The 288,358-nt window shown below is 49.1% G+C and overlaps 2 protein-coding genes and 1 pseudogene across 6 annotated transcripts; 1 reads left to right on the top strand and 2 right to left on the bottom strand.

The window, feature by feature from the left end:
* The first annotated feature begins 45,322 nt into the window (after positions 1 to 45,322).
* Positions 45,323 to 66,228, top strand: LOC135891575 (syntaxin-binding protein 2-like). Of its 5 annotated transcripts, XM_065419152.1 has the most exons (20): positions 45,323 to 45,359; positions 47,671 to 47,720; positions 48,756 to 48,837; positions 49,437 to 49,532; positions 50,054 to 50,067; positions 50,178 to 50,256; positions 50,983 to 51,086; positions 51,649 to 51,797; positions 52,452 to 52,536; positions 56,429 to 56,559; positions 56,702 to 56,809; positions 57,805 to 57,862; positions 58,396 to 58,461; positions 59,161 to 59,241; positions 59,575 to 59,713; positions 60,817 to 60,947; positions 61,411 to 61,500; positions 64,698 to 64,783; positions 65,351 to 65,508; positions 66,060 to 66,228. In XM_065419152.1, the coding sequence occupies exons 1-20, from the start codon at positions 45,323 to 45,325 to the stop codon at positions 66,137 to 66,139; spliced, it is 1,824 nt and encodes a 607-aa protein (XP_065275224.1). In that variant the 3' UTR covers positions 66,140 to 66,228. The 5 variants fall into 5 exon arrangements, with proteins under 5 accessions (XP_065275224.1, XP_065275227.1, XP_065275228.1 ...); XM_065419155.1 differs by lacking the exon at positions 50,054 to 50,067 and having other exon boundaries at positions 49,437 to 49,513; positions 50,187 to 50,256; XM_065419156.1 differs by lacking the exon at positions 50,054 to 50,067 and having other exon boundaries at positions 49,437 to 49,513; positions 60,817 to 60,923.
* A 15,871-nt stretch (positions 66,229 to 82,099) lies between these two features.
* On the bottom strand, positions 82,100 to 90,360 carry LOC135891980 (epoxide hydrolase 3-like). Its single transcript, XM_065419662.1, has 5 exons — positions 90,105 to 90,360; positions 88,772 to 88,900; positions 88,279 to 88,382; positions 85,036 to 85,184; positions 82,100 to 82,319 (listed from the first exon to the last, which is right to left on the bottom strand). The coding sequence occupies exons 1-5, from the start codon at positions 90,358 to 90,360 to the stop codon at positions 82,100 to 82,102; spliced, it is 858 nt and encodes a 285-aa protein (XP_065275734.1).
* A 34,677-nt stretch (positions 90,361 to 125,037) lies between these two features.
* Positions 125,038 to 271,558, bottom strand: LOC135892053 (bromodomain-containing protein 4-like; annotated as a pseudogene).
* Between the last annotated feature and the right edge of the window lie 16,800 nt (positions 271,559 to 288,358).

The raw sequence follows: 288,358 nt of genomic DNA, 5'->3' as shown, positions 1-288,358 counted from the left end.
TTGTGAATGATACAGGATTGAACAAGCACTGTATTCAGCTTGGAGCAGCTTTCTGGGTGTGTCTGGTTTCAGTAGCCTCTCTGCTCTCAGTATTTAAATCTAATCTCATAATCAAGTACAACTCATGCAGGTAGATCTGAGGTTCCAATGTAGAGGTGAATCCCTCCACCAAACTCTCATTGTAAAAGAGATGGGGCTGGACAAAACCTTCGGCAGGAAACCCAGGCTCATCAGTCACTTCTAAACAATGCTGGGATTTCTATGTTGTACATTCAAAGATTGGAGTCCCTTCTTCTGTTTCTGAATCACCAACACTGTTTTTAGGACTGATTAATAATTGGAAATAGGGTGACCAGATGTCCCGATTTTATAGGGACAGTCCCGATTTTGGGGTCTTTTTCTTAAATAGACTCCAATTACCCCCCACCCCCTGTTCCAATGTTTCACATTTGCTGTCTGGTCACCCTAATTGGAAATGGCCTTAAACGATAACCAAGCTCTATCCCTTTACATCTAACCATTAGGTGAAAAGAATATCCTACTCTTTCACAAAGGGGAAAATGGCCTACACTTACTCCAATAGCTTTGAACGCTCATGACAGAGGGCTGCTAGAAGAACTTTTTGTTTAAAGAATTATTCCAGGAAACCCCTCCAATACAGTCAGTGGCAGGGTAAAGAGAATGAAAATGTTTAGTACCAAGGGCTTGTCTACATGGAGATAGTCAAGAAAGCTAATCCAAATTAATTTTCAAAATGCATTAGTTAAACTTCATTAAACTCCTATGGGGACACACTTATTTAGAATTAAAGGGGCCTTATTTCAGGTTAGTTTAATTCATGTAATTCACTAAAATTAATAAGGGCCATTTTAATTCAGAATCAGAGCATCCACACATGTGTTTAATGCCACTTTAAATTTACACCTTTAGTTCATTTGGATCAACTTTCCTTAGTTGTCCCTGTGTAGAGAAGCCTTAAGGAATTTAGCAGTTATCTACCTGTATGCAGACCATTTATTATTTGTACAGTTCCCAAAAGTGTGCTAGGCTCTTTACACATCATAATCTTCTCTTCTAATGAGGTATTTACAAGATGCCACCATTCTGTTATCTAAATACCAACAGACAGGACAGAAAGAACTAGACAGGCAGAAAAATGGACATTACAACAGTGAAAGAAGGTGAAGAGTTACTTATACCTGTTAATGGTCTCCTCACCTTGTATACAGAGAAGGCAGCTGATACAGTCAACCACCCACTGACGGGACGTGGCCAGTGAATCACAGCTGTATGGTGCTATTAGTCCAATCAGAGATCCAAACTGATTAAAAGTTTCCTGAGTCTAATTAAAAAAGAATGAAGAATGAACGTTCTCCAGCTGTACGAGACTTCACTTGCCATCCTTATTGTTGATACCATAACTGCGCCCTGTGTTTTTGGGGAACCAGGGCGCAGTATCTAGCCAGTGTGACTCATGAAGGACACCCCCCACCCCCGTCTGTTTGAACCAAAACCTATCAGAGAAAAGGCTTGCAGAGAACAATGAAGGGTTTGGGGAGACACACCTAGACCCCTCCTGACAAGGGTGACAAGATTAAGACATCTCCATTTGCATACAGAATGAAGAACAGAGACAACTCCCCTAGCCTCATCTGCATGAAAGATGGAATAGGGATTAGCATAAAGAATGAAGAATAGAGAACCACACTGAACTCTGGGACCAGAAAAGCAGGGACGCACTGCATCATGGGAATCCCTGCTCCAGATGCTAATGAACCTACACCTGCACACACCCAGCTCAGCAATTATCAGACCAATTCTAGTAATAAATCTTTGACTGATATCCCAAAATACTGAAGCAGCTTAGTTGCCTTGTGAGCTCCCTGGAAGAAAACAACACCCATAGCCAAGAGTGATCAGCTCCTATTGACTAGTCTAAAGAAACCCTTGAGCCATCAGTTTACCCATAAACAAATCTAGTGTTCTCCCTTGAACCATTGTATTTTCTCTACAAAACCCCCGAACTATGCCCAAGTAAGGGTTCTGATGTATAGACCCAAACTCTGCATCAGTTCCACTGGGATTCCATCTCCTGACTGATCGTGCTGGGGGCTCTGCCTGTCTCCAGCACTCAGGACCCTGAGCTACCACCATCACCTGGGAACCCCGACCAGTTCAAGCCTCATGGAGTGAGAGAGAGAGAGAGAGAGAGATCTCTCTCTCTCTCTCTCTTTTTCTACCTCAGGTATTAACCTTTAAAATAACAAGGAGTCTGGTGGCACCTTAAAGACTAACAGATTTATTTGGGCATAAGCTTTCATGGGTAAAAACCTCACTTCTTCGGATGCATACTTTCACTCTATGCACTTAGTCTTTAAGGTGCCACCAGACTCCTTGTTGTTTTTGTAGATACAGACTAACACGGTTACCCCCTGAACCTTTAAAATGTAACTGTTATGTTTGTTTAGCCCTCCTTGTGTAGTTATCACGATTATTCAATAAATAACTTTTATTGTTCAGCTGATTGCTTCTCTCTCTCTCTGAATTTTACTCTTTTGTGTTTTTAGCTTCCCCCATTTACTCTGCAGCAACGCTTCAAGTACCTAAGCTAAAGATCCCTGTAGTGCCCAAAAATACGGTGGGGTTTGCTCATCAAGTGTGTTACTCCCAGTACAATTGTAATGTGAAAGTGTGATAGGGATGTGTTAAACTTGGGGCACATAAGGGGGGGCAGCTGAAAGTGCTGCTTAACCCAATCCATTGAGTACAGGGACATATGAGGGGATCAGCTGGGGAGTGCTGATTGACTTGCTCTGCTAGTGTGTGTGTGCGCGTGCGCATGCTCATCTAGTTCTAGTTATTAGCCCTGGGGAACCTAGGTCCTGCAGGGTAGCTCCATTGGGAGCTCCATTGGGAGGGGACTTGTAGAAGGAAGGAGTAGAGCTCCATATGAACACACAAGTGACATAAGCCCCACATTAATAAAATTACAGGAACCCCCCCCCACCCCCCGAAGTGTAACCCTAATCAATGAGCCTACCCAAAGTAACGGGCACATCCGGTAACATTGTGCCTCTGATTCCTGTACTGAACTGGGTAATGCACATTGGAAAACATAATCCCAATTGTACATACAAACGGATGGGGTCTAAATTAGCTGTTATCACTCAAGAAAGAGACCTCAGAGTCATTGTGTACAGTTCTCTGAAAGCATCTGCTCAACATGCAGTCAAAAACGCTAACAGCATGTTAGGAACCATTAGGAAAGGGATCGATAAGACAGTAAATATCATTATGCCACTGTATAAATCTACAGTACCCCCACACCTTGAATACTGTGTGCAGTTTTGGTCATCTCATCTCAAAAAAGATATGTTAGAATTGGAAGAAATACAGAGAAGAGCAACAAAAATTATTAGGCGTATGGGACAACTTCTCGTACAAGGAGAGATTAAAAAGACAGGGACTTTTCAGCTTGGAAAAGAGACGACTAAGAGGGAATATGATAGAGAACTATAAAATCATGACTGGTGTAGAGAAAGTCATTAAGGAAGTGTTATTTAGCCCTTCACATAACACAGAATCAAGGGGTCACCCAATGAAATTAATAGGCTGCAGGTTTAAAACAAACAAAAGGAAGCATTTCTTCACACAATGCAGTCAACCTGTGAAACTCATTGCCAGGGAGATGTTGTGAAGGCCAAAAGTATAACTGGGTTCAAAAAAGAATTAGATGAGTTCACGGAGGATAGGTCCATCAATGGCTATTAGCTAACATGGTCAGGGATGCAACCCCATGATCAGGGTGTCCCTAAGCCTCTGACTGCCAGAAGCTGGGGCTGGGACTGTCCAACAGGGGATGGTTCACTTGACAATTGCCTTGTTCTGTTCATTCCCTCTGAAGCATCTGGCACCCACCACTGTCAGAAGACAGGATACTGGGCTAGATGAACCATTCTTCTGGGGGATCCAGGATAACCACTCTTATGTTTTATGTTCTTAGCTGATTAAATAGAAATTCAGCTTTAGCATCCTGGGAGCATAAGAACCAAGAATGCATTTGTGACACTGGCAGACCAGTCAAGCTGTGTATGACCCATAATAACTTAACAAGAGGCACTTCTACTGTATCAAGACAGGTTTCAGAGTAGCAGCCGTGTTAGTCTGTATCCGCAAAAAGGACAGGAGTACTTGTGGCACCTTAGAGACTAACGAATTTATTTGAGCATAAGCTTTCGTAGACTACAGCCTACTTCATCGGATGCATAGAATGGAACACACAGAAAGAAGATATTTATACATACAGAGAACATGAAGAGGTGGGAGTAGCCATACCAACTGTAAGAGGCCAATCAATTGAGATGAGCTATCATCAGCAGGAGAGAGAAAAAAACCTTTGAAGTGATAATCGAGATGACCCATAGAAGGTGTGAGGATATTTTAACATATTTCAACATGAGGAAATAGACAGTTCACTTGCATGTGAATTTCAAAGAGATGTATTAGACTAGCAATCAGCAACTCATTCAAAAATGAACACTAGTTGCTAAGTGTATTTGTCTGTGTTTATCTATACCCGGTTAGAAGTTTCACAATGTAACCAAATTAGCTTGTAGATGCTAATTCCCTTTCATATCTTAATTGCCTTAATTATGTATGCAAGGTCTTCAGTTAACCTGAAAATCAAAGATGTAAGACACTTCAGGAAACCAATAATTTCTACATTATCTTCAGCTTAACTATCTGTGTTATAATGGAAGAACGGCTAATTACCTTATGTGAATGAATGTAACTAGTTTACTGTGTATGCACAGGAAATAGAAGATTATCTTCAAAGCAAAGTACAACAGGCAATCTGCATTGGGGGAAGGTCCTTCTGTGACAATTTCTGTGAGGTAGGCTTGTCAGCCTGCTAGAATAGCTATAAAAGAGAAGGCTTGGGCCTGATCCTATCATCTCTAGTCTGCTTAAACTTTGAACAGGGAAAGTGTAAGTCATAGGACAGAGATTTTCCAAATAATCATTTGGAATAACCTGAAAAATGCATGGAAAAAACTAACAGACTTTACATCTAAGCTGCCTTTGGATTCTGATCTGTTGGGATGATTCCAGAGAGACTTTTACAAGCCAGCAGTTTATTCCATCACTGTTGTGATCCTGAACTATGAACATTGAAAGTCACTTGTATGGATATTGATCTTTTAACCATTTGTAACTCTCTTCTTTCTTTTAACAATAAATCTTAGATTTAGTTATTAAGGACTGGCTGACAACATGATATTTGGGAAAGACCTGAGATTCACATTGACCTGGGGATAAGCATCTGGTCCTTTATGATCAATGAACCTCACATATGTGAATCAGGTTTTCAGTAACCCCTCACTAGATTAGATATAGAATATCAGGGTTGGAAGGGACCTGAGGAGGTCATCTAGTCCAACCCCCTGCTCAAAGCAGGACCAATCCCCAGACAGATTTTTACCCCACTTCCCTAAATGGCCTCCTCAAGGATTGAACAAGAGATGTTAAGAGTGACAAGAAGGGTTTCTTCAGGTATGTTAGCAACAAGAAGAAAGTCAAGGAAAGTGTGGGCCCCTTACTGAATGAGGGAGGCAACCTAGTGACCGAGGATGTGGAAAAAACTAATGTACTCAATGATTTTTTTGCCTCTGTCTTCACGAACAAGGTCAGCTCCCAGACTGCTGCACTGGGCAGCACAGTATGGGGAGAAGGTGACCAGCCCTCTGTGGAGAAAGAAGTGGTTCGGGACTATTTAGAAAAACTGGACGAGCACAAGTCCATGGGGCCGGATGCACTGCATCCGAGGGTGCTAAAGGAGTTGGCGGATGAGATTGCAGAGCCATTAGCCATTATTTTTGAAAACTCATGGTGATCGGGGGAGGTCCCGGATGACTGGAAAAAGGCTAATGTAGTGCCCATCTTTAAAAAAGGGAAGGAGGATCCGGGGAACTACAGGCCAGTCAGCCTCACCTCAGTCCCTGGAAAAATCATGGAGCAGGTCCTCAAGGAATCAATTATGAAACACTTAGAGGAGAGGAAAGTGATCAGGAACCGTCAGCATGGATTCACCAAGGGCAAGTCATGCCTGACTAACCTAATTGCCTTCTATGATGAGATAACTGGCTCTGTGGATGAGGGGAAAGCAGTGGATGTGTTATTCCTTGACTTTAGCAAAGCTTTTGATACGGTCTCCCACAGTATTCTTGCTGCCAAGTTAAAGAAGTATGGGCTGGATGAATGGACTGTAAAGTGGATAGAAAGCTAGCTAGATCATCGGGCTCAACAGGTAGTGATCAATGGCTCCATGTCTAGTTGGCAGCCAGTTTCAAGCAGAGTGCCCCAAGGGTCGGTCCTGGGGACGGTTTTGTTTAATATCTTTATTAATGATCTGGAGGATGGTGTGGACTGCACTCTCAGCAAGTTTGCAGATGACACTAAACTGGGAGGCATGGTAGATACACTGGAGGGTAGGGATCGGATACAGAGGGACCTAGACAAATTAGAGGATTGGGCCAAAAAAAAAAAAAAAAAAAACCTGATGAGGTTCAACAAGGACAAGTGCAGAGTCCTGCACTTAGGACGGAAGAATCCCATGCACTGCTACAGACTAGGGACCGAATGGCTGGGTAGCAGTTCTGCAGAAAAGGACCTAGGGGTCACAGTGGACGAGAAACTGGATATGAGTCAACAGTGTGCTTTTGTTGCTAAGAAGGCTAATGGCATTTTGGGCTGTATAAGTAGGGGCATTGCCAGCAGATCGAGGAACGTGATCGTTCCCCTTTATTCGACATTGGTGAGGCCTCATCTGGAATACTGTGTCCAGTTTTGGGCCCCACACTACAAGAAGGATGTGGAAAAATTGGAAAGAGTCCAGCGGAGGGCAACAAAAATGATTAGGGGTCTGGAGCACATGACTTATGAGGAGAGGCTAAGGGAACTGGGATTGTTTAGTCTCCAGAAGAGAAGAATGAGGGGGGATTTGATAGCTGCTTTCAACTACCTGAGGGGGGGTTCCAGGGAGGATGGAGCTCGGCTGTTCTCAGTGGTGGCAGATGACAGAACAAGGAGCAATGGTCTCAAGTTGCAGTGGGGGAGGTCTAGGTTGGATATTAGGAAAAACTTTTTCACTAGGAGGGTGGTGAAGCACTGGAATGCGTTACCTAGGGAGGTGGTGGAGTCTCCTTCTTTGGAGGTTTTTAAGGGCCGGCTTGACAAAGCCCTGGCTGGGATGATTTAGTTGGGAATTGGTCCTGCTTTGAGCAGGGGGTTGGACTAGATGACCTCCTGAGGTCCCTTCCAACCCTGATATTCTATGATTCTATGAACTCACAACCCTGGGTTTAGCAGGCCAATGCTCAAACCACTGAGCTATCCCTCCCCCCGCTTCCAAGACGTGGATGTTTAGATGGGAGCCAAGGTCTGGAATGCCAAAAGGGGGCTGCATTTGGCATCTTGTTAACTAGGGTGGAAGCTCTTTTGTTGTTGACTTGGTGAATCTAATTATAGAATAAGCCATCAGTTTGGGGGATTGGCTGCCCTCTACTTTTTGCAGTCTGCCCAGAGTGTGGTCACGGCATTGTTGTGTAAACCTCTCTCTTATGGAAACAGAGGGATCTTAGTCGCCTTGAGATCCCAGCTGCTGCCCTGGAAGAGTTTTTCATGCATTTGCGTTGAGTGTCAGATCGGATATAAGCAGGGAAGTCGCTCAAGGAAGAGTAAGAGGCTATACTCACTGTGCTATTAACTGTCTCTTGATAGGCAGTCAGCAGTTGGGTGCTGGCCTGCAAGGCCCTTTCTCTCTCCCACTCCTTCCCTGAACTGACCCATGGCCTTAGTAGCTGTTGGTAGAGCAGGGGAATGGACAGAGTTAGTACCAGAAAATCCCTCCCAAAAGTTCCTCTTAAACAGGTTTAATTGTCACTAAAATCCCTCTCCAAAGCATCTGACCTCAGTGTAGCAAAGGAATTACATGTCTAAGGGAAGAGCCCCTTAGATATACAAGTCCCAGGGACCAGATTCACCTCTGGTGATTGAAGCCAAAGGAGTTACATGAGAGATGAATCTGGGCCCGTGTATGTGATGCCTGCTGTAGACTGTCTGATGGGAGCTGTCTAGCACTTTGCCTGCTGTTTGATGTCTGCTGCTGTGGTCTGATTCCTGGGCAACTTCTCCCACGTCGAGTGGCAAAATGACAGAGAGGAGCATTTCTTTTTATTAATTTGAATAAGAGCAGAGAAGTCCCCCCCAGCCCAGCTCCTTTTATAACTTCATTTTTATACTGAAGGTGCAACAAACTCCCCACCCTTCAGCTCTTCAAGATATTCTGTTCATGTCTGAGGACCGGGAAGTCTCCTCTGAATGAGTTTCCATACACAGGGCGTAACTCAATAGTAATGAATTCCTCTTCGAAGAAATGATCAGTTTCAACTGGTTCTCTTGGATTTGGCTACTGCAGTGGTGATTTTCTTGCCGGTCCAAGTAGTGTCAACTCCATTGTAAGAACTCGATCCCAATCCAGCCCTGGCATAAAATGGCATAGCTTCCGTGGATTTCAATGGGGCACATGCCCACTTATCACAAGGAAGAATGTAGTGCTTTCTCCCTAAAATTCACTCCGTTGTGGAAAATTCCTCCACAACTGAAGCTTGACCCCCTAAATCTCTGACTCTTCCCGGCTGTAACACAAGAAACAATCTCCACCGCGGTTCAATGGTCTACTCACTTCAAACATTTCCTGGAACCAGTCTGCGGTTGGTTCTTCCTCCAGCAAAGTCTTCATTAGCTTGCCAAGGGCTTCCAAGGACCTCACGTACAGTGACTGAAACCAGAAGAGAAGGAGTGAGGCTCAGCACAGATCATTTATGTGTGTGGGCCGGGGAAAGCTAACCATAACCTTGCCAGGGAGGCCATGTGTGACTGCCATCACCCAGTGCCTGCTGGGCAGAAATACAGTGGATGGTGCCAGAGGAGAATTGTTGTCACGTACCTGTCTATGCAGAGCATCCTTTGCTGTCTCACCTTCCTCTTTCATCTTCTCCAAGGGAGGAAGGGGAAATAAACTTTTGAAACACTCATCAAGGAGTTCACGGTTTTCCTCCAAGGTCAAAGATGGTTTGAGTTTGCTGGCAGAAGAAAGATAGGGAGAAAAGTCATGCATTAGACTCAGTACCACCTCCAAGTACAAGAAATGGGTCCAATGACTAGAGATTGCCCCAGTCTAGAACCCCAAATGCAAACAACCCTTCACTTTGCAGCTAAGCACCTCTTTGCACCTCTATTAAGTATTGGCTCATCTAGAAGTAAAGCTAAAGCTTCAAGTCCCATTTTTAGAGAAACCCACAAGCTTCCTTCCCCCTGCCAGCTAGCCAGACACCTCCCTCCCCATCTGAACTCTCCTCCATTGTACTGCATGCCCCTCAACCTCCAATCTTGTGTCTTTCAAGCACAAACCTCCAAATGGACACATTCAAACCCTCAAGAACAAAAGTTCTGCTGGTGAGCAGCATGTGAGCCAAACCCTGCAGGCATCAGACTGCTCCCAACCTGACACTCATGAATTAACAAATAAGAAGTCATCACAGTGCCAGGAAATATGGCAGAAAATAGCCTACCTCAGATGTTCAATGGCAAGAATTGCCTTGTAGCGAACTGGAGATGCCAGGGAATCCAGTGGTTCCTTTTTAATGAAGTCCTGAAATACATTAATAGGGACATAAAAAATGGGAAATGGATTTGAAAGGCAGAGAGGTCTTCCTCTCACACCCTGAAATAGGGCCATATGCCAGACCTGTAATAAACAGACACCGGGCTCAGCAGGCTCTCTGCCTCTGAAATGGACCGTAGGGCCATCTGCAGGCTATACGGAGGACAGAAAGATAACTCACCAGACACAAGCCATTCCTTCCAGTTACAGCCCATAATATGTCAGCATCCCTGCCGAGCTCAGAGTGGACCCAGCATTCGGGGTGCCATGCAGGTAGCTCATGAGACTGCAGTAGTACAGTCACAGCCAATGGATAAAATAACATCTCCCTGGAAAACCAGTCTTATTGCATTACAACAAACTCCTTTGTACTTCAGTCCTCAAAGCTCCTAATCACTCACCAGCATGTAGCCAAGGAGCTCCTGTTTGTAAGAGAATTCGAACTCCCGGGAGTCTCTGGTCTCCAAGATGGCACAGCTAATCTCCGTGACATTCTGGATGAGGGTTAATTTTAGGTACCTGTCCTACATAATCCAGAAGGAGAAACAAGAGGATGTGGATGAGAAACTAAGAGAAGAACCAGAGTCCAGAAGATAAAGATCAGGAATTAAATCTAGCCTCAGGAGAGAATAGAGGTGTCCGCAGACCCCAGAAGGCAGAGGACCCCGGCTCTGCACCCACCTCAGAAGAAAAGAAAACCCAGGTTCATCAAATAAATCCAGGTCCACTTACACCAGAGCAGCCAGGACTCCTGCTTGATGTAGCAAGGAAATCAAGCTCTGTGCAATTTAAACAAGCAACTTTTGTATAGAAAATGCAAGAGCTGAGGGCAGATTATTTAGAATTTACCTTGTTCCCAACAGTGATGCCCAGCACCTGAAAAACAAAATGCAAAACAGCTATTAGCAATGTATGTCCAACATAACACACATCCTCAAAATGTCCTGGCTGGTGAATATGGAGCAGAGAGAAATCACTATTGTTAAATCTTCCAAAAGGCAGGAAATGTATCCAGAGGGGGTGTTTTGTAGAGGTCAATATCAGGGGCCATCCTATGTAATATTTGCATTTGTGAACTACTGGAAGATATCAGTTTGGTTCAACTGTTTTTGACAATGCCTAAATGAGAGTCTCAGTCAGACAGGGCAGAATTGAATGGCAAAGTGACGTGGAGAGGTTGCTCTGAGATGAGAGTCAGTGCCAGCAGTCAGACACCTAGGGAACAGAAATAAGGAGCACACAGACAAACAAGAAGACAGATAAGAGGTAAGGGAAGTAGTGCGTCCAAGAAACAGAGTGACAGCAAATCAACTAAATACAAGCTAGCACTAGTCTCTCTTGGGTAGCGAAAGATAGCGCTAGATACACATACATATTAGGGGAGTTAGAGTGTTATTCTGAATAGCCTGAGTCTGACTGCATCTGAATTACTGTGTAGCTGTGGTCTACAGAATTTCAGAAGAATATAGAGAAACTAGAGAAAATACAAAGAAGAGCAACAAAAATGATACAACATGTGACAGCTCACGCTCCATCCATTACAGTTTTAAATTTGAGTTATGTGACAAATTATTGCTCAAAGGAGAGTTTTAGAAAATACAAGCCCTCTCTCTATAAACTCAGAGGCAATGCTATAACTTCAGGGTAATGCCCCTAACACTTATCATGCAAAAGCTCTTACCCGACAACTGGCTCTGTAATGGTGAAGGATGTTCCCTGTGATGTCTGCCTCTACTCGGGAGAGAAGCTGCTCTTTTGGAACATGGACAGCCACGTTGCTGTATGTCAGCATCAGGGTGCTGCGAGTCTTGCCTCTTTTCCCATGGTGGTAGTCCTAGACAATCGGAAACGTCACTAGAGACAAGTTCTTCTGATTCGTTTTGCCTTGGAATTCTGATCTGCTGCTGACCGAGGAATTGCTCACAGCAGCAATGGCAGTTTGCACTTGCAAAGCTCTTTTCAGCCGAAGATCTCAAACCACGTGCAAACAGTATTTAAGCAATATAACAACTGTGTGAGGTAGGGAGTTATTAGTATCTCCATCATTCCCACGGGTCACTCTGACACAGAGAGCCTAAAATGCTGAACCTACAGCAGTGAAGTACACCGGAGCTTAGTCGTTGACACTGATGGGTACAAGATCAGGCGCTGAATGTCTTGCCTAAGGCTGCACAGTGAGTAAATGCAGAGCCAGCAATGGAAGCCCAGAGGCCTAGTCTCCTGCTCTATCCTCTAGATCAGTGGTTTTCAACCAGGGGTACTTGTGTACCCCTGAGGGTCTGCAGAGGTCTTCCAGGGGGTATATCAACTCATCTAGATATTTGCCAAGTTTTACAGCAGACTACAAAGAAAGTACTTGCAAAGTTACTAACTAAAATTTCATACAATGGCTTCTTTATACTACTCTATATACTACACACTGAAATGCAAGTACAATATTTATATTCCAGTTCATTTATTTTATAATTATATAGTAAAAATGAGAAAATAAGCAATTTTTCAGTAATAATGTGCTGTGACACTTTTTAATAATTTTATGCCTGATTTTGTAAGCAAGCAGTTTTTAAGTGAGGTGAAATTTGGGGTACACAAGACAAATCAGACTCCTGAAAGGGGTACACTAATCTGGAAAGGTTGAGAACCACTGCTCTAAATCAGAGGTTCCATAATTGTCATCCGTAGACCTCTGGTGGTCTACCTACAGCAGGTTGGTTAGCCATATGTTGCTTACAACACCTCCTCATTTCCAGCTACTAACCGGGATTAAAAAACATCTAAAAATACCTTAAATGCTTTTCCATGCAAGCAACTGATGTAGTTCCCACACATTGTGCATGGGAGGGGAGCTCAAGCCATGAGACATCAGACGATAAAAATCATTTGAGAGAACCCCAGCTCCAGATTGTGCTCCTCTCTGCTTAACTGCAGGCATCACGCAGAACGCATACATTGGGGGACAATGCTAGCTGACCAGAGCAGACACTACTGCAGGGTTGCTGCCCCTGCTTTAGAGGGAGAGGAAGTTTGAGAGAAGCCCCTGGCTCCTTTACCTTCAGACGGTCCATGAGCCCAGAAATCTTAACCTTGCTCATTGCAGCCCCAAACTCCTGAAGTGCGTTCAAGGTGAGGTCCAAGTGGCTCTCAGCAGAGAATGCGAGGATGGAAATGACTCCCTGTCACCCAAGAAAAATACTGGTTAGGATCTAACCAGGTGCCTGATAGACCCCACGAGTCCATTCCTTTCACCTGAAGTGGTGTAAAGTGCCAGTGAGGCCTGAGACACATGGGCAGCGGGGGCTGAATGAAATAGCAATGAAGAGGATATGAAGCAAAATGGCATCTGTCCCAGGCCAACTCAGAGCTGAGCCCCACAGGGAGCATTCAGGGATTACTTGGTAAAGTGGGGAGAGGGACAGAGTCCTCACCTCTCTCTCAGGGTCTTCCATATAATTTGTTGTCGTCAGAAATTTATTAATCTGTGATTTCACATGGACCAGGTCCTGACAAACTGCTAAGGACATTCCTAGCGCCTTATACAGGAAACTCTGAAAGAAAGAGACCAGCACTGAGATATCAGTAACACAACGTGCCTGTCAGTACAGACCCAGCTCAGCAACACTCAGGAAGGAACGAGATAGCCAAGTCCAAGCATCCATACTGCAGAAACATCCCATCATCTAGCCCAGCCAGAGAACCAACAATGCAGTACAGACAAGCAGCCTGTCCAAGCAAATATTGGAAGGGCGGGTGGGGGGCAAGAGAGCAGGGAACAAGTAAAAACCAATTTTATATGCAGAATAAAATATAAAGTAATGAAGCCTTGAGAGAAGCCTTATGCAGCCCCCCAATCAGAATTTCAAGGGAAATTAACTAGAAACTAAGCCTTAACAGATAACAAACCTTCTCTTTGGAGGGGCTGGCATAGCCGGCCATCTGCTGACTCAACTCAAGGCTTATCTGGCTGCTCCAGGCACTGTTGTCTATCCTCTCCAGAGATGTTCTTAGGAACTGAGTGTAAAACAAGAGGTAAAGCAGATGGTTAATTGCAAGAATTTGGGGGTTGTGGTGGGGTTGGTTTGTTTGTTTGGTGGTTTTTTTCTTCCTTGTTCTCTATTGTAAACTTTCCAATATTCAGGTGTCATGGGAAGATTATTTCCCTATTGAGAACTAGAAACATCAACAACCCAGACTTCCTCTGCCTGTTGTTCTTTAACCTTTGCCTGATGATTCCTCTCAGTCTCCAAACCCAGATGGACAGTGAATTGGAGAATGAGATGGAGCCAAGAAATCAGACCATTGAGGAGTGATTTTATAGTGGATGGAGAATGGGTCTAATAAATTTTGAACAAAGGGCCCTGGACTATGAAGGACCAGGAACCTTCTCTGAAGTGCTGTGGACCCTTTATGACACCTCCCGAGGGTCCCCAGGGTTGTGAGGTACCTCACTACCACCTGCCCTTAGCATGAGGAAGCCTCCTCTGTGCCTGCCAGGTGTCAGCTCCTGACTCTGCCCGCCACAGGAAACACAAGCACACCCTTCTCACCCCATCCAGCTCCACTGTCCTTCTACAGAAGAGCAATCGGTACACTCCAACCGCCGAGCCCTCTGTGCAGCCCCAGAATGTCCAGCCCCTGTTCCACTGGACACTCACAGAATTCATAGGTTTGCTACACACCACGTCACCGGTGTCACCTCAGCATCACCGCTCCATTTAATACACTTAGATACGTTTAGAGTGAAAACAACTATGCTTCACTTAGATACGTTTATAGTGAAAACAAGTAGAGTTTAATTCATAAAGAACAGAGATTTGAGAAGCAGCAAGTAAAATTAATGTAAACAAATGGTTACATAAAAATAAAATCATAACACACTTCTAGAGCTTAAACTTAGATAACCAAACATTCCCCTGTCTCACAAAGGACAGCTCCCCCAAATCTCTCTCCCAGCATGAAACACCCAGACCAAACGTGATCCTCCATTCATGAGACAAACCAGCTGGCAGTTCGTCCAATAGGTGAAGGATACCTGGTACAGGATACCTCTGGACCTCCAGATATAGTTCCAAGCATCCATTGTCTTCACTTGTAAACAGGGTACCCCCTATTGTTTGTTTGTTTTTCTTGTATCGAATCTCCTCTGGAGACTTTGCAATCACTTGATTAGAATGTTGCTCTACTGATTAGCATCCACTGTGAATAATTACTCATCTACATACAGCCATTCAGGCAGATAAGCATCTCCTGCCTGAAAGAAACTTGTTTATCACTTTCTGGTGACCAGCCCCAACTCACAGACCTTAAAAGCATAAATTTCAGTATACAACCATAACGCCTTATATATTATCCATCCAGTCACTGTGCAATGATTATGATGATCCGTGTGGCACAGGTATCCAGTAAAGTCTTTACATGACACCCTTTGATTATATAGAGATCAGATCCAGGGAATCCTGGTAATCCTATGCACTCCTGTGGCCTCTGCCACTGGGCACCCAAAGGACCCGGGGTCACATTCTCAACTCCCATTGAAGTCAGCGAGAGGTTAGTAACTCTCAGCACTTTGCTGTTTCAGGCCCGAATTTTGAACAGCAGCCAGGAAATATCAGAAACCTCACAAGAAAACCTAATCTTATTTGATTTTTTAGCCCAAAGAATTTCAAATGAGGCTGGATCTGGAATGGGAAATTCTAGAGTGTAATCCAACCCCAAATGGAACTCCAAACCTTCTGGGGCTTATTTGTCACTAGGTCCTTTCCTTTCATTTTCAGCGCTCGCCATAAAAATGTTCCTTGTCTATCCATGAGGCTGCAAAGAGCTCTTTCTGACCAGAAAGGCTTCTCCATGAGATACAGTCACCAAACCTTGTCTTGTCTCTTTTCCTTTTTGGGTTTCTCCGAGCAAATTTTCTTTTGAGTGGCAAATAGAAAAAAAGAATCCTTTAGATGTCCCCCAGTGATGCATTAGCATGCTGGTTTTCTGGTTAAGTTTTGTGTTGTTCCCAGTGGTAATACAGAGTTATTTATAAGTAGAGCTGGTTGAACAATAGTAAGTCCATTTCACAAAACAAGTGGGATTTTTCACCACACAAATGAAAAGTGAAAGAAACAAAAATATTTTGCTTTTCAAAATCAAAAATGACCATTATTCAATTCTTTGTTTTCCCCCTTTCCTTCCCTTTATCCCTCGTCCCCGTGCCTTTTTCCCCTCTTCCACTTTGTGACTGAAAAAGCCAGAGAGGGGAGGAGACAAACAGGAAAGCAACTAGGAAAAAAACCCCAAAAATCAACTTCAGTTTAAAAAAACCTAAACATTTTCTATTTGGGTTGGGGTTGTTTTGTTTTTTGTAAAAACTGAAAAATTTGAAAATGTCCCATGAAAATAAAAAAGGCCATTTTTCACTGAACAAAAGTTGCAAATGAAATGGTTTGACCAGCTCTGCTTATAATGAATAATTTATCATTAATTTTTTCCCCAGCTGGTACATTTGGAGGGGGGAGGGAGGGCTGTGACAATACATCTGAAAGCCATCTTGTACCTGAAGCAGCATGTGCTCCCACCGTTCATGGTCCAGGGAATTCTCTGTGTTTCCTATAAAGCAGGAGGCAAAACAATAACGTCACCTAGGTTAGCAAGAGTCGTCGTCCCAGGTATCTCCTTTGCATAGGGTGACCAGACAGCAAATGTGAAACATCGGGACAAGGGGTGGGGGGCTAATAGGAGTCTATATAAGAAAAAGACCCCAAAATCAGGACTATCCCTATAAAATCGGGACATCTGGTCACCCTACCTTTGCAATCTGTCCTTCTAAAACCCCTGGTCTGCCAAGCTGTAACATACCTGGGCTTTCAAGGCTAAATGGGACCTACGCCAACGTTCTTTGTTGGACCAACAGAAAGTATCATGTTATGTACCCTGCTGGCATTTTTATTCAGGGTCAGTCAACCCACCAGGAGTGAGATGCTGAGCACTCCCAATTCCTGTTGACTTTCATGGGAGCTGAGGGTGCTGAGCACCTCACAAAACGGTTTAGCACATCAGAGGACTGGGTTTAATGTGAATACAAACTTTTCCTGCATAATAAGAGATTCTGGACTTGATCCTAACTTGATGTAAATCGGTGTAGCTTCACTGAAGTCAATGGAATTATACTGATTTACATCAGCTGAGAATCTGGCCCTGTTTCTGAATGTCCAGCTCTAACTACCCTTCTTTAATGTCGGCACAATGTAATACTGGGGACTCTGTACAGCAACAACAACTAGGGAAGATACAGCTCATTTCGTAAATCTTTTTTTGAATATCAAACCCACTTGAACATTGTGGGGTCCGACGTTCATCAAACACATATCGGGTTTGTGCTCCACGTAGGGTCTGTCATACTCCACAGAGACTACACTGGCACAGCTACGTCATTGGAGCTCTGCTGGCATAACCCCATACTATAGACGCAGCCTACACTGACTGAGGAGGTCAATAGATTCATACCACTGTAAAATTGGTGAAAGACATTATTAGGCCCACAATACCTAGATTCTACAGAGGGCAGCCACTTGGCCAACCTAGCTTTTATGGCTCAGGTTTCCTTACAGAAAGAAAACTCTGGGTTTTTTAATTGAATCGCCATTGAAAGTAAACATGGGGTTTAATTTTCAGAAAAATTTAGTTTGCAAAATCAGACTATATATGTAACCCCAAAATATTTCACTAACCTCCAGCTTCGTGGGTATTCACCTTCCCAACTAATAACCTAGCAAAGGTGTGGGGGGAACTGCTGTATAATTTCCATTCAGCTGAAACCTTCCTGGCCTGATTCTGCCCTGATTGAATTGGCCTGAGTGGTTCAACTCTGGATTTACCCCAGTGGTTCACAGTTATCCAGGTGAAGGAAAAGTGAGGGCCCAGAACCCCAACTTCAATTCCCCACTGTTCTCATGTACTGCAACAGGAATGGCACAACACGTGTCAATACGAAGCTGCATTTTGTGGCTTCCCCTCTATTCTCTATGGACCGCACTCCTCCTAACTAGCACTTTACCTTCAATGTACTGCAGCAGAGGTGGGATCTTTAGTACCCACATCTCACCCACTGCTGCATGGATAGTTTCATGCAGGGCCTTAAGTAATTGCAAGGCAGCATATCCATGTCCTTCTCTTTCATAAGGGGATGAGGCTACTACCTGTCAATGAGAGAGAAAGAACAGGCTAAGTTTTGTCAGCACAACACCAGTTTGTTCCTGAAGGAGGGAATAGTTCAGACTCTCTCATTGTGGAGACCATACAATAGAGTTTTTGCTTCTACGGCAGTGTCTTCCTGAAGAAGCAAGCATTCTAGCTAGTACGAGGATGCAGAACATTGTGTCTCAGGAGAGGGTGGAGAGAGAGAGACCCAATCATACACATTCCTCAGCCTGTCTATAAGCATCTAGCTATAAAACCGATTTTTATAGTTAACTGTCCCACTTCACATTTTGCAGAAACCCTATTCTCATGGTCTACTCACCAGGAGTCGCGCCAGCAGCCCCTGGGGTGTAGGGAGTTTCACTAGGGAAAGAAACAGAATAGCATTAATTATGCCAGGCTTTGCAGAGAGTCCTGCTGATGTTATTCACCTATCCATTTCCAACCTGCCCACCAATGTTGAATACAGCTGATAATAATTTGCATTTCCATAGTGCTTTCAGTCTGAGCATCTCAAAATGCTTTACAAACAGGAATGAATTCCGCCTTACAGCACCTCTATGAGGTTGGCATTAATTACTCCTTCATTTCACAAGTGGGGAAGCTGAGAGAGAAAGATCAAGTGATTTCCCCCAAGATCACATCAGAATTTTGGTGGCAAGCTGGGAACAGAACCCACGTTTCCTAGCTCCCTCCCATGGCCATGTTGTAATCACAAGACCATCCCTCATTCATTTTAGCCTCCTGATTGCAGATGAGAGAACTGGAGCAGACTGAACCTGTTCATTTCATAGTGTGCCTGGAGAGAATAAATGAAAGTTTCTGTTATAAACCTGGTCCACCGTAGTTGAGGCAAGCAGCTTCTTCTCCTTCCCGCTGCTTTTTCTCAGCCAGTTCCCTAAGGCATCTGCAGAGAGGCTTCAAAGTACCAGTGTACTGAGCTGGCACCACATACTCCAGCAGCCTTGGCCATAACACCTGCAGAGAAGAGCGAGACTGTTCAGTACACAGCTATTTCCATTCCCCCACCTCCAGTATCCTGCTGTCTGAATCCCTCCCTGTCATGTAGCTTCTCCTTTTATTCCTCACTGACCCTTCCCTAACCTATCACCTCATCTCTCTCTCCCCATCATCTCACTCTACCTGTCCGGTGCCCCCGCACTCTGTCTTTTAAATACACTGCCTTGTTTGGTGAATCCTCTTTCCCTGCATTAGAGCATTATGGAGCTATTTAGATAGCACCATAAACTCACCCAGAACTTTACAGACCTATATAAGGCACAGTTCCATCCCCAGTATCTGTTCAAATCCAGGATCACCAAATCTAAATTTCAGAAGGGGGGGTTCAGACAGTGGAAAGAATTAAGGGAAGATCTTTGCAACATGATTCCTTCCAGTTAAGTTGCTTTATATCTTTTCTCTAATGTGAACCACATACTCCATGATGAAGGGGTCACACCATCCCGGACATGAATTTGACATGCTGTTCCTCCATTATGCTGACAGTTCAAAAAGCTTCCTTGCGGAGAGGTACAAGGAACGTAAGGAAGAATGTCCCTATTTCAAGAAGCAGTAGCAACAGGTCACTTACTTGGGTCATTCCACTGACTGAGGTGTCCAGACATTGCAGGATGTCAATGCACAGGGTTTGGATAGTGCTTTCTTCCTCAATATCCTGGGTGAGAAGTGTTGTACCCTGCTGTGAGATAGCTATATAGAACTTATGAGCTAGTAGCAAGACACTGGCTATAGAATCAGTGTCCTTCTCTTACAAAGCCATCTTAAACATTGACCTATGCCTGCTTTTATATTGCACCGGAAGTGCACAAACGTCTGAAGGGAAGAGCATAATAGAAACTCCTAACTGGTGGGTCAGATCCCAGGCTTAGGAAAACCCTAAAGTGAAGGGAATGATTCACTGAACACAAAAGAGTTTCCCCAACAGTGTTAAAAAATTTTAAATTTGAAAAACTGTTTCATCTTTTTATCTCTGAGGAAAAATATTCAGACTCCGCCCAGTGGAAATAAATATGCAGAACCAGGGGGATCCACTCTGTTTGTTCTGATGCCCCAACCAGCTTGGTCATTCTGTGTGTAGTGAGTGTGATTCTACCAATGGGCCTAATTCTGCTCTTACTTACACTGGATTAAATATTGATTTGCTCTCCTTTAAACTGAAATCAGTAGAGTCAAACTGGCCCGATGAGAAAAAGCAGCCTTCTTTAAGATGGGGGTGTGTGGGGGTGTAAAAAAAAAGGCCCTTGGGAGTATTGCCACATGCTCCAACTTAGTAGAAAAGGGGCCAGGCAGAGCTAAGATCTTCAACAACTTACTGTAAAGTTGAACTGTTTATGTTAATACATATCATGGATCCAGTCATGGAGCACAAAGTGTCTGGAGCCCCTGGCTGTGTCCATGGATAGAAATACGGATTGAAGATATTTTTAAACTAGTACATGTAGAGTAGAGTATGTAGTGAGGGAAATATGCAGCAAGCTTTTCCAGGCTCCTGACAGTCTGGGATGCAGCCTGCATAACCTCGGTGTTGTGCTGATAGTTTATGTATGCTTCAACAGCCACAGAATTGGGCATCATTATGTTCTCTGGAGAGTCTATTGAAAACAAAAAGATGTGCTTCCTTGTACAAGAACATTTCACTGAAAAATGGTGTTTTCAGAATTTTCAATGTCTCATCAGAGGTTTGAGTAACCTAGATAACTCTGTTAGATGTAAATACCCAGTGTGAAATTCTGATCTCTGTTACACTAGTATAAATCCAGAGTAATGCCACTAAAGTCAGTGGAGTTACCTTGACTTTACACCAATATAACTGATCAGATTCTGGCTCTAATCATTCAGTCCAGCTGTCCTTGAGTCAAAACTCCCACGGAAGGCAAGGGGAGCAATCAGCATGCAAGAATGGTAGGACCGAGTCCTAAGTGTTAAGAACTCTCCTTACCAGTTTGCTGGTGGACACACTGAACTCGTGGAAAACATATGCTACCATATCCCATGCTGCACAATTCTCCACACTTCCTGAACTGAGCAGCCTCCTGATGAAATGAAGAACTGCCTTCCTCACCTGCAAGGGTAGAGATTACACACAAGAGTTATTGTTATCCCTTCTGCCTGAAATAGGAGATAGGATATGAGAGTCCTTATGCTTTTGAGTTTATCTCCTTGGATTATAAACATGGCTACATTTAACACAGGCAGGAGAATGACATGCCTTTTCTAGTCTGCAGTCTCTCCCCTGGATCTGAATGAAAGCTCCACCCAGATCCGTATCCATCCATTCATCCCGTATCATTGAAAAAAACTGAAATATTTCACTGCTCCACATACAATCTTACCTTAGCATTCTGATCACTGAGAGTGGATTTCACTGCCTTCACAATCAGAAACTTTTTAACTCTTGTCTCGGGCACTGAAAGATAAGGAGAGGTGTACAGTACTTCTTTGTTCCACTCACTCACTTTCCACATTGGAATTAATCCTGGATTTCAAAGGGCCCTATTTAAGAATAGTACCAAGCTTCTCTCATCTACAGAATCAGTGGGAAAAACATAGGACCAGACTCTGGTCTCAGTTACACCAGTGTAAATCTAAAGTAATTCCATTTCTATAACGAGTGCCATCATACTACCATGATGGAAATCTTATAAAAGAGTTAGATAGACTGAGGTCACTGAAGTTAATCTGTGTTTACACCTGTAGAACAGAACTCAGAATCTAGTCTATAGTGTATAATACTGACGAATATCGAGTCAGGAGTCCTATTTTATTTGTATCTGATTATTGTCAACATGCATTAGCCCCAAGTTAACTTCTGTATTTGAAGTTGAAAAATATATTGGGCTACATTCAGCACTTAGTTGAACCTGTTGATTTCTGGGTGGCCATAGGTGGGTAACTTAGGACAGCATTTGGTCCCTTAGTGGATATCCAAACCACTGGTGACTGTGTGTTAGAGACACTCTGTGCCCCATTTGCAGAGGCGATGAGTCTGTTACAGCCCTGCCGTGCCTACAAAGCCTTGGTTCTTTAGCTCAATCTATAGTAGCTCATGCTTTTAGCTCTGGATCAGGGCCGGCTTTAGGCCGATTCCCCCGATTCTCCCGAATTGGGCCCCGTGCCTAAGAGGGCCCCGCACCCCACGCCTAACAGGGCCCCGTGCCCAGTGGCCTTTTTAATTTTTACTCACCCAGCGGCGCTCAGGGTCTTTGGCGGCACTTCAGCGGCGGGTCCTTCACTCCCTCCGGCTCTTCGGCGGCACATGAAGGAGCCGCCGCCGAAGTGCCGCCGAAGACTCGGAGCGAGTGAAGGACCCGCCGCCAAAGACTCGGAGCGCTGCCCGGTGAGTACAAGCCCCATGAATCAGACCCCACACTTCCTAAAGCCGGCCCTGCACTGGATGTCCCCAACTCAACCCTCAGCATGTCGGCCAAGAGGGCAGCTGGCACAGTTGCTCCTGTGTTACTTACAGTCGGCACCAACAATAGCACTGAGCAGATTCAAAGAGGCCACACGAACAGCCTCATTCTCAATCTCCAGCTGCGAGTGCAGAAATGCTATCAGATCATCAGGAGACGAACGGGCTGCAAGGGAACAAATCACGTCCTCACTGACAACAGAACTCTTATTCTTACCATACCTGCCAAAGGAAGTTACAAGGAAACCACTGTGCAACTCAGAGTCTCTTCCCCTTACCTAGCAGAACTATACAATCGAACAGCTCTGTGTGATTTTCCGTGCTAAGCGGCTTAGCTTGAGAACAGATCTGTGGGAAGAAGGGAAATGGTCAAAGAAAAACTAATCAGAAGCAATTGAAAAGAAAATGTTCAATTAATTTCTAAGCTTCCACTTCCTACTTGTCCAACTAGAGGTCTGAACCCCAGGTAGATGGTACTGAATGCACAGCAAGAATCAAACACAATGACCAATACATTAGATAAGAGAAGCTAAAGGGTTTTAAGCAGCAGAGCTGATCTAATCAAGACACATCCACAGTTTTTACTATACAACTGCTGATAATCGGCTTATGGTGAAATTGCTTTACAAACTGAGCTGGATATTAGCTAAGAAAATGAGACCGCTACCTGCTTACTCTTGAGCCTGCAGAAATCAGTAAGGCATGAGGAGGTCCCCAGGCTCTGCACTATCATTTGATAGATTTTTATTGTTAATATGCTTCAGATCTGCTGTGCCTAAGCTCAAGGGATCCAAGCAAAACCACCTCTCACCTGGTTGTGCAGAGCACTGCAGATGGCTTGAAACTTCCCTTTAGTAGGTAGAGGGATCTTATATTCAAAAGAGACCTTCAAGAGCTGGCTCAGACTCTGCAACAGAGGGTGAAAGTCAGATGGTGGGCACACAAAGGAGCAATATGTAGTGATTGAAGCAGCTTCAGGGGATTCCTAGATTCCAAGGCTGGAACGGATTATTGCCATCATCTAGTCTGACCTCCGGTATAACACTAGCCATAGACCTTGCCCAGAATAATTCCCAGAGCAGAGCTTTTAGAAGTTTACCAAGTGATCTAGATCACTCTGAATCAGTGAGCTGTCCTCTCCATTATTTACCACTCCCCAATTTTTATCTCATCTGCCAACTTTACCAGTGATGATTTTATGTCCTCTGCCAGCTGATTGATAAAAAAGGTGAAAATCTAATTCCTTCCTGCATCTAAACACTTTTCTCCTTTGCTGCTTGAAGCTTCCAGAATGTCTCTGAGGCCATCTACATATTTTACTATGTTTAAGCAGTTGTGTAGTGCCCTGATGCTATCAAACAAGTCCATGATGCATTGGTTCCCTCCAAATCATGGGTATTTCAACCCCAAAAGTGACCACATACTCTGTACCAGAAAGCTTCAACCAACAGCGATGGTGAGTAAATATCACTACCAAGAAGTTATAGCTGTCTCATGACTTCATTTACAACTGTGTAGCCCCACTGAAGACAGAATATGGCCCCTTACTTCTTGCTCATGTGGTACTGAGGGTAGATGAAATAGAGAGACGAGGGGAGTGAGACAATATCTTTAATTAGATTATCTCACCCACCTTGTCGCTCTAATATCTTGGGACCAACATGGCTACAACAGCACTGCATAGAACGGTAGATGAAATAGACATGCAATGCTTTTATATCGATCTAGTTACATAATCCAAAGAAATCACCCTCAAGCCTCCTTAGTATTAATTTTCAACCATTGACAGTTGGCTTGGTACTGACCAGAGACAACATATGGCAGCCCCTGCTCTGAGCAGCTTATGATCTAAAAGAGAGACACAGAGTTGACAGGATGTACTGGGAAATCACAAGGGGGGAGTATCTTGTTGGGGAGGGGGGCAGATGTTTTGTTTTTTATCTCCTTATCCTCCTCCCCAGGAAACAGAGGATGCTTTTCATAAGAGGCATTTACCTACAAATCTTGTTGCCTGGGTCACCATGTGTATAAACCCAGAACTCGTGGGGATATTTATTATCTAACAAGTCACTGTCTAGACCAGGAAACCCCACTGGCAGCAAATTCCTCGTGCAGTTCATACATGCACACACATAGACCTTAATGAGTGGTACCTCACCTTGATGACGTGAAAAACATCAATGTCCTCCTTATATTGCTCAAGGAGCCATGAGATCAGTTCAAATATCCGATCTTGCTGCTCCTCTTTGTGTAGCAAGAGGCTCATCATGGGACCAAGGGCTTTGATGATGGCCTGCTTGAGCTGCATAGATGAGACACAGAATTTATGTTCCTAAGAATTCATTCAATATCATCCAATGGGCACACCTTTTCTACTTCTAATGAGTGCAACTTCCCTTGTTCCACTGTAGGAACGGCCCTATCTCAATATTTCCTGTTCAAGAACCGGGACTCGTAGGGCTGGTTTCAGGATTATATTCTAATGCACCTCACAACTATACCAGGTAAGATATTCCCCAGATTAGTAGGCATTCTGGGCCAACTCAAAACTGCTGTAACTCCACTGGGGCTGAATGGACTTATACCAGGAATTAATTTAGCCCACTATCCCGTGTTCATCTGCACATTAGTTTTATACACCTAGAATCCATGTACACAGTGTACAGACAGATTATAAATATATGGGTTTTAGATGTTTTACATGACACTCTGTTCCATCCAAAAGGACCTACCATTAAATGCCATCATCACAAAGAGTGACAGACACATAGAATTTAACATTACAATTTCTGCTAAAGGTTTAGAAAGCCAGCAATTCTCACCTCCAGCTCTTCACATTTCAGCCAGCTGCTGGTCACATGGCATTGTAAAGGAAGAATTAGATCGCAGAATCCCGATGCACCCATTCTGGGGAATCTGCACTTTTCCCAGTTAGTCAAATACAGATGGACTGCCATTGACCATTTTTCCAGAACTGCATGGAAGGAGAGAAGACAGGCAATGTGAAAAGGACATATTAGTAACGAGGAGAAGTTGCTTTATCAGTGAACACACCCAGGCCTAAAGTTTACTACACAGCCTTTGTGTCTGTTTATTTTAAATTATATCCGTGAGTCATAAAGGGCCTGAACTTACAAATGCTCAGCACCTCCTGCAAAGTACGGAGCACTCTCAACTTCACTGAGAGCCACGGCAGCCAAGGAACGCAGCACCTGGTGCAATCCAGGGCAGGGAGCACAGTTCAAAGCCTGTTTGCAAACTTGGCCAGTCACTTCAATCTGTACCAAGACCCCCTCAATATCCATTTTGGGCACCTACAGTAAGTGCTGCACTTACCACCACAAAATGCTTGTCTCAGCCTGCTGTCCTTGACTAACTCGAACATGTAGAGCATGCTCTTCAGGGTAGTTTCCACATAAGGGATACACTCAAGTGCTGCAGAGAAAGGCCAGAAGAGAAGGAAGGAAGATAATCAGCTGCTCTCTGCCTTCTTACAACACACTTAGAAACACCGTGGGGCAGGATGCTATGGGCTCCTAGGCCATTTTGTGCTGCGTAAGCAGAGCAGAATGGCTTTAAAGCAGCCATTGAAAGCCAGTGGGGGATTCACCCTGAAGAGGGGAATCCTCTACCAGGGTACAGCTGTGCCCGAAGCCCAACTCACTCCCAGAGTAAGGGGAGAGAGCACTGGGGCAGGATGGGAAGTGGGGTGGAGAAGAGCTCCACTAGACCTGATCTTCCACTCATTCCCATCCTCAAGGAACTTCAGTCAGGGGCATAAGTTAGAGCTTGCACCTCCGTCTGGATAGCTCATGATCTGGAAGCCAAGAACTAGCAACAGCAGTTAATCTTGTGTCTCTCCCCACACACCCCCGCATGCACACACGCAAACAGAGCTCTGTTTAGCTGTAACATTTTTAGGTAGAGAGAGTAATCCCCTGTCCTTAAATGAAAGACAATAACTTTGAAACAAAAGATGGAAGTTACCATACCATAGGCTGATGACAGGTTGCCCAACGTAATGAAAATAAACTCTTCAGGCAGCTCCTGTGATTTCAGATGACACTGCAGCTCGCGCATCACAGCATTGAAATAGCAGCGTGCCAGGGTCACTAAGGTGTTGCTAGCTGCCACTTTTAGTTCACTTGTTGCTTCCTAAAAAAAAAAAAAAAAAGAGAGAGAGAGACAGACTGAGGTGACTGAAGCCGGTTGCACTAGCCAGAGTCCTTATTTCTGTGCATAAGTTGTGAATGAACCCTCCCAACTTTCTGTGGCTAGAGTCATTAGTCATAAATATTCATAGAGTCATTTGGCTAAACAATTTTCAGCCTTTGAGTTGCTTGCAAGCTGCTTAGTTAGACTATTTACTATTAGCTACTTGTGGTGGATGATTGGTCACCATAGTCACATGATATTTTTCCCTGCCCTTCCCTGAGGAGGTAGTGAGACACAGACTGGGCAGCTTCAAGATATTCAGAGAGCTTTCCTGGAATAAACTTTCCCCCAAAAGGAGGCTGACTTCCTTTGGAACAAGAGAGGGATTTTTCCATGGGTTTTCCTGCTGGCAAACTATATTCTAAATCCAATGCTGCTTCTTTTGGCAATAGCTCAGATTCTGTCTGTCTTGGGGCTTTATACTGCCACTTATCGCTATAGTATCAGAGCGCCTTCCACATAACATCAGTATCAGTAATGAAATCCCTAGTAGACTTCGGGAAAGACTTGCTCGTTAAGAAACCATAGGCCTGTCTCTGTGTCTGATATCATGTGTCTCGGGTCCTGATCCTGCAAAGCACTTAAGCACATGTATAACTTTCGCATGTGAGTTCTCCCATCCTATGCATGTGCACAAGTGCTGTCTAGGACCTGGGCTTTGGTCTGGAGGAAGGTGTGGGCCTCTAACAGGAGAATATATTTTTGTTTCAGTATACAGTTTACCCCCTCAAAAAGAGAGTTTTAATTAGTTAAAGCTTTGGATCCTTTGATTAGTATCTCGGGAGAACTAACTTACCTGAGTCTCTCTCATATGGTTTGAGGCCAGGGTTATTATTTTCTTCAGTAGCCTACTCTCTAGGCCCCCGGTGTCCTGCTGCAATACTTTCTCCAGGACACAGTAGATGTCTGCTCTGTTTTGCTGGGGACAAAACATAAAAGAGAACAAACAATTGGGAAAAGGTTTTCTTGATGACCACACAGTAATTTGGCTAATAAGCCCCTGCCCTAAAGAGTTTACAATCCACACATGAAATGAGGAGCCCAAGTCTTATCATAACAGAGCAGGTCCGTGGCCAGGAAGAGAATCCAGGTCTCCTGAGTCATTATCCAGAGTTCTATCCACTAGGCCACACTGACTCCTCAGCCTGCATGCTCACACAACTAATCCATTGGCTTAATTGGTGTAAAACAGGCCATGCCCTCCAATCACCACATTTAGCAGCACCTCAGAAGCAGCTGAGCAATTTACATATTTTAATCTTCCTGGAGAGAAAAGCGCCAGAATAAGCCTCCTTCACTGCCCCCTTATCGAGTTTCATTTATTTAAAACAAACAATAAAAATGAGCACCTTGCCCTTGCTCTATCCACGCCAGACAGAATTTGTAAATGTGTCATTACAAAATACCCAACTCCCGCAGTACGTCCTCAACAGCTCCTAGGGGAAATTAGCTCAGCAGTTAGATCGACATCTATGTGACCTGCATGCCAAGGTCATAAAGCACTTTGGAATGTTCAAAGCCAATCAGATCTCTTGACTGGCTAAACAGTCCAGTGGTTCTGCTTGAAAAGGACTGCTTCTGCACACTGCAATCATACCAGACAACTCCCCTGGGGAGACGCTCCTTCCATTCATTTTTAAATGTAAGGAGGATTTGTTTAATTGAAAATTGTCACTGATAACTTACGAATACATAAGCAGTACGTAATTCAAGTAATTAATCAAATTAATTAGCATAATTAATTGAGTAATTCAAATAATTAAAGTACTAGGAGGCCAAGTTCAGTTCTGAACTGAACTGCTTGTCTTGGCCTCCTGGTACTTTAATTGAAACTAAAATGCCTTCTGTGTTGGCCCTTAATAGAGAAATGGACTTGTTGGATGCAAGTATTCATAAATGGAAAAAGGGGTCTGAATATTACTCCTGGGGGAATTCTGCACTACTGCGCACGTGCATAATTAATGAGCCTAGGATTTAGAGCAGGGAGTCAGTTCACTTGGGTTTTATTCACATTCTTTTACTAACTTGCTAAGTGGTGTTGAGCAAGTAACTTAATTCCCTGTGACACAAATCATCCGTAAATGGGGATAATGCTTACCATTCTCACAAGGGTGCTGTGAGTCTTAATTCATTAGTATTAGGTAAGTGCTTTGAGATTTTTGGATGAAGATGCTAAAGAAGGGCAAAGTATTATTGGAAGAGCTTACTGCAAGTCCTGTAGTGTACTTTTACTATATCCAGCCCATGTACTCCACTGTGTGTAAAAGGACAACGCTTTCTTTATAGAGCATTATATCATCCTGATCTGTAATAACAGCATTTTGCATTCTGAGTTTATGCCTGAGGACAGAAGGGTGAATACTGATTATACTGATGGTGCGCCAGGCCAAGTTTTATACTGAATTACCCCCCATGCATTCCCCTATACCCCCCTGAAGTCAGGCAGAATTTGGTGTGGACACATGGAATGCAGATGTAATTTCATGAAACTGCCCTACCTCATCCTGTTGCAGTTTCTCTAGCAGAACTGTCACAACGCTAGCCAGCTTGGTCTCAGCTATACAGGCAATCCTGAGGGCAATTTTGCCCTTATCTTGGTCATCCATATTTTCCAGGAGGGAAACAACCTCATTATAAACACCTGCAATTAAATAAAAGGATTCGGCTGGTTACCACTGATAGTAGAAATTGATGCTGGCCTCTTTAATTCATTATCCAGTAAAGATTCTGCAGGAGCCCAAACACTGTGAGAAGTAGACCTGGGAATCATGTAAATCCTCTTCTTTGCTCCTGATGACCAGGTTTGTTTGCTGAACTACCCAATGTGTTTGGGGGGAAATCATAATGAAGAAAATTTGCTCCTTTCAAGTAGATTCTCACGTAAATTAATCTTCCTTTCCCTCTTTACTATCAATTCAAGAGTTTTGATCACATACAGAATAATAATTTATGGTCAAAATTTTCAAAACTGGGTGCCTAAACTTAAGCTCCTAAATCCATATTAAAGCACCTATGCCCTGAGTCAGCATCCTAATCACATGCTTAACTCTAAGCCAACAAAGAGACCTAAAGTTAAGCACATGCTTAAGAGTTTTGCTTAGTCAGGGCCTCATTTTCAAAAATCCTGAGCACCCAGATGTACCTATTGGCTATGCTGGGAACTTTTTGGGGCTCAGTATCTCTTGAAAATCAGGCCACTTTTTTAGACCTCAGTATGAATTTAGAAGCCTAACTTTAGGCCCCCTGTTTTGAAGAAAGCCTTTAATCTTATTGTATGGTCGTTTAAATACTTGCAGAGAAGACTCATGGAACAGAGTTCATCCGGTTGCCTGTAGAGGTCATAAAGGACTTTTCCCCCCATGCACAATTGACTAGGTGTACGCTGTGAGTGGGGTCAAGTGGTTCCCTCCAACCTTCATCTGAAACATCAGGGACTGACCATAGCAGGAGAAGGGACACCTGGTAAGGTGGACCAGTGCTCCAAGATGGTTCAGAGAATCTGTTTCCTTAGATGTCCTGCTCACATGCTCAGGGTCCAATTGATCTCCAGAGTTGTGGGTGGGAAGGAATTTTCCCCTGCTCAAATTGGCAGGGACCTTTGGGTGGGAGGATGGGACACTGATCACCTGCTAGGATCATCTGGGTATATCTGACCTAATCAATTCTCTACCGTTGCAAGGGCCTCAGGCATTGGTGGAACCGCAGTCTCTCCTGTCCTCTGCCTATGGCACACAAGAGTTTAGTCTTCTAAAGACTGAAATGTTTTAGTCCAAGACAAGTTTTTGGGTTCAGTGTAGGGTTGCTAGGTGACATTTTAATGGCCTGTGAAATACAGGAAGTCAGACTAGATGATCTAATGGTCCCTTCTGGCCTTAAACTCTATGAAACTATGAAATAGCTGATATATTAAAAAAATCCGGATTTTATCTCCCATGTATCTCTTAGCTGTGGGCAGAAATTCTCCAGGTGACTTAATATTTAACAAGAACTCTGAAATGCCATATTTATCTGTCTCCATTGTAACAGCATTCCAAAGCATGAAGGAGGAACGAACAAGATTTCCCCTTCCCAGGAAAGACTGCTTGAGGTTAGGTGATTACCCATCCTTTATGCAAATTGCATCCTTCAGTTCTAACACCCAGATGCAAACTGAATCATAATTGTAACCTACACTGCCCATCTAGCTGCAGTAGTGATAGTGTGGGATTAGGAGCACTAGTGTTGCTAAGAAATGTGACCCCATGCTTTCTTATCCTGCATTTAAGATATTAGCAGAACTTCATTTAGACAGCTAGAGGAGAAGTCCTTCTGCATTTTTTTGTTCTAATTTCCCCCATCTCTGGTGGATTCCACAGCTAGATGTTGGCTCCATGGATGCAGAAGACACAAAATGAGGACCCATAATAAACATAAAACAACTGGGAGAAAGATGGAAGATCTCCCCCATAGCATTCAATAGAAACTCAGATTCTCAGGAAAGTTTGCAGGTCCAGAGGCTGTAGGCCAACTCCTCAACTGGTGTAAATCAACACAGCTACAAGGAAGTCAACAGAGCGACACTGGTTTACAGCAGCTGAGGTTCTGGTCATATAAATGGAGAACATTACAGCTAATCTATCTGTATGCCTATGCTTTCTAAATGTGTTTGTGATTATAGAAAGGATATAGAGAATACAATGCTGACCCTTACCTCTGTCGGTTACCTCCTGCTTACTCACAAATTTATTCATTTTTAATACTTCCTCCAGTCCGACCTCCAAACAGCTCCCGTACTGATAGGCAGCTGGCCTCTCAATCAGTCGTGTCCAGGATAGCCAGTTAAGATTATGCAAGCACTATTATGACATCCATGTGACTGTGGCACACCACATAAACTGCTGCTGACCAGGTATGTGCTGTAATTACATGGTCAAAGTTATTTAGGCTCCTAACTCGCACTGAAATCAATACCGTAGATGTTAGGAACCTTAATACATTTCAATATCTGGGCCCATACATGTAAGCAGTCCAATAGGTGGCTAAATTTGCTCCAGTGTCGAATTTCTCATTCTCTCTACATCATTTTGAATTTTGGTTCGGTCCCTCTCTCAGTTTGCCACACTTTCCAATATCGGTTTAATCTGAAAATCTGCTCCTGGTTGAAATTATATAAAATAAAAGCACCAAACAAAGAAAGAGAAGAAACGGCCTTGGAGAATGCACAGTGACACTTGAGTGTGGTTGGTTGGCTGGTTTCCTTTGCTTTTTAATTTGGTTGATCAAAAAGCCAGATGAAACTTTATTGAACTGTATTACAAATATTGATTTTATATTGTTTTACAATGAATTGAAATTTATACTTCATTTCCATGTCCTGCCAAACAAATCAACGACATTAATTTTTATTGTGTTTAATACAGTGTGGTATCATATGTATGGCCATATGTAGAGCCAACACTTGATTTTGGAAGTTATGTTGCCTTTAAAGCATTCAGAGTGATGACACTCTTTGCAGTAAACCATATGGAAAAAGAATTCCAATTACATTTGTCCCTTGCTATGCATAACTTATTTTGTGCCTTACCCTTTCTGATTTTGTCCTTACACATATATGCTATTCTTTTGTACTCCGCCTTAGTAATTCGTCCATGTTTCCACATTTTGTAGGGTTTCTTTTTGATTTTCGTGTCACTAAAAAACTTCGGATGGAGCCATATTGGCCTCTTACTATTCTTCCTGTCTTTCCTTTGCATTGGCAGTTGTGCCTTTAATATTGTCTCCTTGAGAAACTGCCAGCTTTCCTGAACTCCTTTATGCCTTAGATTTTTTTCTCATGGGTGGCTACCGACCAATTCTCTGAGTATGTTAAAGTCTGCTTTTTCTAGTCCTTCTTCTATCATTCTCACTCCTTCCTTTCCTTAGAATCATGAAATCTATCATTCAAGATCACTTTCACCCAAATCACCTTCCACCTTCACAACCAGCTCCTCCCTGTTGGTCAGAATCAAATCTAAAATGGCTGTCCCCCTGGTTACTTCCTCCATTTTCTGAAACAAAGCATTGTCCCCAGTATATTCCAGGAACTTATTGGATAATTTTGTGTTTTGCCATATTCCTTTTTCAATAGATGTCTGGGGAGGTAAAGTCCCCCATTATTATCAGGATTTGTGTTTTGGATATTTCTGTTATTTGTTCTAGAAATGCCTCATCTCCCTCCTCTTCCTGATTTGGTGGTGTCATAAGTATAAAGGGAAAGGTAACAGCCCTCCTGTGTACAATACTGTAGAATCCCTCCTGGCCAGAGACTCCAAAGTCCTTTTGCCTGTAAAGGGTTAAGAAGCTCAGGTAACCTGGCTGACACCTGACCCAAAGGACCAATAAGGGGACAAGATCCTTTCAAATCTTGGTGGGGGAAGGTTTTTGTTTGTCCTCTTTGTTTTGGTGGTTGTTCGCTCTTGGGACTAAGAGGGACCAGACGTCAATCCATGCTCTCCACATCTTTCTGAACAAGTCTCTCATATTTCAAACTTGTAAGTACAGCCAGGCAAGGCGTGTTAGTTTTATCTTTGTTTTCTCAACTTGTAAACGTTTCTTTTGCTAGAGTGTTTACCTCTGTTTGCTGTAACTTTGAACCTAAGGCTAGAGGGGGTTCCTCTGGGCTCTTTAAGTTTGATTACCCTGTAAAGTTATTTTCCATCCTGATTTTACAGAGATGATTTTACCTTTCTTTCTTTAATTAAAAGCCTTCTGTTTAAGAACCTGATTGATTTTTCCTTGTTCTAAGATCCAAGGGGATTGATCTGGACTCACCAGGAATTGGTGGGGGGAAAGGGAAGGGGGGGGAATGATTAATTTCTCCTTGTTTTAAGATCCAAGGGGTTTTGGATCAGTGTTCACCAGGGAATTGGTGGAAGAGTCTCTCAAGGCTACCCAGGGAAGGGACTTAGCACATTGGGAGTGGTGGCAGCAAAAGCAGATCTAAGCTGGTAGAGAAGCTTAGAGGTTTTCATGCAGGTCCCTACATCTGTACCCTAAAGTTCAGAGTGGGGAAGGAACCTTGACAGGTGGTATGTAATAGACCCCTACCAGGACATCACCCCTGTTTTTTCCCTCTTTTATCTTTACTCAGAGACTTTCAACTGGTCTGCTTCTCACCTCCTTCCAGACCTCAGAACAAGTGTACAATGCAATACTTCCTCTTTTTTTTCCTGCCTGTCCTTCCTGAACAAGCTATAGGCCTCTATACCAATATTCCAGTCATGAGATTTAACCCATCAAGTATCTGTGGTGCCAGTTAAGCTGAGTTATGACTTATGTACTAAAACTCCCAGTTCTTACTGTTTATTCCCCATTATTATCACTCCTTGCATTTGTGTATAGACATCTAACATGTTAAGCAGATGCCCCCATAGATTTCCCTCTCGTTTCTCCTATAATTCGACTGCAATTTTCCACATCTACTTCTCCTCAAATATCTAGTCCTCTATTAAGGTCACCTTTTTTTACCTGGTGGCTTTTTTCACTTGCCCCCTCTGAACTTAGTTTTAAGCTCTTCTCATAAGGTTGGTGAGTCAATGCATGAAGATGTTCTTCTCCTTCTTGGTCAGACGGATCCCATCTCTTCCCAGCAAACCTCCTTCCTGCAATAGACCCATGGTAGAGGAAGTCAAACCCTCCCATAGACCCATCTTCATAACCCTATTATGTGGGGCTAACGTGGCAGCTCTGGGCACTGACAGGCAGGCTGCTGCCCATGGTGCCACACAGCAGCTGGGGGGGAAATGGCTCTGCCCGACGGGACAGGTCAGCAGCTCTCATCAGGCAGTAAAGCGGAGTGCCCCAGAGTGCCCTGCCCCCCAGAGAATCCCTACTGCCCCTCACCAGCCCCACAGAGCACCCTGCCCCCCCATCAGCCCCACTGAATGCCCTGCCCCCCGCCCACTAACAGCCCCAACCCCGTTACCTTGTTCAGCTCTCTCTGGTACTCGGGCATCTTCCTCAGGATCTGCGACAGGTCTTTGGCTTCAGCACCATGCAGTGGGGCTTTGGCTTTCTGTCCTGGACCCCCCAAGTCTAATGCTGGCCATGCTTTGTGGACCCCTGAAACCTCCTTGCGGCCCCCCTCAGGGGGCCCCAGACCCCTGCTTGAGAACCACTGTTGTAGATGTCTTATGTGTACAAACTGTAGATGTACTGTTCTTTTTCCTTCATTGGGGGAAATCAGACTCTTGAAAAGGGTACAGTAGTCTGGAAAGGTTGAGTCCCACTGCTCTACAGTGCTTCTTGCACCTTCTTCTGAAATATCTGGTACTGGCCACTGCCTCTCTATTCTGTGGTGAACTTTTAGGAAAACAAGCAGCGAATGTTGCATGCTTCCAGTGACTGACACAATCTTTTTCTGAGTTCAGTAGCTTCCAAAAAGAATTTAAATTCCCAAGTTCAACCAAGGGAAAATAGTGCACACAAGCTCATCTGCTTTTTATTTCAAAGAGGGGGGGATTCCTAAACCCATGTTCTTGGTCAATCAAGAGCAACAATACACTATGCTCTGAGCTGTAGTGCCGCTCTTCTCTCTCCCACCTGCTTCTCTGATCTCCAGTGGCATTGCAGCCATTCGTTAGTGGTAAGTTTGGAACCACTGTCTGAATTCTATGGCTAAAGCTTGCTGCTCAAGCGTCACTCCTCCACTGCAAAAGAAATCGAACTTTCTTTCTTCTGTTGCATATTAGCTCCTTGGGAATGTTCCACCTTTCTTTGTTATGACCATTGTTATGACCACGTTTATAGTCACTGGTTTGTATACCGTTTGTTTGCAAATTACCAAGCATACTTCTAGGTGGTATATAAATGTAATTAACGGTATGATATCGTAGTGTAACTGTCTCTACACTGCAGGTCAACAAGTGGCCCTGGAAGCTCAAGTAGTGCCTCTGGCAGTAACCGTCACCTTGAGCAGACACAACACCACGTAGATGAGGTATGGCTCTTGTATAGAGCAGCTTTACCATTCCTTTGACCTTGGGAAACCTGACAGAGGGAAGACACATGGAAGTGCTGTGTGGGCAAAGAGTAAATTTGTCTGCTTCAGTGTATGAACCAAAAGCTAGAATGTCTTCGTCGTTTGTCCCTCTTGTGATCTGAACTATCATCTTGAGATTCGTTGCAGGAAACCTGTGATACTTCCCAGGTGTTGACCTGATCTTGCAAAGATGACTATCTTGTGAGCCAATGTGTTAACTGCATGACTCCAGTTGGTTTCTGACAGAGAATGAGCTATGCTATGTGGAAATCCACAATTCCCAGGGGTTTCTAGTTCTATATCAAAACTATGGCAAACTTCCTGCATGAGCCAAAAACCATCCTTGACTGAGAGCCTCATTTCTTTCTGACTGGATAGGGTAGCACATCACTTCCTTTTCAGAAGTCATAGGTGCTTTGTGTGTCAAAAGAAACATCGTACAGTAACTCCTCGCTTAATGTTGTAGTTATGTTCCTGAAAAATGCTACTTTATGCGAAACGATGTTAAGTGAATCCAGTTTTCCCATAAGAATTAATGTAAAAGGACGGGGGAGTTAGGTCCCAGAAAAAAAATTTTCGTCCGACAAGAGACTATATTTTAATTTTTATATATGTGTGTGTGTGTGTGTGTGTGTGTGTGTGTGTGTGTATATATATATATAAATATACAATATACATACATACATACATACACACAGTATAAGTTTTAAACAATTTAATACTGTACGCAGCAATGATGATTGTGAAGCGTGGTTGAGGTGGTGGAGTCAGAGGGTGGGATATTTCCCAGGGAATGCCTTACTGTTAAATGATGAACTAGCACTCGCCTGAGCCCTCAAGGATTAACACATTGTTGTTAATGTAGCCTCACACTCTACAAAGCAGCACAGATGCTGGGAGGAGACACAGCATGGCAGAGAGAGACTGTGTCTCTGTGAGAGAGGGAGAGACAGATACACACACCCTGTGTGTGTGTGTGTGTGAGAGAGAGAGAGATGTGCCTTGTCCCTTTAAGTACACTCACCCCCACTCTAAGTACACTACCTTTTTAAGAAGATCGGCAAGTTGAGACAGCAGCTGCTTCCAGCAAGCTCCCTCTGTCCTGAGCCCTGTCATGTCCCCCCTTGCTCTGTGGAGATAGGGTACAGGAGCAGGGGGGAGGGGGACACCCTGACATTAGCATTCCTCTTCCCCGCCACCCCCATCCCCCGCACAGCAAGCAGGAGGCTCCCGGGAGCAGCTCCAAGGCAGAGGGCAGGAGTAGCATATGGCAGTGGGGGAAGGGACAGCTGAACTGCCCGGCAATTGATAGCCTGCTGGGCGGCTGTCGCACAGGGAACTTAGGGAGGCTGCTGGTTTACCCTGGTTCCAAGCCCCATCAGCTAGCTCCAATAGGCTGCTCTTTCTGCAAGCAGTGGACAAAGCAGGTGGCTGCCAAACAACATTATAAGGGAGCATTGCGCAACTTTAAACGAGCGTGTTCTCTAATTGATTAGTAATGTAATAACATTAACCGGGATGATGTTAAATGAGCAGTTACTGTATTGTTCAAATGCCAGCTGTGGCTTCCATAACTGAGTTTTTCTTATACAGTGATGACCCTTCTCTAACATGCTAGATTGTTAGTGGAATACTTTACTTTCAGTAGGAGTAAGTTTATAAACAAAGCTTCTGATATTGAAACCCCAAGGCAGGTATTGGGAATCTCCAATTCAATTACTTAGTTCCACAAATCTTTTAGCTCATATAAGAACCTAAATTCAGTATTGTCTACTCTTAATCAAAAAGGCAATATCTTCTGCTTTATTTAAAAACAAACGCTTGAATGATGTTAATGTTATAAAAGGTGTCTGTCAGGATATGCTGCATGCTTAAAGTGTTTGAGGAGATGAACATCTAACACATGAATAACTTACTGTGACTATTAAATCACTGTAGGTGATTGACATCATGACGGTGAACGTGGACAAGGTTTTGGAACGAGATCAGAAGCTGTCAGAGTTGGATGATGCACTGCGGCGGAATTTGAGACCAGTGCTGCCAAGCTGAAAAGAAAGTATTGGTGGAAGAACTATAAGGTAACCATGACTCGAGTATTTCCAATGCAAATTAATGTCACTAAGAACTATAAGTTGTTGAATACTACATAAAGGGAAAGAAATCCAGATAACTTTAACCATGAAAACATATGGCCAATTTCTGCAGCCTTTACTCATGGTGAATAGTATTTAAGATTACAACATACGGTCCTTAATGAGCATTTGGCTTAGTGAAGTAGATGAACTTTCCAAAAGTTGGGTGGCCTGGCCAAGTTCCTTTACACAAAACGTTCTCCAGGCCAGAAATGTGGCTAAGGATAAATGAATGTACTAGTTTAAGGTGTTGGAGATCTAGGAGGAAGAAATTCAGTGCTATGGACTGAATGACGACAACACACACAGCAGCACAAAGAACTTTTAGTCTCTAAGGGTACGTCTATACCCAGCCACTAGTTCGGCGGCTGGCAATCGAAGTTCTGGGTTCGACTTATCGCGTCTTGTCTGGACGCGATAAGTCGAACCCGGAAGTGCTCGCCGTCGACTGCAGTACTCCAGCTAGACGAGAGGAGTACCGCGGAGTCGACGGGGGAGCCTGCCTGTCGCGTGTGGACCGAGGTAAGATCGAACTAAGGTACTTCGAACTTCAGCTACGTTATTCACGTAGCTGAAGTTGCGTACCTTAGTTCAATTTGGGGGGTTAGTGTAGACCAAGCCTTACAGTCATGTGTGCTAATTACACATGCCCTCTTTTAAAAATATCTAAGTGAGTTGTTTGTACTAAATTATGTGCTTTTTTTAACAGATATGGGCAGTATTGATAGCATTTGTTCTCATTATCATCATCATCATTGGTAAGTGTTTAGCTAAAGCACTGTTTTGTCAGTAGGACTAGCGTACATGGGGCATAAGACTGTAAATCGAATGCAAAAAGTTGTTAATGTAACACACTCTGGTTGTGACTGCTAGTACATAGGTCATCATATTCAAAAGTTAAGGTTCACACAGTAACGCTAACTTAGCCATATTGCATGCCTGACATATGCAGTAGTTCAAAGTAGTACTTATGCTGCTAAATTGATGTTTGAATGTAATCTGTGTGATGTGGTGAAGTTATGTCTTCTGTGGGAACCTTAACTGTTGAATCTCAGGCTCTTGTGCATTGAGCAGAAATGGGATCCCACAGGAGACTGGGACCCCTGAGTCCCAGTCCCAGCTCTGCGAGTGACTCTGAGCGTGACCAGGTCACTTGACCACTTCTTTGCCTCAGTTTTTCAATCTTTAAAATGGGGATAATGATGCATACCTCACAGGGGCTTCCAAAGAGTAACATGAAATGCTTTGAGAACTTAGATGACAGGAGCTGTGGACATACACCTTTCTCAAATTCATCTTTCGTGATATTTCTAAATTTATTAATCCTTTAGACTCCAGGTTCAACATCCTTATGTCACTTTTCTTTCTTGCAAAGCAGTCTGGCCCTCTTCTAGTGGGTCACACCCTTTTCTTAACCCCCAAATGGGTACTCCAGCCAATCAGACTGCCCTTGCTGTCTTCCAGCCCAGAAGTCAGGCAAAACAAACCACAAAAAAAGTAGGGAAGCTTCATATGAAACTCCTCCTCCAATCCTCAATAGTGCTTAGATAGCAAGGTAGTTAGGACAGGTCTACACTGTAAACTTACCCCCAGGGCCGGCTCCAGGCACCAGGCAACCTAGCTGGTGCTTGGAGCGGCATCTGGAGGGGGGCAGCGCGGCGCTCCGGCCGCCGGGGAGAGCGGGGCCACAGCCGGGCTCGCCGCCCTCCCCCCGGCGCTCTGGCCGCCCTCCCCTCCCCCGCGCCCTCCCCCCGGCCGCCGGGGGGAGAGCGGCGAGCCCCAGCCGAGTCTCGCCGCCCTCTCGCCGCCCTGCCCCCGGCGCTCTGGCCGCCGGGGGGAGAGCCGAGCCCCAGCCGGGGCTCGCCGCCCTGCCCCCGGCGCTCTAGCCGCGGGGGCGGGGGGGAGAGCCGAGCCCCCGCCGGGGCTCGCCGCCCTCCCCCCCGGCGCCCTCCCCCCGACCGCCGGGGGGAGAGCGGAGCCCCCGCCGGGGCTCGCCACCCTCGCCCCGGGGCAGCCGGCCCTGCTTACCCCTGCATGCCATTGATATAACTGTGTTAAAAATCCACACCTGTGAGCGACGCAGTTACACCTACCTAACCCCTATTGTAGACAGCGCTATGTGGACAGGAGAGCTTTTCCCCTCAACATAGCTACCGTCTCTCATGGAGGTGGATTAAATATGCCAATGGGAGAAGCTCTCCCATCAGTGTAATATTGTCTTCACTGAAGCGCTATAGCAGTCCAGCTGCACTGGTGCCACTGCAGGTAGACACTTAAAACCCTGCCCTTAAACTCAGTCCAGGCAAGAGCCTTGATCTGACTAGCCTCACTTGCGTGCAGGAAATGCCACTGACTTCATGCACTAGCTTTCCTGCTGGAGGAGAATCCTGGGGGAGGAGGAGGAGGACAGACAGTTCTCAAGGATTCATCACCGGTGAACAAGCTGTTTAAACAGAAATATATTGCAGTAGAAGCTTTGAGAGGAAAGAAATTCATGCTCCCTTGTTTGATATCCAGATTTCACTTGTCCCAACTTCTGAATGTTGCCAGATGTACCCGTATGTATCCAACAGCCACGAGCCCATCATTATAACTGGTAACAAACCTGTAAATACAAACGCAAGTGGAGATGTTTCTGGTGGGTGCAAGGAAGACTGTGGATTCATATTCTGGCCATAGTAGAGCCAGGGAGCTTCTGCCTAGTTACACTGCTTGGTGTTCAGCTGTTTGAATTTGTGATGTAGCTGTTAACAAGCTTTCCAGCAGGCTTCATTTACTCTCGAGCTCTGACAGCGTATTCATTTCTCACCTTTGGGCCTGTTTGTAACACAGTCTACAGCAACTAATTGTGATGCTACAAACAGAATTGTGACCATAGGTGAGAAATACTTAGTACATGAATTCTAAAAGCTAATCCTGTGCAAGAATGAAACTATGGTAAAACAAACACAGGAAATTATTTACAATTTCCTTTTGTTGAATATTTTGAGTGTTCCGTAGCTCAAGTCTTTAAGTTGCAGGGTTGTTTTATGCCTCTTTGATGTGGGGGGAAGAGGACTGTCGTTTTTCCAATCCTTATTTTTCTGTTATAGTCTGGAGTGTGTCCTCATGAGTTACAAGAAGAAATGCAAACCAGCAGAAGCCATCTCTCTCCTTCAAACCTGCTGTATTCTCAAGCTCTCACCTACTGATGTATAAAGCAAAATTATTTTGATTAGTCATGTGATAACTTTCTCTCATTTATAGGAAATGTGCCTTTATTTAAAAGTTACACTCCTAATTTTAAAAGACTAATAAGCACAGCCCACAACTTGCACAGTGCCTTGGTAATCTTGAGTATGAGCTGGTGAAGAGGATTTCATGTTTGCATTTCAGAATCTAGAAGCAATGTATTGTTGCCAGTGAGTACTGCGTTCTACATAAATGTGAAGAGTATGTTTGGGTATCTGTCCTCTTCGCTGTCTCCTTCATGCCCCAATTTAAAGGTGTCTCTTCTGACACACTACTAATGGGATGGGAACCAAATCTTAAATTTGTGCCTTCTTGGAAGAAACTCTTAACACGTCTGCCATTTGAACAGACTTTCCCTGCCTTGCCTTACTCCATTAATGCCTTCTGACTAGTTGTGGAAGAGCCTGCCACCCTTGTAAACACTACTTGTCATTCACTACTGTTTTAAGAATATGCAGTTAAATTCTATTATTGAAGTTCTAAATATTTGAGCACTGAACCGTTAGTGCTGCTTTGTGGTATTTGTGATTAAACACTTCTCTATAAGTTGTTTACATTCTCTTCAAAAGACAGTCTGTCACTTTTTGGTGTCAGTTTAATCTGAAAGAGTACCTTTAAAAACGTTTAGTGTTTGTAATGTAGACACTTACCAAAGTTGGTTTTGTTTGAGGTTTTTGTCTTTTGCCAAAAAGTAGATCACTGAAAACTTTTCTCTCCAAGCCAGCAAGATGTTTCCAGAGTAGAATCAGTGCCAAATGTAGTTTAAAATTTTATATATATTTATATGTAATCTGTTTGCATTACTTCACAAATTATCTTCCCTCTAATCTAGTCCCCTGAGTGAGTGTTCCCTTAGGACTTCAGGAAAGGCTGGTAACAAACGCCGTTGCCTCTTCCCTCTTACCGACAAACTTTTTAGGTATGGGTGACTGCTCTCTATGAGGAGGGAAAGAAATAACTTGGTGCTTCACACAGAGTCACCACTGTGTGTACCCTCTAATCTGTCGGTTTCTAATTTCCTTCCAGTCCTTGTTTCTACTTCCTCTGTATAGTTTTTCCTTTCTCTTGTCTCTTTTTTCCTCCCTTACTTTTTGGGGTAGATTTGCAAGTAGCTACACTGTGAAATTGATTCACAAACCTAATCGACATAGCCTACTTCTTTGAGTGTTGGATGTTGCTTTGGCTGTTATCACAAAAAATGAGCTAGACTCTGGAGCGACAACTACCAGAAAGATGTGACAGAGCGCTCAGAGGGTGGCTAAGCCCAATGGTGGATCTGCCCTCTAAACACCTAGCAAGAAATATTGGCCTCTTTACCCCAAAGTACAAGATGCTTTTTGGTAGTGAGTGTTGTGGAAAGTTGCTCTGTTGGCTTATAATTAACTATCTAAGGCCTTGCCTGTTTCGTTGAGGATGAAGAGAGAGAGAAAGGCAAGGATTTCTGTGCCTACTGAAGTATTTTAATTTCTGCTCTATCTTTATCACTGCAGTGACTTCTTTAAATGTACAAAGTCTCTAGAAAAATAACTCTACTGTATGAATGCACCATGGACCAGTAACAAAGCTAACTGTACAAAAATGTAATCTTATTTACTCACAATTAAGAAACTTTTTACTATTATGTTTATGCTGCAGCTTTTAAAGAAATATCAACTCTCTGTACTAGTTCCTACATTGTCAGAGGTTTCTAAATGTATGTCACCAGGGAGGCGTGTGTCCCTGCACTGTGTTGGCCTTTGTAACGTTTAATAAAGTGGCTGTTGAAACTACCATGTGTTCCTCGGCGTGTGTGTGGGTGGGCGGGCGGGGGTGTTAGGAAGAAAGGTCTCTGCTGCCTTGCGCTGCTGGGGGGGCGGCTGCACCTCCTGGGGGGCGGCCGTTGAGGGCAGAGTGGCCCATGGACGGTTGCTGCGCTGGGCCAGGCTGTAGCCCCGGATCCCCGCCCTGGGTGATGGGGTGGGGGGAGCTAGGTGCTGAAGCGGCAGCTCGAGCCCCAGCCAGTAGCTGGTTCCGGCTCTAGTTCTAGCCCCTGAGGGGGTTGGGGGCAGGACTCCCTGACAGCTGCTCTGCCCCACCCCCACTCGTCTTGCCCTATGGGAATGTGGGGGGAGGCCAGCCTGGGGTCCAATGGGAGGCAGCTGCACGGTGAGTCGGAGGCCGAACCCGCTTGCTGTGGGGCCACGTGAGGCTCTCAGGAAGGGGGAGAGAGACCCCGCTAGCGGCTCGAGCCCGGGGAGTGATGGGGGGGCAAGCTCTGGGGGCTCTACCTATAGAACCGCCAGGCTAAGGGCAAGGGCTGTAACTCTCCAGCCTTGGGGGGGCTTTATAACCCCTCCTAGGAGCTGGGGTGCAGGTGAGGGGTTGGGGGGCTCTTTAACCCCCCCCCCGGGCAAAATGAGACATGGACTTTCTTTCACCCTGTACTGAATTGCAGCCACTTCTGGGGTGGAGCGCAGTAGCTGCATAACAACACACAGCAACACTGCACAGGGATTGCCTGCCCAGCACTGAAATGCAGATACCTCTGGGGTGGAGCGCAGCAGTAGTGTAGTAACACAGCAACACTATACAGGGATCACTCACCTGGCACTGAAATGATGCCATCTCTGGGTGGGGAGGTAGAGTGAACAGCCACAGAGCGACACAACTCACTGTTTAGAGCAGGATGTGAAGAAGACTCTCACTTCCATTCGAAAGCTCTGGGGGAGTTTACAGAAACAGAACATGCTGTTAACCTGAGCTGAACAGCAGCCAGGACACAATAGATTGGGTCTGCACTGTGGGTAACCAGACAACAGCTCTGCCATGAGGGATTTGTTCTGATTGATGGAGGAGGGATGGGGCAGGGATCCAGTCAAGCCTGGGGAACAAATTCCTTCTCCAGGACGCTTTGCTCCAGGATCTTGGAGCCCAGGCTCTATGGCCATTAATTACTGCACCACCCAGCCAGAAGGGAAGGGCTGGGGCAGGTCTCTGCGCTCCACATGTCACAAGCAGACAAGGCAGAACGAACCATGTCACAGAATGAATCAATTGCATAGCCTGGACTAGAACCCAGGAATCCTAACTTTCAGCTCTCTGCTCCAACCATTAGACCCCACTCCGCTTGCAGTCAGGATTGAACCCAGGAGTCCTGATTTCTAGGACCCCCTCCCCCCGTTTCTCTAATCCAGTGGTTCTCAACCAGGGTTACGTGTGCCCCTGGGGGTACGCAGAGGTCTTCCAGGGGGTACATCAACAGGCTACATAAAAAGCATTAGTGAAGTCAGTACAAACTAAAATTACATACAGACAATGACTTGTTTATACTGCTCTATATACTGCTGGGTGTGTTTTGTTATAGGATTATAGTCTGTTAAAATATGTGTATATTAAATTCAATGTGTAGTTTGTACAGATATAGCAGCAATCCAAGATGGCGTCTGAACTGCCATCTTGTGACCGCCATCTTGCTGTTTACTGTTATCATGGCCCAGTCATAACTGGATCCAACTGGTTTTTCCTGCCATTGGCCACTCCAAGGACAATTTTACCTCAGACTGTTTTCCACCCTTGCTGGGACTGTACCATATTTTCCCGCCACTAAATGCGGAAAGGGACTGAGCTCCCTGCCGAGTGGTGCAGTCCGTCCCAGTGACTGTGTGTGCACAGCTCAGGCCGTCCCAGCACGTTCTGGTCGAAGTGAAGAGCGAGGGAAGGAGACGTTCCTGCTCCTGGGTACAACACGGGGCCTGGTTGGGGGGCCTGGCTGGGGGGGCTGAGTGGAGGGGGGCTGAGGAGCCTGGCTGGGGCGGGGGGGGGCTGGGTGGAGGTGGGCAAGAGACTTGACTCGGGGGGGCAAGGGGCACTGCTAGGGGGGGGGCACTGGTTGGGGGGGACTTGCAGCTCGGTGGGGGGCCCTAACCGGAGTGGGTTGAGGCCCCACTACCCCAACCCAGTCCTCGCTTTAACCCTGCAAGGGGGCCCCGCCTTCCTCTGTGCCCCACGTGACCGGGTGGGGGATCAGCGGGGACCTGCGTGGCCCTGTCACCAGGCGCAGGCCCATGGGTGCCCAGGCACAGCCCCCGCAGCGCCAGAAGTGGGGGGCTGCGGCGCTCGGCCGTCATCAGCCTTGCAGACATCGACCCACCAGCACCCCAGTTGCTTTATACTCAAATCAGTCACTGGGGGGGCTGGGCCCATCCATCAGTGACACTAGAGGGAACTGGGCCCCTCCCTCAGTGTCACTAGGGGCCGTCGCCCAGTGTCACAGACACTCCCCAGAGCACGGCAGGGAGAAGCCAGGGCGCGCACAAGGGCAGGAGCAGAGCAGGGGCAGAACCCAGGAGTCCTGACTCCAGCCCTGCCCCGCACACAGCTGAGTCCCACTTCCATCCACAGGACTCGAAGGTGCGTGAGAGAAGGCGGAGATGACACCATCCGGGCTGAAGGCGGTGGTGCGCGAGAGTGAGTGCAGAGCTGGGGGGTCTGAGCCCGGTCGGGGGCAGAATCCAGTCGGGTGTGGGTCTGGGGGAACAGGACCCAGTTGGGGGGCCCGGGGAGGGCAGGGCGGGGCGCTTATGGGGGTGTCGCACCCTCGGGGAGGATTAGGAGTCAGTCAGAGCAGAAAGAACAGGAGTACTTGTGGCACCTTAGAGACTAACAAGTTTATTAGAGCATAAGCTTTCGTGGGGTACAGACTAACATGGCTGCTACTCTGAAACCAGTCAGAGCAGAGAGCTCCTCCTCCCCCTGCCTGCCTGTCACACACCAGGAGGGTGTCTGCCCCACCCCCAAGGGCTGCCCCCTCCCATAGGAGCTGCACTTTGGGGGGAATCATCGTCATCTCTTTCCATCGGGGTGACTCCCGCCAGGGCCGGTGCAAGGATATTTTGCGCCCTAGGCGAAACTTCCACCTTGCACCCCCTCTCCTCCCCCAACCACCTCCGAAAACTAGTAAACTTAGCGTTATAAACAGCCTGTCAGAACGGGTAACAGCTGCACACGAGGAGAAAAATGACGTCATAGCCACTTTGTACCGTAGTGAAGCAGTACGCTTCTGCCCGGCCACAACGCAGAGCTGGCATAGGCTATAGCTGTAATGTAGGAGAGAACAAGTTAAAGCCTTACACCTGATCAGCATGGCCTCCACTGCCTTGTGCATGCTGGACTCTGAGGTGTTAGTTGCTATGTGTTAGTCATTATCTTCTGGCAACACCCTGACCCGCTGTGTGGGCTGTGTTACTTCAGAAGCCCAAGCCACTCTGAATCTCCAGCCCCAGCTGCAGTGGACGGGGCCTGTGGCTATATCCAGACCACAGGCCTGGGGTTTAAAAGACCCTTGGAAAGTGGATTCAGTTCAGATGTTCCATGGTTGCCCCCAGAACTGGGACAGAGCAAAAGTGGCCCACAGGTCAGGACCGCCGGTGGTGCTAATAACCCTTAGCTCTTCTCTTAGTTTTTCCTCAGTAAATCACACAATTAGGAGGGCCTGACACGTGACTTTTGAATACTTGGGCTGGGCCATACTGCCCCGGTTCAAGAGGGGTCTCTGAACAGGAATAGCAGGGGGCTGCAGGTCAGGAGTGAGGGGCATCTGCAGAGCCGTGAGGGGGGGGGGGGAACCCAGGACTGGAATAGCTGCAGGTCAGGAGTGAGGAGCTCTGGCAGAGCTGGTGGGGACAGACCAGGGCTGGCATAGCAGGGGGCTGCAGTAGAGGGCACTGGCGGAGCTGGGAGTGGGTGGGATCCAAGGGCTGGGATTGCGGGGGCTGAGGACAGGAATGAGGGGCATCTGCAGAGCTGTGAGATGGGGAACCCAGGACTGGAATAGCTGCGGTTGAAGAGTGAGGAGCACTGGCAGAGCTGGTGGGGGACAGACCAGGGCTGGGATAGCAGGGGGCTGCAGACAGGAGTGAGGGGCACTGGCAGAGCTGGGAATGGGAGGGAGCCCAGGGCTGGGGTAGCAGGGGGCTCCAGTCAGTAGTGAGGGGCACTGGCACAGCTGGTGGGGGCAGCCCAGGGCTGGTGTGGGGGGCCGTAGCTGCAGTTCAGGGTTGAAATGCCTGTATTACGGTAGGACCCAGGAGCCCAAGTCATGGACCAAGGCCCCATTGTGCTGGGTGCTGTACATTATTCATTAGGTGTATTACGGTAGTTCCCAGGAGCACCAGTCGTGGGCCAGGACCCCATTGTGCTGGGTGCTGTACATTATTTATTAGGTGTATTACGGTAGCACCCAGGAGTGCCAGTCATGGGTCAGGGTACCATTCTGCTGGGCATAACAAAAAGATGGTGCTTGGCCCGAAGAGCTGACTATCTAATTGCTTAGCTTGGCCGTGGAAGGTGCCCAGGAGACAGGCCGGCAGTTCCCTGAGCGGGGCATGCCTTGGAGGGGTTCTTTGTGCAGGACTCAGGATTCGAAGTCTTTGTCGTGTTGTCGTCCCCCACACACAGTAGAGGGTCCCTGGATCCCCTCCAGTCAAGAGGTGCTGGACAGGATCTGTTCTCTTGCTGCACGGGGCCAGATCCTTAGTTCAGCTGCGCTCGTATCCAGCCTGGCAGAAAGGAAGGGGGATCAGAGCCATGGCCCATCTAGCCTGCCACCCCACCACGATCGCTGACTGGGGGCTCTGCTAGGAGCACATCACTAGCTGGCCTGAGAGCAGCCTCTGAGCCACTTCCCCAAGGGGTCCTTCCACCAGCCAGTGGGTCCTGGCTCAGGGCACAGCCGTCCCATCCAATCCCCACCACTAATGCCCATCTCTTTCCCTCGCAGAGATCCTCAGCGTTGTCTTTCGCAGCGTGAAGAAGGAAGGAGAATGGAAGGTAAGCAGGCCGGGCCTGCTGCCCTGGTGTCCCCCTGGGGATATGCTGTATCCATATATTGTGCTCCTTCCCCTCCAGCTTCTTGGGATTCATTAGGACCCTGATGTTTTCCAGGCTGGATCAGATCCCTGCTCTGTCTAGCCGATCATCCGCCCCCAGCTAGGCTTGGGTATGTCTGCATTCCCGCTGTGCTGGATAAGACCCAGCTGGTCCAGCTAGCCCCATATCTCCCCCCACACACACCGGATCAGACCACTGGGCCCAGTGAGCCAGCCTGGGTGGGAGGAGGAGCAGGAAAGCACCAAGCATGGGGGCAGCATGCACCATTGGGCAGGCAGGTTATTGAGCCCCCGGCATGGACTGGGCTGGGGTGTGTGGAGCAGTGGGCTTGGCCGGTGCGGCAGAGGGAGCACAGGGGACTAGGTTTCCCAGTGGCTGAATCTGGTGCAGCAGGATGCTGGGCTGCACGGAGGAATGGGTTCATTCGGCACGGCAGGAAGGCAGTAGAGATGTTGGGCCAATGGCCTACAGGGCTTTCCTAGGGGAACACGGAGACTCCCCTCGTTCCATTCCTCTGTGCCCTGATCCTGGTTCTGTCCGAGGGCTGGGGAGCGGGTATCTGGTGGATCAGAGGAGGGCACTGGGAGCTAGGACTCCTGGGTTCTGTCCCTGCCTCTTGCACTCACCCTGTCACCTGGGCCAAGAGGCTGATCTCCTCCGGTCTAGGAGGATGGAACCATTCGGAACGGCCAGGTGTCCCAGGTTTGTCTCCGACATCTCGTACCAGCCACTCTGCTCGGAGCCGCTCTCCTTGTCGCTCCTCACGCAGTCCTTAGCACGGTCAGCTCAGCCAAGTGCAGGCTTGGTAACGGCCCTGCCGCTCTGCTGTGGAAGGGCTGGGCCAGGAGCCGTCGGCTCTGCCGTTAGCAGTCGCTCTGCTCCCTTGGCTGTGCCGTGGATGATGATGGTGGGCGGCTGGGCTCAGGGCAGTGACTAGCTCGTCCGAAGCGGCACGCTCCCCTCTCGCTACCCCAGGTGCTGATCATGGACCACCCCAGCACGCGCATCCTTTCGTCATGCTGCAAGATGTCCGACATCGTGGACGAAGGCATCACACGTGAGTGGCCCCTCCCTCCCGTCTGCTCCCCCCACCAGGGCTCCCCTCCCCCTTGGATACACCTCACAGTCGGGGAGTTGACTTGTCTACATTCACATTTGCATCTAGTTTTCCCCCTTTGCAGCCCCCTAGATGCCCTCCTTGCTATTGGTACCTTCCCAGCCAGATCTAGTTCCCTTAGCCCGGCGCTTTCAGCCCCTGGAGCCTCTTCACCGCTTTTCTCAGACTCCCGTTAACTCCTCGCTGCTCCTCCCCCATGCTGTGGGCAGGGTCCTGGCAGAGGAGGGGGAATGCTGGCTCCCTGCTCCAGGGTGGAGGAGCCCTGGGGTTGAGGGGCACAGAGCTGAGCCAGCGCTCTAGGGGGCTGTCCCCAGCACAGTACAGAGGGACGTTTCCTCCCTGCTCTGTACTGGGGCAGCATCGCAGCCCATGGCCCCACATCAAAGCTGCTGCTGCATTGTAGCCTGTGGAACCCCTCAGCCTGCTGCCAGCGAACATCCCTGTTCCCCTTGGCTTCCCCTCCCCCCATCCCTGTGGAGAGCGGCTGGGGCGGGTGGCTAGGACACACTGACCTGCGCCCAATGTCTGCTCTCTCCTAGTTGTGGAAGATATTAACAAGCGCCGGGAGCCAATCCCCAGCCTGGAGGCCATCTACCTGCTCAGCCCTGTGGAGAAGGTAGGAGCTCGGGCCTGGGGCAGCTGGATGGGGAGCAGGGGAGACCCTGGGGCAGCACCTAGTGCAGCCTGGAGGTGACGCTGTCCGGGGGGATGCGCAGCACAAGGTCAGGATGGGAATGGGGCCAGTAGGGGCTCCCCAAGAGGCTGTTTCCCCGGAGCTGGGCTTCGTGTTCTTTGCCACGTGAGGCACAGACTGTCCCCCAGACCTCTCCGCAGTGCAGTCCCGTGGGGGTTGGATGGGAAGGTGCAGCAGGCGGAGAGAGGCAACCTCAGCTAGGCTGACCAGATAGCAAGTGTGAAAAACCGGGACAGGTGTTGGGGGGTAACAGGAGCCTATAGAAGGGAAAAAAACTAAATATTGCGACTGTCCCTATAAAATCGGGACATCTGGTCACCCTAAGTCCTCAGCTGAGACTCAAAGTGAAGGAGAATCGCTGAGGCAGAGGCTCAGGTAGCAGGGGCTGTGGGGGAGGAGGCTCCTGCGTCTGCAGCAGGGAGGCCAGTGGAGGGAGACCAGGGGCAGGGGGGTGAAAACCAGCCCACCTCCCGATGGCATCATGCTGGGCCCTGAGTCCCCAGGGGCTGAGCATGGGCTGGGCCCTTCGGGCAGCAGGGAGGGGCCTCGGCTGGTGCTGACAACCCCTCCTCTCCCCCCTTTGCAGTCGGTGCAGGCTCTGATCGATGACTTCCAGGGCACCCCCACCTTCACCTACAAGGCAGCTCACGTCTTCTTCCTCAGCCGTGAGTATCGGGGGGCGGGGAATCCCCCTGCCGGGAGCCTGGCCAGCGGCACACTGGAGCCTGGGGGTGGGGGGGTCTCTCTCTGCCAGCAGGCCAATGCGCAGCACCCTGATTACGCTCTGCCCTCCTGCAGGGGGATGCAGACCCAGCAGGCCAGACCGAACGACCCCACCGATCCCTTCCCCCCCCTTCTCCCCCATGGGCCTGCCTCCAGCCAGCACGGCTCACAGACACCTGCAGGGTGCGCCCAGAAAGGCGGCCTCTGGCTACCATTCCCAGCATGCATTGCTCCATCAGTCCCAACTGGGGTGTGGGAATGGTATACCCAGAATACCCAGTGTGTCAAGGTCACATCTGCTTCTCCCCATTACAGCCCAAGTCCCTGTTCCTCCTTGTGCATCATCCTGAGTTGTACACTCCAGTCACTTCCCCCTGTGGTGGGCTGAGGGCAGGGTGTGAGAAAGGGACTGCGTAGGAGAGATTGTGCCCCCGCCCTCCTCGCTGCTGATGCTGCAGAAGCCGAGAACCTGGCGTGACTCTGGTTCAGGGGGGTTGGACTCATAGTTGACTCCTGTGTGGCCCTGCTGATCTGCCCAGGTTCCCCACAGGTGTGCAGCACTACTGCCCCTGCTGTGCCCGTCCTGGCCCCGTCCGTGGGGGCTGGCGCTGTGCTGGTGGTCCTGAGCCCTGTGCCTGTCACCCCCACCCACTGCCTTTGCCTTGCAGCCTGTCCTGACCCTCTGTTCAACAAGCTGCGGAAGTCACGGATCACCAAGGCCATCAAAATCCTCAAGGAGATCAACATGGCCTTCCTGCCCTATGAGAGCCAGGTAAGGGGTGACCGGGCTTTGGAGGAGCAGGGCCGCAGGGCAGATGGGTGACGTATGACACCCCAACCTTAGTGTTCCACATGGCTCAGGGCGGGGACACCTTTCCCTTCTAGGGCCCTGGGTTTGACGCCAGCCCAGGGCAGCACGTTTTCCCCAATGGCTCGTTCTGTTCGTCCAGTGAAATAAGCAACAGCGGCAGACGCGCGTTGATGCCGGGTTTGCCTGTGGCTACGCTGGGGCTTTCGCCAGACTAGAAGCATGTCCAAGCCCCCTCCCCCAACATTGACTTCTCCAGGGCAGAGATACACCGCTGCAGCTCAGTAAGGACCTGAATCCGGGGCATCTTCATCCCAGGCTGGTGCATGAATCTCTGGGCCGCTGTCCCTCTACCACAACAGGAGTGGCTTTGGCAAAGGGATCTCTCCCTCACTAGGGGCTCGTTCCGGCTCCGCCAGGCTGGCCTGGTCCAACAGCGCATCTTAGGGGCGCGGTATGGGGCACAGCTGGCCTGACTGCCAGCAGTTGGCACCAGGGTCTGACCTCTGCTCCCCCCGCCCCCCAGGTGTACTCCCTGGACAGGCCACAGAGTTTCCACAACTGGTTCAGCCCCTGCTGCGCCTGGGAAAGGAACAAGGAGCTGGAGATGCTGGCAGAGCAGATTGCTTCATTGTGTGAAACCCTGGAGGAGTATCCAGCCATCCGCTACAGGAAGTGAGTGTGCCCGGGGGGAGGGGTACCCAGCCATCCGCTACAGGAAGTGAGTGTGCCCGGGGGGAGGGGTACCCGGCCATCCGCTACAGGAAGTGAGTGTGCCCGGGGGGAGTGGTACCCGGCCATCCGCTACAGGAAGTGAGTTTGCCCGGGGGGAGGGGTACCCGGCCATCCGCTACAGGAAGTGAGTGTGCCCGGGGGGAGGGGTACCCGGCCATCCGCTACAGGAAGTGAGTGTGCCCGGGGGAGGGGTACCTGGCCATCCGCTACAGGAAGTGAGTTTGCCCGGGGGGAGGGGTACCCGGCCATCCGCTACAGGAAGTGAGTGTGCCCGGGGGGAGGGGTACCCGGCCATCCGCTACAGGAAGTGAGTGTGCCCGGGGGGAGGGGTACCCGGCCATCCGCTACAGGAAGTGAGTGTGCCCGGGGGGAGGGGTACTCGGCCATCCGCTACAGGAAGTGAGTGTGCCCGGGAGGAGGGGTACCCAGTTATCCCTTATAGGAAGTGAGTGTGCCATGGGGAGGTACCCAGCCATCCGCTACAGGAAGTGAGTGTGCCCAGAGGGAGACGGTTACCTGGTCATCTCCTACAGGAAGTGCGTGTGCCCCTGGGGGAGGAGCTGTTTCTACCCACAGGGTTTGTCTTTGCTGCAGGGCCCATGAAGATAACTTCCACCTGGCGCATGCTGTACTGGCCAAACTCAAGGTGTTCAAGACATACGAGCCCAGCATGGGAGAGGTGAGCGAGCTGTGCCGGCCACGCCCTCACCATGGGACAGAGCTGCGAGGGGAGGGGGAGTACATGAGAAGTAGAAGGAAGGAGGAGTGATTTAGAACCTGCTCGGAGATCCTGGCGGGGGGAGGGGTGGGGTCTAGACCCCCTTGGAGATCCTGAGGGCTCGGGAGAAAAATAGCATTCCCTGTGTGGTTGGACTAACGGCCCCAGCCCTTCTCTAACAATGGCCGTGGGCGGATCGCAAAGTGCTCTACAAAGGCCAGTGTCCTTATCCCCTCTCTATGGATGGGGAAACCGAGGCACCGACTGGGGAAGTGTGTGCCCAGCACAATCTCTGTTTATAAACAGGGCAGTTCGGTCACAGAAGTAAGCTTTGCACACAGAGCCTCTTCCACACCTGGACACTCCTGTCTGTGTGTGCTCCTACACCCATCACCGTGGTATCGGAACCTCACTAATGAATTCAGCCTCCCAGGGGAGGCAGGGGGGCCTGTGTTACAGATGGGAAACTGAGGCATGCAGGGAGTCTGTCAGAGCAGGAGTAGAACCCAGCTCTCCTGAGCCTTAGCCACAAGTCAGCCCTGACCCAGCTCCTGCCGTCCCCGTCCCACCCCCAGCAGAGGGGAGCTGCAAACCCACCCTGCCCTGGATTCTCGCATGGGAAACCCAGTGGCTCCTGTCTCCCTAGGAGAAGCAAAGTGATGTAAAATCCAAGGCCTGCCCAGATCTCTCCCTCCTGTTGCTTCTGCTCTTGCTTCCAGCCTTTGCCGAGCTGCTGGGAGACTGTGCACCTGTGACCAACTGGGAATGTTTGTAATATCTTTTATGAAGCCGATGCGTGCCTCAGTTTCCCCTATATGTTTCATGGCTTCTCTGGTGGGGCGTGGGGGGAAGGACTCTCAGGGAAGGTAAGAATCATGGTGTGGGGGGGTGTCACATCCCTGTCTTGGTGAAATGAAGAGAATCCAACCCAGATCAGCCTGGGGGCCAGAAAGACCATGACATCTCCAATGGCTCCTGGCTGGACACTCCCAGCAGGGAATCGGAGCAGGGGCCCCAGCTCGAGAACACAGGGTTGGGAAGGTTTGAGCTGGGGGATAAGTGGGGGAAGCTGGGAGCTCTCGCCTGAGAACTGACCAAGGTCAGACTGAAGAGGCCTGGTCTACAGGAGGCAATTGCCTCGCTCGGGGGTATGAGAAAGGCGGCGTCACTGAAGCGGCGCAGCTGCAGGGGTTTACATATAGACAGGCCCTGAGCGAGAGACCCGGAGCCTGAAAACAGGTTTCGCTGCAGCTCGGCCGGGCTCTGGGCTAACCAGAATGGCCTCTTGCTTTAACCTTCAGTGGGCTGGGCTGCCCGGGCTGGGGTCCAGGTGCCTAAGAAACCCGACTGTTCTGACAACGCTGGGGGAGTGGCCCTGTCACCCGGGCTGAGTGGCGTCGAGCCCTGCGGAGTGGACGGGTCTGTCCCAGGGTCTGTCTCAGCTGGACTCGCTGGGCAGGGCTCACGGGGTGAAGCCCAGCGGTTCGGTCTCAGGAGGTGGGAGGCCGTATGGCTTGTCCTGGAGGAAGAGAGAGACCTGTTGGGGTCTGGCAGAGCAAAGGGCTTCCTCCCAGAGACTTCCCCAGCTGGGGCCCTGGCACCGACCCTGTGGATCCATGAGCGCACCTTTCCTCTCTACTTTCCCATCCACCGAGGCAATGTTGTCTAGTGGCTAGAGCCTTGGACTGGGACGGGAGACCGAGGTTCTATTCCCAGCTGGGTGACCTTGGGCAAGTCACCTCCCCTATTTGTGCCTCAGTTTCCCCATCTGTAAAATGGGGATAATGATACCAGTCTCGGGCAGGGGGGCCCCCTCTGGGATAGCTGGCTGCCATGGCACAGACGCTCTGTAACTCACAGCTGGCAGCACAGGCCTGCCTCCAAAGGGGAGCCTGGCTCACACCTGGCTGCCCAAACCATCTACCCAGGGAAGGGATTGACAGCATGCTTGTTAACCACTGGAGCTACTTGCTGCAGCAGAGCTGGCTCCAGCCTGCAGCCCCCGTCTGATCTGTGCTATTCTCAGGAGCTGAGAGCGGCGCTGGGGAGGGCAAAGTCCTGCTCCGTGCACACCCTGCTCCTCTGAGCCCCCCCAGGGATATTCCTGAGACTCTTGCCAAGCCTCCCTGTCACAGGTGTCAGCACTATCCCTATGTTACACGGGGGAAACTGAGGCATGGAGCAGCGTGCCAGGAGTAGGTGGCAAAGGCAGGAATAGGAGCCAGGAGTCCAGACAGCACGCCCACCGCAGGGCCGGGAGGGCTGACTCAAGCTCCTGCTCTCAATGCAGTGCTGGCTCCATGCTGCACAATCCCGGCTGGCCAGTCCAGTGCCCCCGCCTTGCCAGCTGGCGCAGAACCCCAGGGACTCTTGTAGCATGGCCTCTAGCAGTCAGGTCTCCAAAGCCACCCAGCCCACGGTCACGGCGCCCTGGGGCCTTGTCTGCAGTAGTCCCTCTTGCCCTGATGTTTCCCAGCTGCCAGCCCTGAGGGGTAGCTGGCCCAGGCAGTGCTGTGGCACTCACCAGTGCACTAAGCGCCCCTCTGTTCTGGGGGGTGACCTGGTGGTTACGCCAGCCCCCATCTGCACTCGGGGATCCCTCCAGCCGAGCTGAACTGGCAAAGGTGTGAGCAGAGTCCGGGAGGGGCGCTGGGCATAGCAACCCCCCCAGGCTGGGTAGTGCTGGAGAGGAATGATGGTGCCAGTTCTGGGTTCATGTCCCTGCTTTGCCACAGACTTCCTGTGTGACCTTGGGTGAGTCACCCAGCCCCTCTGGGCCTCCATCCCCCTCTGCAATGGGGTGACAGCCCTGCCCAGCCCCACGTGCATGGGGGGGCAGGATGCAGCAATGATAGTGCTACAGTGGTGGGGTCCAGATACTCCTCCGAGAGAGGCGCTCCCCCGTCAGCCTCAACCCATTTACCCAGAGGCTGTGGAGACCAAGTGTGGCTGAAAATCGGGCTACGTACTGAGGTGGGACAGTTGGGGAAGGGTCAGGGGCTGTACGTCCCCGGCCCCCCTGACTGTTTGTGCTACCCAGCAAAGAGCAGACGCAGCCCCTTGCTGAGGTGCTCCTGGGTGGGCTTGGGTTCCACTGGAGCTGCTGGAGCCGGTTTCAGAGCAGTCTGCCATGGGAGCGCAGGGCTGGTCTCCTATCGCCACCTGCTGTGCTAAGAGGGCAGTGCATGCTGATCAGGCAGGGAGCGGGGGCTGGGCCAGCCCCTAATGATGTGGGTCTGAGATGCTGACCATTTGAGTGGTCTCTGTCCAGCTGGATGCTGGGGGGGGCCACCCAGGCTGGGAGTGGGGAGCTAAAGCCTCATATGGGGTCCCAGCTCAGATGCAAGGTGGGGCATCGGGATAACGTCCCATTGTCCCCCTCTGGGACCTTATATCAAAGAGTCTCTGGGCCTGGTGTTGGTTAACGATAGACTAGCCAGGGCCTTCTGGTGTAGTTCCCCCCCTTCCCACGCAGCATATGGGGCAGGGCGCAGTCGGGGGGCTGCCTTGTAAGGGGCATGCTCCCGTTGGTGGAGAGGCACGAGCAGAGAGCGTGCTTGGGGGAGTGGCCATTGCTATTTGCACGAGGGGCAGGTGGCCCGTCCCTGCAGGGGGCGTTGCAGCGCAGCTGGGTGGGGAGCTCTCCCTGCTGGTCAGGGCGGGACCCCAGGGCACGTCTCAGCTAGCTTGGTGGGTGTCTCCTGGCTTCCCCTGGGGTTGGGGGCTGGGCCACAGAGAGGGTGGGTGGTGAAGTTTCAGGCCCACCAGGGCCCATTGGATTGTGCCGTGTAAGCCAGGCCAGGAACCATCCGCCGGAGCAGGGGGTGACGGGTCTCTCGCTCCTTTGCCCCAGGGCCCCGACAAAGCCCGCTCTCAGCTGTTGATCGTGGACCGGAGCTTCGACCTGGTGTCCCCACTGCTGCATGAGCTCACCTTCCAGGCCATGGCCTACGACCTGCTCAGCATCGAGAACAACACCTACAGGTAGGGCCTGGCTGCCAGCAGGGGGCGCCCCGCACTCCTCCTCAGGCGGGCTGAGGGGATGTGACCCAGGCACCGGCACTGCTCTGTAGCTCCCACGCTCGGAGGAGGGGTGTCGCAGCCTGACCCCATCCCCCCTCCGCAGGTACGAGACAACGGGCACCAGCGACTCGCGGGAGAAGGAGGCGCTGCTGGATGAAGATGACGAACTCTGGGTGCAGCTACGCCACATGCACATCGCTGACGTCTCCCAGTGAGCGCGCTCAGCCCTGCCCCTGACACACCCCTCTGTGCCCCGTCCATCACCCCGGATATGCCCCTCCGTGCCCCACCCAGGGCCGGGACCCATCCGCCCCCGCCCTCCCCGGACACACCACTTTGTGCCCCACCCAATGCCTAGTCCCGGACTCGCTACCCCCCCCCTTCGGTACACCTCTCCCCTCCCCGCCCAGTGCCAGGACCCCCTACCCCCACTTTGGCACAGCCCTCTCCTCCCCGCCCACTGCCAGGACCTCCCCCTCGGACACACCTCTCCCACCCAGTGCCAGGACAGCCCACCCCGTTGACACCCCCCCTCTTTTCCAGTGCCGGGACTTCCCCCATCCTCCCCTTCAGACACAGCCCTCCCCACCCTGGGGCCCCCTCGGACACACCCCTCCCCTTCCCTTCCCACCCAGTGCTGGAACCCCACTCCCCCTTGGATACACTCCTCTCCCACCCAGTGCAAGGACACCCCCCAGCAACACACCCCTCTCCTGCTCACTGCCAGGACTCCCCCTTCCCCTCCCACCCAGTGCTGGGGCCTGTCCCTCAGACATGCTCCTCTCTGAGTGCTGAGACCCCCTGGACCCAGCCCCTCTCCCCAAAGGACCCCTGAGCGCTCCCTTCCAGAGCAACTGTCTGCATCTCCTCTTGGGGATCCCCCTGGACACTGTCTTCCCCCGATCCCAGGATCTCCCCAGGCACCTCACAGCCCCTTGAGTGAGTCCCTCACTGACCTCCTGCTGGGCCTGCCTCTGCCCCCAGGCCCCACCCCCATCAGGGCACCAGGAGCCCCCAGAGGTGCACTGAACTCTGCCTTGGGGTAACTTGGGAAGAGCCCCCCCCCCCCCGCCCCATCTGAGACTCTCGAGGCAGAGAACCGTGGTGCCCGTGGGGTGGGGGCTCCATCCCCTGTAGCATAGGAGAGGGCACCCCCTACCTCTAAGGCAGTGCCTGGCTCCAGCCTGACCCCTCTCCCTGCTGCAGGAAGGTGACTGAGCTGCTGCACACCTTCTGTGAGAGCAAGAGGCTGACCACGGACGAGGTGCGGTGGGGGCTGGGAGGGGGAACGATTGGGGAGTCTGGGACGGGGGGACCCATCCCACTGCCACTGATGGGGAGGGGAGGCTGCCCTGCTGCCCTAGGAGGGGTTGGGGGGGGGCAGTCCAATTGCTCCCAGGGTTTGCCTGTAAAGGGCTAAGAGGTGTATGTGGAGCCCCCTGCCCCGCAGCCAGAGCTCTGGAGCTCCCCACGGTGAGGGAGGGCAAAGGCCCATGGGGCGGGGTCAGAAAGCAGGGTCAGGGCCTTGCAGGGAGAGCTGCAGGGAGCCAATGCTGGCATCTCCCTGGCCCGCTGCCGCTTTACACCTCAAGGGGCACTCGGGTTGCGGGGCTCCCGTCTCATTCCAGCTGGCCTGGGAAGAGCAGGTCTAACCCAAGCCACAGCCACACGTGGCCTGAGTGACCCACCCTGGCACGCGTGGTTGGGCTGCTGCGGCTGTCCCCAGGCGAGGCCTCTGCCTTGCAGGGGGCTCTGTGTGCTGGGAGGGGCCGGGATCTCACCACCGCCTCCCTCCAGGCCGACATCGAGGACCTGTCCCAGATCCTGAAGAAGCTGCCTGAGTACCAGAGAGAGCTGAACAAGGTAACGGGGCTGGGGCTGTTAGTGGGGGGGGGCAGGGCATTCAGTGGGGCTGATGGGGGGGCAGGGTGCTCTGTGGGGCTGGTGAGGGACAGTAGGGACTCTCTGGGGGGCGGGGCACTCTGGGGCACTCCGCTTTACTGCCTGATGAGAGCTTCTGACCTGTCCCATCGAGCAGAGCCATTTCCCCCCCAGGTGCTGTGTGGCACCATGGGCAGCAGCCTGCCCGTCAGTGCCCAGAGCTGCCATGTTAGCCGCAGCAATGGCAGCCCTTGGGTAACGCCCACGCCTTGCTGCTGCAGCTCTCGGGAGAGGGCCTTGGTGGGCTTCCAAACCAGCCCGTTGGAGCCACTCCTGGTGCCACTGGGCCACGTGCCAACAGAAAGCTCCTGGCCACTGGCACAGGTACCCCGACACCTGCTGGTCTCCAAGCCCCCAACCTCATGCTGACTAACAGAGAAGCCGTGGGCTGATTTGGAAGCTGCTCCCTCCTCCTGATCCTCCCCTCCAGCTGCCCCACTCCATCCCAGAGGTGGCTGCACTTCAGTGCTGGGCAAAACAATCCCTATATACTCGGCTTACACAGCCGATTGGGGCTGCTCCTCTGGCCAAGGGGCCCTCCTTGGGGGCTGGGGGTGCTCTGGACCAGCCGGTGATGCAGTGCCGCAGTAAACTCCCCCCTGTCCCGGTCTCTCCCCGCAGTACTCCACGCACCTGAACCTGGCCGAGCACTGCATGCGGCACTTCAAAGGGACGGTGGAGAAGCTGTGCAGCATGGAGCAGGTGGGTCTGTGGGCAGAGCCTGGCTGGGGGCCAGAGTCTGGCTCATGGACTCAGCCCGGAGAAAGGGGTCTCAGAGCCGCAGGCTCGCTGGAGCCAGGGCCAGCCCCCCCATGTAGCACCGCGGGTGCAGAAGGGGGACATGGGGCTTGGGTTACTCCCTGGGGGCCCGTTGCTCACCCCAGGGGGAGCTGACCCCAGGGAGGAGGGGGCCCTGGCACAGGGGGTAGGCGACCTGTGGGTCGTGGGGCCATTGCGTCTCCCATCCTGCTGTGGGGCAGGAGGAAGCGGAGCAGCCTGACCTGGGCCTTGTGTGTGCGCCCCCCTCCCCCCCAGGACCTGGCCATGGGGACGGACGTGGATGGGAAGGTGATCAGGGACCCGATGGAGATCATCCGGCCCGTCCTGCTGGACCCCAGCGTGCAGGCCTGCGACAAGACGCGCATCATCCTGCTCTACATCTTCCTGAAGAACGGTAACGCCACAGGCCTGCAGGGCGCAGCTCTGGGAGGCCTGCTGCTGCAGGGGGTGCTCCTGGAGGCGGGGCCCAGGCCTGTGGGGCTGGGGGGGAATAGCACTGCTCAGACTGGCACGCCCCCCAGCCACGCAGGGCGTCTCCCAGCCAGCCGCTTCCCGGGGCCTGTGTCCAGCCTGGCTCTACGGCCCTGTCTCCCCTCTGCCCACCTCTCGGTGCCTGCGAGCCAGACAGTGTGCCGCGCCCACGCTCCGCACTGCCCCCTGGGGTCAGACCTGGCGGCCTTTGCTCCCTGCTGCTGCCTTCCCAGCAGTGTCCGCCCTCCACGATTCCCCCGGCCCATTCTCTGCAGGGAGGGGAAATGGAGACACACCCCCGGAACGGCCCCCCCCCGGCCCGTTCTCTGCAGGGACGGGGGATGGAGACGTACACCCCGAGCAGCCCCCTGGCCCATTCTCTAGCTCCCCCTGGCAGTGCAGAGGGAGTCCCCCTCCCCCTGATCTGGGCTCCCCCATCTGCAGCCAGTCTTAAGGACCCAGGCCTCGGCTCTGACACTGTACCTGACTGGCTGCAGATGGGGGAGCCCAGATCAGGGGGAGGGGGACTCCCTCTGCACTGCCAGGGGGAGCTAGAGAGACCCCTGCCCCCTGCTCCCGAGAGAACCTCTGGAGGGAGGGAAGAGCATCAAGAACCTAAATTCAGTCATTAACTGCGTGCGGTCTAGTGGGTTAGAGGGGGGCTGGGAGCCAGGACTCGTGGGTTCTACCTAGGGTGACCAGATGTCCCGATTTTATAGGGACAGTCCTGATATTTGGGGCTTTTTCTTATATAGGCACCTATTACCCCCCACCCTCTGTCCCGATTTTTCACACTTACTATCTGGTCACCCTCAGCCAGTTCTACCCCCAGCTCTGGGAGGGGTAGGAAGAGCAGGATCTCAGGGAGGGGTAGGAAGAGTTCTACCCCCAGCTCTGGGAGGGGTAGGAAGAGCAGGATCTCAGGGTTTGATCAGGGAACTAGGACTCCTGGGCCATGGACTGAATGTGCCAAGGCTGTGGGTGCGTCCCAGGGGTGCTAGCGCTGACCTGTCTCTCCCCATGCAGGTGTGAGCAAGGAGAACCTCGCCAAGCTGATCCAGTGTGCCAAGATCCAGCAGCTGAGCGGCAGCATCAACAACATGGACTTCCTGGGCATCTCTTTCACGCCTGGGGTAAGGGAATGGGGCCAGGGGCCAGCAGCTGTACCCATGGCAGGGGAGCCCAGGCCATCCTGGAGGTGCCCTCCATGGCAGTGACCTACTCCCAGCACAAAGGTGGCCTCTGCCCCATCCAATGGGGTGACGCCCTCCCCATATGAGGGTGACCCCCGAGTTACTCCCCATCTGGGGTGACCTCTTCTGCCCTGCAGAGGACCCTGGGGGTCAGGACCTCAGATCGCCAGGGAGCTGGAGCTGGTGACCACTGCATGGGGTGGCCATGTGACGAATGGGGGGAAGCGTCTCTGTTCTCGCATCAGTCTCTCTCCCCTCCTCTCTCTCTCTCTCTCTCGCTCAGTGATCCATTCTGTTCTTTTCTCTGCCCCTCCCCTGCCAGCCCGGCTGGAGCGACTCAGGTAGGCTGCGCTCTCCCTGTCTGCCCCCGTTCCCATCCCGCACCCCCTCCCTGCTGCCTCTCACCCCCTCTCCCTTCCTCCCCCAGAGCGGGCAGCTGCGACCCGAGAGGAAGGTGCGGCCGGAGTCCACCTACCTGCTTTCCCGCTGGACCCCCAGGCTCAAGGACGTCATGGAGGTACCAGGCCGTCTGCTTCCTGGCCTTGGGGGTGGGGGTCACACCTGGCAGGCTGGGCCCAAGGGGGAGGGGCTGGTTTGGGGTCAGCCATGTGTGGAGCCCTGCATATCCGTGCACCATTTCTGCGGATAGTGGATCGGTTGCAGATACAACCGGGTCGGGCTCTACTCCCCAGCAGCGCCTGGCCCACGGCATCCAGCTCAGGCAGCCTGGGGGGCACAGCGCGCTCGGGGCCGCCGGCCAGCAGCCAGTGGCTGGGCGACAGGTCGGAGTCGGGGCTGGCTGGCACCCACTCGCCTTGCCACGCTGAGCAGCACCAGCGTCCCCACCAGCTCCCGGGCAGCACCCCACTGTGATGCAACATGCTTTGCTGCTGCCGTGTACCGTCGCTTGTGACCTCCCAGGAGCATCACTTGATGAGAAACCCCTCCCCCCAGCCCCTACCCCCTCCACGCTGCCCCTTCTTGAGACCCCGCCCCCGCGCTACCCATTCTCCTCTAGACCCTGCCCCCTCCACGCTGCCCCTTCCCCCAAACCCCCACCCCTCCAAGCTGCCCCTTACCCCCAAGCCCCACCCTCGCGCTGCCTCTTCCAAGCAAGACCCCTTCCCCCCCTCGCTAGCCCTTGTGAGGGCTTGCTGCTACCCATGAGGATGCGGATACAGACGGCTAGTGGATCGCGGGCTGATGCACATCCACATTTTTGTATCCGTGCAGGGCTCTAGCCATGTGAGGGGCTCATCAGAAAGTGCTCTCCTGCTGCCATCCTTAGGGGTCTTAGGCTAGGTCTACACTACCCGCCTGAATCGGCGGGTAGAAATCGACCTCTCGGGGATCGAATTATCGCGTCTCGTCGGGACGCGACAATCGATCCCCGAATCGACGCTCTTACTCCACCAGCGGAGGTGGGAGTAAGCGCCGTCGACGGGAAGCCGCGGAGGTCGATTTTGCCACCGTCCTTACAGCGGGGTAAGTCGGCTGCGATACGTCGAATTCAGCTACGCTATTCGCGTAGCTGAATTTGCATATCTTAAATCGACCCCCCCCTGTAGTGAAGACCTGCCCTTAGATCATAGACACGAGTGCAGGGCAGTTGTCTTACCCGGTACTGAGATGCTGCCACCTCTGGGGTGGGGCAGAGGCGGTTTATACAGGGGTCCCTCACTGGGGCTGAATTCCTCCTGAGGACTGGCAGGCAGCTGTTAACAGCCGCACAGCAGCACTGCCCGAGAGTCTAGGGCAGGAGGTGATCAGCGTGTGGGGCTGGAAGTGCAGGGGATCCAGGCAGCACACTGTCATGACTGGCACTGGAAACTGAATGGCCGGCAGGGTCCTTGGCCTAACCTCCAGTGAGCAGCAGCTGTTTGACGTTCATCTAAAGGACGAACTCCTGCAGCACAGTACTGGTCACTGACTGACCGGGGAGAGCGCCCCCTGCTCAGCCCCCCGCCCGCTCCCTGCAATACAGCGCCCCCTAGCGCCGCACTGTGGCCAGCACTGACTGCCAGGGGAGAGCGCCCCCTACTGAGCCCCCCGCCCGCTCCCTGCAATACAGCGCCGCCTAGCACCGCATTGGGGCCAGCACTGACTGACCGGGGAGAGCCCCCCCTGCTGAGCCCCCCACCCGCTCCCTGCAGGACAGCGCCCCCTAGCGCCGCACTGGGGCCAGCACTGACTGCCAGGGGAGAGCGCCCCCTGCAGAGCCCCCCGCCCGCTCCCTGCAATACAGCGCCCCCTAGCGCCGCACTGGGGCCAGCACTGACTGCCAGGGGAGAGCGCCCCCTGCTGAGCCCCCCGCCCGCTCCCTGCAAGACAGCGCCCCCTAGCGCCGCACTGGGGCCAGCACTGACTGCCAGGGGAGAGCGCCCCCTACTGAGCCCCCCGCCCGCTCCCTGCAATACAGCGCCGCCTAGCACCGCATTGGGGCCAGCACTGACTGACCAGGGAGAGCCCCCCCTGCTGAGCCCCCCGCCCGCTCCCTGCAGGACAGCGCCCCCTAGCGCCGCACTGGGGCCAGCACTGACTGCCAGGGGAGAGCGCCCCCTACTGGGCCCTCCGCCTGCTCCTGGCAGTACAGCGCCCCCTAGCGCCGCACTGGGGCCAGCACTGACTGACCGGGGAGAGCCCCCCCTGCTGAGCCCCCCGCCCGCTCCCTGCAATACAGCGCCCCCTAGCGCCGCACTGGGGCCAGCACTGACTGCCAGGGGAGAGCGCCCCCTGCAGAGCCCCCCGCCCGCTCCTGGCAGTACAGCGCCCCCTAGCGCCGCACTGGGGACATAAAGCACCCTCTGCTGACTCACTAGCACCCCCCAGCACCCACTGGCTTTTCCTTAGAGGTCTCCTATCCAAGCACTGCCTGGGCCCAAACCTGCTTAGCTTGTGAGAGGTGACATGGTCGCTCCTTCCCCCAATGCCTGCTGGGGGCTGAGCCCCTCATCCCCCTGCCCTGTGGGGCACTCTTCAAGGGGGTGAGGGGCACACTTAGTTGCCTTCAGCCTACTGCCTTGGGGCTCCTCCAGGCCAAGAATTAACCCCCCACACCTGAGGGAGGCTCCCAGGCCCCTGCTCCAACACTGTGATGGTTCCTCCTGTGGGATTTTGGGGCAGGCAGTTGTGGTAGCCTCAATCCTGTGCCTAATCCAACCCCCCCACCCCCACCCCCACGCTAGCCGCAGCTCGGCAGGCCTTAAGCCTCACTGTACAAGTCAAGGCAGCGGATTAATGTAAAAGCCCCTATTATGTGGTATTAGGATGTATCATAGCCTGGGCCCCCTGCGTGGCTGGGACACACCTCATGGGGCAAGAGGCAGGGCCTGGATCTGCCCGCAGCAGGGAAGGGGCACTGAGGGCAGCCCCCTGCCTCCCTCCTCCCCCAAGTGAGGGGCCCTGGATCCGGCTGCAGGAGGTCTCTGCCCTCCCCATAACGGTGGATGGGTGGGGAGTTCACAGCAGGGCACTGAGCAGCTGAGGGGAAGGTGGGGAGATGGAGGGGGCATCACGGTCAACGTGCTTTTTGCTGGCTTCCCATGTCCCACCCCAGAAAGGGGGCCCCAGGCTGCTCCCACAGGGACTGTCAATCATTCAGGGAGGAGCCGTCCCAGCCCCTCCCCCCAATGGGGCCTGGCTTGGCCACCAGGTCCAAGGTTCCTGCTGCTTAGCCCCTGCTGACCTGTCCTCTTCCCCCCTCCCCCTGTCCAGGACATCATTGAGGAGAAATTGGACACCAAGTTGTGGCCCTTCATGTCAGACGTGGTCCCTACCACCAGCTCTCAGGCTGCTGTCAGGTAAGGCTGAGCCCGGCTGGGCTGTGGGGGGCAGAGCCCTGACACCCCCCCGGGTGTAGGAGCCTCTGTGCCTGGGAGTGTGTGGCCAGGACCCTGCCCTCTACGGGGGAGGGGGTGTCCAAGAGCCTGGAGCCCTGGACCCATCTCACCATGTCCCCACACCCCAGCAGGCCCTCAACACACCAGGGCTCAGGATGGAGGAAAGGGACTGGCTGAGCTTTAGACAGCACCCCCAGCCCAGGGCAGGTGCCACCCTCCCCTACTCCCTCTTGCCTCCTTTGGGACTCCTGTCCCACTGCCTTGGGCAGGGCCTGCCCCCCATCCCCCTCCAGGCCCTGCCCTTCCATCTGGCCTTACCTCAGCGAGCCCCTGGTAACCACACTGCCCCTCTCCCCCCAGCCCCCGCTTCGGGCAGTGCCCATCCCTCCGCCTGGCATTCCGTCAGCGAGCCCCTGGTATCTACACTGCCCGTCTACCCCCCAGCCCCCGCTTCGGGCAGTGCCCACCTCTCCGCCTGGCATTCCCTCAGCGAGCCCCTGGTATCCACACTGCTCCTTTCTCCCCCAGCACCCGCTTCGGGCATTGGCACAAGAGCAAGCCAGCGGCCGAGTACCGGACGGGCCCGCGCCTCATCATCTACGTGCTGGGTGGGGTGACCATGTCTGAGATGCGCTGCGCCTACGAAGTGACCCGGGCCACCAAGGGCGAGTGGGAGGTGGTGATCGGTGAGTGGGGCGAGTCCTGGGGGGAGAGGTGGCTGGAATGCCCAGGTCAGGGACAGTCGGGACCCCCTGGGAGGGGGAGACGCTAGAACTGCCTGCCTAGCACCCACAGGGCGCCCCTGCCACCCTCTGTCCTCCCGCACCCGGGGGCCTGGGAATAGATGCACTTGCCCCACCTGCCTCAGCCACGCATGGCCTGTATCTAGACACCTGATCTCCTAGTCCCTGGCTCCCCAGGCCTCTCCTTGCCCAGGGACCATGTGTGAGGGTCCAGTCAGACACCCCCAGTAACACCCATAGGGATATGGCTCACCCCCTGCACACACCCCTCTAAGACTCAAGGGTGAGGAACGCTGTCAGCGCATGGATTCTTGCCTGGCCATGCAGGGTACAGCGGCACAAGGGGTGCGGTGCCAGGCCGCGGCGGGCAGGAGACAGCCCCTCCCCCCCTGCACTAGAGCAGGGTCCAGCTGCAAGGATGGGGGAGATGGTGATGCCAGCCTCATGCCCGCCTCACTGTGCCCACCGCTGCCAACCACCTCTCTCCCCCCCAGGTTCCAGTCACATCCTAAACCCCAAGAGCTTCCTGGATGACGTCCAAACCCTCGACCAGGAGGCCCCTGAGGAGGTCTAGAAGCAGCCCCCTCCCCGCAGAGACTCTGCCCCCCACAGCTCGCTGCCCCCAGAGCCACCTGCTCTTCGCAATAAAGCACCTTCCCCGCTACTCTTGGCAGCGCTGTCAGTTCTTGGGGAGGGACGGGAGAGGGGACGGGACCCCCAGGCTGCTTGGCTGTTAGGGCAGGGGGCAGGCCAGGCTCCCATCTAGGGTTGTGGCCCTCTGTGCCCCATGGCCACCGCCCCACTGATGGGATAGGGGAAGAGTCAGACTCCGTTATGTACAGCCTCAGCCATTCCTAACTCCCCTCCCTGGGACCCAAGGCATAGCCCCTCCCCCTCCTGTCACCCCTCTGCCAGCGATGGGGGGCGCACAGAGGCTGCTACCAGCGACCGGCTTTGGGGGGGATGTGATCCAGCCACTGAGCCCCAGGCTGTGTCTGTCCAGTCTGCAAAGGGTTAAAGAAAACCCCCCTTCTGCCCCCATCTCATCCCCCTTCACTGCCTTGGGGTGCTGGCCCAGCCCTGGCTCCCTGCACCCCTCCCAGCACAGCCTGGCACCCTGCCTCTCGGTGGGAACCTCGGCTCCCCCTCTCCAGCCCAGAGCCCCCCTGCTTCCCAGCTGGGCATCTGATATCACCTCCCCCAAGCCCCGCCTCTGTCCATTGTCTTCTCTTCAGGGAAACAGGGTTGTAAACCGGGGCCTCCTCTCCCCTCTTCTGTCCTCTGGCTGGAATCGGCTGGTTAGGTCACTGGGTGCTCACTCTGCAGCCCATTGTCCGCCCACTGGCCAGAACCGGCTGCAGCTCCTAAGCTGGGCCTCCGGGTCGCCAGGTCACCGGTCGCTGGGGTATCCATCCTCCAGGCCATCGGCTGGGGCCCCAAGTTCTCTCTCTGGTCCTCTGCAACAACAAACTCCCTCTCCCCTCACCTTGTTAAACCAGTAACACCCAGGGAAACTGAGTCCCACCCCCTCCGCATGCAAACCATTGAAACCCCACTGAAAACAAGAAACGCCCCCACTTCGTCACAGCATAGCACAGCTCACAGGCCTGAAGCCTCCCTCCCACCTTGTGGGGTGCACGACTATGTGCCCCCGGGGCACCAAGGGAGCAGGGGATGGGCTGGGAGAGGGCAGGAGGGGCCATGGCCTGTGCGCAGGGGGAGCAGGCAGAGCCGACCGGGGTGCAGAGAGACTGGGGTGTGCTGGGCTGAGGGAGGCCAGGCCTGAGGCCCTGAGAGCTTCCCGTGCTGTGTTCAACTCTCAATAAACCCTCCTGTTTTATGCTGGCTGAGAGTCACTCCGGTCTAGAGAACAGGGTTGCATCAACCCCTTTGGGGGTGGAGGCCCAGGGGTCCAGAGCGAGTGGACTCCCTGAGGGGGCCCACAGCGAGAAACAGGTGTGCTAAGGCTCCGAGAGGTGCGGCTCCAGGAGGTGGAGGGGCCTGACCCCGAGAGAGAGTGTACCCCCGCGAAGGGCTGTATCACTAACAGGGGCACCCCCACGGACTGCATGGGGCCAGGAGTGGGCACGATCTGTGAGTCCGTGACAACGTGGTGTCAGAAGTGGGATTGTTCGTGGATGCACCCTGTAGACATGGGCTGCGAGCGCCGGCGCTTTGCGGTGAGTGGCTGCCAGTGATAGAACGAGGGTATTGAACGGAACCAGCCTGGAAATGGCCTAGAACCAGCTCCGTAAGAGCGACCTGGCACGTCTGTGCAGGGAGAGGGGGCTGAGCGTGGGGAGGCTCACTAAGGAGCGGCTGATTGCTCAGCTTGTAGAGAATGACCCGTCTGAGGTGCAGGCTCCAGACCCCAGGGGGGCTCCCGGGGTGCCCGGAGAGCTGGGGAGTAGCCGTGGAGGCAGTCTGTATAGTGACCGGGAGTGGGTCAGACCTGACTCCCCAGTCAGTACAGGGAGACCCCAGTCAGGTTCCTCCCTAGAGGAGACTGGAACTGCAGCTGAAAGCAAAGGAGCGGAGGCTGGTGGACCGTGTAGAACAGCGGAAGCACGACTTGGAGATGGACGAGAGGCGGGCCAAGAGGGCCTGCCGGGGGGTAAGTGGGGAAGGGCCCCAAGCCGCCAGTGGTGTGGGGAATCTAGACACCAAACTGCTGCCCCAGTTCGAAGGGGGCGGGATATTGATGCCTACCTCACAGCCTGTGTGAAGGCTTGTGAACTGAACCAGATTGACCGCGCAGACAGGCTTCGCTGGCTGACCCCCCTGCTGGGTCCCAAAGCCATACAGGCATTCAGCCAAATGGATGGTGTTGAGAAGGGGGACTATGACCTGTTCAAAGAGGCTTTGCTGCTGAAGTTTGAACTGACCCCCGAGGCGTACAGGAAACGATTCCAGGGCGTACGCAAGACCCCAGGTGTTTCTTACAAGGAGGTCGCCAACCTGCTGGGGGAATATCTCCGCAAGTGGGGGAAGGGCGCAGGGGCCACTACCGCAGAGGACGTGTATAACCTGGTGGGGTTGGAGCAGCTGTAGGACATCTGCCCTCTGGACCTAAAGATGTGGTTAGTGGACCGGAAGCCCAAAGATCTGCGCAGTGCAGGGGCACTGGCAGATGAGTTTGTGGACAGCAGATCGGGGGCAGGAGGGAGACCCACATCAGGGACTCATAAGGGGAGTCACCCAGAGACCTCTCAAAGGTGGGACCCCAACTCAGGGGTGCCCGGGAATGCCGGGGCGGGGCCACCCCCGTCGTGGGACTTGAGGGACCTGAAATGTAATTACTGTGGCCAAAAGGGGCACAAGATGGCACAGTGCCTGAAGATGAAGGAAATGGCAGCCAAGCAGAACCCGCGGGGTGTTAACTGGGTGGAAGCCCACCGAGAGGGGGCACCGCCGGGCCCGGGGGCTGCAGTCGAGAGGGCTGTGCCAGGGGGAGGGGATCACCAGGCCAGCAGGGGAAGGCGGGGTCCCAGGTCCAGAGCACCCGTACCCAATCCGCCGGGTGAGCGTGGGACAGGGCCCGGGGGACAATCTCCACATCATCCCCATTGAGGTGGGGGGAAGGAGCGTCCAGGAGTTCTGGGACACGGGTGCAGAGGTGACGCTGGCGCGGTCCGAGGTGGTGGACCCAGACCAGCTAGTGCCTGATGCCTACCTGACCCTGAGGGGAGTGTTTGAGCCCCCCGTCAAGGTGCCTGTAGCGAGGATACACCTGAAATGGGGGGGCTAAGGAGGGACCCAAAGAGATCAGGGTGCACGATCACCTGCCTACCGAGGTGCTAATGGGTAATGACTTGGAGAACTGGCCGGATGGCATTCAGAGCGCCCTGGTCCTTACCCGGAGCCAGAGCCAGCGAAGGGCACGGGAACTCCTGAGCGGGGGGCTGAAGCGCCGAGGGTAGGGCTCGACAGGGTTGGGCCGGAGCCTCCGTCCCAAGGTGGGGAAACTGAGGCGCCACCAGCCAGGGCTGTATCCTCAGACCCAGCAGCTGAATTCCAAATGGAGCTGCAGGTGGATCCCTCCTTGGAGAAACTGAGGGCCCTGGCCGGCCACAGCAGTGCACGGTCCCAGGAGGAGGACCGCCGGGAGCAATGCCTGTGGGAGAAGGGATTCCTGTACCGGGAATGGGCTGGTTCAGGGCGAACTGAATCTTGGAAAGTCGGGAGGCAGCTGGTGGTTCCCCAGAGGTACTGCCGAAGGGAGGGGGTGCAGTGGGACTGGGAGGTGCAGGCCGAGGGGAGGGGGTGCAGTGAGATTGGGGGTGCAGGCTGAAGGGAAGGGGTGCAGTGGGACTGGGGGGTGCAGTCTCTGGGGAGGGGGTGCAGTGGGACTGGGGGGCAGGCTGAAGGGAGGGGGTGCAGTGAGATTGGGGTGCAGGCTGAGGGGAGGGGTGCAGTGGGACTGGGGGGTGCAGGCTGAAGGGAGAGGGTGCAGTGAGACTGGGGGGCAGGCTGAAGGGAGGGGTTGCAGTGGGACTGGGGGGCAGGCTGAAGGGAGGGGGTGCAGTGAGATTGGGGGTGCAGGCTGAGGGGAGGGGGTGCAGTGAGATTGGGGGTGCAGGCTGAGGGGAGGGGTGCAGTGGGACTGGGGGGTGCAGGCTGAAGGGAGGAGGTGCAGTGAGACTGGGGGGCAGGCTGAAGGGAGGGGGTGCAGTGGGACTGGGAGGTGCAGGCTGAAGGGAGGGGGTGCAGTGAGACTGGGGGGCAGGCTGAAGGGAGGGGGTGCAGTGGGACTGGGAGGTGCAGGCTGAGGGGAGGGGGTGCAGTGAGATTGGGGGTGCAGGCTGAAGGGAGGGGTGCAGTGAGATTGGGGGGGCAGGCTGAAGGGAGGGGGTGCTGCCGGACAGTCGGGGGGCAGCTCTGGTAACTGCTGTCTGGAGAACCGGGGAGGGGATCGCGCCAGCTGTGAGTCCCAGGGGAGCCCCCTCCTCCCCGGTGGTCTCTACCTGCAACCCCCTGAGTTGGGGGTCTGGTGCAGTTTCTGGGGTGGGGGGCACCCCGCTTCCATAGCGGTGGGAGCCCTGGCGTTCCCGGGGCCCTCGTGGCGGGTCTGCGCCGCCCCGGTTTGAAGCTGCAGCTTTGTCTCCTTATTGCCTAGAAGTAACTTTCCCGCAGCCTGCGCCAGCCAGCCTGGGCGCGCGGGGAAACCTGGAGCTGGAGCGCGGAGCCGGCTTCTCTCGGTGCCCCCGGCCGGCGCCCGGCTCCCTTGTCGCCCTTCCCCCACTCTGCGGGCGCGGCCTCCTGCCCCCGAAATCCCCACGAGCCAGGCGCAGAGCGTGGGGCGGGGGGATCCCATTGCATTGTGGTGGGGCTGTGCAATGGGGGGCTCGTGGTGACTTGTTGCGGGGGGAGCAGGGCGGGAGCTGAACTTGTGTTTGAGGTCACGTTTGTTGTGGTTCAGTGTGTGGAACAGGGCAGAGGTTCTCAATCGTTTTCTTTCCGAGCACCCCTGCTCCCCTCCCGCACCAACATGCTATAAAACCTCGACAGCCCACCTGGGCCACAATAACTGGTTTTCTGCATGTACAAGTCAGGACCGGCAGTAGAGGGTAGCAAGCAGGGCAATTGCCTGGGGCCCCATGCCAAGGGGCCCCCACAAATCTACATCGCTCAGGCTTCAGCCCCAGCCCGCGGGGCTCAGGGACCTGGGCCTTGGAAGGAAGCCAGCAGGGATGTTTTTTGCACATGGGACTGGCTGGAAAGGCAGACTTGGATTTCTGATCAAGGAAAGTGGTTGGGGAATGGTCTCTGTTCGTGCTTTGTAAATAAACAGGACTGTACTGCAGAAATACTGGACTCCACCTCAATTTCTCCTCCGAATGGAAACAACTTAGCGAGGCCTCCAATAGCAGCGAACTGCTGAGACCAACAGGCGCACCACATGTCAGGAGCACAGCTGGGAATGGAACTTGGGAGTCCTGGCTCCCAGACCCACCAATCACTCAAAACCAGTCTTTTCCCCAACCTGGGACTAGAACCCAGGAGTCCTGGCTTCTAGCCTCTCCTTCTGTAACTCACTAGACCCTGCATGCTCCCAGACCCAAGGATAGAACTGAGGTGCCCTGACTGCCAGTGCCCCCCTGCTCTAACCACTAGACTCTGCTGTCTCTGAGCCCAGTAATGCCCTTCTTTGTGAATCACTTCAATTTCCTTCCTGCATCTGACTGCAGTGTGAGATCTGGGTGTGGGGGCTGCTCAGGGGGGCAAGGCAGGCCGAATAGGGAGTGGCTCTCTGGGAATCCTGTTTCCAGGGCAGGGCTAGGAGCCCTGATATTGGGGCTGTTGGAACCGGACAGGGCCGAGCCCTGTAGACCGGGCGGCATGCGCCTGGGCGGGCAGGCAGTTAGGCTGGGCCCCCCCGTTGGCTCCCAGTAGAGTCTCTGCAAAGCCAGCTCTGCCCCCCTCACCCGGGTTGTGGGCTCCAGGCAGAAATGGCTGGCACTTGGGGGGAGTGAGGGCAGTCACTGGCTGAGTGGTGTCAGCCTGGGTGGCCCCACAGTCACCACTTCCTGCCAGCGGAGCCAGGAACAGCTGCACGGGCTCGGTGCTGCGCCCTCGCTAGGCAATGGCACCGTGCAGCCCCTTGTGCCTCTAGAGCTAGGCTGCCACATGGGCAGGTGCCAGAGCTCAGCCAGGCAGGTACCCGTCTCCTTGCTGCCTGCCTCGGAATGCCAGACAGGTGGCTGGGCCTCCTGCCACCCTGCCCAGAACAGGTGAATCCAGCTGCTGCCCTGCCTGGCCAGGAGCGGGATGGGCCTGTGCTGCCTGGCTGCTGGAAACCGTGGGCTGGGGCACCTGGCTGAAAGTTGCCATGGCCCGATGCTGAGATGGGCACGGTCCCCCTCCCCCATCCAAGACTGTGGCTCAACTTCCACCCACCCAGCCTGAGAACAACCCGGTGGCCGTCAGTGAGGGGTGAGAGCAGAAGTGTGTGTGAGGGGGGCAATAGCACAGCCAGATCTCAGCCCAGGCAGGCTTGGCTTCCCTCTCCTCCTCTCCCCTTGCCCTGGTAGAGCCCGGGTCAGCCCCTCCTGTCCGCATCTCCAAACCCAGCATGAGGGAGTGGCTGAAGCCCATCCCCAGTCCCCATTGCAGAGCTCCCAGCATGCACTGCTCTACATTGGCATGGGCAGCTGGCTCAAAATCAGGATGGAGGTGGGTAATAGGCATCTATATAAGACAAAGACCCAAATATCAGGATTATACCTATATATTTGGGACATGTGGTCACCCCAGCTGGACCCCACTTGCCAGGGGGCTGGGACCTGCCCTGTCTCAGTCCCATTGGACATACATAGAATCATAGAATATCAGGGTTAGAAGGGACCTCAGGAGATCATCTAGTCCAACCCCCTGCTCAAAGCAGGACCAATCCCCAATTAAATCATCCAACAGATTTTTGCCCCATATCCCTAAATGGCCCCCTCAAGGATTGAACTCACAACCCTGGGTTTAGGAGGCCAATCCTCAAACCACTGAGCTATCCCTCACAGGGGGCAGAGACAGAGTTCAGGGCCCCTGCATGTCCCAATTTTATAGGGACAGTCCCAATATTTGGGGCTTTTTCTTACATAGGCTCCTATTACCTCCCACCCCCTGTCCCGATTTTTCACACTTGCTGTCTGGTCACCCTACTCTCACCCCACAGCAGGTCGGAGCTGACCCCGGCTCCACTCCCCACAGGAGCCTGCTGCTGGGCTTCCGCCTGCCCCAGCTGACAGCCCACGCCTCTCCTGCCTTGCTCCCTTTCCATGCCCTGGCTTAGCCCACAGTCCCCTTCCCCTCTGCTGTTACCCCCTGCTGGGACTCTTCTTCCCCAGCCCACTGCCCTCTCCTCCGGCTCCTGGGAGGACAGGAGCAGCTAAGGGGGAAAAGGACGTAGCAGAGAAGAGCTGGGTTCCTCCAAGCAGGTGCGAAACCCCTTTGTCCTTAAGGCACCAGGGATGAGGTGCATCAGGAGAGCAGGGGCTGAGCCAAATTGTGCCATCCCAGAGCAGCGAGTCCCTGGGTGAGGCCGAGGCCTAGGAGCTCAGCTGGGTCGGGCCATGGTGCAGGTACACTATTTTCCTCCACAGTGATTCATGTTCTTCCTCCGAGAGACCCCAATGCTCTGCCATTGTCCCCCGTTAGCCAGCGCTCAGAGCATACATCCTGAAGACCTGTGCTAGGACCGACTTGTTCTAATGGGGGGCCCTTGAGAGCCTGTGCTGGTCCAGTGCAGTGGCTGCCTTTTCCTCCGTCTGTCCATCCAAGGCCCCCCCTCATCCAGTCCCATCACAGGCTGGGCGCCTCCCACTCATTCCTGCATTTATCCTCACGCACCCTGGGAGGCAGGGCAGAGCTGTTTTCCCCCTCTGTCCAGTGGGGCTCTGAGGTACAGAGCCACCAAGGGACTTAGGTGCCTAAACCCCAGTTTAAAGTACCCCTGCAATCCACAAAGCTGCCACTCGGCTGCTGCCGAGCACTGCAGGCGCCTAACATCCCCCTACATTTCTGCCTCTGGGCACACGCATGGCAGCCGCAGTTTAAGCATCTGGACGCGTCTCCCACCCAAACCCCAGTGTGAGCCACAAATTCCAACGTGAGCACTGCCCCACTGCAGATTCTGTGGGGTGTCGGGGGGAAGGCACAGCTCCATTCCATGCAGGGTAAAGGGCAGCTGAGCCTGTCTACACGAGGGTTTGGGCTGGGCCAGCTGCAGCAGGGGATGCCAGCATCTGCTGGGATTGGGGCACCCCCGGCAGACCAGGCCCTAGGGGGACGAGCTGCAGTTCCAGCAGGGAGCTCCACAGGCAGCTCTTGGAGGCAGGGTGGAGGCTTTAGCCTAAGAAAGGTGAGCAGAGCAGCCGAATGATGAGTGTGCCTCAGCGAGAGAAAACCGCGCCCTGCTGGAGGGACGAGCACAGATCTATTTCAAGGGGGCTGGGACAAGGTGGCCCCAGTGCTGGGACTCTCCAGTTTCCCTGCAGCAGCAGGCCGAGTGTCACAGCCTCTCCCTGTGCATGAATCGCGTACAGGCCTCGTCCATCCCAGGAGAATGTCTGGCCCAGCCACATGGGGGCGCCAAATGGAATCACAGATGAATCCTGAGACAGTCGAAGGCTCCACCCAGAGCAGCCCAGCCTGGGCACAAAGCTTCCCCCTCACTCCCACCCCCCGTTGCACTGCCCTTGCTGGCTCTAGTGCCCAGCGCTCTGCCCTAGAGCCCCCACTAAGCCCAGCCACAGGAACCCTGATTCTCCATGGGTGGCTCTTAACTCCTCCTGCTTGGGAACTGGGCCCGATCTCAGTGGGAGATGGACTGTGAGAGGCCTCCCTGCCCCCCCAACCTCCTGAATTCCCCCCCCCCCAGCCCTCTCCACATGTCCCCTTCCTCCAGGGGACAGGGCTCCCCCCACTGCTTCCAAGCCCACCCCAAGGCCCGGCTGGTGTAGCAGACAGATTCTAGCACAGAGTGTGGCAGGGCCAAGAGCTGCCAAGTGCCTGGTGGAGGGGTCTGGACACGGGCGGCCTGTCCATAGAGGCGAACTAGGCGGTTGCCTAGGGTGCCAAGTTAAATAGGGCACCAAATTCAAGGAAAAAAATAAAGAGATGAAAAAAACCCAAATAAAATAATGAAGATGTCATTATTTCAATTCCTGTGCGTGTACAGAGGGAATATGAATTCTAATTCATTTCTCTACATTTCTGAGAATTTATTAATATGTCAAATCTTGTATTTACTGCAAATATAAATAATATTGTAGTGATTTTTTTTTTCAGTTTGCAACGTAGGGTCAAGATGACCCACTCCGCAATTTTGATAAACAATAACTCAGCCACAATGAACACATCCGCCAGCGGCAAGAGCTGCAATGTTAGTGACACCTAACTTGAATATACATCAAGGTCGCATAGCCAGAAATTCACGTAGAGCGGAGATATCGCAAGTTGATACATGTCAAATGGTCATTTTAACACACATCGCAGGCAGATGGTTAAGAATCAAGTGAATACTGTGGAAAATTGTGTTTCTTGGTGCCAAAGAATAAAGAATAACATCTTTCAGCATTATAAATCCAAAACGGGAGTAGCTTTAAGCGTTATTAAACCTTAGCGTTATTATCGGGCTGTATAATTATGAACTTTTCTTTGTTATAACTGGTTCACATGTAATAAATAAGATCCATAAAAGAAAAGTAACAGCATTAATGCTTAATAGACTATAAAAGTGATGACACCACACTCCAAGAGGGTAACCGTGAGGAAGGGGATTACTTTCCAAACAACCGGTGTCGGGTTATAACGTTGAAAATGGTCATTTTGTTTCTGCGTAAATGCTGTAACTAACTGTTTTAATAGGTAAGTGAGTATATGTTACTAATCATTGAACCTTTAAGTAGTGAAAAGACGTGTTGGGATGGCTGCAATGTGGTTTAAATCACCAACCATGTGGTGGGTGGGTCAGCCATCCTTAACGCTATAATGCTTGCAGTCGGGAGCACAGTACATAATAATATTCAAATGCCCCATGGCAGAAAGAGGAAAAAGAAAACCCTCAAGCGCTGAGTATCGTAAATGAAAGGCTGAGAAGGAAAAAGGACCAAGCAAAACAGCAGGGATCCTTCCTGAAATATCTTCTCTTTAATCCAAATAAAGATGGAAGCAGTGCACAGCATCCAGATGAAGGAATTTTACTTGGAGAGGAGGTTAGCTCACATCTGCATGGAAGCAGTTGTTTGGAACATCAAGATGAAGGTATATTACTTCGAGATGAGGGTAGCTCACATCCACAAAAAAGCAGTTTGGAAACTCAAGATGATGGAAACTTACTTCTAGATGAAGGCAGCTCACAGCATCAGACTGATATGGAAGTGGAGAAAATTTATTCACCTTCAGAAACACATGCAGAAATTGAAGTAAATGAAGTAGAATGAAGAAAGGATGAGGAAGTTACAAACAAGTTACAGTATGGGGACCCAGCTTCATGGCCCAGATGTGCTGACAGCGTGCGGAAAATTCTCATGGAACATGGACCCGAACAAGTTCATGAATTTCCCTTCCCGAAGGATGGAAATAAAAAAATTTTCTGCTCAGCATTACAAGAGGAAACTCATTAATAGGGAAGAAATTCATCGAAACTGGTTACAATATTCAATGTTGAAGGACTCTGTGTTTTGCTTTGGCTGAAAGTTGTTTAGAAATCAAGCAACTGGTACACCACTTACTGAAAATGGTTCAAAGGACTGGAAAAACATCTTCAATTCTCTCTTCACATGAAAAGTACAGGACATTTGGAATGTTTTCAAATTTGGAAAGAACTTGAATTACAATTGCAAAAAGGAAAAACTATCGAAGAAAATTTGTGTGTGATCAAAGAAAAAAAATATTGGCAACAAATATTAGAGAGTCTGATTGCTTTAGTGAGAGTTCTCGATGGGCAAAATTTAGCATTCCGCGGCAGAAAAGAAAAAAGAAAAAATTCCGGGTAAGGGAAACTTTTTAAAATTTGTTGAATACCTAGCTTTGTTTGATCCAGTCATGAAGGAGCATCTACGTAAAATAACTGATCATGAAACAGAGGTTCATTACTTAGGAAAAAATATGCAGAATGAACTGATTCAAATCCTAGCAAATGCCATTAAAAAGAAAATTGTAGAAGCTGCCCATTCTGCAAAATACTTTTCAATAATACTGGACTGTACACCAGATGTGAGTTATGTTGAACAAATGATGATCATTCATTTTGTGGATATGGAAAAGTCTGCAGATGAAGATAATGTTGAAGTGCTCATAAAGGAATATTTTTTGGGTTTCATACCACTGAAGGAGACAACTGGAGCATTTATGACTGAAATTATTCTATAAGAGCTTGAAACTATGTCATCTGTTGAAAACTTACATGGCCAAGGCTATGATAATGGGAGTAATATGAAGGGTAAAGACAGTGATGTGCAAAGGAGAATGATGGAAATCAATCCTAGGGCCTTATTCGTTCCTTGCAGTGAGCACTCTCTGAATTTGGTTGGCAGTGATGCTGCTAGATGCTGTTTGGAGGCAAGCAGTTTCTTTGACCTGGTGCAATGTGTTTGTGTTTTTCTCAGGCTCAACATGCCGTTGGGAGATTCTGACTCGCCATGTAAATTCTCTAACTGTGAAACCACTTAGTCAGACAAGATAGGAGAGTCGCATTGATGCTATGAACTTGGAAACATTTATGATACCCTAATTGAAATTTCTGATGATACTACCTTTACTGGATCATCTGGCAATACTGCACGTTCAGATGCAGAAGCTCTTGCAAATGGCCTTTCCAAGTTCAAATTTGTGACTTCACTCATTTTGTGGTATAATATCCTTTTCGAGATTAACCTCACTACTAAGCAGATTCAGGAAAAGAACTTGAACCTACATTCTGCTATTCAAAAACTGCTGCAAACTAAAAATATTCAGAAGTGCTGAAGGGTTCAAAAGAACACTGGGAGATGCTCTTGAGCTTGCTGAAAAAATAGACTTTCTGACAGAATTTGAACCAGAGCCAGTTCACATTCAGCAAAAGAAACAGCAGTTTTTGTATGAAGGACGAGACACACCCATTCAGAACCCAAAACAAAGGTTCAAAGTGAATTTCGACTTTGGAGTCCTTGATACTGCTGTTCACTTGGTTGACGAAAGATTTCAACAAATGCGGCAGCTGGAGTCAGTATTTGGCGTTCTATAGGATATCCACAGATTGCAAAAGAAAACAGCAAAACAGATAAGAGAATTTTGTATAAAACTGGAGTCGGCATTGACTCATGAAAATTCAAAAGACATTGATGCTACAGATTTGTGTAGTGAGGTTCAGGCTTTTTCAAGACGACTTAAGAAACATTCCACTCCTGAAGAAATTCTGAAGTTTGTTTGTGAAAATAAACTCACAATTTTCCAAACATTTTTATAGCTCTACGCATTCTTTTAACTTTGCCAGTTTCCGTAGCTAGTGGGGAACGTAGCTTCTCAAAGTTAAAATGGATAAAAACATATCTGCGTTCAACAATGGTGCAAGAGAGACTTGTTGGACTTGCCACAATGTCAATAGAGCATGAAATAGCTGGAAAACTTGATCTAAAAGAACTAGAGACTGAATTTTCAAAACTTAAAGCAAGAAAAGTCATGTTTTAAGAGCACAGAGTGTTTTTTATTTGGAGTGTTTTGTAAATACAGGTTAAAGTTCATTGAAGAGTTTTCTTATTTCTTTCTATATTGGATGTGGTGGAAATGACAGTTAAAGCAGTATAGCGTAATGGATGATTTTGGATTTGTAATTATAAAAATTATAAACAACATTTTTTAATGCATTTTATTTGAAATCAGACTGAAACATCATCTAGCTGTCATGTACAAATCTATTCTGAAAATTTCGTGTCTCTATTTTATCTGATCTCAGAAACATTGGTTGGACAGATGGACAGACAAACCGAATAATTAAGCCTCTGTTTAAAGCTTAAAAAACATTAAAAGGAAAAAAAGGGGCAAAATGTTTCCCAGTTTACCAAAAACCTCAGCCTAGATCTGCCCTTGGGGTTTGGGGCGCCGATTGCATGGTTCTCCTAGGATGCCAGTTGCTGGCAGCTAGTCTAGGGCCACCCCTGGGTCTGGAGCACAGGGATGAATCCAGAGAACCCGGCTGCTTTGGACGCTGGCTACTCCAGAGCCAGCTGCTTCTCCTGTGCCCAGCCTGTGCCATCAGCAGAGACACTGGCCATCCCTACTAGCAAAGGACGGGGCCTGGGAGAAGGGGCTGCAGGCCTGCCCAAGGAGGGGTCCGTGGATAAGGTCCAGGCCTAGGAGCTATGTGCCCTGGGTTCTAGCCTAGCCTCTGCCCCATGCTCCTGCTGGGCTGTCAGACAACTCAGCCCCTTTGTGGGGGAGGCTGCTCGTTCTGGCCCTAACCTCTCTGAGCCTCCAGTGTGCAATGCAACTCCAGCCAGGGCTGGGAAAGGAGAGCGTCCAGCGGCAGAGGTGACTGGAGCTGGGGCAGAGGGGTGTGGCTGTGCTGGGGAGAAGGCAGGCCAGGCCTCCCCTGCTGAAGTCTCTTTCTAGCCCTGGGCACTTTAAGCAGGAGGCTGGTCTGTGGTTCTGGTGCTGGGCCAGGCCACCTGGGTTCATTCTGCCACAGACTCTGCACAGCCTTAGGCGAGTCCCTTCCACTCTCTGTACAATGGGGATAAGGAAGCTTCTTCCCTCTTAAACCCAGGGGTGTCTGTGATATGCCCAGATACCCCAGTGAGGGGCCCAGCCTTGGGGACAGGGGAGCTCTGTGCAGCAGCTGATGGAAAAGCAAAAGTGAGCCGTTTTACTGGGCGGGGGCAGCAACAGCCAACTCCCTCCTGCTCAGGGCCGGCTTCCGTGGGGGGAGGCTGGGGCCCTAGCAATTCGGACAGCAAGCAAGTGGGGCAGCCCAGGTGGTCTCCTGTCCCCCGCCAGCCACTTGGGAGGAAGCAGGCACAGCTTTACCTCTCTGCCCAGTCAGTGGCTGTAAGCTGGGCTGCTGCCCCCTACTTACCCAGTCAGCCCCAGAGGCATCCACACGCCCATTTACCAGATCCCTGGCCGTCAGCAATCCCAGCTGGGAACTGCAGCCTCTCTGCAAGCAGGGGCAGCCTGGGGCGGGGAGGGGGGAGGAAGCACAGCCCCACACAGGCACGTTCAGGGCAGCCCTAACTCACACAGTAAACACAGATCTCTGACTAGTCCTGGGAGGCTTCCCGAGGTGCAGATCCCTTGTCCAAGGCTGGCCACACCTGCCGGCTGGTGAACAGCCCACACCAGGGAGGTTTCTGTCCCAAATGTCATTTATTAAACACACTCAGAGCACTGGGACCATAAGGCAGCACTTTCTATCCACGGGCCACTACCCTCTGCAAATGGATTTACAGTCCAGGCGCTAAGGGGCCCATCCCTGGCAGAGAGGCACCCTGAGCTCCAGCCATATGCATGGTGAGCACAGCACAGGGAGTCACTAAGGGGAACGGTAAGTGTGGGGAATCCACAGCAGAAAAGTGCTGCTTGCCCCCAGCCATCCTTTCTAGCGAGGTCAGCGCTAAGCTCCCCCCACCGCCCCGGCACCACTGCAGTGAAACCCTGGCTCCAGGCACTGAGCAGGGGCTCCCACCTGCCAGGAACAACAGAGCTAAAGACCATTGTGACCAGAGTCCCAGGGGAGCCTGCACTGAGGTCACTCAATTAAGGTGAGCTACAAAGAATGGGGCAGACAATCCCCAAAGCTGGTGGATATTCCAATACTTACATTTACCAAGTCAGCGCAAAACAGCTTCTGTTGTACCCCACTGGTTACCCAGAAACTAACAGCACAGTTCCCTTAAAGCAACCCAGCCTCAGGCCTCCACCCAGACACCCAAGTCAAATAGGAGGAGGATCAATGAAAATCTTATTCATCATACCAGAAAGTTCTACCAATCCTAAAGAATCAGATACATTACCTCCCGGGTTAATGAATATTCCAGATCTTACCCAAATACACCCTTCCAGCCAATTCTTCTAAACTACACTAAAATTTATTAAAAGAAAAGAGAGAGGGAATTGGTTAAAAGATCAGCATAAAAGATCAGACACGAGTACAGTTCTTGAGATTAAATTCAGAGTAGAGATGGTGAGCTTTGTAGTTGCAAAGAGTTCTTTCAGAATTAGTCCACGGGGTTCTAGTCCAATGTCCATATTCAGGGCGATTCCAGATTAAAACTGTATTGCCACCCTTCCTTCTGCGCTGTCTTCAGAGCTGGGTGGCCGGAGAGAGGCAGCCGTTGGCCGGGCGCCCAGCTCTTAAGGCAGTGCCCCACCTGCAGAAGCGCAGAAGTAAGGGTGGCAATACCATACCCTGCCACCCTTATTTCTGTGCTGCTGCCTTCAGAGTCGGGCGGCTGGAGAGTGGCGGCTGCTGACTGAGGGCCCAGCTCTGCAGGGAGCAGCACAGAAGTAAGGGTGGCAATACCATCCCATCCTTCTGTGCTACTGCTGACGGCAGCTCTGCCTTCAGAGCTGGGCTCCTGGCCAGCAGCTGCTGCTCGCCAGCTGCCCAGCTCTGAAGGCAGCGCCGTCGGCAGCAACAGCCCAATAGGAAGGATAGCAGCACCGCAACCCCACACACAATAACCTTGCAACCCTCCGACAACTCCCTTTTGGGTCAGGACCCATACAGTTACAACACCCTGATGCAAATAGCTGAAATCATGAATTTTTTTTTTTTTTTTTTAAATCCTATGACTCTGAAATTGACCAAAATGGACCGTGAATTTGGTAGGGCCCTACCTATACGTCTGGGAGTTCAGGGCTCCTCTCTGCAGGAGGGCTCAGGCAGGATCTGGAGGGGTGACCTGCTGCTGGAGGGATGGTACCCCAGGCACAAGACCAATTAGTGCGGGGGGGGGAGGGGGCTTGGCCCAGTGGAGGGTCCGGGGCTGGTTTGCCAGGATCAGGTCCCTGCCTTGCCACACCCAAGCCAGTAAATGGGGCCCAGGCATGGCACCAGCCCCGCTCAGTCACTCTCCCGCAGGAAGCTCCAGATCAGCTGATTGACCTTGTCGGGCTGGTCCTCGCTGACAAAGTGGCTGGCCTCTGGGATGCGCCGCACGCGGCAGCGCTTGCGCACATACTGCTCCAGGAGGGGGATCATCCCAGCCTCCAGGTACACGTCCTTCTCCCCCCAGATCACCAGCGTGGGCACCAGCACGTCCTTGCACTGCATGGAGCTCCTGCTGCAGGGAGGGGGAGAGAGAGGTGACCACTTGCCCAGGGCAGTGGGCACAGAGCCCCCTCACAGCACAGGGATGGTGGGCAAAGACAGGAGGGTAAGCGGAATACGGGGGAGGGCGTTCAGGTTACCTTAGTGCTGATGGGGGGTGGCACAGCCTCTGGGGCAGCTGCCTGACTGCACCTTCCTTCCCAGAACTCCATAGTTAGACCTGCTACCCCAGCGAGAGCCTGGGGGTTTGTCTTGCCACTCACAGGCCTGGCAGCACCTGACTAAGGCCTGGTCTACACTACACAGTTAGGTAGACGTAAGCTGCCTTACATCGACCTAGCTATATCAGTGTCCACCCTACTACTCCTGAGGGCATTCTGCACCAAAAAATTAATTCTGCAAGTTTTATTTGTCAATAAATAAATGCAGAGGCTCCAGCATGGCAGTGGGGAGCACAGGCCGATGGCTGTACGAAGATGGGAGATCACCCTACAGCCTCCCCACCCCCACCCCCAGGAACACAGACTCAGTGGTGAGGCTGCACCCAATCCTGACACAGCACAAGGCCTGGGCCTATTCCAGAAACACACTGGGGCCCTGGCCCTCTGCACCAGGCACACCAGGTCTGGGGTAGGCAGGCTCAACCAGGGAGGATCAAAGTGTGGAGGGGCTCAGTGTTGGGGTTTTGGATTCTGTGTGGGACAATCTGGATGCAGGCAGCTCAGTGTGGGGTCTAGGTATGAGGGAATCTGATGCACAGAGGCTCATTGGGGGGGTGCAATGGGACTCTGCAGGGGCTTCCAGGTGAAAGGGGTTGGGGCCCAGCACGGGGGTCTGGGTGCAGCTAGTTGGGGGTCAGTGGCCTGGGGGTCTGGATGTGGGAGCTCAGGGTGGTGCAGGGGGTGGGGCTCATCAGGATGGGGGTTTGAGTGTAGAGAGCTCAGTGGGGGGTGATTGGAGGCAGGGGGTCTGGGTGCAGGGGTCTGCAGATGCAGGGGTTGAGGTTCAGTGGTGTTGGGGTTCGGGCATGGAGGTTCTGGGTGTACGGGGTGAAGCTTGGCAGGGGTGTCTGGGTATGGGAGGTCCATATGCACAGGGGTTGAGTGGATGGGAGAGCAGCTCCCTGTACACTGCCCCCCGTCCCCACAGCTTAGGAACGATGGGGGCCGGAAGCAGGGGAGGATGCTGAGCTTCCTGCAGCTGAGGGAGGTTTCTGGGGGTGGGTCTGACACAGCCCCAGCACTCCTTGCAGGGGAAGAGGAAGTCCCGTCCCCTCCTGCCTCCAGCCCAGCCGGGACTAGCAGCTAATCCCAGCTCAGGGTAGGAGCCACTGGCCGGGGTGTTCCCAGTCCTATGGTGATTTACGTCACCACTGGCTACTCCGGATGCCTGAAATGATGTACCTGCACAGCTAGGGAGTGGTGCATGACTGCTCTTGGAGCTTCCCTTTGCTTCCCTGCCAGAAAATCATTTTTCTGCAGGGAAGCAAAGAAATCTGCAGGGAACATGAATTCTGCGCACACGCAGTGGCGCAGAATTTCCCCAGGAGTAACACTACAGCCTTGCTCCTGCTGATGTAAGTGCACTACTACTCTGACATAACTACTCCACCTCCACAAGAGGCTTAGGGCTTATGTCAGTGTAGATAGGGTGACACAGCGTCCGTGTCATCCAACATCAGCTATTGGATGTCATTTTTGTTAATTTCACGGCTCCCTCTTAGAGCCGAGCTCACAGTTCAGGCTGTCACCCTGGGGTGGGTGTAGGGCTCCAGCTAGAGCCCGGCTGCCCTCGGACTCCCAGTTCCTGGCTCCCCATCAGGAGCCTGGCAGCCGCCCAGGCTCTGGGTGCGGAGTTCCCCGTGGGGAGCCGTGGGGGGGAGGGGCATCAGGGCTCCCAGCAGTGGGTATCTGGGAGTTGAGAGCCCAGGGAAGGGTGGGGGGCAGCCACGCACAGGGTTGAGAGCCCTGGCTCTCAGCCTCCTGCACTGCCCCACTTAAGTCGGTGGAATCGTGCTGGTAAGGAGGGTAGTGTGGATACGAATCTGCAGTGGCTGTAAGTCAACCTAACATAGGTCAACCTAAGTTTGTAGTGTCAACATGCCCATAGTTACCCCTGGCAGCAGGGCCGGCTCCAGGCACCAGCTTGGCAAGCAGGTGCTTGGGGCGGCCACTCCGGAGAGGGGCAGCAGGTCCAGCTATTCGGCGGCAATTCGGCGGACGGTCCCTCACTCCCGCTCGGAGCGAAGGACCTTCCACCGAATTGCCGCCGCAGATGGCGATCGCGGCTTTTTTTTTTGGCTGCTTGGGGCGGCCAAAACCCTGGAGCCGGCCCTGCCTGGCAGCACCAGACTCTGCCAGGGGCGACTACACCACAGATTTGGTTCTGGGAGCAGAGAGGGGCCGCAGCTCCCAGTGCAGACAGATCCCCCGGCCCTTGGCTCTGGGCAGTGTCAGGGAAGCACGGGGTGGAATGGGATCCTACAGTCCTGTGCAAGCCCCAGCACATCCCTTCCCTGCCTCGGGGCTGCCACCCACTAGCCCCTCCACTCATTCCCTGCAGGGCTGCTCGGGCAGCCAGTGGGGCCGCAGCAGCCACTTCCCCCTCCTGCTCCTCCCAGCCCAGCACGTGTGCCCTCACCCGTCCCATCTCCCCAGCATCAGAGGGGCAACTCACTGGGTTCAGTGTGCTGCACTGGGGTGAGCTCCATGGAGGGGCAGGGGCCCTACCTGAGCATGTTCCTGTAGTAATCGAGGGGTGGTGTCAGCGCTCCGGGCTTGGAGAAGCTGAACATGTAGGCCTCCAGCTCCTGTGTCGTCAGGCGCCGCTCAGGGTTCTGGATTCCTCCCTTCCTGCCTCCCAAAGTGTCCTTCAACAGCTGCCTCAGGACAGACATTGCCGGGGTCAGGGACAGCTCAGATCTGGGGCCTGGTGAGCGGCTCCCGGCAGACAAACCATCATGCTCCATCCAGAGCCAGGTAGCCTAATCCCTCCGCAGGGATGGCTCGGATCTGGAGCCTGGCAAGCCAAAGGGGTGGGGGCCTGGCTCCTGGCCAACAGACTGTCATGCCCCAAATCTTAGCTCCCTACAGAGCCCGGTGAGCCTGCTCCCCACGGCAGGGATGGGGAGCCCCCATGAAATGCAGAAAGAGAGTTCCAGCTAGTGTCAAAAGCCTGGCGTATGGGGGCTCCCGCTCCCAGAGATGACCCTGCCCGGCTACTGGGACAGGTGGGGTGCTCCCCAAAATTGCCCCCCATTCTTCCTAGCCTGCAGGCTTAGCCTGGAGTCAGCGGCCTCCACAGAGGAAACTGACCTATTCCGTCTCCTCTATCCCAGAATGGGCCCCTCGCATGCTCATGCTGCTTCTCCTAGAACAGTGCTGCTCAACCTTTTTCGTACCAGGAACAAGCTTGCTGTCTTCCAAACGTGTCAGGGAGATCTCAGGGACTGGTGCTGGTCCTAGCACTGGTCGTTGAGAAGCACTGCTCTAGAACCCCCACCTAGGGGGACCAGGTGAGGGAAAGAAAAAATTGGGACACATGGGGGGAGCAAAATAAAAAAGCGCTGCCGGCAGATATCGGGACAATTTGTAGGGACAATATCGGGATGTCTGGTCACCCTACCCCCACGTGGCTTTGATCAAGCAAGGGCTGTCTCCCCGGTGGTGGCCCAAACAGTGTGTGTAGAGAGGGCCGAGTCCTGACCCTCCCCATGACAGAGCATCCCGAATCCCAGGGGAGAATCCCAGAATAACGAGGGACCCTAAAATACATCTCCTCAGTGAGTCCTGGAGCATGTAGAGAGAGGTGGTCACACTGCTGAGCTCCTGCCTCCAGATCAGGCATGGACAGGACAGACACAGATGGGGAGGAGGGGACATGGGCATCACCAACCTGGATCAGCCACACACCCCATCTAGCCCAGGATCCCATCTCAGACAGGGCTAGTGCCAGCTGCTAGAGAGGAAGGGGTAAGAACTCACCCCCAGTCCCCACAAGGTCTCCTCCCAGGCTCTGAAGCAGGACTGTCGATCTCCTGGCCAACATGGTGTTTTGCCTTTGGTTTTGGTCATAACCTAACAACTCTGGCTCTCTTCCTTACCCAGAGAATCATCACTAAGTTTGAACCTCACTAAGTTCAGGCCTCAATGACTTCCCATAGCAGTGAGTTCCACCAGCTAATTATTTTCTTTCATGGGTTTGACTTTCCCACCTTTCTCCTGAAGTCTGGCTCTAGGCAGCCCAGAACAAAGCACCTTGCTCCAAAGGGCCAGGGTCCTTTAGTATAAAGCTCAGCTCCCTCCAAAGCAGAGGTCATTGGATTGCTATTTAGCTGCTCCTGCAGCAGTTCCAGTAATTACTGCCCCAAAGGCAGTCAGTAGCTTTTATCCCAGCCCCCCCTCCACCCCCACAACACAGTCTGTGGCCCCATCCTGGGAGGGTCATGCCCATTGTTCCCCCCTTCACTTCAGGTCTGTTGGGATATTATCAGCTGCCAAATTAATTGATACTCATTCCCGCCCCGCTCGCTGGGATCCCCCAATCCCATGCTCTCTAGCTGCATTACCGGTTCCTAGCTTCTCCCCCATTTAATGTAGGGCTGACTAGTTCTCCCTTCCCAACCCTGCTGTAGGAGCGACCTTTATCCAGCATGAATTCCATGGTGTCACTCCTGCCCCTCCTTCTAGCTACTCCCAGCCCCTTCCCATTAATCTCTATCCTCCGCACTTGCTAATTAACCAGCAGTTTATTACTGCAGCCATTAGGAACGGGATGATCCCTAATTAGCATGGGTGTTTCCCGTTTACAAAGCAGCCACTGTCCCTCTGATTTACAGGGCCATGGTTAATACACACACAAAAAATGGTAGATTAGATTTCCACCCACCACTGACATGCAGCCACTGCTGGGGTGGAACCTAGCCACTGGGACAGGAGGAGGAGAGGGAGCTCAACTGGTGCATCCAAAAGAAAGCAGCGGGGTGGGGAGATGGACAGAATTGAATTCCCTAGGTGGGTATAATCCCAGAATTCAGCCAGACCAGCACCCTTGCAAAAAGCACCCGAGATCTTTAACAAGTGCCAGTGGGGTTAGGGCCTCTGTTTTACCCCCCAAGCTGAAAGGCAAGGGAGTGCCGGACGCAGTGCCAGTCACCACTCAGTAGGCAGGTTTTCTCCCCCTGCACTGTGCTGGCCCCAAGGTGCTGGGCCCTCACCTCAGGAGTCAGTGCCGATCCCAATACCCCAGCAGGGCTGTATGGGGTGCTGAAGGAGCTGCACACCAGAGCTGTAAATGTCTGCAGTCATTAACGATCCCCTGGCAGCTTTCCCAAGTCAGGGTTAAACTCCCACTGGGGCCATTCCACCCTGCCCTTCAGCCCTAACATGCTGCATAGTGGGTGGTTACCAGGTGCCACATCCCTCCCCAGAGGTGGCTACACCCAGGGAGAGCGAAGGGGCAGTTCTATAAATGGGCACATTTGGAATCCTAATTAAGCTGAGCCACGGCTGCCAGGTCCCTTCCCACCCCCCTCCTCCCCGGATCCCCAGCTCCCCCAGCCAACTAGCCCCACTCCCTGCTCCCACCTCCCCCACCCCCAACTCCCCACTCCCACCTCACCCACCCCCCTCCTCCCCGGATCCCCAGCTCCCCCAGCCAACTAGCCCCACTCCCTGCTCCCACCTCCCCCACCCCCCACCCCCAACTCCCCACTCCCACCTCACCCACCCCCCTCCTCCCCGGATCCCCAGCTCCCCCAGCCAACTAGCCCCACTCCCTGCTCCCACCTCACCCACCCCCCACCCCCAACTCCCCACTCCCACCTCACCCACCCCCCTCCTCTCCGGATCCCCAGCTCCCCCAGCCAACTAGCCCCACTCCCTGCTCCCACCTCACCCACCCCCCTCCTCCCCGGATCCCCAGCTCCCCCAGCCAACTAGCCCCACTCCCTGCTCCCACCTCCCCGCTCCCACCTGGAAGTCACCCAAAGACAAGAGCAGCTCAGGCAGCCTCTGCAGCTGGAACATGACTATGTAGCTGGAGCGCAGCAGCTGGCAGGGGTGGCCTCCTCCGTACTCTGCAGCGGGTGGGCAGAAAGGCAGACACTGACATGCTGAGGCTGGAGGGTCTCCTACCCCGGGGCCCCCTGGAACGCTCAGGGCTCCCACCAGAGACAGGAGCGAAAGTCACGCGGCACGTGCCAGTGACGTCATTTCAGAGCTCGCTTGGGCTGGCCTGGTGCTCGGAGAGCCTGCAGCCCCTGTGTGTGTGTGTGTGGGGGGGGGGGGACGGGTTGGGAGCCTTCGTCTCCCCACCCCAAGGAGTGCTACTGTCACCTGGTCGAAACCTCCGTGCTGCTGGCAGGCACCACAGCCGCCTGTGCTGCAAGAACCAGCCTCCTCCACCCTGGACCTGCCACAGACCCTCGTGGGGGGAGCCCAGCACCCCTGCAGGTCAGAGCATCACCTTTAAGCACGGCCGGGTCGGTGGCATTCATGATAATGAGCTTCTCCACCATGTCGGGGTGATTCATGGCGAACTTCCACGCGATGGTGCCACCCCAGTCATGCCCCACCAGGATGCATTTGGTAAAGCCTGGAAGCAGAGACAGCGAGGCAGACCGACTGTCAGGGCAGAGTGACGCTGGACAGAGCTGGACTTCCACAGTCAGGGTGCCCCACCACTGCCTCTCCCACCCCACCCGCCTCCCCCTCTACCTTACCCTGCCAAGGGTATGTCCACTTCTCCCACAGAGTTGCCCTACCCCCCGCACCTCCCTCCTGCCACAGAGTTGCCCCCCTCCATTGTCTCCCTGCTCCCCAACTGGGGCAATAGCCAGAGGCTCGGACAGCCTGGACAGACCAAGCAAGCAAGCAGGTGGGATGGGACACTGAGCGTCTGTCTCTGCTGTAGACACACCTGCTCATTGATCCAATTCTCGCCCCAGAAATGGAACTCCCGACTCAGCAGAGCACAGCCACGCTGCCACACGGCAGCCAAGCTCTGCCCACTTGCTGCTTTGCCCACTTTGCTACCAGCCCCACTGGTACCAGCAGGCAAACGGTTCACGGTTCCAACAGCCTGACAAACTCACTACACCGAGCACACCACTTAATGGCGTTTACCCAGCAATGACATCATGGGAGGTTTCCAATGGAAGGCGATGTCATCCCGCTCCTCAGAATCCTTGCAGGTGGGGGGGATGGCTGATATTGAAGGAGTTGTGTATATGCATTGAACACATGGTTAAATAAGTGAAGTTTAGTCTCTAAGCATCGTGTTACGCTTTTGTCTTGTGTCACCTTCCCATTTCCATCATCCTCGCTCGCTAGCTCTTAGCTCTCGCTCTTCGTTACGACCTGTACGCCTGTTCTCACCCGAACTGGAACTCAGCCCTGTGATGTTAGACACGATGCTGAACCATCCCAGCTGGTGTGCGCTGTCCCTTGGACAGCTGACCTGCCAAGTCTCCGTGTTCAGTGGACGGGGGCTAGGCACTACAGGGGAATGCTTCACAGGGGCTCTGGGACTGCGGTGCACCTATTGTTAATCTGCAAGGCAAAGGAAGGGCTGCCTGGGGGCTAACAGACTGGAGGTGGCAGGGAGCTGACACCCACTTAAGCACAAAGACTTCCTCTGGCTGGAGGCCGGGGGTTCCAAAGTGACTCATTCCTGGGCATCCCAAGAACCATCACAGGGGTAAGAGCTGCAGCCTGGACTCTGCAGGCCACTGCCCCTCAAGACTCTGCAGGAGGATCCAGCCCCACTGTCCCCCCCATCCCCTCCCCCCCACACACACCCCACAGCACCTTAAGCTGCAGGTAGCAGTGCTCCCCATAGGAGGCATCGGTAAGGCATGGTGGTGGCATCTCTCGCATCCTCCAGCGGAAGGCCCGACACGGCCCCTGGGTCAGCACCAGCCACGGCACCCACAGGCAGTAGGCAGCCCCCACCAGGTAGGAGGCACTATGCACGGCCAGCCAGTATAGGAGCTTGGAGAGCTTCAGCAGCAGGCAGGTGGGGACCAGCAGAAGGCGGTAGAGGGAGCGCGCCATCTCCTACCGTCCCAGGACTGCAAGGGGAACAGGCCAAGGAGGGAGGGGTCACACTGGGGAGCCAGCATCCCCTGGGCCTCTCCTCACAGCACCAGGGTGTGCTCACTAGCACTGAACACCCCACCTCCTGCTGTCACAGGACCCATGAGCACCTGGAGTGGGGGGTCCTTAATGTACCATGTGCTCTGGTCCCCCAGTCCACCCTGCCCTGTTCGAATCCCCTAGCCCAGCAGCGTCCCCGAGCCATCCCACTCCCATCCCTAGAGGGTCCCCAGGCTGCCCTGCCCTACCCCGCTCTCCCCCACCCCAGCCCTAGATGGCATCCACATGTCAGCCTTGTAAACAAGGGATAATACCAGGCCCCAGGCCAAGGGAGCATGTGGAACCGGACACTCCCGCAGCCCTGCAGGGAAAGCCCTGTGGAATCTGACAGAGTCCTACAGAAATTCCTCCAGCTGCCCAGGGAATGCGCCAGAGGATGGCACCTTCTGAGCTGGGTGTTTGGGGGCAGAGGGTTCTCACCTGAAATGGAAACACTGTCCTGGACGTCACACCAGCTGCACCCTGCTCCCATGGGCAGCACCCATGGGTTCCCCCAGCCCCAGGGTGAAGGGGGACAGCACAGCAGGGGAGTTGTAGTGCAGCCGGGGAGGCCAGCCCACACAGAAAAACTGGACGAGCACAAGTCCATGGGGCTGGATGCGCTGCATCCGAGGGTGCTAAAGGAGTTGGTGGATGTAATTGCGGAGCCATTGGCCATTATCTTTGAAAACTCATAGTGATCGGGGGAGGTCCCGGATGACTGGGAAAAGGCTAATATAGTGCCCATCTTTAAAAAAGGGAAGGAGGATCCGGGGAACTACAGGCCAGTCAGCCTCACCTCAGTCCCTGGAAAAATCATGGAGCAGGTCCTCAAGGCATCAATTCTGAAGCACTTAGAGGAGAGGAAAGTGATCAGGAACAGTCAGCATGGATTCACCAAGGGCAAGTCATGCCTGACTAACCTAATTGCCTTCTATGAGGAGATAACTGACTCTGTGGATGAGGGGAAAGCAGTGGATGTGACTTTAGCAAAGCTTTTGATACGGTCTCCCACAGTATTCTTGCCAGCAAGTTAAAGAAGTATGGGCTGGATGAATGGATTATAAGGTGGACAGAAAGCTGGCTAGATCATCGGGCTCAACGGGTAGTGATCAATGGCTCCATGTCTAGTTGGCAGCCGGTTTCAAGCGGAGTGCCCCAAGGATCAGTCCTGGGGCCGGTTTTGTTCAATATCTTCATTAATGATCTGGAGGATGGCGTGGACTGCACTCTCAGCAAGTTTGCAGATGACACTAAACTGGGAGGAGTGGTAGATACACTGGAGGGTAGGGATAGGATACAGAGGGACCTAGACAAATTAGAGGATTGGGCCAAAAGAAACCTGATGAGGTTCAACAAGGACAAGTGCAGAGTCCTGCACTTAGGACGGAAGAATCCCATTCACTGTTACAGACTAGGGACCGAATGGCTAGGAAGCAGTTCTGCAGAAAAGGACCTAGGGGTTACAGTGGACGAGAAGCTGGATATGAGTCAACAGTGTGCCCTGGTTGCCAAGAAGACTAACGGCATTTTGGGCTGTATAAGTAGGAACATTGCTAGCAGATCGAGGGACGTGATCATTCCCCTCTATTCGACATTGGTGAGGCCTCATCTGGAGTACTGTGTCCAGTTTTGGGCCCCAAACTAAAAGAAGGATGTGGAAAAATTGGGAAGAGTCCAGCGGAGGGCAACGAAAATGATTAGGGGGCTGGAGCACTTGACTTATGAGGAGAGGCTGAGGGAACTGGGATTGTTTAGTCTGCAGAAGAGAAGAATGAAGGGGGATTTGATAGCTGCTTTCAAGTACCTGAAAGGGGGTTCCAAAGAGGATGGATCTAGACTGTTCTCAGTGGTACCAGACGACAGAACAAGGAGTAATGGTCTCACGTTACAGTGCGGGGAGTGTAGTGAGCCGGTGTGGCTCCCCGCCGCCCCAGAGGGGGAAGAGCCCATCCAGAGGCCAGAGTGGGCAGAGTTAGGGAGCTCAGAGCCCACCCCCCAGAGGGTCAGGCGGCGACCCGGAAGTATAAAGGCTCGCCCTCAGTAAGACCCCAGCAGCCAGAGAGACCAGACGTCTCCAGCCTAGCTTGTGGCTGGGAAAACTCCGCGGCCCAGGGCGGCCGCCGGGCCTGCCCTGCGCCCGCTATCCGGAGGAGCTGCTGGACGCGCCGATCAATCCCTGCCCTGACGAACCCATGGTCCTGGATCCCCCAGAGGCCGACACCAGGACCCAGGTAGGCCCCGAGGGGGAGTGTGGAAGTAGCCAGGGGCAGCCGACCCCAGTCTGGCTGCAACATTGCCAGAGCCTATGTCAGTGTGTCGCAGCCAGGATCCCCACTGACTAAGCAGCGGGCCGTCTGCCGCTGCTAAGGCCCCGGGCTGGGATGCAGTGGAGTGGGAGGGCCTGCGTCCCCCCTGCCACCCAACCCGTGGGTGGCAGTCTCCCCCTCTCCCAGGCCTGTTGAGGCTTGGGGCCTACTATTGTTGCTCAGCCCTGACTGAGAGCCTGAGCTCCTGACTCAGCGTTTGTTGCCCTGCCCTGCCCTAGGGCCTGGACTTAATACTTTGTACTCGTTTGTTGCTCAGTCCTGACTGAGGGCCTGAGCTCCTGACGTAACATTGTTGCCCGCCCTGAGCAGGGCCGGGCTTACCGTGTTCTTCCGGTTACAGCAAGAGCTGCCGAGGGAGACCCCACGGCCGGACGAATTTCCCAAGCTCACCGGTGTGTAGTGAGCCCCGGAAAGGGTCGAGCCCTGGCAAACCCTTGTACAGGGAGGTTTAGGTTGGATCTTAGGAAAAACTTTTTCACTAGGAGGGTGGTGAAGCACTGGAATGGGTTACCTAGGGAGGTGGTGGAATCTCCTTCCTTAGAGGTTTTTAAGGTCAGGCTTGACAAAGCCCTGGCTGGGATGATTTAGTTGGTGTTGGTCCTGCTTTGAGCAGGGGGTTGGACTAGATGACCTCCTGAGGTCCCTTCCAACCCTGATATTCTATTATTCTAACACCCACGAGGTACCTGAACTAACCTTCCCCCTCCCAACTTTGCTGGGATCTGCAGACACAGGCACCAACATCTCAGCCCCAACTGCAAGAAACCGGCCCAGCCCAAACCCAGGGAGCCAGCTCCTGCCAAGCTCCGAGGCCCCCAGTCCATTGTGCAGAGCAGCACAGAGGCAGCAGTCTGCCCTGAGGCCCCTGGGAGTGCTAGGAGGTCTCTGCCAGAGACGGAGAAGCTGGGTGAGTGGTGCTAGAGCCCTGCTGTGACATGGGATGGAGAAGAGCAGAGCTGGCACCTTCTGTGCCACTGGACAGCATGTCATACACATCTGCACACCCGGCCTGGACTGGCATAGCTGAGCCCTGCCTCACTCCCAGCCTGGAGTAGGAGAAACATCTGCGGGGACCCACAAAGGGGCAGCAACCACCAGGCCACTCCTGGCAGTGCCTGGACCAGGACCCAGATTTAGGTTCCCAGGTTTGGAAAGTTCAGTGAGAGATTTAAACAGTGACAAAGATCTCGCTACCTCAGCCAGAAGGGACCTTTCTCACCTAGCTGCAGACCCCACCCAGGGACTCCTGCATGGACCCAGAACTGCCGGCTGAGGGATGGGGCTCTCACACACATCCCACCTCTGGGTGATGGCGAAACCAGCTCTTCCCCGGGGAAGTTGTCCCAATGCCAATCCTCCTCCCTGGCAAATATCTGTGCCTCATTGCCAATCTGACGCTATCTCAGTTCAGGTCCCAGCTGCTGGAATTCGTTCTGCCTTTGACGGCTAGGTTAGCGAGCCCGGCCAGCTGCCTGCTCGCCCATGGAACCCACCAGACTAAACTGGAACTGAATGTCTAGTGCAAGACGTGAGCGAGAGAGCGTGCGTCTGTCTGTCTCCAACTCTCCCAGCGCTTCTGTATCCCCCACTGAGCAGGAGCAAAGGGCACAAGCCCAGTGCCTTTCCCTGGGCTCCAAAGCGAAGCGCTCCGGCAGTGCACTGGCTCAGGAGGCAGTGGCTTGGGGGGGTGACTCACTTGGACCCACTGCTGCACACTGGTCCATCCAGAGCCCAGGAGCCCCAGCCTCGAACCTGCACCCTGGCCTTTCAGATGGCGCAACAGGAAAATAATGATCTGCCAACAAGGGAATTGTTTTAAAAAGCCAGGGGCCCACAGCTTTGACCCCCAGACATGTGTTCACCCTGGTGGCCACACAGCAGGAACCACACTCCCCCCTCTGCCGAAGGTGGACTACCTCAGCACAGGATGGGGAGGGGGCAGAAGGAGAGGGGGAGGTGTCTCTACCAACTGCCAACATTCACCCACCCACCCAATGTCTGACCCCTGCCCGCTTCACTAGCCACCTCCTCCCCAGTTGCATTTAGTGCCTCTGGTTGCCCCCACTCTTTTACTATTGGCTCCCCCACCCCAAAGGGCTCAGCCCCTCTGTCCAGCTTCTAACCAAGTCTTGGGGCTTTTCTCTCCCACATCCTTCCCACTCGATAAACCTCTGGGTCCCTCTCAGCTACCACAGCCTCCCTTCCCCTCGGCCACCCCCCCAATCTCACCTCAGCTCTGCTCCAGTTCAATCTAACCCCAGCTGTAGAGCAGCTTCTTCTGCGTCCAGCTTGCTTTTCAGGCTCTGCACAAATACAACCCAGCTCCAGGCCCCTCACACCCTCTCTATTCCCTGCCCACACTCTTTAATCTCCTTCACCCACTCCTGACTTCATGGCACCTGCATTGAATGCCGCACCACTGCCCCACCCAGGCCACAGGGGTCCTGGCACGATGCTGCGTAGTGTACAGCACTAGCTCCTCTGGGCAGGGCTTGCCTCACTGTACAGCACCATCCATGCCTGCCTTGGCCCCCAGCTCCTCCTCCATTGGGGTGTGTGTGATCTCCCTCAAATCTGCCCCCTGTGCCCATCATATCCAGGTCCAGGAGGAAGAGAACACACATAGTGTCACATCCCAGGGCCATGTCTGTCCAGCCATGACCAGGGGTTGAACCAAGAGCTGAACCCATGAGCTCACCGACAGCCGGGGACAGGCCCGTTCAGCTGAAAGCCCACTCTGTGGCTGGTCCTACAGAGCATGATCCCCCCAGCTCAGATCAGGGCTCAGGCCTGAGGCAGAGGCTCTCCCACCAGTGGGACTCGGCTGGGGCAGCTACGATGTAGCCCCTGGAATCCAGTTGGGGGTCACAGGACCTAGAGGCAGAAGGGACCTCTTGGGGCATCGAGTCCAGGCCCTGCTACGGCAGGCAACCCCATCACCTGGTCCCTTCTCTGCAAGATGCCCTAGAGGGCAGGGCTGGGGGACAGCCTGTCCGATCCGGCCACGAGGCTCCTGGGGACACAGTGCACTCTAGGTCCAGCTTGCTGCCTCCAGAGTCTGCCTGAGCCAAGGCCTGGATTAGGCGTAGCCCAGACAAGGCTGGGGTGACGCTAGCAGGACGTGGGTGTAACTGGGGGAGATGGCACTCCAACCAGGGAGCACTTCTTCATGGGCTACACAGGCTTGTGGCTGGGGGCAGCCTCCCCGGGCACCTGGGTCCCAGCTGCAGCCTTGAACTCCAGGGGTCGGTGCTGTCTCCAGAAACTGGAAAGGAGCTGCCAGTGGCCCAGTCTCCACCATGACCAAGCCTCCCAAAGCAACTGCAGCTCCACCCTTCACACCCTTCCAAACCTGCCCCCCGTATTCCCAGTTCCTAGGGTCAGCTGTCCCAGTAATGCCCCCAGCTACAGCTCCAACCCTCAGTCTTCTCTGATCCTGCACCCCATAGCCCCAGCCCCTTCTGAATCTGCCCTCTATAACCCCAGTACTAGAACTACAGCTCCGACCCGCAGTCCTCTCTGATTCTGACCCCCATAACCCCAGCCCCAAAGCTACAGCTCTGACCCCCAGCCCCTTGTGAACCTGCCCCCCATAACCCCAGCTACAGCTCCAACCCCCAGCCCTCTCTGATCCTGCAGCCCATAGCCTGAGCCCCCAGTTACAGCTCCGACCCCCAGCCCTCTCTGATCCTGCATCCCATAGCCTGAGCCCCCAGCTACAGCTCCGACCCCCAGCCCCTTGTGAACCTGCCCCCCATAACCCCAGCTACAGCTCCGACCCCCAGCCCTCTCTAATCCTGCACCCCATAGCCTGAGCCCCCAGTTACAGCTCCGACCCCCAGCCCCTTGTGAACCTGCCCCCCATAACCCCAGCTACAGCTCCGACCCCCAGCCCTCTCTGATCCTGCACCCCATAGCCTGAGCCCCCAGCTACAGCTCCGACCCCCAGCCCCTTGTGAAGCTGCTCCGCCCTCTAACCCGGCCCTACCTACCTACCTGAGCTCTCGGCCCAGCCAGCCCGCTCCCTGCCGGCTCAAGCGCAGGCTCCGCCCTCATCCCGCTCAATGATTGGCCAGCCGACTCTCAGAGCCGCCGGGAGCGGTCGGTGGGCGCAGGAGTTCTCTGCGGCTGGGAGCCAATGAGAACGGGGGTGGGCGGGATCAGCGCACTCAGACCCGCCCCCTGGTTGGGGAGCGCGCACCGGGGGGGCGCGATGGCCATTGGCCAAACACAGGCCGCGCATGCTGGGCCTGGGCCTCCCGGCCAAATGAGTCACGTGGTTGAAGGCCAGGCCTTGGGCCTGCTGGGTGGAGGTCAGCCCCCCTCTGCCCAGCTGCTGGGGGAGCTCCCCACGCAGGGCCCATCTCTCAGTCTATGCAGCACCCAGCACCACTGGGGCTGCCTGCTGCAGCCATAAGACCCCGAGCAATGACTGCTGGGCTCTTTCCCAGCCGGGGCTGGCAGCCAGGACGCCTGGTTCTGGCCCCAGCTCTGCTGCTAGCTGGCTGCACACTTGGGCCAGCTCCCTGCCTTCTTGATGTCTCAACTGCGCTGTGGGACAGGACGAGGGGGACCAGGCAGCTGGTTTTTGAACGGACCCTGACAGCAGAGCGAAGGCAGGCTAGTCCCTACCTGTCCTGACTCCATGTGCTGCCCCCCCCGGGAGCTGCGGGGGCAGTGCCTGTGGGCGAGAGCAGTGCAGAGTTGCCTGTTGTGCCTCCGCCTAGGACCCAGACTTGCTGACCACGGCCAGGGCACAGCGCGGAGTCAGGACAGGTAGGAAGCCAGCCTTAATGCCCCCACTGTGCCGCTGTCTGAGAGCCACTGGAGGTAAGCCCACGCCCCAACCCCAAGCCCCCCCCCAACACAGAGCTCCCTCCTGTACTCCAAACCCCTCATCCCCCACCCCTGCCCCACTCTCCGACTCCTTGCCCCAGCCCAGAGCCCCAGCCCACACCCTGAACCCCTCTGCCCCAGTCTGGAGCCCCCTCCTGCACCCCAAACCCCTCATTCCGAGCCCCACCCCAGAGCCCCCACTCCCAGTTAGAGCCCTCCCCGCACGCCAGCCCAGTGAAAGTGAGTGAGGGTTGGGGAGAGGCAATGTAGCAAGCGGGGGTCAGGGGCTCGGGGAAGGGGGGCATGGCCTTGGGGAAGGGGTAGGGCTAGGGTGTTCGGTTTTGTGCAATTAGAAAGTTGGCAACCCTAGACAGGACTGACCCTCCCCTCCCTTCAGTCTATGGTTGTGAGGCAAACCGAGCCCTGGGGGAGACAAGGGCTGTGCGTTGGTCCGGCTAGGCAGGAAGCCGGGTTTGGGATCAGCTGTTGGGTACCCTCAGTGCCCCATAGTGCAGAGACAGGAAATCACCATGCCCTTAGCGTGCCAGGATGCCAGGCGCGGCCCAGTGACAGATTCTTCCGAGAGAGTTAGCCAGACCGAACTGCTGTGACAGGATGTCCTGGGGTTGTGAGATGTGCCCCGGGCTAGCCAGGCAGACTGCTAGCTTGCAAGACTCGGGGAGAGGAGGTGGGGATCCCATTTCCTGGGTAACTGAGCTGTGGTGTTTCCAGCTCAAGGGCTAGGCAGGCAGATGGGTAACACCAGCCAGCATGGGCAAGGTCCTAGGGAGCCTGAGGGTTTGTGTTTCCAGCAGCATGGATTCACCTGCATTCATCACAGCGCAGACCTAGCTGTACTGCAAGGGAGAACGGGGGTGGGGGGCTGTCAGAACACAGGGGCTGCTGGACTGGATTGGAGTTGAGGTCCATTTAGCCCAGGATCCTCACTTTAGCAGAGCCCAGCACCAGCTGCTGCAGAGGCAGGTGTCTGAGCCCTGCAGTAACAGCTGGGGGATAATCTACCCCTATGAAGATCTTGTGTCAAACTCAGCAGCAGGAGGTTTTCTTTTTTCTTTCCCAAACTGTCAGCAGAGCTGTTAACTCCGGATACTCCCGTTATCCATACAAATGTCCAGTCTGTCAGGGAATGGTGTGACATTCTCGGCCTCAACCCCATTGCACGGCCGGCAAATCACACGCTGAATGAAAACTGATCTTGTATCTGTTCCGAATGAGCTGAACATTCCCTTGTGTGTGTGTTGGGGGGAGCAGCCAGTGCTCAGTCCCTGGAACACAGTGGGAGCCCAATACACTCCATGGGGCTGGGTTAATGCTTTTCTCCCCGCTTGGGCTCCAGGAGGCCTGGTATTGATTGTGATCACTGCAGGGCCCAGGTCACAGGCAGACAGAGGGGGGAGTAAGCTAAGAGCAGTCCATGGGGGAGCAGGGCTTGTGTGTCTGGGGCTGGACAGTGGGGATCTAAGGCAGATCACATGGGCCCTGAGACAGTGAGGAGATCCCGGCTGGCCCTGAGACAGTGAGGAGATCCCGGCTCAGCTGCTCTGGGTGGAACCTTCAGCTCCCATCTCAGGACTCCCTTGCACAGCCAATGATTCTATCTAGCCCCTGCCCACCTGGCTTGGCCAGAACATCTTTTTGGGTTAGGGAAAGGACCAGTGGCGACTTCCTAGCTCCCAGCACAAGGAGGGACTCTGATACTGGGCGCTCTGTCCCCAGGAAAAGGAGCATCCCAGCACTAGGGGCCATTTCATCCCAGCCACGGTGCCCAAATGAAATAGATCTCTGCTCATCCCTCCAGCACCTCTGCCACTTTGTAACCTCCCTAGAGCCATCTCACTCCTAGGGGCAGACGCATCGGTGCTGGAACTAGGGATGCTGCCAAGCCCCTGACTTGAAGTGGTTCCCATCATATACAGGGTTTACAGTTTGGTTCAATGGCTCTCAGCAGCCCCTGTATACCAATTGTTCCAGCACCTCGGGGCAGAAGTTCTTGTACTTGGTTTAAAAAAAAAAAGTGGTTTTTTAAACTTTATTTTTATGAGATGAGAAAAACCAAAAGAGAAGATGGAAATATCTTTTATTGGACCACCTTCTGTTGGGGTTCCCAGACCTGAAGAACAGCTCTGTGTGGCTTGAAAGCTTGTCTCTCTCACCAACAGAAGTTGGTCCAATACGTGATATTACCTCACCCACCTTGTCTCTCTAATATCCTGGGATCAACACATCTACAACAAAACTGCGTACAAAAAACAAGATACGTATTTATGCACTTGTTCAGTATAAGAAATATTCAAGCATTCAAATAATTCAAAGATTCAGAACTATAGATCTTAACATGAAAGTGCTGGTCATGAAAATAACATATGTAACAAACACTGGTCATAAAGCGAAACCTGACAATTTCTTGGATAATGGTGTCTGAGTTCTTCCACAAAGACATCCAGGGTCAGTTCTGAAGTAAAAGCATTTTCATATGACAGGACAAATAGGCTTCCCTTTCTTTCATGGGTCATGCTCATCCTTTGGTGTGATAATATTATTTTCAAACAAGAAAAGGAAACGTTACAAGCTACAGTTGATGCTCCAAACAACAAGACTACTACAGACATTTTTAAAATGCCATGGGAAAGCCTCCTTTAATTCCTTGGCAACAGCTCAAACTTCTTCAAATGCTTTGCAATTTCTCGTATCTATCAGCGGTTTAAATAAAGGCATTTCAGCTTTCACCTTCTCAATATCTAATCCGAGCAAGCACACAGTGATTCCAATTTCAAGACGTCTGGAGAGCTGGTGGAATAGGTTGCTGACAAGCTTTTGTATAACATGGAGTTCTCCTCAGAAAATCACCAGTGGTTTCATCAATCAATTCCTGAGAAATCTGGGACCACTGATGCCCATTTACGCTTTGGAATCCTGGTAAGTGCTCAATGACTATGAAATCTTGACATTTTGGGAGCAGTACCGTGGCTTTTTGGGTGGCACTTCTTAATATTGATGCTTCATCACATGCATCTTTCAAAACGGTGCTTGGGTGAAATCTCAGAAAAAATCTTCAAATGTCTCTTTTGTTGAAGTTCTTCACAGGCAAGTTATCAATTCACCTACATTAGCAAGGCACATTGGGTCCTTTAGAAGGTAAACGTTCACAGGAGCAAAATCTTTTAAAATCATTCTCATAACCTCAGCTAAGAACAAGAATTTGGATGATTCTGTAATTGCCAACAGCCCTCTTGCTTCAATGGACATATCCACTCACAAATGTTGACAGAAAACTCTGAATCTCTTCCCAATTATTGAAAATTATTCCCAAGGTTTTCAAGTGACCAGTCCAGCTTGTTTCCATGAGTTTTTGCAGGTGCTGCCTATGTACAGAAGACTCACCTTGGGTCTGTGAAAATAATTTGTATAGAGTTACAATTTTAGAACATATTTGGCACTGCTGAGTTCTTTCTTCCCACACACGAGTAACCACCAGATGTAACTGGTGAGTCAAGCAGTGAGTGTCAGGTATTTGCTTGTTTAATTTCTCTTGCAAAAGCATTTGTGCCCTTCCTTTGCACCTGGACATAACTTTGGCACCATCAGAGCAAGAACAAAGTATTTTGAGGGTCAAGACTCAGTGGAGGTCTTTCAAAATTTATTGTGAGAGATCTTCAGCAGTGAGGCCATGCAATGGGGCTAGTCCAATAAGTCCTTGGCTTTGCCATCAACAGAGTAGCATACAATGGTGGGAAATTTTCTATATTCACAGCATCCCTTGTCATGTCACATGGCAGGCAGAAGAACTGGACACCACCATTTTCAACAATATCTTTCAAAACTATCCTCATAATATCAATTATTTCATTCTGAATCTCAACAGAAATGTACTTTGCATTTTTCAGAGCGGTTTTCAGCGCATCCTTGAATTTTGGTTCTTGTCCTGCAGTAAATCTATGCAGATGGAAGAAAATTCCCGATGAACTGTTTAGAGTAGGTCTACACTTAAAATGCTGCATCAGCACAGCTGCAGCGCTCAAGTGAAGCTGTTCCTACGCTGACAGCATAGTTAATCCACCTCCCCAGAGACAGTAGCTATGTTGACAGTAGCCGCTCTCCCGTTGACATCGCGCTGTCTACACGGCGGCTAGGTCAGTATAACTAAGTCACTCAGGTTAGTGTAAGTAAGTGACGTCGTTAAACCGATATAGGTCTGTAGTGTAGATCTGGCCTTAGTCTCTGAAGTTTATGAGCTCGTGATATCCTCTCAGAAGCAACTCGTTTATCACAGCAAACTGGATAATTTTTGCTAAGGTTTTAAAATACTGTTTCTTACCATTCGTGAGGATGAGACAAAAGCAGCAATTGTAGCACCTGAAAAAAAGTTGATTAAAATAAGCATCACATTCATAATTCAGTAATGTTATTGAGCAAGTGAGTAAACTGAAATCATAAAATTTGTCAATGTTTTGTATGCTGGATCTGCCACATCAAATCTTGGAGTTTCCTCAAGTTTCTAGGGGCTGAAGAGCCTGTTTGGAAAAGGTTTTTTTCTCCTTCTCTTGGCACAGTCATTCATGGTTATTCAGGGTGGGAAAAAATCCCTCCTTTCTTAGTTTTCCAAGACTGGGGCTTTCTTTTCCAATTTCAAGCTGTTGCAGAGGTGGAGCTGAATGTTGCAGCACAAATTATGAGTGTTACATATACATGTAAGCAGAGTCAGGATGAGCTCTACCCTGACATCTGGTAGTGAATTATGGCAAGTGTGGAAAAGAACTTCAGGGGCTGATCTTGTTTGCATAGGCACACACCCACCCGCCTAGCATGAGCCCACAGCAACCAAAAGTGGTTACTCTGGCTGGTGTGGGAGCCCCAGTTTCTCTGTTATTCTCTGTTATTGGGGCAGGAAGAATAAATTGTTGTTACCCTGATTATGTGAATCAACGCCAGTGGAACTGTTGTATGACAGAGAGACTCACCATTAACTAAGTAGCACTTGCTAGACAAGGAGCATGGGTTCCAACTCCCAGTGAATGGAGAGAGGCTGGGGACAGGTATTTGTACTTGATGGTATGGGCCCCTTTTGAGAGCCTGAAACACCAATTGCACCGTCTCCTCTCTCTTGCATTGCGTTATTGAATAGCAGAGCTAATTTTGATTCCATTAAGAGTCTAGTTACAGGCTGCCGAGCTGAATTCACTTTGGGCCAATGGTGCACCAGCACTGGGGCTCCCTTACTACAAGCTGAAATCACTAAGAGCTGAGTGCTGTGTTAACTAGTAGGGGAGCCTGAAGATTTATTGCTAAGCGGCTGGCAGAGCAGAGCAGTTTGTGGGACGGTTGGTGTGGCCCACGGAATGGCGAGCGGAGCAGTTTGTGGGACGGCTGGAGCGGCTCACAGGACGGCTGGAGGAGCGGAGCAGCTGGTGGTGAAGGCTGCAGCAGAACCCCATGGAGAGGCGGGGCAGTCGGCCTCGGACCATGTAAGGTGCCCCTTAATACCCCCCCATTTCTACCCAGGCTGGGGATGGGGTCAGGTAAGACTCTGCAGATAAACTTTTCAACTCTGGGGCTGCACTGACCAGGGACAGAGACTTTTGGGGTGTGGGACTTTGGGGGTGGGTCTTTTGCTCATGGTTTGTGTTATTAATCCTGTTTGTGGTGTTTTCCCAATTTAATGCTGATGTCGTTTACCTCATGTTATTAAACATTTTCTGCTACACTCAGACTCCGCGCTTGTGAGAGGGGGAGTGTTGCCTCTCAGAGGCGCCCGGGGGGTGGTATGTAATTGTCCCAGGTCACTGGGTGGGGGCTCGAGCCAGTTTTGCATTGTGTTATAGATTCATAGATTCTAGGACTGGAAGGGACCTCGAGAGGTCATTGAGTCCAGTCCCCTGCCCTCATGGCAGGACCAATACTGGTGTTATTGAAACGGAACCCCTAGATACTGAATGGGCAGTACTGAAGGGTTACATACACAAATGCAGTCTGTACACATCTCATAATGACCTTTGGGTCAGAACATTACAAGCCTTCATAAGAGACTTGACCTGACAGATTTACACACAACGCATGCAGCCAGTAGATTAAATTGCACATTCTTTGGGGTTTTAGATCCCCTGTTCTCCCCTTGGGGTGTCTGGATCCTGATAGTCACAGAAATGTAGAAATAGCAACAGATTCTCTTTTCCTTGCTGCAGTCCAAGCAGCCATTGCATTCATATCGGATTAAGCCTTTGCCCAGAGAAAGGGCATTTTTCCAATTGCAAAATCCAGCTGTGATAAAAACCACATCAGCTCCCCTTCCACCAGTATTCTGCATACATCAGCCAAGGAAAACAAAAGGCCTTATCAGCTTTAACAGAGATGGAGCTCACAACCCTGTTGCCTGTCAACGTAGAGCCAGCTCTACAATCCAAAGTTAAATTGACCCAGCTATGTTGCTCAGGGATATGAAAAATCCACACCCCTGTGTGCCGTAGTTAGGTAGACCTACCCCCCCGTGTAGACCAAGGGCGCCGGAGTCCTCCCAAAAGTGAGGGGGACAGGGGTCCCCACCCCTGCCCCTCAGACCCCACTCCCAGCCAAGCTGGAAGCTGGAGCGGGGCCGGGGAACCCCCCCCACACACACATGGGGTGGGGTGGGGGGGGCAAAAACAGCCTACTGCCCGCCCTCCAGACCCCCTGCCCAGGGCAGGTGGAGGGACCCAGGCTCGCCACAGCTGCCCACCTGGCTCTTGCCGTGGCCGGGCTGCGGTTCTGAGGGTCCCACCCCCAGCCAGAGCTGGGTTGAGGAGAGCTGTGCGGGCAGCTGTGGGAAGCTGTTGCGGAGTCATGGACCCTCCACCTACCGGGGGGAGCGGGGACACGGCCCGGGGCTGCTCTCAAGCCTCTCTGCACTGCAGGCAGGTGGAGGGTTCGCTGCGGCTCCCCGGCTGGCTTGGCGGGAGGGTGGGGTCTCGGGGGGAAGAGGGGAAGGGGGCAGGGTCTGTCCGCCCTAGTGAAAAGTGGATGGGCCAGGCCCCCCCACTTTCAAAAAGTGGGAGGGCCCTGCCCCCGCCCCCCCGGTTCCAGCACCACTGGTGTAAACAGAGGCCTGATCTACACTACAAGGTTAGGGGTGACGAAAGGACAGCTTACATCGACCTAACCTTGTGCGTAGCTGCGAAGCATCTTCACTCAAATTTGGCTCCCGCTGACGTAAGTTCCTCTCTACGTCGATTTTGTAACCCCACCTTCCCGAGCGGCAGACAGTCGTGGTCGCCCTAGCTAGGTCGATGCAGTGTTGGTGTAGAGGTTGCGTTGCTTATGTCACGGTTACTGGCTTTCAGGAGCGGTCCCACAGTGCCCCACACTGACGATACCATCAACACCAGCGCCCCTGGTGAGGACACACCCCGCCGGCCCAAGGAGCCAAGCGTGCGCCCACACAAGCGATTTAATGACTGCAGTGCCTGTGTGCCGACATAACTTAGGTCAACATAATTTTGTAGCATAGACATGGCCAGAGCTAGGTCAATGGATGAATTCTTCTGCCGACCTAGCTACCACCTCTCGGGGAGGTGGATTAATGGCGCCAAAGGGAGACCCCCCCCCCCCCCCGTCGCTGTGATGAGTGTCCACACGGACGAGCTACCATGGCGCAGCTGCGGTGCTGCCGCTGCTGTACCGTTTCGAAGGTAGACAAGCCCTAGGAGTTCCCCTGGACCCTGCAGTAGCGTTGCAGTCCCTGGACAGTCCTTCTAAGGTTGCTTCTGGGCTCTGGAGGAACCTTCCAGCTCTGGGCAGCCCATCCACACTCTCTTGTGCTCTAAAAGCAGCTTTCTCCTCTCCCTCAGTTCGAAAGGACTCTTTCCTCTCTGGACAGGTAGGCAGGGTCTGGCATGGAAACTCCAGCATCGACCCCTGCGTCCCCACTTTGTAGGGCTCCCTGCAGAGGCCCCTCGCTGCAGACACTTTCTTACCAGGGTTACCCATCTTTTATTGTAGCAGCAACACAATGCAGTTGCCAAACTTCACTTAGCTGAAACGCAGTCAATAATACGGCCCGCTGGCCCCTTAGGCCTACAAGCACTCACCTGAGGAAACTCCGATTAAGAAACAGAGATGAGGGGACTGGAACACATCTTCTTCCGGGGGTGGAGGGGTGGGGAGGGCAGGGCAAAGAAATTGAGGGCTATGGGCCTGAGACAGGCTCACCCACCATTTGCCCCATTGTAGTTTGCCCTGCACAGCATGGAGCCTTCTGCCCTCTGGGGGATCAGCCCTGGGGCAGCTGCTGGGATGGCTGCCATCAACAGCTGGGATGGGGGCAAACACGTTGCAGGCTGGGGTTGCATGGGACTCAGCACAGCCACCTCGCCATGGAGGCAGCCGCATTGGGACTTGGTCTCATGTTGATAAGGCAGCTGGGAATTCGGGTGCAGACCGGACATGGAGTTTGTGGCTCATCATGAGCCAGAGCCCAGTGCCACCCGCGGGCAATGCTGGAGCCCTGCACCAAGCCACACGCCAAGGCTGGAATTCACCAGCAGGTTCATTACCAAGTGGTGAAGCACAGTGGCCCATTCAAGCCTGGCCACAACCTAAGGGGCCATGGGTCACGGAGCAGCTCAGCTCCAAAGGCCAGAAACCCAAGGCCCAGCCAGCATGTGTGTCTGCCAGGCCCAGAGCTGTTGTTTGCCAGGGATCAGTGAGGGGGCGGGCGTGGGGTTGAACAGGATAACCTGCCCCTCCCTGCAGCCTCCCAGCACCAACCCAGGGAGGGACCTGCCTTTGCCTCTTCTCACCAGCCCGGTGTTTGCTCTTCAGCATGGCAATGGTGGTGTCTCCATACACACTTGTCCAGAGCCAACGGGCCCCTCCAGCTTGGCACAGTTCCGTAGCACTGCAATGCAACCACCACCACACCCACCCTTCCCTTCTGACCCCTTGGCAGCTCAATTTCATCCCTTAGATTGAAACTCTCCTCTACCTTCCTTGGTATTCACATGCAGGGCAGCTCTGAAACTGAGTAATGCATTCCAAGCATTCTCCCATCCTGAATGGCACCAGCTCCAGGACTGCACCCTGAGAGCTGGCCAGACTGGTTCTAAAGTACCTGGCCCAACAAGAACCCAGCCGCCCATGAGCTCCTGAAGCGTCTGTGGGTGTCAGGGAAAAGGAAGACGAGGTTACACCTTGGACAGGGGCTGTGGTTCTTCGAGATGTCTCCCTGCCCCACAGGATGCTCTCACCTCTAGGGCGCCTCCTCCTGTCCGCACTGGGGATTAGCTTTTTCCAGGTCTGACACCCCCTTCTGCTGGTCACCACACACTTGCTGCCTCCTCTCTCTCTCACCCTCTTCTGCCAGGGTGCTCTGTCGTCGTGGCTTGGCCCTCCGGGCAGGTCGTGTGTGTTTCCCTTTCTGAGGTATCAAAGTCTCTTCCTCCAAGATGGCCATCACCCCTTCACCTGCCTGGACCAGGCCTCTTCCCCAGTGGCTGGTAGGGGAACCTGGGCCTGCTGTCTACTCTGGGTTCCAGCTTAGGGACCCTCTGATCAGCAGCCAAGGTCTGCACCCCCTTAAACCTTGCCACCTTTTCCTGCACCCTGCCACCTAATTTCCTTCTTTCCCTCTCGACTGTCCAGAGGGACTACAGACTCCTCACTGCAGCCCCATTCTACTGCCAGCTTCCTGGCTTTAGCTTACCCCGCCTGCTCCTTCCCATCTGGGGTGGAGCATTATTCAGGGATTACTTAGGCCAGCTAATTCCCCTCAGCTGTGGCCTATCCAGATAATTGGTCTCATTAACCCCTTCTAGGCTGATGTGCTATGAACACCCCATCACAGGCCCCCTATAGGTGCTCCACTTCAGGTTCGTATGCGCCTCTTGAGGCCTTGTCTGGAAATTTTCCATTAGAATCTGTTCAGTCCGCTCATACGCTCTATACAACCGCGCTCCGAGGGCTGTGTAGGCCAACTGCCATCAGCAACTTCTCTATCCAAACATCCAACAAAAACAGTCCAAAGCAGAGGGGAAGGAGGGCAGGCAGTGGAGCAGCCATATGGACACACGCCTCAAAGAGCCAGTTAGTGCACAAGGTGAGTAACCTTTTCTTTGAGTAGCGTCCCCATGGGTGCTCCACTTCAGGTGACTCCCGAGCAGTATCCTCACAGGGAGAAGGGGGCTTCGGAATCAAGTTTAAGACTGAAGACAGAACAGCAAAACCAAACACCACGAGAGATCTGAGGGTGTGGACCAAGGCATAGTGTTTAGAAGATGTGTACACTAAAGCCCATGTAGCAGTTCTCCATATCTCAGGCACTAGAATGTTTTTGAGTAACACTGTGGAAACTGCCTGTGACCAGGTAGAGTGTGCTGTAATCATTTGGAGAGGAAAGGCACCAGCTCCATCATAGCGAGAAGTAAGATACCCAGAAATCCATCTCAACCATCTCTGTGAAGAGATCATGGACCCCTTTGATCCTTCTGCGATGAAGACAGAATCTAGGTGATTTCCAAAATTGCTTGGTCCTATCCAGCCAAAAGGCCAATGCCCATCACATAGCGGGAGAATTCCCTTCACATTAGCTGAGATTTATGTGGTTTAGGGAAAAATACTGGCTGAAGAATAGACTGGATGGAAATCTATCAGTGCTGTAGGTAAGAACTTTGGGTGAGGTCATAGATAGAAGGAGGAGGGGTGCCTTGGGTGTCTCCTACATTTTTATAGTGTCAGGCCCCTCTTAGACAACATTTCCACCTGTGATTCAGGAGTCAAAAAGTCTCCAGGGGAGGATGTCTCCTCCTGGTTTCCCCACCTGTTGGAACTTCCTTTGTGCTTGAGGACTCTGTTTACTGCTTAAATGCAAATGAAGCAGAGCACACATTCTTTTGTTTCAGACAGAGCTGTTTGGGCAGGGTGTGGTTTGGAACCTCTGTTCTGTCTAATAATTAACTTCCTTTATGATGGCCTGGAAGCATTCATAGAATATCAGGGTTGGAAGGGACCTCAGGAGGTCATCTAGTCCAACCCCCTGCTCAAAGCAGGACCAATCCCCAGACAGATTATTATCCCAGTTCCCTAAATGGCCCCCTCAAGGACTGAACTCACAACCCTGGGTTTAGCAGGCCAATACTCAAACCACTAAGCTATCCCTCCCCCGTGGATAGAGTGACCAGACAGCAAGTGTGAAAAATCGGAACAGGGGTGGGGGGTAATAGGAGCCTATATAAGAAAAAGACCCCAAAATTGGGACTGTCCCTATAAAATCGGGACATCTGGTCACTCTACCTGTGGAAGATGTTCAGTAAAGGTTGCAAACTTGTAATGTCGGACTTGGCTGTGACTGCCTTACATTTTCCCATCCGAAATCGGAAGGTCGTGGATGAGTAGGCCTTTTGGTCATAAAGGTCTGACTTCTGGTCCTTGTATTAAGGGGTAGACCGGGAGTAATGCTGTTTATCCCACTTGTTTACAGCATCCACCACCAGGGAAGGAGATAGTAGTGGTGGGGAAGCGGGAGGACAAATTCTGAGTCCCTGGGGGGAACATATTTCTTATCTGCCCGTTTGCAACGTGGCGGGATGGTGGCAGAATTTGCCACACAGTCTTTGCTGGATCCAGGAGCATTTCATTAATGGGTAGTGCAATCCAGGTGAGTGCTGCCCACTGCAGAATGCTGAGGAGCTTGTGTTTGAGTCTTAACCGCCTCACAACGTATCTCTGGAGGGTGTCTGCCACCCTCTCCACAAGGGCCTGGAATTGGCAGAAATCATGGTGGGGGAGGCAGGACCTTCTCTGGAGATAAAGAGAAAACAGGGGTTTGAGAGGTAGCCTCTCTTTTCCTCCCTAGCCTTCTGTTCTTCAAAGGCCTCCTCATGTTGGGGATTTGGTGGAGGAGAATGTTTGACCCTAATTTCCTGGTGCAGTGGAGCGAGAGGTCTGGCAAATTGCTGCCAATTCGCTGCCCAAGGAGCCCAGCATGGCCATATTGGGGGGGCATACAGGAGAGGGGGTGGTACCCAGGACTGATGCCACCATTCCTGATGTGGGCGAGGATCTTTGTCAGAGCATGGGTTCCTGCAATGATGCACAGGGCAGCCTGCCAAAGAGGGCGCCATGCACTGGCCCGGTGCTCCACTTGCACGCTGCGGCCAAGCAGCCACAGCGCTGGTTCCTCTCCACCCGGCCCAGCTCCCCCCTGCTCACTTGCTCCTCTTGGCCAGACAGGGGTAGAGAGAAGCCCTCAGCTGCTGTGGCTCTGCTCTGGCCCCACCCCACCTCCTCCCCCCAGAGGCTTGTACCACTTGGTGGAGCGAGTGGGAAGGAGGAGAGGGGGAGGCTAGGCGGCGGGCCCTGGGGTTTCTGGCTCCCCCGTGGTGCGGCCCCCCTGCCTCCTCCCTGGGCTCTTGGGCCCCTGCCAGCCCTGGGGCAGCGCTGGTGGGAGGGTGTTGAGCATACAGCTCCCCCCCCCGCCCGACCCAGCCCTGCCTTTATTCAAAAGCAGAGGCCAGGAAGCGTGGGGGTCCCGGACTATGCTGGGCAGGAGGTGGCACCGGCCCCCAGTGGACGGACACCCGAACCAGTGGGCGCTCCTTGCTCCAGGTAAGCCCTCTCGGCCTGGGCCCTGCAGAGCAACTGGAGTCCCTTCACCCCATCCCCCCACCAGCGCCCCTGGGGGAGACCCAGTGCCCCCTGCCCCATCCCCCCATGAGCGCCCCTGGTCTAGGGAGGGATGTGGGTCTGGTCCAGTTCGGGGGGTTCAGACTGGGGAGGGATGCAGGTCAGGTCCTGTTTGGTCTGGGGAGGGATGTGGGTCTGGTCCAATTTGGAGGGTTGGCCTGGTCTTTTGGGGGCACAGCTGGTCCTGATCCTAGTCTCTTTGCCCCTCTGCCTGGGAGGTGGGGGGGGGGGGGGGGAAGGACTTCCACTTGATGGAGACTAGTATGAATAATGACACTAAATAAAATGTATTAAAGTTTTTCATATTTTTTTAATTTTTAAAACATTTTAAACAGTTTTTAAATTCGCCCCAATTTCATACAAAAATTTAATTCAAGGCCTGATAGTTCATATGAGAAATGTGAAGGATGAGAGTATGATGGTTGGTTCCCTTTTAGTGGGAGCATGCTTTGGCTTTTGTTAGCTGTTTTTACCCACATGCTCTCACACACACAGTCCCCCCAGCACACACACCAGGGCTCCCTGCATCCAGGTCACATTCCCCACCTGAGCTGGGCTGTGAGGCATCAGGAGCTGCTGCTCTCCTGACCTCTCCTTACGCAGCCCAGGCAGGGAAAGTCACCTGGATGCAGGGAGCCCTGATGCTGCTTCTCGCTCCCCCCTCACAGCTTCCTACGGGTCTGCGGGACAGAGGAGCAGCAGTCCGGGGAGGAGCGAGCAGCAATGCCAGCTGCTTTGGGCATCCAGGTCAGTTTCCCCATGTGGGTGCAGGAGGGGGATGCAGGAGTCAGGAGTGAAGGAGGTGCAGGGATTAGGGGCGCAGTTGAGAGTTCGAGGTCTCTAACACCATAGACTTAGCAGGAGATTGGGGCCTTTTGGGAGCTGGCTTCTTGCGGTGGGAGACCAAACTCCTCCTCTTTGGACCCTCACTGAGTCCTCTGAAGTCTTCCCCCTCTTAGGGAAGACCTTAGCTGAGGTCGGAGGGGCACTGGATCAGTCTGGAGACAGATGTGCTGGTGTATGTCTACTGACCTGGCTTGGAAGACCCAATTGAAGCTTCTGAAGCTGGAACTCTCCCTGCGACCTGCTTCCAAACTCTAGATTTCAGAGCCAGGCACGAGTGACATGTCTGGGAGATATGGGACTCCCCCAAACACAGGATACACTTAGAGTGGCTGTTGCTGATCTGGATAGTCTCCCGACAAGAGGCATCATTTGAAACCTGGTGAACCAGGCCTGCCCACCCCGGCCAAACAAGTTCCCTAGAAAAAATGGAGGAGAAAGGGAGAGCAAAAAATTCAAACCTCTCACGATCATCTAATTCTGTACTGACAACTAACACTAACTAGAACCACTAAACTAACTGCATGAATACAGGAGGTTATCCAAAATGAGATTCTCTGGGCTGAAACTGGTAGGCCTTTCATCCTATCTGCTATTGCCACAAAGAGTTGCATGGATTTACGGAATGGCTTGGTCTTCTCAATGTAGAAGGCTGGGGCACATCTAATGTCCAATGAGTAAAGACACCGCTCCTCTGAATTCCTGTGCAGTTTCGGGAAGAAAACTGGCAGAAAATAGCCTGGTTATTGTGGAACTACGAGACCACCTTTAGAAGAAATGCTGGGTGGGAGCGTAGTTGAACCTTGTCCTTGAAGAACACCATGTTCGGTGGTTTTGACGTAAGGGTCCTGATTGCCGAGACTCCTCTGGCCAAGGTAATTGCCACCAGGGAGGCAACCTTCCAGGAGAGGTACAGCAGAGGACTTGATGCTAGCAGTTCAAAGGGAAGGCCTGAGAGTCTTGACAGGATCAGGTTTAGGTCCCATGGTGGAATTGGTTTGCAACTTTGAGGGTAAAGTATTTTTAACCCTTTAAGGAAGCAAATGGACATCTCATGTGAGAAGACCCACCTACCGCTCACCGGAGTGTGGAAGGCCAAGATCGTTGCTAAGTGTACCTTGATGAAAGCAAGGGCCAGGCCTTGTTGTTTCTGATGGAGCAGGTATTCCAGCACAGACTGGAGGGAAGACCGAGTCAGCCAAAGACCTTGTTGGGAAGACCATACTGAGAAATGCTTAGACTTGGCCAGGTAAATAGTTCTAGTAGACGGCTTCCTACTACCTAGCAAAACCTGGTGAACTTGCTCTGAACAGGCCTGTTCCTCCGGGTTCAACCATGGAGCTTCCACTTGATGGAGTAAGCAGCTGTGATCTGGTCAGAGCAGGTCCGGGAGGGGTGGGAGCAGCAGCCAGGGCGCCACTGACAAGTCGAGTAGTGTGTCAAGCCAGCGTTGGCGCAGCCACGCGAAGGCTATAAGAATAACCCTTGCCTTGTCCCACTTGACTTTCAGAAGGACCTGGTGCACCAGAGGAACTGGAGGAAATGCATAAAATAGGAACTCTGTCCGTGGAAGCAGGAAGACGTCTGAGAAGGTGCCCGGACTGTGTCTGCACAGCGAGCAAAATTGTTTACATTTCCTGTTTGGCCTGGTTGTGAACAGGTCTACCTGGGGAGACCCCCAACCTCTGGAAGACGTATCTGGTCACCTCTGGGTGAAGGGACAACTCGTGGTGAGAGGAGAAAGATCTACTGAGGTGATCTGCCAGGGCGTTCCAGGCTCCCGGAAGATGGGAATCCTCGAGGTGGATGGCGTGCTTCACGCAGAAGTTCCACAGATGGATAGCCTCCTGGCACACGGTGGAGGAGCGCGCTCTTCCCTGCTTGCTGATGTAGAACATGGCTGCCATGTTGTCCGTTAGCATTCGTACTACTTTGCCCATGATCTGGAGAAGGAACGCTTGGCAAGCTAAGAGGACTGCTCTGAGCTCTCTGATGTTTATGTGTAGGGAGAGCTCTTCCTCAGACCACAGGCCCTGTCTCCTGAGGGGTTTGAGGTGAGCTCCCCAACCTGGATCAGATGTGTCCAAAATTAAAGACACTGAAGACTAGGGGGGTAACGAAAGGAATGCCTGCAGTTACTGACTCTGGGTCCTTCCACCAGTTAAGGAAGGCGAGGACCAAGGCGAGAACTATAAGCACCGAGTCTAAGTGGATTTGGTGAGCACACCGAGGCCAACCAAGTCTGCAGGGGTCTGAGGTGCAGCACTGAGCGCCGTACCATGTAAGTGCACATGGCCATGTGTTCCAAAAGTTTGAGGCAGAACCAGACTGTCAAGATGGGGTGGACTTGACCTTGGATATCAAGATCCAATGTTCTCCAGAATCGAGCCTCGGGAAGGGAGGCTCTGGCCTGGGTCAAGTCTAGAACTGCCCCAATAAACTCTATTCTCTGGACTGGAGTGAATGTTGACTTTTGCTCGTTTATCAACAGGCCCAGTGCTCAGAAGGTGGCTTGGACCAGGCTGATGATGTTCTTCACTTGAGCCTTTGAGTGGCCCTTGATTAGCCAATCATTGAGGTACGGGTACCATCATCGTGCATTTCGTAGAAATCCGAGGGGCTGCAGACAGACCAAAGGGGAGGATGGTGAATGATAATGGGTCTGGTTTATGATAAACCTGAGGAAACTTCGGTGGCCTTGGAAGATGACAAGGTGGAAATATGCATGGGGGGAGGGATAGCTCAGTGGTTTGGAGCATTGGCCTGCTAAACCCAGGGTTGTGAGTTCAATCCTTGAGGGGGCCACTTAGGGATCTGGGGCAAAATCAGTACTTGGCCCTGCTAGTGAAGGCAGGGGGCTGGACTCGATGACCTTTCAAGGTCCCTTCCAGTTCTAGGAGATAGGATCTCTCCATTAATTTATTTAATTTAATTTAATTTATCTTTCAAGTCAAGAGCGGTCCCCTGGATCCAGGGAGACCATGCAGAACCTCCATTTCTTGAGATAACTGTTGAGGACGCAGGTCCAAGATGGGTCAAAGATGCCCTCTGGCCTTCAGGATTAGGAAATATCTGGAGTAAAATCCCTTTCTCTCTCAAGTTCTGGGGCACCTCCTCCACAGCTCCTACCCGTAGGAGGGCTTGTACCTCAAGCTAAAAGTTGCTCATGAGATGGGTCCCTGAAGAGGGATGGGTAGAAAAAAATTGAAGGGTAACTGTCCGCCACCATACTCAGCACCCAGCGATCCGAGGTGATGAGGGACCATGCCGGACTGAAGTAGGAGAGTTGGTCTGAAAATAAAAAAAAAGGGGGGGGGGCGCGGAGGATCCAAGGCAGGAACTGATATATTGCCCTCAGGCACACCTTCAAAAGCTCTGTTTGGGGCCTCCTGAGGATCTGTGCGACCCTGGTAGTGTGGCTGAAGTGGATTGGGGCAGTTGCCTACGCTTCTAACCCCTGCTCCTTTTCTCGAACGGGTTCTGACATAGTAGTGGAGTCAAGAAGTGGGCTGGTTGCTGGGGCATGAAATGCTTCCTCGAAGGAGCTGGGGAGTAGAGGCCCAGGAGTCCTTCAGACCACGGAGCTGTGTGTCCATTTGCTCTGTGAAGAGGGAGGTACCCTCGAATGGGAGGTCCTGGATTGACTGTTGGCGCTCCAGTGGTAGCCCCGAGGGTTGAAGCCAGGAGCATTGCCTCACAAACACTGCAGAAGCCGTGGTTCTGGCTGCTGGGTCAGCTGCATCCAGAGCTGCTTGGAGTGAGGCTCTGGCTACAGTTTTCTCCTCCTCTAACAGGATGGAAAACTCTTGCCTGGAGTCCTGAGGCAGAGTGTCCTTAAACTTGGCCATAGAGTCTCGCATATTGTAATCATACTTCCCATGCAGGGCTTGTTGGCTGGAAATACGAAGCTGTAACCCAGCCAGCGAATACATTTGTCTGCTGAACAAGTCTAGCTTCCTTGAGTTCTTCTGCTGCCTGCCTGGCCTTGCCTGTCCCTCTCATTGGCTGCTGTGACCACAAGAGACCCAGGAGGAGGGCCAGAACACAAGTATTCGTACCCCTTGGCCAACACGTAGTATTTCTTTTCTGCCTTCTTTGAAGTAGGAGGCAGAGAAGATGGAGTGTGCCACCCAGGGACCTGACCGGACCCATAACATCCTTGTTAATGAGTAGGGCAACCTTGGATGGGACTGCTGTGGACAAAATGTCAATGAGGCTATGCGCTAACTCCTTGAGTACCTCCACCACCAGCCCCATGTTAGCAGCTTCACTTTTTAGAAGCTCCTGATGGGTTCTAAAGTCATCTTGTGGCACCAAGCAGCTCGGTCCCAAGACAGCTTCATCTGTGGAGGAAGAGGAAGAGGCCTGAACCAGTGGGGTCTTCCTTCTCTTGTTTGGCCCCAATTACATTCCCCAGGCCCACATCTTGTGTGTTGGTATTGGGCTCAGTATCAGAGTCTGGGTCAGATGCAGAATGGTGAGGTGGAGGGGCCCTCCTCTTGGACACAAGCAAATAGGAATGATTGGATGGTGGTCCTGGTACTGCGGGGAAAGCCCCACAGGTTCCAGAATGGCCACTGGATCTGCATTGGCCATTGTTCTCCAGGCCAGGTGCCGGCAGGTGGACCTACACTGGGATCAGGAGGGATGTAGGATGGGTAGTAGCAGCGGCCCTTAGGCTGGGTGCAGGGCTCGATCTCCAACTCCAAAGAAGAGCTTTCCTGAGGTGACCATGGGGGAGTGGTGCCCCTTACTTCTCCTGGTCAGTCATGAGGGTCTGGGGATCGGTGCTGGATCAGGGAAGACCTTGTCAACCACAGGAGGGCGGGTTTGCCTGTGGTCAGTACTGAGGCCCCTGGTGCCAGGTAAGAGCTCGAAGCCCCATGCTCCTTCTGCTCGTCACACTCATGAGAGCCAGTGGTTGTCCCATTGACAGTACCGGGAGGGACAGTAGGTCCCTGCCACTGCAAAGGCCTCCAGGGTGGAAGGCACCGTGATCCTGCTGGCGTCACAATGACTCCCCATCGACAGGTGATCCTACTCCAGACTCAACAGCACCTGTGGGCAGGAGTCAATGGTGCCGCTAGGGCACCGGAGGTGGAGGAGTGGCCTGACGTGGGTCACACTCCGCTGCACTCACCTTGTTTGTCCTTTTTTGGGACCGGGGAGCATCCCCTCTCAGACCGTTGCTTCTTATGTTTCTTTCTTGTCACTGGAGATGGAGAACAGTGCCAAGAAACATGCGGTGCTGGAGGGGCACTTCGCACTGAAGCCGAGGTGCTCGGTGCCAAATCCAACTGGCTTGGCTCGGACACCGGCCTAAGTGCGGCTTCCATTAGGATAGCCCTTAGTCTAGCCTCCCTGTCTTCCTTTGTACGAGGCTTAAAGTCTCGACAGATTTGACAACACACTCATATGTGAGCCTCTCTCAGACACTTCAGACAGCTGGAGTGTGGGTCGCTCCCCAGCATAGACTTGCTGCAGGAGGCACAGGGTTTGAAGCTGGAGGACAGGGACATACCCAGCCCCAGTGGCAAAGGGAGCCCCTCTATGCTAAGAGAGGGAGCTCTATCTACACCAATGCTATTTACATTACTACTAAAACTAAGACTAATAAACTAAGCTGAAGAGAAACCACTGAATAACACCTTGCTGAAGCAAGTGTTGTTCTAGCGACTGTCCCGGGGGGTAAGAAGGAATTGAGAGGCTGCGGGGCTGGCAGTGCCCCTTATAACGGCACATAAGCAAAGCGCATGGCACCAAAAGGCACTAGAGCTGGCCTGACTGATATCACTATGGAAAAAAATTCTGGCGAATGTGCACACGGTGTGCACATACCTAATGTAGAACGGATATAATCACTTGAAGAACCTGCTTTTCATATTTAAATGAATCTGTGATTCACCCATAATCCCGACTCTGGGAGCTGGGTCTTTATGGCTGAAGGAATACAAGACACTATCAAGGCCTTGAGAAATGGGCAGGGATAGGGGGGTTGCTAGTAAAATGGTGCCTGAGTCAGGAGGTGAAGTTAGGCAAATTGGTTATAGTCAACTTTGTAACTGTTAGGCAAATTAGACCTTTTCTGGGGAGGTTAGGAACTCCCTGTCAGAGCCAGAGACCTAGTAGGAGCTAGCTGTAACTGCTATGCACAGAAACAGTTGAGACAATTGTGGAAGAAACAAACTCCACTCTCAGGTTGGAAGCAACAAAATCAGAGACAGCTTTATTCAAGCAATTGCAAGGGAAGAATACAGCTGGCAGAGAGCATCCCTGCCTCAGTTTCTCCAAAGCACAAGCAAAATCACACAAGCATTTATACCTCTTTGTGACATGCATTAATTAAAAACATCTGCATTTTATTTAGACTGTTTGTTATCTAGTCCAGTATTCACTCACTTTCTCTTCTCAAAACATCGTTCTCTCAAGGCTGGTCACACCGACTATTCTGCTGTTTTCCACTCGCTTCTGACGTGAGCCCGGCTTCTACAGGTCTCGCGATATTAGGCTAAGACTTAGCTCAACAGTTGCTCTGTTTCTTACACTTAAATGGCAACTTAAACGCTCTCTTTTTCCCCCTGCTTCCACACTAGTGAGTGCTATGCAAGCAGTTGCAGGCAGACACAGCCCAAGTGCAGCTGAACCCACGGGCAAGGGGTGTAGGGGGTAAGTTAGGAAAAGCAGCTCAGAAGGTCCGTCGACAGCCAAAACCACGAAACACCCGGAAGATGTGATGGGTTCTATTTCTGACTCTGCTGTAAGTATCCGATGGCTCCTTACAGTATTTAGGTGGGGACAATTCATTCATATAATCATTTAATATGCTATTGGGCTGACCAGCCTTTGGACTAACAAAGGTACTTTCAGTTAAAGTGTAGACTGGGGTGGGCAAACTTTTTGGCTCGAGGGCCACATCGGGGAATAAATTGTATGGCGGGCCATGAATGCTCACAAAATTGGGGTTGGGGTGTGGGAGGGGGTGCAGGTTCGGCTGGGGGTGTGGGCTCTGGGGTGGGGCTGGGGATGAGGAGTTTGGGGTGTAGGAGGGTGCTCTGGGCTGGGACAGAGGGGTTCGGAGGGCAGGAGGGGGATCAGGGCTGGGGCGTGGGGAGAGGCTCAGGGGTGCAGGCTCTGAGCGGCACTTACCTCAAGTGTGGTGCAGCCCTGACCCAGCACCCCGGCTGGAGCAGGGCCAAGCCGCTGGTGCGGCCCCCGACCCAGTGCCCCATCCGGAGTGTTGGAGCAGTCCCAAGCTGCATGGTGTGGCCCTGACCCAGCACTCCGGCTGGAGCGGGGCCGAGCCACATGGTGCATCCCCCGACCCAGTGCCCCAGCCGGAGCCGGGCCGAGCCGCGTGGTGCAGCTCACAGGCCGGTTTAAAATGGCCTGCAGGTCGTAGTTTACCCACCCCTGGTGTAGACTCATTGAACCTTATGGGGAAGGGATAAAGATTCCCAACCATGGCAAATACCAACTATCACCCAAGTTGGCCACATGCTATTTACACTTCAGCAGCTGAAGCGGCTCAGCTGGGCCGTGCAGCTCAGTGCTTGGAAGCAGAAGAAATTTCAGATCGAAACTAAAAACTAAAAATCCAGCTGTCAAATGTTGAGAGGTCTGAGTCATGGGTGGCCAAACCGGGGAAGTGCTGTCTGGGATTAAAGCCTATGAAGTCTGTTATGGGCTTGATGTTTGTGGCCCCCCCTCCAGCCCCTCTTCGTCTCATCCCTGGGTGGCATTGGAACCCCAGGGGGAGTGGTAGCTGGTACACACCAGGGGGCAGTTTTCAAGGGCAGGAACAGTCCCATGTCTGTTTAGATGCACTTTTCTTTCAATCAAGCTGATGCAGAAGGCCCCCCGCCCCCAGTGCTGGGGATGATTCCCACCTGTGAACTGCAATTGGGACATTTCAAAGTGGAAGGCGACTCTAGGATCTTGTGCAATGATTTCTCCTGCTGTGTTCACCACCAAACGCCCCTTGGCCCAGGGAAATGTCCACAGGCCCATTTTCCAGTGGGGGGAAACCGAGAGAGAGGCAGCGTAAGTGACTTGGAAAAGGTTACATAGAAAATGCAGGGCAGAATGGGGAAAAGAGCTCTGCTCTCGATGGCAGCAGCTCTAGGTCTGAGCCAACAGAGCCTCACACAACAGACTTCAAATCGCCGACTTCAGGCCACCATCCAATGGAGCGAACAATTCTCACCCACCTTTGTGAAAGACTTTGAGATACGTAGGCAACAGCGTGCTGTGCAAGTGCAATGGAGCGCCCTTAGCCACGTGCTCAGACATGAAGCCCAGAGAAGGTCAGTACATGGCAGGGAGGTCACATGGCCCCACTGGTGGCATCAGCTGTGAAGCCATGAGAACTGGGCTCTAGTCTTGGGGCTGACACTTATTTGGCATTTTCCTTCTCGATGTTCATAGTGAAAGGAGCTGTGTGACTCTTTGGGGGTGTTGCCACTGACATCAGCAGGGCCAGGGACTGCACCCTCGGTCAGGTGTTGAACGACCACAATGTACTTCATACAATATCGCACCATTTCCAAAACACAAGCATTTAGAGCAAGGAGCAGAGCCTTTCAGGACAGCAGAAAGCTTGCACTGCCCATGTGAGGGGGATGGTCATGATTCAATCCAGACTTAAGATCTTAGGTGCCAGTTTGTGATATCTTACAGGAGTCAAGTATGAGAGGGGTAGCTGTGTTAGTCTGGATCTGTAAAAAGCAACAAGAGAGTCCTGTGGCACCTTATAGACTAACAGATGTATTGGTTTTCACACCTCAACTGCTAGAAGAGGGCCTCATCCTCCCTGATTGAACTGACCTCGTTATCGCCAGACTGATTCTGGCCTGCATATTTATACCTGCCTCTGGAAATTTCCACCACGTGGGTATTCACCCACGAAAGCTTATGCTCCAATACATCTTACAGGAGTGACATTTTCAGAGGGGGTACCTGGCACTTACATGAAACTAGGCTCCTTCAAGGGGTCTCCTGTTGGGCCCCCTTCATCACTGTGAAGACTCTTGGCCAGTGCATTGTTGACCATGTGGCAGCAAACATTAGAATAGCCAGCACTATCCATTGCCTTGCTTTAAGCGCTGGGGGTTTTTATCAATGAGGTCGGTGGCACTGTTGCAATTTAGCCATGTTAGCTGGTTTTTGGAATATAAAACACGATGATTAAGGTGTCGATCCTGCAATAAGCCCTTTATGGAGCTGGGGCCCAAACACCATCGCAGTCTTGGGGGGAATCCAGTCTCAATGCAGAAAACCAGATAAAATTTCAGACAAAGTAGTTTTAGCTTTATATTCAGTACAAATGTTTATTTTTGCAATGAGAACCGCACAAAAAAACCTTTAGTATATAAGTGAAAACTCTATGAATTCCCTTCTACAAATGTCTAAAGTGTTTAATACAAGTCTCAAATTCACTGACAGAATTATTTGCCAAGCGTTCCGTGCAAAAAGTACAGTGGGATTGTACGTTTCTCTTATTCTTTTGTACAGGATTAAAGAGGAGGAGAAAATAACCAGGATTACATCATTTAGACTAGACTTCTATAGCAAGAAGATGCATTCTAATGTCCATAACTGTTAAATCATACACAAGGGGATGGGGTGGGGGAAAATTAAATAGTGTATCATCTGAATTACAACCCAATTATAAACACACACAGTAAAACAGGGAAAAAAACATGAGAATAGCAAAAAAACACAAACCAAAACAAAAAAAACCACAACCACCTTTGGCAGAAAAAAACCTGAAGGAATCATTTCTCCAGCTAAAGATACCACGTTATGGTCATCATTCGGCGACGTGTAAAAACAAACAAAAAAAATGCACAGAATAGAACAAGAAGAGTACAACTTAAAAAAATATTTAAAGTTACAGAGTATGTAGGTGCAACCTGTAAACGTTTCCAGATATTTGCAAACAATACAGAGGTGAGCAAGAAAGGGAAAAAAACAGACTACTGGATTAACCCACCAGTTTAAAAAATGCTACCGCTACTCTGAATTATTAACTACTGACGATAAAGGTTTGGCAAATTTCAAATGCAAAAAAGGGCTGAACATTAAAAAAAGGACTAATATCGCTATTGACTAGATACAGGGGGGTTTGTTCTTTGCATACATATAAATTATATAATATTTGTTTTCTTTATTTTACAACCTAGGGTGCTCGCTTAGAAGTTCCAGCACTTCCAATTGGTTTGTTTTCTTGTTTGCAATGTGGTGGATTTTATGTACAATTGCGATGAGTGTGTGTGTGGTCACTCTTACAGCGGATGTGCACTTAAAAATACCCGGAAACCCTGAGCTTAAATTAAAGGAGGGAGGAGATGATCACCCAAAGTGCTTTCATAAGAAGAGGAGAGAGCGTGGAAAGAGGAATACTGCCCAAGAAGGGTGAGAGATGGAAGCAGCTCACCCCATGGTTCTGCGTGAGGTTCAAGAGACATCGTTGGAAGAGGTTAGAGGAGAAGCCAAAGGTTCAGATTTCCCCCACTATGCACAACCAAAAAAAGATTGAAATCCAGAGGCAATTTACAGACTGTGACCCAGGCCTGTTCTGCAGAGGATGCAGCTGAAGCCTTGGGAAAGGACTGTAAGAAGTGACTGTTACTAGCCCTCGGGACATGGGAATGGCACGTTCCCTACCTCTCTTCCATGCCCTACAGTGCCATGAGGTTTTGCTCCTGCCAATTCTTGGCGATCAGAGTAAAATCAAGCATATCCCCTATTCCCCTGCTTGGCACAGCACAGAGAATCTGCCCAAGCCAAGAGAGCCTGCCCACACTTTGCCCAACCTGAGGCCCCATCAACCATTTGCCAGCAACATAAGGGTGGCTCCTAATTTGCATAAAATGATGCCAGTTGTGTCCATTATCATCATGGGTGGGGGGCCTTGGCTCACAAGAATACTACAAGTCCCAGCATGCAATGATCTTGGCCAGGCCACTAGCATGAGCACAGGATACTGGGACCTTTCAGATTGCAGTTGTATTTTAAAGTTAAGGGCAGCCACCACTTGTTGATCCACACTGGCACATCTCATCTAAACAAACCCACTGAGCTCGGAGGCTAAGCTGCAGCCAGTCCCTGGTCTGGCCTGGGCTCTGCCAAGCAAGGAGAACAGGGATGCTGCTCTCTTGGGTTTCTCTTTGCAACAGCAGCAGGATCAGCTGCTAATGAAGTTCCCTGGTGCAGGTTCTCCCAGACAAAGGAAATCAGGACTTTTCCAGTAGACACACCAAGGGGCTCTAATGAGACAGGCAGTTCACTGGGATGATTTCCTCAAATAGCCAACAGAAAAGTGGGGCTCTACATTCCCAAGCACAGACAGATCCTCACCTGATGCAGTTAATAAGCTCCCTATGATAATTAGATAGAATCAAGAACTATTCCTCATGCCATCACCAGACAAATCCTGCACTCTGCTTCTCTGGTCTTGCCTGTGACTATGGATAGCACAGTGGGGAGGCCAGAGATTAAGAGCTACAGAGATGAGGGACTTGAATGTCCTGACCATTCTCTTGGTCAGTACAAGTTTCGATCGGGAGGAGCCTGTCAGGTTTGACTGAGTGTTGTTTCATTAGAGTGGGGGGTAGGGGATGGACTTGGGCAGGTTTATGGGATGGATTTCTAGACTTTCTTGCAGCCTCCCCACTACCCCAGCCTCAGCTGGCTCACACATCACTAGGTCGATCATGTTAGCTAAGAGAAACTTAACAGGCTGATTTCTTTTAAACTTATTCCCCTCCCCACTGGCAGCAGAGAGCTCTAAGGGATGACAAGAAAGTAGCTTAGAAAACACTGAAGTCAGCTTATGGCAGACAGTCAAACCCTACAACCTGAGGCTGCTATTTCAACGCTTGCTTGGTCACTGAGACAATAGCAAAGTGGAGTTTATCCATACTAGTGCCGACTAATCTGTCCCCTGTCCTGACTGGATCTTCCCAGGGATAGCTGCACCCAGTTCTCACACTGAACTAGGTCTGGAATGTGAAGAGAAGGCCCTCCCACCCCATCATCCAACCCCCACATTCAAACCTCAGAAAGCAAGTATCAATGGAAGCCATCAGCTCTCAAAATGAATAGCTTGGCCAAGGCTTGGAGAATCCCAGCTCCTGCTCAGTGGGACAAACATCACCTCTGGAGTTAGGCAGGCTCTTGTGCTTGCTTTACATAGTGTCAGCTACGTCTGCATCACAATCTCAGAAACTGGGAAGGGACTGCGCTGGTTGTCTGAGACGCTGTGGGTGTCAGTGCTTGGGGTCCTGATGCGCCCTCTGGGTGAGAGAGGGGGGCCAACAGCAGGATGAAGCCTTCACACCAGTTCAGCCTCACTACACCTTGTCCAGGATTGTGTTGCTTTAGCATGGCAGCTCTCCTAGCCCTCGTTTAGGAGGGAAAATGCACACTGGCTACCTAGGACAAGCTTCCCCCCAGGATGGGGACAGGAGCGTGAGAACTCCTTCCTTTCCCCTAGAGCACAGTCAGGAGATAGGGATAACCTTTCCTCAACAATCCTCACCCCTTTAAACAACTTAATCACAAATAGGATTCAAAGAAATGTCAGTACGACACCATCTTTTAAAAAAAAAGAGATGAGTTTATTCCATGATCAGTACAGACCAAATGCATATTCACTGTATTTAAGTAAAACCAATCAATTACTCCAGCGCTCACCCCATACTGACACACCAGTATTGTACTGTATAGTGGGTATTTATGGCACATAACGTTTTAACAGTTCATAGAATAAAATTAAAAGCACACACACTGAAGGCGCATGGGAAAGCGCCCGCTGCCAGTGAGTGAGATTTGATAGGTGGTGGAAGGAGCCTTTCCAAAACTGCCGCCTCCACTTGCCCTCCTCTCAGCCACGTCTTTTAGGTATAAAAACTTTTTTTTTTTTAATCATATTTTATGACATTTAAAAAAACCCAAAATGCAGCTTTCTGGTTTTACAGTTAAAAATATAGACTAAAAGTTTGAAACTGAGCAAAATATAAGCAGTGTTTTTACACCGAGTTTGGTGGCTCACCAAAACCCTCAAACAAATATATGCCAACTATAGTCACTATACAATACAGCCACAGTCAAACACTAGTGACAGGGTGGTAGCTGCCCCTGGTGTTACTGGTTTCTCCACTCCACTCTATAACAAAGAGACAATTAATACCCAGTCAAGAGCTGAGCAGTAACAAACTGCCTGGAGGAAAAAAACAGACTGAAAGAAACTGACTTTGGTTGGTAGTCTAGCTCCAATTCCCGGACCTCCACACAATGCTAAAACAAAAACCTCACTCAAATGGCCAGTTACACTTGACACCTCCACTGTACTATTCCCTTTTTCACAAGCGAACACTTACAGAGAATGGCTCCCAGCTAAAGGCTTGTGGGAAGTTAAGTTAAAGGCAAAGCCAGTGATGAAAGGACCAGACACAGCTTGTGTATTTTCCCAGCTGGACCCCAGGTCTCCCATTCTTGCCAGGATACTCCCATAGGCAGCCTCTCAGTGAAGAGCATCTCTTGCTGTCATGACACAGCACTGTTTATTCATAGACATTCTGTAACTTAGAACCTTTATGGATAGAAAAGGTGTGAAGAACATGAAGTCCTGGATATACTGTGAATACGTTTGGCATAGAGAATGTCGAGTGATCAGGGCACCCTTCCCAGCAGCTGCATGTCCAATCAAACCTAGTACGTAGTTGGCTTGTCTTGGTCGGTCTTTCTTCAGTGTGTGAGGGGGGGCAAAAGTCAAACTGTAAGGCAGACTCTGCTGATCCTTCGGAGGCCTCGACTGAAAGATCTGCAATGGTCAGACATGCAGAAGGGCTGCAGGAATGCTCCCCCTCCCAGCCGCCATTAACACTATGGAGAGTCAAAGATTGGCCGGGAAATTAAAGAGTCAGGAGAAGAAAACCAGGCGCTATTAGAAAAGATTCTCTTCGAATATTGCCAACAAATCGCTCTGGAAATTCATGTCGATAGTAGCTGCCATCTGAAGGGGGAGAGGAGATAGGAGAATTACAAAGGCTGCAGGATTGATGCTCACAGGAGCACATTGCAGGGATGCTGCACTTGACTCAATGGGTGGCATTGGGGGCCAGGGATTTTGCTGGGCTACCTAAACTTTTTACTGGTATAATCTAGTACTTTTGCCCTATAAAAGTGGACCTAAGTCTCCTGGCACAGTTGTCTGCCAATCTGTTCAAGTTGGGAGTCTTCACTCAGTTCACCGAGGGATCAGCATCCCAGCAAAAGCACTCTGGCCTGCTTGTAACCCCTGGCCGATAAACCCAGCGTGCTCTAGGACTATCAATTAAACTGCAGTGATGCTCTGTCACTCAGCTCACTGCCTGAACATCTGCCTCAAATTGCCCCCCATCAGAGTGCCCAATATCTCCCCCTCCCCCCCCACTCACCGCCTCTCTGCGCCTTCGCTCCTGCTCCCGTTTTCTGGCCATCTCTCTCTGCTGATCCAGCATAGACTGAGAGGACTGTGGCTGAGAGCTCTGTGCTTGGGGCGCAGAGGCTGCAGCTGACACCTGCTGCTGCTGCTGCTGCTGCTCCTGGCGTCTTCGGACTTCTTCCTGAACTCTGCGAGCTTGCTCCAGGGCATCCTCATCATCACGACTCCTGCCAAGACCCAAAAGTGTCATTAGAATGGTGGGGCGCTTTGTGCAAACCCATAAGGCATAGAAGTTTCTTAAACAGCTCTATGGGGGTACTGCTGGGTCCTTCTTCCACCCATGGGCTGGTTCATCATTGCTGTGATGAAGGACTATTTGAGGAAACACCATTCTAGAGTGGGAAGGGAGGTCTCAGATTTGGCTGTTTCAAACTTGTTCCTAGTGTGACCCGTATCTTAGATTTCAGAGTAGCAGCCATGTTAGTCTGTATCAGCAAAAAGAACAGGAGTACTTGTGGCACCTTAGCGTGTCTCATGGATGCCTCCCCTCTGTGATCCTATAACCTTCCTGTGGGAACTCCAGCAATCACTGACATAGTGAAGTCTCTCAGGAAAGGACTCAATGTATTACATTTTTAATGCCAGGTAGCAACTGGAAACGAGGAAGAGCAGCCAGCACCATGTGTCCAGCCATCTCCCCCAGCAAGTGCTCCCTGGGGATCCCAGTTGGAGAATGGGCAGCTAAGGGGTTTCTCCCTGTGGAGTTTGTTGCATAGTCAAGCCACCCATTTCGCGACACCCACACTGTGGAATGGGAAGTGCTTAGCGCATCAAGAGATTCTTGCTCATGTTGCTTCTTGCTTAACAGTACAGTTAGTCAGCTTGAGAAGGAGGAAACCGCAGCTGTTATCCAGCTGGCACACCCAGATACCTCAGTGGTATGAACTGTGAACAGAGTATGATGCTGGAACTCTACAACTTGCACTGGCTCCTGCGTGGGCAAGGAGCCCACCTCCTCATGAGCCCACCATGGAAGCGGTGGCTATATTACACACACTGATTATGTTCAGAGTTCCTGCACTGCAGCATGTAAGTGCTGCCACGCGTCTAGGCTAACAGAGCCCAGGTACAACCCAAGGGAGCTAGAGAAAAGGTGGCCTGGACAACAGGGCCATGTCTGGTATACCCCTCAAAAGGGCAGTGGAGACAGCTTTACCCTCACTGTCTTCTGGTTGATCATGCTGAAAAACCTGTCTTTTCCCAAAGAATCAGCAGTGGCTCCAAGGCACCAAGCTGACAAGTGAAGCAAAAAGCAGAAGTGACTGTCCCCAATGGGGACATAACCCCATTCACAGCACCTCGGTACCCTGGGGAGACAAGCTTTAGGAGCAATGAAATACGGATGTGCAGGCCTCTCACCTCATCCTTTCCTGCTCCCGCCTCAGCCGCTCCTTCTCCTTTTCCACCTGTTCTGCCTGAGCTTTGAGTGCCTTCTCCCGCTCCTCCTTCTCCCGCGCTGCCCTCTTGAAATGCTCAAAGCTATCGCTGGAGGACTTTGCTGTGGAGGATGGAGTCGTGAGGGGTTTCTGGACCAAGCTTGCCCACGAGCCCATGTTCTTTATTTTCAGATCCTGTGAAGTCAAGAAGGCAGCATTAGTGTTGAACTGGGCCATAGCTAGCAGACAAAGCCTCCCAGCTAACGTTAACAGCACACAGAAGCATGATGAGTCTGGCATGAACCTTAGTGCTAGGCATTATGGTTAAGTTCAGAGAGTCACAGTAAGAGGCCACAGAACTCCCCCAAAATCATTTGCTGAAGGGAACCTTCAGCACTTGTGACCTGTTTCAATACAGCACAGACTGATAGTTACTGAAAGAGGAGGTTACTTACCTATAACTGGAGGTTCTTCGAGATGTGTGGTCCATATTTGTATTCCACTGAGGGGTTACGCACGCGAACCATGCGCCTGCAATCAGAGCTTTTGAAAGTAGTGTGCATTGGTCCGTGCATGTGCCCTGGTTCACCTTGCGCTTCCAGCCGAGGTGATAAAGGGTGAGTCGAACCGGACCGTGTCGCCAGTTCCTTCTCCAACACGAATCAGACAGATGCGTAGCAGAGAGGAAGGAGGGTAGGAAGTGGAATACACATAGGGACCACGCATCTCAAAGAACCTCCAATTACATGCAAGTAACCACCTCTTCTTCGAGTGATGATCCCTACTATTCCACTGGTGGTGATTAACAAGCAGTACCTAAGTTGGAAGAGGGTGCAAGGATGAGGAAGGAATGGTTGTGTGGAGAACTGCCATCCAAAGGAGGCATCTGCCACTGAGTCCTGCACTAAGACAGTGTGCTGCAAAGGTGTGTAAGAACTCCCCGTGGCCACTCTACATTGTCCCTAACTGAAGGGAGTCCATGGTCAAAGCCTGAGCTCTCGTGGAGTTAGCCTGCACCCCTGTGGGGATAGGTAGGCCTGACAGTTGGTAGCAGAGTGAAATGCAACCCGAAATCCATTTAGAGATCCTCTAGGTGGAGATGGCTCGCCCCCTGAGTCTTTCTGCTACTGCAACATATACAGCCTAGGGGAGTTCCTGATTGGTTTTGTTCTCTGCAAGCAACAGGCCAGAGCTCGTCAGACATTGAGGGAATGGAGTTGATGTTCCTCTGCAGATGCGTGTGGTTTCAGGAAGAAAATAGGTAAGTGAATAGATTGATTGATGTGAAACTGGGAGACCACCTTTGGTAAAAAGCTGGGGTGTAGATGTAGGGAAATGATCCTTCTCTAACACTATAAAAGGCGGGTCCTCTATCATAGCTTCAAGTTCACCAACCCTTCTCGCAGAAGTGATAGCAACAAGGAAAGCAACTTTCATGGAAAGGAGGGACAGAGCACGATGGTAACAGTTCAAAGTGTGGTTTCGTTAGCATGGAGAGAACTAGATTCAGGTAACCATTGGGGTGTGATCGTTTGGATGGGAGAGGTTGTGATGAGGCCTTTCCAAAACCTAGTGGTTGTGTAAAGACAGTGCAACCTTCCACTGGACAGTAGAACGCGCTAATCACTGCCAGGTGGACTCTCAAAGAGTTGAGACAAAACCTGATGACTTCAAGGACAGAACATAATCCAGGATCAGGGGGATCCCCATCAGTTCAGGCAGAAGTACTTTTTGTTAGACCCAAGATGAGAAACGTTTCCATTTGGCTCGGTAACATTGCCTAGTGGAATCCTTCCTGCTGCTGGAGAGGATGTCTTGCACAGCAGGAGAGCACGTGGAGGCTAAAGCAAATGGCCATCCAAATACCATGTTCTGAGGTGGAGCGCATGTGGATTGGGATGCCTGATCTCGCTGTTGTACTGGGTCAGGAGATCGGGGAAGTTGTGGAGGGGAATTGGTGGGCAGAATGACATGTGGAGGAGATTGGGAAACTGGAATTGCGTGGGCCAACAGGGTGCGATCAGAATGACCATTGCGCTGTCTTGTTAGATCTTGTGCAGTACCTGAGGCAGGAGGGAAGGCGTAGTTGATTTGGTCTGACCAAGGGAGCAGGAGAGCATCACCCTGAGAGTGGTGACCGAGGCCTCCTCTGGAGCAGTATGTGGTACATTTGCTGTTAGTTTGTGATGTGAATAGGTTTCTGGTCAGGGTCCTCCATCAGGTGAAGATGCTGTGTACTACTGAATTGTGTACTACTGAATTGTGAAGTTCCCTCTCGTGGGAATTGCAAAACGTCTGCTGATCGAGTGCGAGACTACATTCTGTGTCCCTGGATGACAGCCTGCAGACAAGAGAATCTGGTGATTGATGAACCAATTGCAGAGATTGTGCATAGAGCGGCCCATCATGTTCCTGTTTGTTGATATAGGAAACGGCAGTAGTGTTGTCTGACATGAGGAGACCATGATGGGAGTGAATAAACAGAAGAAAGGATTGGCATGCCTTTCTTACAGCTCAGAGTTCCAGGATATTTATGTACATCCTGGATTCTCGGGGAGACCATGTGGCCTGTGCTCATCCATGTGGGCTCTTCAGCCTATCGGGGATGCATTGGTGATGATCATCTTGTCTGGTAGGAGGGAAGGAAGGGAACCCGCACGCATATATGACGTGGCTCTGACCACCATCAGAGGGATGACAGCATAAAATCCAGGGAGTGATGATTTGGTGAGTAAACGTACTGGAGCCACGTCTCAAGGCAGCAAAGGTGGAGTTGTGCAAATGGATCACACATGTACACAAAAGCCACGTGGCCCAGGAGGGACAGGCAAGTCCTGGCTGGTACATAATGATTGCTCATGATGTGAGTTATGGCGTCACTAACTGTCTAGAACCTGTCTTTCAGTAAGTAGGCCCGTACTGTGTCCGAACTGATGATAGCTCCTGTGAAGTCCAGAGACCGTGTGGGGTCTAGGATTGGATTTCTCGACATTGATGTGGACTCCAAGGTGTAGCGGGGTGAACGCCCGCTCCAGCCCGGAAGGGGTTGGAAAAGCCCTGCAGAGGGCTGGGGCTGTGTAAAGGAGCAAAACCCCGGCTGATTGGGGAAGTGGCTGCAGCTGGGGCCACTCCCCAAACTGAGCCTTATAAGAAGGCCAGGGTAGCCAGAGCTGAAGAGTCTCCCTCTGACTGCAGAGAGAGACAGGCCTGGCTGCAGGGAGCTCACCCGGGGACCTAGAGTGAGGCAGGGCTGGGGAAAGGCCTTGGGGGCTGGGAAGCCCTAGGCCAGCAACTCCCCAGGCTGCAGGGCCTGGTCCTAGGCCCATATAGGTATTGGGGTTGCAGAGGGGCAACCTGAGGGTGGGTAAAGGCAGACAGTCCAAACCCTTTGTTGCCTGTGATGGTTGGCTGATAGACTGCGGTCTGCCCCAGGGCGCGGGGGCTAGATGGTGACTGGCAGTAGCCATGACTGAGGCGACATTGGGATAGGGGGTGGGGAGACCCAGAGAGAGAGACTGGGGTACTGCCAGGGGGGCAGCACCCAAGCCAAGGGCACTGGGGTCCGGGAGGGATACGGGGGCCAATGACAGGTGGGACACCAGGCCTGCAGAGGGCGATCCGGATGCTGGTGAGCTAATTCCCGAGACGATCAGTAGGAGGCGCCGCAGGGGGGAGTCCACGCCTGATTACACAAGGGATGAAAGGAAGTTGAGCAACATGGAGGTTGCTTCTTGCCTGGATCGTGCAATTAGAAGCCAATCTAATATCTGACATAGGCCGCAAAGATGGAAAAAACTTTGGCGAAGACTCGGAGTGGTGGCTATTCTGAAGGGGAGCACCCTGTACTGGAAATAGTGGGTGCCCACTATGAATCTCAGGAAATGTCTGTGGGACGGATAGATATCAATGTGAAAATAAGCAACTTTCATATCGAGAACCGTAAACCACATGCCCTTTTCTATGGATAGGATAATTGCTGCCAGCATGACCATATAAAACTTGAGCTTGTGAATGTACCAACAGATGTCGGAGCTTGAGGATTGGTCTCCACCTGCCTTTCTTCTTGGGTATCAAGAAGTAAGTTGTGTAAAACCCTGTTCCCTGGCATTCTGTGTGTGTGTGTTCTACTGCTCCCTGTTGTAATAAGGAGTTCACCATTTGGGTGAGAATGCTGTTGTGAGGGCGGTCCTGAAGAGGGACAGGGAGGGGGGTCTCGGAGGAGGTAATTCGATGAACTCGATCACATAGCCCTGGTGGATGATGTTCAACACCCATTTGTCTATTATCATCACACTCCAACTGTGGGGAAAGTGTGCTAAATGACCCCCAACGGGGGGGGGGGGTGTGGTTGTGAGGTTGCAGGCATAGTTGTTGGCAGCTCTGGGGCTCGCCTCAGAAATACTTCTTGGTTGGAGGTTGTAGCTGTGATGTTGAAGCATGCAAAGGAGGCCCAGGAGGCGGCGAGATAGCTGAGTCTTTTGATGCTTCCTTGGAGGCTCAGGGGGTCTTTGAAGGCAAAATTGTGGGGACCTATAGCACTGGTGGAATTTGAGCTTGGGGGCAGGAGCATAGATGCCCAGTGAGCGAAGGGTGGCTCTGGAGTCCTTGAGGGAATGCAGCGATTTATCTGTCTTTTGGTTAAAAGGATGGGATTCACCAAAAGCGAGGTCTTCAACAGTGTTCTGTACCTCCCTCGGGAAAGGACAGTTACCTGTTCCATAACTGGCGTTCGAGATGTGTTGCTCATGTCTATTCCACAGTAGGTGTGCGTGCTCGCCACGTGCACCGGTGCCGAAAGTTTTTCCCTCAGAAGTATCCGTAGGGGGAGCGCTGCTGCGACCCCTGGAGTGGCGCCTCTATAGCGCGCTATAAGGGGAGCCGCGTGCTCCCCCCACCCTCAGTTCCTTCTTGCCGGACCAACTCCAACAGAGGGGAAGGAGGGCGGGATGTGGAATAGACATGAGCAACACATCGCGAAGAATGCCAGTTACGGAACAGGTAACTGTCCTTTCTTCTTCAAGTGCTTGCTCATGTGTATTCCACAGTAGCTGATTGCAAGCTATGTCTGATGGAGGTGGGTAGGAGTTCAGATTCCCTGGCTGAAGCACAGCTCTACCGAAAACAGCGTCATCCCTGGTGTGGGAGACGATCGCATAGTGCGATGTGAACGTGTGTACTGAGGACCAGGTAGCGCCTCTACTGATGTCCTGGATAGGGACATGGGCTACAAAGGCCGCCGCCGAGGCCTGAACCCTTGTCGAGTGAGCCCTTATGATAGGTGGTGCAGGAACCCCTGCTAGGTCGTAGCATGTGTGGATGCATGATGTAATCCACCGGGAAAGCCTCTGGATGGAGATCAGTTGACCCCTCATGCGCTCGACTGAAGCAACAAAGCGTTGCGAAGAGCTAGTCTGATCCAGACTCTGTGCACATCGAGCGTATGGAGGCGACGTTCCTCGTTAGAGGCATGAGGTTTGGGGCAGAGGATAGGCAGGAAGATGTCCTGGCCCATGGGAAAAGCGGAGACTACCTTAGGGAGGAATGCTGGGTGTGGGCGGAGCTGAATCTTGTCCTTGTGAAAGACTGTGTAAAGGGGGGTCGCAGGTCAGGGCCCCAAGCTCCGAGACCCGCCAGGCTGACATGATGGCCCCGAGGAAGGCCACCTTCCATGAAAGGTGAGACCATGAGCATGTGGCCAGGGGTTCGAACGGGGGCCCCGTGAGGCGGGATAACACTAAATTTAGATCCCACTGAGGGACAGGGGTTCTAGCATAAGGAAAGGACCGATCTAGCCCTTTGAGGAAATGCCCTGTCATGGCATGGGAGAAAACGGAGCAGCCCTGGACCAGCAGATGGAACGCCGAAATAGCCGCCAGGTGCACCCTGACGGAGGAAGGGGCGAGGCCTTGAGTTCTAAGGTGAAGAAGGTACTCAAGAATAAGTTGGAGCGGGGCAGACATTGGGGAAGTACCCTGCTCGCCCGCCCACCTGGAGAACCTGGACCACTTCGTCAGGTAGGCTCGGCGCGTAGATGGCTTTCTACTTTCGAGGAGGACACGCCTGACCCCTTCCGAACACCTTCTCTCCTCCGCATCTAGCCAATGATCAGCCACGCTGTCAAATGGAGGGTGGCCAGATTGGGGTGGAGGCAGCGGCCCTGGTCGAGTAGGTCCGGGCGGAGCGGCAACGGCTGCGGAGGGGCCACGAGCAAGCCCAGGAGGGTCCTGTACCAATGTTGCTGGGACCAAGCTGGGGCGATCAGGAGGACGCGCGCCTTGTCCGTTTTCACTTTCTCCAGTACCTTGCCAATGAGGGGAAACAGGGGAAAGGCGTAAAGGAGTTGACCCGACCATGACAGGAGAAAGGCATCTGAGATCGCGTTCCTCCCCACGCCCCCTCTGGAACAGAACCTGTGGCAACGGCGGTTCTGTCAATACCGAGAGGATCTTGTCCAGTTTGTCCCAGGCCTGGGAGAACTCTGAGGCCAACCAGAGTTGGAGTGGCCTCATCCGAAGCCTGGCGTGGCGGACCACGTACGTGCACGCCGCCATGTGGCCCAGGAGCTGCAGGCATGCCCTGGCTGTGGTGACGGGGAACTCCGTGACTGAGGCTATAAGTCCCTTCAGGGTCTGGAACCTGTCCAGGGGAAGGGAGGCTGTGGCCTTGGAGGCATCCAGGAGAGTGCCTATGAATTCTATGCGCTGCACCGGGACCAATGTTGACTTGGCCTCGTTTATTAGGAGGCCTAGGTTGGCACACGTAGCCAAGAGCAGGTCCACGTGGTTCTGTACCTGGGACTGCAAGCTGCCCTTGAGCAGCCAGTCGTCGAATAGGGGAATATCTGTACCCCTCGGCGACTGAGGTAGGCCGCCACTACCGCCATACACTTTGTGAATACCCTGGGCGCGGTGGACAGGCCAAACGGGAGGACCGTAAATTGGTAGTGGTCCTGTCCCACTAGGAAATGGAGGAAGCGTCTGTGCCCCTCGAATATATGGATATGGAAGTATGCGTCCTGAAGATCCAGGGCCGCATACCAATCGCCAGGGTCCAGAGCGGGTATGATACATGCCAGAGACACGATGCGGAACTGGCATTTTGCCATGAACTGATTGAGGTCTCGCAGATCCAGGATGGGCCTGAGCCCCCCTTTCGCCTTGGGGATCAGGAAGTAACGGGAGTAAAACCCTTTCCCCCGGAACTCCCCCGGAACCTTCTCCACAGCTCCCAAGCTGAGGAGCCGACCCACTTCCTGCTGTAGCGGGGTAAATGCAACGGATCCCCCTTGCCGTCCGAGGGAGGGGGGTGGGAGGGCGTGTAACCCTGGGAAATGGTGTTGAGGACCCATCGGTCCGATGTTATTCGGGACCATTCCATAAGGAATGCACACAAGCGGTTGCTGAAGGCAAACTTTATTGGTAGGAGGGTCCTCTCGGGGGTCACCGGGGTACCCTCCTGCAACCAGTCAAAACCGCCTCTTGCCCTGCTGCTTGCCCCTGGAGGGCCGAAGCTGCGGGGCAGAGCGAGACTGCCTCTGAGGTCGCCTCTTTTGGGTCTTGGATCTCTTGTAGGCGGGCTCGTATCTCGGCTGGGGCGCAGGGATGGAGGCTTGCGTCTTAGGCTTGTCCTGGGGTGGGACGTAGAGCCCAAGGGTTTGAAGGGTAGTACGTGAGTCCTTCGTGCCATAGAGCCGCACGTCTGTTTGTTCTGCGAAGAGCCTCCGCGGAGAGCCCAGACAGCAGTAGCCACGATGCCCTGCGCATGGACACGGCCGAGGCCACGGACCGAGCAGCCGTGTCAGCTGCACCCGACGCCGCCTGCAGAGCAGCCTTCGCGGCGGCGGTGCCCTCCTCCACCAGTGCCTTAAAATCCTTCCGTTCGCGCTCTGGAAGGGAGGGCTCGGATTTCGGCCGTGACCCCCACAAGTTAAACTCACATCAACTGAGGAGGGCCTGGTGGTTGGCCACCCGGAGCTGGAAGCTGGCCGACGAATAAAGCTTCCTGCCAAACGAGTCAAGTCTTTTAGAGTCTTTATTTTTGGGTGTGGGTCCTGGTTGACCCCGTCTTTCCCTATGATTTACGGACTCCACCACTAGGGAGTTGGGGGCCGGGTGGGTATAAAGGTATTCGTGCCCTTTCGTGGGCACGAAGTATTTGCGCTCTGCCTTTTTCGATATTGGGACGAGGGAGGCCGGCGTTGGCCAGAGGGCATTGGAGATGTTAGCCACCCCTTCGTGCAGCAGGAGGGCCACTCTGCCTGGTACCGAGGATGAGAGCACGTTAAACAGTGAGTCTGAGGGTCCCTCATCTCCTCAGCTTGGAGTTGGAGACAGGATGCAACTTGCTTTAGTAGCTCCTGACGAGCCCTGAAGTCCTCCTGCGGTGCGGAGGGGGGTGGGGCTGCAATTTTGTCATCTGGTGCAGGGGAGGGGGCCGGTACGGGGCTCTGCACGTCGGCCGGTGCCACGGGATCCACCCCTTGGTCGGACTCCTCGTGCGGTGCTGAGGATCCATGATCCACCGATCTATCCCTCGGGGGTCTGGATAGTGCGGCTGAAGGGGCCTCCGATGCCCCGGCTATTGACCGAGGGCCTTGCTGGGCGTGCACAGGGGCCCAGGGGTCCACTGGCACCACTGGCCTTGCCACAGGGGCCCTTGCCATTGACTGTGGTGCGGCACCAGCGGCACCAGCTAGTCAGGTTGGCCCGGCTGAGTCGTAGGGCGCTGCCTGTAGGCCGAGGTCGGGGTTACCAACGACCTATCGGTGCCGTGGGAGCGGTACGAGCGGTGATACCGAGAGCAACGTCTGCCATGGGACCGGGACTCCGATGTCGACAAACGGTGCCGCCTCGAGCTGCTACTCCTCGAGACGCTTCGACGCCTGGATCCGCGACGACGCGGAGCTGGCGATCCCCGCCAGGAGCCGTGGGCACGGTGCCTCGATGTGAGAGAGCTGGAGCGAGACCGGCGACGACGCCCATGCTGGGAGCGGCTTCGGTAGCTCCTCCGAGAATAGGAGCGTCTACGGCGTCTGCCCGTCCTGCCGATACTCTGTACTCGGCGTGGAGCAGTGCCTGGAACTTCGCTCAGACGGCACCCAACCAGACAACCTGTTGGGCGACGAAAGTGGAGGCTGGAGACTGTGTCCTGACAGGACACTGAGCGGCGAGCGGGCCCGAGAGCGATCCCCTGACCGGGATTGGCATTGGGTCGGTGTCGACTGTCGAGAGCCCAGCGGCGGCAACTGAGTCGACACAACCGGGCTGCTCCGCTCAACCTGATTCGGAGCTCTAGAGCCCGGGGGGGGGGGGGGGAGCGGAAACTGGGGCTGCCTGACGTGGGTCTAGCCTCACCCCTTGCTCTCTCTCAACGCCTTTGAGAGGACAGGGCCTTTCTCTGCTTCTTGGACGGGGAGCGGTGCCGGCCATCGGAAGGTGCCGGGAGATGGCGGCGCACCGAAGACGAAGTGCCCGGTGCCGATTCTGCTCGGTGCACCAGGGTTGGGGCCAGTGCTGACTCCATGAGAAGGGCCCGAAGTCTAATGTCTCTCTCTTTTTGAGTTCTGGGTTTAAAGGAGCTGCAGATTTTACAGCGGTCGCTGATGTGAGATTCGCCCAAGCAGCGGAGACAGTCGGCGTGCGGGTCACTTGTAGGCATCCAACACCTGCAAGTCTCGCACGATCTAAACCCTGGGGCCCGGAGCATGCCCCGGCCCGAACACTAACTAACTAAGCTGAAACTTTATTGAACTAATACACACAGGTACTAACAACGACGAAACGAGCTCTGGGACGAGCTGCAGCAAAGCTGGAGCAAGTAGTTCCGATGCACCGTCACTGGCGGCAAGAAGGAACTGAGGGTGGGGGGAGCACACAGCTCCCCTTATAGTGCGCTATAGAGGTGCCACTCCAGGGGTCGCAGCAGCGCTCCCCCTACGGGTACTGCTGAGGGAAAAACTTCCGGCACCGGTGCACGTGGCGAGCACGCACACCTACTGTGGAATACACATGAGCAAGCACTCGAAGAAGAAACCAAAGGAATGGAGCCAAGACATTCTACGCATAACTATGGCGGTAGCCATGGCCCTGCAAGAGGTATCTGCTGCATCTACCCCCGACTGGAGGGCTATTCTGGCTATCAGCTTCCCTTCCTCAATAAGTGTCTGAAAGTGAGCCCAATCGTGTTGTGGCAGGCTATCAGTAAATTCCTGGAACTTGCTGTAATTCAGGAAGTCGCACTTGACTAGTAATGCCTGAGAGTTCACAATACAGAATTGAAGGCTGGCTAAGGAAAACACCTTGCGTCCCAAAAGGACCAAATGTTTGCCCTCCTTATCATCAGGCGTAGATTGAAGGTGCTGTTGCTTGGCTTGTGCAGTCGTTGCCTGGACAACTAGGGTGTTTGGAGGAGAATGCAAAAAATAAAAAATAAAAGGGGGGGGGGGTGTCTCAGACCCCTTAGCAAGAACGTAATGCTTTTTGGCCCCTCTGGGGTAGCCATACATGTGGGAGGGGTGTGCCACATGGTCCTGGCAGGCTCCAGAATAGCTTCAGTAATAGGAAGTGCAATTGTGGCTGGTCCCGGGGTCCTAGATTTCTTCCAGCGGAAACTGGAGTTCCCTTGAGAATCTCTGCAACAGTTCCTTGAAATTGCCTGAAGTCATCCAGAGGCGAAGGGGATGCTGCAGTCACTGCTTCATCTGGAGAGGAAGAGGGAAAACGTACCAATTCTTGCAGCACCGCGGGGACCAGACGGAGGTGTTCCTCCTCGACCAACAGATCTGAGAGTCTGCTCGAAGGAGCCTTTAAGCAGGAGGCAGGCAAAATGTTCCGTGGACCAGGCTGGTTCCAAGGGGGGGGGGAGAAGAGAGGGTATTGGGACCAGGTCCCCAGTATAGCCAATAGGCCAGATCTGAGGAAGGTTGTGGTGGCCCCCACGGTACCAATGGCTCTGAGGCCGTTGAAATGGTGGATGCTGCCATGGATGTAGCAGTCTCTGTGAAGACACGTAGGGGTGATAGGACATAGCTGGTTCCTCTCCTGGTTCCGATTCTTCAGAGGAGGAGAAGGCAGACTGGTTCAAATGGTGGTACCGTCCGAACCGGCGGAAGGGTGTAGACCATCGGAGCAGATGGTGAGAGGACCTGTACTGGGGACATATCCTGAGGTGAAGAAATCCTCTCTCTAAAGGTGGAAGGGCTGGCTGGCTGGGGTGACTTTGGGTCCGGCAAGGCGAACATGTCCTGGGGTTCAGGTACAATTCCAGATCTCCCCGGTGTCACAGGCACCCTTTCCCTGGGCTCGTATCAGTGCCGGTGGCATGGACTTTCCCAGAACAGGAGGATTCCATGTCTTGTGGAGGGTTGGTGATGATGGTACTGTTGGACAGGTGCTTGGAAGTACCAGATTCCATTGCTTGTGGGACTTCTTCTCATGCCTATGGGACTTAGTGAGAGTTCCATCCCCATGGCTCGAACTCATGGAAGGAGCGTCCACTTTCTTTGGCTTTGAGGAAGACTTAGTACCATGCGTATGGGTATGCTTCCTTACCTCCCAGTTAGACCCCGCCACAGGGTTTGTGGGGGTGGTTCTGCCGGTACTGGCTTTGGATGTGGTAATGGGAGGTGTGCGTTCCTCGCTGATTCAGGCTGATACACAGGGGGAGTTTCTCTGCCTGGATCCGAGTGAGGCCTCATGGCAAGCTCCATGTGGTGCTTTTGGAAGCGGAGGATCTGGTCTTTTTTGGTGTGGCTGGGAAAGGATTGGCAAATACTGCACCTGGATGTGATGTGAGCTTCCCCCAAGCAGTAGAGACAGTATTGGGTTCATCACTGATGGAGAAGAAGCACGTGCAGGAGGCGCAGAGTTTGAAGCCCAGAATTCTGGGCATAGTCCAGTACCTGCACATGGGTACTGGGTGGTGTGTTGGATGAAGGAAAAAAACAAGCCCCAATCTTATCTTAACTAAATGCTAAAACTGCAATAAAAACTGTAATAAACTACCATAAAACTGGGTAAAACTATGTACAACTATCTTAATTAAAGATGCACCAGAGAGGAGGACACTGAAAGTTCCGACCTGAACCATGCGGCAGTGAGAAGAACTGGAGATGCGGTTGGTCAGCCCCTCCCTTTAACACCTTGGATGAAGCACAAGATGATCCAGGGCGCATGAAAGGACCAACAGACACTACTTTCAAATTCTCCAACTCTGGGCACATGGTGCGCATGGCTTAACCCCTCAGTGGAACACAAATAGGGACCATTACTTGAAGAAGGTGATATTACCATCTGAAAGCTGTTCACAGTGGCATGTACGAAATGAGTTGGTAGTCTCATTTTACAGCTCCTGGTTCCCATATTGTCAAAACCACCACATCTGTGCCTGCCATTTGTGGTCAGAAGTGTAGGGCTGAATGGGTCACAGAGACTGAGCTCCCTTCCCACGCATAGGGAGTCCCCTCTGCATCCCAGCGACACAGGTGGGAGATGCTTGCCCTGCTGTGCCCAGGCTGTTCCTGATCTGCAGATAGAAGCCATCAGTCCTTACAGCTCTCAGCCAGGCCAAACTCTCTTGTACAATCACTTTCACATTCAAAAATTGAGCCCAAACCTACATGAAGCAGTGAGGCTAATGGTGCCCCCCCACCCCCCAGACACTTGCATACTCAGGGGAAGCTGAACTAATTACTATAGGGATTGATCCTTGAACTGGGACTCCAAGAATATTCCAGCACCCATATAAATATGAGCTAAGATACACTGATGGCAATGTCATTCTTTAGCTCCCAAGCAGCCATTGCACCCGAATAAACTGTATCTCACAGCACTGGTGCACCCAGAGCTCAACGTCTCAAAACACTTCACAAACAACCTTTCCCCCTGCAATGGGCAGGGCAGGTATCATCTCATCATTTTAGAAATGGGGACACAGAGGCTCAAAGGTGAAAGCTGTTGCCCACTGAGCCTCATGTTTGTTTCCCCAGACCCCAAGCTGTGACCAGATGTGCCTAATTAACGGTATTTTAAGTCTTGTTATAGCCAGGTTGGCCCCAGCATATGAGAGGTAATATATTTTATTGGACCAACTTCTGCTGGTGGAAGGTACAAGCTTTCAAGCTTCACAGAGCTCTTCTCCATGTCTGGGGAAGGAAGAAGTCTGATTTCCTTCTCCAGACCTGAAAAGATCTCTGTGAAGCTTAAATGCTTGTACCTTCCACCAACAGAAGCTGGTTCAATAAAAGCTATTACCTCACCTACCGTGTCTCGGTGTATTTTAGAATAGCTCTGTGCTTACTGGCTCTATGGCACACAGAGTTGCTCTACCCTTGCAAGCGGCCAGGACAGCCCCCTGCTGGTAGTAGGATGCATCCACTGCATCCATTTTCTGCACCCAAAACAAACAGCATATTTCGTTAACTCAGGCAACTGAAATGGTTACCAGTGGTGAGAGGGAAACATGAACACCCTTCCCATATGATGTGAAGAACAAGGCCCAGGAATGGACCCATGCATATTCCCCAAGTAATCAGACAGCAGGCACATCTCCCATGGCCCAGTGCAGGACTGCGCACCAGTGTCTATTTGTTCAGTACAGTTAAAGACATAAAGGAAAAGGTGGAAAGTCCTTTAAGTGACCTAGCAGTAGATCACACTGCGAGTGAGCTTTGACTTTTGCTGCTATTCAGCCGGTATTTTATTTTGCATCCAGAATATTGAGTACTAATCCCCATAGCTCAGAAACCATTGCAGGGCACAGCATCAGGGAGAGAGAGAGCACTAAAACTAGTTTACTCTGGTGAGCCTCACCCTGGCGTGAAGGGACAGGTCTGCTCAATCTGGGATAAGACATGAGGCCAAGTCCACTTCGAGGCACCCCAACCTGTGTCCTAAGCAGAAGAGGATGGGGGACCTAGCTGAGTAGATCAAACCGTTAGAGAAGGGCCAACTTTGGCCTAGAATTTTTAAGAGCTTTACACTGAGTTCAGCCTCTCCTAGTAGCTTAGAGTTCCTGTGCCCCATTCGCACAAAGAATATAGACCAAATGCTGGAGGGTAGGCAGGTCAGACCAGGCCACTAAACAACCCCTTCCCCCAAACCGACTGCATCCAGGTGTGGTGAACTGTTACCTTTTTAGGGGCGACGGGTGTTTTCAGTTCCTGTTTTTGTCTGTCTTTGTCCTGTACTCCAGGTGGCGGCACATTCTGCTCAGGGGGTCTGATTACAGGCCGCCCACCCTCCATTGGTTTCATTTCTGTTCCTGAAACACACACACACACACACACCACAGTAAGGGCAAAAGACCATTCCTGCAGGCTGCCAGGGTGTCTGAGTTTCCTAAAGCATTTAGGGAGTGATCCTGTCCCTTCCTTCCCCACTGTCGAGGGAAGGCCAATAGACTGAGGTGTAGACTCTCAGGCTTTCACAATGATGAGCAGTCCATTTCTCCATCTCAGCCTTCAAAGGGAAACAGACTAGCCCATGTTACACCCAAAATACACATTTCAACACTAACAGCGCAGGGGCTCCAACTCACTTTGCTGGATATGTGCAGGGGGTTTGATGCTCTCTGGGTGCTTGGGAGGTTCCTGTCGCAACGTGGGGCTGAATGTTTCGTTTCGGATGACTGGTGAATGCATCTTCTCTTCCTTTGCCGCCATGGGCTGGGATTGTACGACAGAGGGTGCTCTCAGCTCCTGCCATGTTAGCACATTGAGATAGGTCAGTCACTATCCAAACACCTTCCTTGATGTAAGTCCATCCCACATCCACAGAGCCAGTAACATCCTGAACAATCCACCACGAGGGTCCCACAATGGGGCTGGCCTAGCCTCTAATGCATGCTCATGGAGTGTGCACCATTGTGAGCATGTGCCCAAGCTACCCACACAGGTTGGGAACCCTGTGCTTTGAGAGCAGGCCCTTTGGGACCCCACATTCAGGCTATGCCTTCCTTTACCTGTTTTTTCGGCTGGATATTTTGCTGAGGTGGTGACTGGTGGCCCAGACCCTGGAACTGGGGCATCTGTGGGGAATGCATCATGAGAGGGGAAGGCGCTTCCCTCAAGTGACCTGGAACAATTCAGCACCAGTCAGTTAACCTGTCATCACTATCGCTTATCCAAACATTAACCAAGGTGAGAACTCGTCCTTGAGTCAGATCGAGCAGCACGCAGGTTGAGTTTAACCCAGGCACACCTTACAAATATAGGAAGACTCTACACCAGTTTGGCAGTTTCTGTAGTCTAGTCCTACCCCTCAGTACTTCCAGGTGTCACATGGGCTGCACTGCTACACAGCATGCACTAATTTAGAAGCAACTTTAGGACTCTGTCACTCAGATCAGCACACAAACAGCCATACACTTAATTGCATCTATTTATTGTTCTCCATAAGCCTGCCAGACTTGCATGGAGTGGTATTCAGATAGGGGGAACCTCCCACCAGCCTTCTTACTGTCCGGTGTCAGGCCAGTGCCATGGTTGTCACAGGCACATTCACAATGCACAAGGGCTGCAGGTGACTGGGCAGTGGCAAGTGAAAAGGATTTTGTTGGATTGCCCTTTGGATTTGGCCATGAAGCCTATGGTCTTCATTCTGAGGAATGGAAAAACTCCATCCAAAACACATTCATATTTTAAAGAATTTGTAAGCTCCCCTGTGCAATTTCTTCCACTGAATCACTGAACATTTACTATTTTAAAACTCTCCCCTTACATTTCTATGCCCCCAGTCTCTCTCAAGACCTCTGTTCAGGAATCACACATGCACTTTAGGGCACAGAGAACTGAGGGAGCACCTGGGGACATCCATTTCATTTGCTGTTCACTGAAATTTATAAGGGAAGTGAGCTTTCCTTTTTCAAGCTCTGGTTGGACTCAGCCAACACACTAAGGCACTAGAGAGGTGCTCAGCAGATTGTCTTATGGGTGGGGGGCAACTGAATTTCACTTGTCTGCCCTCTATTGTTATATCTCCCTGGCTTGTAACAGCTCACAGAAATCCTATATGATGATTTATGGCAGGAATGGAAGAATCCTGCATTCATTTGAAACTACAGGTGGAGGGGGGGAGAGAAGAGAGGGTGGGTGGGGGCACTGAAAGAGGCAGGATGTAGTAATTCCAATTAGAATTTAACCAAGGCACCATGGACAAACACCCCTAACTAGAGATCTTTAATGAACCAAAGTGAGCCTCAGTTTTACATTTAATTGGAAAGACAGGACTCCAGCAGCACCCTGCTGGGGGCACCAGCCTGGTGCTAAAGAGAACCACCTCCTGAATCGCTAAATGACCTGTAATACTTTTTGCAATGCCTGGGTTTTTCTTGGAGGCCTCTCCTCTCCCATCGAAATCCTGCTCAACCTATTGACATCTGAGAAGGTCACAGCCCAAAGTATGATGGCTGAAGGCCACTGACACATTCCTCTTATTTCTCCTACACACAGTTCAATGTTTAGCATAGGAGGAAAAAATAGCACTCCACCCAACAGCCAGGGGTCATTACATAACATATCTAAAACAACACAAAGGTAAGGAGAAGCAAAAAGAATTCATGCTAAATATTTAAGACAGAGAAAAATATATTTGTCCTTCACACAAAAAATGAATACCCTTCTTTCTGTACACTATTATCCTATAACAAAGCTTGTTAGAGATTGTAGAGAAAATATTCTTGATCAAGGGCACTATGAGGGAGACTAGGCTACACCATTATCAGCTCAAATAATCTTACAAGGGTTTAAAACATGCCCATAGCTAGGAGGGACAAGGCCCTGTCTATGTCTCAGGGACCAGTCTGAGCACTTCGCTTGAGACTTCCACTCGCCCAATCTGGGTAGAACCACTCACGCAGTCATAGGCACTTTATGTCCTTTTCAGCTGTGCCTCCACGGGAGCATACTCCTGAAGGGCTGTCATTACGGCAGGGAAAGCACTTTGGGAAGGGTGCTTGCCATCTGCTCACGTGCTGGGGGCTAGCATACATGTCTATGTTTAGTGTTGTACTGCTAGCTTGGCTATTCTGGAGATGCTGGCTCTTTCCAGAGTTTGACGGTCACCAGATTCTAACTATTTGTATTTTAACTTCTAATAAACTACTCAAGGGGACAACTTAAAGTGCTTGGCTAGTAAACAATACTTAACAGCCGTCCTCCTTAACTTCAGTTTATCTCCTTTTACCGGATACTACGCTGGCAGTCATGCACTTTCAATCCTTTCATGGGGAACGTCACAACACGCCTGCCAACAGCACGAGAACTTTAAATCCAAACAGAATCAGGAAGCCTGATCTGCTCCTGGGGAGGTGGTGATTTATGCTATTACTATGATATCACAAACCAAATGTCCTGCCAAAGGGAGCAAACAAGCCCCTTTTCTAGATGGAGCTCGCCAACTGTACCCTGATTTCAGGACAGCTAGACTTCTGGGCTGAAATGGGACGGGATGAATCTTAACAGGGCACAGCACTGCCAATTAGAATCTGTTTCCTAACTTTGAGCCCTACAACAGTTGGTTCCCCCATGGATTGGGATTTAAGCTCCCAGGAGAAAAGCTTAGAGTCCTCAATAGGCTATCAAGTTATCAAGGAATTCCTCCGAGACTAAGTACGTTAATTGATGGCCTGTCTGTGCTCTAAGCCCGATGCCAACTCACCACCAGTGTTCGCAAAGCTCAGAAGATTGTGGAACAATCATATTCCAACCAGGCATCCACCGCCCTTAATTTGTTACGAATTTTAGCTGCACTGATGTTAAGAACTCCGAGGGGAAATTTCAGCACTCACCCGTTGAGTAGGGGTCGGGCTTATGGTGCCGTGGTGATGGGTGGTGCTGGATGACTTGCTGAGGTTTAGCTGGCTGCAGGAGTGGATGCTGCTGTGGAGCTGGCTGAGGCGGAGGGATATGAGGAGGGAATTGCATGGGCTGCATGTGCATCGGCCTCTGCTGCTGCTGCTGTTGTACTGAGGGATGAGCAGGAGGCTGAAGGGGGGGTTGAGGCTGCGACTGGACCTTCACTGAAGGGAGGAGAGGAGTCTGCGGCTGCACTTTCTGCAGCTGTTGAAGGTAGAGCTGCATCTGGCTGGTGCTCAGAGGCAGGCTGTGATGAGGCGTGGGAGGCTCCTCATCCTCCAGGAGGACCTGGGGAGGCTGAGGCAAAGGCGGCTGGGGGAGCATGGGCTGCTGGCTTATGGCTGGTGACGCTGCTGGAGGACGCGAAGGCTTAGGGGGTAGTGCTGCGGCTCGATTACTGGGTCTCGATGGCTGCTGAGGCAGAGCGTTGTGCAAAGCTGGGGAAGAAGAGCAGGAATACATGGCATCACATACAACAGAAGAAAGAGAGCACAACTCCCCACAGCAAAACTGCACAAGTTGTTCTGCTTATTAGACCGCCCATGCCAAACAGAGGAAAAGATGTGCCATTATATCACACAGAATACCCATGGAATATAAATAAGATCCCATGGCATCTAACCCCGTTTCTTAATCACGTGACCATACGTCCTTCTCTAACACATCAAGTTATCCCCAGACTTGCACAGCCTGGGACCATGTGGTGCCAACTAGGGAACCCAGGGCTGTAGGAAAAACAATGACTTACTGTAACCATGTTTCTTTGAGATGTGACGCAGATGCGTATTCCACTTAGGTGTGTATGTGTGCTCAGAGCACTGGAGCTGGAGAAATTTGCCTAGCAGTACCCGTAGAGGGGCAGTGCTCATGCCTCATGGCTATATGAGGCAGCACCACCCCAACCATCCCTCATTGAATGCCCAGACATGAGAGACTGACGCAAAGTGGACAGACAGTGGGTCGTAGAATACACACCTGCATCACATCTTGAAAAACCACAAGTACAGTAAGTAACCATTTCTTCTTCTTCAAGTAGATGCAGCTGTGTATTCTATTTTCCACTTAGGTGAATTACAAGGAGTACCACCCCCTGGAGGTGGGGCTCAGAGTCTACCTAAACAAGGATTGCAGGGCAGCTCTACCAAAGCTTGCTTCTGCCCTGGAAGATGTGGTGATGGCGTAATGGTTCGTGAATGTATGTATCAATGATCACGTAGCAGCCCTGGAAATGTCCAATATGGAAAGATTACTAAGGAACACTCTGGACAATGCTTGCGTCCTTGTACAATGAGCTTACACGCACTGAGGAGTGTAGCCAAGGCTATTTCATGTGCTGTCAATGCAGGATGTTACCCATTTGGAGATCTGTGACGAGACCAGTTGACCCTTCATGCAATCTGCATATGGCACAAACAAATGAAGTGAGGCACAAAACAGTTTAGTTCTGTCCAGATAAAAAGGCTAGATATTGCCTGACATCTAAGATATGGAAATGCAGGTCCTCCAGAGATGAATGCGGTTTAGTAAAAAACTCCAGTAAATACATCACCTGGTTCCAATGAAACAGAAACCACTTTAGACAAAAACGTGGGGTGTGGTTGTAAAGTTACCTTGTCTTTGGAGGACTGTATACAAGGAGGTTCTGCCATTGGAGCTTGCAACTCTCACAGTCTCCTTGCTGATCTTATTGCTAACAGGAAAGCGGTTTTCTGACACAAGAGCAAAAAGGGACAAGATAATAGGGGCTACAATGGATGACCCATCAGAGTTGCCAGGACTGTGTTTAGGTCCGACAAGGGAACCGACTCTCATAATGGAAGATATAGACAAAGAAGCCCTCATAAGAATCTCATTACCATGGCACTGGAGAAGACTGATTTTCCCTGAACAGGGGGATGAAGTGCCGGTATTGCTGCCAGATGCGCTTTCAATGGACTAAGCCAGTGGTCTTCAACCTATTTACCATTGTGGGCCACATATGCAGGTCTATGTGTGTTCTGTGGGCTGCACCCACACAAAATAAATAAATATATATATATATATTTTGTGACAAAGGCTAGGTCCACACTACCCGCCCGATTCAGCGAGTAGAGATCGATCTTCTGGGATCGATTTATCGTGTCCCATCTGGACGTGATAAATCGATCCCAGAAGCGCTCCCCCGTCGACTGCGGAACGCCTGCTCACCGAGAGGAGGAAGCGCTGTCGAAGGGGGAGCTTGCCTGCGCCGCGTGGACCTGCAGTAAGTAAACTTAGTTCGATCTAGGAAACGTCGACTTCAGCTACGCTATTCTCGTAGCTGAAGTTGCGTTTCCTAGATCGATCCCCCGCCCCAGTGTGGACCAGCCCAAAGTTCCTCCTCTACCTTGGTGGGTCCTGCACTTATTGGCGGATTTGCTCGCTTCACAGATTCACCCTGTGGGTCAGGAAACAGACCAGAGACCTTCCCCTCTGGTAGAAGCTATAGTCCAGGTCAATTCCTCCTGTGTTTGACCAGGAGTTGGGAGGTATGGGGGGAACCCGGGCCCGCCCTCTACTCCGGGTTCCAGCCCAGGGCCCTGTGGACTGCAGCTGTTTAGAGTGCCTCCTGGTACAGTTGCACGACACCTACAACTCCCTGGGCTACTTCCCCGTGGCCTCCTCCCAACACCTTCTTTGTCCTCACCACCGGACCTTCCTCCTGATGTCTGATAACGCTTGTACTTCTCAGTCCTCCAGCAGTATGCCTACTCACTCTCAGCTTCTTGCACTCCTCTTGCTCCCAGTTCCTCACACGCACGCACACACACACTTCCTCTCCTCTGGCTCCCCGGCTCCCCCTGGCTTGACTGGAGTGAGCCCTTTTATAGCATCAGAGGGGCCTTAATTAGAGTCAGGTGCTTAACTGCCTCACCTGACTCTTAGCAGGTTAATTGGAGTCAGGTGGTCTATTAGCCTGGAGCAGCCCCTGCTCTGGTCACTCAGGGAACAGAAAACTACTTATCCAGTGGCCAGTATATCTCCCTTCTGCTACTCTGCTGTTCCCAACTGGTCTGGGTCTATCACAATATATATAACCTGTATGGCCCTGAGGATGTCACATGGGCTGCAACTGTGTGCTGATTGGGGCAGGAGTGGCCCACGGGTTGAGAACCACTGGACTAAGTGCAAGCCCCCACGTCTAAAGGTGTAGCAGGTACTCCTAGATGTCGTGGGGAGAAGTCAGTTTCGGTTGGATTCCACGAGCTAATGACCATACCAAAAAAGGTTTACATTTTGCTGAGTAGGCCATTCTGGTAGAGGACTTTCTACTGTTGAGCAGCACTTGTTCGATAGCCACTGAACACTGCTCTTCCTCCTCATTCAGGCATGCAGAAGCCATGCCGTGAGATGCAGAGAGCTGAGCACGTGATGCAAGATGCGTCCGTGATTCTGATTTAGCAGGTTGTGATGGAGAGGAAGCCTCATGGGAGGCTGAATTGACAGCATGAGAAAGTCAGAGAAGCAGCTTTGTCTTGGCCACAATGTGGCACCAAGAATGATCTTGGCCTGAGCCACCTTGAGCTAGAGAATGACCTGAGGAGGATCAGGACCACAGTGAGTTTGGACAGGGAGGCTTAACTGAGGCCCAGTTGAGAGCAGAACAGACGACATTTCCTCTTGTCCCTTGTAGTGAACAGGTCGATCATTGGGATGCCCCAAGCTGTGAAGATGACCCAGAGGACACTTGTTTTCAGGGACCATTTGTGTCTTAGGGAAAAATACTTGCTGAGATAGTCTGAAAGTTATTTTGAACCCCAGGCAAGTGAATGACTATCGGAGTAACATTCTTCTCGATGCAGAACTGCCACAGCCTGATTGCCTCTAGGCAGAGCAATCTGGAGCATGCTCCCCCTTGTTTGTTTACATAACACATCGCGGTGATATTGTCAGTAAGTATGCGAATCACCGAGTCTCTGATATGTTGCCAAAAAGAGTGACATGCATTTTAGATGGCCCAAAGCTCCAGCAAGTTGATATGGAGTGAGGCTTCCTGTGCCGATCACAGTCTCTGTACTTTCAATGACCCCAGGTGCACCCTCCAATCCATCAGGGAGGCTTTGGTAACAACCGGACTTGGTTGGCGAGGGCTGGACAAAGAGAACGCCTTGGCAAACATTCTGTGGACACATCCACCACTGCAAAGAGTCTACGACTAGTGGAGGCAGATGAACCAGTCTGTTTAGAGAATAAAGAGTAGGATGCAAGACTGTCCTGAGCCACATTTAAAGGGGATGGAGGTATAACTTTGCAAACTGGACCACCTGTGTGCAAGCAGACACGTGGCTCAAATCTCAGGCATGGTCTAACTGTCATGGAAGGCTGAGATTTCAGACTGAAGCAAAGATGGCGAATTATCTGAAAACGGTCAGTCAGCAGAAATGCTCCTGATGTCGTGGAATATAACAGGGCCCCAAGTAACTCAATATTCTGAGTGGGAGCCAAGGTTGGTTCCTTTCTGGTGTTTAGGGTGAGACCCAGACAGTCAGGCAACCGCAGTGTGGTACTGACATGAGCAAGAACTTCCTCTCTGGATCTGCCCCATAGTAACTAGTTGTTAAGATACAGGAAGATGTGAATTACATTCTTCCTGAGATATGCCAGAACAATTGTGCATTTAGTAAAAACCCTGGGGGCAGAAGAGAGGCCAAATGAAGCACCGTGTACTGAAACTGGCATTCTGCCATGATGAACTGAAGGAATTTTCTGTGACTTGGTATAATTGCACTCCTGGGGGAATTCTGTGCCAAAAATTTACAAATTCTGCACTAAAAAAGAGAAAGTTACTCATCTTGTGCAGTAATGTAGGTTCTTTGAGATGTGTCCCTCTATGGATGCACCACTCTAGGTGTTCGGGCACCCCTGCACTCATAATCAGAGATTTATGGTAGCAGTGCCTGGCAGGATCACACATGCGCAGTCCCCGTCTTGCGCTGCTTCAGGTGGTTAATTAGCGCTGTGCGATAAACTCCCCCTCAGTTCCTTCTCTACTGCAGAGCCTAGCAATAACTCTGAAGTAGTTATTGCAACGTTACTGCACAAGGGAGTAACTTTCTCTTCAAGTGATGTCCCTGGGTGATTTCAGAGCAGTACCCTTCGGAAGGCTTCGGAGTTGAAGTCGTAGCAGACGAAAGCACAGTGAGTCCAAACAGGGCATTGGAGGTTGCCTGTTGTTCTAAAGTGTAATGTTGAGTAAATGTATGGGCTGACACCTAGGTTGTGGTCTTACAGATTTCCGCAACAGGGACACTGTTAAGAAACGCTACAGAGGTCGATAAGGCTCTGGTGGAATGCGTGTGAATCCCCATAGGGCAGTGGTGGGCAACCTTTGGCCCGTCAGGGCTATCTGCTGTCAGGCCGTGCGACAGTTTGTTTACATTGCCCGTCCGCAGGCACAGCCGCCCGCAGCTCCCAGTGGCTGCGGGAAGCAGCAGTCAGCATGTCCCTGTGGCCTGTGCCACTTCCCGGAGCTCCCATTGGCCGGGAACAGTGAACCGCGGCGATTGGGAGCTGCAGGTGGCCGTGCCTGTGGATGGTCAGTGTAAACAAACCATCTCGTGGCCCGCCAGCGGATTACCCTGATGGGCCGTTTGTGGCCCACTACTGCCGTAGGGGGTTGTTGACCACATTGGGAGTAACAGTTTTATGCAATCTGAAATCCATTTGGAGAGACTCTGTGTAGATATGGCGTTCCCTTTGGATCGTTCAGTGATTGAGACAAACCGTTTCCGAGACTTACAGAATGCTTTTGTTCTAAGTAGAAAGCAATTGCCCTGTGTACACCCAGGGTACATAGTGTGGATTGTTGTCTATCCTGGTGGGGTTTAGGATAGAATGTCAGAAGGTAGATAGGCTGGTTGAGGTGAAAAGATGAGGCAATCTTGGGCAAAAACTTAGGATTTGGTCTCAAAAACTTTATCTTTGAAAAAGACTGTCTGGCAGATCTGCCAAAAGAGAACCCAATTCTCCCACCCATCTGGCAGATGTAATGGCAATGAGGATCACTACTTTCATAAAAAGATGTAACAAAGAGCATGTCGCCATGGGTTCAAATGGAGGGCCAGTTAGGACTTGGAGGATAGGTTGAGTCCCATGGTGGGGTAGGTTCTCTCACTTCAGGATAGAAATTGCTGAGGCCTCTGAGGAATCTTTTGGTGAGTGGGTGAGCAAATATGGAGAATTCATCTACTTTGCTGTGGAACGCTGTGATAGCGGAGAGCTGCACTTAACTGAGCTCATGGAGAGGCCTGACTTCTCAATATTCCAATAGTCCAATATTCAGGGTAAAGAGGCTGACACAGCCGGAATTCATTTTTGTTGGCACATGCCTCAAATTGTTTCCATTGGTGGAGGCAGTTGGTGTGGCTGGTTGTTCTGTGACTGTGTTTTGTACTTCATTGGAACACGTTATTTCAGGTTGCTTGAGCCATGGAGTAGCCACGCGTTGAGATGGAGTCTTTGGGGATCTGGATGAAGAACGTGACCTGCATCCTGAGATAGGAGACGAGGCAGAAGCGGAAGCATCCATGGTGGGGATACTGATAATTTGAGACGGTAAGGATACCAAGTTTGGCAAGGCCACGTGGGGGCTATTAGAATTACCCTGGAGTTGTCCTGCCTGATCTTGTGGATCACCAAGGCCAAAAGGGAGGTTGGGGGAAACGCATAAAGGAGAGGAGTGTTCCACTTCATGAGGAAGGCATCGCCCAGAGAGTGGCGACTGAGCCTCCCCCCAGAGCAGAACTGTGGGCATTTGGTGTTTTGTGTGGCTGCGAACAGGTCTATTGTCAGGAATCCCCAATGTTTGAAGATGTCCCAGAGCATGCGTGTTGAGTTTCCACTTGTGGTCCTGGGAGAAATTCCTGCTTAATGGATCTGCCGTGGTGTTCTGGAAGCCATGTAGGCATGTTCTGGCGGGGACTTGTGGGCTGATTTGTACTGTAGCAATCAGGTTGGTCAATGTGAGGAATCGCTGTTGTGGTAGAGAGGCCATCGCCTCGAGAGAGTTGAGGAAGACTCCAATGAACTCTATTTGTTGCACGGGTATTAGTGTGGACTTTTGGCATTTATTTAGGGCAGGGGTGGGCAAACTTTTTGGCCCGAGGGCCACATCTGGGTGGGGAAATTGCATGCAGGGCCAAGAATGTAGGGCTGGGGTTGGGTTGTGGAAGGGAGTGCGGGGTATGGGACGGGGTGCAGTGTGCAGGAAGGGACTCAGGGCAAGGGGTTGGGGCAGAGGAGGGGTGTGGGGTGTATGAGGGGGCTCAGGGAAGGGGGTTGGGGTGCAGGAGCGGGGGCACAGTGCAGGAAGGGGCTCTGGGCAGGGGGCTCAGGGCAGGGAGTTGGGGTGCAAGAGGGGTTCAGGTGCGCTTGACAGCCCTAGTGGAAAAGGTTTTTTTGGGGGGAGGGGCTGAGGGGTGGGATTGTAAGGGAGTTGGGGAACCTTCCCCATGCAGATCCTGGCTGACCCCAAGCCTCTCCCATTCAGTCAGGCACATCTGCCCCTGTCCCCGCACCTCCCATCCCCAGGGGTCTCTACAGCCTCCTTCCCCATCCCCATGTGTCCCTGCAGTCCCCCTCCCCCATCCCGTCTCAATGCTGTCACCCCACTAGCTCCTGAGCCCGCGCCCCAGTCTGCCCCCCCACTAGCCATTCTGAACCCATGTCTGTTACCCCCCAGCAGCCCCATGTGCCCCACTCTGTTCTAACCTGGCTCCATGGGCACGGTGCTGTGATGAACTTCTGCTCCTGGGGGAATTCTGCAGCACTGGGCACGCACAGAATTCCCCCAACACAGAAAATACATTCTGCCCCCAAAGTGCTGCAATTCTGCCTTCTGCCCACCAGAGGCCGCTGTGGCACCAGAACAGCCAGCTGCGTTCATGCTGCTGGTTCTTCTGGCGCCACAGTGGACTCTGGTGGGCGAAAGGCAGAACTGCAGCACTTCTGGGGCAAAAATGTAATTTCTGCTGAAAAAAATTTCTGCGGGACACATGAATTCTGCATGTCTGTAGATGCACAGAATTCCCCAGGAGTAAATAATTGCCATGTGAAAGTAGGTGTCCTGAAGCTCCAGAGCATGCAGGGAAGACAGTCTATAGAGTGACCATTCAGAACCCCATGTACCTGATGTATTTGTTGAGGCCTTACTTCTACTCCCAGTACTTCCTGGTATCCAAAGGAGAAGCTATGCCCCGTGTTCCAGTGGAACCTTCCCCACTGCTTCCAAAGGCAGCAGAGAGTAGACCTCCTCGAGGAGCAGTATCTCATGAGAGGGGTCCCTGAAGAGGGACAGGGAGGGAGGGTTGGGAGGTGGTGTAGAGAGGAACTGGATGGCATAACCCAATCTGACGGTACTTAGGACCCCGCTGTCAGTAGTGATTGAACCCCAATCACTGTGAAAGAGGGCCAGCCTGTCCCCAAAAGAGGGAGATGAGGAGGAAGGAGCAATGACTAGGACAGTGCTCTGGAGCAAGGAGTCAAATGGGCACTTGGAAAGGCACCAGGGAAAGGTGTGGGGACTGGCCAAACCCCAAGCCCAACAGCTTCCTCCTGTGGGATCTATCCCTCTTTCTGGTGTAATCCTGTGCCTCAGGGCATGTCTACACTTACCTCCGGAGAGATCGATCCAGAGGGGGTCGATTTATCGCGTCTAGTGAAGATGCGATAAATCGACCGCCGAGCGCTCTCCCGTCGACTCCGGTACTCCACCAGAGCGAGAAGCGTAGGCGGAGTCGACGGGGGAGCATCAGCAGTCGACCTACCGCAGTGAAGACAATGTAAGTAGATGTAAGTACGTTGACTTCAGCTATGTTATTCATGTAACTGAAGTTGCGTAACTTAGACCGATCCCCCCCAATGTAGACCAGGCCTCAGAGGAGGGAAAGGCTGGCCAAATGTGCACTGCAGACAATACTGCTGCCGCTGGATGCCACAGTGGCGCCTCTGCAGCCTGAAGGACTGCAGGGTAGTCCTGGAATTCTTAAAGGACCGCAGCGTCTCCTCAGTTTTGTCTGAGAACAGTGTTCAGCCGTCGAAGGCCAAAGAAAGCCAGGAACCCCATCTCATGGTGACCACATAGGCCACCCACCCTGGCCGAGGTGTTCATGATATCGAGTGTGGATTACAAAAGGCATCTTAGCCACCAAGCAGCCCTCAGTGACAAATACCAGAAAATTCCTCCTGACATAGCTGTCCAGTTAACAAAACTGTACTTGGACAGCAAGGCTTGCTGATTGGCAATTCACATCTGTAAGGAAAAGGTGGTGTAAATCTTCCTGCCCATGAAGTCCAATCGTTTAGAATCCCTAATCTTTAGGGGTGAACTTAAACCTGCCCTGCTGGGCTCTGTTGTTCACTGCAGTTACAACTACTGAATTTGGGGCCAGATGGGAGTTAAACCCCTCAAATCCCAGCATGGGAATGAAATAGTGCTTTTCTATGTGCTTAGCTATAGGTGGTGTCAAAGCCAGAGTGCTCCAGAGGGCCTTAGCCAGTTCAAGGAGCACACTGCTGATAGAGAGGGTGACTCTCCCAGGGGCACAGAGCTGTAAAATGTCCATCAATTTGTGGGGGGTTCTCTTAAAAACAACAACAAAAAACAAAAAACAAACTCTGCTTGGATACCAAGAAAAGCAGCTACATACTGCAAAAGGACTTGGTACACCTTAAAATCCAGTACCAAAGGGGAAGATGAGCCATGCAGCACAGCATCATCTGGAGATGAAGATGAGGCCCTTAACTGAGCCAAAGCCGGATCTTGTTCCAGGGATGACGGACCCAGATGGAACAACTCTGGACGCGCCACAGGGAGGACTGCCAGTGCCTTGGCCTGCAGTGGATCGAGGGTCACCACCACAGACTGGCCAGCAATCTTGCCTTTGAGCAAGATGAAGAGTAGGACCTCTGCGACCGAGGAGTGTCCCACGGATTCCACTGACATGGATAAGGCACTGGTGGCCAACAGGTGCAGGGCCAGGGACCTCCGTCCTGAGCATGAGATGTGCGCCAATCCGGTTACATGTAACAGTCCATCAGTGGCCCTCAATGCTGGTCGGGCAATGGAGAGTGGGAGGATGACAACCCTGACTCAAAGGAGCCTCAGGATTCCGGAGATAAGGGCAGTGCCAAACCAGAGGGAGCAAGTAGATGTTTGACTCGTCTACTGTCCAGAATGAGGCAGGAAACAGAGCTGCCAATGGAAGCAATACCATTGGTACCAAGCATGCCAGTGCTTGAAGCAGTGTCAGTCCCGAAGTGAACAGTGGTACCAGAGTGTCTGATGGCACCGTCAAGAGTGGTGAAAGCCACCATGGAAACATCTGCTGTGCCGACTGCAGCAGTGCCGAGGAGGTTCCTGGTACCGGGGTCCCACGTACCAATCAGAGTACCAGCCCTATTTCCACAATTTGTGGAAGGGGAACATTGGGGCGCAGTGTCAACAGACCCAAGGATTCAGTAGCTTGTTCAATAGAAGGGGCTACAGTTGACAGAGACTTGGCAAAGTCCTGGACCAAAGGAGAGGTCAGGACTGAAAGGCAGAAGGAGGTCTGTAGCTAATTGGTATGCTGCCGACGCAGAAACAGTCGGTACTGGCATCTCCCTCATCAGTACCAGACTCAATGGATGTCCAGAGGCTGGAACCAAAGTCAACGGTAAAGGGTTTCTCACCTCCCTACTAGGTACCGGGGAACGGTTAGAAGCACCAGCTCCATGCTGTTCCATGCTTTTCCTGGGGGAGGTGGAAGAGTCACCACAAAACCTGGAGCAGTCCCTATTGGCGGATGTGATTGCAGAGCCATTGGCCATTATCTTTGAAAACTCATGGCAATCGGGGGAGGTCCCGAATGACTGGAAAAAAGCTAATGTAGTGCCCATCTTTAAAAAAAGGGAAGGAGGAGGATCCGGGGAACTACAGGCCAGTCAGCCTTACCTTAGTCCCTGGAAAAATCATGGAGCAGGTCCTCAAGGAATCAATTTTGAAGCACTTCAAGGAGAGGAAAGTGATCAGGAACAGTCAGCATGGATTCACCAAGGGCAAGTCATGCCTGACAAACCTAATTGCCTTCTATGAAGAGATAACTGGCTCTGTGGATTAGGGGAAAGCAGTGAACATGTTATTCCTTGACTTTAGCAAATCTTTTGACACTGTCTCCAACAGTATTCTTGCCAGCAAGTTAAAGAAGTATGGGCTGGATGAATGGACTATTAGGTGGATAGAAAGCTGGCTAGATCGTCGGACTCAACGGGTAGTGATCAATGGCTCCATGTCTAGTTGGCAGCTGGTATCAAGCAGAGTGCCCCAAGGGTCGGTCCTGGGGCCGGTTTTGTTCAATATCTTCATTAATGATCTGGAGGATGGTGTGGATTGCACCCTCAGCAAGTTTGCAGATGACACTAAATTGGGAGGAGTGGTAGATACGCTGGAGGGTAGGGATAGGATACTGAAGGACCTAGTCAAATTAGAGGATTGGGCCAAAAGAAATCTGATGAGGTTCAACAAGGACAAGTGCAGAGTCCTGCACTTAGTAAAGAACAATCCCATGCACTGCTACAGACTAGGGACAGAGTGGCTAGGCAGCAGTTCTGCAGAAAAGGACCTAGGGGTTACGGTGGATGAGAAGCTGTATATGAGTCAACAGTGTGCCCTTGTTGCCAAGAAGGCTAACGGCATTTTGGGCTGTATAAGTAGGAGCATTGCCACCAGATCGAGGGACGTGATCATTCCCCTCTATTCGGCATTAGTGAGGCCTCATCTGGAGTACTATGTCGTTTTGGGCCCCACACAACAAGGAGGATGTGGAAAAACTGGAAAGAATCCAGCGGAGGGCAACAAAAATGATTAGGGGGCTGGAGCACATGCTTTATGAGGAGAGGCTGAGAGAGCTGGGATTATTTAGTCTGCAGAAGAGAAGAATGAGGAGGGATTTGATAGCTGCTTTCAACTACCTGAAAGGGGGTTCCAAAGAGATGGATCTAGACTGTTCTCAGTGGTACCAGATGACAGAACAAGGAGTAATGGTCTCAAGTTACAGTGGGGGAGGCTTAGGTTGGATCTTAGGAAAAACTTTTTCACTAGGAGGGTGAAGCAGCTCTGGAACGGGTTACCTAAGGAGGTGGTGGAATCTCCTTCCTTAGAGGATTTTAAGGTCAGGCTTGACAAAGCCTTGGCTGGGATGATTTAGTTGGGCATTAGGTCCTGCTTTGAGCAGGGGGTTGGACTAGATGACCTCCTGAGGTCCCTTCCAACCCTGATATTCTATGATTGGTCTTATGAGACCGTCTCCTCGGCACAGTCAACAGGGAAGAGCCCCTATTGAAGTACCTGCTCCAGAATGTGAAGTGGCAGTGCTGTTGGAGCCCAAGGGCAACCTCTGACCCTCTGAGGGCCTTGGAACCAAAGCAGGCCGCATGGCCTGTTCGAGCAGGCGCTTCTTTAGGCGAAGGTCCCGAGCCACTTGAGTCAGTTTCTTAAAAACTGATCGGCAGATTGCGCAATGCTTCTTGACATGGGCCTTGCTACCGGGGATCGCTTCCCCACATGAAAGACAATGTTTAAACCCCAGGAGGGCATCACTGCGGAAACAGACTGGTAACACAAACTACTCTAACATTAAGAGTACTACTAACTATATACAAGAGAAAAAACTAAATTAGTTGAGAGGTTGAGACCACACAAAGCTCCGACTCCAGTCATGGGCGGTAAGAAGGAACTGAGGAAGGGTCAGGACAGCACTGCCTCATGTAGCCAGGACTATAACCACAAGGTGCGAGTGCCACCCCTCTACAGGTACTGCTGGGCAAATTTCTCCTGTTCTGGTGTGCTGGGGAGACACACACCTACATGGAATACATGGCTGCATCTACTCCAAGAAGAAGAAAGGGCTACAGCTTTAGACACACAGCATTGCCCATTAAGTGCTTACCTGGAGGAGAGACTACCGCATGTTGGTTCAAGTGAGGAGGAGTGCTATGCTCAGGTTGCTGGGGGAGATGGGGTGGCATCTCTGGCTGAGGAAGATGCATGATGGGCTGGGTGAAATGTGTGATAGTGTCAAACATGTTCCCTGGGAGCGGATGCTCCATGATGGGGACCTGTGCAGGTACGAAAGGAGGGGGAGAAGACTTCATCGGAGGCGGTGCTTGTTGAGGGACAGGCTGTGGAGGCAGTGGTTGCATCTGCTGCTGCTGCACCTGCTGATGGTGGTGGTGGTGATGCTAGGGAAGACAAAAACTCATGAGATCAGCAGAACACCACCTCATTTAAGTTTCCAGCCTTGTGTCATCTGGTATGCAGGGAGGCAGCTCAGAACAATTCCAGACATCAATAATGGAGGGACTGAGCCTGTGGTTGACTATAAGCTCCTGATCTAAAAGGGAGATCTAAATAAGAGTATTGTTTTAACAGCCTGTGTGCCCGGCCCAGCCCAACCTCTCTGATGATTCGGCGGTCAATGTATACTGAGGACGCTAATTCATAGGAATTCTCTCATGGCTCCAGGAGGGAGGCTTCTCCAAAACTCACCTTTTTTTGCTCTCTCCCAGAGTGCCCTTTCTTCTTCAATTTTGGTGCCATTTCTGTGGAGAAAGGAAGAAGGGATAATAAAAGGGTTAGCATCCACGTGCTGCTCTTCCAGGAATCACTGACACAAATATGGGAGCAACTAATATTACTGATCTCAGTTACAAGTACAACACTTAAATCACAGGAAGAGTAGCGAAGTTTTGGTGCTCACTGCAAACTGCTCTCTCTGAAGCACTCACGAAGAACACATTTTCAGACACAAAAACAGGCAGCTTTTCCCTGATTTTACCTTTGCAACTTACTACAGAGTCCTGAGGAAAGAAATTCAGTTTCCTTGGCTACATCTTTGTTCCTTCACAAAACCAGGAAGGATCAGAACTTTCAAAACATCAACTACAATGATTTACAAAGAAATTTCTTCAAGACTTTGACCAACACTAATTCTTCGGCCACAGGCCTTTGGGACACCAAAGTGACAGATTATAAGAATTGGTTAGCCCTTGCCTATATTAGAGTTTCTTGGAAATCTCTCACCAGTGCAGTGCCACCGGTGGTAACCAAAGTGGGAGTTGGTGTGGATAGGACTCAGGGAGCTGCCAGAATTTGTGTCATGGTGTCTTCTATACCCATGCTGACCAGTGTTAGATAACGGTGGTAAAAATGCCAGTGGTCTACTGAAAATACTTCCATTGCTACCATTGGTGGAGCTGGAATGATAGAAAAATCTTTCAAATAGCCTATTGGAGATACAACCTGACAGGGCTGCAGAGAGCTGGCTGTGAAGCAAGTGTTTTCACAGCTCATTAGTTAGCTCAAGAGCACTTATTTGAACATTACAATGTCAGTGATGGAGAAGAGAAAATAAATAGACAGCAGCCATGATAGAACAGATGCAACACAGAAAGCCATCCTTCCTCTCACACTGGAGAATTGTTAAGAGTTTGCATCCAAGGGCCTCTTGCTGTTTAAACAAGAAGAGGGCTTAAACTCACCGCTTTCTATCAGAGGTCATACTGGGAGTCAAACAGAAGAAACTTTCTTCTCCACCCTAAAACAAAACTGTCTGGGACTTTCAGCAGCTTTCACTACCAGTCAGCCTCTCTCCATTGGTGAAAATTTGTTATATATTAGAGCTTCCCAAGACTTCCTTTGCAGCTTACATCAGAGTTTATTAAATCAACAACAATGAAAGGCACAATATTGACCATCTGGCTTAAATTTCCTCCCCTGGAGAATTCCAGCCAAACACCTGAATCAATTCCCTTGCTTGAACATGTTCTACTTCATCATTATTTGGCACGCCCAGTGGTGTGGGGTTAAGACTCAAGCACTACCCCTGAACATGGGTTTAAAACAGCCTTGGCAAAATTCTAGTGGCCCATTCATGCCCCAGGTGTTTTTGTTTTTTTTTTAAATCGGTAAGTAAAGTATTCCTATTTTCACCACCGTGAATCCTCATGGGAGGGGACAGGCAAATATGGTAGAATTTGTACTTAGGCTGGTAAATTGAAGCCAGACTAGATAATCACTTTTGTACCTTCCGGCCTTGGAATCTATGAAATTTTCATAATTTTGCAAGGCCAACACAAAGTCAAACCATTTTGTAGCAAAATGTAAGATGATCTAGTAAGTATTCAGACCCCCTTCCTATGTATATCATGCTTCCTTCATGTGTGTCTCTCATTATGAGTTTCCCTGTGGTAGAAGGTAAATCCAGCACAATTAAAGAACTCCTGGTGGTCCCTGCAGCCACCAGGGTCTATCATTACAGGGATTCCCTACGCTTTTCAGGAAGTGATCTCATTTTACCAGAGCAAGACCTCAAGTGTGTTGACAGACTCGCATTCAACTGTTCACATTTTCCATGGTTCAGGCTGTTTTCGTGACCACTAGGAACAGCCCAAGCTCAGCTGCAGGTCAGAACATGTCCAAGAGTAAATGGAAGGTGGGTAGCAGAGATCCTCATTGCAGTATTGGGAGATGAAGCATCAACACCATTGGTTGGGGCCACTAGTCATTTGAGGACTACTGTACAAATCTGACACTTTGCCAGTCTAACTTGGTACGAATAATTACTTAACTAGGCCTTGACCCAGCAGAAGACATTTCAAAGAGCCAATAAAACCTCAGTAAATTACATGCATTAAAGCTCATGTGCTAAACATCCATACAGAAGTGGATGGAACAAAAAATAAACAATCCTTTGCACTTTTCCTCCGAGGCTCTCCAACCGTTTTACAAATGGGGCCAAGTATCATCATTCCCATTTTACAGATGGGGAATCTAAAACATGGGAGGTTTAACGTCTCTCTTGAAACTGTACATGGTAGAGCTGAAAACTGGATCCCAGTCCAGTGCATTTTCCACTGGACTAAAATTGAAAAATGATTATGGTTAATCTGCTTGCAGACTTGTTTAAAAGAGTAGATTTTGACTTAAATATACAAAGCCATTGTAACCAGCCACTTTGACGTTACTTTGCACAAAGGAGAAAGAGAGAGTGGTTGATGTTTTCTGCTATTAAGTGACTTGCCCCACATAGACTTTCCCCATCTGAGTCAAAAACCCAGGTAACCGAGAGAGAGGCTGAGAGAGAATTAATCACAGGAACACCACACCAATCAACTGAAGAGTCACCACTGAGCCACTGAAAGGCAAGAAAGAAACACAGCAACATGTAGGTCTTCAGGAAAATCATGTTTTACAACTATTCACTGAGGTCTTTTCTGAGTTCCTACTCTATGACTGAGGGCAGAAAATAGAAGCCCCATACTAATCAGTAAACTAAAATCAAATTTACAGAAAAGTCATCAAAATGACAGATGTCAGTCTCTGTAACAGTTAAGTATCTAAGAGACTGGTCTGCTTTACTGTGAGCCATACACTATGTGAGGGGTTTGCAAATGTGCTTTGGAGCCTGTAACTGCCACATTCTTATCTGATGCAAGTGTAATATATATAGCAAACAGAACCTGATTCACTTTGCTATAAACATTCTACTTGCTGATCCACTTTTACCTTGTCTGCATCACAAGAAACTTCCTACCATGCATACCAAACTAGGAGGAAACTGAATAAGCTGTGTGGCTGGGGAAAAAAAGTTACTGAAGGAACCAATATTTCTGTCATGTTCCATTTATTCAGAAGAAAAAATACCAATGGGAAGAAATCAAAGGATGGGATACAAACAAATGTGGGGGGTTCCAGGAAAGGAGGAGTTTTGTAAAAGGACACCACCACTTGAGGGGAAGAGACAAGGAAAACTATGAAATATTTGATCTTTGCAAATCAATGGGATTTGAGAGAATTCCTCTCGACAAGTTGCAGATTCGCTGCATAAGTACACAAGGAAGTTGCACTAGTAAACATTATCAGCGAAAAGGCAATTAAGCCAGTGTCACTCCTATGTGAATGGGACTGGAAATGGGAGATTATACATAGACAGTCCCCAGTTTCAGGAGTCAGCCAAAAATGCCATGTTTAATATATAACATTTCTCATTTGTACTTTATGTCAGAGACCCCCTAGCTTCATGGTTTCCATGCAGCTGATCAACATGTGTGTGTTTTGCAATAGTAAAGGTGTGAAAAAGAGGGACTATCAGACATGTTATAAGGCTGTGTGCAAGTATCAACCCTGAAAAGCAGTTAAAAAGGTACCAAGTGGTGTCACTCTGACCTAGTTGCTTCTTTGTACAGGTGTTTGCTCTCACTCCTATATTCCTCAGAGGTGTGATGGCTAGCTTCTAACCAAGCTCCTCAGAAGCGGCACGTTTGCTTACTGGTGTGCATATTTCTTGTAATGATATTGTCTTTAGTTTAAACTGAATTATTGACAAACTATCACATGTTTAGCCAAGATACTGGACCATGCTCTGCACACAGATAAGAGAAAATGGTTTGGTCTGGATTGACAAGAAGCCCCATTCACTTTATATTGCTCTGAGCAAACGGTTGTGCATCTCCTGGTTTGTTTGGATCAGCAGTTCTGTTTAATATTAGACTCACGGGTGTGATTCCGTGGGACTAAAGAAGCTATGGACACAGCTCCACTCCGCTCCACTCCAGCCAGCCACAGTACACTAACCTTCTGGCCATTTAACTAACCAGGAGGTCTCCAGAAATGCAAGAACAGGCAAACAAAAGACAATGTTATAAAACGTGGCCCAGAAAATCACTTTTCAGTTTTACTCTGAATAGTCACATCAGCTATTTTAGAGATAAAATTTTGCTGCTTTTTATTCTTATTAACCCTGCAGAGCCAACACAGCCAAGACTGACTGAGCTGCTGATTCTATTCCATCTTGTGTATCTACAAAATTGCTTATTAAGTTCCAAATCAGTGTTACACCTATGGAAGTCCATGAAAGGCACCAAGGGCTCCGCATGAACTAAATCTGGTTCACAGAACCATTATGATGGTTCTCTTCATACTGCATTTCAACTAAGCTTTGGCTCTTAGAGCCCAGGTTGAGATTTCAAGGCTGGTAGTTAGAAAAAAATTTCTACTTGTGCACACAGCACATCTGACACAGAAATCCTCAAGACACAATAAATATGGGATTCCACGATGCCATTCTCACAAAGTCACTTTTCAGAGTAGAAACACTAAGATCAGAGCCCAGTTTCCAGTAAGTGAAGCCTTTGCTTACAATTAACTTATTCTATCAAATAGCTTTCCTCTCTGGAAGGTTCTAGGGTATCTTCCCCACTCTCACAAGTTTTTCCAATTATTAATTAGTTACTTCCCCACACTTTCACTGAGGAAGGTGAAATACTCAATATAATAGTATACAATTATACACTTGGTAAAAATATTCTTTCCATTTTGAAATGACTTCTTAAAACTGCAATTCCATTATACAAAAGGTACATTTTCTGTAGCAAACCAAACACTTTATTTATTTTTATTTAAAAACAAAAATATAAAAAAACTATACAGCTTGTTTTAAAAAAGATTGTGGTTACATTACTGTTAAATCAAAAAGCATGCAGATAAAAATATAAAAATAAACAGATTTGTATAAAGTAATTATTTGTAGATGATAAATGCTAATTGAAGTGCCTTAAAAGGAATCTGAATCAAAATGGCAATGACAGTCCATTCATTGTCAAATGCATTCTTACTTTCTAGGATTACAGTTTTGCTAGTAACATGCAGTTATACATTCCAGTAAAAATCAATCCCAGTTCCCAGCAGTTTATAGAAAAATAAAATACAACAGGAACAATCATGTGATTTGGAGAAAACATTTTAACAATGCTAAGAGACTGCAAGTAAAAACTTTACAAAATAGTTTTGGTTATAAAATAAACTTCCCTTGATAGCACAGAGAACCTCCATACTACCCTGGTATTAGAGATGAGCTCAAAATGTGAATACTGTGTATAAGTGACTCATGGTTTCCAGACTGTGTTGTGGTGCTTTCTTGGCATTTTGCTGGAAGACAATAAAATCTAATTGCTTCCCTTCCCCTGTTGTGCAGGGAGAGCAGATCAACTCATTGTGGCTTCTATGCCACTGACACAGTCATGTAAGGCAGAAGGGTTTCCTAAAAAATGTGGCTAAAGAAAGTTGTTAGCAGTAGCAAGAGCACTAAAGCCCAAGGTTCAAATTGGTCTTGGATAAGATGTATATCTAGCTACAGAAAAAGGGATACCTATATTCTAATGTGCTGGCATATCAGTTTATTGAATTTCTAATGGAACTATCACCTTAGTAGAAAAATGCTGATGCGATATTTGTCAAATTATTACATTAAAAAACACTAGGGTTTTGAAGAAAAAACCCAACAACCCTAATCTTAACAGGGCAAAAGAACAGTGATTAAAAATAGTACTTAGCTTTTCTATGTATCACAGTACATAAACACACTAAGGCCTGGATCCTGCAATCAGTTATGCAAGTGAATAGTTTCTTAAAATAGGATTACACTCAAGTGCAGGTGCCTAGTGGACTTTGAAGCTCTGTATGGTGCTTTACAAATATTAATTAGTTCTCCTCCCTCAATTCAGATGCAACCAGAATCAGCATGTTGTAAACTGACAAGGAGTGGTGTATCAAGATGGTAATTCTTCAGTGGGCTCAAAACCAAAGCAAAGCACTTTTCCTGACGTCTCATTAGAAAATATGGAAACTATGTTTTAAAAAATGAACATCCCCAGTGAAAAGAATAAAGAGAAGAATATTCCATACCCAAACTCCCAACAAAAGAGTTTCTATTAAAATTCACCACATTAAAATAGAATATTAAGCCAAATTTTATACAGTTATCAGAACAGTAAGGGTGCAAATTTGATCAGTCATAGAGCCTTGACAGTTGAATTTCAATAGTCAACTCCCCAACTGCACAGTTCTCCGAGTAACTACTCAAGTGGTTTGCAGGACCATAGATATAGCAGTGCTCTTCTGCAAAGCCCCTTTACTGATGCTTAGGGCCCTACCAAATTTATGGCCACGAAAAAAGTTGTCATGGACCGTGAAATCTGGTCTCCCCCTGTGAAATCTGATCTTTTGTGTGCTTTTACCCTATAGTATACAGATTTCACAGGGGAGACGAGCTTTTCTCAAATTGGGGGTCCTGACCCAAAAGGGAGCTGCGGGGGGGGAGGGGGGTGTCAAGATTATTTTAGGGGATTCATAGTACTGCCACCCTTACTTCTGCGCTGCCTTCAGAGCTGAGTGGCTGGAGAGCAGTGGCTGTTGGCCGGACGCCCAGCTTTGAAGGCAGTGCCCTGCCAGCAGCAGCACAAAGAAGGGTGGCAATACCATACCATGCCATCCTTACCTCTGTGCTGTTGCTGGCGGTGGCTCTGCCTTCAGAACTGGACTCCCGGCCAGAAGCCGCTGCTCTCCAGCTACCCAGCTCTGAAGGCAGCGCCACCGCCAGCAGCAGCGCAGAAGTAAGGGCATCAGTACCACAATCCCCCCTACAATAACCTTGCAACCCCCCACCCCTTTTTGGGTCAGGACCTCTACAATTACATCATCATAAAATTTCAGATTTAAATACCTGAAATAATGAAATTTATTATTTTAAAAATCCTATGATCGTGAAATTGACCAAAATGGACCCTGAATTTGGTAGGGTCCTACTGATGCTATTAGGAGTGTCCTTGGTGATTAATACAAAGTTAATTCTAGATTCTACTGAGAGAAAATTAATCTCTTATTTTTTCTTCCCCCATTTGGTGTTTCCCAGGGAGGAGCTACAACAGATAGGAGGTAGTGAGCACTTCGAAACATTATCTGCACAGTAAGGCCTTGGCTACACTTGCAAGTTACAGCGCTGTAAAGCCTCCCCCAGCGCTGTAACTCACTCCCCGTCCACACTGGCAGGGCACTTACAGCGCTGTATCTCCCTGGGTACACCGCTGCAGGTACTCCACATCTCCGAGAGGAATAACAGCTGCAGCTGCAGCGGAGGTGGCTACGACTCAGGGGTGTGAGTGTAAACGCTTGCAGGGCTGTACTAATCACCTTGTCAAGTGGTCAGTCCTCTCCATTGTTGTGACCGGCTGCAGGAATGCGGAAGTGCCGGTTTCAAAGCTCATACCACAGAGAAAAGCAAATAGTTTGCAGCTTGCTTTCAGTGAGTAAATGAATGAGCAGGGGGCCGGGAGTTCGGAACTTGCAAAATAGAGAGCTGACACGTTCCAAAAAGCACTCTCTCTCCCCCCACACTCCCTGTCACAATCCACCCCACCCCCCCTTTTGAAAAGCACGTTGCAGCCACATGAATGCTGGGATAGCTGCCCATAATGCACCGCTCCCAACACAGCTGCAAATGTTGCAAGTGTGGCCACACCACTGAGCTGGCAGCTGTCAGTGTGGACAGACTGCAGCGCTTTTCCCTACTCAGCTGTACGAAGACAGGTTTACCTCACAGCGCTGTACAGCTGCAAGTGTAGCCAAGGCCTAAGTTAAGACTACAGGGAATCAAGTTTCCTATTTCAGAACCCAAGGGCCAAATCACCTCTAGGAGTTTAGCAAAGTAAGTTTATTCATATAGAGCCATATGAGCTATTGAAGGTACAACTGTATGAGGGGAATGGTGGCCTCCTGAATTAGTAGGCAGGTCAGCTGCTGTGTACAAGCTCTGCCAATCTGACACCTGGCATTCTGTTCACAAATCACTATGTGTGGATAGGAATGCCTCCTCAGATGCACCATTCAAACTACATCCTGAATGCAGGACACTAGGGTAGAATATCCTAGTTCATCTACATTTCCTAGGTGCCAGATGATCAGGAACTTTGGGCATTAAGCCCACTAAATCTGAATTGGTAGAGACTCCCCACCCATGTGAGAAAAAGAGGATGAGAGGAAGTTTCTGCATAGAGGACCCCCCCACACCAAATCTAGATGCCCCCATTCTCTTAAGTTTCTCAGTCACCACAGTATATCGACGTTGTTAAGGAGTTTGATTGTTGAGAAGGGCAGGGCTGTCAAACATGACTAAAAAGCTACCTGATGCCTGATAAAGACAAAACAGAAGCCAATTAAATTCAAATGGGTGAAGTACTGTTGAGGAGGGAAGTGTTTTCCCCCCTCAGATTCATAAGGAAACAGGAAACTCTATTAAGGAACAGATTACAATTTATCAGGGTCTGAAGTTTGAAAGGTCAGCCATTTAATCCATGCATAAAAATACATATTACAAACACAGAAAAAGTATCTTTCTTTTGCACAACTCACAGCTGAATTGGAGTTGACTCAAAATGTTCAACCCAAAAGTTTACCTCTGAGCTGAGCTACAGCATAGGAAGTTTCAGAACAAAAGCAAAATTTGCGAGAAAGCTGACACAAGTCAAGTTGAAACCTTAATTTTAGTGTTTGTTACCATGGAAATAATTTTAGTAGAATGGTTTCTACATATCAATGGTCTTTGAGGCTTTTCAGGAGTCATCTCAGGCTTGCTAGCTAAGGCATGAACACAAAATAATACTCGAGATCTTTAGATGAGGTATAACATCACAATATTACTTCATTCATTAAAACTATGAAACATGAAACAATAGCTATGAAACATGGAGACCGAGTTCACCACAAGTATTGCCTCCCACATTCCCTTCCTCCCCCCAGTATGAATAAAACTGAGCTCTTTTGCTTCACTAAAGAGGTAAGAGGATACTCAAGCCAGAAAGACCCAGCACTGCACCTCTAAAGATAATTTCTGACTTATTAACGTATATTTGTGTGTTCTGTGAGCTCTAGACACTCTCTGCCATAAAGATGCACCACTGTATATTATAGCCTGATCATTCATGACTGAATGATTAAGATCAAAAGAACAGATATGCTTACAAAACTATTTGTATTCTGTAGAAAAAAGGTTACTTACATGCAACCTCACCTAAGGCTGAAGATACAAAAACCATAACTGAAAGAGGCAATGAAATCTATTCGAAATTTCACGGTACTTGCATAGAAAGTCAGGAGGTAAGAAAGTTACCAGCTAACTTGATGGTCATGTTTAGTCTATATCACAAGTAGGTGTTTCCAGGATGAATAATCTCATTACAATTCATAAAGATACTATCAAAACACAACTAAAATTAAACTGCACTAATCCTTTAATCCTGTACCTCTGTTTTCATAGATTATAAAACTAAGGGACCATTCTGTTCCCCTGGTCCAATTTCCTGCAAAATATCCTCCAGTAATTTGTTTTCTCTACTAATATCAATCTTCAAGGTATTAAATCTTCCAGGGCTGATTTTCAATGTAAGTATAGTACTCATGATTATTAACAAGAATGCTTTATAAATTCTGTTTTAAATTCTAGATTAAGGATTAGCAACAACAGGTGGATTAAAGTGAGTGGAGCAAAATCAACCCAGAATGTAAGTAGCTTTTCAGAAATCTGGACTACAGAGATGAGTCAGGCAGCTGTAAGAGAGCACTGTACTAGTGCATTAAAACCTGTCTTTAGTGACTACGGAGAGTGAACTGCAGGAGATTGGAGCAGAAGTGTAATTTCAGTATAACTAGTTATATAATGTGTACCTATTTTTTCTTATATATTATAGAATTAACTGGTGTGTATTTTTACATGTATCAAAGTGCTTTATGATAAACCAAACCAAGATAAAATAACTTACAATTATAGTATTAAGATTTTTAGATGATTTAAAACTACATATATCTATTGCACAAAACACCAAGTACACCCACCAAACAGCAGCTCAGTGGGTAAAAAAAAGGAAAAACAGAAACCAAGTTATTATAAAAGAGGAGCATAAGAAGCCAGATCTTATTACAAATTGAAGTGCAAAGATTATCAGTAAGATTTTAAATCTAATTTTCCACTTCACCAGTGCAGGTGTTTCCAAGAGTCTCCTATCAGGATATATATTTTGCAACTTCTCCAGAATCATATTGCTCATTTAAACATTACAGAGAGAGAAGCTCAAAGGATGGCCAACGACAGGGCTGTTACAGTAAAGGGTATTGTGAACTAACAATACATTAGTTACATAAGGTGTCAAATATACAATTCTAAAATGTTTAAACAATTACATTTCAGTTCATGGGAAACAGTATTCTATATGTTAATAATTACGTTACTATCCTGCAGTACAGGGTCAAGAAGGGCCCCTATATTTAATCAGAAAAGCAGGAGAAAGATTTAGCAAAACAAACATCACTGTAAATATTCTAGACCAGAAAAATTTAGTTTCTTTTTTTGGTAACAAAGTATTATCAAAACAAGTATATTCATTTGTACATATTCAAAGACTACTAAAAAAAAATCTGGTGACTGTAGCTTTATTATGTGGCAGAAAGCTTGATAAAGAATACAAACTGCATTCAGGGTTGCTGGTTTTTAAAAACAATGTTTAAACTGAGAGAATTATAAACATATTATATGATTAATTTTGGAACAGAAAGTGAAAGATAAGAGCCAACAAGCTAAAACAAAACCAAAAATTGCATCCCAAGGAACATTTGCAATTTCAAAATAAATTTGAAGGGAAAGAAGGCTCACATACCACACACATTGCACTATACCTAGAGGCAGAGTGCTGTCCAATGGCTCTAATGATAGCACTAAATCACTTAATGCCAACATTTTCAAAAACATCTGATTTCCAGTAGCCAACATGGGACACCCTGGCCACGATTTTCAGAGATACTGGGCACCTATTGGGGCGCCAATTCAAGTTAAAGAGCTGGGTGGGGGGGTAGTGGGGGCACCTCAGCACCTGTGATAATCAAGTCCAAAATGGACACCCAAAAACAGAGGCAACCAAAACTAAGAGGCCAGTTTTGAAAACACTGGCCCTGTCATCCCAAGACTGTCAAGATGGAATCAGACTAGGAGATATGGATATGTTTTGGGAAGAGCAGTTTTACAGTCAGTTCTTATAGTTTTATGGAACAGAGAACATTAGAGAAAAAAAGTTCAGTCACGTTTAGAACTCCCCCAAGGAAGTGCAGTTATGGTACACAGTGGAGTACACTGGAGGCACTAATGTGACTGTTATGTTGCAAAGTTGAGCAAACTGTCATCTTACAGATTTCCATACCATACACCACATAAAACTTATAAAGAGCCAAGGTTTTAATTAGCTCTGCCTAGTGACAGCTTACTCAAAATACAAAAACTATAAAGCAATTCATTCTTAAGGATAAAGTGCTCTATGGCAGAAGAACAGAAGAGGTCTGCTCCCTAAGCCAATCACAATCCAAGAGGTCAATTACAGGACAATGAGCAAGTGAAGCTCAATTTCACTCATATCCACCCAATCAAATGAATCAGGTTCCACTGCCTCATTCTCAGGAAGATTATGAAAAACATTTAACTTAGAAATGGTTTTGTCTGGATCATGCACACTTGCCATGGAAAAAGACAGATGAGAACGTACGTTCTGTTTTTACCACATTGTGGCATCTTAGGGTTTGTCTACATACAGGTTTTGCACTGATTTAACTATAGTAGTATAGCCAAATAGTAGTACAAAAACTTCGTAAACCAGGCCAAGATATCCATAACTGTGCTTTTGCAGACAACTGCATCACACTGGGAATAAATTTCTGGGCAAAGAGGAACAATACTTTTTTCATTCCCGTGTCTCAGACCTGAATGAGCAAAGAGTCATGCAAGAAAGACCAGAGAACTTGATTTCTAAACAAGTTTTTCACAGAAGCTTTGGCAGGCCTAAGTCTGCATTAGTCAAATAAAGCCACTGAAATACAACAATTGTACAACAACAGTCTATGGCTTGAGTGTAAATGTGGCAGCTCTGCCTCAAGACTTATCTAGTAGCAGGAGACCATTTTCTTCTAACATTCTCGTCCGCTAACACACACTATGAGGACAGCATTCGCGAACACTGACAGTTATATTTTGACCAGTATTAAATATAATTTCCTCTAAAGAACTATCGTCAGGAGTTCCTTTCAAAAAACTGAATTTAACTTAAAAATATGCTTGACAATATAATGCAACTTAAATGTGTTATATTTAACTACAGTTTAGTGCAGATTTTTCCCCCCAAAGAAAATACAGGCTTAAAATCGGAGTGTTTGTAGGAAGTGTCATCAGTAAGCATCCAAAGCAACTCCTATAAATACTAATCTCTGCTGATTTTGGGGGCGGAGGGGGGGGCAGAAAAGCAGAGGCGACTATTTAGCATACATGTGGGGCTTGTTTTGAAGTTTTAGAGCAGTATGCATTCAGCACCTGTGCTCTTAGGCCTCTCCAAACGCAATGGCAGGCCTGAAAATGTATTACTTCAGTCACAGAATTTCTTACATTACAAGTGCATTTTTATTTACTTTTACTCCTGTTTGCACTTCAGAGTCAATCCAGCTATAGAAGTGGAAGCAGGACTCTTTTCTACCTCATACATCTTCATCAGACATAGTTAACTACGTTAAAGTTGCAGAAACTTTATTACTGGTGATTTATGTGCCAGAAAGAACCCAGCTTAACTTTCAGAACCCACACAGAGCTGGCAGTTCGAGAAAGAATAACTCGAATTCTTAGCTATGCAGCTTTGCTCACTTCGACACACATGAATGCCACTTTAGTTTCTTAAAGTATGGTTCTTCCTCTATTTCAGAAGTGCAAAAACACCCTCAGCTTAACATGCCTAAATCACAAATTCTGAGGGCGTATCAGCTGAGAATAGAAAAGCTATACAAAGTCATTACTGCTCACTAAATTCATCCTACTTTTCCTGAAGAGAATTGTTTCATGCCATTGTTTTTATTTTTTATACATAAACCCACATTTCCTCAGCTGTTGTTCAGCAAAATGCCCTGGTGCAGAAGTCTTCCTGGTGAGAACACTTACACTCCCCAAGAGCAAACTGTAATTTAAAAATATGTAATTACATCACTGGCCAGATAGAAAGTATCTGGGCATATGTTACAGGTTGGCTCTCCCACAGCAAGGAAGAAAAGCAATAAAATCTTGTAATCTTGGGAAGTGCAAGATGCCATACCCCCATTTCCAAGTTTCATATGTCGGGTCCAATACAGGCAACTGCAACATGCAGGATCTACACTGTGTGTACTGTTTTAATTACAAAGACAAAAAAATTAAAGACCAAGCCAGTACTGAAAACATATTTATTTATACAGAAGACAGGTATAGGACTGAGTCTTTAAATAAGCTGCATCTAACCTGTTTCTGAATCTTCACTGTCGGAGGAGCTGGATTCACTGGTGCTCTCAGACTCTGAGGAGGAGAACCCCTTCATTTTAGAGGAACCAGCAATTACATCCACTTTCTCTGCTGCAACAAGATAATAGTACAATATTGTCAAAGGATGACAAAAATAACCCAGAATCCAGTCTTGTGCTGTATGGTCCTCCTGTAATCAACAACGCCCGTAATAGGAATTCTATTGCATGGAGGGCTGCTTGTATGCTGATGCTCTATAGTTGGGGTCATAAGTAGCTTAACTAAGTAAAGTACTATTGCAATTGGGCAAAGCAAACTCACTGCCCTGTTCCCATGTTCGTTCCTAGTCCTAACCCTAGAAGGAAAGGGTACTAGAAATGTTCACACACATTTACTGACTAGATTATACTGGCCCATAATTAATGCATAGTATTTTTTTAAAATAATGCTATTGACCCAATGAATTACAATGGGTCCAAAACTGCATATACTCAATCCTGCACATGACCCAATCCTTCTGCAATCTGTGTTAGAGAAGGCTTTTCATGCATATGCAGCATTTGACATTTACACTTCAAGCTCTAGGCTATTTTTCTTTCCAAAACACCAAAATAAGCTTACAAGTGATGCTTAGGCCAGCAGCACATAGGGCAATTTCACATCTTCTTATGGCTTGCTGAATTCCAAACGTAAAGGTTTTATTCGGATATATCAGTACAAAGAAAAGCATGGGAATGGGATATTGGAGAGTTCTGCAAACTCCCCTCTACGTGCGCAGTCACTTTTGATTCTGTAAGAGGCTTTATTCAACTTTAAAATGCTTTTCTGAGCATTAACCATATATTAAAAACTAAAACAAAGTCCAAAAACAGCTCCAAAAACTGGTGGAAAGAATCCAGGATGGCAGCCCCAGTGTAGTGAGTCTCATGCCTGGGACAATCCAAAATCCAGGCCTATACATGTGCCAACTGTTTCACAGGATGGCACCCCAGTTTGGCATGAGAGCATTCTTTCAGTGAGAAGAGGTGCTTTGGGGCTTTTTTGGCACACTGAAGGTGAGTTTGCAGCCCAGAGCAAATAATGTTGTACAATAAAAGAAAACTAAATGGTTTTTACAAGAAAAGTTTGCATGAGATTGAAACAGCATGTAATATTCCATTTAGCTGGTAGTATGATGTGTCCCTTGTATCAAGTGTTTGGAGTGAAGAAAATATTTACATTAGAGATCAAAGTACAGGGATATTAAGATAAAATGAGCCCTAAATCACAAGCCATTGAGTTAAAGTCCAGTGGTAAGATTTAACACACATGCTGTTGTGCCATTAATCTATCTTTTGATAGAAAAGTAGTAGTTTTGAAATGAGTTCTTCTCTTCCCTGGCATGAGGATATAAATACCTATATACACAGTATGTGCATCATCTCTCTCTACATGTGTGTGTCTGTGTGTGTGCGCGCGTGTGTGTCTCTCTCTCACAAGATTTGCACTACATCGCTGGAATGTGAAGTAAACTGCTTTGAGGATGAAAGGTACCTTGAGGTTTCCTCTTCTTCCGTAAACATGATGTTACATATCTCTCCAACTCCCGCAACGTGGATGGCTTTAATGTCTCAAAGTCAATTTCAATCTCATCAGGATTGGAGTTTTTAAGCGAGGGTTCTCTTGACTGGATGATATGGACAACTCGGCCCAGTTTCTCACCAGGAAGTTTATTAATGTCCAGGCTCAGCTGCCTCTTTTCCTCATAGGACATTGGCTTACACTTGTCCTCCTCCTCAGACTCGTAGACAGGAGGGGGTTTGCTGTTCTTCACCACCACAGGCTCCTTCTTACTACTTAGGAATAATTATAAAACATTATTATAGAAACACCAAAATCGTGAGGAGTTTAAAAAGCAGCAGCTTGATATTAATGTCTTAAATGTAACATTGATTACATTACACTCTAATTAAAAATGATCAAAGTTGTTTGTTTTCAGTAGGCTATTAAGAGTACAATTGGAATGGGTGGGTAAGAGGGCAGAGAGAACAGAACGTGATAGATAGGCGCTCCTTGGTGACATTCATTTTTCAGCATTAAATATATGGATCCCTCTTATGATTTCTGACTTGCTGATCTATATGTGCGTGTGGGAGAGGAGGGGAAGCAAGAAGCAGCAGGCATAAAAAAACAAAACAAAAGAACAACTGTCCTCAGAATAAGTAACGATCTGTTAGAGACTTCATATACTAGGGTTGTGGTTTTATTCTGAGAATACAGAAATTAGACTATCACTGATTTTGAGAAACTAGGTTTGTAGTTATAAAAAGGATGTGTATCTAATTGAAGAGGTCACACTTCAGCCAGATTCATAGCACCTCAGCGTTAACACAGAATGCACAGCCTATGTAGCGAAAGGATTACCAATGAAATTAGAGAAGTAAGAGATCTATTAGGCCACAGTCAGTTCAGTTCCCTGGGAAGAATTTACAACTGAGCTCTACAGTACATTGTCTAGTATTTTATCCAGCCTCAATGCCCTAAATGGGGGGTGGGGGTAGGAGATGAGAAATGGGCTCATATCCCTTACTTTTGACAATTTTGCAGCCTAATCAAGCTCACTGCAAGCAGTTTGTACTTATATGCAAACTACATTTTCCCCTTTCATTTCATCCCATTACCCGAAGTTATGATGCTTTGTTGCACCGTAAATAGTTTCTCCCCCTGGCTGGGGGTTATGCCCTTGAAATACTTGGATATTTTACCTCTGCTGAGTTGTCACTTACCCAACTGTAAATATCTAGCTCATAACCTTTTCCCTGATAAGCCAATCCCTCCAGCACCCAGGAGGGGAAGATAGATGAAATCTAAAAAACTCCAGGATCTGGGATTCAATGTCACAGTGACAATATATAGAGGAACAAAAATTAATTCTCTATCATATCTCATACTGGATACTAATGGCAGCCCCACAAGCCAGACCCAGAAGCACAGGGGTGCATGAGTGAAAACAAGTACTGTCACACTGAGGCACAACGGATTGGGGGCTGCACCAACACGTGTTCCTGGAACTGATACTATCAATGCCAAGGCCCTTACAGAAGCTAGAAACCCCAGAGTGAGCCATCACTACACCACAGGCACTAGGGGTTACTGTTTGAAGTAATCCTGAATGCAAGAAGGTTGTCTCTAACTCTCTATTGTTCCTCAGTGCAGTAAAATACAAAAACTGCAAGATACGACAGACACAAAGCTGACCTTGAGTTACTGCTGTTGCTATTATTTTTCTTGGCCTTCTTGAGTGGTGGTTCCTTGGTTTTACTTTTCTTATTCTCCTCTACTTCTTCCTTCTTTTTGTGCTTCTCTTTTTTCTTTTCTTTCTTGTCTTTCTCCTTTTTCTTTGGTTTGCTCTGCTGTGGCTGGGACAGGGCAGCGAGCTGTTCATGCACTGCTTTAAGCTAAGAGGCAGACACACAAAGATCAAGATACTTTTGCTCTGCATCACCTCCACTCCCATATTCATTCCTTTCTTCTCCTTTCTGGCCTGGCTACTCTCACTTGCTTTCATCTCTTTGAATATTAAGTGGGTCAGTTCTAGATGCTTTTTATTGTACACTGATTTTTTTCCCCATTATACTTTAAAGCACCCTGACCCGCTTGACAGGGGGTAGGAAGTTTTTATAAAGTTACTACTCTCCTCACCTTTCAGCCAAGAACAGACTGCCCACTTCCTCTGCGCCAGTTGGACACTAAATGCTATTGACAATGAATGATTTAATGGACGAGGAGGGCCTGTGAGGCTACAATGATTCAGATGGAGCACTGCCTGTATTCGGGGCTGCACCTCCCTATCAGAGGTGGTGGCTACAGGCCCCATTTTATAAGTTCAGGTGCCACACTTTAGTCTTAAGTTGAGCCAGCCCAAAACTGTATTCTATCCATTCAAGTGACGCTACCTAACTCAAGGCAATGGTATAGTGTGCTGCTGTGATTTTTTTTGAACATTATATGTGTACTAAATAGAACATAATCAAATGTTTTGAAAGACATCACGATATTTATTAATACTTTTCCCATTAAGTCCTTTCAACGACAGATGTCAGAGCACTTTACAATTGAGCTTCACAGCCCCTGGGAAGCCGGTAGCTCATTTTACAGATGGATAAACTAAGGCAAAGAGCTAAAGCAAATTGCCCAAGGTCACCCAAGTCAGTAGAAGAGTTGAGAATGCCCGACTCCTAGTTCCCCCTACTCTAGCCCCTAGACCCGGAGAACACATTACCTGTTCCTGGAGTTCTGCTAGTCGCTGAGCTCGTTCTTCCTCAGAATCATCTGATGAGCTATCGCTATCGGAGGAGCTATCACTGCTGCTATCGCTGGACGAAGGGGGGGCCACCTTGGTTGGGGGTGGCACCACTACTGGAGAGGAGGCTGGAATCATGGGTTCTTCAGGTTCATCTGGCATTTTAGCAAAGCGCATCTCAAAAACATCCTGGGGGAGAAAAACACATTGAAAAATAATGCTAGGTTTGCAAGTACTATACAAATACACATTTACAAGCAGCTCAGCATGTAATAATGATTATTATTCAAGCAACATAAGCACCTGACAAACACAGACAAGCCTTCCTCCTTGAAGGAACGAAGGGAGGACAGACTAAGATTCAATATATGTTCTGTACAGGCTTGGCAGAATTCAACTTCTGATATCGATGTTTATTTTTAAGCATTTTTTGTCCATTTAATTTTTCACAGTTGCAAAAAATTACAAGTTTTAAACTTTTTTTTCCTTCTACTTATCTATTTAAATGTCCACAGTCGCAGGGCAGCATGGGGTGGTCAGTCAATTATTTAATGACAGCAGATGTAGAGATTCAAAAAGTTAAAGCTTTATTACCATTAAAATACAAATTGCCAATATCACATATACAAACAAACAAAGTAAATCTCCTTAAATCAAACAGTTCTCAAGCAGCATTTTTCTTACTTTGCTTATCTGTAACTTTCTATTATCGCTAGAAATATTCAGTTTGTGTGTGTATAGTGAAATTGAGGTTTACTGACATTTACCGATAAAAATCTGAACCTTCAAAGCCTACTTATGTAACTAAATAAGGTAAGAGTGCTGAATTGATGATACTATCTACACAATAAATACTAAGGTGCAGGATGATCAAACCTACTAAAACAGCAGAACAGCTCTATGGATTAGCAAAAAGAAACGTTGATTGTCCAATTCAGGGCAGAAGCTTCCTTATTCAATAAGACAAAGTTCAGAGGGCGCAAACAATTCCTCAAAATTACTTCTAAAGGATAGAATTAAATGTTTTAGCTTCCTTAATTAAAAATAACTTTGAGGCAGCTTAAAGCTTACTACGCTACTATACTACCTCTCTGTTCACTCCTTAACTGATATTTTAAACAAAATTAAAGTCAAAAGGTAAACCTGAGATTTGGAGGATATGGTAGATTGAAGTCCTAAAGAAAAATTACAACTATGCTTGCAGAGTCAAGACCTTAATACAAAACCCAGTACAGAGATATACTGAAATGTTGAAAAAAATCCCCTTACAGAATGGCTAATACTAAATCTGAACAACCAGATGACATGGTTCAATGTGGACACAGGTGCTGAACGGCTGCATTTTATCTCCATTGTTGTTTGGCATTGCAAAATTGCATAATTTTAGCTTCTCTGAAGTCTTATTGTGTTCTTTAAAACCCTGGCAGGCTCTCCACCTGCTCTACAGTACTGGGTTGCTTAGAGTATGGTCGGAAAGGCAACTATGTAAAAAGGCCATCTTCTTACTCGACAGGTCTCTTCCTGTGCGTAATATGTAAGGTTAAGATTTTGTCACTTTTACTAAAAATAACAGTCAGGTTGTGGGCAATAAGCAAAAATTCACAGGAGCCATGACCTCTCTGTGACTTTTACTTAAAATAACGGGGGGGGGGGGGGGGAGAAGGGAGGGAAGGGGAGGGGGGGCAGCTGCTGGGGGTGGTATGACAGCTGGAGCCCCATGGGGGACTGACAGCCCGAGCCCCATTGCCACAGGGGTGGGGGGCACAGCCCTGGCTCCAGACACGAGTGGATGGGGGCAGAGGAGATAGCCATGGCTCCAGCTGCAGGGGAGTGGTGCACAGCCCTGGGTGAATCATAGAATATCAGGGTTGGAAGGGACCTCAGGAGGTCATCTAGTCCAACCCCCTGCTCAAAGCAGGACCAATTCCCAACTAAATCATCCCAGCCAAGGCTTTGTCAAGCCTGACCTTAAAAACCTCTAAGGAAGGAGATTCCACCACCTCCCTAGGTAACCCATTCCAGTGCTTCACCACCCTCCTAGTGAACAGGGTGAAGTTAAAGAAGTCAAGAAGGCCTGGTAAAGTCACAGAATTCATGACTTCCATGACCTCTGTGACTAAATTGTATCCTCAGTAATATATATTGCATCCACTTTAGTGCCAAAATAAGATTTTAATATTGACATTAGTCTTGCAGAGCCAATGGGAGGGAGAAATGGATTTTACCCTGGGTCAGTCATTATCCTCTGAATTGTTAAACAAGTTCTGGTGCAGAATCTTTCTTGCTGACAAATTATATTCAGATATAACCCAAGTTGATTCTCAGATCCCAGATAGTAGGGCTGGCAATTAGGCCTGGTTTATGCTAGGAGGTTATGTCGAATTTAGCAGCGTTAAATCGAATTAACCCTGCACCCGTCCACACAACGAAGCTATTTAGTTCGACATAGAGGTCTCTTAAATTCGACTTCTGTACTCCTCCCCAATGAGGGGAGTAGCGCTAAATTCGACATGGCCATGTCGAATTAGGCTAGGTGTGGATGGAAATCGACGGTAATAGCTCCGGGAGCTATCCCACAGTGCACCACTCTGTTGACGCTCTGGACAGCAGTCCGAGCTCGGATGCTCTGACCAGCCACACAGGAAAAGCCCCGGGAAAATTTGAATTCCTTTTCCTGTCTGGGCAGTTTGAATCTCATTTCCTGTTTGGACATTGTGGCGAGCTCAGCAGCACTGGCAACGATGCAGAGCTCTCCAGCAGAGATGGCCATGCAATCTCAGAATAGAAAGAGGGCCCCAGCATGGACTGATCGGGAAGTCTTGGATCTGATCGCTGTGTGGGGCGATGAGTCCGTGCTTTCCGAGCTGCGATCGAAAAGACGGAATGCAAAGATCTACGAGAAGATCTCAAAAGCCATGAGAGAGAGAGGATACAGCCGGGATGCAACGCAGTGCCGCGTGAAAATCAAGGAGCTGAGACAAGGGTACCAGAAGACCAAAGAGGCAAACGGACGCTCCGGATCCCAGCCCCAGACATGCCGTTTCTATGAGGCACTGCATTCCATCCTAGGTGCGGCTGCCACCACTACCCCACCACTGACCGTGGACTCTGAGGATGAGATATTGTCGACGGCCGCTTCCTCGGAGATGTTAGCGGACGGGGAAGATGAGGAAGGAGATGAGGAGGACGAGGCAGTCGACAGCGCTTACAACGCTGATTTCCCAGACAGCCAGGATCTCTTCATCACCCTCACAGAGACCCCCTACCAACCGTCCCCAGGCGTTAACCCTAACCCAGAATCAGGGGAAGGATCAGTCGGTAAGTGTTTTAAACATGTAAACATTTATTTTGAACAGAACATTCATATTAACAGTGGGTTTTTCATGATTTGTTTGCCCTAGGCGCTTAACGTTTCAGTCCTTGGCAGTGCAACTACTGCAAAAAAATCTAACAATGTCCGGTTTATCATGATTGGTTTGCCCTAGGCGCTCTACTGTTTAGTCCGTGCCAGTGCAGCTACAGTAAAATTCGGTCTATATGTCCGGGGATAGAGCTGAAATCCTCATGGGACATCTCCATGAAGCTCTCCTGGAGGTAATTGGAAAGCCTTTGCATGAGGTTCCTTGGGAGAGCGGCCTTATTGTGTCCTCCGTAGTAGGAAACGTTTCCGCGCCAGGAGATCATCAAGTACTCCGGGATCATTGCCTTGCAGAGCAGGGCGGCATACGGCCCTGGTCTTTGCAGGCTTTCCCGAAGCAGCCGTTCTTTCTCGGTCTCTGAAATCCTCATAAGAGTGATGTCGCTCATGGTGACCTGCTTTGAATTAGGTAGGGGAATGTTAGTATTGGGACTGCTTGCCTGTTCCTTTACAGAATTGTAACCGGCGGTTTACAGCCACGCGGTGGAGGCGGGAGAGGGGCAGCATACAGGGATCTTTCCCTGGGACAGCCGCGAGGGGGTGGGACAGGGGCAGAGTTCATGCTTGCTGGATTGCTGGCAGCAGGAACTGGCCAACGCTAGGAGCATTGCTTTGACCGTGAAAGGAGGCCAGTGCGATTATTAAAGTTTTAAGCAGCCACAAGTCTACGGCTTACCATGTCAGCCTGCTACCCAAATTCCGCTGTCCTGCCCCGCTTCTCTGATCTGCAATGCAAGACCCCAGGCACTGAATGCGAAGGCCGATAATTCGACCTTGTCCATGTGATAGGTGCTGTGCATGGTCTTGTTCACAGGGAAAGACTATGTTCTTTGTTCACAACAAAATTTATCTTTCTGAGGAATTCACTCCCTTTTTCCCATCCCACAGCTGCGACTGTCTCCCGACCTACCCTGGCATCACACTCCCAGAGGCTGGCGCAGATTAGGCGTAGAAAGAAAAGGACATGGGACGACATGTTCTCAGAACTTATGGGCTGCTCCCGAGCTGAGGCAGCCCAGCAGACCCAGTGGAGGGAGAACATGTCCCAAATCCATCGAGCACACATTGAACGGGAGGAGAGGTGGCGGCAGGAAGACCGGCAGGCGACTCAAACGCTGCTTGGACTAATGAGGGAGCAAACGGACACGCTCCGGCGCCTTGTGGATGTTCTGCAGGACCGGAGGCAGGAGGACAGAGCCCCGCTGCAGTCTCTCTCTAACCGCCCTCCCCCGCCACAAAGTCCCATACCCCCCTCACCAAAAGTACCAAGAAGGAGGGGCGGCAGAGTCCGTGAAAACTCTCACTCCACCCCTGCCGACTGCTCAAGGACCAGAAGGCTGTCATTCCCCAAAATTTGATAAGTCCTTTCCTTCCCGCCTCACCCAAGCCCCCGTCCCAGTTTCATCCCCTAACTGTGTAGTTGCTAATAAAAAATACGTTCCTGTTAATTACTGTTTCCATCATGTTCTTTTTGAGGAGAGTCTGTTTGAAGGGGGGGAAGGGGGTTGGTAATTGGACAGGACAGTCACCTTTACCAGGGTACAGACGCGGGGGCAGGTTCAGCAGCAGGTCACACACACATTGCAGTCACTAGGCACCCTGGTCAGTCTGGGAGGTGGTTTTCATGTTCTTGGGGGGGGGGGGGGGGGGCTATGTGTCTTTGTGGCGGGGGAGGGCGGTTAGAGATCTTATGCAGCGGTCCTTATCCTGGATCACAGAGCCATGCAGCAGGGGATCTGTAACCGTCCTCCCCCTGCCACAAAGTCACATAGCCCCCACACACAGAGTCCCGAACAGGAGGGGTGGCAGGCTCCGTTGAAACAACCAGTCCACCAGTGCGGAGCCTGTCATTCCTGGAGTTTAGAAGCGTCCTTTGCATCACTACACTACACCCGCTCCCCACCACAGTCTGCGTCCCAGTTTCAACACTTTACCGCGAAAACAGTAATAAAGAAAACGGTGTTCATTAACAAATTTTCAGTGATTTTATTTTTAAACGTGTGTTGGAAGGGGGGAACGGGGGGAACGGGGTATGTAACTGGAGAGGATAGTGAACATTCACTGGGTAAAGAAATGGGGGCAGGTTCAGCTTCTCTGTAAACAAAACTTAATAGTCACAGGTTACCCTGCTCACTGAGGAACCTAGCTTTCAAAGCCTCCCGGATGCACAGCGCGTCCCGCTGGGCTCTTCTAATCGCACGGCTGTCTGGCTGGGCGTAATCAGCAGCCAGGCTATTTGCCTCAACCTCCCACCCCGCCATAAAGGTCTCACCCTTGCTCTCACAGAGATTGTGGAGCACACAGCAAGCTGCAATAACAATGGGGATATTCGTTTCGCTGAGATCACAGCGAGTCAGTAAGCTTCTCCATCTCCCCTTGAGACGTCCAAAAGCACACTCCACCACCATTCTGCACTTGCTCAGACGGTAGTTGAAGAGTTCTTTTTCACTGTCCAGGGCGCCTGTATAGGGCTTCATGAGCCAGGGCATTAGCGGGTAGGCTGGGTCCCCGAGGATGACTATAGGCATCTCCACATCCCCAACAGTTATTTTGTGGTCCGGGAAGTAAATACCTTCCTGCAGCCGTCTAAACAGACCAGAGTTCCTGGAAACACGAGCGTCATGAACCTTGCCCGGCCATCCGACGTTGATGTTTGTAAAACGTCCCCTATGATTCACCAGTGCTTGCAGCACCATTGAAAAGTAGCCCTTTCGGTTAATGTACTGGCTGGCCTGGTGCTCCGGTCCCAGGATAGGGATGTGAGTTCCATCTATAGCCCCACCACAGTTTGGGAATCCCATCGCGGCGAAGCCATCTATGATGACCTGCACATTTCCCAGGGTCGCTACCTTTGACAGCAGTACCTCAACGATTGCGTTGGCTACTTGCATCACAACAACCCCCACGGTAGATTTGCCCACGCCAAAGTGGTTCGCGACTGACCGGTAGCTGTCTGGCATTGCAAGCTTCCAGAAGGCTATGGCCACTCGCTTCTGGACACTCAGGGCTGCTCGCATCCGGGTGTCCTTGCGCTTCAGGGCAGGGGACAGCAACTCACAAAGTTCCAGGAGAGTTCCCTTCCGCATCCGAAAGTTTCGCAGCCACTGTGATTCATCCCAGACCTGCAGCACTATGCGGTCCCACCAGTCCGTGCTTGTTTCCCGGGCCCAGAATCGCCGTTCCACAGCATCAACATGACCCATTGCCACCATGATGTCCACGGTGCGGGGTCCCGTGCTTTGTGACAGGTCTGTGCCACTCTCAGACTTCATGTCCTCACCGCGCTGCCGTAGCCTCCTCGCCCGATTTCTCAGCATCTGCCTCTGGAAAAGGTGGATGATAAGGTGCGAGGTGTTGACAACGGCCATAACTGCAGCGATGGTCGCAGCAGGCTCCATGCTCGCAGTGCTGTGGCGTCCGCGCTGTCACTGACCAGAAAAGTGCGCGAACTGATTGCCCGCCGGCTCTCTCAGGGAGGGAGGGCGGGAGTGACGGTTGGATGACGACAGTTACCCAAAACCACCCTCGACACATTTTTTTCCCCAGAAGGCATTGTGGGCTCGACCCAGAATTCCAATGGGCAGCGGGGACTGCGGGAACTGTGGGATAGCTGCCCACAGTGCACCGCTTCCAATGTCGACGCTTGCCCCGTTAGTGTGGACTCACAAAGTCGAATTACTGTCCTTAGTGTGGATACACACGTTCGACTTTGTAATATCGATTCCACATATTCGATTTAAGTAAAATCGAACTACTCTCGTAGTGTAGACATACCCTTAGAAACACCATCTTTTTACAGGTAAGGCAAATGAGAGACAGACACACAATGCTATCTGAACTAAATTCTCAGAGCACATCCTAACTGCTCAGTCAGGTAAATAGTGGCTGGGATTTAGTTTTTAAATAAGGCAAATGTAAAAAAGCTCTTCATGGTACAGAGGAGTCCCAAACGCCAACATTTAGTTACTGTGACATGCCAAAGCACCATCCCCACCTAGAGCAAAGGCAGCTGGGGAAACAAAGTTAGTCTAACAGCAGAAGAATCCATTTTAAATATTCTCTAACCCATTTATCATTCAATATGTAAAAACTAAAGCATGACTCTTTAAAAGGGTTATATTTAAAAAATGTAAAAACACGTTTATGGTGAAAAGCCACATAAATGCTACCAATCATAATATTAAGTCTGTATTTGTCAGTTAAGCATGTACTGCTCAGTCATCTCTGCTCAGTCATATTTTTGCATGTTACAAGCAATCTGTGGCTTGTGCCTCAGAACAATTAAGGGGGTAATTCTGCCTGATTGATATGCAGTCATTTTGCTCACATATGGCCTACCTGACTTAGCTATTTAAACATACATTTAAAAGGAAATAACTAGTAGTGGGCCACATTACCATGACATCAAGGTTAAAGGCCCAAATCCAGGACCTTACTGTAAGTCTAGCTACCTTTCTGATATTTTACTTATAATTTCAGAATGCTGAATGCATTAGCTGCCTGGAGACAAACAACGAGGCTATTAGAAATATAAGGCTGTACCATTTAAGTAATTTCCCCAAGATCTGCAATCTGTCTGGAAACTGGACTTTAACCACAATACCCTTGAAGGAAACAATAGGGACAGGGGAGAAATAGTTTAAAAATTGTATTATTTTTTGTTAGTTTGTTTTTAAGACAACTCTTGCATGCTGAAATTTTCTGTGCCAAGTTATACCCTGTACTAACACTTTATTCAGCACAGACAGTTTAAAACAAGAATTATGCAAATACCCTCTTAACAGTACCACTGCAGTGACTGCTGTCTGCCCTCCTTCTTAGCAAAGGTACAAGCTCCATTTCCTAAAGACAATGATTACATCATAACCAGCTGGCTACAGAAAGCAAACACCACCTCAATTACATTTACCACTTGACCAAGCAACCTGCAATTATACTTTAGTGTGAACCAGGGCCCAGAGTCACCTTTATGTGAAACACTGACTTAAATCAATGATATGGCAACTGTAAACTGAGAACATTTAAGAGTCTGATATGAAAGCCTAAAAGTATTTTTCAACATCTGTCCATTTTGTTTGTTTGAATGTTTAACTGCAAAGTTTTTTTTCCTGTAAGATTCCAAAAGACGACATAACCAATGACATAGGATTTTAGCAACACTTGAAACACTCACCATTATCCTTAAGAGGTTGAAAAAACTGAACTTTAGAGACATTCGTTTTTTCTCTCACAAACCTTATGCTGTTTCCCTTTGTGAACTCTCTCACTCTAGCAGAGAGACCAAGATGACCACATCTCAGATTTCTGACTCTTAAGAGAAACAGTTTTGTTTATATGTATTTTCAAGAGCCATAGCCCTTTTACTTTTAAAATCAGATAAACAAGTTTTTTACTTATCAAAATCTTTGTGATTCACATTTGAATCCCTTTCATAGAAAGAGTGAAGGATTTTACAAATAAAACGTAATTTGTGAATAATTTAGATCTGAAGAAAATAAGGGATTTTGTTCATATAACTGCAGCTCTTCTCTTCAACTATATTTATATAGAGAAAGAGTAAATGTGGGTAAAACAAAAATACAATGGTTAGAAACGAAGTTTTGAAATGATAAATATGAAGAACAGCCCTAATTAACTGCTGCAAAAAACAAAACAAAAAAAAGCGGGGGGTGTGGGGGGAGGGCGGGCGCACAAGTTCTCATCTTTCTCTATGACACACTTCTGCTGTCAGGATTTTCAGTACCATCCCTCTATCAAGTTTTGAATGCATTTAAAAGAATAAGGCAAAAATTCACCTTCTGCCTGGAAGTTCAACATTTAACCTATAGAGGTTGTTTTGTGTATGTAAGAGTTTATCTCTTAACTCTACTGTGTATACAACTTAGATTAGAAACTCTTTAGCACAGGGCACATGTCTGCTCATCATGGTGCTATGCATACTGTTGGTATGAAAATAAATATTTACCCATGTATTTACGTAACTCATTTTAATCACTCACCAAATAAAATATGCTGCAGTATAAAAATTTACTATTTAAATATGAAACTATTTTAACACACAGTTAAATAAAATAAATCAATAACCTCATTTCACAAATCAGCTATTAAGCATTATCAAAAATATTTACACAAGAGACTAATGATTCCTTTGAACAACAAACATTTAACAGGACTTTTTAAATAAGGAAACTGAACACAAAACCAACATGCTTTCCCTTCTCCTTTGTCCTCCCTTAGAGTACAGGCAAAGGATCACAGATACGAAATTTGTACTGACTTATATACTAGTCTACTTTGGCTCTTGTACCACACCTGTCACTATGACTTGAATGAAATCCTTTCTTGAAACCTTCCTGCACTTTTAATTCAGTCGCACCCATCTCTGAACTCTCATCAGTCTTGGCCTCAAGAACTTGTATCTGTATGATTTTTTCTCTATATGCTTTTTGTAAATCAAAGTAATTATAGCACCATTTGCTTTCCCATAGACTTTGTATACACTAGATTTTTTGCCAAAATATTCTCTCTGTTGCTACCTCCAGTTCAGCTTCTCAACTTGGTAGCAATGGTAAGTGCACAGGTAACTCCAGGTGTGCATTTACATTTTAACTACCGTATCATCTAACTTTGCTTACAGAAGGTCTAAGAAGATGCAGCGGGGTAGACTGTAGGCTCTTGAGGGGCAGGGACTGCCATTTATTGTGTGTGGATATCTATCACATTAGGGACCCAATCTGTTGACCTTTAAGCACTACCGTAATACAAATTTTGATTAATCATATCATAGGTGGCCACCTAAAGCCCTGTCTGCCCTAACAAGTAGCACGGTTAGTGGCAAGTTTTTGGCAAAAAAAGCCTCGTGCAAACAAGGCTCTAAAGTTCCTGAAGTGCTTCACAAGCTTTACTAATCAGACAACCTTCCCGCCACAAACAAACAAATTGCCTCTGCATCTGAGGTGTTTAACAATGAAAAGCAACACTTTCACAGCAGGTTAATGCAGAAACTGAAAACTACAATTGCCAACTGGATCAAGTAATAATTAAAAATAAAACAGGCAGAAAAAATAATCCAATAAAAGCAGCTTGAAGTTGACACAGACACCATCTAGTGGCAAAAATACATTGTTAACCTATTAACAAAAATTCACTAATTTATATTCAAATACAAGCAAACATCTTTATGAACAGCACAAAATAGTGATCAGAAATGGGCAAAGGGTTAACTAGTCATATCAAAACATGACACTATTGAGCACAGAGCCACAGAAAGAACCAATTTCTAGCACATTCTCAGTGGTTACAGACTGACTTTCCATTTTTAGTATGATGTAGGCGTCTCTTAACGTGCAATTTAAAACCTTATCTATGATCAATCATAATATTCTCAGTTACCAGAGGTCTGCTCAGACCTAATTTTTAGGTCCCGCCCAAGTAGGGTCAAGTCATTTTTTGACCTGACTTCAACCCTGACCCTTCTACTCCATTCCCCTGAACCCGAATTGCGACTGTTGCTGCCTCCTGCCGTGGGGTTGGCACAGAGGCAGCTGCATGCTCTGGTCCTGTCACCCATGCTCTGCTGTGTGTACCCTGCAAAATGAGTATGCTGAGGCATCACAATACCTCTCACACTGCAGCACACACACAGAGTAGCAGATGGTGGCAGACAGCAGGAGTAAGGCACACAGCTGCTGTCACAAATAACCACCACAGGCTGACCTCACAGGCAAGTGGAGAGCCAAACCCAGCTGTCCCAGACTTGACACTTGTAGTCTGGTTCAGACTGGATTGCAGGGCTTAGTATGAAAAACTGTTACTAACCTGTTCCGTAACTACTGTTTGAGATGTGTTGCACATGTCAATTTCGCTTTTGGAGTCTGTATGCCCAGTGCATGGCCATCAAACTTTTTCCTTCAGCAGTACCCGTTTGGTGGCTCAAACTTCCTCTGCTACTGTGCGTCACTGCATGCAGGTATAAAGAGCAGAGCTCCCTCTAGCCCCCTCAGTTCCTTCTTGCCATAACTCCAATGAAGATGGGTACGAGTGCATGTCATGGAATGGACACGTGCGACAGATCTCTAAGAAGAGCAGTTATGGAACAGGTTAGTAACCCTTTTTCTTCTTCGAGTAATTGCACATGTTCATTCCACTCTTGGAGACTCAGAAGCCAGAAGACAGGAAGTGGGATTGGAATCTATTTCAATAAAGATTGGAGAACAACTTGTTCTCCTCTAGCATTGTCTTTGGAGTCTTAAGCACAGCATGTGGATCATGGAGATGTGGACCAAGGACCAGGCTGCCACTACAAATGTCTGCAACTGGGACTTGTGTCAGAAAGGTCGCTGGGGCTGACCGTGACCTCATCAAATGAGCTGTGACATTAGCCAAAGTCATCGTGCATGCATATGCAGGGTGCAATCCAGGAAGAAATTCTCTGGGTGGAGGAGACCTCTTACCGTTTGCCAATGCTACAAACAACTGGAAGGATCTATGAAAGTGACTGATTTGTCCAGAAAAAAGAACAGGAGTACTTGTGGCACCTTAGAGACTAACACATTTATTAGAGCATAAGCTTTCGTGGACTACAGCCCACTTCTTCTACAGAAGTGGGCTGTAGCCCACGAAAGCTTATGCTCTAATAAATGTGTTAGTCTCTAAGGTGCCACAAGTACTCCTGTTCTTTTTGCGGATACAGACTAACACGGCTGCTTCTCTGAAACCTGATTTGTCCAGGTAAAATGGCAAGGCTCTTATGTCCAACATATGCAAATGCTCTTCTACCCAATACCACATATAAGCAGGGAGGAATACTGGCAAATAAATTGGCTGGTTGATGTGGAAAGTGGAAGCCACCTTTGGGACCAACTTCAGATGAGGATGCAGGTAAACCTTGTCCTTAAAGATCATCATCTGTGGAAGTCCCAACATTAATGCCAGCAACTCCCCTGCTCATTTGGCCATGGCTAATAATACTAAAGACTAGACTATGTATATATACACACACGTTATGTTCACAAAGGCTGAGAGAAAGAACTGCTCTGATATAGAACAGAGTTCCAATGAGTGTCATGGGCAATAAAAAGGAACTGAGGGGGGCTACCTTTTATATCTGCATGTAATGGTGAATGGGGTGGGGGCTCAAGCTACTAAGCGAGTACTATAGAGGGAAAAAGTTTCTGACAGCCACGCGCACCAACACCTAGAGTGGAATGCACATGTGTAGTTACTCAAGGAACTATTGTTTATTTGCATACTATATAGACTTTGCATACTATACAGACTTTCATGAAGTCTGTTTTTTCTATTATACACAGATTAGTAGCCAGTGTTGCAAGATTTTACACATTCAGTCTTAACTTTAGCATTTCCTGGCTTCCAAGTGCTTAACTTCGCAATATTGATATTTTCTTAATGTCATTTTTTTGCATGGAGTTTCCTAGCTAAAATTATTTGTATTGAATCTCCAAGCAGGCCAACAAAAAAACAAAACAAACAAACAAAAAAAACCAGTTACCTACCTTTTTGTAAATGTTGTTCTTTCAGATGTGTTGCTCATGTCCATTCCATTCTAGGTGTGTGCATGCCCACATGCACAGTTGGGAGATTTTTGCCTTAGTGGTATCTGTAGGGTCGTCCACGCTCATGTATTGGTATATTAGGCGTTGCCGACCCTGTGCCCTTTCAGTTCCTTCTTACTGCCCATGACGGTTGGTTGGAGCGCCATGTCTTGCATCGCAAGAGTGTTAGTGGTCCTTACAGTCCATTGTTCTGTCTCCTTTGTTGTTAGTTGCTAGGTACTTAATTAGATCTTTAAGTTAAGTGTTAGAGTAGTTGTTTAGAGTCCCGGCTTGGACTGCGCCTCGGAGCGGGGCATGCCCGTGCCCCAGATTTTAAGCCATGTTCATTGTGTAGCCGGCCGATGCCCATTAGTGACTGTTTAAAACGTTTGAGGGAGTCCCACAGAAAGGATAAGTGCAGAATCTGCAAAAACTTTCACCCTCAAACTCAGAAGGAGCGGGATATTTGCTTAAGGGCCCTCCTCATGGAGCTTGCGCTTCGTCCTACCTCTCGATCGGACTCCACGCCTGGTACCTCGATTTGACAGTCCAACTCACATTCTTAGTCCTGGGAGAAGTGCCGGCTGAGCCAACTGGCTGTGACATTCTGGGCTCCAGGAAGGCAAAACGGCTGAGATCTGACTCTGATTGGCTATATACCAGTTCCATAACTTTCTAGCTTCGGCGCACAGGAAAGGGAATCTCTCTCTTCTGGTTGTTATCAAACATGCAAGCCACGTTGTCTGTCATGATTGTGATTGTTTTGCTACTGATGAGGGCAGGAACTCAAGGTAGGCAATCCTTGAGTTCCAACAAATTGATATAGAGACCAGTTGACTGAGGTGACTACCTGCCCTGAGTTATGAGTGAGGGATGGGGGTATATCTCAACAAACAGCGATGCATCTGTTGTCACACTTATTATTGGAGCAGGTTGGATCAACGGGACACCCACACAGACTTTGCATTAATCTTGCCATCAATCCAGAGAGTTCTTCACCTGGAGGGGAACCTTAACCTGTTCGTCCAATAGGTCCCCCTGAATCAGCCCTAAAAGCAGCAGAGGCATAATCTTGCATGCTCGGTCACAAAGGTGCAAACTGTCATATGACCCAGGAGCTGCAAACAGTTCCTTACTGTAGTACAGGGTCTTCCTTGACTTGTCCCAACCAGATGTGACAAAGTTACGAATCTGTATGTGGGAAAGAAGTCCCTGGCTACCAACGAATCCAAATATACCCCTATGAATTGTATTCTCTGTTACAGGGGCTAATGTGAATAATTTTTTTTTTAATGTTTAGCTGGAGACCCAATTCTTGGAGGAGAGGGGGGGCTCTGGATGGAAGTTAGTACCGGTTTGTAAGATCAGCCCTTGACTAACCAGTCGTCAAGATACCAGATGACTAAAATTGCTTCTCACCAAAGGTGAGCAGCTACTACTGCTAAAGCCTTTCAGAATGCCTTTGGGGCCAAACAAAGTCTGAAGAGAAATACTCAGCACTAAAAACAATCCTGGCCCATGGTGAAGTGCAGGTATCCCCTGTGTGCAGGATGTATCTCTAGATGGAAATAGGCAATCTATAGATCGAGGGCCGAAAACCAATCTCCTGCCTTTAGAGAAGAGATTAGGGCTGCCAGAGCCACCATCTGGAACTTTTTTGAGACGTGATACAAAAGTATACCTTGAGTAAAACCCCTTCCCCTGTGAGGTCTACTGCTCCTTGTCGCAGGGCTGGTACATCCAGTCACCCTTTGGGGGTGGGGGAGAGCTGCTTTACAGCCCTGTGGCTGAGTCTGTAGGACTGTCCTTGGTCTTGAGGCAGCACGGCCTAGCGGCCAGAGTCAATAGCTCGGCCCTTGCTGCCAGGGCAGCGCGGCCTAGCGGCCAGAGTCAATAGTACAGGTGAGCTGGGCCACACGCTGGGGTGAGTGGTGGCCAGGGTAGGGGGACCCGGGCCCTCCCTCTCCACTGGGTCCCAACCCAGGGCCCTGTTGGTGGTGGGGTTGCCCACCACCAGCTCACCGGGGATCCTACCGAAACACGCCGAGCTAGTCTGGTTCTACAACTGATTCCCTGCCAAGTTTCCCTGGGTCACTTCCTACTCAATTCTCTGCAGTTTGCCGTCTCTGGGTCCCCACGGTCTCTCCACTCTCTGTGGCATCCTGAGCCTGGGGGGTTGTCTTTGTCTGACTGGCCTCTGAATCCTGGAGTACAGGCGGTCCTCAGACAGGAGCCAGCAGTGCACTTCCTTCCTCGCCAGCGGTCAGCCCAGACTGAGCAGCTCTGCTTCCTTTTATACCCTGTCTCCCGCTGGAGCATGCCCAGCAGAGCTGAGGGAGCATGGCCGCCTCCTCAGCCCAAAGAAAAGGATTAACTGCTGCTGCACCAGGGCGGGGCTGGTACAACTAAACAAAGGAGGGAGTGTACTTCTTGGCTCAGTATAGTCTTGTTAGAGGAGTCCCTGAAGAGGATGTGGAAGGGAGGAAGGGACAAAGTGGATGGTGGAGTCCAATGTTATAACCTCCATGACACTTGTGTCTGCTGGAAATGGGAAAGGCAGTCTCCAAAAGTGTGGAGGTGGGCAAAAGGTCGCAGCTTGCAAACTAGAGGTGAGGGAGGAGTTGAGCCCTTGACCATCCTGTCAAAATAGCTATTTCAAAGATGACTGGGTACTTGCTGAAGGCGGGTGGGAAACTTTTCCCTCCGAAATCTCAGTCTCTTTCTAGCAGGTTCTGTGAAATCCAGAGAATTGTGTTGGGTATGATCTTTGGGCAGTTTGAGACCCACTAAATCTCCTCTTTTTTGTAGGAGTACATATACCAGAAACCTCACCATAGCCCTGGAGTTCTTCAGCGTGTGCAGGGACTCGTCTGTATTCCTGAGAAGAGCTTCTGATCAAACAGGAGGTCCTCAACTGAATTTTGTACCTCTCTCACGAACCCCAACAGCTGGAGCCACGACACCCTGTGCATGACAATTGCTGTGGAGATGGATCTAGTGGCAGTGTCTGCAGCATTCAAGAATGCTGGGAGAGGGGTTCTGGCTAATAACTGCCCTTAATGATAGCCTGAAAGTGCTCTCTATGCTCTTGTGGAAGATGTTCAATAAAGGTTGCAAACTTGCTGTAACTCTTGTGACATCATACTTAGCCATGTCTGCCTGATAATTTGTGATCCAAAATTGAAGGGTCGCGGATGAGTACGCCTTTCACCCAAAAAGGTCTATCCTTTTCTGGTCCTTGTCATAAGAGGCAGATCTGGAATAATGCTGTTTACCTGGCTCGTTTACGGCATCCAACACATGGGAATTAGTTGGAGGATGGCAAAACAAAAATCCTGAGTCTTGGGGTAACAATATTTTTTATCTGTCCATTTACAAGTTGCTCGTATAGTGCCATAAATTTTCCACACAGCCTTTGCTGGATCCATGAGCTCGTCATTATTGGGTAACGCAACCTGGGTAGGTGTCACTGGCTACAAAGGAGCTTGCATTGTGTGTCTTTAACCTCCTCAAGAGGTATCAAGGGGGTGTCCACCATCCTCTTCACAAGATCCTGTAATCAGCAAAAAAGCTCAACCATCGATAGTGATGGAAACATGACTACTTCATCCAGAGACAAAAATTAAACAGGGGTTTGAGGGGTAGCCTTGTTGTCCACCCTAGCCTCCTGTCCCTCAAAGGTCTTCTGGTGTTGGGGGTTTGGTGGAGGAGAATGTTTGAGACTAGTTTCCTGGTGCAGTGGAGCCAGAGGTCTAGAAAATTGCTGCGGATACGCTGCCCAAAGACCCTAGTGGTCCATACAGGAGAAGGGGTGGGACTGATCCCAGGACTGATCCCACTGTCTCTGACATGGACGAGAATCCTTATGGGTTCCTGTAAGTATGGGTTCCACAATCTCAGTTCAGGCCTCTACGTGCTAAAGTAATGCAAACAAACAAACGAAAACAACATGGAAGATTTCCTTGCATGGAATCAGACAGTTATGATCACCAGCCTATCAATACTTCTTGTCTTTGTGAACCTGCTCCAAGTAGAACAGTAGTCAAACTGACAGTGCTCAAAATGTTCTCCAGACAAAAAGCCTATAGACAAGTGAGGTACAACCAATTTTTTCTTCACTTAAAACAAAGGATTGAGCTCTGCTCAAAAAAACCAGAATCCAAATTAAGAAGTTTCCAGAAGTTGGTGAATAGGAAACCCTTGTAACCCACCATTCAGCAATAAATTAAACCCCCATAAAAATGCAAACAAAGCAGGAAACTATTTTAAAATCTTGCCCGGAAGGATGTCATTGATATATTTTGGTGCATATCAGAGGGAAGAACATTCTGAAGTTGCAGGCACTCAGTGGAAAAAGACCAGCCTTTCACTCCTCTGTTATACAATAGGACAGTCAGCAGGCTTAAAACTGCTCACTTCTAGTGCTATACTAGAAGGCTGGGCACAAAATGACCTTCAGATTCGCCCAAGACCTTGTCATGCAATCGTTGGATCCATCTATGCAGTATTGTACAGTGAAGACTGGGTAGAGATCTGATACAGATGATTTAACATGGATCCCTAACATCACTTCAAAGCCTGAAAGGAGGAGTTCCATGCATCTAACTTTTCACATCTTCATAATTTAGTCTCATTCTCCTAAGCAAAGTTAGAGGACACAATTAATGCGAAAATGCCCAGAATGCTGAGACTGGGAGGCCAGGATTTCAAATAAATTACTATATGAGGCAGGGAGGAAGGAGAACAGTGATCTCCATGTAGTAATAGCCTGCAGCCTGGTACAGCACCCATATACCGAAGCCCTGATGTTTAGAACTGTGAGCTGTAATTTAAATTCCCTTGTGCTAGCCAAGTGCTTCCTGCCACATATACCAGCATCATTGATGCTTGCAGGCTCTCTGTGGTGAATCCCTCAGTTCCTCCTTAAAACATATCTCTCTCCTTTTAACAATTTTAACAATGATTTTAAAAACTAACATGCTGTGTAAAATGCTAAGCAGATCACTCAGTAGTATGGAAATTCAGAGTGTGGCTTTGAGCATTGCTGTAGCTAGACAGTTATGATGCACTGAGCAGAAACTTGAGAGGTCACACACAGTGTGATGATGCAGTCAAAAGATCTAATGCTCCTTTGAGCTACAGTGCAGGATTCTTTATCCAAAGCCACACAGGAATAGAAGGACATATATATATAGCTTGAGTAAATGCAGCACACAGCAGCAAAAGTGATAGGAATTTAGATTCATGAGGAATATGAAACAAACATTAAAAAATGGCATATAGGAAAAATTCCCTGCATATAAGCCAACAATTTCTGCGGCATTTAACCTTTCATTTTAAAAAACAAAAGCAAGTTTTCACTCTTTAATGGCTGGGAAGAAAGCTTCCCAATGTGCAGACCTGCCTTCTTAAGTCTGCAGACAGGTCTAGTGTGTGGATGAAATCCTGGTCCCACTGAAATCAATAGGAATCTTGCCTCTGCCTTCAATAGGGCCAGGATTTCACCCTGTACTTCTTGCTGCTTAAGGCTTTCAAAAACAGAGCTGAGCAAAATTAAGACTGGTCAGTGTCAGTGCAGCTATTCAGAAATTGACTAGAATTTCAGTATCAGAGAAGCCAGTCTCACTCTGCTGTTGCTTGGGAAAAGCTGTGAAAACCAGCAGTGGAAGCTATATATAGGAGAAGAGGGTGCAAAAATGGAGGTTAAAGTAGCAAGGGGAAGGGGCTGAGTTTTAAAATTTATCTGAAATGTATTTGGTAGGCAGGATCCAGCAAAACACTGCTATTTATGCATGACACTGTACCATGAGGACCACATCTGCCACGTCACCACTGGCTGCCTTAACTAAGGAGTGCAATTCATTGGGTTCTCATCAGGTCATTCAAAAACATGAAGCTTAAATAATGTATTCAAGGAGAACTCCTTCACCAACAGAACCAGTGTGTGAACTGTGAAAGAAACAACGCTGTTATTTAGGACATCATTAGCAGAAACAATAGTTTCACTAGGTAGCTTTGGTTACAGCACAACACATATGCCTAGCCTGCACAAGACAGCTGCTACCAAATACCACTGTCTCTCTTAACCTGAAGAAGAGCTCTGTGAAAGCTTGTCTCCCTTACCAACAGAAGGTTGGTCCAATAAAAGACATTACCTCTCCCATATTGTCTCTAATATCCTGGGACCAACACAACTACAACAACTCTGCATACATGGATCAGAAGCAGCTTTTTAGGGCTGTGAAAGCTCAGGCTAATTATGTCTTTAAACAGTCCCACAATTGCAGCAAAGAAGCCACAAAATAGCCACCCATAGTGCCTTTGGAGTCGAAACATAAAAGAGCAACCAGCATTGAAAAAGTGGAACAGTGAAACCTAGTGTCTGAGAATATACAGCAGTACACATCCCTAGGACAATAGTAACTGTATAATTCCCCTGTCCTCAAAGTGCATAGCCTAAATTAGATCTGTTGGAATTTAAAACCCAATATCTGGGGTTGGAAAGCAGAAAGAACTGATTAAACTGCTCTAAAATGGAAAAAAGATGTGAAACTTCCAGCTGAATAGCCAAATCTTCATATGACCACCCGATGGCTCCTACCTCCTTGAATATTATCTACCAAAAGAGATTAGTCTCTCAAAGCATATCTTGGAGAGAAGTACTTTGGCTCACTTCAGGAGGAACTCCTCAGTTTTCCCTTGGGTAGCTTGCCTACATATTTTCGAAGATAGTTTGTAATCCAACCCTTACAAAATGCTTCAAGACCTGATGAATGGGCAAAGTGCTTTCAGGTTTCTTCTCCTCTTGGAAGGAAGGTGAAAACTTTACATGTTTCCGGTTCACATTTACATCAATAAGTGCCTGACAATTCTCCAATATAAGATCATCTCCAAGGGAGGGGAGATGCAGGAGCAAGATGATGAGTTAAGTTGCAGCCAAATATAATTCCCTTTAAAAAGCCATCCTGACAAGCTGTCAGTCTGGATGGATCTGGTCTTCACTGAAAAGGCTAGATTAAGCAGAACATCCAAGTATACCAATATAGTATGGTGTACGGGGCAATACAATGGAGTAGCTTTCATGATAGTTATAGGAGGCCTTCAATATTCTGTTCTAAGCCGAGCAATATCCACAAACTACATGCCAAAATGCCCAATGCAGAGTGTGCACGTGTGTTTTCAGCATAAAAAATGAGATGGCACAAGGGAGCACAGCACCGTGGGAACCTTGGGCTCTTATTCTGGATCTTCTTCCTGTTACGAGTGTGAAGTTATTGAAAGATAATTGACTGTTCCTACACAGGCTACTGGAACTAGGAGAGTCATTCCAGCTGCTCTGAATACGAATGTAAACAGACATTTTCATGGAATACTGAAGTTTCCATATTGAGTGAAACACTTCCCTTCTGTAAGCTACACTGCTATTTAAAAAAGCCCTACAGACTGCAGAAGTGAGTGGAGAGTTGCACATTTTAATGAAAGGCTCTGACGCAAAGGATTACTGAATTTTGATAAAGGATTACTGTGATGGCAACACAGAGTACTGAGTACGACAAAGTTAGTTATAAAGTTATTTGCTTCTGAGGCTTTACAAGATGGGAAGCAAAACAAGTTTTCACTTCAGTTAAAGGGTGGTAAACAAAGTACACAGTTACAGAGACCAAGGAGAGATTACTCACATTGTGCGGTAACTACAGTTCTTCAAGCTATTTCCCCACCACCACCACTCTTATGGATGCTCAACTTCAGATGCCTCCCAGGAGGTTTGTATCAGAGTTTCAGCAGCAGTGCCCATGTGTCTCACACAAGCACTCCTGATGGCCTCATGCCCTGTACTGAGATATAGAGCTGCATGGGCAAACTACCCCCAGTTCCTTTTCCACTGTGATTTCTGCGAGACAAAACTTTGAACCAGAGGGAAAGGAGGGTGGGTAGTGGGGCACCCATAGAGAGACATCTTGAAGAAGTGCAGTTACTGCACAAGGTGAGTAACCTCTCCTTCTTCGAGTAATGTCCCTATAGGTGCTCCATTTCAGGTGACTCCCGAGCAGTATCCCTGGAAGCAGGAGGGAGCTTTGGATTTGAGTCCAACACTGAAGTTATAACTGCAATGTTAAATACAGCATCTGATCTGGCAGCATGAATCAAAGCTTAGTGTTTGGAGACCAGGTTGCCACTGTTCAGATATCAGCCACTGGAATATCCTTCAGCAGTGCTATAGAAGCATGCTGAGATCATGTAGAATGGGCTAGGCACTTCAGAAGGAGGCTGAACCTTGAGAGTTTTGAGTGGAGATTGTGGATCCTCTGGATCTGTCTATAAACAAACTGTCTGGGAGACTTTCAAAATGGTTGGGTTCTGTCCAGATAGAAGGCTAATGCTCTTCTGACATCCAAAGTGAGGAGGGAAAAATCTTCAGTGGTCTGGTGTGGTTTTGGGAAGAAGACTGGAAGATGAATATCCAGGAATATTAATGGTTAATACAGAATTTAAAATATACCTTTGGTAGAAGGCTATGATGTGGTCATAATGAAACTTTCTCCCTGAAGAATACTGTAAAGGGAGGGTCTGGGATTATAGCCCCCTTTCCCCAACTGTTTTGGCAGAAGTGACAGCCACCAAGACAATAGTTTTCATGGCCAGGTGAAGATGGGAACAGGCAGCCACTGGCTCAAAGGGGACTATTAAGGACCAAGTTAAGTTTAGGGGTGAGCTCTATTCAGTGGAAAGGTTCAACCTCTTAATGAATTTTGCTGTCCTGGAGTGAGCAAGCACTGAGAATCCCTCAACACAGCAATGAAAGGTCATTTTGGCTGCCATATGAGCTTTACTGAACTCATGGAGAGTCCTGACTTTTTCAATTCCAACAGGTAGTCAAGGACAGCGAAGAGGGAAGAATGAACACGTGAAAACTGCTGCCCAGTACAACAGTGGTGAAATCTCTTACGTTTCTGAAGGCAAATGTTTCGTAAGGTATCTTTCTGCTGTTTAACATCACTGTTATACCTCTGCAGAATAGGAAGATGCTATCCCCAAGAACCATCAAGGAACCAAGCTCTGAGATGAAGAATTCCCAGGTTGGGTTGAAGAGTCCAACGGGAATCCTGAGACAGCAAGTGGGGAGATGCCAGACAACAAAGACGAATCAGCTAAGGGTACCACGCTTGACTTGGTCACTATGGGATAACTAAAATGGCCCTGGGTTTGTCTTGTCTGATCTTGTTCAACACTCTCAAGATCAAAGCTGTGGGAGGAGATGCATGGAGAAGGGGCCTTTTTTCCAAGGAATGAGGAAAGGAGTCCACCCTCCTCTTGAGCAGAATTTCTTGTACTTCCTGTTGGTGGTGGCAGTAAACAAGTCCACCTCTGGAAACTCCAGGGTCAGAAAAATGCAATTGCGGATCCATAAGTCCAGCTCCCAATTGTTATCTAGGGAGAAGTGACAGCTGAGATTGTCAGCCATCATGTTTTATATACCTGGAAGGTGAGACTGAAATAAGGACGTGATTGGTTATTACATCAGTTCTATAGCTTTATTGCTTCAGTACGGGGGGGGGGATCTTGCACCCCTTTCCTCCTGACAATTGACGTAGAACATGCAGGCTATGCTGTCTGTCAAGACTTTGATGGATTTGCCTTTGATTAATGGAATGAAATAGCTACAGGCATTTTTGACTGCCCTCAGCTCCAGGAGGTTGATGTGTAGAAGAGACACTTGGGCAGACAATTTGCCCTGAATGGTGAGCGTCCCCAAGTGTGCCCCTGTACCCCACCATGGCTGCATCTAATGTTACGGTGATATGAGGCTGGATGAAAGGAACACCTGCACAAACATTGGATGGGTCCTTCCACCAACTGAGTAAGTCCAGTGAGGGAAAGACACTAGATTGTGCTTCTTCAGGCTATAAATTATCCTGAGCCATCCCTGGACACAGCAAAGATGTAACCTGGCATGTTATATTACAAAGGTACAAGCTGCATGCGTTCTGGTAGTTGGAAGCAACGGTCTTCCCAGTGGTCACCATGAGAAAGGCATGAGGCTCTTGAAAACCGTTAATTGGTGGCCCAAAGATTCTAATATAGCCACTGAGGAAAGCCATTAAGCAGAGAAGATGGCATCCAATGCTGCTCAGACCAATGAGAAGGGACATAGATTTGTCTTGCCCCTAGATCCTCTCTTTCCATAAAGGTGTCAGGGAAGATGTCCCTATGCTGACAGGTCCTTGCACAAAGATTTGGGAATCTGAAGAGAGGTCCTCATTATTGTCTACAGGATGAGCTCTGCCTAGCTCAGAAAGTACTGGAGAAGCAGGTGGCACCAGGGAAAGATCTAATCCTGGTGACCCGGTTGATATCAGTATCAACAGGTACTCCCCATTGAGAGGGGAGACTTCGGCTCTTCTGAGACAAACAAGTCTCTTGAATACCTAAATTCTTGTGGTATCAGGTGGATTTGTGCTGAGAATGAGGGATGTTCCACAATCTGTACCAGGTTGAGACCTGCTTTGATGGGTCCTGTCTAGCAGAAGTCACTGGTACCAAAGATGACGACTCCTTTGGACGCACCAAGGGACCATGGATCACTTGTCTAGAAACCAAAGGCAGCACAGGATGGCCTGTCGGTACAGTGCTTCTGGAAGCAGAGAATTTCTTGTCTCTCCTAATGCGTTCATGCTTAGGTGGTACTGAGTATAGCTTTGATACCAATGTATGGTTGTTACTGTGGCTCTTTGAAGGGCTCTGAGTCTTAGAAGACTTCCCAGTATTACAGGAGCCTGGAGCCTCAGCAGTATCCAGTCCGGGACCTGAGGTCTCTGACACAGTCAATTTCTGAAGACACTGGGGCTTTTTTGAAATAGGCTCTTCATGAGGAGAACTAGAAAAAACGGTTACTTACCTTCTGTAACTGTTGTTCTTCGAGATGTGTTGTTCACGTCCATTACACATTAGGTGTGCGCACGCCGCGTGCACGAACGTTGGAAACTTTTTCCCTCAGCGGCTCCCGTCGGGCCCGCAGGGTCTCCCTTCCCGCCAGAGCGGCGCCCCGCCCTAGCGTATATATATCCCTGCCGGCCCGACCCTCCCTCAGTTCCTTCTTGCCGGTGACTCCGACAGAGGGGAAGGAGGGTGGGAAGTGTAATGGACGTGAACAACACATCTCGAAGAACAACAGTTACAGAAGGTAAGTAACCGTTTTTTCTTCTTCGAGTGCTTGTTCACGTCCATTACACATTAGGTGACTCGCAAGCTTACCATTGGAGGAGGGTAGGAGTCAAGGAATAACAGATTGAAGCACAGCTCTGCCGACCACCGCGTCCTCTCTGGTCTGATGATGGATCGCGTAGTGGGCTGTGAAGGTATGCACCGACGACCAGGTGGCTGCCCTGCAGATCTCCTGGAGCGGGACCTGTGCCAAGAAGGCCGCCGAGGACGCTTGGGCCCTAGTAGAGTGAGCCCTGATCTGTGGGGCTGGTATGTTGGCAAGCTCGTAGCACGTACGTATGCAAAGCACGATCCATGCCGACAAGCGTTGCGTCCAAATTGGCTGGCCCCTCATCCGTTCCGCAACGGCAACAAACAGCTGAGTCGATTTGCGGAAAGGCCTGGTGCGGTCCAGAGAAAAAGCCAAGGCCCGACGAACATCCAGGGTATGCAGGCTGCGATGGCTTGGGTCCGTATGGGGCTTGGGGAAGAACACCGGTAAACCAATGTCCTGCCCCATGTGAAAATGCGTGACCACTTTCGGGAGGAATTTAGGGTGTGGCCTTAGCTGCACCTTATCCTTATAAAAGACTGTATAAGGAGGCTCCGAGGTGAGGGCCCTCAACTCCGACACCCTCCTAGCCGATGTGATGGCCACGAGAAACGCTACCTTCCATGAAAGGTGCAGGAGGGAGCAAGAGGCTAGGGGTTCAAAGGGTGGCCCCATGAGCTTAGTGAGGACCAGATTGAGGTTCCACGGAGGTATTGGTGGGCGTGAGTAGGGGAACATCCTCTCCAGCCCCTTGAGGAATCGGACTACAGTGGGATTGGAGAACACCGAAATCCCCGATTCCCCAGGGTGGAACGCCGATATGGCGGCCAGATGCACCCTAATTGAAGCGGGGGCGAGGCCTTGATGCTTGAGGTGCAGCAAGTAGTCCAGAATCAGTGGTATCGAGGCCTGCAAGGGCTGGATGTGGTGAGGCCCACACCAGAGGGAGAAGCGTTTCCACTTGGCAAGGTAGGTCGCCCTTGTGGAAGGCTTCCTACTACCAAGGAGGATTTGCTGGACCTCCTGAGAGAACCTGTGCTACATATCATTTAGCCAGAGAGAAACCATGCCATGAGATGCAGCGATGGCAGGTTCGGGTGGCGTAGATGACCTCGGTCTTGCGTGATGAGGTCGGGGTAAAGGGGGAGGGTTATCGGAGGGGTCACGGACAGTTCCAACAGAGGCGTGAACCAGTGTTGACGTGGCCACGCTGGAGCAATAAGGATGACCGACGCCCTGTCCCTGCGGGTCTTGAGGAGGACCCTGTGAATGAGCGGGAATGGGGGGAAGGCATACCTCAGGCTCCCGCCCCACGGGATTGCAAAGGCATCCGCCATTGAGCCCGGACTGCGGTTCTGGAATGAACAAAACTGAGGGCACTGGCTGTTGTCCTTGGTGGCAAACAGATCCACCTGGGGAAACCCCCACCTCAGGAAGATTGAACGCAGGACGTCCTGTCTCAACATCCATTCGTGCATGAGATAGGACCGGCTGAGACGGTCCGCCAACCCGTTTTGGACCCCGGGGAGATATGCAGCCCGAAGGTGTACTGAATGGGCTATGCAGAAGTCCCAGAGGAGGAGTGCCTCGCGACAGAGGGGAGAGGACCGGGACCCGCCCTGCTTGTTTATATAGAACATGGCGGTAGTGTTGTCCGTCAGAACTGACACGCTGTGTCCTCTTATGGTGGCGTGAAAGGTCTGGCAGGCGAGGCGAACCGCCCTTAGCTCCTTCAGGTTGATGTGAAGCAACTGCTCTTCCCTGGACCACAAGCCCTGAGTGCGCAGGTCCCCTAGGTGCGCCCCCCAACCCAGGTCCGACGCGTCTGTAACTAACGTCAGAACGGGTTGTGGGGCGGCGAACGGGACCCCCGCGCAAACCTGCTGTTGATTGAGCCACCAACAGAGGGCGCTCGATACCTGAGCTGGGATCGTGACGACCATGTCTAATGGGTCTCTGTTGGGGCGATATACCTGGGCCAGCCACAGCTGCAGCGGCCGGAGTCTGAGGCAGGCGTGTCCGACTACGTGTGTGCAGGCCGTCATGTGCCCCAAGAGTTGTAAGCAACATCTGGCCGTGGTCGTGGGGAATTGTTGGATAGAGGTCACGGCCTTCTGGATAGCCAGGAACCACGGTACGGGAAGACTCGCCCGTGCCGCCACCGAGTCCAGGACTGCCCCTATGAAGTCCAGCCTCTGTGTGGGGACTAGCGATGACTTGGGTACATTGACTAGCAGACCGAGTTCGTGGAATACTTGTAGCGCCAGTGACACATGGGCGCGAACCTCTGCCTCCGACCGGCCCGCCAGGAGCCAATCGTCCAAGTACGGGTAGACGCGCATCCGTCTTTTTCGAAGGAAGGCTGCTACCACAGACATGCATTTCGTGAAGACACATGGGGCTGTTGCCAGGCCGAAGGGCAAGACCGTAAATTGGAAATGGCGCTGCTGGATAGTGAAGCGCAGGAATCGCCGGTGGGCCGGGCGAATGGCGATGTGAAAGTAGGCGTCTTTCATATCGAGGGCAGCATACCAATCCCCCGGATCCAGGGAAGGAATGATGGTACCAAGGGAGACCATACGGAAACGTGGTTTTTGCAAGTATTTGTTTAGCTTGCGAAGGTCCAGGATAGAACGGAGGCCCCCTTTCGCTTTGGGAATGAGGAAGTATCTGGAATAGAACCCTTTTCCTCTGAGGTCCGGAGGAACCTCTTCCACCGCTCCCACAGTGAGGAGGGTCTGTACCTCCTGCATGAGGAGTTGCTCGTGAGAGGGGTCCCTGAAGAGGGACGGGGGTGGTGGGTGGGAGGGAGGGGGCGAGGAGAACTGAAGGGCGTAACCTGTCTCCACCGTGCGCAGGACCCAGCGGTCCGATGTTATATGAGACCAAGCACGGAAAAAATGGGACAGGCGGTCCCTGAAACACAGGGGGGGATCCGGAAACGAGATGGGTACGCTGTCCTCGATCGCAGCTTCAAAATCCTTGTTTGTTTCCCGGCTGCGGCTTGTTTTGGCCCTGGTTTTGGCCTTGGTTAGGCGTATTGTTGCGCCTACGCCTATTGTCCCTGCCCCGTCTACGGTATGGTTCCTGCCGAGGGCGAGGATGGTACTGCCTCCGTGGAGGTTGGGGCTTGAACGGCTTCCTCTGCGTCACAGGGGTGTGCATCCCCAAGGACTTGAGGGTAGCCCGAGAGTCCTTGAGGCCATGGAGTCTGGCATCCGTTTGCTCCGAAAACAACCTTGAACCCTCAAACGGAAGGTCTTGGAGGGTGTTTTGCACCTCAGGGGGAAGGCCAGAAGCCTGCAGCCATGCTGAGCGTCTCATTACCACGCCTGACGCGATAGTCCTAGCGGCCGCGTCAGCAGAGTCAAGTGAGGCCTGTAAGGAGGTTTTGGCTACCGCCTTTCCCTCGTCTACTATGGCAGCAAACTCGGGTTGCGAGCCCTTAGGCAAGGCGTCCTTGAACTTAGACACTGATGCCCAGGAGTTAAAATTGTGCCTATTGAGGATCGCTTGCTGGTTCGCGATCCGCAGCTGGAGGCCTCCGGACGAGTAGACCTTTCTGCCGAACAAGTCCAACCGTTTCGCTTCCTTGGCCTTGGGGGCTGGGGCCTGCTGGCCATGCCGTTCCCTTTCGTTGACCGCAGAAACCAGCGAACATGGGGTCGGATGGGAGAACAGGAAGTCAAACCCTTTGGATGGGGCGAAGTACTTTCTCTCTACGCCCTTTGCAGTCGGCGCAGAGGAGGCTGGCGTCTGCCATACAGTCTTATAATTTGACTGTACCGTCTTTATAAGTGGAAGCGCGATCCTGGAGGGACCCTCCGGGCTGAGAATGTCCACCATCGGGTCCTCCTGCTCAACCGTCTCCTCTGCCTGCAACCCCAAATTGAGGGCTACCCGGCAGAGCAGGTCCTGGCGTGCCCGATGGTCAATCGGGGGAGGGCCGGACACTGTTGTGCCCGCCACGGCTTCGTCCGGTGAGGAGGAGGAGGTCATGGCCTTCTGTGTGTCCTCGTCCTCCTGCAACTCCTCATCGGCGGGATGGCCCTCTGGGGTACGTCCCCTGCTCTGGGTCTGGGACGGTGCCGGGCTCGGTGCCGAGTCAGCCCTCTCTCTGTCTGGCGGCCTGGAGACCGTGGCCTCCGCACGGGAGGTAGGGCGTCACCGTGGGGAGCGGGACCGGTGTCCTGAGGGGCCCGATCTCGAGGTTCTGGATGGAGGGCCTTGCTGGTGGTAGGCCCACGGGGTCCAGAATGGCCACTGTCCAGGATGGCTCCAATGTGGTTGCCAAGAGGCTTCGTGCTCTCTAGCGGCGTGCGCTCTGCGGCCATATCTGCTCGAGAGGCCCGAGTCCTCTTCTGACGCTAGGGACGGCGATCTAGAGGGCCACGGCGGTGCCGTGGAGCAGTGCCGGTCTGGAGTCGGAGAGCGGTGCCTTCGAGAACGGGACCGTGAGTAGCGCCGTGCAGACCTGGACCTGGACCGGTACCGTTGACCCCGGGACCGGGAACGGCTGCGGGAGGACGGACTCGGGAATCTTGCGACCGAAGCGTCCCGGTGACTGCTCGAGCCGGGCTGCTGGGACGGTGCCTCGCTCGCGTCGGGGCCTGACTGTTGTGCGGCCCGCTGCGCGGCGGGAAGCCGGGAGTCCACCGAGGCGGAGCTCGACCGGGACCGGCGCCGTGTCCGGTGCCGAGATGGCGACCGTGATGGGCGCATCATCGCCGGCTTGCCCTTGGACGGCAGTCGCGGCGGAATGTCTTTAGCGCGGAGGGTGCTTTCAGCGGACAATTCAATGAGGTCCTTTGCTGCCTCAAATGTGTCCGGGGTGGAGGGCTGTTCCAACAGTTCCTCCAGCCCTTCCTCCTCACTCGACGCGCTTATCCCGGGGCTCGACGGGCCTTTCGGCGCCGGAGCCACTGGCACCGGGATCTGTGTCGGGGCCGTAACGGCCTTGGCAGCACTTGCGGTCTTCGCTGGTGCTACCTTCTTGTGCGGGGAACGTCCCCGGGCCTTGGGCTGGCCCTTCGACTTGGCCGGCGAAGAAGAACGGTGCCGGGTGTGTTCTCGCCGAGGCAGCACCGTAGGCTTAGGCTGCCCCGCCGGCGTCGGGTCGCGAACCGATGCCGGGGCACTCCGCACCGAGGTCGACGGTGCCGCGGAAGAGGAGGGCTGTAACGCAGCCTCCATGAGGAGCTGTTTAAGAAGAAAGTCTCTCTCTTTCTTAGTCCTGGGTTTGAAAGCCTTACAGATTTTACAGCGCTCCTTTTGGTGTGCTTCCCCCAGGCAACGGAGACACGAATCGTGTGGGTCGCTCAATGGCATAGGCCTGCGGCACGTGGCACAAGCCTTGAAGCCTTGGGCGTGCGGCATGCCCCGCCGCCCAGGGCCGGTGCCGGTGTTGGCCAAACACTTATCACAAAGAAGTTTTAGGTCTTTGTGAGGAACTGATAACTACTACTACTTAACACTTAATACCTAACTACAACGAACTGATAACTATCACTAATTGCTAGCTAAGGGACACTCTCTCTGATGAGAGATAGAGTTGTTCCAACGTCGCCACGGGCGGTAAGAAGGAACTGAGGGAGGGTCGGGCCGGCAGGGATATATATACGCTAGGGCGGGGCGCCGCTCTGGCAGGAAGGGAGACCCTGCGGGCCCGACGGGAGCTGCTGAGGGAAAAAGTTTCCGACGTTCGTGCACGCGGCGCGCGCACACCTAATGTGTAATGGACGTGAACAAGCACTCGAAGAAGAACTCCTCTTTTTAAGTGCTTATTTGGTACCCTCCAACATCTTTCCCTGAAAAGGTGGGGGGAAATCTGGTGCAGAAGCTGATGAGGCACTACGCTCAAAGGCTGATGTACAGGGGAGTATCGTGGCCTGGATCCGAAGATGGGAGTGCTCCATCGTAGAGGAGCTTGAATTTAATCTCCTGTTTTTTTCTAGCTTTGATCTTAAAGTTAAATAGGTATTGTGCTTTTGAGGGATATGACTGTACCCCAAACAGTAATTGTACTGGCAATGTCCAGCACTCAGTGGGACAGATTCCTGAGACATGAGACTGTACTTGAATCCCAGAGATCCTGGCATACACTGGCGACAAGGCAAAAAAACCCATAGGGAACCCCTCAGGCGGGGAGAAGGAGAAGCACTGAAAAAAGCTCGCCTCAAATGAAGCAAAGAAATTATAAAATACAACTTGTAGAAGTGAATAATTACATGAAATTAAAAATTAGATGATCCTAAAGCAAGCTTAGGGCAACGCTAGAAGCAGGCATGCTAGACACTCTCTCAGGCTGAGGGAGGTTTGCCACACAGCTCTACTCATAGTTGGGACAGGGAACGAGGATGTCTGGAGTTCATGCATGGGTTTAACAGGCACTGCTACTGAAAACCTCCAATCAAAGATGCAAGGGATGCATGCACACCTGAAGTGGAGTGCCTATAGGGACACTACTCGAAGAAGAAAAAAAAGTTACCAGTTCAGTCTGTTCAAGCTGGTATAGCAACTACAGTTCATGCTAACACTGCAATGTGGAAGATTTGTTTTTGAAAATTTAGTGTACCATTCTGGTACATTTCTGTACTTCAATTTATTTTACTTTTAAGTTTAGGGTATAGGTTATGCTAGACCACTATGAAAAAGTTTCAGGTACGAGTTCAAAACAGAAAAGCACTCTAACAAAGCAGTTTCTTTACCTGCAGTTTCCGTGCCATAGCTACCACCTCATGATCAGCAGGGTTGTATTTGTAACAATTGGAAAACATCAATCGGACATCTGCTGCAAATTCCTGAGCATCTCTGTATTCCCGGTTCTCCAGTTTAGACTAGAAGGGGAAACAAAACTCCACTATCAACAGAGCAAGCAAAACAAGTTACTGAATGGACAAGAAATATCTTGGATCTATGGCATCCACAGAGTTCTGGGCTTCCACCTAATCTCCATCTATATCTAACCTTTGCCAAATGGAGCATTGCTTTGGAAACTTGCCAGAAACCTGAGATCTGCATTGGATTTACATAAAATGGAGCAGATTACAGCCATCCTGAACTATAACATGGAGGTGCATCCAAAAGACGACTACAGAAATAGCATACAATGCAGCTAAACTGCTGAGACCAAAATGGAACATTGTATGCTGGAGCTGGTATTCCTTCATAGAACATCCCTCCATAATAACGGGCAGCTGCAAGCTACATGGGAGAACACGACTGCCCACATGTGGCAGACACTTTCACTGACTACCAATTCAAAGGACAGTACGAAGGAACTAATCCACTAGATTACTGGTCCCCACGCCCATGAACATCATTACCAATCACAGTGCAGGGTTTTGTTTGAACAACAATGCGCTAAAACTTCACACTCACACCTGAAATTATTTTTTAAACAAACAAGTTTTTAATCTTTGTATCACTTTCTTATAAGAGAAATCCCAAACTGTCAGTAGCAGTTAAAGACATCCCGCAAATCGGGTCAGTCCAGCATAGCAGTGACAGTTTGAGGAATTAGAAATTGGGACCACAGGATAATCCCTCCTTCAGGTCAGCAGGAGCTTGGAAGCATTCAAGAAGGCAACATGCTTGGCATTTTTCTGTCAGACACAGGGAACCACATCCAACTGGCTGTGGCAATGTAGGATTTTTGAGAGTAGTGTGGGAACAAATCCCCCAAGAAATCTAAGGATGAATCTTATCCCCGCCCCTGGGGAAGAGAGAGAGCTTGATTAAAGAAACAAAGCAATTGAACTGTGCAGGCTTAGTCACTCCAGAGTGAGACTGTCGGGCATTACAAAAACACAAGCCTTAAAATAAACTCCCTACACAGCAACCTCATTTTATTATGAAGTGAATGTAGTGGTGTGAAGCCCTGATGTGTGCAGATCTCAATTTATCGACAGTTGTCCACACCATCTCATTATATACCTCAATTTTTGTCTGAAGGAGCCAGAGGTGAGGATAGTTCTGTCTCCATGGCTCATTCAATCCTTTGCCTCTCTGCTGTGCCTGCCAACAACAAGGCCAAAAGTGATGGTGTTTTTTTGAGAGGTGGACACCTGACCATCAGCAACTGGAACAAGACCCACCAATGCATTTCATATAAACATAAAACAGTTGTCATGGGCAATGATTTTTGCTCACAACCAACTTGAACTAAATTTCAACCAGTGACCTGGAATAAAGAACTTTGTTATCCCATTACCAATGCTTCAGCCATCCAGATCCTCTCTGTACTTGTGGTTTTTCAGAATTTCCTAGCTGTTTTTTGTTGGGTTTTTTTGGTTAGATTTGGAGAATACTACAGAATGTGCAAAGTTATTATGCATATTCAGAAAAAGGGGCGATGGTACCAGCTCAATCTTCAGCACAGTTTTTAATTATTCAATTGAAGAAAAAAACTATACTCCTTCATTCACTTCATTCTGGCAAAGTTCCTAGAGTAATCTCAATATGGGGTGGGGGAGAGAGAAATTTGTCTCTTTCTTCTGCTTAAAGTATTTTAAAAAAGAAACCTGGGTTGTGTGAATATTAGGGCTCAGAGTTAAATTGATACAACCAAAGAATTCTGCAGTTTAAAGCTATGTCCATGATGAGGTTATAAAATGACAGTGCTCCAAACAATGAATTGACATTTTCAGCAGAGATATGGACTGCTTTGCAATTACTTCTCTTGGATAAGTAACTCCCAAATACTCTATGAGAGGGAGCTAGCTGTGTCCTCACAGCAGAAGGCTTCGATTTAGATGCTCTGGAAACATAGTGCTTTATATTAAGCAGAACATTTCCTTTAAAGGTGAATAGCCAATGTGGTGGTGGTTTTTCTTTTTTTTTGTTTTTTAAAGAAAATTCCCCTACTACAGCAATCTGTACTGATTGATTGAGCCCATTATCTTGGCTAAGGGTATTCAGTGTAGGCTGGCCATAGTAGAGGACAGTTACTTTTAAAAAATGCACAGGCAATTTTTTTTTTTTTTAAGACCCATTCTGGAAAGGACTGTCTTCTTTTCAGGACCTGTCACTTAAAGAGTAGCACACTATGGACAGATGAGAGACTCCACCTACCAGAATTCTCAGGCTACACAGAATGAATGGTTAATTGATTTCAGACAGAGTCCCAGAGAAGAATCCTTTCTTTTGCAACACACACATTTTTGGTGGATATCTACAACACACCATGTTAAGCATGCAGCTGCACACGTACGCCCATATACATGAGTTGGCATGTCAAACAGACTGCATTTCCCCAGGGAAGTTATTCCTCCTGCACAGTCAATTTTTTTTTATTTTTGGCTATGTGAAACTGAGCTTACTTTGATTGTGCTCAGATCCATGGGATGTTTAATGATATCACAATAATCATGCAGTCCCAGTGCTTCCACGTCCACAGGTTTGTAGAAGGGCCATGCGTAGGCAGCATGCTTCTTGGCAAACATCTCTTTGATGATGCCACTGCAATACTTTAACTGCTCAGACACTTTGTTACTGTTACTCTTTTCTACCACATGCTGCTGAGAGTCCGGAACATCCTTCTTTGGAGGTTTCACTGGCCGGCTGCTTTCCCTTCGGGGGCCCATCTTGGCAGACTTGGGTTCAGTGGGCAGCGAGGAGGATTCGTGGATTGCATCTATTGTTGTTGGCGTTGTGGTGTCTGCTTTCCTCTTCACTCCTTTTTTTGTCTGTAAAACAACAAATACAACAGCATTATAATATTTTATTTAGTCTTGTGCTCTTTTGTTACTATTGTATTCACAGGATCCACCTCTGGTTGTATATTAAAGTCTAACCACTAAGTACTCAGGTGAGATAGGACTAAAAAGTTAAAAAGCTTTCTATAAATATGCATGCTGGAAGCAGTTTGTACTGAGCCCTCTAGAAAATGTGTAACTACAAATTATCTTTATTATATTAGCAAAGGTCAAGAGGATGGTTAAATGAGTACACCTCTACCCCGAAATAACGCTGTCCTCGGGAGCCAAAAAAAATCTTACTGCGTTATAGGTGAAACCGCGTTATATCGAACTTGCTTTGATCCGCCGGAGCACGCAGCCCCGCCCCCCAGTAGCGCTGCTTTACCGCGTTATATCCGAATTCGTGTTATATCGGGGTAGAGGAGTATTCAAAATCTTTTACTTAAGAACCATGTTAGGGTCAAGTAAACCTCTTAGGATTCATTTCTACAGCTTGTGCGGTGTTTACAGAAGCCCAGATCTTGGATTATTTTGGCTGAGTTGCTTGATGGGATTTTCAGAAGTACCTAAGGCAATCAGGTGACCAACTCCCACTGAAGGGTCATATAACTTGGGTACCTAACTCTGTCAAGAACTTCTGTGGCTGTCAGGTGCCATGTCTCAGGAGAAAGGAAGTGGCAATCTTACTGATGCAATGATATAAAAGGCATTGCTCAAAATAAGAAATATTAGTTAGCAGGATCTGATCTGCTGAAGATGTATGCCAAAATTTTCAAAAGCAACTAGTGACTCAACTTGAGACATAATAAAGGAGCCCAATTTTATTGGGTGGGAACTCAGCTCTTTTTGAATAGTAAATTTAAAGAATGTTATGTTGCACATCCAAAAATTGAGGCACCCAAAATTACTAGTCACTTTTGGATAGCTTAGCCACAGTGACACAGCTTTTCAAGCCAGATGGCTTTCTTTTCCTTGAAAAGCCTAAAAAAAACCACTATTAACCCCAGTACACAAGGCTGCTGGCTAAATGTTTAGTGGAAATTGTGATGGGCAAATACTGTTCTACTCAATGACTTTGCTACAGTCAACAATCTATGGAAAACAGATTCTACTTTTAATGGATAAGGACAAGTGAGGCAGGGTCTTAGTGGTTAGAGAAGAGGACTGAGAATCAGAACTCCTGGACCCTAATCATCAATCTATGGTTCTGCCCTTGACCTGCTGTATGACCTTGGACAAGTAACTCAGGTGGGATTTTCGAAGACAAATGAGGAGTTAGGAGCCTAACTCTCCTAAGTGCTCTTGAAAATCCCACCCTTCACTTCTATGTGTCTCAGTCCCATCCCTCCAATCAGTAAAAATCTGTAAAGCAATTTTAAACCCTAAGATGAAAGGGACTTCACAGTGAATGTTTTAAAATAGTCATCCAATAAAAATCTTCTCTCTTCTAGAGAGAAAATTGAACACAAAGAATCCTGACTCATTAACTCCACAGAGTCCCTGTTTACTCACCTTCACAGGCTATGCAGCTGTTGGGATAACAGGTGGGTGTGCCTGAATGGGCTGGGGAGTGGGGGTTGGGGGAACAGAAGGTGGGGGAGGAGGGGGAGGAGGTGCAGGTGGTTGAGGAGGCACCACTGTCATTACTGGCAGCTGGACAATAAGGTCAGGGGTCACAGAAGGAAAGGAATGAGTTGTTTGCACAGACTGAAGATTCTGTTGTGGGGCCTGCGTCTGAGCTGGGGATGATGCTTGAGTTACGTTTTGTACCGTAGATGCTCCTGGCTTGGGTGTAACTGTCAAAAAATGAAGGAATAAAGAAGGGCCACACTTAATGCTTCAAACGTACTCATTTTGATCAGGCAACAAATGCACATTTCATAATGGTCATTATTATTTTTTAAATAGTGGTGCTTGGGTAACAATACTTTAGCGCATCCTTCCCCGAGTAATCAAATTCAGGACAGATACTAATCAAATTTTTCATGGTCCATTTTAAGTAGAATCAGGTCCAAAGACACACTGCCCTCAGAGGGGTCCCTATCAGAGCCAGGTGAGAGTCTATTCTCCTTCCCCTGCCTGCTTATCTTTTTCTGGCCATTCACCTGGCTACAGTTCACAGTTACCAGGCTTGTGGTACCGCACTGGGCAGAACTTCCTTCAGAAGCAGTCAATACCCATCAATGAACAACAGCTGTTGCTATTCAGTGGCAATAAGCAGCCACGTCAACACATCTGCAACAGTCTCAGAGAAAGATCATCCATCTCCCGGCTAGCAGGAACTCCCAGGAGGCAACTTTTAACGTGAAATGCAACAAGAACCTCAGATACCTGTGCAAAAGCCAGATACCTGTGAACACAGGGTTTCCACATTAAAGGATGGGAAAGGCATTTTGAAAGTCATGCCCCTAAGTAATTGAGGAATTCCACCATACTTGGTGGCACCTTAAAGACTAACAGATTTATCTGGGCATAAGATTTCGTGGGTAAAAAACCCACTTCTTTTTGCACTTCTTCTGGGTTTCTTACCCACGAAAGCTTATGCCCAAATAAATCTGTTAGTCTTTAAGGTGTCACTGGACTCCTTGTTGTTTTTGTGGATACAGACTAACACAGTTACCCCTCTGATACTTGGTACCATACCTGGTGTTAACCAGAAGCACTGCCTCCTTTTGATAGTGTTTGCAGGGTGACGTTTGCCAGCACAGTCGTCTCATGCTAGGAGGCAGTACTTCTGAGAAAGACACCCACCCATTGCAGGCCAGCAGGCATTACAAGAGTACCCTCCTAGCAGACATCAGATATATTTCACTGCGTCTGTTAGCAACAGTTCTATTTTTATATATGCAAATTGCAGGAAAAGGAGCACCTATCATTCTAGACAGGGACTTCCTGACATTTTAACTTACATACTATTTGGAACATCCATTCGCCCAATCACTAACAAAACCTAATCATGAGCAAAAAATGACTGATTTTTAGCTTGCAGAAGTTCTAACTAGGATAGCAACCTGAAATTAAGAGATCACAGTGTAGGCCAGCAAATACAGTAGAACCTCAGAGTTATGAACACACCAGTCACCCACACACCCCATTTGGAACTGGAAGCACGCAATCAGGCAGTAGCAGAGACCAAAAAAAGAAAGGCAAATACAGTAAAGCACTGTGTTAAACGTAAACTACCAAAAAAGGGAAAGTTTAAAAAAAGATTTGACAAAGGTAAAGAAACTGTTTCTCTGCTTCTTTCATTTAAATTAAGATGGTTAAAAACAGCATTTTTCTTCTGCATAATAAAGTTTCAAAACTGTATTAACTCAATGCTCAGTTGTAAACTTTTGAAAGAACCACCATAATGCTTTGTTCAGAGTTCCGAACCACCTCCATTCCCGAGGTGTTCATAACTCTGAAGTTCTACTGTATCTATATTTTGGCTGCCATTTCCCAGTATTGCTCTTTCAGCAAAGCACTGGAAACTCTTTAGCAGGACATGCAGCAGCATGTGCATGACTTCAGTAAGCAGGGATGTGTCCACAGATTCAATTTATTGAGGAAAAAAGCTGTGGCCAAATTTAGTCACTTATAAATTATAGCTACAATTTCAACACAAAACCGTGGCATTGTGTAACAGTTAAGATGTCTCAAGTACAACCACCACTAACCCAACCATTCTTCTTATTGGATGCGGAGCTTGGCAAACCAATTTACAGCGGCCTCATCACTGAAACGCAAAGCCCTCAGACTAAAAAGCTAGGAAAAGCAGTGGAAAGGCCGAAGGGTAGTACTCTGTTTTGAAAATGCTGTTTCCCTAGGCTGAATCTCAGGAATCTTCTGAGTGTCGGGTGAATGGTAATATGAAAATAAGCGTTCTGGAGGTCGGGGGCCAAAAGCCAGTGTCCTTTCTCTAACCACAATAATTCTGACATTAGAGTCACCACTTTGAAATGTTGTGTTCTCATAAATTTGTTGAGTTTTTGTAAATCCAGGATGGGTTTCCACCTGCCAGTCTTTTTCTGAGTTAGAACGTAATGGGAATAAAAACCTCTCCCCGTGTTCTGATGGTACAGGTTCTATGGCACCTAATTGTACGAAGTGATTTATTTCCTGTTACAACAGGTGCTCGTGAGAGGGGTCCCTGAAGAGGGACGGGGAAGAGGGGTGGGATAGAAATAAAAAGAGGATGGAGTAGCACTTCTGGATAATCTCTAAAACTCATTTGTCTGTCATGATGGTGTTCCAGACTGGGTAGCATGGTGACAGACGGTCTCCAAATGGGTGGGGCACCATATCTGGTTTCGGAATCAGAGTGTGGTGGTCTCGTGCCCTCGATCACACCTTCAAAATGATTGTCTGGAGGTGGATGGTTGAGACGTCAAAGGTTGATCTTGGTTCTGCCGACGTCTGTTCCATTTTTGTTTATGCCATTGATTGTACTGTCTTTGTGGTCGAAAGTATGGCAGAGACCGGAATCTCTGGTTGTAAAACCTACTGTTTCTTATTTGCAGATATGAAGATATCCAGGGCTTTTAAGGTCACCCTCGGGTGCGTAGAGACACACCGGTTTTGTCTGTGAATAATTTTTGATCTTCAAAGGGCAAGTCCTCAACAGTTGCTTGGACCTCCCTTGGGAACCCAGAAAGATGGAGCCAGGATGCATGGTGCATGACCATAGATGTAGCAATGGACCATGCTGCTGTGTCTGCAGAGTCAAGAGAGGCCTGTAGAGCCATCCTGGCGATGAGATACCCCTCAGAAATGTTTGCCTTATATTGCTCTTTTTTGTCATCAGGCAAACTTTCAATAAATTCTGACATTTTAGCAAACCGACTGTGTGTGTATTTTGCCAGTAGGGCCGCAAAATCAGCTATGTGGAACTGGAGTGTGGCGGAGGAGTAGGCTTTCCATTCGAAGAGATCTAGCCTTTTCTAATCCTTATTATATGGGGTCGTTCTGGACTGGTGTTGTTTTCCCCTTTGGTTGACCGTACCCACCACCAGAGAGTTTGGTGCGGGGTGAGTGAATAAAAACTCAGCGCCTTTTGCTGTCATGTAATACTGTTTATCAGACCGCTTACACGAGGGAGGGGCTGTAGAAGGTGTCTGCCAGGTTATTTTTACAGGCTCCCTGATAGCATCATGAATTGGCAGGGCTATCTTTGCTGCTGGGGATGCCTGGAGTATGTCCGTGAGCTTGTGTTAAGTCTCTGGTAGTTGTGCTTTTGAAGAGGTCTTGAAAAGATATAAAATCATCCCCTGTAGTTTGGGGGAAGGGGGGGAGGAGGAGAGAAGAATGAGATGTGAGTGGGCAGCAAAGTGTCACCTTCAGTTGTGTCCTCAGGCTCCTGGGTCTCTTCCTCTTGTGTCTCTGAGGGTGCTGGGACAGATGGCAAAGAGGACCATGCTACTATGGACCTAGACGGGATAGGGGGCCTGAGGTTTTGGGCCCTATACATTACCCGTGGATCCCAGTATGGCCAGTTTGGTGGGAATGGTATAGGGGCAGTGCCCATGGTTGACCATACCAGCCCTGCATGTCTGTAGATGTTTAGTGATGAAGTGTATATTACTGCCTCATCCTCTTCTTCCTCATCACTGAAGATAGAAGGGGCTGATCCACAGGGAGTAACAGGCTTGGTCCTGGTCTAGATGGGGTAATGTCCGTACCGAGTAGAGGAGATTCAAGTGTTGAGGCCACTTTCAGGTCCACACGCCCAATTGCTGCGGAACTGTGACACTCGGTGCCAGGGACGTGCACTGACCAGGAATAAGAGTTGAAGCTGTCGGTGCAGATGACAGAGCTGTGCTTCATAGGTACAGCAGATGGCGCCATTGTACTGCTTGGTGCAGAGGTTTTCTTCTGCTGCGTAGGTGCCAAGCTGGGAGGCTTGACTTTACTGTGTGAACCTCTATTAGAGCTTGCCCACATAGGGTCTTTAGCTCCTCGGAAAGTCTCAGTACCGGACGTTCCCGGTGCGCTCTTGGTGCCATCAATACCGGGGCAGATTTTTCATTTGGAGATCACTTTCTTTTAGGCAATTCTCGGTGTGGGGATGAGTGTGGCTTTTTGGTATCCTTTCTAGAAGCAGGCTCCTTAGCAGCCGCTGTTGAAGCAGACCCCGTCAGATGCTGCCGCCCGTTGGCCAGGAAGCGTCCTGGACTCGGGCTTGGAGGCCAGTCTGAGGGATTTCTTCATCATAAGGAGCTTCAATTGGAGATCCCTGGCCTTCCTTGTCCAGGCTGTCAGTTTTCTGCAGTGCAGACACTTTTGGGTAATGTGTGTCTTGCCAAGGCAAGCGGACACTGTGCATAGCAGTTAGAGACCAGTATGGAAAGTCTGCAAATCAGGCAGTGTTTAAAGCCAGGTGCGCTGGACATGCTTGAAAGAACAAGTCCTTGGAAAGAAAAACAGGGTTTATCCCTGTTTCTCCATTCCCCCCCCCCTTTTTTTTTTTAAGGCAATAGCTGACAAGGGAGGCAGGGGTAAAAGAGGAAAGGTGAAAAATATAATTTTTTTTAAAATGAAAAAGTAGAATATTAAATATGAAGGGGATGGGGCAGCTAACTACAACTAAGCTAACACTATCAGGAACAACTATGAACTATTAAGCTTATCTGAGGTAAGAGAGGGTGCTGCTGGTCACTCCGACTCAAGCCAAAAGTGGTAGAGAAGGAACTGGGGGGTTGGCTGCACACCACTAATGTAACCGCTTGGCAGGGCGCGAGATGGCTACACCGTGTGCATGGCCCAACCAGGCACTGCTACCACAAATCTCTGATTAAAAGCACATGGCATCAAGACACCTAAAGCGGAACACCCACAGGGACACTTCTAGAAGAAGAATATATGCTTTCAAAACTTCTGCTGGCTACATTTGGGATTCTGGTAATATAAGACTCAATCTACACACTGGAGAACTTCATGCTGTGGAACACACACACACACTCTCTCTCTCCCTCCCCCTCCTCCTCTCTCTCCCCCTCTTTTACAGTCTGCCTCTCTCCCTACCTGAATTCTACAGGTTGGTCTCTAAAGTGTCCTGTTACAGCTTTATTTTTTTAATCTCAACCAAAAACATTAATTTATAAAACAAAGTCCATTCTTCATAATCACAAACTTAGAACAGTGAGAATTGTGCTGTGGCTTATCCCAGACACCAGCAGCTAACTGAACATATCCAGATTGCAGGAAGGATTCGTATACTACAAGATGCAGGTCAAAGAGATGCTCAGTTCTTGAGGCTTCTGGCAGATTCCACTCCTCGTGGCTATTCCTGACACACCCACTAGTAGTTGGCACAGTTTACTAGGCTAATGAGAGGCTTATTTGAAGGTACATTTCCCCAGAGGGCACACCCACTGTAATACTGAATTGGTATCAGGGAACCCTGAAGTGATGCCAACACACTAATGTCACAAATATGACATTATAACTTCACTGCAAGATCAAGCAGAGGGTGAGCTAGTGAACATTATCCTATTGGAAACTTAAATACAGAAGACAGCTGTCCAAGTACACTCTGTTTGCAGAAAGGTTCTTCCTCAACACCTGCAGTAAGCTTCCCATCCTCCACAGCTTATCACATGAACTATCTTATTTATCAGTTAAACCAAAGACTAGTGACTACACAGTGAAGTCATTGTTAAATCTGCTTATAAAGATGATAGAAACCAGTAAGCCATTTTCTCCACTAGGATCCTATACTACTGGTGTTAGAAGAGTAACCTTTCAGCAAGGTGGTGGTCAAACCCACAAAGATGCTAATTAAAACCTATTTTCAAATACAACATACAAGAGATGTAAAAAAACATTTGTTGAGCAAGAGCTTTGGGCCTGAACTAAACCAGTGCAGAGCAATGTTTTATGGAACACTAGTCTACTTTCTATGGAGAGAGGGGGCTGTATAGCTTGGATGGCCTTCATCCCAGGAGAACAGGAACCAATCTTCTAGGGGACAGACTGGCTAGACTAGTCAGGTGGGCATTAAACTAACAAAAGGGGAGGATGAAAGCAGGGAACAAATGATGTTGAAAACAAAAGGAATCAAGGAACAAAGGGATGTGAACAGAAGAAATGCTATAATTGCCTATACATCAATGCCAGGAGCCTGGGTAATAAAAAAAGTAGAAATGGAATTGCTCATTTACAAGTGTATCATCTCACTTGTTCATATCACTGAAACCCAGTGGGAAAATTAGCATGATTGGAATGTTAAAACTAATGGTTATAAGTAGCTATTTAGGAAAGACTAAGCCCAGGTCTACACTAGTGGGGGGGTCGACCTAAGATACGCAACTTCAGCTACGCGAATAGGTTGACTTACCTGGCCGTGAGGACGGCGGCGAGTCGACCGCTCCCGCTCCCCCGTCAACTCCGATTCCACCTCTCGCGAGCTGGAGTTCCGGAGTCGATGGGGAGCGTGATCGGGGATTGATTTTATCACGTCTTCACTACCCGATCCGGCGGGTAGTGAAGACCTGCCCTAAGTGGACAAAAGGGGGTGGAGATTGGCATTCTGTCAAAACCAGCACTGCCTGCTTCCGAGTTACTGAGAAGTCAAAAGCAAGTGATCTTGAAAGCTTATGGATCAATGTTCTCTAACAGATTAAGGCACAAGATGGGGTATTAGCTGGTGGCTGTTACAGACCACCAAATCACAATGGAGAACAGGATGGCTGTATCCTTAAAAGACCTACCTATAACTTGGGGAGGACTTCAATTTGAATGACACATGCTCGAGGGTCTCATGCTGCCAGTATTAAAACATCCTCAGAATTTTTAAAACTATAAATGACAATTTCCTAACTCAAAAAATGATGCATCCAATATGGGGAAAAATCTAGAGTAGACCTCCCCTTGACAAATGAAGAATTAGTCACAGAACTAAAACATTCAGAGATGCAAGTGATTATGATTTGATCGCATTTGTTAATAATGTCCAAGCCAGTAATATAGATAAGTAATGTTTTAAAAGGCTAATTTCACAAAGATGAAGATAACTCAGTCAAATCAGCTGGAAGAAAGCATTTACACACAAAAACGTAAATGATAATTGGGAACTGTGTAAGAACTTTTAACTAAATGCTCAAAAAGTCACAACTGAGAAAGATGGTTAACAATGGAGAACACTGAATAAAAGACCAGCCAAGCCAAGGGGAAGTGAAAGCAACTATAAAATAATTCTCTCTCACACACACAGAGAGAGAGAGAGAGAGAGAGAGAGAGAGAGAGAGAGAGATCTCCATGAAAACAAATGAAAAGAGGGGAAGTTGATTGCAATATATATAAATTAGAAGGTAGAAAATATAGAAAATTGATAAGGGAAGCAAAAGTATACAGAGAAATCTATGGTCAGCAGAGTTAAGAATAAAAAGTTTTTACATTATATTAAGAACAAAAGGAATCATAACAATGCTATTAGTCCATTACTTGATGGAAATGGTAGAGTTGTCAATAATAATATGGCAGAATCATAGATTCACAGAATATCAGGGTTGGAAGGGACCTCAGGAGGTCATGTAGTCCAACCCCCTGCTCAAAGCAGGACCAATCCCCAACTAAATCATCCCAGCCAGGGCTTTGTCAAGCCTGACCTTAAAAACCTCTAAGGAAGGAGATTCCACCACCTCCCTAGGTAACCCATTCCAGTGCTTTACCACCCTACTAGTGAAAAAGTTTTTCCTAAGATCCAACCTAAACCTCCCCCACTGTAATTTGAGACCATTACTCCTTGTTCTGTCATCTGGTACCACTGAGAACAGTCTAGATCCATCCTCTTTGGAACCCCCTTTCAGGTAGTTGAAAGCAGCTATCAAATCCCCCCTCATTCTTCTCTTCTGGAGACTAAACAATCCCAGTTCCCTCAGCCTCTCCTCATAAGTCATGTGCTCCAGCCTCCTAATCATTTTTGTTGCCCTCCGCTGGACTCTTTCCAATTTTTCCCACAGCCTTCTTGTAGCGTGGGGCCCAAAATTGGACACAGTACTCCAGATGAGGCCTCACCAGTGTCGAATAGAGGGGAGTGATCACGTCCCTCGATCTGCTGGCAATGCCCCTACTTATACAGCCCAAAATGCCGTTAGCCTTCTTGGCAATAAAGGCACACTGTTGACTCATATCCAGCTTCTCAGCCACTGTAACCCCTAGGTCCTTTTCTGCAGAACTGCTGCTTAGCCATTCAGTCCCTAGTCTGTAGCAGTGCATGGGATTCTTCCGTCCTAAGTGCAGGACTCTGCACTTGTCCTTGTTGAACCTCATCAAATTTCTTTTGGCCCAATCCTCTAATTTGTCTAGGTCCCTCTGTATCCTATCCCTACCCTCCAATGTCTCTACCACTCCTCCCAGTTTAGTGTCATCTGCAAACTTGCTGAGGGTGCAGTCCATACCATCATTAATGAAGATACTGAACAAAACCAGCCCCAGGACCGACCCTTGGGGCACTCCGCTTGATACCGGCTGCCAACTAGACATGGAGCCATTGATCACTACACGTTGAGCCCGACGATCTAGCCAGCTTTCTATCCACCTTACAGTCCATTCATCCCACCCATACTACTTTAACTTGCTGGCAAGAATACCGTGTCATTTATTTCTGTTCTGCTTTTGGGAAAGAGCCAGATGAATTCACAACATAAGATGATGATGAAACACTTTCCATTCCAACAGTAACTAAGAAGCACATTAAACAGCAGCTACTGAAGTCAGACATTTTTAAAATCAGCAGCTCTGGGTAACTTGCCTCCAAGGGTTTTAAAAGAGCAAGCTGAGGAGCTTGCTGCACTCAACATGATTTTCAATAAGTCTTGGAATAGTGGAGAAGTTACAGAGGAAAGAAACCAAGCTAAGGTTGTGCCAGTATTTAGAAAGGATACACAGGATGACTCAAGTAACTATAGGCCTCTCCGACTGACACTGAGCCTGGGCAAAATAATGGAGCAGCTGCTACGGGACTTGATTAATAAAGAATTAAAGGAGGGTAATGCCAATTAGACATGATTCATATAAAAAAGATCTTGTCAAACTAACTTGATTTTTTAAATTTAAAAGTATGATATTATATTGCCTCAGACTTTGGCACTGTTGCAACTGCTATTGGAATACTATATCCAGTTCTGGTGTCCACAATTCCAGGACGTTGAAAAATTTGGAGAGGTTAAATAGGTAAAGGCTCAAGGAGCTCAATTTATTTAACTCAGCCCTGGTCTACACTGGGTGTGGGGGGAAATCGATCTAAGTGAATAAGGTAGCTGAAGTCAACATACTTAGATCTACCATTGGAACATCTCACCAAGGGCTGTTGTTGAGTCTCTCTGGAAATTTTTAAATCAAGGTTGGATTGGTTTTATTCAAATCTGAATTAATGTAGAGATGTCCTATGTCCTGCAATATACAGGAGGTCAGTCCTAGATCACAATGGCCCCTTCCAGCCTTAAGACTATGAATCTATGAACCAAGCTCCAAAAAACCTAAATTATTAAAAATGTGTAGGCTTGAGATGTAAGCACACAATACAAATATCGAACGTAAGTTTACATGCATAGTTTTACTGATAGTAATTTTAAATATCCTTCAATGTGATGTAGTTCACCTTTAAATAAACAAAGTATAAAGCATTCAGGCTGAAAACCCCACCATGCAAAGATCCACACAAAGCCAATGCATCAGTTTAGCCCTCAAAATAGAGCATGAGTGATAATTCAGTGGGGCACATGCCTTGTGTAAGCTGTCTACACAAAGCTGAATTTATCTTCAGTGAAGAGCATTTCATCTCAAAGGTAGCAGAAACACTTTTTCAAATGATGGCAGATTATTACAAAATGCAATAAAAATATGTTGTATATACATAACCTTGGAAAACCCACCCAGTAGATAGATCTATCAAAATTAAAAGCTGTCACCAATATGGATGCCTCTTAGGTGCAAAAACGACTTCAGTGCTTTATTCTGCTTGTTGCTCCTGTTTTCAGATGCTTTTTGCATTAGGAGCATGGTTACATCTAAACCTTAATATTCTTGAAGGGTTATGTAGGTGTCACCAAAACAAACATGCAAGTAACGTTAGACTTTTGAGAATCAGTTTCCCTTCAGTTACTAATCCTTTCCTAATTACAGTAGAACCTGCTATTTGCCATGATGACTTAATTAACCAAATTAGCTGTTACATGAAAACACAGTAAAGCTCAGGGAAATGGTATAATACAACATACTCTGCTTGTTTGACTACTGTAATTTACTTTTATGGGCCTTCACAATGTACTGATAGTATATTTAGTAAATATAATGAAGTGACAGTAATAAGATTTCACTCCTATAGTTCTCATCTTTTAAACTTCACTGAAAAGTAAGGAGAGAACCATTTACTTGTGCTAATTATAATGTGTACATATTAGTATGGTTCTACTGCATAAGCAGGATGCCCAAAGGCAAACATGGTCAAGGGAGTTCTAAAACGTGGCCCATATCCATTCGCTGTCAACAGCTCAGATATCCAATGTAGATAAGCAGCTGAAATTAAGATTAAGCACTGTATGTTGTGACTTGTAGTTTGACGATTACATGAGGGTGGCTGTTAATTTTTTGCTATTTTATTCAAATTGCATGGACCCTGCAACCAGTGGGCACTAGAGGGTACCCCTGAACAAGAACAAGGACTGAACTCAAGAGGGGTCAGTAAAGTACTTTACCTGCTTCCTTCCTCCCACGTCCTCTTCCTTTTGCCTGGACTATTACAATTTCAGTTTCTTCCTCAGTCATTTCAGAGATTTTCTGCAGAAAAAGCTTTTCTAGAGCTTCTGCCATTAAGACTATGTCATCCCCTGGCTGGATTAACGATAGATAAAATAAATTAGGCCTGGCACACACTTTCGAAGCAAGCTTTGCATGAGATTGTAACCTAGAAAATTAATGCCACATTTAGGATTTTGCTCCGTCTTTTTCTCCCTTTAATGTTGAGTTTAGTCATAACCAAGATTGAAAATGCAACAAAACCATTTCCGTACAGACATCATACATCTTTCACCCACCTATCCTATCCTGCACTCTAATACAGCGATCCCCAAACTTTTGAGGATCACATCCCCCTTACCCCGTGTCTTCCCCCCACCCCCCAGTACCTCCCTGAACCGGGGCTGGGAGTGGGGATGCGGCATGGGGGAGACACGGACAGCGAGACTCAGGGTGGGGCAGGAGCAGAGCCGCAGCTGGGCTGGGATGGGGGCCGGCATCCAGGCCCACGGTTGGGTGTGGCTCCACTCCAGGCCTTGCCCCCAGCCTCAGCCTCAGCCTGGGAATGGAGCTGGGGCCACCGGCCAAGGCTGGGGATGGGGCCAGGCACACATGTGGGGCTGGGAACTGGGGATGTAGCTAGGGGGCGGAGCAGAGCAGAGCTGGGGACAGTCAGGGGCTGGATGGCACTCCCTCCCTGCCCCCGTGGGGGCTGGCCCAGGCCCCACCCTGCCCCCCCCCAGACAGTCATCCACACCCCTTAGGGGAGCTCACCCCACACTTTGGGGACCTCTGCTCTAATACTTCTGGATCCCAACCAAGTGGTTCCTCTAATGTTTCTTTTTTAAATGTTTACATTAGGAGTAATAGTAGTGGTATTTATATTATGATCATATCCAAAGGCCTATGGCCCAACGACACTGGATGCTGAACAAACAGAAAAGAGAGATACATTATCCTTGCACTGAAGGGCTTACATTCTAAAGACAGCACAAACAGATGATGGGTAGAGAGATGTGAATACAACGTACAGACAAATGAGTATGGTGAAGAACAGCTTTGTTGCTGCACTGTAATTTGGTTTCTCAACTGGAAACAGAAGTAGGGAGTGGGAAAAGAAAGGAAGTGGAATAATCCCAGTTTGTCACCTGCTAGTGGTATGATCAGCAGGCTGCATTTTGTAGGCATCATGGCAGGTGTGTGTTAAGGAGGGATCTGAAGGACAATATGGCAATGGCTCTTTGGATTTTATCAGGGAATTTTACCCACTCATAAGGGGAATTATGGGAGAAAGCATAGAGATGTTTAAGGAAGAAGCTGACTGGTGGGCAGCAAAGGCTGGGAATTCTGGCAGTGAGAAGGAAAGGGTCATTATAAAAAAGGAAGCCAGTTGCGAACCAGCTGAGTGGTGAACAGCGGAGAGGCTAACAGAGGAAGTTTGACTGGCAGTTCACCTGGGGAGAGCCCACTGAGGCTTTCATCTTGCAGGCTTCTCTGAGTAGTTACTGCAACAGCTAAGGAAGCTCTTAGAAGGGAGGTAATATGGATGGTGAGTGATCATGGCACATCAGCTGTTTATCTTTCTTCCACAGGACAGAAGCGACTTTGTCTGTACAAAGTGCAAGCTGGTCTCCATACTGAAAGAGAAGGTTCAAGGACTGGAGAAACAAGTATCAACACTGCACTGCATAAGAGAAAACAAAGATTTCCTGGACAAAGGTCAGGATATGCTTCTGCGGGCACAACATTCTGAAGAATCAGAGCAGGCTGCACAGTGGGGACAGAAGGACGGTGAAGAAAATTGGCAGCATGTGACCTCCGGAAGAAGAAAGAGGAGCATCCATGTACCAGCAATGCAGATACAGGTGAGCAACCGTTTTCATGTTCTCTCCACAGGTACTAATGCAGAGAGTGGACTAGATGATACATCCAAGGGAAGGGAGCAGAAGGAGACTCCACAGATTAGAAGGCATGAGATGCACTGTCCTACGGACGGAGGTTCCACAACCACTCCCAAGAGAAGGAGGCGGGGTGGGGGGGGGTCGGGGACTTCCTCCTAAGGGGGACTGAGTCATCTATCTGCCGCCCTGACCGAGAAAACTGAGAGGTCTGCTGCTTGCCAGGAGCTAGGATTCACGATGTGACAGAGAGACTGCCGAGACTCATCAAGCCCTCGGATCACTACCTCTTCCTGCTTCTCCACGTGGGCACCAATGATACTACCAAGAATGACCTTGAGCAGATCACTGCAGACTACGTGGCTCTGGGAAGAAGCATAAAGGAATTTGAGGTGCAAGTGGTGTTCTCGTCCATCCTCCCTGTGGAAGGAAAAGGCCCATGTAGAGATTGTTGAATCGTAGAAGTCAACAAATGGCTACGCAGGTGGTGTCAGAGAGAAGGCTTTGGATTCTTTGACCATGGGATGGTGTTCCAAGAAAAAGGATTGCTAGGCAGAGACGGGCTCCACCTAACTAAGAGAGGGAACAGCATCTTCGCAAGCAGGCTGGCTAACCTAGTGAGGAGGGCTTTAAACTAGGTTCACCGGGGGAAGGAGACCAAAGCCCTGAAGTAAGTGGGGAAATGGGATACCGGGAGGAAGCACGAGCAGGAGAGTGCAAGAGGGGAGGACTCCTGCCTCAAACTGAGAAAGCAGGACGATCAGCGAGTTATCATAAGTGCCTATACACAAATGCAAGAAACCTGGGAAACAAGCAGGGAGAACTGGAAGTCCTGGCACAGTCAAGGAACTATGATGTGATTGGAATAACAGAGACTTGGTGGGATAACTCACATGACTGGAGTACTGTCATGGATGGATATAAACTGTTCAGGAAGGACAGGCAGGGCAGAAAAGGTGGGGGAGTTGCATTGTATGTAAGAGAGCAGTATGACTGCTCAGAGCTCCGGTATGAAACTGCAGAAAAACCGGAGAGTCTCTGGATTAAGTTTAGAAGTGTGAGCAACAAGGGTGATGTCGTGAAGGTAATCTGCTATAGACCACCAGACCAGGGGGATGAGGTGGACGAGGCTTTCTTCCGGCAACTAACAGAAGTTACTAGATCACAGGCCCTGGTTCTCATGGGGGACTTCAATCACCCTGATATCTGCTGGGAGAGCAATACAGTGATGCACAGACAATCCAGGAAGTTTTTGGAAAGTGTAGGAGACAATTTCCTGGTGCAAGTGCTGGAGGAACCAACTAGGGGCAGAGCTCTTCTTGACCTGCTTCTCACAAACAGGGAAGAATTTGTAGGGGAAGCAAAGTGGATGGGAACCTGGGAGGCAGTGACCATGAGATGGTCGAGTTCAGGATCCTGACAGAAGGAAGAAAGAAGAACAGCAGAATAAGGACCCTGGACTTCAGAAAAGCAGACTTTGACTCCCTCAGGGAACTGATGGGCAGGATCCCCTGGGAGAACAACATGAGGGGGAAAGGAGTCCTGGGGAGCTGACTGTATTTTAAAGAATCCTTATTGAGGTTGCAGGAACAAACCATCCCGATGTATAGAAAGAATAGCAAATATGGCAGGCGACCAGCTTGGCTTAACAGTGAAATCCTTGCTGATCTTAAACACAAAAAAGAAGCTTACAAGAAGTGGAAGATTGGACAAATGACCAGGGAGGAGTATAAAAATATCGCTAAGGCATGCAAGAGTGAAATCAGGAAGGCCAAATCACACTTGGAGTTGCAGCTAGCAAGGTATGTTAAGAATAACAAGAAGGGTTTCTACAGGTATGTTAGCAACAAGAAGGTGGTCAAGGAAAGTGTGGGCCCCTTACTGAATGGGGGAGGCAATCTAGTGACAGAGTATGTGGAAAAAGCTAATGTACTCTATGCTTTTTTTGCCTCGGTCTTCACGAAAAAGGTCAGCTCCCAGACTACTGCACTGAGCAGCACACTATGGGGAGGAGGTGACCAGCCCTCTGTGGAGAAAGAAGTGGTTCAGGACTATTTAGAAAAGCTGGATGAGCACAAGTCCATGGGGCCGGATACACTGCTAAAGGAATTGGCGGATGTGATTGCAGAGCCACTGGCCATTATCTTTGAAAACTCATGGCGATCGGAGGAGGTCCCGGATGATTGGAAGAAGGCTAATGTAGTGCCCATCTTTTAAAAAGGGGAGGAGGAGGATCCGGGGAACTACAGGCCGGTCAGCCTCACCTCAGTCCATGGAAAAATCAAGGAGCAGGTCCTCAAAGCATCAATTCTGAAGCACTTAGAGGAGAGGAAAGTGATCAGGAACAGTCAGCATGGATTCACCAAGGGCAAGTCATGCCTAACTAACCTAATTGCCTTCTATGATGAGATAACTGGCTCTGTGGATGAGGGGAAAGCAGTGGACGTGTTATTCCTTGACTTTAGCAAAGTTTTTGACACTGTCTCCCACAGTATTCTTGCCAGCAAGTTAAAGAAGTATGGGCTGGATGAATGGACTATAAGGTGGATAGAAAGCTGGCTAAATCGTCGGGCTCAACGAATAGTGATCAATGGCTCCAGGTGTAGTTGGCAGCCAGTATCAAGTGGAGTGCCCCAAGGGTCGGTCCTGGGGCCGGTTTTGTTCAATATCTTCATTAATGATCTGGAGGATGGCGTGGATTGCACCCTCAGCAAGTCTGTAGATGACACTAAACTGGGAGGACTGGTAGATATGCTGGAAGGTAGGGATAGGATACAGAGGGAGCGAGACAAATCAGAGGACTGGGCCAAAAGAAATTTGATGAGGTTCAACAAGGACAAGTGTAGAGTCCTGCACTTAGGACCGAAGAATCCCATGCACTGCTCCAGACTAGGGACAGAGTGGCTAGGCAGCAGTTCTGCAGAAAAGGATCTAGGGGTTACAGTAAACGAAAACCTGGATATGAGTCAACAGTGTGCCCTTGTTGCCAAGAAAAATTGGAAAGAGTCCAGCGGAGGGCAACAAAAATGATTAGGGGGCTGAAGCATATGACTTATGAGGAGAGGCTGAGGGAACTGCGATTGTTTAGTCTGCAGAAGAGAAGAATGAGGGGGGATTTGATAGCTGCTTTCAACTACCTGAAAGGGGGTTCCAAAGAGGATGGACTAGACTGTTCTCAGTGGTACCAGATGACAGAACAAGGAGTAATGGTCTCAAGTTGCAGAGGGGATATTAGGAAAACTTTTTCACTAGGAGGGCAGTGAAGCACTGGAATGGGTTACTAGGGACGTGGTGGAATCTCCTTCCTTAGATGTTTTTAAGTTCAGGCTTGACAGCCCTGGCTGGGATGATTTAGTTGGGGATTGGTCCTGCTTTGAACAGGGAGTTGGACTACATGACCTCCTGAGGTCCCTTCCAACCCTGATATTTTATGAATATGCTGATAATATTACTAGATGAGTTTGGTATGGATGGGGCTAAGTTAGGAACATCCTTAAAGATGAAGACAAGAAACCTGTATGTGATGCACAGGTGAAGGTGGTGTCAACGTGAGGAATCAACAAGAGCTGATATCGTCAGAGCAACAAGCCAAGATGATCATTTTAGCAGCAGCTCCTCATGGAAGCAGGCAGCAGCAGTTAAGGGCAGAAGAGGGGAGACTGCAGTTGTCAAGACATGAATGATGAGGGCTTGGGTGAAAGTTTTGGCTGTGTGGACAGAGGTCATATTTTAAAGATGTGCAAGAAAACAGCAATATTTAAAAAAAGAACTGAATTCATGGGTGGAGGATATAATAGGCCAGGGAAGCTCTGCATGCCAGCCCGGGCTGCCGGACTCCTGGTTGCAGGGTTTGGCAGCGAAGTTTTTGCTTTATTATGCCCCATGCAGGTTCCAGGGCGCCTGAGGAGGCACATACCACCTCCTCAGCTGCTCTGGAACTTGCATGGGGCATATCAGACACTTTTCCCCTGGGCGGGTTGGGTCCGGGGAGGGGGAAGCACGGCACAGCTTCGGCCAACCCAAGGCTTTGGGGGGCGGGGGAGAGAAGAGGGTCTCCACCCACCACCCAAGGCTTGGGGGGGGGGCCCTCCACCCACCACCCATGACTGAATGTGTGGGTCCAGTGACAGGGCAGAGTCAAAAGCTTACACCCAGGTTATGGGCCTGAGTGCCTGGGAGGAAGAGGGACTGTGGAGGGCTTGAAAGGAAAGATCAAGAACTGAGTTTTGGCCATGTTAAGGTTAAGATGATGACTGGACTTCCATGAAGAGATGTCAGAAAAACAGGTTGAGATACTAGACTGGATAAAAAGAGATAATATATCAGTGGAGAGGTAAGATTGTGAGTCATGAGCATAAAGATCATCACTAAAACCATGTTTGCAGATAGAATGCCTAGAGTGTTGAGGGAGAAAAAGAGAAAGCCCTAGGAGGAAGCCTTGAGGGACACAACAGCAGAAGAAAATATGAACGAGCAGTCTGAGGAAAAAAGAACCATGAGAAGACAGAATCATGAAAAGCCAACAAAGGGGAAAATTTCAAGACGTAAGGAGTGGTTGATGGTGTCTAAAGCTGCCGAGAGGTCAAGGAGGATAAAGAAAGAGTACAGAAACTGAGTTTTGGCCATGGAAAGGTCATTAGAGACTTTACTGTGCAATTTCAGTGAAGTGTAGAGGGCAGAAGCCAGTTTGGAGGGTTAACAACAGAACTGGAAGAAAAACTCCAAACAGCAGTTGCAGATAGAATGTTTAATGAGTTTGGAGATGAAGGTGAGAAGAGAGATTGGACCATGGTCTGAGGGGGAAGATAGGGAGGCCTAAACATGCTTGCATTGTAAGGGAAAAGGAATGTGATGAAAGAGAGGATGATAAGAGTGAGAAAAGGGTGAGAGCAGATGTAAGGGAGGTTAGAAGACAAGAGCGGATGGGGCACTTGGGCAGGAAGAGGAGAGGAGGCAGGAAGTCTTGGTGCCAATGATGGGGGAGGAGGAGGAGGAGTGTGTACTAAGGGCAAGAGGAGGAAGGGAAGTGTAGTGTAGTGGGAGGATCACACTAGATCTTTGAACAAATGAACAAAATCCTGTGGGGGTCACACAGCTTCTTCGCTGCCTATGGAACCTACAAGTTAATAACTCACTCTAAGGAAGCGTGTCTTAACACTTAGTCCCAGATCCCGTTCACAGCTCCTTGTTCTTAAGACTATTACCTTCTCCAACAGTTTGGTGGCCTCCATCTTCTCTCTACCTCATAGTTTCACAACTCAGCCATGTCCCCTATTTCAGTTTTAGAAGCATAAATCAATTCTTTTCCCGACCTATCCTCAATTATAAACACCCCACTCCCTGCCACCCTAGAGATCTTTTCTGCTCTCTGTATCTTTTTCAATTCCTTGATAGCCCCCCTGTAAAATGGTATGCAGAACAGTGCACACTGTGCAAGGGGAATCGCATAGCACTATAGTAAGAACACAACTGGGCCCAAAGGATTCATTGCAGCATTCCACTTCTCACCTCCTTCCTACCACCAAGCATGTAGCCTCACCCCCCAGCAGTCTCCGGCCTCTTAACCATAGATATTTAAATGCCAATATCCACTATTAACTCATCTGAGAGAATATCAGGAAGATAGGTCTGTCTTGTCTTTTCATTGCATAAAGGCAAGAGGGGCCTAAACGGCTATCAAATTATTAGTATCCACAGTTCTCAAGAAACTAACTGTTAATCTGGATTCAGTTACATTTAAGGATTGTTATAAGTAGTAACATCTGAACCAACCACATGCAGTTCTGAAGTGGTGCAATGATTACAGTACATTCGTTTGGCAGGCCCAAATTCATAGTCATATACCTTATTGTAGATGTAACAATTTGTAAACATTGTATTAAAGTCCTGGATACATTCTTGAGCATTCCAGTAGTAGTTATTCTCCAAACGTTTCCTTATTGTTCCCATGTCCATAGGAGTTTTAATAATCTTATAATAATCCTGTGGAAATCAGAGAGAGAAATATCAGTTTAGAACCTGGAAAAATCCAACAATGCTGGTACATAAAGTGCATATTTACAGGTACTATTATAGGATAAATGCAAAGCTTTGATAAGCTTTTTCATGCCTCTTACTTCTAATCACTGAACTTTACTGATTACTCTAACCCAGGGATGCTCAACCTATGACCCACGGGCCATAAACAGCCCACTAGATTTCATAAGGCCCGTGGCCTGCTTCAACACAATATACTAACGGCTGATTCATTAGAGTTTTGTCGTCATATTTACATCATTTTCATTTAAACAAGGATGTAAAATCTGTTTGGCCCACACAAGGTTGTGTGTAGGTTTATGTGGCCCTCCTGTGTTATAAGGTTAGGCACCACTGCTCTAACCAAACCCGTGGGGAGCTTTCAAATGAAAACTATACTCAGAACTCCTATCTATCACAAAGAGTTCTTGCCTCAGCCACCATCAATCACTTTACAGTAACTTAGGCCGGGTCAACACTACAAAGTTAGGCTGATGTAAATCATCTTGGGTTGATCTATTTGTGCATAAAATGGTATTTGGCGAACGTAAGCGCCCCATTGCGGTGATGCAGTAAAACCACCTCCCTAAATTGCACTGAGCCATGGTCGATCTACTGAGGTTGACAGTGAGTGTAGATGCTGCATGACATATGTCATAGACTTTAAGGTCAGAGGGGATGGTCATGATCATCTAGTCTGACCTCCTGCACATTGCAGGCCACACTACCTTACCCATCCACTCCTGAAATAAACCCCATAACTCTGGCTGAGTTACTGAAGTTCTCAAATCATGGTTTTAAGACTTCAAGTTACAGAGAATTCGCCATTTACACTAGTTTAAACCCGTAAGTGACCCGTGCAGCAGAGGAAGGCGAAAACTCCCGGGGTCTCTGCCTGGGGAAAAATTCCTTCCTGACCCCAAATATGAGCATGATCATCCAGGAAGATACCTGGGAAAGAATTCTCTGTAGAAGCTCAGAGCCCTCCTCATCTAATGTCCCATCTCCAGCTGCTGGGGATTTTTGCTTCTGGCAGTCGCAGATGGGCCACATGCCATTGGAGGCAGTCCCATCATCCCATCCCCTCCGTAAACTTATCAAGCTCAGTCTTGAAGTCAGTTAGGTTTTTGCCCCCACTGCTTCCCTTGGAAGGCTTTTCCAGAATTTCACTCCTCTATGGTTAGGGTTAGAAACCTTCGCCTAATTTCAAGCTTAAACTTGCTGATGGCCAGTTTACATCCATTCGTTTTTGTGTCCACATTGGTGCTAAAGTAACTCCTCTCCCCTCGGGTATTTATCCCTCTGACGTATTTATAGAGAGCAATCATATCTCCCCTCAGCCTTCTTTTGCTTAGGCTAAACAAGGCAAGCTCTTTGAGTCTCCTCTCATAGGTAGGTTTTCGATCCTCCAGCAGTTGTCACACAATGCCCAACAGTGACTGCTCTTGGTCACATTTGTGAACTCCACTGCCCAAGCATCAAGATCGGAAGATACTCCCTTACCTGTTAAAATCTCCACATATTTTTTAAAATGCCAGAGATCCTAGAAATCCGTTTGCCACCGAAAAACGTGGAATTTGCATTTTTACGGAGAATCTTTAGTTTTCACATTTCTAAAAACATATACTATGGAACTCCGATTATCCAATCTAATTGGGATTGGGGCCAGAGTAACGGAATTTTTGATTATCCAATCAGCAGAATAGGCGGGGCTCGGGTTGCCAGCCCCAGGCGGCGGGGCTTGGTCTGTCAGCCCAAAAATTGTAAATATATCAGTAAAACATTGTGTTCAACTGATACCTATATATATTATGGCTAGGGAAACTAAAGTTCAGCATTTCATTTTAATTACAGAAAAACTACAGGGCTTTGGAGCTGTGCTCCGGTTCCGCTCCAGCTCCAGGCAAAAACCTGCAGCTCCACTGCTCCGGAGCTGCTCTGGGCTCCGCTCCAAAGCCCTGGATTTTTATGTTTTTATCATCGGATAATTTTGAGTTATCACAGAAAACTAGGATTCCTGCTGATAGTGCACCTCAGTAAGCACATCTAGAAGCTCTCCTTTGTTGTGTGCAACTGCCCAACCAACCATGCCGGCTCTGTATACTAGACACTTTCCTGCTTGGAGTAGACAGGAAGTATTGGATCTACTGGGCCTGAGGGGAGAAGAGGCTGTACAGGCACAGCTGTGGACCAGCCACAGAAATGTGGACAGCTACGAAATGATTGCACAGGTGATGCAGATGAAGGAGTACAACAGGGATCAGCAGCAGTGACATGTGAAACTGAAGGTATCGTGGAAGGCATACCACAAGGCCAGACCAGTTGCCTTTACACCAAGCTGCATGACATACTTGGCAGAGACCCCACCAGCCACCTGGATACCTCTGAGGAGCCCAAGGCAGAGAACCCTGCCTTAAACAGCAAGGAGGAGAAGTACTGGGGGGAGAGGGGTCCAGCTATGCCACAAACCAGGACCAGTTTGAGACTCTACCTCAGTTTAGCCAGTGTCACCAGCTGAGCATGAATGAGCCCAATCCAGGGTATGGAACTTCAGGTAAGCGTGTGCATACATTTTCCCTTACAATATGTAAATGTAAAGATGATGCCTGGACCAACCCCGAGACAGCAGGAGAAAGGTATTGACTTTCCATTGTTTTACTCGTTCAAGAGGAGGTAGTGGTACAACCAACAGAGGGAGAGTTATTTGCTTTTCGTTCCCAGGCAGAGTTAGGCGCAGGGTAGGAGCCCATGCAGGAGCAGTTTATGTCCATAAGGACATATCTTTTGTATCCTCCTGAGAGGCCTCATGATGGTACTCTGCAATCCTCTCCTAAAAAGATTTAGGGATGATAGCTTTATTTCTTCCTATCATGGCACTCCATGACGGCTGAAACAGTGCCTTCTGAAGTCAACGAGCTAGCGGCATATGGGCTTGGGCAGTTTTGGGATGCCAGCAGCAGCTGTGCTCTCTGGGCCCGTTTTATCCTAAGGTTGACTGTGCGCTGTGTGAAGAAGTACTTATTTTTGTTTGTTTTAAACCTCCTGCCTGTTAATTTCATTGGGTGCCCCCTGGCTCTTGTGTTAAGTAAAGGAATAAACAACACTTCCATATTCCCTTTCTCCACACTATTCATGATTTTATAAACTTCTCTCATATCCCCCCTTAGTAATCTCTTTTCCAAGCTGAAAAGTCTCAGTCTTTTTAATCTCTCCTCACATGGAAGCTCTTCCATAACCTTAATCATTTTTGTTGTCCTTTTCTGTACCTTTTCCAATACTAAGCATCTTTTTTGAGATGGGGCAACCAACTCACATGCAGTATTCAAGGTGTGGATGCACCATGGATTTATATAGTGACATAATGATATTTTCTGTCTTATCTATCGCTTTCTTAATGGTTCCTAACATTGTTAGCTTTGACTGCGGATGCATATTGAGCGGCATTTTCAGAGAACTCTACACGACTCCAAGATCTCTTTCCAGAGCGGTAACAGCTAATTTAGAACCTATCATTTTGTGTGTATAGTTGGGATTGTGTTTTCCAATGTGCATTATTTTGCAATTTATCAACCATTTTCTTGCCTAGTCACCCAGTTTTCTGAGATCCCCTTCTAACTCTTCACAGTCTGTTTTGCACTTAACTATCTTGAGTAATTTTGTATTGTCTGCAAATTTTGCCAACTCACTGTTCACCCGTTTTTCCAGAACATTTATGAATATGATGAACAGCACTGTTCTCAGTACCGTTTCCTGGAGGATACCACTATTTACCTCTCTCCATTCTGAAAAGTGACCATTTATTCCTACCCTTTGTTTCCTGACTTTTAACCAGTCCTTGATCCATGAAAGGACCTTTCCTCTTATCCCATGACGGCTTACTTTGCTCAGGGACCATGTCAAAGGCTTTCTGAAAGTCTAAGTACACTATATCCACTGGATTATCCTTGTCACCTGCTTGTCTCCTCCCTCAAAGAATCTAATAGGTTGGTGAGGCATGATTTCCCTTTACAAAAGCAGTGTTGACTCTTCCCCAACAAATTGTGTTCATCTATACGTCTGATAATTCTGTTTTTTGCTATAGTTTCATTCAATTTGCCTGCTACTGAAAGTTAGGCTTATTGGCCTATAATTGCTAGGATCACCTCTGGAGCTTTTTTTAAAAATTGGTGTCACAATTTATCCTCCAGGCATCTGGTACAGAAGCTGATCTAAATGATAGGGTAGTTTTGCAATTTCATATTTGAATTCCTTCAGAACTCTTGGGTGAATACCATCTGGTCCTGGTGACTTATTAGTTTCATTTATCAATTTGTTCAAAAATCTCCTCTACTGACAACTCTATCTGTGACAGTTCCTCAGATCTGTCACCTAAGAAGAGTGGCTCAGTTATGAGAAACTCCCTCACATCCTCTGCAAAGACTGATGCAAAGTTTTGTTTAGTTTCTCCACAATGGCCTAATCTTTTTTGAATGCCCCGTTAGCATGTTGATCGTCCGGCAAACCCACTGATTGTTTGGCAAGCTTCCTGCTTCTAATGGATGTACTTAAAAAAAAATTGCTGTTTGTTTTTAAGACTTTGGTTAGTTGGTCTTCAAATTCTTTTTTGGCCTGCCTATTATATTTTTACACTTGACTTCCCACAATTTATGCTCCTTTCCATTTTCCTCAGTAAGACTTAACTTTCACTTTTTAAAGGATGCCTTTTTGCCTCTCACCGCTTCTTTTACTTTGTTGTTTAGCCATGGTGGCACTTTTTTGGTCCTTTTACAATGTTTTTAATTTGGGGTATACATTTAATGTGAGCCATTATTATGGTGATTAAAAAAAAATTCCATGCAGCTTGCAGGCATTTCACTTTTGACTGTGCCTTTTAATTTCCATTTAACTAGCTTCCTAATTTATGTATAGTTCACCTTCCTGAAGTTAAATGCTACTATGGTGGGGCTTCTTTGCTGTCCTCTTCCCCCCCCCCCCCCCGGGATGGTAAATTTAATTATATTATGGTTGCAATTACCAAGCGATTCAGCTATATTCACCTCTTGGAACAGATCCTGTGCTCTGCTTAGGACTAAATCAAGAACTGCCTTTCCCCTTGTGGGTTCTAGGACTAGCTGTTCCAAGGAGGAGTTATTGAATGGTGTCTAGAAACTTTATCTTCGCATACCATCCTTAGGTGACATGGATCCATTAATATGGGGATAGTTGAAATCCTGCATTATTATTGAGATTTCTATTTTTTACAGCCTCTCTAATCTCCCTGAGCATTTCACAATCACCATCTTGGTCAGGTGGTCGGTAATATATTTCTACTGCTATATTCACAGGGCGCTCTCTCCAGAAGAGCTCTCAATGGCTTCCCCAACCATTCTGTGGTCTTTTAGTATAGGCAGATGGCATATTTTACAACCCTTTGTCCCTCCCTGCCTGTGAAGAGGTTATGTGAGCCACAGGACTCTGGCAGACAGTTAAGGAGTGACCATGGAGGCACAAGAGGCTTCAAAATGTCTGTAAGCCAATTAAGTATGTTTACATTTAAAAATCTTCCCTTATAAAATTACTGAATATTACTGAACAGCACTGGAGGCCACAACAAACCTAGCTGCAGGCAGCCTGTAGGCTGTATGAGTACCAAGGCACTCCACTAAGGCCATGAGTATTTTAGCTTCCATCAAGGTCTATGCTAACTAATACAAAATAGCACAGATGAAGCAATTGACTACACAGAACACAGAACAGTATTCTGAGTGGCAGGGAAGAGTGAAGTCCAAGGTGGCAAATACCTTGGCTCATCTTCTTAATGATTCCTGCTGCTTTACAGCCAGAGAGATGAATTAACTAGTCTGGACTGGGGGACAGGAGGGAATAGTATCCTAACATATTAAACAACTCAAAATATTTATTCCTAATGCATTTTCTGTCTATAAACCAGAAGGGATATTATTCCTAATTATAAATACCCTCCCCTCCACAAAATGCGAAGACTGGCTGGATCATTGAGAGTATACCCCTCCCGGTGTCCATCTCCAAAAACCACTGATTCGGTGATTTCAGTAGGAGGGAGAAAATACCCATGATACAAAGGACTTCATATTCTTCATAGACATTGTGGCATTACGCCCCATATACTTCATAGAGATATTGTTATATAGGATATGATTATGGCATACCTATAATGTATTTTATACAAGGTAAGACATGTGAGAGATCATTGGAAAGGTTATGATTCAGTGAATAGGATTATCCTATTTGTATGCATGTATCATTTTGGTATCTAAAGTTAGGAATACTGTCTATGCATCAATTACAAATGTGTTTACACCTGGGGAATGCCCACTAGGCAGAATGCAATCAGTTTAGATGTCTCACTGGGAAGAACAATAGGTCTTAGAAAATGCTGATCACCCACCGAGAAGCCTTCCAGGGGACGATGCAAACAGACTCTGGGTTATGGCTGCAGGGACCTGTGACCAAGTCACCTGGTACTGAACTCCATAATAATACTAGTGTTTTTCCACTGACCGGGTTTGAGGATCAAACTGGTAGACAAAGGATTCCTGCCATATGCAAAAGCTATTTAAGGCAGGGGAGTGACATCATTGTGCTTCGTTCTTCTTTGACTCCCTGTCCAAGGAAGAGGACTACTGGAAACACCTGAGAACAAGACTGGACTAGGGGAAAAGGGCTGAGCCCAGGCTAGAGAGTGTCTGGCCAGTGAAAGGAATATCTGGAGTTTTAAGCTGCAAGCAAGTGCAACTTACCTTCAAGAATCTCGGCAATCTGCCTAAAACAACATTTTGGGTGAGAATTTGCTATTTATAACCAGTTTCTTTGGTTTATCAAGCTTAGATTGTGTGTTTGTTTTATTTGCTAGGTAATCTGCTTTGAACGGTTTGCTAGCCCTTATAATCACTTAAAATCTATCTTTTGTAGTTAATAAACTTGTTTTGTCTAAAACCAGTGTGTGGGGAAATCATAATTTGGGGCAAAAAGCTGTGTATATCCCTCTCCACATTGAGCGAGGGGGCGAATTTCATGAGCTTACACTGTACAGTTCTCTGTGCCGCGCAAGACGGTACAATTGTGTGGTTGAGGGGGGTGTGCACTTGAGTACTGAGCAATTCCTTAGCTGTGCCTTCCCATACACAGTTGATCTCAGCATCTGTGTGTACAGCTGAAGCTGGGTGTGTCCCTACCTGTATGTGTGCTGGTCAAGTGCAGTCTGAAGCCCAAGGGAGGGCTTGGCTGGCTTGCCTTACCAATACAGTGTAAATGGAGCCCAGGCTGGAGGGTCAGGTGGACTCAGTGGTACCCCAGTTCCAGGCAGCACCCCAAAGTGGGGGGAACCTGTCACAGACATGTAATGTGTAATCTGAGAAGAAGCAGCAGCAGATTTCTCAATCTGTACTTACAGGGAGGTTTAGCTTGACAGCGTCCACAGGATGATGGAAAGGCCACGCAAACTGGTGTTTCCATAGTGTCTTGAGCACCACTTTGAGTAGATACTGCAGTTGGTTGGTCTGTCGTTTGGGCTTGTTAGGGTTGGAGGTCTCTGGTGGAGGGGGGTTAGTGCCTACAATATTGCCTTGTTGGGGTTGGGTCTGTGCCTGTGTTGTAGACATTTGTGTAGTTTCTAGTCCATCCCCCATTACTGGTAAATTTCTCAAGCTTGTCCCAGGGCCGCTCTCCACAGACATGCTATTGATCCCATCGCATTCCTCACCAGGCACTCTGTAAGACAAATGCAACAGAATTAACTGCAGGTCAGTTAAAACTGACAGTTTTCATTAGTAACTACATATTGCTTAAGTACAAACCAGGAAATCACTGCATACTTCAAATTTACTGAGAATACTGGATATACTTCCAACAGCCTGCAACCTTCGCAGGATAGTTCAGTAAAAGCCTTCTGTTGTTCAGTAGCATGTATTAGCCAAATGATTGGACATATTCCTAGATCCCAAGGCTGAAAAGGATATCCCGGGTAAGTCAGTTGACTCTAGTTCCCCTCTTTTCGCACCTAGCCATTTTCTTCTGTCTCCTTACAGGATATATCTTATTTTTGTATTTGCCCATGTTAGAGTAAGTTTTTTCAACAAGGAGCCCAGAAAGGAATAGAATACCTCAATAGGAGTAGTCTTATTAATGCTGTGTAGGGAAGAATCGCCTCCTCCCTGGTATCACAAATGAGAACCAAATTAGCATGGCATTGTTAGCTGCGACAGTTAACGTTTCATTGCCTTTGCCACTTAAAGCCTTTCATTTTCTATGAAGAGCAAGAACCTTAATTATCAGATTTAAGCCCCTCACTATAAGAGTTCTTCTAATTTCTGAGACGAGGCTGTGTTGGGTCAGGGTTAGCTAACACATTACTTAACCGCAACCAACCACAATGTTTACTGCAACCAACCACAATGTTTACTGAAGTGTAGATGCTGATTAACACCTTTATATCTCAACAAGTTATACTGAAAATGTCATGGTTAGGTAGGAAGTAGCTAACATGTCAGCTAACCCAAATAGAACTCAAACTTTTCCTAATTTAGGCAAACCATATGAGACTCATAGCTAACAATTTCTAGGAAGTGTTTCAATCATATTATTCAGCAGTGACTAATCATTGGAATCTGCTTCGGTGTGTCTTCTTTGCTAATTCTTATAGTTTAACATTGAGAAACACTGATAGTTCAAACTTGAGACGAGACGTACAGAAATATTTATTAGAGCAGATATTGATATCAGACTACTTTTATCTCATCAAAATATGAGTCTCTCAAAATGTAAGTTTCTCTCATTATTCACCAAAACTGCTTTCATGTAACACCAAAGGAAGCTGACAGAGAAAGCATTGGTCTTAAACAACTGTATTACATCCCAACCAGTTATGTGCTTAATCTGTTGGACTAGAAGTACTGACCTGTTCCTAGAGCGCCTCTCCTACCCTCTAGAACCTTGGAAAGCAACACCAGCCTATACCGCCACATCTCTCAGATGCACAAAGCAGTGTTGGCATCTCTTCCCTGAGCCACTCATGCTAGATCAAAATCCAGCTATAGCAAGATGTTACAACAAAGTGTCAGCTGACCATGCTATTGGGTCTCTTCTACATGCAGTCAAGCACCTCATCCAACACCAGGCCACGGACAGGGGTGAAAGTAGGCCAGTACGGCATACCGGTAAGAAGCCCGTACACAGTCAACGTTAAAGCGCTGCCGCAGCAAAGCATTAAATTGCTCCTGAGGGTCCTTAAAGTGCTACTGCGGTGGCGGCCGGAGCCCCAGGTGGTGCGTGCAGGCAAGGCAGTGCAGATGGGCTGGCTGGGGGAGGTGAACCTCCAGTCCCGCCCCTTCCGCTCAAGGCCTGGAGTAAGTGTTCCATATTACTTTCATCCCTGACCACGGATGACAGTAACGACAGGGTGGGTGAGGCAGTATCTTTTATTGGACCGACTTCCGTTGGTGAAAGAGACAAGCTTTTGTCTCACAGAGCTCTTCTTCAGTTCTGGGAAAGGAACTCAATGTCACAACTAAATGCAAGGTAGAACAGACAAGCATAAAAGAGTTAACACACATTGCAAGAGACCACTGAAGGTGAAATGGACAGTTAAAAACTTTGCAGCCATAGGATAAAGGCAGGTGAGTGGGTTACAAATTGTTGTAATGAGCCATAAATCCAGTGTCTTTATTAAATCAATGATTTTTAGGGTCTAACAAAGTTATGAATTTAACTATCAAAAGACAAGCTTGGGAGCTATTATGCAGGTTTCCTTTGAGAAAAAGGACTAAGATATCAGATATGGAGTGACCATTTTATGAAAAGTGTTCACCCACAGGCGTTTTTGTTTTATCATTTTTCTGTGCGAGTTCATTTGAGAATGTAGTGATGATTAGTTTGTTTCACCCACATAGATACTGGGGCATTTAGTGCACTGGATGAGGTACACCACGTGATAAGCATGTGTAGGACCCATGGATCTTGAAAGGTGTGTTGTGAGGGGTACTGATCATTGTAGTAGCGGAGGTATGTCTACAGGTTTTGCATCTGTTACGACAGGGTCTGGTGCCACTTTGAGTTGGTGCGTCCTGTTCTGAGGGTAGCTTGCTTTTGATTTGCTTGAAGAAGCTGGGGGGTTGTATGAAGGCCAGAAGAGGGGATTTAGGAAAGATTTATTTCAAGATGTGGTCCACATCAAGTATGTTGTTTAATGATACCCCCTACAGACTGCAGTGTGGGGTGGTAGTGACAAGTAGGGAAGTGCAGTGTCGTCGTCCCCCAACCCCGTACTGAAGCAAGTCCTTTTAGGGTAATTGGGCAGCCCATTCCAGGATGTGATCTACTTCTCTGGTGGAGTGTACTTGTTTGGTGAACATGGTTTTAAGTGTGTTACGGTGTGTATCCCAGACTTTCTCCAAGAAACATTCTATGGTAGCTGAGTGCCTGGCTGTAGATAACATTTTTGGGGTGTTTGGGGTGGTTACTGGATCTGTGAAGGTAAGTGTAGTGATCTGTGAGTTTCTTGTATATAGTTATCTTCAGCTGATCGTGGAGTCTAGGAAGTTGATACTGGTGTGAGTTTTAGCTCTGGTCTACGCTACAGAGTTAGGTCGACATAAGCTGCCTTTCGTCATCTTAATAATGTCAGTATCTACACTGCAAGATCCCTCCCGCTAACTTATCCCGCCTGCTACGTTAACTTAGCTCCACCTCCGTGAGAGGTGTAGTGATTAAGTCAATGTAGTTAGGTCGACGTAACAGCAGTATAGACAATGCATTCCTTACATCAACTTAACTGGCCTCCAGGAGGTGTCTCACAATGCTCCATTGTGACCACTCTGGTCACAGTCTTCAACTCCTCTGCCCAGTGGTCAGGTATAATGGAAAAAGCCCCTCCCCTATTAAAGGACCACTAATTTTGAATTTCCATTTCCTGTTTGCTTGGTGTGGAGAGCTTGCCTGCCCAGCTAAGCATGCCAGTTCCACACTCCAAATGCGCGCCTGCCTGGATTACACAGGAGGTGGTGGATCTCCTGGGTTTGTGGGGAGAAGGGGCTGTCCAGACACATTTCAGCTCCAGCCATAGAAATGTGAACATCTATGAGCAGATCTCTTGGGGCATAGTGCAGAATGGCTACCAGAGGACCTGCAGCAGTGCCGTGTGAAAGCCAAGGAGCTGCGGCAGGCATAGTAGAAGACAAAGAAGGCAAGCAGTTGCTCTGGTGCAGCGCCACAAACATGCCGCTTTTACAAGGAGCTGCATGCTATATTTGGCAGCGACCACACAACCACCCCCAACAGCTGTGCGAATACCTTGGATAAGTCAGAGTCATGGGACAACATAGGCAACACTGTTGTTGCACAAGGAAGAGAGACAGGCAAATAAGGGATCCATTGTCCCAGAGAGCCAGGAGCTATTTGTAACCCCAGAGCAGTTCAGCCAGTCACAGCAGTCCAGCATGGGTGAGCATGATGCAGGGAAGGAACCTCTCGTAAGTATGCAGTTCACAATATTGTGGGGGCACATTTTATTTGCTATTTTTTCTTGAAATAACCAGTGCAGGTACAGTGGCTATCTGCTTCTAATTGCCTGGCACAGATAGCCAGGGGGCGCCCTGCAAAAAAAGATGATTTATGCACACCGAGATGTCCTGTGAATCCTCCACAGAAATAAGAACATTACCTACCTTTCGTAACTGTTGTTCTTCGAGATGTGTTGCTCATGTCCATTCCGGGAGCGCACATTCCGTGTGCACTGTTGCCAGAGATTTTTTCCCCCTAGTGGTATCTGTAGGGCCAGCTCTGGCAACTCCTGGAGGCCAGCACTTATACACCGATATAAGTGGCGCCACCGGCCCTGCACCGTTTCAGTTCCTTTTTGCTGTGAACTCCTATGGCGGGACAGGTGGGCAGGTCATGGAATGGACACGAGCAACAGCTCGAAGAACAACAGTTACGAAAGGTAAGTAACCGTCCTTTCTTCTTCGAGTGCTTGCGCATGTCGATTCCATTCTGGGAGACACACAAGCAGAAGTCCTGGAGGTGGGTTAGGAGTTTAAGGTCGTGTCCACTGCAGCACAGCCCTCCTGAAACTAGCATCATCTTTTGCCTGTTGGGTGATCGCATAGTGGGATTCGAATGTGTGGACCGAGGACCATGTCACTGCCTTGCAGATGTCCTGTATTGGTATATGTGCCAGAAACGCAGCTGAAGATGCTTGAGCCCTTGTTGAGTGGGCCTTCATGATGCCTGCGCCAGACACCACCACCTGCTCATAGCAGACCCGGATATGGGCCATGATCCATGGCTAGACTGTTTGGACCGTTACTGGGAGGCCTTTCACAAAAAGCCATGTGGATTTGCAGAAAGGTCTTCTCCTGTCTATATAAAAGGCCAAGGCACTTCTAATATCCAGAGAATGCAGATGCCACTCTTCTTCTGTATTATGCGATTTAGGGCAGAAGACTTGTAGGAAGATGTTCTGGTTGTAAAAAAGACACCACCTTGGGGAAAGAGGCTGAGCGGGGGCGCAATCAGACCTTGTCCTTAAAGAATACAATATAGGGAAGCTCCGATGTTAGCACCTAAAGCACCTAGACTCTTTCTAGCAAAGTAATTGCTACCAGGAAGGTGACTTTCAAAGAGAGTAGCAGAGGAGAGCATTTTGCCAATGGCTCGAACAGAGGCCCAGTGAGCTTGGACAAGACCAGGTTTAAATCCCATGGCGATTTAAACTAACCTGCGGGTAGAGCTTCTCCAGACCTTCACTGAATCTGTCATACCCTTGGCAAAGACTGTCCAACCCTGGATTGGAGGATGGAATACCGATATCGCTGTCAAATGCACCTTGATAGAGGCTAGCGACAGACCTTAATGCTTCACATAAAGGAGGTAGTCCAGGATGGACTGTAAGGACACTTGCAGAGGAGGGAAGCCACACTCGGCGGCACAGTAAGTAAAGCATTTTCACTTGACCAGGTAAGTGGCCCTAGTCAAGGGCTTTCTGCTACCTAGCCAAAAAAACCCAAAAAACCAAAGAAACATGGTTACTCACCTTCTCATAACTTTTGTTCTTCGAGATATGTTGCTCATGTCCATTCCAATTAGGTGTGTGTGCTCCGCATGCACAGTCATTGGAAAGTTTTTCCCCTAGCAGCACTTGTCAGGTCAGCTATAGAGCCCCTAGGAGTGGCGCCTCCATGGCCTCTTCAGTTCCTTTTTGCTGGCTACTCCAACAGAGGATTTGGAATGGACATGAGCAACATCTCAAAAAACAACAGTTACGAGAAGGTGAGTAACCATTTTTTCTTTCGAGTGCTTTCTCATGTCGATTCCAATTAGGTGACTCCCAAGCCCTACCCAGGAGGTGGGGTTGGAGTTACGGAATCTCTGACTGAAACGCCGCTTTGCCGAATGCTGAATCATCTCTGGCATGCTGGGTGATAGCATAATGAGAGGAAAACATGTGAACCGAGGACCACGTCACTGCCCTGCAGATTTCTTGAATTGGGACCTAGGCCAGGAACACCGCTGAGGAGGCCTGTGCCGTTGTGGAATGCACCATTAGTGCCAGGGCTGGAACTTTGGCTAAGTTGTAGCATGTTCGGATGCATGACACGATCTATGACTAAATCCTCTGCAACGAGATCGGGAGTCCTTTCATCCGGTCTGCTACCGCCACGAACAGCTGGTTCGATTTACGGAACAGCTTTTTGCGGTCAATGTAAAAAGGCCAGCGCTCAAATGTCCAGTGAGCGAAGCCTCTGTTCTCAGCTACTTGAGTGAGGCTTAGGGTAAAAGAAAAATGTCCTGGTTGGAACGGAACTGGGACACCACCTTTGGAAGAAATGCTGGATGAGGCCTGAGTTGCACCTTGTCCTTAAAGAAAACAGTGTAGGGAGGGTCGGAGGTGAGGGCTTGAAGCTCCGATACCCTCCTTGCCGAAGTAATGGCGACTAGGAAGACCACCTTCTATGATAGGTATAGCAGCGAGCAAAGCATCAGGGGCTCCAACGTGGGGGGAGGAGGTGTGTGTGTGAAAGGACCAGGCAGAGGTCCCACACCAGGACCGGTTGTCTAACCTGAGGGTACAGCCTTTCCAGACCTCTCAGGAAATGTCCAACAATGGGGTTGGCAAAAACGGAACACCCAGCTGCTCCTGGCTGGAAGGCAGAAATGGTTGCCAAGTGCACCTTGATGGACGATGCCACCAGACCTTGCTGTTTTAAGTGCAATAGATAGTCCAGGATGAGAGATATGGGCACCTGCAGCTGAGGTGTGCGGCCCTGAGGGCACCAGATTGCAAACCTTTTCCACTTGACCAGGTAGGTGGCCCTGGTGGAGGGCTTCTGCTACCAAACAAGACCTCCCTAACAGGCTCTGAGCACGAGTTCCATGGGGTTTAGCCATGAAGCCATGTGCTGAAGGGACTGGAGGTTGGGGTAATGAAGGCAACCGTGGTCTTGGGTGATCAGGTCCGGGACCAGGGTCAGTGCGATGAGGCGTCCACCAACAGCTCCAGGAGTGTGGTGTACCAGTGTTGGTGAGGCCATGCCAATGCCACCAGTATGACCACCGCCTTGTCCCTGCAGATCTTGAGCAGGACCTTGTGCATGAGTGGGAACGGTGGGAATGCCTACAGCAGATGTTCCGTCCAGGGGAGGAGAAATGCATCTGCAAGCGAGCCCAGGCTATGATTCTGGAAGGAGCAGAGTCACAGGCACTTTGTTGCCTCATGTGGCAAACAGGTCAAGTGATCTTGTGCATAAAAAGGTTGGAGACCACTGGTCTATACGGTCTTGCCTTTGACAATCGGTAAGAAATGGGAGCAGGTGTTTCGAACAGCTCATAGCGCTAAAAGATTTATATGAAGATTGGATTCCACCGGCCCTGGACAGAACGTGAGTTTAGTATGCACCCCAACCCCGGATGGATGCATCTGTGGTGATAGTGAGCGTTGGCCGATTCTGTACAAAGGGCACCCCCCTGCAGACACCGTGGATAAATAAGGGAGTCTTATTTGTTCAACATTGTGATGTGCTTGTTTATATTGTGCTTGTGTGGGACAGTTTGTCTGGAGCCAAGTTTGTAGACACCGCATGTGTAACCTTGCATGTCTGACGACGAAGGTCGTGGCAGCCCTGTGGCCTAGAAATTGCAGTCAAGTTCTGGCAGATACTTATGGACTGTTTCACGTTGTGGAGATCAGGTTGGTTAAAATCAGAAATCATTTTCTTGGTAGATAGGTCGTCGCCTAGGGAGACTTGAGATAGAACCCAATAAACTCTAGTTCTTGTACTGGTGTCAGAGTTGATTTTTTTATATTTATTTGAAGGCCTAACCTAGTAAATAGAGTTACTGTCTGTTCGGTGGACTCTAATGCTGCTTGCAGTGTTGGCAGTTTCAGCAGCCAGTCATCCAACTACGGAAATACACCTCTACCCCGATATAACGCGACCCAATATAACACAAATTTGGATATAACATGGTAAAGCAGCGCTCCGGGAGGGCAGGGCTGCGCACTCCGGTGGATCAAAGCAAGTTCGATATAACGCGGTTTCACCTATAACGCAGTAAGATTTTTTGGCTCCCGAGCACAGCGTTATATTGGGGTAGAGGTGTATCATGATTCCTTTTTCTGCGGAGGTAGGCAGCTACAACAGCTAAGACATTTGAAAATACCCAAGGGGAAGTGGATAGGGTAGGACCTTGTATTGGAAAGGTTCCTGCGCTACTGCAAATTGGAGAACCTTCCAATGTGAGGGATGGATGGCTATATGAAAATACACGTCCTGGAGGTCGAGGGCTGAGAACCAATCCCCCCTTTCTAGCACTGGAATTATGGTACCTGGTGTGACCATTTTGAATCGCTGTCTCTTCACAAACTTGTTGAGTCACCGTAGGCAAGGATGGGTCGCCACCTTCCTGGGTTTTTTTCCTGCATGAGAAAGTGGTATGAAGAGAATCCCTTATTTCTATATTCTGTTGGGATGGGTTCTACTGCTCCTAGGTGTAAGAGGTGGCTACATCTTGTTGCAGTAAATGTTCATGAGAGGGGCCCCTAAAGAGGGACGGGGAGGGAGAGTGGGTAGGGGAATCTGGAGGTAATGGGGATGGAGTAACACTCTGGATAATTTCTAATACCCATCTGTCTGATGTAATAGTTTTCCAGATTGGGTAGAATGGAAGGAAGCAGATAACACTAAACAGGGAGGAGTGGTAGATACGCTGGAGGGTAGGGATAGGATACAGAGGGACCTAGACAAATTAGAGGATTGGGCCAAAAGAAACCTGATGAGGTTCAACAAGGACAAGTGCAGAGTCCTGCACTTAGGACGGAAGAATCCCATGCACTGCTACAGACTAGGGCCCGAATGGCTAGGCATCAGTTCTGCCTAAAAGGACCTAGGGGTTACAGTGGATGAGAAGCTGGATATGAGTCAACAGTGTGCCCTTGTTGCTACGAAGGCTGACAGCATTTTGGGCTGTATAAGTAGGGGCATTGCCATCAGATCAAGGGATGTGATCATTCCCCTCTATTCAACATTGGTGAGGCCTCATCTGGAGTACTGTGTCCAGTTTTGGGCCCCACACTACAAGGAGGATGTGGAAAAATTGGAAAGAGTCCAGCGGAGGGCAACAAAAATGATTAGGAGGCTGGAGCACATGACTTATGAGGAGAGGCTGAGGGAACTGGGATTGCTTAGTCTGCAGAAGAGAAGAATGAGGGGGGATTTGATAGCTGCTTTCAACTACCTGAAAGGGGGTTCCAAAGAGGATGGATCTAGACTGTTCTCAGTGGTACCAGATGACAGAACAAGGAGTAATGGTCTCAAGTTGCAGTGGGAGAGGTTTAGGTTGGATATTAGGAAAAACTTTTTCACTAGGAGGGTGGTGAAGCACTGGGAATGGGTCACCTAGGGAGGTGGTGGAATCTCCTTAGAGGTTTTTAAGGTCAGGCTTGACAAAGCCCTGGCTGGGATGATTTAGTTGGGGATTGGTCCTGCTTTGAGCAGGGGGTTAGACTAGATGACCTCCTGAGGTCCCTTCCAACCCTGATATTCTATGATTCTATTAAGCGATCTCCAAAAAGTTTGAAGATTGTAGATGGTTCCAGCATTGAAAGATGCAGGGTTCACAGGCCCTCCACCAAGGCCTCAAATTTGTTGTCTGGAGGCCGATGGTTGGGATGTAGTATTTGAGGGAGTAGATAGTCCTCCCCTCAATGTTTTCTGTTTCTGCCCCTGGTGGTCATAATATCTGTGGCACTGTGCATAAGGAGGGGGTGGAATCTTCGAGGGGCCTGATAATTTCCTTGTCTTCATTTGGTTCTAGGTGTGTAAATACCCAGGGATCGTAATGCCGCCCTTGAGAGTATGTAGCGACTCGCCTGTTTTGGCCGCAAAGAATTTGGGTCCTTCAAATGGCAGGTCTTTGACCATCAACTGTACTGGTTCAGGGAACCCAGAAAGATGGAGCCAGGAAGCTGTTCTCATAATCACATTGGTGGCTATGGACCTCGCTGCTGTATCTGCCAAATCCAGAGCAGCCTGTAATGCTATCCTGGTTATGAGTTGTCCTTCTGATACAAATGATCTGAATTGCTCTCTCTCTTCCAGAATAAAATCAATAAATTCAAGAGAATTTTGCATAATTATTATGATCGTACTTAGCTAGTAACACTTCTTAGTTAGCTATTCTCAAGTGTAAGGTCACCAAGGAGTATGCTTTGCGGCCAAAGAGATTGAGCCTCTTCCAATTCTTTTCATATGGCATGTTCCTGGGGGTAGCTGTCGTCTGCCCTGCTCATTGACCGCAAGAAGAGAAATTCAGTTCCCTTCGCAATCATGTAGTATTTTTTTAATTAGACCTCTTGCTGGGGTCTGAGAGATTAACTTCACTGGTACCATAATCACATCATTCATAGGAAGAGAGATTTTGGAGGAAGTAGGTGTGTGCAGTATGTCTATGATGCCATGCTTCCTGGACTTCTTCGAGCGAAATATCCAGTGAACTCACAACTCTCTTACAGAGGTCTTGGAATTGCTTGAAATCATCTCATGTGTTGGGAGGCGGGGACAGGATAGTGTCATCAGGCGAAGATGAGGAGAAGTGAGCCTCAGGTGCGGTGTCCTGGTCAGAGAATTCCTCCTCCTCTTCAGCCCCATTCTGTAGGTTCAGATGGTCCCTGTGCCGTCGATAAGGGTGAATGTGCTCTCTCTCTGGGTGGGCCAATAGGTCTGTATTGTTGCTGCTATAGCGGGTAAGCCGTTCCTGGACTCCAAAACGGCCACTGTGGAAAGAAGGGTATAGGTGGCATCCAGGGGTGCCCACACCAGGGGTGGTACTTCGGGTCAACCAGGTAGCCCTTGTGCGCAGGAACTGATTTGATGGGAGCACTCACAGGAGAGGAATGCTGTGGAGAGTGTAGAACATCATCATCATCGCTCGAAAATGGCAGACCGGAAAGACATGGAGAGGTGGGTTGACTTGGTATTGAGTGTTCCTGAGGTACTGTTGGTACCGAGAATGGCAGACCCTAGCAGCAAGGTGTCAATGGCATTGGTACCACTGGCATCATAGGAATCCGTACCAGATGTTGCAATCTTCTTGTCGGTGCCGTTATGCGGCCCCAGGTGTGTGGTGCCTGTACTAGGTGGTGCCATCATCTGCGGAAGTGCTGAGACTCTCGGTACTGGGTGTTTGATCAGCTCCGCCAGTACTGTAGTATGGGGTTTCAGTTTCTCCTTGCTGCCTGTGTCAGAGCTCGGCCGCTTGGCATCTTTTGTTTTCTTGGCACCAACAGTGCCAGATCATCCTGCTATTTCAGTGATGGGAGGACCTGGTGCAGTTGGTACTGAAGCTGTTTGCCCGTTGGAGGAGCGCCTTTTATTGGCCAACTCATGAGTCAGGGTCGTTGTACTTTTTTTTTTTTTTTTTTTTTGCTGCCTTCTTGGCAGTTGGTTGGGAGCCTGGACCATGGAAGAAAGGCCCTGTCAGAGGCTGTTGTTGGAGATCTCTGGCCATGAAGTGTGTGTACCTCGGGCTCAGAAGCAGGGCGGAGAGACTTCTCCATGAGGAAGAGTTTAAGTTGAAGGTCTCTCGCCTTCCTGGTGTGGGCTTTGAGGTTGTGGCAGTGCAAGCACTTCTGCGGTATACCTGTCTCACCAAGACAGCAGACACACAGAGTGTCTGTCTGAAACTGGTATTGAAAGTCTGTAAGTAAGGCAGTGTTTGAACCCTGAGGAGGCAGGCATGCCCCTCAGGGAGCATTTTCTCCCTGTAAAGGGAGGTCAGGGGGGAGAAAAACGACTACTCTACAGTGACAGTTGAACGGAAACCTGCAATCCTATGAAGAGAAACAATTTTTATGGGGGGGGGGGGAGAGGACGGAGACAAAAGAATAAAGCTAACTAGTTTAAAATAGGACTGTCAAGCGATTAAAAAATTAATCACGACTAATCACACTGCTAAACAATAATAAAATACCATTTATTTACATATTTTTGGATGTTTTCTACATTTTCAAATATATTGATTTCAATTACAACACAATACGAAGTGTACAGTGTTCACTTTAGATTTTTGATTACAAATATTTGCACTGTAAAAAATAGTATTTTTCAATTCACCCAATACAAGTACTGTAGTGCAATCTCATTATCATGAAAGTTGAACTTACAAATGTAGAATTATGTACAAAAAAGTGCACTCAAAAATAAAACAATGTAAAATTTTAGAACTACAAGTCCGCTCAGTCCTACTTCATTCATGTTCAGCCAATCGCTCAGGCAAACAAGTTTGTTTACATTTGCAGGAGATAATGCTGCCAATGTCGCCTGAAAGTGAGAACAAGCATACTCATGGCACTGTTATAGCTGGCGTCACAAGTTATTTCCGTGCCAGATGAGCTAAAGATTCATATGTCCCTTCATGCTTCAACCACCATTCCAGGGGACATGCGTCCATGCTGATGACAGGTTCTGCTTGATAACAATTCAAAGCAGTGCAGACCGACATGTTCATTTTCATTATCTGAGTCAGATGCCACCAGCAGAAGGTTGATTTTCTTTTTTGGTAATTCGGGTTCTGTAGTTTCTGCTTCAGCGTTGCTGTTTTGAGGCTTCTGAAAGCATGCTACACACCTCGTCCCGCTCAGATTTTAGAAGGCACTTGAGATTCTTAAACCTTGGGTCGAGTGCTGTAGCTATCGTTAGAAATCTCACATCGATACCTTCTTTGCATTTTGTGAAATGTGCAGCAAAAGTGTTCTTAAAATTAACAACGTGTGCTGGGTCAATATCTGAGACTTCTAGAACATGAAATATATGGCAGAATGCAGGTAAAACAGAGCAGAGGACATACAAGTCTCCCACAAGGAGTTCAGTCACAAATTTAATTAACGCTTTTTTTTTTTTTTAAACAAGCGTCATCAGAATGGAAGCATGTCCTCTGGAATGGTGGCCAAAACATGAAGGAGCACACGAATGATAAACCTATCCTACTCAGAATAAGCTGAAAGGGCTGCTAGCTGTTCCGAACTGAGTCAATGGCGGAAGAGGAGGAACTGAGGAGGGGTTGGTCGCACCGTGCCAGATACCTGCCTGAAGCGGCGCAAGATTACGAGCTCGAACACCTAAAGTGGAACACCTACAGGGACATCACTCAAAGAGGAATATAAATTTTCAGTGTAAAACAGCTGAGGTAAGGATTATTTCCATGTCTTTCCCTAGCACCCAAGTCATTTATTTCACTCTCTCTGGGCCAGCCATTCACAAATCCTACTTAAGTCTCTGCTGAAGAAGATGGTCCAACTTCATATAACAGATTTAAGTTATCCAGAGAAGCCTGGTGCTCACTAAATCCTGAAAGCATTCATGAGATACTGTAACTGTGATTATCAAGGCAAATAGTACCTGCTGCATTGAAACCTTGTTACTAGGCATGGGAAGGGGACAACCTATAGCATCTCCACTTTAAAAGTTTAGCTCGAACGTTTAGAGGGTTTTGCACTAAACATGCTTTCTTGGATGTCTTGCTTGGACTCTCCTGCCATTTCAACAGAGCCAGAGAGGGCTCTGTTCTACACACACCTTTTCCATATACATAACAAACAGGATGAAAACTGACAAGCTGTTCAGCTAAGATTTTACCAAATACAAACATTCTTGGTTAATATGATGGAACTGTCTCACAAGGAGAAGCCAAAAGTCACAGAACTGATTTGCCACTTGATGTAATCTGAATATTGTGGAGTCTCAGATGAGATGAGTAGCTCATCTGTCTTGTCTCTAGCAGTTGACCAGAAACCCCTCAGAACTACCGCCTGTCTCATGGAAAGGACACAAGTCTTTCCCTGGAGCAAAATGGGATAGAGGTGCCTTGGGAGGGAACAAAAAAATCTTAAGAACCTGGTAAGATTTGTATTTGGTAAATCTACAGGTGCTCAAAAGAGAGCAGCCTTTCCCAATAATAGCTGCAGAAGGGTAAGTATAAATTAAGATTTTACTATGCATTAACAAGACCATTTTACTAGCTTAATTTTTCACCCATAATGCCAGGAGCAAAAGCACATTACTAAACAGTTTAACAGTCACTAATGTGACTTTTTGCACCCATAAAATGCTGCCTAGTAAAATGTTAATTAACAATTTAATGTTTAAAGTTTCTCCCCTGACAGGGGATTTTTTTTTTTATTTTTTGGTGCCAACATGGAAAATAAGAGACGAGACAACTGCCTTACTATTACAACAAGACAATTTCAAAACTACTTTAAAAACTTAAACAGATAAAAGTGTAATTAAGGGAAATATTGCTGTGATAGAATATACTATCCCTAAGGGGACCACTACAGTTCAGGGCATGACCAAGGAAGGAAGCCAGGAGGCTTCAAGATGGGAAGACACGGATCAATGAAAAGATTCAGAGTCAGCTAGGGCCTGTTACCCTTCAAGCAACACAGGCTGGAGCAAATACTGAAACAGGAAGGCAGCTGCTACTATTGCTGGGAGTAAATAGATCATCCTGTGCGGTGGGCCTCTGGGAAAGTTTGTGCCACACCAGTAGGCAAAAGTTAGTGAAGAAACTAAGTTTGTTTTTCTTTGATTTGTTCACATGGTGAGTATACCCAGCCTGGAAAGACTTGCTCCAAGGAAGAGAGATTATGTTTCTTTCATATTTGTTCATGGTGGGATTGTAGTCAGCCTGAAGAGAGCTTCACAATAGACTGTTTTACTACAATTTACTCTTCAGACAAAAAGGCTAACCTGTTTATACGTCTGTTAGTCTATAAGGTGCCACAAGACTATTTGTCGCTTTTTACAGATCCAGGCTAACACGGCTACCCCTCTGATGTTTAAGTTCTGTTTGCTAAAGATGTGCTAGGCTTTCCTTTCAGAGGAAAAAGACTGAATTATTTTGGCTTCTGTTTTCATCTTAAAACAAACAGTCTTTCAAACTCACCCTTGCAGAACAGAAAGACTTTGGACTCTCTGTTTTTCCAGCCTGCCATGAAATGCTCTGGAGGGACCTCTGCTCTGAGTGCAGATGCAGAAAACAATGTGGCTGCAATGCATCAGACTGGTCAGGAGAGGGTGCTGATAGGCTATACTGAAAAAAAGCTACCGGTGATCCACACATAAGGGGAGCTATGGAGAGGAAAAAACAGAGGTGGTTATGGGACAAACGCGCAAATGGGGTTCTAAGGCTGTCATCCTTCGGAGTTTGACAAGAGACAGTCAAATGAGTGAGGATGAATAGCTGTGAAGGGCTTTGAAGGCTTGAATTTGATGTGGTGGAGAACGGGGAGCAAAACAAAGGATTCGAGGTAAGGAGGCCGACATGGTCAGAATGATGGATCCAGGTGATCTCAGAAGCTCTGTGTTTAAAGGAGAGGCATGGAGCAGCAGCTATCAAGGAAGCCAGATAAGTTGTGGGAGATAACAGGAGCCTGGATAGGAGTATGGACAAGAGGGTCTTAAAAAAATTGTGAAAGCAGCAGCAGAATGTGAATATTGCCTGGATGATCTGGATGAGATAGGACCCCACAGGTTATGGGTTTGAGACAGGATGGATGGTGATGTGTTCAGTAGTGGGGGAGAGCTTTAGCCATATCAAGTTTAAGCTGACAGCAGATGTGAATTCTCAGGAATTAGAAAGGAAAAACTAGTGAAACAAGAAGTACAAACATGACAGTTGGAAGAGAGGGAGATCGAGCAGTCAGTTGTAAATGGTCAGTTTAACGTTGCTGCTACATAGTCCTGCCAAATTAAAAAGGTCAGCCCCAGAATGACATGCTGGAGAAAGTTTCTGTAAGAGAGAAGCCATGCCCAAGAGAGTGTTGGTATAAACTAGGAAGGTATCAAAGAAGGTACCACTTCTGTGTTGTGCACTCCAGTTATCCTGGATACCTTTAAAATAAAGGCAGAGGTGACAGCCTGGATCAAGAGATGGGCCAGGAACAGAAAGATAGATTTGCAAGTTCAGCACAGAAACTGTAGTCGATGCAGTGAGAGTGGATGACCTCACCCAGTGAGATAGGGTATAGAGGGAGAAGAGGAGAGGACAAAGACAGTCAAACAGGACCCCTAAAAAAGAAGTCAGAGGAAGCTTTACCAACACACACACTTATACACACACTCACACTCACTCTGAACGAACAATCACAGGTAAGGAGAGAGCACCAGGACACGACAGTCTTGTGAAAGTAAAAGGCGAACAAGATGTTAAGCAGGTGGGCGAGCTCTGAGCTGCATTTCCTAGACACGCAGAACAAAACATTCAAGATGCTAGGGGTAGGATATACTGCAACAACATCATGTTGCATCATCTCAAGTTGCAGTGGGGGAGGTTTAGGTTGGATATTAGGGGAAAAAATTTCACTAGGAGAGTGGTGAAGCACTGCAATGGGTTACCTAGGGAGGTGGTGGAATCTCCTTCCTTAGAGGTTTTTAAGGTCAGGCTTGACAAAGCCCTGGCTGGGATGATTTAGTTGGGGATTGGTCCTGCTCTGAGCAGGGGATTGGACTAGATGACCTCCCGAGGTCCCTTCCAACCCTGATATTCTAGGATTCTATGTTAGAGCAATTATGCTAGTCAGATGTTTCAAGATGCTTCCATTAACAGCATGAAGCTGGAAAACCAAGTGGTTTCAAAAAGAGTGTGTGAATAAGGCATGCTCCAGAAAAAAGCTGTGGCTCCTGGGTAGCACATGTGGAAGTGTAATATTTTTAAAATAAGACACATGTATTAGTCTGCATTCTGAACAAGCTGCCTCCAGGTGTCCCCTTATTTGTCACAGTCCAAAAAAACAACAACAAAAAACAAAAAACAAAAAATGTTTCTTTTCCCACTACTTTATTTGGGCTATTTGTAATCCAGCAATTAAAATGACCTGCATATTCGCTTAAATGAGCTAACTGAGGCACCCTGTGTCTAAAACAATTTAATATAAGAGGTTATTCAGGCAGAAAATGGATCCTCCTCTGTTTTCAGATGGATGCTGAGGTGTGCCAGAAGCATGGGACCAAGCCCACCATGACTTCTGGGAACTTAACATCCCAACCACAGGCACACAAATGTACGTGTAGTAGGTTCTCTTCTGTGCCAATACCCATACAACCTGGGCATTTTTAGGGTATTCATCACATAACCTTACAGCAAAAATGGGGCAGGTCATCTGAAATGGTCAAGCCTAATTTTTTTTTTCCAAAATACATTTCAATTTAACCAGATTCCATCCATTTTAAATCCAAGCAAACAGAGGCAACATCAACAAGCCATTTACCTACTGGTGGTGAGGAGAGGATAAAATTTTCAAAAAGTGCGTAAGTGACTTAGGCACCTACGTTCCATTTTCAAAAGTGATTTAAGTGTCAATGAGACAGGCCATTACATCACTTAAGCGCTTTGAAAATTTTATCCAAAGTAAAATGTCAAGCTCGAAAAGGTGTTGAATGGAGTGTAAAATAAAAACTGAAGATTTATTTGACAGTGTTCATTTCACATTTCTAATTTATCTGAAGAACTAAGATTATAAGCCATTAGCAGCAACTCAGATGTTTCCAGAAAGAAAAGTCAGTGTAAGTGAAACAAACAATCCTCACTCTAATCAGTAAGTGCACCACTAGCCTCAGGAAACAGGACGTATACTGTCTTCTGGCTTCAGACTGAGTTTCTCCTCCACTGAGTCTTTGTTCCTCTCATCAGTCCCTACAATAAGGGCACATGACTAAAAAACATGACTCACCCGAAAGTGCTGACTCACAGCCTGTAAAAGGAATCCAATACTGCAGACTGGAGAATGGCCAAGTTACTAGGTCATTTTATAATGAGTAAGGTCCGACTTCATTTGCGATATTGCGGATTCCACAATATTAGGCTTCCACCGCAATTTTGTTTTAAATTAGCTTACTTTGCACAGTTCATGATTTTGCATACATTGAGGTTTGCAACACACACTCTCCTCCTCCTGCTCCCCTCCCATTATTACATTAAATGATCTTGAAGAGTTTTGGGCAGGGCAAGGGAGGCAGATGCCCAGGTGCAAAGCTGGGGGATGGGGCGGGGATGAAAAAAAGAGGAGAAACACACTAGGGAGTAGAGCCTTGCAGCAGGCATAGTACTGTCACCTTACTTCTGCGCTGCTGCTCCTGGCAGCAGCATTGCCTTCAGAGCGGGATGCCCAGCCAACATCCAGCACTCTCCGGCTGCCCAGTTCAGACGGCAGCACTGCCACCACCAGCAGCGCAGAAGTACGGTTGGCAATATCAGGTCCGCTGCAGGGTTCTATCCCCTACCATTTCCCCCCTCCTTCCCCAGCTTTGCATCCTGGGCAGCTGCCCCACTTGCCCTGCCCCCTAGGGACAGCCCTGTAGTTGCACCAAACTGTCTGGTTATAAAAAAACATTCCAGGCCTAACTAGTTGAATGTTTATAGCATTCCAGCATTTTTTTCTGAAACAAATACATTTACTGCGGCTTTTCCAAATTACTCCTATTAATAAAGGTCCATTATTACTTTCCGCGATATTCTAGGCCAGGGGTCGGCAACCTCTCAGAAGTGGTGTGCCGAGTCTTCATTTATTCACTTTAATTTAAGGTTTCGCGTGCCGGTCATACATGTTAACGTTTTTTAGAAGGGGTCTCTCTCTACGTGTATATTATATAACTAAACTATTGTTGTATGTAAAGTAAACAAGGTTTTCAAAATGTTTAAGAAGCTTCATTTAAAATTAAATTAAAATGCTGATCTTACGCCGCCAGCCTGCTCAGCCCGCTGGGTGGGGGGTTAAGGGCAGAGGGCTGGGTGTTGGGGGTGGGGGGGAGACTCGAGGTCAGGGCAGAAGGCTGGGTGAGGGGGGGTTCAGGGCAGAGGGCTGGGTGTGGGGGGGGACTCGAGGTCAGGGCAGAGGGCTGGGGGGGTTCAGGGCAGAAGGCTGGGTGTTGGGGGGGACTCGAGGTCAGGGCAGAGGGCTGGGGTGTGTGGAGGTGCAGGGCAGAAGGCTGGGTGTGGGGTGGGTTCAGGGCAGAGGGCTGGTGTGTGTGTGGAGGTGCAGGGCAGAAGGCTGGGTGTTGGGGGGGGACTCAAGGTCAGGGCAGAGGGCTGGGGGGTGTGGAGGTGCAGGGCAGAAGGCTGGGTGTGGGGGGGTTCAGGGCAGAGGGCTGGGGTGTGTGTGGAGATGCAGGGAAGAGGGATGGGTGTGTGTTGGGGTGGGGAGGTGCAGGGCAGAGGGATGGGTGTGTGTTGGGGTGGGGAGGTGCAGGGCAGAAGGCTGGGGGAGGTGTGGGGGGGTGCAGGGCAGAGAGATGGGTGTGTGTTGGGGTGGGGAGGTGCAGGGCAGAAGGCTGGGGTGCTCGGCTCGTGGGGGTGCTCCCAGCCCCCTGCCCTGAGCGGCTCACGGCAGGGGGCTGGGAGGGATATGACCTGTTCCACCCCCTTCCCTAAGGCCCGTCCCTACCTCTCTCTGCCTCCTCTACGGAGCAGCCAGCACGCTGCGCTCGGCTCTGGCTCCTCTGGGAGGAGGAGGGGCCGGAATGCACCACGTTGTGGGAAGAAACGGGGGGGGGGCGAGAGCGTGGCTGCCACAGGACCAAACTTCTGCCTCCTGCCCCCGCAGGGGAGAGCGGGGGGCGGGGGGGCTGAGTGGGGCGGGGGGCCGGGACCCCCTCCCCACCGCTCTCCCCTGTGGGGGCAGGAGGCAGACGCTTGATCCTGCGGCAGCCAAGCTTCCCCCTTCCCCTTCTCCCCACATTCCGGCCCCTCCGCCCCTCCTCCTCTCAGTGGGCAGCAGCGTGCCACTCAGAATCGGCTCGCGGGCCGTAGGTTGCCGACCCCTGTTCTATGCTTTGTCCGCGACTCAGCTGCAATTATTGAAGATCATCCCGCAATTGAGTTAGGGTCTTAATACTGAGAGATTTATGCTGCTATCACAGAAGGCAAATACAATAGCTGCATTTTAAAGCGGGGCCTTGGCTTTCCCATTTCAAAAAAACAAACAAAAAACACAAACTATTTCTATTCCCAGGCCTGTGTATCAAATAAGAGTTGTTAGAATTAAACGCGGGTAATGCTTAAATGCAGTTTTAGATCATAACGGTCTTCCCAATTGCTTTGCTAAAGCCACAAACATGTATTTGAACACAAACTATTGCAGAAAAGGTGCAAATGGGAAGTAAAAAGGGCAAAAACATGATATGTACAAACAGCTTGCCAGGGAAAAAAGTAAGTAAACTTTAAATAAAAAAACCAACATTAAGGTGATATTAAAGTTGTCCATTTAAAAATAAGTCTGATAGCACAGATATTAACGCTCCTACAATATGGTTGTCAGTCATTTTACATATTACACACACAAACAAGTATTTTGTTAACTAATGTTATTTAGTGTACGTTAAGCACCTGAAAGCTAGGAAATGCCAGATTTATGTTTGCTTGCATGACCTTAATTCTATCCTCTTGTGCATTCATGTTGTGCACATCCTGTGAAAAACACAAGTATCATATAAAAAGACTGTACCATAATGAATATATAGGGGAGGGATAGCTCAGCGGTTTGAGCATTGGCTTGCTAAACCCAGGGTTGTGAGTTCAATCCTTGAGGGGGCCATTTGGGCAAAAATCTGTCTGGGGATTGGTCCTGCTTTGAGCAGGAGGTTGGACTAGATGACCTCCTGAGGTCCCTTCCAATCCTGATATTCTATGATTCTATGAACAAGGGGACCAAATTAAGGTCGCATGCAAATGTAAATCTGGCACTTCCTAACTTTCAAGTGCTTGACTTTGTAACCTAAACAAAAAGTTATGGGGGGGTGGGGAAAGAGATATTTCCTAGTCATTTTTTTTTTCTTTCAAGAAAGGTAAAAACTACATGCAACTAACAGTCATCCCCAACCCTATCATGAGTCATCAGCAGCATCTGACCTCTGAATCTTCAACATTGAAGTACAGACTACTGCTACTGGACCCACAGGACTAACAGCATTAGCTAGCAGCAGTTGAAGGCTGTTTCCCAGAGGAATTGGGATGAGTACTTGGATCTAGTGGTTAGTGGGGGGTGGGCAGAGGAGAAGCCCAGCCCAGCCTTATTCACATGCACGCTCTCTCTTCCTTGCTCACTAGTTGCAGGGGATCTTGCCCTGTGTTTTGCCACAGAGGAGGAACACACAGGAGGAGGTTGCTGGCCCATGCACTGGGTACAGGGGGTAGCTGGGGGGAAGCTTGGCCCATCTTTCTTTTTCTTCCCCTCTCCGCCCGGTAGCCAAGGAAGCCTGGTTGCTATCAGCTCCACCTATAGTAAACAGCATTTTCTATTCTTGTAGAATAGAATATCAATGTTTAATCCCTCCTCTCATTTAACATCACCTGTCCTTCACTGAGGATTGTGTGTGTGTCAAGTTGGAGGTTTCAAAACACATTGCTTGAGACAGGGAAGGGAAGGGTTCAATTCTTAAAATAAATAAATTAAAGTGAAAGGGATTTTACTCAACTTCATGAAAGTTCCCCTTCTGTGCAGAGAGCAAACACTGAAGATTTCAGCTCAAAAGGTGACACTTGAGAAAGCTGCAACTGTGAAAACTGTGTGGCTCGAAAGCTTGTCTCTCTCATGAATAGAAGTTGGTCTCATGAAATATATTACCACACCCACCTTGTGTCTATAATGAGTAATGGGATATTCTGGGCCAGGTTTTCAAAAGCCAGCCTCTTTGCACTTGCAATTACTGTCACTTGGATATCTATCTATTTTGTGGTTTCAAGGTATTTTAACTGTACCTGAAAATAACTGAGTTAAATATGCCTGCAAATTGCAGTTACAGAAAAGGGAGGCCAGGTCTAGTAGAGGCTGAGATGAAAATTTTGCCCTGCATTTTCTAAAACTGCATCAATCTGTATACAACTATACCACTAGCTGCACCATGGGGAAACAGAGCAACAGTGTTTTGCACAACTCTAATGACACAAACAAGTGCATCTTAATTTAGTAGAAAATTCATATTGTGCTTCCACAAAAGCTGATAAATGTATTCACTCACCAGAACAACTGATCCTCACTGAAGACTGGTAATTCATCTTACTTAATTTCTCAAAGGGTGCACAAAACAGTCTGAATAATTTTTAAATGTGCTGAGAATGAACTGTGTGTCCAGAGAGAGGGAGATACAACTTTGCCATTCAAATACATTGGGATCACAATGTGCTTTAGAAATTATAATGAATTCCATTTCACTAACCCTAAGAAACATGTATTATACACATTTTACAGAGGGAAACTGAAGCTGGGAGATTAATTTACACAAGGTCACATGTCTTGCAGAGCCAGGAACAGAACTCCTAGCTCCCACATACAGGCTTCCACGCCCAGCTGCTCATGTATGTATCTAGAAAGGATTCTACAAGATTATATATTTTTGAAAGAAACACAGTATTGAGCCTTTAAACATGTATCAAACTATAAATCTTAATTTACACATCATTCTCCTATATAAAAGCTTTATTGCAATTTACATAATATACCCATTTAATCCAATCTTTACTGCAGCTCTGCTGAGCAAGCCAGCATAGCTTTACCTTCCACCATGGCATCCATGCATCTGCTTACAATAAAAAGGTAGTGAAACCATGATTTGGAGGTGTTAATTCAGAAGTGCAGCAAAAATTTAAGAAAACTACAGTGCTAATCCTTAAGCTAAGGTACACAATATAGGACAGACACCAAAACTATTTTAAGACTTCTGGCTCCCACACAAGATTGAGGAAAGTTATGACTCAGTATGGGGCACTCTCACCTTAGCAGCGCTAATCACAGACCATAACCCCACTGTGCCAGGCAAAGAACGTATACTGAACCCAACACTCCAGCATGGTGCTGGGGTGGTATATAGCTGGATATTTGTCTTTTGAATGACACCTTTTTAAAAATTTCTCAACATTTGTGCCATTAGACATCCAATGCACTTTGCATAAGAGTCAGGATATTTGACCAAGTACCCTGGCCAAATTTCAGCTTCTGTAAGATCACAAACTTGTTCATAGCACTGACCACATTTTAACAGACTATTACATAACATCCCTGTGGCAATTACAGAAATTACATACATCAGAAGTATTTCAGCTGTCCAATTTAGCAGCTGGAAATGAGGGTATGCTCTCCACAGAACACCAGAATGTCCTCCACAGAGAACTGTTTAAGAATCTACTAGTTAGGTAGTTACACTCTGCACACCTAAACTGCCCATGCAGTTTCAATTCCATGTTATATTTTTCACTTGTTGCCCTCAACTTGTGTAGTCTGTGTACTGTTTAACTGTGTACTTATTCACCAACTTGGGGAGAAAATTTAATCAAAAAAATGTCAATGACAATTGGGAATTGTTTAAGAACACTTTACTAGAAGCCCAAAAAACCTCAACGAAGGAAGAATATCATACTGGTTAAAAAACTGACCTTGTTTAGAGAGGAAGTGAACGCAGCTATAAAACTATCTATAAATAAAAAAAAGGAAGAAAAGGGAATTAATAGTAACAACCATAGGTGCCAACTAGGGGGTGCTCTGCACCCATCAGCTGATGGGTTGGGCAATCAGTACCTATGGTAGGAACTGTAGAAAAATGATAAGGGAAGGAAAGGGACACAAGGAGAAGTCTATGGCCAGCAGAGTTAAGGATAATAAGTAGTTTAAGAATATTAGAAAGAAAAAGAATCAGAACCATGATATTAATCCAATGCAAGATGGAAGTGGTAGAATTATCAATAATAATGCAGACAAGGAAGAGGTGTTCAATAAATATTTGTTTTGTATCATATCAATCTTTCCATTCCACTAGCATCTAAGGAGAATATTAAACAGGAGATATTAATGTCAGACATTTTAAAATCAGCATATTAGGATAACTTGCCCTCAAAAGTTTTACAAGAACTGGTTGAGGATCTCACTGGACCGTTAATGTTGATTTAAGTCTTGGAACATCAAAGAAGTTCCAAAACACTGATAGAAAGCTAATGTTGCACCGATATTTAAAAATTATAATTGACTCTGGGCAAGATACAAGACCAATAGATACAGGACTAAATAATAACAATGAATTAAAGGAGGGTAATATAATTAACGCCAATTAACACAGTTTTATGGAAAATGGATCCTGTCAAACTAACTGATTTCTTATGAGAATACATCTTTGGTTGATAAAAGTAATAGAGTTGATGTAATATATTTAGACTTCCGTAAGGCATTTGACTTGGTACCGCATAACATTTTGATTAGCATGGCACACATTAAATGGATGGCTGATAAGCCTCAAAATGTAACTGTAGATGGAGAATCATCATCAAAGAGGTGTGTCTAATATGGTCCTACAGGGTTTGGTTCTTGGCCCTATGCTATTTAATATTTTTATTAATGACCTGGAAGAAAACAAAATCACCAGCAAATGTGACAAAAGTTGGGGGGGTGGTAAATAATGAAGTGGACAGATGACTGACACAGTTCGTTCTGGATCACTTGGTAAGCTGGGTGTAAGCAAATAACATGTATTTTAATACAGTTAAATGTAAATGGATACATACTAGGAAGAAAGAATGTAGGGACTATCCTGGGAAAAGGCAACTCAAAGATTTGGGGGTCATAATGGATAAAGTGGAACATGAGCTACCAGTGAGACGCTGTGGCCAAGAGGGCTACTGCAATCCTTCGATGCATAAATACATGAATCTTGAATAGCAGTAGAGAGGTTATTTTACCTCTCTATTTGGCACTGGTGTATTTGGCTGCTGGAATCCTGTATCCAGTGCTGGCATCCACAATTCAAGAAATGTTGATGAATTGGAAAGGGTTCAGAAAAGAGCAATGGCAATGATTAAAAGATGTGAAAGACTCCAGGAGCTCAAACAATTTAGCTTAAAGAGAAAATTAAGGGGTGACTTGATTACAGTCGATAAATACCTGCACAGGAAACAAATATTTAATAATGGGCTTTCCAATCTAGCAGAGAAAGGTATAACATGATCATAGAATATCAGGGTTGGAAGGGACCTCAGGAGGTCATCTAGTCCAACCCCCTGCTCAAAGCAGGACCAATCCTCAACTAAATCATCCCAGCCAGGGCTTTGTCAAGCCTGACCTTAAAAACCTCTAAGGAAGGAGATTCCACCACCTCCCTAGGTAACCCATTCCAGTGCTTCACCACCCTCCTAGTGAAAAAGTTTTTCCTAATATCCAACCTAAACTTCCCCCACTGCAACTTGAGACCATTACTCCTTGTTCTATCATCTGGTACCACTGAGAACAGTCTAGATCAGGCCTGCACAACATGCGGCCCGCGGGGGCTCACTGTGCAGCCCGCAGGCAAGCGGCGGGGTGGGGCTGTCGGATTCGCCCAGGGCCGGTGAACTAGGCAGTCGCCTAGGGCGCCCAGGATTTTTTCTCCCTCCCTTCCCTTCCCCTCATGCAGAATGTGGCGCGGCTGATTGGGCGCCTGGGCCTGATTTAGCTGCTCCCATTGGCCTCCAGCAGGCAGAGTCCCTCCCCCGCTCCCTCCCTCCCCCTGCCTCAGCATCGCATCGCAGCACTCTGATGGGGAGGGGTTGTGTGCTCCGCAGCTTGTTTGGTTTAGCTCCACGTGGAGCGGCATAGTGGTAAGGGGAGTCCTGGGGGGCAGTCAGGGAGCAGGAGGAGGGTTGGATGGGTCAGGAGTTCTGGGGGGCAGTCAGGGGGCAGGGAGTGATTGGATAGAGAGTGTGGGAGTCCCGGGGGTCTGTCTGGGGGCGCGGGTGTGGATAAGGGTTGGGGCAGCCAGAAGACAGATAGGGGGTAGGGTCCTAAGGGGGCAGTTAGGGGGGAGGGTCTCAGCAGGGGGCAGTCAGGGGACAAGGAGCAGGGGGAGAGTTGGAGGTTCTGCGGGGGGTGGGAAGTGGGAGGGAGTGGATGGGGGCAGCGCTCAGTTGGGACTCCCCCCCCGTCCTCTTTTTTGATTGTTGAAATACGGTAACACTAAAAAAGCGGTGCCCTGGCTCGGCAGGGAGGAGCCGCCTTCCGGAGGCACCGGAGAGCCAGAGCGTCGGCTTGCATGGGCAGCGAGCCCCAGCCATAGAATCATAGAATATCAGGGTTGGAAGGGACCTCAGGAGGTCATCTAGTCCAACCCCCTGTTCAAAGCAGGACCAATCCCCAACTAAATCATCCCAGCCAGGGCTTTGTCAAGCCTGACCTTAAAAACCTCTAAGGAAGGAGATTCCACCACCTCCCTAGGTAACCCAATCCAGTGCTTCACCACCCTCCTAGTGAAAAAGTTTTTCCTAATATCCAACCTAAACCTCCCCAACTGCAACTTGAGACCATTACTCCTTGTTCTGTCATCAGGTACCACTGAGAACAGTCTAGATCCATCCTCTTTGGAACCCCCTTTCAGGTAGTTGAAAGCAGCTATCAAATCCCCCCTCATTCTTCTCTTCTGCAGACTAAACAATCCCAGTTCCCTCAGACTCTCCTCATAAGTCATGTGTTCCAGGCCCCTAATAATTTTTGTTGCCCTCCGCTGGACTCTTTCCAATTTTTCCACATCCTTCTTGTAGTGTGGGGCCCAAAACTGGACACAGTACTCCAGATGAGGCCTCACCAATGTCGAATAGAGGGGAATGATCACGTCCCTCGATCTGATGGCAATGCCCCTACTTATAAAGCCCAAAATGCCGTTAGCCTTCGTGGCAACAAGGGCATACTGTTGACTCATATCCAGCTTCTCGTCCACTGTAACCCGTAGGTCCTTTTCTGCAGAACTGCTGCCTAGCCACTCGGTCCCTAGTCTGTAGCAGTCTGATCCAATGGCCGGAAGTTGAAGCTATAAAAATTGAGACCGGAACTAAGGCATAAATGTTTAAGAGTGAGAATGATTAATCATTGGAACAACTTACCAAGGGTTATGGTGGATTCTCCATCACTGACAGTTTTTAAATCAAGACTGGATGCTTTTCTACAAGATCTGCTCTAGGAATTATTTTGGGAAAGTTCTCTGGTCTGTGTTATACAGAAGGTCAAATTAGATGATCACAATGGTCCCGTTTGGTCTTGGAATCTAGGAATATGTACTCCAAAGGGAACGTGTTTGATATCCTTAGCTATATGATGCAAAGTATTTAATTAGACCCAACTGCTAATTTAATTTATGCGGTTTCATCAATTTCTTGAATATCCCTTACAAAAAAGGAAGTGGGTGGGCTGAATTTGCTTTTACTAAGACTATATAAAAATCCATTCTTATACCATGAACTCAACATGGAATTGGCACTTATGTCCAACAGTTATAACATTTAAGCAAATATTGGTGCAATTTCACCTCACTATACAGCTTTAAAACCCACAAATAGCAGCAGCAAAATACAAAAACAGCTAATTTAAATTCACAGCAGATCTTCCCTATTTTAATTATGCAATCTGTGTCAGTGGGGAATCACAAATAGGATTACTTTTCCATCTGACCGATTTAGGCAGCTGGTGAGAATAGCATTCATGTCACCAGCAAGACAACATTGTCCGGAACAAATTTAATAGTCATACTGCAATAATCTGTTATTAGAATCCTTAATCCTTGCTCACACAATTATGTGTAAACTCTGACATCTATGGTTACCTGCATAGTTTCTCCTCCATATCCAGAGATCTCATTCAGGTGCTTACTACTCACATTTTATCAAAGTCGTTTTGCCCCTAGAGATATAAACTGCTTTGTGATCATGGCAGAAACTTAGAATTAGATGCCATGGACAAGTCCTTCAAGCTCACCTTGCCCATGCTCTGGCCCATGCAGGGCAGTTCCCTATACAGTGCTTTGTCTACCCTTCCACATCTTAAGCAATAGCACTTCCCTACTCTTTCCCAAGGAACCTATCCCACCTTAATAGGTTGCTCGGAAGCTTTTCTTTTTTTTTAATTTAATTTTATTCCAATTCATCCCACTGTTCCCAGTTATTCTCACCTGGCCCATGCCAAGCACAATTCTTCCACATATGCACATCTCACATACTTTTATACTCTTTCCTGACCCCCATAACCGATTTTCACAATATACTGCCATGAAGCCTTCCATGTTCCTCATTAAATATACTCAGAACGCAAAGAGATCAATAGCCCCATTATTCTGCATTACACTGGATTTAAATTATGTGGCAGCATTAAAAGGTGACCTGCAAAGGGGGAAAAAAAAGACTGTGTCCCCTGTTCTGCTTCTTTAGGGATAAACAAAGAGACCATTTTCCCCCAAAGCTTTTTCTGTGTGTCTTACCCAGGCAATATCAGGAATATTAAATAGTTTTCCCTGTTCTTCTTGGGCATCTAGGAGGACACGAGTGGGAAAGTCTAAGGCTAGGTCTATCCAACAAAGTTTTGCTAGCATAGCTACATTGGTTAGGAGAGCAAAAAAGTCACACACCCCTAACCACACAGCTGTCGTTCAGGGAGATATAATTAAACTATTGACAACTATACTTGCCTTTTGCCAGTATATGCTGCATAGCCACTGCACAGCTGTACCATGCAAAGCCTCTGCAGTGCAGACTACCAGCCCTTAGCCCAGGGGTGGGCAAACTTTTTGGCCTGAGGGCCACATCTGGGTGGGGAAATTGCATGCAGGGCCATGAATGTAGGGCTGGGGCAGGAGATTGGGGTGCAGGCTCCGGCCCCGCGCCACTCCCATACTGGAGCAGCTCCAGGATGGCAGCGGCGCGCAGCGGGGCTAAGGCAGGCTCCCTGCCTGCCCCGGCCCCGCGCCACTCCCGAAAGCGGCCGGCACCATGTCCCTGCGGCCCCTGTGGGGGCGGGGGCAGAGGGCTCCGTGCGCTGCCCTCTGCCCCCACCCCCCGTCACCACGTCCCTGCGGCCCCCGCCCCCACAGGGGCTGCAGGGACATGGTGCCGGCCGCTTTCGGGAGCAGCGCAGGGCGGGTGTAGGCAGGGAGCCTGCCTTAGCTCCACTGCGCCACAGGGCTGGCAATCCCGCAGGCTGGATCCAAAGCCCTGACGGGCCAGATCTGACCCGTGGGCCATAGTTTGCCCACTGCCTTAGCCTGTACTTTATGGGGCAGAATGCTGACACTTTCATAGAGAGCTTTTCTTTCAAGTGTTTGTTAAACAGGCATTAAACTGAAACCAGAATATTAAACTATCTGAACAAAAAATCCTCTCTCTTTTCAAAGGCTCAGGTTTCAGGCTCTTGTATGATAAAAGCAAGCTAGTTCTCTAACATCTTCCAGCAACAGAGATGTAAAGACCTTTATAATAAATAACTGCTAATGTAAAAACCCAAGAAGAAATTTCACACACACACACACACACACACACACACACACACACACACACACACACTCACTCACTCTCAGGCCACATTTATACATCTGAGATTAATAACAAACCCAAATTTCTTCTTTGCAGGTCACATTTAAATAAGCAGCAAAACAAGCTTTCCAATAGTTAAAAGGCTAACAATACTGTATTGCTATTCATTTCAATATTTAATAAAACACTTTTCGGAATGTTTTTAGTCTATTACATACTTCCATTGAAATTTCTATTTACTATAGGTCTTCATATAGTCACATACCTTTATTGTAGCCGCTAGAAAGAAAGAAGCCAGATTACATGGCAACTGAGAGAAAGATGTAAAGGTCAAACGGGGCATTGGGTAGGGCCAGCAGAGAGGATTAGGGCTCTGGCACATGACTGCTAAGGAAGAGCCAGCAGAGGTGCAAGTTATAACCATAGGTAGTACAAGACTGACTCAATTATAAGTAAAAAACCGGTTACCTACCTCTTGTAACTGTTCTTCGAGATGTGTTGCTCATGTCCATTCCAAGTAGGTGTGTGCGTGTCGCGTGGACAGTCAGCAAAAGGTTTTTCCCCTAGCGGTACCCATTGGGTCGGCTCAGGTGCCCCTTGGAGTGGTACCTTCATGGCGCCACATAAAGGGCCCTGCCAACCCGCCGCATCTCCAGTTCCTTCTTGCCGGATTGCTCTGACAGAGGGGAAGGCGGGTGGGTCCTGGAATGGACATGAGCAACACATCTCAAAGAACAACAGTTACAAGAGGCAGGTAACTGTTTTTTCTTCGAGTGCTTGCTCATGTTGATTCCAAGTAGGTGACTCCCGAGCCTTACCTAGGAGGCGGAGTTCATGGAACCGCTGGACTGAAGCACTGCTCTGCCGAACACTGCATCGTCCCTGGCATGCTGGGTAACAGCATAATAAGAAGTAAAAGTGTGGACTGAGAACTACGTTGCCACTTTACAGATCTGGATTGGGTTGGGACCTGGGCCAGGAATGCGACCAAGGAAGCCTGCGCTCTTGTAGAATGTGCCATCAGCACGGGGGCAGGTCCCTTTGAGAGGACACCGGGAAGCCCTTCATCCTGCCCACTACCACAACAAACAGCTGGTTTGATTTACGAAACTGCGTCATTCACTTGATAGAAAAGGCCAATGTCCGCCGAAAGTCCACAGAGTGGAGCCTCTGCTCCTGGCTGTTAGCGTGAGGCTTAGGGAAAAAGACTTGATTGGCATGAAATTGAGACACAACTTTAGGGAGAAAGGCTGAGTGCAGCCGAAGCTGCACTTTGTCTTTGTAAAAGATGGTATAAGGAGGGTCAGATGTGAGGGCCTTGAGTCAGACACACTACTAGCTGAAATTATTGCGACCAGGAAAGCCACCTTCCATTACAGATAGACTAATGAACATGTCGCTAAGGGCTCAAATGGAGGCCCCATGGGCCTCGAAAGCACCAGATTAAGGTCCCATGCCGAGATCGGTTGCCGAGCTTGTGGGTATAACCTGTCCAGTGCTTTAAGAAAACGACTCCACCACTGGGTTAGCGAAGACCGAGCAGTCTGCCACTCCTGGGTGGAACGCCAAAATGGCCATCAAGTGAACCTTTATCGATGAAATCAACAAGCCCTGCTTCTTTAAATGTAGCAGACAGTCCAAAATAAAGGATATTGATGTTTGCATCGGAGAGGTACGACTGCGAACACCAGATCAAGAATCTCTTCCACTTGGCCAAGTAGGTCGCCCTGGTGGATGGTTTCCTACTGCCAAGGAGAACCTCCCTAACAGGATCTGAGCATGTGAGCTCTACCGGGTTTAACCATGCAGCTTCCAAACCGTGAGATGGAGAGACTCGAGATTGGGATGCTGGAGCTGGCCGTGGTGCTGGGTGATCAGGTCCGGAACTAAAGGTGGGATGATTGGGGTGTCCAATGACAGCTCCACAAGCATGGTGTACCAGCGCTGGTGGGGCCAGGCTGGCGCTATCAGTATCACTGAAGCTTCTTCCCTTTTGCAGATGACACTAAACTGGGAGGAGTGGTAGATACGCTGGAGGGTAGGGTTAGGATACAAAGGGATCTAGACAAATTAGAGGATTGGGCCAAAAGGAACCTGATGAGGTTCAACAAGGACAAATGCAGAGTCCTGCACTTAGGACGGAAGAATCCCATGCACTGTTACAGACTAGGGACCGAATGGCTAGGAAGCAGTTCTGCAGAAAAGGACCTAGGGGTTACAGTGGACGAGAAGCTGGATATGAGTCAACAGTGTGCCATGGTTGCCAAGAAGGCTAAAGCATTTTGGGCTGTATAAGTAGGGGCATTGCCATCAGATCGAGGGACATGATCATTCCCCTCTATTCGACATTGGTGAGGCCTCATCTGGAGTACTGTGTCCAGTTTTGGGCCCCACACTACAAGAAGGATGTGGAAAAATTGGAAAGAGTCCAGCGGAGGGCAACAAAAATTATTAGGGGCTTGGAGCACGACTTATGAGGAGAGTCTGAGGGAACTGGGATTGTTTAGTCTGCAGAAGAGAAGAATGAGGGGGGATTTGATAGCTGCTTTCAACTACCTGAAAGGGAGTTCTAAAGAGGCTGGATCTAGACTGTTCTCAGTGGTACCAGATGACAGAACAAGGAGCAATGGTCTCAAGTTGCAGTGGAGGAGGTTTAGGTTGGATAATAGGAAAAACTTTTTCACTAGGAGGGTGGTGAAGCACTGGAATGGGTTACCTAGGGAGGTGGTGGAATCTCTTTCCTTAGAGGTTTTTAAGGTCAGGCTTGACAAAGCCCTGGCTGGGATGATTTAGTAGGGAATTGGTCCTGCTTTGAGCAGGGGGTTGGATTAAATGACCTCCTGAGGTCCCTTCCAACCCTGATATTCTATGATTCCCCAAGCACCTTAAGCAGGACATGTGCGGGTCGCCCTTTGACATCAGCTTTTGGTAGACCCCATATAGCTTAAACCCCTGGGACCGAGGCATGCCCTAGCCCCGGGCAGGGGAAGGGAATCCTGACTAACAAGAGGAGGGGGTTCAAATATGACACTACACTAAAAACTATTAACTAACTACTGAAACTATTTACAGGTAGGAACTACGAGTACACTAGGGGATCGTTCGAAAACAAGAGAAAAGAGAACACTCTGACAACTGTCACTGTCAGTAAGGAGAGGCAGTGGGTCGGCAGGGCCCTATACGCAGTGCCATGAAGGTGTGACTCCAAGGGGCGCCTGAGCTGACCCGATGGGTACTCATAGGGGAAAAACCTTCCAGTGACTATGCACATGGCGTACATACATCTAATTGGAATCAACATGAGCAAGCACTCAAAGAACACAAGGTTACTAAGGCCATGTCTACGCTACAGGTATTACAGCGGCACAGCGCCATAGCGCTGCAGCGTTAAAGTACGTCCCACATCAACAGAAGGGGTTTTTCCCATTGATGTAGGCAATCCACTTCCCCAAGCGGCAATAGCTTGGTCAACAGAAGAATTCTTCCACTGGTTAATTTTTCACATCCCTGAGTACTGTAGGTATGTTGACTTAATAGTTAAGTGTAAACCAGCCTTGAGAGGATATGACAAGCTCAGATTTATACACAACTGCATTAAAAGAAGATTGTTGTAATTGGTTTAATTTCCCATCACCACCACGAAAAAAAGTCTGCTGTGCCATAACCTCAAGGTATGAGTGAAGACCCTCCATAAGGTCCTGCAGACATGCTGTATGCCCTAAACCACCATTGAAAAAAAATCCAGCCTGAAAGTCATGTCATCCTGAATATTATGGCCTGGCTCACAAGGAAGTAAAATGTATGATAGTTACCTTGAAGCAGAGATGACCCTTTATGTGTTCTGTTTTTCTTCACAGTTGTTACCCTCTCACCTTCATTTCTGCAGCTTTTATTATTGAAAGAAAGATCTGTATGAAAAAAAGGTGTATATTACATTAGTATTAGACCTAAAGATCCCAAGACAAATTAAGTTTCTCCATCCCAGGACCTGTGCCATGCCCTTTAGAGGTGTATTTAAAACTGTACTCCAAGACACAAAAAGCGAATGCAAGAACGGCGATACTGGGCCAGACCAAAGGTCCGTCTAGCCCAGTATCCTGTCTTCTGACAGTGGCCAATACCATGTGTCCCAGAGGGAATGAACGGAACAGGTAATCCATTCCCTATCCCTCATTCCCAGCTTCTGGCAAACAGAGGTTAGGGACACCATCCCTGCCCATCCCGGCTAATAGCCATTGATAGACTTATCCTCCATGGGTTTATCTAGTTCTTTTTTGAAGTCTATTATCTTTGTAATTTCATGACGAGAGAGAACACAAGTTAGGAATTAAAACAAGTCATGTCCTTCATCAGCTGGAAATGGTATTGATATTGACAATTGTGAAACCCAGGTGAAAAAAAGAAATTGTGTAGGCCACTTGCAATACAACTGTCAACAATGAACGATATATCAGACCTCGACAGACTCCTTAATTTAATCTTATGGTCAACTTTTGCCAGCCAGTATGCAAGACATTCTTACGAAGAATACATCCTGGAAGACAATTTTATTAAGGGAAGTTACTACCCCATTTTAGAGTCATCGGCCATTCTACTTACGTTTACAACTTGCATATCAACTTCCCCTTCCCAAGACATACAAAAAATTATTAAAAACACTGCTATTTAATAGATGTCAGAGGAAAGCATAACAGGCACCTGCAGCATCATTCATGGTGCTTTTCAGTTGTCTGATGAAGCAGAGCACAAAATGTATGCTTCCCCAATGAAAAATTACTTTCTACCAGCAGTTACATGCTCCATTCCAACATATGGCAAGGTGAACGTCACCATCCAACTGCTGGATTGGACTATGAATATCCTTTCAGACTGTCTCTTCTAAAAAGTCCATCCTTCATTTGCAACTGAATTCTCAAAGAAAGAAAATCTTGGAAGTTAGAACCAGACCATCTTTAAATAGGAACAAATGGAGATAAGCAGGTTCCAAAGATGCTGGTATGTGATTTTAATTCACATTTCAGTCAAAACTGGGAAGCTGTAGTCACTAGATTAAACTAAGCCGAAGTGTCCTTTTCATGGACTCTTCACTATTCTAAGTAACTTAATTAGCTTAACCTTGTCCTAAAGCAAAAAGACATACCCAGCCAAACATTTCTAGGCAACTAGAACCCTGAGAAAAAAATTTCTTTTCCAGTTACTTGGCACTAGTCCAGGTTCTGAAGGGCCACTCAAACAGCTCAGTTAACGGCAGCATTGGCAATTTACAAAAATTTCAAGGACCAACTAATTTGCATCTTCAATAGGGAAGTTTGGCTTATACAACTTGAATACTGTGTCAAGATGTGGTCACCCCATCTCAAAAAAGATATATTGGAATTGGAAAAAGGTTCAGAAAAGGGCAACAAAAATTATTAGGGATATGGAACAGCTTCCAAATGAGGAGCGATTAATAAGACTGGGCCTTTTCAGCTTGGAAAAGAGACGACTAAGGGGGGATATGATACAGATCTATAAAATCATGACTGGTGTGGAGAAAGGAAATAAGGAAGTGTTATTTACTCCATCTCATAACACAAGAACTAGGGGTCACTAAATGAAATTAATAAGCAACAGGTTTAAAACAAACTAAAGGAAGTATTTTTTTCCACACAATGCACAGTCAACCTGTGGAGCTCCTTGCCAGAGAATGTTGTGAAGGCCAAGACTATAACAGGGTTCAAAAAAGAACTAGATACATTCATGGAGGAATTGGTCCATCAACGGCTATTAGCCAGGATGGGCAGGGATGGTGTCCCTAGCCCATTTGTCAGAAGCTGGGAAGGGGCGACAGGGGATGGATCACTTGATGATTACCTGTTCTGTTCATTCCCTCTGGGGCACCTGGCATTGGACACTGTCAGAAGACAGGATACTGGGCTAGATGGACCTTTGGTCTGACCCAGTATGGCCGTTCTTATGTTCCCTCATAACTAGCTTTCCTTCTCTGAAATCCTCACTGCTTTGTGTTATGCTGGCGGTAATTCAGAATGCCTTGTGCTGTGACATAATTGAAACCATAGGAAGACTTAGAATGATGTATTCTGGAATATCCTCTGCCACCCCTGTGTTCTCTACTCAAATATCCAACAGCACTAACTGCCCTCATCTATTTAAAGTACACATTACTCCTTGAGGAATTCTGCACCACTGCGCAATGCAGAATTTAATGTTGTTTCTGCAGAATTTCCTTTTTCTCCTACAGAATAGGCTGCAGAGGTATTGGCTGCCACAAGGTGGCCACTGGACCAGGCAGAGCCCAGCTTGCAAACAGAAGACAAGGTGGGGGGGGGGGGGAGGAGGAGGGAGAGAGGAGGAGGGAATTGGAGGGTTCCTGGCAGCTGCAGTTCCCAGCACGCCCTGAAGAAAGGAGGCTGCGGCGTGCAGGAAACTTTGTGCCAACCCAGGATCCAGCATCAGGCTGTTTCTCCCTCTGGATCTCTGGGGTTTAGAGGGGTAGGGTCTGAGAGTGTCTGGGCTGGGGGGGGGTGGGGGGGACTGGGCTCTGGAGAGACGTGGTGTGAGTGTCTGGGCCCGTGGGAGGCCTGTAGCTGGCCTCTGGCGGGGGGGTCAAGATGTGACTGTCTGGGGGGGGGGGGAGGGGAGAAGAGGAGGGAGGTGGTGAGTGTCTGGGCTGGGGAGAGCCATGGCTGGGCTCTGGGGGAGACAGGGCAGAGAAACAGGGACTGGGTTGTCGTATGGGGTTTCTTTAACTCTATTTCTGGGGGAATTTTTGTGTGTGCCTGTATTGTTACAGATATACTTACTGACAGGTATTATGAAATAAACTACCAACATAATCAAAACTGGCATGATTCTATGGTGTTATTTTGACACAAAATTTGCAGGATTTTAAAATATTGTGCACAGAATGTTTAATTTATTGGTACAGAATTCCCCCAGGAGTAACACATTGCCTTTATCCCCCAAAGCTCTTACATCTTACTACTCTTTGGGTAGTGGCATTTATTGAAGTAGAGCAGAGAGAAGATGGGCTGGGAAGCAGTGAAACCAGGAAGATACAATACAGTTATAAACTAAAGCCTTGTCTTCACTAGCCCCCCCCCCCCCCCAAAAAGGTGGTTTTTACCATGTGTTAACTAACAATTTTAAAATGTGAATTTGGCAAGGCAGTTTTTATAGGCGTTAACTGGTCATGGTAAACCCTGCGCTCCCTCTAGTGTTTTCTTCAACCAGTTAAGGGTGAAAAACACAAAGTGCCTTTTCCACACTAGGATTTTACCACATCTGAATTAACACATAATAAACATCTACACATACAGTGCTGCGGCTGTGCCGCTGTAGCACTCTAATGAAGATGCAACTACGCCAATAGGCGAGCTTCTCCTGTTGTCATAATTAATCCACCTCCCTGAGAGATGGTAGCTATGTGTTTTGGAGAAGCTCTCCCATCAACATATCACTGTCTACACCAGGGGTTAGGTTGGTATAACTACATTGCTCAAGGGTGTGGATTTTTCACACCCCTGAGCAACACGGTTATACTGATATAAGTTTATAATGTAGATCTGGCCATAGTAAAAACTCTTCTAATGTGGACACACCCAAACTGTTTGCTGATCACTGTGCTGTAATGTGTTTGCATACATTAAGAGCTCAGTGCAACATTATCTTCATACATCAGAGAGTTAATTCACTTACAGTCAGAATTTAAGGCCAGAAAACCATCCACCATATCTAGTCTGACTTCCTGTATATCATGGGCCACCAACACCATCTAGCTTTCCACACACTAAGCCCAACAACTGAAATTAGACCAAAGGATTACAACCTTCAGGAAACTTAACTATTGTGGGCCACAGGCAAAGAATGAAAGGGACTGGAGTGCACCTATTGGTGAGGCCCCTGCATGGGGAAGGAATGAATTAAGTGATATATACACAATCTCAGCAAGTGACCTGCATTCCACGCTGCAGAGGAAAGCAAAAAAGCCCAAGGCTACTGCCAATCTGACCTGGGGGGAAATTCCTTTCCAACCCCACATACAGTGATCAGTTAGACCTTGAACATGTAAGCAAGAACCAGCAAGACAAGCATATATATGAGAGAGGGAGAGAGACCATGAGAATTCTCAAAAACAACAAGGAGTCCAGTGGCACCTTAAAGAATAACAGATTTATTTGGGCATAAGCTTTCGTGGGTAAAAAAAAAACACTTCTTCAGATGCAGCAAAATGAGAATTCTCAGTTCCATCTCAGAGCACCAACCCACTTCATCCTGCATCCCATATCCAACTGTGGCCATCTCCAATGCTTCAGAAGGAGACAAAACACACTAAGAATACATTGTGAAGGGGGGGGGGAAATCAGATTTTAGGAATATAAAACAAACTAGAAGGGATCCAAGGGCTGCAGAGCCCTGTCCCCATCACCACAATCAACCCCATCATACAAGCCCATTCAAATATGTCAATCTCTCTCAAAACAAAGTTATTTGAACAGACAACTACTGGGAGTCTGTTACAGAATTTCACTGATGGTTTGAAACCTTCTAATTTCCAGCCTAAATTTTTTCATGGCCAAACTCATACCTATTTGTTCTTATGCCAACATTGTCCTTTAGTTAAATAAATATCTACCCTCCCTGGTGTTTATCTGCTTGATGTACTCATAGGACAGCAATCATATCTCCTCTTGTACTTTGTTTTGCTGGGCTAAACAAGCTAAGCTCTTTGAGACTTGGTCTACAGTAGCAACTTATGTCAGTACAGTATAACTAAAATCGCTCAGGGGTGTGGAAAATCCACCCCTCCTGAGTGACACAATTATACCGACCTAACTCCCAGTGTAGACAATGGTACGTCAACAGGAAAGCTCTTCCGGTCGACCCAGCTACTGCCTCTAGGGAAGTGGATTACCTACACTAGTGGTTCTCAACCAGGGGTACATGTACACCTGGAAGTACACAGAGGTCTTCCAGGGGGTACATCAACTCATCTAGATATTTGCCTAGTTTTACAACAGGCTACATAAAAAGCGCTAGCAAAGTCAGTACAAAACTAAAATTTCATACATACGACTTGTTTATACTGCTCTATATACTATACACAGGTGGTTCTATAACTTTTGTACTGGTGATCCCTTTCACATAGCAAGCCTCTGAGCGTGACCCCCTTAAATATATAAAAACGTGTTTTTAATTTGTAACACCAATATAAATGCTGGAGACAAAGCGGGGTTTGGGGTGGAGGCTGACAGCTCGCAACCCCCCCTGTAATAACCTCCCGATCCCCAATTTGAGAACCCCTGCTATACACTGAAGTAAGTACAATATTTATATTCCAACTGATTTATTTTATAATTATATGGTAAAAATGAGAAAGTTAGAAATTTTTCACTAAGAGTTTGCTGTGACACACATGTATTTTTATAAGTGATTTTGTAAGCAAGTAATTTTTAAGTGAGGTGAAACTTTGATTTGTCTTGCATATCCCCCAAGTCCTGAAAGGGATACAGTAGTCTGGAAAGGTTGAGAGCCACTGACCTATATCAATGTGAGAAGCCCTCCTGTCGGCGTAGGTAGCGTCTTCACTGAAGCACTACAGAGGCCCAGCTTCATCCATACAGCAGCACCGCTGCAGCATTTCAAGCATAGACAAGCCCTCAGTCTCACGTTTGTTGAGATGGTCGCCTTTATTCCTGAAGCTACAGCAGATGGACTGCCCTAATCAATGCAAGCTATGAATAGGTCCTACCAATGACTAACACAAAGTTTTTAGTCTCGGTGTAAAATAGACAGCAAATTTTCTTGGGAGGAAGATGTACCCAACACCACCATCTGCTGTAGGTAAAAGTCAAAAGACACTTGACTACCTTCAACACAAAAGCCTAAAGACTCAAATCTGGCCTGAAAACATGGGGCAACTGGCTTATGGAGACATTAAAGATTTACTGATACTGGATAAAAATAATGGAATAAAAATATTTATTCCAAGCTAGTTTATTCCCATTTATAGGACACAATATACAAAAGACAGTTCAGTGGTTTGAGCATTGGCCTGCTAAACCCAGGGTTGTGAGTTCAATTCTTGAGGACGCCATTTAGGGATCTGGGACAAAAATCTGTCTGGGGATTGGTCCTGCTTTGAGCAGGGGGCTGGACTAGATGACCTCCTGAGGTCCCTTCCAGCCCTGATATTCTAAGATACAGTCAGGTGAGCATCACCTTGTGCAATCTACAGGTTTTGCTGAGCTTCCTCCAACTCATTTTTATCTTAACAAAGCTGGGCTGCTTAACATATTATATTTATAGCTCAACAGGACTGCTACAAAAACATCACAATACAGGTAAAATAGTTGCAATGTGAATTAGCTTAATAAGCAAACCGGAGGACCCATCCTTGGACAGTTCTCTGTATAGTACAGTTACTAAAAGATGCAAGAGGCAGAAATAGAATTTCATCAGCAGCATGCTTCACAGCCATTGCTGTATTAACAAGGCCTTCATTATTTCCAGATTGTTTAGATCACCTGTTTTCTTTCTGTAGCGATTTGAAGCCACAGTTCACAACTCAGCCATTTCAAAAGTGTTCATTTTAACTTGAAATAATTAATAATAAGGAATTTCTCCAGGATTTCTCCCCTCAAACCCAACATTTATTAAAGTCTTTCACAATCATGAAGAGCAGGAAATATACTTTTTTAAATTAAAGCTTAGATTCTGGAGCACAATTTTAAAACAAGGATGGACTATAAAATTAATTCCACGGCTGCAGATTCACAGAATATACAGGGCCCTAACCAGAATGTTCTCTTCAGATGGCCACCTGGCAAATTTTCTCCTCTTTGTTCTATCCAGGGGATAGCCAGTAATCTAGTTAAAATTAATTCTGAATTTAAAGGTAAGGCGAGAAAAGGAACCTCTGTCTGGGGATTGGTCCTGCTTTCAGCAGGGGGTTGGACTAGATGTCCTCCTAAGGTCCCTTCCAACCCCGATATTCTATGATTATATGATTCTTATAGAAGCAGAAAATATCAAGCTTAGTTAACATAAATCTAGAAGCTTGTTCACACTATTATAGGTATAATTAAGATTGCCCATGACTTTCCATTATGAGACCTTGTTTTCAGTTCTTTATAGATTTCTCAGACTAACTGTTAGATGAAATGGCCATTCAGTGATAGCCACAGCTAGATAACACACACACTGGTGTTCTGAGATGGTAATGAGAATTCTCTCTCGAATACTTGGCTCACTCGTTCTTGCTAGGGTTGCCACCTTCTAAATGCTGGTAACCACACCTGAGGCCCTGCCCCTTCACCCAAAGCCCCCCCAGCTCTGCCTTTTCCCTTGAGGCCCCACCCTCTTCTATGAGTCTATGAGACCTGGCATCTCCCCCGCCCGTGGTCACCGAACACCTTGCCAGGTTCCCTTTTTGACCGGACTTTCTGGTAGAAAACCAGACACCTGGTAACCCTAGTTCTTGCTCACATGTTCCAGGTCTAACTAATAGTCATATGTGGGGTTGGAAAGAAATTTTCCCCCAGGTCAGATCGGCAGCGACCTTGGATTTTTTTTTTTTTTTTTTTATGCTTTCCTCTCCTCTCCAGTGTGGGGTGTGGGCCACTTGCAGGGATTATCCATGTATCGCTCACTTAATTCCCTCCATTGCAGGAGCTTCAGGGATTGGTGCACCCCAGTCTTTTCTATTCTCTGCCTATGGCACACAATAGTTTATTCTCCTGAAGGTCATAATAGTTCAGTTTAATTTCAGTTGTCGGGTTGTGTGGGTGGCATTGGTGGCCTGTGATATACAGGTCAGACTAGATGATGTGATGGTCCCCTGAACTCTATAATTGACTAAATTCCTCATGCCTAGTATTTGCCTCAGGCTGACTTTTGGGGGGGAAATTTCAGGTAAAACAGGTCAGCCATTCCCAAGAACAAGATTAGAGAAAAATGTTTTGTCCATGTGAAAAGAATTCTTATAACTGTTTCACTGAGAAACTCTAGCACCCTCATGCCTTGGAACAAGACCTTGGAATCTGGAAGGGGGTGGCTGTCTTACCAGGGACGTGCCTTTTACTGTTCCCATCAACAAACGCCTACATTTGAAGAAAATTTCAGTAGAGGCTTGTAGAGTTTGGCAGCTGAATTTTCCAAAGATTGTCTGTACTGGGCATCCTCCAGCCCAGGGTGGCACAGGTTAATAAGCAGGACAAAACATGTAACAGATGTGTAGTCACAGTGCTTAATGCACTACTGGAAGCTGCTCAGATACTATGGTGATCAGCATGGCATACAAACCTATATAGAATAAACTGTCCCTGCAATTGAGCCTCCCAGTGCTGTGGGTTACTGTACTGCAAGGCACCAGAATTGATAGCAGGAGACTCTTGTGCTCTCAATGCTCCCCAGGCAATGAAGAGGAGGAAGCAACCACAATGAAATGTAGAAGGTTGAGAATTGGGGAAAAGGGGGTGGTAGAAGCCAGACAGTGGGGAGAAGCAAAAGGATCTACAACTTACTCCTGGGGGAATTCTGCACCCCTCCAAGGGCGCACAATTCATACTGTCTGCAGATTTCCTTGCCCCCTCTCCCCTAGAGAAATGGAGGAGCAAAGAAATCTGTGGGGAAGACGCATTCCCCAGCAGCCTGGGCACGTCTTCTGGGAGCAGCTGGCAGAGATGCACATCCACCAGGGGAGAGGCTGGGCATGTGTGCATCCGTGGGGGGGGGAGGGCGCCCTGCATGCAAATGAGCGAGAGAGACTCACTCTGTCCCTCTTGCTCACGGTTGCAGCATCCCGAGCTTGTGGGGGGATAGAGCTGCATGAGACAGGCTCTGTCCCTGAGGCAGAGCAGAAATGTAACAACTAAGCACATTGTCAGTTAATTCTTCCCATTCTTAGTCAATTAAGACTTCTTTATATTGCCAGAATGGTTACTCATCGGGGAATTCTGCGCCACCGCGTAACGCAAAATTTTGCAGAAATTAATGTTGTGCGTGCAAAATTTCCTTTCCCCCCACAGAAATGGACTGAAGTGCTGCTAGCCGCCACTAGGGGCGGCTAGACTTGGCAGAGCCCAGCTTGCACACAGAAGATACTGCTGGGGAGAGGGAGCTAGAGGGTTCCATGCATTGTCCTACGGATGGGGTTCCACAACCACCACTCCCAAGAGAAGGAGGCGGATGGTGGTGGTTGGGAACTCCCTCCTCAGGGGGACTGAGTCATCTATCTGCCGCCCCGACCGGGAAAACAGAGAAGTGTGCTGCTTGCCAGGAGCTAGGATTCACGATGTGACGGAGAGACTGCCAACACTCATCAAGCCCTCGGATCACTACCCCTTCCTGCTTCTCCACGTGGCACCAATGATACTACCAAGAATGACCTTGAGCGGATCACTGCAGACTGCATGGCTCTGGGAAGAAGGATAAAGGAGTTTGAGGCACAAGTGGTGTTTTCATCCATCCTCCCTTTGGAAGGAAAAGGCCTGGGTAGAGACCGTCGAATCGTGGAAGTCAACGAATGGCTACGCAGGTGGTGTCGGAGAGAAGGCTTTGGATTCTTTGACCATGGGATGGTGTTCCAAGAAGGAGGAGTGCTAGGCAGAGACAGGCTCCACCTAACGAAGAGAGGGAACAGCATCTTCGCAAGCAGGCTGGCTAACCTAGTGAGGAGGGCTTTAAACTAGGTTCACCGGGGGAAGGAGACCAAAGCCCTGAGGTAAGTGGGGAAATGGGATACCGGGGGGAAGCACGAGCAGGAGAGCGCAAGAGGGGAGGACTCCTGTCTGCACTGATAGGCTTGGTGTGTGAAAGGGGTCACCAATACGACCTTCAGCGCTAACCCAAGCTAAGCAGGTAGCAGGTGCTCTGAGCTGGTGCTGCTGTTGTCACTTGGCAGCTGGGGCCTGATCCCCACCGCCCTGCAGCAGCCCCAGTGTGGAGTGGGCAGGACATGCTGCCTGCTGGGGAGGGGGCACCTCACCCACTCTGCACCGGTGCTGATGGCTGCATGAGGAGCAGGGTCATGGGGCTGCCAAGCTGCCTGGAGTGGCTCACGAACGTGTGTGCCAACGTCAGGGCAGACTGTACAAACCAGGGCACGAACCCCAAACAGGCTCTGTGCTCTGTAAAGATTTCACCAAGTAACAAGCATGAACTCCTAAAGCACTATAACAGCCTTACCATGGAGTCACAGACAGTCCTTGGCTGCACCTGGGTCTAGCTTGCCACCCAGGCAAGCCGGCCTTTGTGATAGATGGGCCCTTACACCAAGAATCACAGCAGTATTCAGGTTACTCCCTCACCCAACGGACTAGTCACTTACCCCCGGTCAATTGTACCTCAGATCTCAAACCACAGACAATGCTTGTAGCCAATCCTGTGATACTAACTAAAGATTTATTAAGTAGGGAAAAAAACAGAGTTATTCACTAGGTGAAAGCAGGTAACAGACGCACACAAGTGAGGTACAGTCAGGTTCCAAAAGGCAGTAGAAGCTGCTGTAATGTGCAAGTTCTATACCAGGGTTCTCAAACTGGGGGCCGTGAACCCTCAAGGGGTTGCAAGCTTATTACCTGGGGGGTTGTAAGCTGTCAGCCTCCACCCCAAACCCCACTTCGCCTCCAGCATTTATAATAGTTTTAAATATAAGAAATGTTTTTAATTTATAAGGGGGGTGCACTGATAGGCTTGCTGTGTGAAAGGGGTCACCAATACAAACGTTTGAGAACTGCTGCTCTATGCGACCTTTAGGGCTAACCCAAGCTAAGCTGCTGGTGGATCCCTTGCTTATGCTTAGAAATCTTGCCTTCCCTGAATGCCAGTCCCCGGCAGTGATACAGATCTTTCTGGTCAGGCCTTATTTCCTTCCCCCAGAGCTCACACAGATGGAACGAGTGTCGGTCGGTGCTTGGCTCCCCTTCATGGGTGTGTCTGGGGGCGGGGTGTGTGTGGGATCAAGGAAGTTGAGTTACACAATAAGAGGTTTACAATGCTAACGCTTGATGTAACTACACCATGGGCTCCAGTGATGTGATAAGTGAGATCAGCATCCTACAAGCATTTCAGCATTTCTGAACACCAAACACATTCGCATCAACTTCACATCTATTCTAACAGTGCGAACACACTGGTGAGCCAGCCTGGTTCCCGGCTCTGCGTTTGTCAGTGTTCAGTGAGGCCTGGGGGCCTTGGCATGAGCTGACACCTGGTCTGCCAGCGTCACAGGGCCTTGCTGCTTCCTCAGCCTCTCACGCTGAGTCCCTCCTTGTGGAGGTCAATGGCACTGTGGCCATAAGTGCTGACTTCTGCTGGCGCCGGTGGGTGCTGCCACCCTCTGCGCCTGGTCCCGCCCTGACTCCACCGTTGCCCTGCTCCCTCCCGCCCATGCCCTGCCCCCATTCAAACCCCTTCCCCAAAGTCCCCGCCCTAACTCTGCCCTCTCCCTACCCCTATTCCAACCCCTTCGCCAAATCCCCTGCCAACCCCCGCCTCCTCCCCTGAGCACACCGCATTCCCGCTCCTTCCCCTCCCTCCTGGAGCTTGTACCGCCGCGAAACAGCTATTTTGTGGCGGCAAGTGCTGGGAGGTAGGTGGAGGAGCAGGGACGCGGCGCACTTAGGGGAGGAGGCAGAGGTGGGGCGGGGAGGGAAGCTTGGCAGCGCCCTCGCCAGAGGTTCCCTGTGCGCTCCCCCCCCCCCCCCCCGGGCTACATGCCTATTGGGCAGGTGGGATGGCAGCCCCCCCGTTCGTTCCCCCCCCCGGGCTACATGCCTATTGGGCAGGTGGGATGGCAGCCCCCCCCCCATTCGTTCCCCCCCCCCGGGCTACATGCCTATTGGGCAGGTGGGATGGCAGCCCCCCCCCATTCGTTCCCCCCCCCCGGGTGCTGGGCCTCAGGCCTAGGAAACATTAAACCCCCGCACAGCTGGAATGGGGAGGGGTTGGTTTCCATGGAGCTGGGGGAATTTATGCTGGGCTGTGGCTCTGCCAAGGTTAGTGGGGTGCTCCAGAGAGTTCAGGCTCAGCCGGAGCTGTAGGCTGTCCCCCAGGTCTCCTGGCCGCCTATCTGTGGGTGCACACCTTGGGGGCAGGCCTGCCCCTCACTCTGGTGCTGACGTTCCTCTCTATCCTCTGCCCCCATCCCCCAACAGGACGTCAGCCTTCACTTCGTGCTGTGGGGCTCCCTACACGTCTACCAGCGCATGATTGACAAGGCGGAGGATGTGTGCCTCTTTCTGCCGCGGCCTGGAGAGATGGTGGGCCAGCTGGCTGTGCTGACCGGGGAGCCCCTCATCTTCACCATCAAGGCCAAGCGTGACTGCACTTTCCTCAAGATCTCCACGTCGGACTTCTACGAGTTGGTGTCCCCCTTCCCCTCCACATCCTGTGGGCAGGCTCTGCCCACCTCCCACCCCACTTCCATCTAGACTGGTGGCCTGGGTCAGATTGGGGCCAGTGCCCCCTAGGGGGGAAAGGCACCGTGTCCCATTCCCCACCCCCATAAACCAGCCAGTCCCCTGCCCTGGGCTGGATTGGAGCTGCCTCCCCCTAGAGGGGAAAGGCCCCATGTCCCAGTCCTCCAATCGTGCACCTGTTGCATGGGCCTGGATTCTCCTGCCCTGGGCTGGGATCGGTCCAGGTGCCATGTTTTCTTGGCTGGCTCTGTTCCAGAGGAGGTGGGTGACTCAGGGAGGGGGCGGCTGCAGTCAGCAGCGCACTGGCAGCAACGGGGCCACCTGTGCACTGACGAGCTGCCCGCTCTCTCCCCAGGATTGTGCGGGAACAGCCCAGTGTGGTGCTGAGTGTTGGCCATACTGTGGCCGCCCGCATGTCCCCATTCGTGCGCCAGATGGACTTTGCCATCGACTGGATGGCCGTGGAGGCTGAACGGGCCTTGTACAGGAGAGTGAGGCCTGTGCTGGGGGGGTGCTTGGAGACCCTGGCTGGGGAACCCCAGCTTCTCCGCCTAGCCCAGGGCATAGCAGGGACCAACTCTCCCTGCTGTGTTTAACCCCTTCCACGCCAGGGTAATGGGCACCCCTGTTACTCTCAGCCTCGTCCATGCCCTTCCTGCAGCAAAAATGACTCAGGCATCCCAGCGCTCTGGACGGGCGCTGTCCAGGCCAGCAGCCGTGCTGTTTCCACAGGGGCCAAGCAAGACCTGACCAGCTGCCTCTGACCCCTCCATGGGACTCAGGTTTTCACCTGGGCTGGGCTGACCTGACTTCAACCCCTTCCTGGCTGCAGGTGTTGGATTGAGAGCAGCCCAGGTGCTCTGGGGATGGGGGCGTCCCAGCCCAGGGTGGATGCCAGCTGGGGCTGTCAGACTCGCCGCTCATTACATGTGCTCTCCCAGCCTAGGTGGTAGGGGGCGCTCTCCCTGGGGGAAGACACTGGCTCAGCTGGCTGGCTCATTGCATGCACTCTCCCAGCCAATGTGGTAGGGGACGCTCTAGTTCTAGGGCTGGAGGAACCCAGCCCTGGGGAACCTAGGTCCTGCAGGGTAGCTCCATTGGGAGGGGACTTGCAGAAGGAAGTAGAGCTCCATATGAACACACAAGTGACACAAGCAGCACCTTGATAGAATTACAGACCCCCCTCCCCCAGAAGAGTAACCCTAATCAATGAGCCTACCCCAAAGTGACGGGCACATCTGGTAACAGCATGCAAAAAGCCTGTCTCCTTCCTCAGGAAAGTTGGATCCCAGGCATGTTGGTTAATGCTGCTGGGAGATTGCTTTAGGTGAAAAACGCTGTAATAATTGATTTTAGCCTGTTAATGTTAAATTTAGATTTTCATTTTATATGTAACCAGTTCTGTTCCCATTATCCTGACTCAGTACCTCTTAAATCTTAATCTTTGATATAATAAATTTAGGATTGTTCCACTATACATATATCTCATTGCTGCGATGCTATAAAAGGTCTGATCTTGAGCTGTACCAATAAGCTGTTTGGATTCTGTTCCCTGGTAATTTCTGTGAGTGTCCTGTGACAGTAACCCGATGCTACTGGGGGACACTTTCAGAGGGGCTTGGGGGCTGCGGTGCAACTACTGTTACCGTGCAAGGCAGAGCAAGGGCTGGCAGAGCCCTGTGGAGATTGGTAGGATGGCTAACAGACCGGTGATGTTATGCTTGACTGGATATCAGCTCCCTGAGAAAATCTTCCTCTCGCCAGATGGGTAACAAGGTGACTCAGAGCCTGGGCACCCCAAGAAAGCTGCACACATACCCCTGTAACCTGCTTTCCCGCCTCCAGGGGCCTCTTTATCTTAGCCAAACCTCAAATATGTTCAAACTGTCTTCAAATATATTAAGGACTGTTACAAAGAGGACCCTGATCAACTGTTCTCCATGTGCACTAGAAGTAGGAATCAGCTTAATCTGCAGCAAGGGAGATTTAGGTTAGCTATTAGGAAAAACTCTCTCACTATAAAGATAGATAAGCTCTGGAATAGGCCTCAAAGGGAGGTTGTGGAATCCCCATCATTGAGGTTTTTAAGAACCCATTAGACAAAGAGCTGTCAGGGACGGTCTAAGTATAGTGCCGGACGGGATGATCTTTCTAGGACCCTTCCAGCCCTACATTTCTAGGATTCTCTGAACTGTGGAGTTTAACTGGTGAGCCCCACAGCGAACTGACCCTGCAGCCTTCACCCAGCTCTAGTCCAATGTGAATTATTAACAAAATGAGCTGGTCCCTGATACGGAGACATCACAAGACCAGTGAGCACAGCAGGACATACCCTATCAGATACCCAATGACAGTCGTTCCCTTGTAGTGCAGTGGGGGAAGCTAGGGAATCCAATGGTTCCTCTTGGATAAAGTCTTGCAGTACACAAACAGGGACTTGGCTTAGAAAAGCAGAGATGCCTTCCCTCACACACTATTACAGGCACCTATCCTAAGCCTGTAAGTAAACAGACGCGGTTCACAGATAGCCTTCTGACCCAGAAATAGACTAGACAGGAGGGAGGATAACTCACCAGAACACAGTCCATTCCACTTACAACCCAGAATTCATCAGCAACACTGAATTCCCAGAAAAACAAAGATGAGAATATGATTAAGAACCAGACCCCAGATCACTAACTACAGGGATTAGATCTAGCTTTGTGGGTGTCACGGACTCACAGATCGTGCCCACTCGTGGCCCTGTGCGGTCCGTGGGGGGGGCACCCCTTTCAGTGAGACAGCCCTTCTCGGGGGTCCACTCTCTCTCGGGGTTAGGCCCCTCCACCTCCTGGAGCCACACCTCTGAGCCTTAGCACGTCTGTCTCTCGCCGTGGGCCCCCTCAGGGAGTCCACTCACTCTGGACCCCCCGGGGCCTCCCTCCCCCTGAAGGGGACGATGCAACCCTGTTCTCTAGACCGGAGTGACTCTCAGACAGCGTAAAACAGGAGGGTTTATTGAGCATTGAACACAACACAGGAAACACTCAGGGCCTCAGGCCTGGCCTCCCTCAGCACGGCACATCCCAGTCTCCTTGCATCCAGGTGGGCTCTGCCTGCTCCTCCTCTCCAGCCCAGAGCCCCCCTGCTTCCCAGCTGCATCTGAGATCACCGGCCCCAAGCCCCCCTCTGTCCATTGTCTTCTCTCCAGGTAAACAGGGTCGTCTGGGCCTCCTTTCTCTCTGCCCTCCTCTGGCTGGAACCGGCTGGTTGGGTCATGGGGTCCTCTCTTCACAGCCCATTGTCCTCCCACTGGCTAGAACCGGCTGCGTCTCCTCAGCTGGGTCTCTGGGTCATCAGGTCAGCGGTCGCTGGGGTGTCCATCTTCCAGGCCATCGGCTGGGGTCCCAAGTTCCCTCTCCGGTCCTCTGTAACAACAAACTATCCCCTCACCTCGTTAAACCAGTAACACCCAGGGGCACTGAGTCCCACTCCCTCTGCATGCAAACCATTGGAAAACCATGAAAATATAAGAAAATCCCCCATTTCGTCACAGTGGGGATCCTGGAAGAGTGGTTAGAAACCCCAGAGAGGCACTGAACTGAGGTCTTCTTCCATCTCTGCAGAGAAAGGGTAAGGGAGGAAGCCCCCAAATCATGGTTACAGTGGACATGCAGGAAGCCCCCAATTTCTCTGAAAGAAGAAATCAGGACTCTGAGCAATTGAAACAGATACTTCAAACAGTTTAGTAGGAAATGTGTGCACAGTAAATCCAAAATCTAGGGCTGGGTTATTTACATATGACCTTCTTTGTGAGATACTTGGCCAGCACCTGAAAAAGAAATGTGAAGAGTCATGAGTATTTGTCCAGTGCCCCTTAATACACATAAACAGAGTGGCGAATACTAGGGAATACCAATCTGATAACATGGGCCGGGAATAAGCTGCTGGATACGGTATAGAAAGCAATCACCAAAACAGGAAACACTACAAGATTAGGGGAACCCATATTACTTAATATAGTCGCTTTTGAATGAGCGGAATGTGTCAATTCAGCAGGGATCTCTATTGATTTCCTTCCAATATTCAACTGCTACAGGAACATTGTCTCCCCATTGAGAGCTATAAGCAATAACATCCCAGACTCCCTCTGCCTTTCGCCCTCCTCTGCTAACTGCTGCCTGGTGAATCCCCACAGGCCCTGAACCCAGGGGGACAGTAAACTGGAGAATGAGGTGGTGATGGAGACTAGAAGCCTGACCATTCAGTGACCTTTTTCTGTGTGGTGGAGGATCATAGTAG

Source organism: Emys orbicularis, chromosome 19 (assembly GCF_028017835.1).
Source record: "Emys orbicularis isolate rEmyOrb1 chromosome 19, rEmyOrb1.hap1, whole genome shotgun sequence".
Lineage (NCBI taxonomy): Eukaryota > Metazoa > Chordata > Testudines > Emydidae > Emys > Emys orbicularis.
This window is presented reverse-complemented; position numbering and strand designations above follow the sequence as displayed.

Coding starts and splice junctions, on each gene's coding strand:
- LOC135891575 (XM_065419152.1), top strand. CDS start 45,323: ATGACACCATCCGGGCTGAAGGCGGTGGTGCGCGAGA. Junction 56,560..56,701: donor ATCGAGAACAACACCTACAG/GTAGGGCCTGGC, acceptor CCCCCTCCGCAG/GTACGAGACAACGGGCACCA. Junction 65,509..66,059: donor CGAGTGGGAGGTGGTGATCG/GTGAGTGGGGCG, acceptor TCTCCCCCCCAG/GTTCCAGTCACATCCTAAAC.
- LOC135891980 (XM_065419662.1), bottom strand. CDS start 90,360: ATGGCGCGCTCCCTCTACCGCCTTCTGCTGGTCCCCACCTGCCTGCTG. Junction 88,383..88,771: donor CGACCCGGCCGTGCTTAAAG/GTGATGCTCTGA, acceptor CACCCGCTGCAG/AGTACGGAGGAGGCCACCCC. Junction 85,185..88,278: donor TGTCTTTGGGTGACTTCCAG/GTGGGAGCGGGG, acceptor GTCCTGAGGCAG/CTGTTGAAGGACACTTTGGG.